Here is a 247706-nt window from a genome sequence, read left to right on the forward strand (position 1 = left end):
AACATGACAAATCAGTGGCACATAACCCTAAGCGGACCCCCAACCCTAATGCTAATACTAAACGTTCGGATTAGGGTCGGGGGTCTGGCAGGGTATGATTTTCACTGCTAGGAAGCCCGTAGTGGAGCAGCCAATGAAATCCGGATGGGGCGGGGCTTGCCTGGGAGCTGTGTGCCCGCCCCCAGCAAGGTCCCTTTGCGGTATGGGATTTAGTCACTACCGTTTAGTTAGTGCCTGGCTTCAGGCCAGGCAGGACGTGACTAAACCTTAATGATTTGCCATACTTCACTCCCAGAGAGCCAGAGACAAGGGAGTCTCACCCCTTGCCAAGGCTGTGGATTTTCCCAAACTGTGGACAGTCAACCACCTAAAAAAAGGAGAGAAACACCAAGACTGTACCGCAGTAGAGCACAGTGCAAGTTAGCCTCTCTCTGACTTACGCTCGGCTGAGTAGGAAGGATACTACTAGCTAGCTCCATCCAGGGACAAAGACCTGGGCGCCTTGATTTAAAAGACGCCCTGATTTACAACTTTAAATCATGAGGCAAATCTACACCTGCTGGAAGCAGGCGTAGATTTAGTATGTTGAGTGCAGGTTCGGGCGCCCGGCCAGCCGGATTCACTAAGAGGGTAAAAGGGGCCGTGGCCTAATTTAAAACCGGCATACAAGAATCATGATAAATGAAGCTTGGGAGAAAGCCATGCCTCCTCCCCACCTTGCCACACTGTGTCCCCTCCCACTCCCATTATTAAAATTAGGTTCACACCAATTTGACTAGTAACCGAATTGTCAGTCAAACTATAAATTCACATATCTCAGGAACAGGAGGGCATATCAAGGACGTTATTGAGTCACATTAAGAGTTGATGTGATTAAATTCACACAATTATGATTCAATTATGATTTCAGTCCTTTACTTTAAGTGTGATTTGGAATCCAGTTGTAAGGCCACATGCCGCCGCCCTTTGCCTGGCACACTGTTGTGCCTGTTATGCTGCACCTGCTGCGGGTCACACAGGCTCTCACAGCTGAGCCAGCTTCCTATGTGATTGGGCTCCTTCTAGTGGCAGACGCTTGCTTGTTCTTCTGTACTTCAAGGGTCAGTACGCAAATTCTAGGAAATTGTAGACCAAACACCTGAGGGTATTTCTTGCCACCACCTTCTGTCCTCTGTGCTCAGTTGTTAGTGAGTGTCAGTCAGCTAACCAGTCTGTGCTCCCTGGCTATTTGCCACTTTCCTCGCTTCCCAGAAATATTTTAGCCATTTGGATCTTCATTTCATGCCTTTCTTCTATGCTCAATTCCAGTCAGGCCAACATCAACACATATAAACAGCAAAAGAAGTACGCCTAGTCCTGGGCTCCATTTCCTCATTCCTGTCAGTCGGCGGTCACCAAGGGACCTTCTCTGAGGGTAGCGACCTGGGAGTTTCCCGCAGAGAAGCCCATCCTGCCTTACGGTGGACACTGGTGAAACCCTTCACCTCCACTCTTAGGAGACGGTACATCAGTACTCCTCGGTGACCCAGAGGATCTACCTTCTCATGCCTGCTCTATTCGTTACACCAGTCTTCAGTAGGTTGATGATTTTGGTTTCCATTTTGTGGCACGCAAGTGCTAGGTTGGATAATAGGGTAGTTCTGTAGCGATGTTGTGGCAGCTAGGTGGGTATGGGTCGCTTGGGCACTTTTCACGGTAGCCTGGGGTGGCTGCGCTTCCAGTTTAGATAGCCCAAGTATACGCTTGTGTATTGGTGCTAATGAATAGACAGAGTCAAATGACTTAGCCAGAATATCGTCCCTTTACTTAGTGCTTCAGTGCAATACACAAAAATAGGTTTCCTCTTCAACAACAATAGGCGCAGACAGGAGGGCAAAGAAGTGTTAATCAGTGAATGGAAGAGAGTGGAGTAGTGGAGTGTCTTGAGGGCCCTGCCCAATGTAGTGCTGTACTCTGCCTGCGTAGCTGGGTGTAGTTGAGAAGAAGAAGAGAAGATCCTCGTACTCACGTTCACTGAACTGCCTAATGCCCTACAGTGTCGAGGTACCCGTCCTGTGAGCGTAGTACAAGGCCTCATATTCCTGTGCTGGGTCGCGCAGACTTCCCGAAACCTTCCAGGATAGCTGTGCGTTATGCAGTGGAATACATAGGCTAACTGCAGCTTTTTTTCCACTGTGGTCAGTGCCTAACTGGATCCAGGTCACTGCCCTCTACTGTGTGGCTAGTATCCCTGGTGTGGGCAAGGTGTTCCTCAGAGGACGTCCATTTCCTCCTGAGGGGGTCTAGCACTGCATGCTAGTGGTTGCTTGCTGTAAGACTCCCTGTGTCTGTCTTGCTCTCTCTCTAATTGGACTGGACTGAACTGAACTGAACTCCTTCCAACAGGAACTAGAACTCCTTTTTCTAGGGGCCGACTAAGCTTCCCTGTGATTGGTGGGGGGAGGGGGAAGGAGGAAGGATAGGGCAGAAGATAAGGGGAAACAGTCTGCACCTACTACTGGACAGGAGAACAACATGTGACAAAAACAATTAACCCAGTATTTTTCTCAGCTGTGCACTGAATAAGTTACAGAGAAACAGAAGTAGTGACACCTAGTGGGGAAAACATGTAATACACTTAGACCATCTCCCACTTCGTGAACCTGAGAGAGAACTTTACACAGGTGCATAGGAAACACTATATAGGGGCACTACAATTGATTATTGATTTGTCGTTGTATTCTCAACAAATTACACAATTTATATCAGTAGAGACTTTCAAATAATTCGGTCTTTTATGGAAATTCCTTCATTTTTTGTACACATTGTATAATGATCCTTATAAGTTGATCACACAGGATTGATGTCATTGTGCTAAATGTGACACGTCCTGGTGTCCTTCTGTTCAGTCAGGCTGGTAATGTATATACTGTATAGTGGTGACACCGGTGAGGGATAGGATTTCCATCTCGCCTCTGTCTCTGGTGTAATGCTGCCGGCGTCTATAGTCAGCCCATCACACTTTATCACTGTCAGCCATCACAGCAGCCTCTCCAGTGACATTACCGCTCATGACGTGACTCTTGACCTTCAGCTATCATTGACAGAAGATTGTCACCTCGAAACTCCATGGTGTCACCTGTGAACGACGGCCTCTGTAAGAAGAATTCACCCCACCCCGGAGTCGTGCAGGTTGTCTGTAGATTTAATAGAGGGTTTTTTATAAAATTTTACAGAAATAGATACAAATCTCAAAAGATATAATGTAACACGGATGGGGGAATATTTCTTATGGCACTATAGATTATATGATAATACGATGCTGTATAGTTGTGTTGGATAAAAGGGTGAAATCTAATAGAAAGGGCCCTTATTTCGAAAAATCTGTCAAAAGATCCATCCATGTTGCTCAGAGTAACCAGTCAGATCCCATCAATTACAAAAACAGAGATCAGTTGCCCACAGAATAAATAAAGTGGCAGGGTTCTACCTAACAATGTTCAGAAGCTCCCTAGGGAATGAATGGGTCATTGGCCAATTGCGCACATTGCCTTTGTTCTTGTGATTGTTGGGGATCCCAGCAGTCAAATCCTCCTGATCAGTTTGTATGCCGGGAAACTGGAAGAATGAATGCCTGGGGACTGCGCCGGGCCAGGTGAGTATGTGTATGGAGGGTCTTCTTGTGGCTTGAGGTGCGGTACTGCCACCAGTCGCAAAAGAGACTGGAAGGGCAGGAAGCCAATGGTTTCTTGTTCTGTCGGTTAGAGTGTCGCAGCATTTAACTGTGAGCGTTCATCATTATCATAGGCCCCGTAGCAGTGGCGTGGTCTGCCCTTATGGTAGCTATTAGTGATGAGCGAACATGTTGGTAAATGTTTGTATGTTCGTACAAACATGACGCTAATTATTCGTGTTCGCCAATCACAAACAATTGGTTCATTGATCGGAATGGTTATAACTATTATTTTCGAACATATTCAAACTTACAAACGTACGCAACTGTGTAATTTAGGCTTTTCACCTGATAATCTGTGTGCATGTGCGTAGACCGAGATGTACTGTTCGGGATTTGTGCGTGTTTGTGGTCGGGATCTGAGCCAAACATCGGGATGTTCTTTCATCGCTAGTAGCTATGCCACTGGCTTCGAACAGGCAGATATCTCCCTGAATAATAGGACTAGTTATGTACAATGTATCAGTCTAGAGTCTAGGCTGTAGAGCTCACAGAGCATTGTCTAGACTGGATACAATTGTATCACTTCTCAGATGAGAACAGGACTAGCTATGTAAAGGTTTCTTGCCACTGGATGTGTTCTCATTCACTGACAGTAACCAAAGATCTTTAAAATTTTAAAGAATTAAAACATAAAGTACCATAGGTGATCACATTCTATAATTAAGACATGGAAGAATTTTATTCAGTGTGATTCACATACTATTGTTTGAGGCGTTGGTATCGGCGCGGTGTGTAACGTATGGTTGCTGCTGCTCATTAGGGATGTGTGATACTTCCGCTGTCACCCATCCTTTGTTTCGGAGGCTATCAATCAATGGTCATCAGGGCCGTTCTTACTGATCCGGTGCTGGCAGGTGTCAGGCCTCCTTCTCTATTGTTAGCGGCAGCTTCGTTGCTTGTGTTGCCATTTAAGCTGCTAATTTAGGTAGAAGAATGTGTTTATTAGCCGGAGAGCACGGAGCCTGAGTTGTCCACCTGTCTCTTCTGGATTCAGCCAGTCTCCGGAGCCTCTGATATTTAGAGACACGCGTCTCATTAGTGCTTCAACCCTTCAGTCATCCTTTACAGAACTGCCTGCCGGAGCTGTCAGTGCGGCGCTCACTCACTGTTATTGTTTGTAATACACAAAGGCGATGGAAGCGAGGCAGGTTAGATGGAGATGAAGCCAGTAAATAAAGGAATGTGAATGCAATGAGCCAGTGCTCCTCAACCTGAGGATCTCCAGCTGTTGTACAACTACCACTCCCATATCTATATCTATCGCCTATCTATCTCCTATCTATCTATCTATCATCTATTATCTATCTATCATCTGTTATCTATCTATAATCTATCTCATATCTACAGTATCTATCTATCTATCTATCTATCTATCTATCATTTTTCTCATATCTATTATCTATCTATCTATCTATAGAATTCTGGTGAACCACCGGGTGATGTTATTACTGGTTGTTGTGTCAGCTCAGCCAAAGGTGTTAGTGCTGTCCAGTAAGTAGAGTAAAAAAAGGTAAAGTAGTTGTAGCGGTGCTTGGATAGTTAAGTAGAGAAGAGGTAGTTGTAGTGGTGCTTGAAGAGTAGAGAAGAGAAGAGGAGAGGAGTTTGTCAGAGGAACCTTAACCCAATGTAGCTGTGCACTCTGCCGTAACTTGAAGATATACTTTATAGTGAGAAGTTTACGTCTAGAAGTTGTCTTTAGACTTTGGTCTGACCACCTTCTGCCCTATAGTGTTGAGCTACCCATCCTGTGAAAGTACTACAAGCCCATGCTGTGGTTATCTGGGTGTAGCTAAGTGTCCGGTGGTGTCCCAGTTACCTGCACTGCGAGAGAGGATACGTAGAGCTTCCTTACGGTAACTTTGTCCTATCCAAGCTAGTTCCTCTTGTGTTCAGGATACTGCCCTGCTCTGTGTAGACGTGTTCTTGGCGTAGGTTAAGGTGTTCCTTGGTCAAATCTCCCTTTAAAATGCTTAGCACTGCATAGTAAATATAGTAGAAGTGTTGAAAGAACTGGTTGTCTCTTGCTGCATCTATACACTCTGGTGTCTAGACTAGACTGAACTTGTTTGTCCCTGACAGGGGTCCTGACATCAGCCAGGCCCTGTCTAAACTACTGCAGGAACAGCTGTTTTTACGTCTTCCCTCTCTTAGTATCTGGTAAGAAATATAGTGCTGGTTGACTATTGATAAGTACCCGTTATCTGTGCGGTGTGATACGATCAACGATGCACAACAGTGGGATATTCTTTAGCCTATTCTCCAGTATCATAGGACAGTAAGGACAAGGGTGATTGTTACACAGCACATGACACCTCCCCCCCCCCCCCCCCCAAAAAAAAAAAGAAGGGTTCTTATTAGTCACACTGCAGAGGAGATATAGAATCTAATTACACCATTGCCGCCCTTCCGCTGCTCTCAAAAAACACAAATTATATCTGACATTTAATTTGGGCCTCAAGGTGCCATATAGGAAAAACCTCTGACTGCGATGATGGCAATAAATAATCGGAGCCGTCTGGCTGACAGATCTTTCTAGTTAATTTCAAGGCTCGCGACCATTGGCGGACGGCACTGTTGTGCGGTTACCTGGGCTCCACATACATAGATTAAAATGTGGCACGAGCACAAACTGTTATTGGTGACATGGGACTGCTCCAATATGGAGGTCAATGGTATAAGCGATCTTATCATTGTGTACCAGGGAGCAGGACAGCAGAGCCCACAGTGCTTCAGAGTCAGTAATTCATAGTGAAAGTGAAGGCAATAGATTCATGGCTGTGGACCAATAGGGTGCAGGGAGAATGTGAACCCAATGGCATCTGTAATCTAGAGAAGGCACCATGTACTGTGCAACTATGGAGAGAAATCATCCAATGTAAACCACAAGGCAAGTGTTTAACCCTTTCTTGGCAGTGTTCACTTAAAGGGGTACTCTGATATCAGGTTAAAAAAAAAAACATGGTGTAGAAGCATATAGCATTACCTACTTGTCTGCTCTAGTTTCACAATCACCAAAAGTCCACTTATTCTTTGGGTCTGTAATCCTTTCCCCCACCATGTCCTCCCAGTACCTTCTGGTTGAGCAGTTGCTCAGTACTACATTTCCCAGAATACATTGCTTTCCCTCAGCTCTCCATCGCGGTTTTCCCACATTGCTCCAGAAAGATCCCTGCCCAGAGCTGTTGCAGAATATTTTAGTACATGACAGCTGTACAGTCAGTAAATCTCTGTCTGCTCCTCTGCCTGGGGCATTGTTCAGCACAAGACAATATGCTGTAATTACAATTATTCCCAATATACATATCTGTATATGACAAGGACATGGTGATGTAGGTTGTAGGGTTTGGTCAAAGGTGATGACATAACAGAAGGGAGAGACTTGGAGAGAAGATCCAGCTAAGCCAGCTCTAAAACAGCAGAAAATGATGGAAGAGAGGGTGGAAAAGGGATGAAAGGAAAGAAAGAAGGTATAGCAAGGGAAAAGAAAATAAATAGAGAAAGAGAGAGAGATGAACAAAACACAGGGAGGGGGACAAGAAAAGCAAGGGAGAGGGAAAGGAAAGGAAAAGAAAGAGAGAAAGGAAAAGAAAGTGAGAAAGAGACAAAGGGATGGGAGATAGGAAAGCAACAAAGAAAGGAAAGGAAAAGGACAAGGTTAAGGGAATTACAATTTTAAAATCTAGCACAAATACAATAAAAATAAATGCGGTTGGGCAGCAGGCCAGGGTGCAGCAACCCAGGGGGTCAGAAGTTGGGAGAACCACATGGGCACTTGTCATGGTGAACCAGGAGTGGGACTATCTGGCCACCTCTGGATACGCTGGCTCGGCACCACCACAATACTAGGAGTTGTAGTTCTGCAGTTAGGCAAAGTAGTGAGTATAGTGCATTGTGCAAGACGCACTCCAGTTCTGAAACAGTTAAAGCGTTTAGTGAAGGACTTGGCAAACAGTACAACTTATGCAGTTCTTGTATAGTAGTTAAGTAACCAGTTATCCAAGATCCCTTTGTACAAGGTGGATCTGTAGTGAGTCTGAATAGGTAATTTAGGCAAGGTGCAGCTAAGCACTGTTAGGTGTAGGTAGTAAGAGCAACTCGACTTTAACTTGGTGAAAGGGCAGTTACTCGAGGGAAGGGGCTTATCCTGACCTGAAGGCTCTCAACAAGAGGGACTCTGGCCACTATGGGGGTGGTGATAGAAAAATATCTGCTTCCATAGGGATGAATTTCTGCCTTTTGCTATCTTGCAGGCATGGAGTGACACAGGATCAGGGAATGCAGGCCCCAAATCTGGGTGAGCTACTTGTCCGGGCGACCCACTTGGAAAACTAGTGACTTGCAGTAAAGTCTTGGCTTGAATAATGCACTTAGCTAACTGCTGTCTTGACACCATTTGACTATAGACAGATCCTTCTTCTTTTTCCTCCAATAATCCCTTTGTGTGAATAAGTTATTTCTATGTCTTTCACTCCCGTAAAGGTATTCTAGCCAGACATGGCAAGCCCTTGAACTCTTTTGTGATCTCTAGATAACTCACTAACTGGGTTCATGACTAGTCTATACTCTATCCTGTTCAGACTATGCAGAACTGCAGCCAAGCTACAGACAGACTACAGACTAACTAAAACTATAACTACTTCTGCACTTACATCTCCAGGGAGCTCTAGGTTTGGGCAAAACCCACCCTGTGACAGGATCTGAAGCCTCTGATGTGTGTGTGGGGAGAGTGTTGTGTGAGGTACCCTTGACATGGATTGAATCTTGGATAACTTACAGATAAGTGTTGTGATAGGCCACAACATGTAATCAATCATAAACAGTTAACCCATTACATACCTTTGGCTTTCAGCTGAATCTGAGTACTGTACTGCAGAACAGCGACACCAAGTGGCGGTAGTTGCACACTACAGTTACCTATTTCAGTGCATACACATATACAGGATACCAACCTATACCTGCTAGAAAAAGACAATAGACCCCGCTCCGGGACACTGGTTAGTTTTGTGGATGTATGCTAAGAAGAAGATGCAAGAAGAGGAACTACAAGTAAACACAAGACTGCATAGGTCCACAACCATTAGGAAACAGCCAGATTCTGTTCATTTGCCACAACAGAGTCTTCTTCAGGATGTGTCCGATCACAGGGCTACTGTGCTGAAGTATTATAGAGCTGGGACCAGACCCTAAAGAAAAGAGGAATATATAAGACAGCTCTGCAGATTCATCTTGTTTCATCTTGATTCATCTTGTTTCATCTGTCCCCTGTCTATAGCCAGGGCGGGGGTCTCATATGAGCCCAGGGAGGTTTTGCAGGGGGGGGGGGGGTTATTCTATTTCATTTACAGCAGTCACCATGTTTTTGGTTCAGTGAATGAAGGGTTTTCATAATCTCCCCTCATTTCCAGCCTCACATTCAGTACTTTAATTCTCCCTTTACAGACAGTCTCACACTGTGAAGAACCTTCATGAGTTGTCAGGTCTGAGACACACTAAATACCGTACACAATGTTTCCAGGAATGATTTCATACCCGGCGCACTTCTCCCAGATTAACCTGAGATTATCTTTAGGAAGCTGCGGCTCTGAAACATAAATTAGTCAAAGGTTGTCATAAAATCGAAGAAGTAACATCAGGTTTTCATCCTCCCATGCTGAGGACGGATTGTTTTCTACCTTGGTAAAGAGTCATAACAAGAAATATTCGAGGAAATTGTCACCGATTGTAGCAGTAAGGAGACTGTGTGGACAAAAAATAGCACATTTTTCAATATGGTCTCCACCCTGACCACTGAGCACGCACTACAGTATATTGCCAACACTTCTTGTCATTTATAACTTTCATTTCAACTATCTCATAAAGCTGGAAACAGATAACACAGGATCATTTGGTGGAGACAGCTAAGCTCCTCTTCCCTCAAAGGGATCTCTGCACATATCACAGAGCATGCCCACTACAATCGCCCATAGAAGACAAGAGTTGATGTTGGCAGCCAAGTGATTCCCTCTTACTACTCATTGATCGTTGCAAATATCACAGATCATGGTCATTAAACTAAACTAAAACAAGATGCAATCTGCGAATGTCACTGTGTATGCCCACTTTGCTCTCCAATGGGAGAAAAAAGGTGATGGCTACAGCTTAGGGGGTTTTCCCTCTCCCTACATATGGATCTCTGCACATAGCACAGAGCATGCTCACTACATTCTACCATAAAGATGTAAAAGAGTCATTTTTCAACCAGTTTCTTCTGTCTAAAGACATGCTGAAGAGCAAACCTCTAGAACTTCTCTATTCTCATCACCTAAACTTTTATTAGATAGAGAATAGATAGAGAATAGAAAAGTTTAAAAAAAAGTCTGCAAATGTTAAGCAAAATCGTTTAGTTTTGCTTTTTGGCCCCTTTCTGTCTTCCTATAGCTGACAGCTCGTTGCCTAGGTTCCCGACCAACACTTTCCACTCTGTGAAGGGTGGCCGGGTTGTGATGGAACTTTGGTGGTCAGGAGCTCTAGAGAGTAGAGATCTCACACATCTCCAGGGCTTGGATTGTCCCTGGAGGTATGTGTAATCCCAGCGGCAGACACAGCAATACAGATCTGATTCAACTCAGCATCACTGCATCCCGTCCTTGTCCCCCCCTCGCCCGCCCGCCCGCCCGCCCAGCGTGGATTGCTAACAATGACAATGTATTTATGGGAGGGGCTTAGGACTGTGTAAATGGCTGGTCTGAAATGTAATAGCTTTCTCAGGTGTTATTGATTGGTTAAAGGGGTACTCCAGTGAAAAAAATCTTTAAAATCAACTGGTGTCAGAAAGTGCCAGAGATTTTGTAATTAACCTCTTAAAGGGGAACTCCAGGTAGAGGTTAAAAAAAAATGAAACTTCTGCAGAAGCATAACGCATTACTTACTTGTCTATTCCAGTTTTGAAACTACCAAAAATCCATCTGTTTGAGGGGGTTTTGCTCTGTTTTGTGTTTCTGTTCTTTCTTCTTTGGCAGTTCCCAGAATGCAATGCTTTCCCTCATGTGATCATCAGAGCCCCCACCCATTACAATCAGTAAAATTAGTGCTGCACCTGCTTCTAGCCGGTTAGTGATGGTGAATCAATCAGGCGATTGGGTTATCCAGCTCCGCCTCCTGTGACATCACGCCCTGCCCCATGTCTGCATCATCAGCAAACGCACACAATGTGAGACAGAGACATGGAAGATTTGTCTCCTAGGGTGGGATAGCAGCATGAGCAGGAGACAATGTGAATTGGCACAGGGGCCATTTTTTTAACTTCCTGGATTTCTATCAGCTACCAGTGTGGCAGAACTGTACAGATACGGTAATACATTGTATAGACACATCTATATAACTTTTAATAGAAAACAAGTTTTTCTTATCCGGACTTCCCCTTTAAGGACATCTGCCGTACCTGTACGACATACGTCCGCAAGAGGTGCTCAGAGGGGGGCCCCTAACCCGCTCTGAACTGCCACTATCCTGACTGCTATCTGCAGCACGGAACTGTTGCTATTAGCGGGAGCGGGCCGATCGCCGCTCCCACTAATTAAGAACAATAGATGCAGCTGTCAAACATGACAGCTGCATCTAACAGTCTTATTTGCAGCCAATTCCTGGTGTCAAGTGGCGAGATCCCCCCCCCCCCCCCCGCGCAATGTGATCATGGAGGGGGGATCCCTTGGTTTTACCGGGACGGGCCTCAGCGTCAGAATGACTCGGTATTCTATTGCAATGGTCTGCAGCAGGCCAAAGCAAAAGGGCACTGATCTGATGGATTGGTGCTTTGTTATATCAGTGTAGTTGTATTAGATATCCCCCAGGGGGAATAACCCTAACCCCAGGGGGACTTCTAATGTATAAGTGAAAAAAACTCCTCTAATAAAAGTCTGAATCACCCCCCTTTTCCCATTTTATAAATTAAATAAAATAAATAATAAACGTTTGGTATCGCCGCGTGAATAATCGCGCAAACTATTAATTTATCACAATCCTGATCTCGCACGGTAAATGGCGTAAGCGCAAAGACCCACCAAAGTGCAAGAATTGCGCATTTTTGGTTGCATCAAATCCAGAAAAATTGTAATATACGCAATCAAGGTACCGATAGAAAGAACACATCATGGCGCAAAAAATGACACCTAACACAGCCCCATAGACCAAAGGATAAAAGCGCTATAAGCCTGGGAATGGAGCGATTTTAAGGATCTTTTTTTTCTGTAGAAGGTTTTATTTTTTTAAAAGCCATCAAATAAAATAGAAGTAATGCAAGTTGCATATCGTTTTAATCGTACTGACATGTATAACACGTCAGTTTTTCCATAGGACGAACAGCATAAAAACGAAGCCACCCCACAAAAAAAAGAATAACTTTTTTTTTTTTTTTTTCACCGCGCATATAATTTTTTTCTGGTTTCGCAGCATATTTTATGCAAACATTAAGTCTGCCATTGCAAAGTACAATTAGTAACGCAAAAAACAAGGGCTCATGTGGGTATCTAGGTGAAAAAATGCAACCGCTATGGCCTTTTAAACACAAGGAGGAAAAAACGAAAACGCAAAAACAGAAAATTGGCTCCGTCTTTGAGAGGTTAAAGGAGAAGTTCAGTGCAGTGCAGTGTCTCCTGACAGGAGAGGGAGAGACAGGAGGTTCGGGGGGCACCTGGTAGTAGGTGTTTGGGGATGAGCTATGGGGTCCTTGGGGGGGGGGGGCTGGTTTGGGGTCTGCTGTCGCGGGAGGGCGGTAGCAGCCCAACTACAAGTACAAGCAGCCCCATCCTATGTGCCATGGACGGGGCTGCTGGCACTTCTGATGTGGGTAGTTTGGGGTTTTTAGGGGGGTGGGTGGCTGGTCTGGGGTCTACTGTTGCGGGGGGGGGGGGGCAGGGGGCAGCCACACTGTAAGTGCCAGCATCCCCGTCCATTGCACCATGGACGGAGCTGCTGGCACTTGTGATGGGGGTAGTTGGGGGGTCTTTAGGGGGTGGGGGTGTTCACTGGGAGCTGCTGGCATGGGGGGAGGCAGCTGCACCACAAATGCCAGCATCCTCATCCTATGTGCCGTGGATGGGGCTGCTGGCACTTGTGATATAGTTATTCTTACTATGTAATTTCTCCATACAATGCGCCCCCTGCAGGACACTTCATAGGAATTACACCCAGCCCTGCTCTGATTCGTGACGTCACAGTTTTTTAGCAGAATAGAACTCTGACTTATCTATTAAATTGAGGGAAATAGCATTTTATGTGCATTTCCCATAATGAATGTACATTAGGAATTTGTCTAACTTTCCTTATGTAATAATATATAAAAAATACATTTTGCCTAAACTTCTCCTTTAACCTCAATTAATAAATCTCAAGTCTCCCAGTACTTATCAGCTGCTGTATGTGCCGTGGCCCGTGGTCCGTGGTGCTGAGGTGTTATGCAGCAGGTGGGCTTGGTGTTTTTGCTGGTAGTACCCACCCCCCGACAAACTGGCACTGTAAGGGTAGCACAAGGTGTGGGTGCAGAGGTAGGGGCAGTGAGAAAATCAGCCCAGAGTCCAGCACTTAAACAAGGAACAGCTTTACAAGGGAACCTGTCAGCCGGGTCAGCCCAGACCCGTCAGTTCCTGACATGGACAGAGGTGGCAGCAGAGAACACTGTGTCAGACTGGAAACGTTACACTACTTCCTGCAGGACATACAGCAGCTGATAAGTACTGGAAGACTGGAGATTTTTAAATAGAAGCAAATCTATATAACTTTCTTACACCAGTTGATTTGAAAGAATAAAAAATGTCACCGACGTACCCTTTTAAGTGCCCCTCTGCCAAAGAGAAAGCACCCAGTGCTATAAATATGGCATACCTCTCAGAGGTCTGGCTTTGGAACCCAAGAGCTTCATGATGATCTAGTATGGATATAGTATGAGCCGCTGCTGATTTTTGCCTTTGTGGCTATTAACACTTAGGCCTGCTTGGTGCACACCTCGCTGTTAGCAGAATCCTACAGTGTTATCCTGTGTGTTTATGACCCCAGCAGTGATGATATGCATCTGGCTTAATGCACTGAATTACAGCACATAAAAAAAACAACAACAGTCAGTAAAATCCATTCCCTGTGCGTTCAGGAGGAGCGGCTCGGCTCTTTTGTGCATTTTATCTTTCTGTAAGCGCTGAAGGCTTTGTGCTCCCGCGCTGGATACGCAGATTGTGCAGTTTATCATATCAACAGAGAATTATAGAGGAGGTGCCACCTAGAGGATTCAAATGCAAATTGCATCTCCGTGCCTGATTACATTTATTTTATTTTTGTCATTACAGGAATGGTTTGTGCATAGGGGATGTCAGGTTTTTACTTAATAGAATACAGCTATGTGGATAATCTGAAATGCTTTATGTAGATTGGTTAGGAATTAATGTACTCCAGAGCCTACATGAAGGCATGACAATAGATTTTCTCATCATGGACAGGATGACATCTAGAGGTTACCCATGGAAGTGGATTTTCTGGTGGCCAGCAATGCATTCGAATGATTACTACTAGGGATGTGCGAATTTACAGTACTAGCGAAGCACTTTGCTATGCACGGCAGTCGGCACGGAGCGGCCTTAAAGCGTAACTGTCATTTCAGGGTAATTTTTTTGAAAACATTAAATATCAATAGTTCAAGCGATTTTAAGAAACTTTGTAATAGGTTTTATAAACCAAAAGAGTTTCCTTCTGGACTGAAAAAGCAATCTCCCAGCCTCCCCCCTCACATCAGAAGAAGAAGGATTTCTGTCTCCATTATGTGGCTATGGAGAGGGGAGGGGCTGTTAGGAGTGAGTGAGCACGGAGCAAACCTGCACAGCACAACACCCTGCAATCTTCTCTCAGTAAGTTCATAGATAAGCACTGACCTTTCTGACCCCAGAATCCTGCGGTTTAGGTGCCCAGAGAGTCTACAAACAGCTGACCTTCATGTCACCTCTTCCTGCTCCCTCATCTCCCTCAGCCCCTCCCCCCTCCATAGGCTTACAATGGAGAGAGAAGAACCCGTCTTCACTGGCTTCTCTGTAATGAAGACGTGTTTGCCTGATAATGCACAGATAAGAAGTTAGGGGGGGGAGGCTGGGAGATTGCTTCTTGAGTACAGAAGGAGGCTTTTTTGGCTGATAAAACCTATTACAGAGTTTCTTAAAATCGCTTATACTACTGATTTCTGCAATAAAAAAAAAATATGACAGTTAAGCTTTAAGTTCTAAGGCAGCCGTCTGGCAAGCTGACCACTGAGCCTAGTGAAGTGCTTCGCTGGTACTGTAAATTTGCCCGTCCCTAATCACTACATATCGCCATCTAGTGGTCAGCAATCCTTTTGAATGAGCACTAGATATCTCCATCAGGTGATCAGAAGTGAATTTGAATAAGCACTAGATATCGCCATCTGGTGGTCAAAAGTGCATTTAGTTGAGCACTGGATATTGCCTACTGTTGGAAAGAAATGCATTTAAATAGCGCCATCTTGTGGTCAGCTGTGCAATTAAATAGGCAATGGCTATCGCCATCTGGTAGTCAGCAGTGCATTTGAAACAGCACTAGATATCCCCATCTGGTGGTCAGCAATAAATTTGAATGAATACCATTTGGTGGCCAGCAGTGAATTTTAAAAGGGTCATCCAGTGGAAATCCTTTTCTTTAAAATCAACTGGTTTCAGAAAGTTATATAGATTTGTAATCTTCTTCAATTTAAATATCTCAAGTCTTCCCATACTTATCAGCTGCTGTATGTCCTGCAGGAAATGTTTTCTTTGGAATCTGAGACAGTGCTCTCTGCTGCCTGTCTTGAACAGTGATGTCAGCAGAGAGCGTTGTGTCAGAATGAAAAGAAACCTGCACTTTCTGCAGCACATACAGCAGCTGATAAGTATGTGAAGACTTGGTGGGTGGGGCTAGGCTACTCATAGCCGGAGCCATGACTGTATAAATGGACTTTTTGAGTGTTATGGCAGATATAGGCAGGTTTTATAAGCCTGGGTCTCATGTCTGAGCCAAAGCCTCCACATTGTTCTAAACGCGGATACGCCTTCTCTACGTGAATATGAATTGTTTCGTTTTACATGATCCAGACTTGTGGAATTACAATCTAGAGCTGTAAATTTATGATTAATATACTGTGAAAAGACTCTTCACATAAAATAAAGGAAATAAATTTCTTGGTGATGTCGAGAATATTTGCAGAGTTGCTATGACGATGTCATAACAGGTTCCGAAGTGAGAATTGGAGAAATTGTTTAATCAGGTCTGAAATGTTTAATTTATGAGCGGTAAATATGGAGCGTTATCCGACAGGAGGTCGGATCACAGCATGAGGCCTCTGCCTAGGTCTCTGCCATAGAGACAGCAGACAGTAGACTGAAGGGAGTCCTATGGAGGTCACAGTCATGCATGTAATATAATGGACATTGTTACTCCTCCCCCATGACACACACATCCAGTGGTCCCATATTGGTCCTATCGACACCGAAATAATGCCACCTCATGATGTCACTTTTCAGTCAACATCAACATAACCTGATGAAATCATAAGTTGTGAGGTACATGGTACATGTAGTACGATAAGCGGGACATGCGGCACTGGTCATTCTTGTTCAGGAGAAGGATTTTTACCGCGTCTCTCACGAGTTCATGGGCAGGGCACGGCGTGGGCTGAGTTTGGAGATGTTCTGCTTGTGTGTTAGCCTGATGTATCTTGATATTTGCAGCACGGTACTGGTGAACAGCTGGGAGGCCCCTTTCCGGTGCTTTCCAGGGTCAGACAAGGCTGCCCTCTTCCCCTCTCCTTTTTGTTTGTGTGATAGAACTCTTTGCGGAGTTTATTCGGCAGAATGAAGAGATCAGAGAGATCAGGCCGAGATCGACATGAGGTCGCTGTACATGGATGATCAGTGTTCAGTGACTGCACTCGTCCAGACCTGGGAGCAGTTTGGCAACGCTTCCGGGTCAAAGGTCAACTGCGGGAAGTCAGAGGCTATGATCTACGGTGAGTGGCACCTGGCCTTCTCCATCCCCTACCCGGGACTCGTTGGAACTCGTTCCAGGGCTCACGAAGGCCATCACAAAGACCAATGTGGCCTTGGCAAAGTTGACCAATAAGCATAAGGATTTGTGGTGGACGGGCATTCAGGAGCGACTGCCTTTGAGGTCAATCATCAATGGGCGCAACCTGTGCAACACGAGATACTGCCCCAGGTGCCCCTTCTCCGAGGAAACATCTATGCACATCTTCTGGTAGTGTCCTGTTGCTCAAGGCCTGTTGCATGCCCTGGATCTCAAACTCAGGAGCTCTGAAGAAGAAAGAAAGAGGCTGTCGTACCCAGAGTACCATAAACCCCTTTACTGCCCCAGACCAACAAGCACGTACCATAAACCCATCGCTGCCCTAGAACACCAGCAATGTACCATAAACCCCTTTACTGCCCTAGACCACCAACCATGTATCATAAACCCATCACTGCCCTGTTACCATTAACCCTTTCAACAGACTAGACCTCCAGGAATGTTACGCCTTGCTGTAGGGGAGCTGACCACCATCTGTCCATGTTCCTTAGACATAACTGCAATCAATATGCCGTATATTTAGCAATAATTATTTTTAATAGGAGCAGATGCACTTGCTACCCAGAGATGCCCTCATGGTCTGCACACCGTTTGCCCTTTCTGCACCGGGGCCCGTATTCCCTCCCCAGCTGACTTATGTCACATTGGTGCACAGATTTTCTCTACAGCAGCCATTTTGGTCACAGAGGGGTTAATCTCGCCCTGCAGACCCCCACCTGAATATCCTCAGTGGATATTTCCAGCCAGGGATGAATTTGTGGCTCAGTGAGTGCAAACACTGACAAGCTGAAAAATGACATTGACTTTGAAACAGGAGAGGCCGGTGTAAATGTCGATACTCTCCGCCGGTGACCTTGGTCACTTTGTCTCGTTGGGCCCCAGGCGCAAAAATCATAGGTTATGAGCATGTCAGCGCCGGCCGCGTTACTGTAAATTCCCAGATACAAGGCCGCTCACAGCTCTTTATATTGGATTTGTGGTGTCCTGGAGAAGAGAAATGTTGCATGATATCATTAACTCCCGGTTGCCTGAAGTCACCGCTAAACCTAAAAACCAAAGGACTCATATTATTTTACGCTGTAGGCGAAGACTGATAGATGTGACAGGGCTGCAGTGCGCCACTCTTACGCATTTCCTCATGTTACAGAGGAACATTCAGAGTTCAGGGTTCAATCTTCAGATTTTTACTCTCTTAGAAAAGTTTCTCCAAATCTAAAATACTTATAATTGAGGAAGTGGGTAGACAGAGAAGGATTTTGTTGGTATTTTTGCAGTAGTTTTAATATTTTTTAGCGTTTTCTTCAGGGCTTTAATGTCCACCCAGAATTATTAAAGGGCAACCCCCCAGCAGTCAAAACACATTACAGTTATATATTTGTAATGTGCTTTCATTACACGCTCCCATTTCTTCATGATGCTAACTGGTGCGTGAAGATGGGGTGTCTTCAGGTTTCAGGGCGTCTTCAGGTTTAGAGCCTAGGGCAGCAGCAGCTATTAATACGGCCCTGGTCACCTGTATGATTTCAGCTCTTGGAGATTTCAGCTCTTCTATTTTAGCTCTTCCATTTCTCCTTAGAGAAACAGTTATAATAAATCTTACAGATGACGCAATACTACCTTGGCAAAAATTAAAGCATATCAGTATGTTTCTAATCTTGACCAGAATTTATTTCACTCATTTCGTAATTTTTGAAATTAAATTTTTTTTTACTGGAATTTCTCTTTAAATGAATACGTATAAAAAAAAAAAGGAAACTCTCCAAACTGACAGCGACGACAAGAGAACACTATCGGTAATCTAATCTGAGATAATGGCTTGTATTATTATGTTACCTTGTTAGGTTTTATGTTTTTCTTGGCAAACGATCAGAGACGCGGGCGTTTGATATCCATCTGCCCGCTCCACCGCCATTAGGGAGTCTTTGGATCTTTGCAATTACTATAAAGAGATTCATTTTTGTGGCCCCGAATGTCTCATTTTCCATCGTCCGATCCGTTCTTGTATGTTTTACGGCTCCAACAAATCGTAATTCTTCATCATTTTATTTTCCTTTTTTATGACAATTGATTATTTACCTGAGTTCATTAAGTTCTATGATTTTCTTCTTCCTCAGTAATGTTCTAGCATGAACGATGTCTTTATAGATAATGACTAGTGATGAGCAAACATCCCAATGTTCGGTTCGGATCCCGAAAACAGACATTAAAAAAAAAATTATCGTGATCGGTTCGTGCTCGCAGAACATTCACAAACAAATAATGAACGTACAATTGAAGCATAAGTTTTGGTCTACGCACATGCCTACAGATTATTAGGTGCAACGTGTAAAATACGTAATAGCTGAGCAACTAGCGTATATTTTATTCGGCCGTGCGTATATACTGCGAATCACACAGCAGAGCCAGACAGAAAGATTCATGAAAAAAATATATACATAAATTAACACTAAAAAGGACTGTTGGGTTCTTAAGTTTTTTTTCACAGAGGACGCCTGGTCACTACAGCGTTAAGAAATGAATCCTTATAGCGCTAAAATGCTGGATTCTGCCACCCTCCCTACACTGACAATTTCACAACGTTCTAAGCCCTACTCGGTCAGCTCTCCCTCCCTACACTGACAATTTTACAACGTTCTAAGCCCTACTCGGTCAGCTCTCCCTCGCTACACTGACTAACTACCACTGTGAATATTGCTGCCTAACTAAATTCAGATGCTGTTCCTGCTTGTGTCACTTTCCCTACTGAACGGCACAAGAATCAGGAAAGACTGTGAGAAAATTCACCTCCGTGTCGCGTTTTTATAACATGTACGTAATGACACTAATCGTACAGCCAATCACAGTAATGCCAGTAGTGAACATGGCTACTACATTACCGGATGTGCCCTTCCTTCCTCACACGTTCATTGGCTCTTTCAAATTTGTGGGAGGAAACTTACACAACTACATTCGCATGTTTGAATATGTTAAAAAATGATAATTATAACCATTCCAAACATGAACAATTAGTCTCATGTTTGTACGAACATACAAGCATGTTTTCTCATCACTAGTGATGAGCGAGTACTAAAATGCTCGGGTGCTCGGTACTCGAGACAAATATTTCCCGATGCTCGGGTGCTCGTTTCGAGTAACGAACCCTATTGAAGTCAATGGGAAACTCAAGCATTTTATCAGGGGACCCAAGCTGGGCAGAGGGATTCTTATATGCCAGGGTCATCTGATCTTGTCAGCCAATCACTGCTATCGACATGTAGGGTTCCCACGTGATGCTACCAGCTCCTAAAGACTCTCCTGCATGATGATTGGCTGAGAAAAAGCTGCCAAACATGCAGGAAGAGGAAGATGCCATTGTCTCGAGTATCGCGAGATGCTCGTCCGAGTAACAAGTACCATCGAGTACCCTAATACTCTAATGAGTATCAAGCTCGGAAGAGCATGCTCGCTCATCACTACTCATCAATAATAATAGCAGGTATGAAAGGAATTGTTAGTCTCACCATGGACAGAAACATATGAAAAGTTATGGTTGAGTGGAATATCCTTTTAACCCATAGCTGCACCAGGACGTTATTGAACGTCCTCTTGCCGCTATGGGAGTTCAGAGGGGGGTCGCGCGGCGACCACCCTCTGAACTGCCGCGATCCCGGGTGCCGCGAGTAGCCCGGGCTCGCGGCTATTAGCGGGCACGGTCCGATCGCCGTGCCCGCTAATTAAGTACTTAGAAGCAGCTGTCAAAGTTGACAGCTGCTTCTAAATACTTGCTGTTATACATGCCTGGTGGTCTAGTGGGGGGATCGCCCCCCTGCGGCGCGATTGCGGGGGGGCGATCCCCGCATCCATCCCGGGCCGGGGTCTGCTCCGTAATGGCGCTGATCCCGGCTCGGCATTCTATTGCTTTTGGCTGCAGCAGCCAAAAGTAATAGAACACCGATCTCATGGATTCATGCAGTATAACTATACTGCATGGATCTCTATGAGAGATCAGAGTGCATATACTAGAAGTCCCCCAGGGGGAATAACCCTAACCCCAGGGGGAATAACCCTAACCCCAGGGGGAAATAACCCTAACTCCAGGGGGGCTTCTAGTATATGTGTAAAGTAAAAGAAAAATGTATTTTTAATAACACAAAATCCCCTCCCCTAATAAAAGTCTGAATCACCCCCCTTTCCCCATTTTATAAATAAAAATAAATAAATAAATTAATAAACAAACATGATTGCTATCGCCGCGTGCGTAATCGCCTGAACTATTAATTAATCACATTCCTGATCTCACACGGTAAACGGCGTCAGCACAAAAAAATCCCAAAGTGCAAAATTGCGCATTTTTGGTCGCATCAAATCCAGAATAATTGTAATAAAAAGCGATCAAAAAGTCATATATGCGCAATCAAGGTACCGATAGAAAGATCATATCATGGCGCAAAAAATGACACCTCACACAGACCCATAGACCAAAGGATAAAAGCGCTATAACCCTGGGAATGGAGCGATTTTAAGGAACATATATTTTCTTTAAAAGGTTTTAATTTTTTACAAGCCATCAAATCAAATAAAAGTTATACATGTTACATATCGTTGTAATCGTAACAACTTAAGGAACATATATAACGAGTCAGTTTTACCCCAGGGCGAACATAGTAAAAACAACCACCCCCCAAATAAAAAAAAAACATTTTTTTTTTCAATTTCACCACACATATAATTTTTTTCTGGTTTCCCGGCACATTTTAGGCAAAAATTACATCTGCCTTAGCAAAGTACAATTAGTTGCGCAAAAAATAAGGGCTCATCTGGGTCTCTAGGTGGAAAAATGCAGGCGCTATGGCCTTATATACACGAGGAGGGAAAAACGAAAACGCAAAAAATGAAAACTGGCTGTGTCCCCTAAGGGTTAAACAGAACTATTAGCAGGTAAGACGAATGTAACCCGCTGATAGCTCCCTAGTGTGCACGGGGTGCTGAGGATGATGGTATTTTTGTTACCTTCATTCTCGGCACCATACCCATGATGTTAGTTGTGAAATCCTCTGTCCTGTAAGTCAGTAGGAGCACTTAGGGCAGGGCTACTGCCCTTGGGCAGTGATGCGGCCTGCCCCTGGCCAGCCCCATCTATTTCCACAGCGATCCGCGCCCCCCCCACCACCACCAATGATTACCAATGGAGGGGCCAGCCAAGGGTTGGCCAGATCAGTGCTCGGGGGGGAGGCCTAACGGCTTACCAGGCATAGGATTTTGCAACTAACAGCAAGGATGAAGATAACAGACATCCTCGGCGCCCTATGCCCACTAGGGAGATTCGTCTAAAGAGCTGGTAGTTCCCCTTTAAGCACTAAGCAAGAGGCATTCTATTGTACTACAGTATATTACAGACAATAGATAAATTATAGTAGTTATACTAAGTTGCAGACTTTAACCATATGATGCTCATTCACAGGCAGGTAGATGATCATCTTATAATATACAGTTCACACATATCCATTGTTTCCATCCGGATTCCTTTTCCTTTATTACTGGTGAATATTTAACAGAAGTTTCTTATATTACAGCCATAATGTTGCTCTTGGAGCTCCGGTGATGCTGCAGAATTGTAAAAACCACATAGATAAGAAGCGGAAGCTCCATTAAGACTTTCCCTTTCAGCCAGAATGAAATATTAAATAACGTAAATCTTGTATCGTTTGTTCAACGTCTCGGTAAATGTAGGAGAACTGCAGCGGTGACTGCACCGGCACCGGGACCATTAGAAAGATAAAATGATGTGATCATCGACAGAATGAGGAATTCTCCATCAGTAATCAACAGAGGCTGAATAACCTTCCAGACTAATGCAGGTGTATAGCGGGGAGGCAAGACGTCCGGACGACGGCTGCACTTAATACGGAATGCCTAATCATCAAATTGAGTTCTGCAACTTTGTAAGATACTTTGTACATTGATCTCAAACTCAAACAGCAATTTCCCCTCTTAATTTCGGGAACAATGGTCTAAATAAATGAAAACCTCGCTGTAGTGATAGGATCACGATGTCTGTCCTCCCTTAAAGGGGTTTTCCAGATAAAATATACAGATGAACTATCCACAACTCATCAGTAACTGATCATCGGGGCTGACACCCGGCACCCACTCCGATCATAGGGTGATGGAATCGATCATGGTGGTTAGTAGAGGATCTCCCAATCGCTAATCTAATACACTACTATTGGATGACACGTTATGGCACATCCCATCCTGGGGCACTCCTCCTCCTCTTCCTCCTCTTCCTCCTCATCATCCTCATCATCCTCCTCATCCTCATCATCCTCCTCATCATCCTCCTCATCATCCTCCTCATCATCCTCATCATCATCCTCATCATCATCCTTCTTTTACAAGATATATCTATTCTGGTTTTGTGACTTGTTGGCTCTTAGCCTTGTAGAACTCCACAATGGTGGACTATACAAGCCCTTACTACAGCCTCATCCCTACCATGGTAAACAATCAGTCTACAGCAGGTAATTTCCACTTGGGCATGGTTGGCCCTATAACACTGGAAGTCCATTCTCTTCACTATTTGGTTAGCTATCTTTAGAGACTTAATTACCATTAGCTAGCTGTGTAATGACATAGGGGAACATTTATAAAAGCTGTGCCCCTGGTATACGCCAGCTGTATCCCCATCATCCTCTCTGGGAGTCTGGTCGTGACATCACCATTTTTTCCAGGAAGTGACATCACCATGTTATCCAGGAAGTGATATCACCATGTTATCCAGGAAGTGACATCACCATGTTATCCAGGAAGTGACATCACCATATTATCCAGGAAGTGACATCACCATGTTATCCAGGAAGTGAAGCCTTGATGCAGTAGTAAGTGCAGGGAAAAAGGCTATTTATAATCATTTCCAGTAATAAGTGTATATTGATGATTTGTATAACTTTTAGGGGGCAATACAATACTTTAATAAAAATTTCCGCCTGACTTCTCCTTTAATGGCCATCATAGTGTTGCTGAATGTTAACTTACTAAGGACAGCATGATCGGTATCGGCATATCTGCGTGGTACAATAGTTCTTCATTATGTAAGCATAAGGGTTAATGGGATATGTATCTGTACGATCACAACTTAGTGAACCTGGATAGCAAACATAGGAAAACAGCATATCCGTACAAACAGCACAACCATCCAATGAATGGACTGTGTGTACACCATATATACACACCATAATAAAGATTATTACTTGTAAATGAGACATCTAAACATGGCACAGTCCACGTTACACATAATATCCATAAAAGATATGCCACCAATATATATGGAAAATAAAAAAAATGAGAGACGGTATAAACCAATTGATAAAGCAAACGACAAACTTTATGTGTAAGGAAGTCAGGACGGATGGCTAAGAATCCGGAAGTGTCTGTGGACGATCCATCACCGGTGAAGTCGCCTAACCTGATATAGCTGCCCGATAATCGCTGCTTTTATGAAGCTGAAAAACTTAAGTTGATCTTTTAGCCCATTTAGATGAATTATTTTCAGCCAGAGTTTCTTTCCTAAGTATCTAATCTTTTCCAGACTCCTCTCAGATCGATCCTCGGTTGACTTCAAGTACCATAAATTTTAGTGCCTGTGGGTTTCCTCCATGAGACTCCACAATGTGCCCTGGCGATGCTTTATAGCATTTGTTAATAAAGTGGTTATTCAGGATAAAAAGAAAAGTACAGCTACTTTCTTAGGAAAACAGCGCCACCCCTGTCCTCAGATTGTGTGTGGTATTGCAATTTAGCTTCATTCACTTTAATGTAACTGAACTGCAACACCCACATCCAAACTGAAGCTGTTTCTGAGCTTGGTTAACCCCTACATGTTTTGGGGAAAAATCCTAAATTCTTTCCTAATTTTTCCAGTATAGCAGGAGAAGTATTGCAGCAGACTACAGATCCAATCCTGTTGCATGACTATTAGCGATGAGAAGACCCGGGTTCGACGGATTCATCTGAACCAAAACAAAAAATCTGGTTCGGACAGCAAGCCGGACTCCGAACGAGGAATTGAAACCAGACCCCATTGATTGGGCTTAAAAAGTTAAAGCCTGGCCCCCAGGGGTTACATCTTGACCCCCTTGGGGCCAGACTGTGCTTTCTTAGGGATGAGGGGGTTAAACTTTCTGTCCTGGGCTCCCGGCCTGCGGTATATTCTATCTTCTGCTCCTTCATCTGCAATGAGCCAATCATCTACTGAGGCCGGACACCACTGCAGCCGTTGATTGGCTGACCAGAGACTCAGTTTGCAGTTTGTGCTCAGACAATCAGTGAGTGTCGCGCCTCAGCCGCTGATTTGCTCGATCTCAATAGAGCATAGCCTGGCCCTCAAGAGGTTAAGTGGATGTGCTATGCATTCTCACTTAACCCCCTGGGTGCCAGACTGTTCAGTCTGGCACTCAAGGGGTTAAATGTGAATGATATGCACCCTCAATTAACCCCTAGAGGCCAGACTATTCAGTTTGTCCACCAGGGGGTTCAATGGAGATGCATAGCATACCCACCCACTATCAGGATTTTTCCTATTCCTCTGCAGTGAAAACTGCACAGGTGCCTTAACGATCCAGCCCATGTGTCGTGTTCTCACAGCTGATGAATAGGAAAATACCTGCCTGGAGCACTCCTAATGATGAAGAGGTAGGGAGGAGGGACAGAAAGGTTGTGCCAGCCTAATGCATAGTCACTCTACGCCACGCCAGTTTGACACAGGGCTGCAAGTTTAAAAGTTGTTTTTTGGGACAATAACTGCATCACCTGCCGACCGGACCCCAGGACAGATCTTGGATTAAAAGCCACTATCCAAAGGTACAAGCAGTTTGGGTCAGATTGTGGGTAAAGAGTCACTTTAAGCTGGGGAGGGCCAAAATAAATTGCCTTTCCCACCCTGGTAATACTAGACTGCTGTTTATGGAAGGTGTGTGGAGGGGGGGGTGTCCTACATGCTTTAAAACAAAAAAAAACTTGTGTACGGTTTCCTCTCTTTTCCATAACCCCCTTGGGCCCAGACTGTGCTCACATAGATCACTGTCTGGCCAACAGGGAATTAAATGGGGATGCTATGCTAATGATACCAAAGTGAAAGAGGAGATAGAGGGGGGGATTTATCAAGACCGGTGAACTTATACGTCCTAAATTAGGCCCGCCACCTTTCCCGACGCCGCATGCCTCTTAGTGAATCAGACAGGCCATGAGCCCGATCCCTTCACCGAGATCGTGATTTGACGTAAATCATGATAACTGACCCGTTGGAGGAGGCCACGCCTCCTCTCCGCCTTGCCACACCCCCGAGACCCCCTTGCCTGCGAGCAGGGGATACACCAGGCGTACCTTCTCCCTGGCGTACACCCCTGATGTAAGTTTCATAAATGTCCCCCAGAGTTCTTGATCTAAGGATCCTAAAGAGGAAGAGGAGACAGAGCTATGATCTAAGGATACTAAAGTGGAAGAGGAGGAAGAGCTACTGATCTAATGATAACAAAGTGGGTGAGATAGGAGAGCTACTGACCTATGGATACAAACATGGAAGAGGAGGGGGAGCTACTGATCTAATGATACCAAAGTAGAGGAGGAGGTGCTTCAGAACTAAGGGTGTTATTACACGGGCCGATGGGGGCTCGATAATACCTGTAAACGAGCGTCGATCTGCTAGGTCAGCGCTCATTTACTTGGCCTATTACACGGCCCGATAATCGTTTAACAAGGACTTCAGGGACATCGCTACCGATGCCCTTGCTAAACTTTATACATTACCTGTCCAGGCTGCAGGGCTCCTCTTACGCTCTTCTTCTCCCCGGGTCTTGCACGTTCCAGCTTCAGAGCACCCTGTCTCAGCTGACAGGCCGCTCAGCCAATCACTGGCCGCGGCTGTCCCTGTCAGCTCAGACAGGCCGCTCTGAAACTGGAGTGCTCGGAACCCGGGGAGAAGCGGACTGCAAGAGGAGCCCTGCAGCCTGGACAGGTAATGTATATCGTCAGCTGCCGGACGCGCACCGCCATTACACGTGATGCGCGGTCGGCGCCTGACAATTATAGGTTCAAACCTATATCAACGATCAGCCGATGATCGTTGTCATCGGCTGATCGTTGTATTTATTACACGGAGCGATAATCGTCTGAATCAGGCTGATTATCATTCCGTGTAATAGTACCCTAAGGATTCTTAAGAGAAAGAGGACCTGGAGCTACCAATGGACCTATGACATAAGAATCTAGCCCGTGAGCAATCTTGTCAGCCTGTGTATGATGTAACATCATAGATGGTTTTACCAAGATTTCTCCAGTTATTCATTCCAAAAATTCTTTATCTCCAAAAGTACACTACTACCCCTTTCCCTCTCACATCCCCATTGTCTTCTTCATCATCTACCACCTGTTTGGAATCAGATGGGCCAATATATGAGGTAGATTGATTAGTATCAGAACCTTTTGGATTCGAGCCATTTTATCTTGAACCAAATACATGGTTTCATCTCACAGTGTCAATTTGCAACTCTTCCTCCTTCCCGGGAAAATCAGGGTGATCGTAAAACGTCACAGCTACTTGTGTCTTCCTCTCCACACTCCTGGTAGTCTCAGCGAGCATTTTCTCCCCTCTTCGTGGAGACCCAGGATTGAGCTCTGCGGCTAATGTTTCCCTCTTTGTTATTAAAGCCGGGGATCTCGCTCTAGCAGCTGGGCGGGGATTGATGCGTAATCCTTTTGGTACCATCTTATTTCTAATGTAATTATTAAAAGGTTGCAGCTCCCACCACAACTTAATGATACTTTATGACGCTTATATAACACTTATTATGGCAGGGATTTGACTGAAGGATGACACCAGGTATTTTCCTGAAGAAACAAAAAATCCTTATTTAAATAAGAACATATAAAACGAGGAACAACCTAATATAAGTACCGAGTGAATTATAAAACAAGAAATCAAGTGGTGTCCGGCTATAAACTAAGAAAAGTCTAAATAACAGAAATTCACCGTCAATAAAACTTTAAGGGGTTGTCCAGTTTGGAAACCCCTATTAGAAGGGGAATATAATTATAAATATGAAAAGCAATGCTGATATTTGACATACATGTAAAGGCCCTTTTACACGAGCTGATTATCGGCAAGGAGCGTTCTAATGCTGCGTTTACACAAAACGATAATTGGCCCGATCGTACGATTAATAATGTCGGAGTAGCGATTTTTTTTCATAACGGTCAGCAGTTAGACGGTGCGATATATCGTACGGAAATTCGTTTTGCGATCGCTTAAGCCTATCTCATACATTGGTTAAATCGGCGAAAGACTGTTTACACGGAACGATCTGCGAATTTTTTGCGAACGGCGATTTTAGATCAAAATTAACGATTTCTCGTTCGTCGTTTGATCGTTTGCAGCGTTTACTCGTACGATTATTGTTCGAATTCGATCGTTATCGTGTGAATTCGCACGATAATCGTTCCGTTTAAACGCAGCATTAGAGATGCTCGTTCAGCCTATTATTGGCTCATGTGAAATTGACGCCAATTAGCAATTAGGGCATGAGCAAACGCCCGTTCATCAACTGATCTTTTGTGCGGTGGTAAAATCTATTGTCACGGGCCACACATCTCTCATATCACCAGATAATAATAATTAATGTTAATGGCCGCGATTGTTTGTGCAGTCTGGCCACGCTATTTATCTTGGCTTGTAAAGACACCAAGAGTTGGCACCGTTCTCGCTGATCGGAGCCCGTTTGAATCCTTGCATGGCGCCATATTGGGCCATGTAAAAGTTATTACAGTAGGTTACTAAGTTATTACCTCAGAAAAAGGGAGTATGGAGTACAGAATTGGAGCCAATATCAGTGTTTAAAGGGGAACTATGGCAGGTTAGACCAATCTAACCTGCTGATATGTTCCTATTGTACAGGAGACACCAAGGAGGCCCAGTGGGACCATTAGGGGCACTGCCCGCCCCGATAGTCCCTGCAATACGGACATATCATCAGGTTAGATTTGTCTAACCTGCTAATAGTTCCCATTTTAACCCTCCCAAGGAGCACTGCAACTTAGGGAGTAGAAGAACACATATAAAAATGATTATTACATAGTAACATAGTAAACAAGGTTGAAAGAAGACTAGAGTCCATCAGGTTCAACACTTTTTATGGAGGAAAAGAAAATGTCTGCATCTATGGGAGGCTTTAAATTAATTTATTACAACAACTTTTAAGATAAATCTAAAAGAAACAGAAAAGTAGGAAAATACTTGCTATACTGCCCCCTACAGTGCAGATAATACCCACACAGTGCGTACTTCTTGGTCTGGATTCTGGACTCAGCAAAGTCAACTAATTGACAAAATATTTGACATAGACACGAGCGCTGCTCCGGTCACCGAATTCTGCTTCTCTGCACTTGACACCTTATTTGAAGAAATCTGCTGACACAGCGAGTTCTCAGACTCTCATTGCTACTTTGGTGTATTCAGGGAGAAGGTTTTTTTTTCCCCCCCAAACGTACATTGTAATTGTGTAAAATATAGAGCAACCTCAGTGTGATCTCTAAGCCTTGGGAAAACAGAGATGCTGTCTGACATTTCACAGTGTATCCGCCGCCGCAGCGCCCAGAACATCTGCCGTCTGGGAAGGCGGTTTATATGAGAATGTCTCGACATGACATGTTCTCGGCTTCAGCCTGCACAGAAAGCCGAGCCGTGACATCCACCGCAGTTTCTCTATCCGCGTAATGAGGCGAAAGGATTTGATTGCAAGCTGGGAAGACCACAAAAAGCAGATTCAGAGGACTCGATATATTCTCCTAAATGTACTTTTAATTTATAGAGAAAAGGCCACTATCTCAGAACCTTGAGTATTCAGATGGCGGCATACTGCTGTACTTGCATGCATAGGCCCTGGCGGAGTTGTTGGGCGGCAGGCATGGTGGTTTCCCCAGCTGCCAGCTTGCAATAGAAGATGGCAGCATTACTATAAGCCCAGGAAGAGCTTAAAGCGTCTCTGTACCCACAATCTGGGACTACCACCAACAAAGCACTGATCTGCAGGCCTGCCCCTCCTAATTCATTTCAACAGCACGGGCCTACCAGGGACCCATTTAAGTCTGAAGTAAAGAAAAGATTTTACCGCTTAAGTCTCTTATTCATATATTTTGCCCAGGTGTAATTTAAAATGGCCATATTCCATCTGGGATACATTTATGTTGTATTATAATGGAGGTCTGCTAGAGCTTTCTTTAAAGAACATGGACAATTTGCGTAGCGCATAGATACAGTGATTGTATGGTCTAGAATGTTTGCAGTATTTAGTTAGGAGGCTTTGCCCGGCTGCCTTCTGTCCATGCTGAGAAAAAAGTTCTATCCAAGAATCTGTTCCTGATCCAGACAGGAAAATTGGCATTGTCAAGAAAGGCAATAATTCCTCTGTATTCATCACCCTTTTGGTTTAATGCACTATTAGCAAAGTATTAGTTTTCAAAGTTGTAGGATCTGAGGAAGAAGGTAGTATGCCTTCGAAATACGTCATCTATCTGTAAATTACAGCTATTTGTTACTGCACTTCTAGACATTGCAGTCATGCTCGAGTGCTGCTAGAACCATCTTTTTCCCTTCTTCTTGACAAGTCTTCTATTCAAATCCAGTCCCCGACCCCTTTGCTGATGATGGCTGCCGCCTAGATTATCTAGCAAGCACATATATGTAGATGTCACTCCTGCTTTGCACGACTGACCCAAGTGAGCAGACCTATATTTCCTCACTTGCTTTATCAATCTTCACTCCGATAACAGCACATGCAAGCTCTTTTCTCTATGCAGTTCCTCGAGGACTTTCTTGAATGACCTATTTGTCAGCTTATAGTGACTCTGTACCCACAATCTGCCCACCCCAAACCGCTTGTACCTTTGGATAGTGGCTTTTAATCCAAGATCTGTCTTGCGGTCCGTTCGGCAGGTGATGCAGTAATTGTCCTAAGAAAACAACTTTTAAACTTGCAGCCCTGTGTCAAACTGGCATGACCTAGGGTGTCTGTGCATTAGGCTGGCACAACCTCTCTGTCCCTCCTCCCCACCCTCTTCATCATTAGGAATGCTCCAGGCAGATTTTCTACTATTCCTCACCTGTGTGAGCACAACACATGGGCTGGATCGTTAAGGCACCTGTGTAGTGTTCACTGCAGAGGAATAGGAAAAATCCTGCCAGTGGCATTCCTAATAATGAAGAGGGTGGAGAGGAGGGACAGAGGGGTGGTGCAAGGTTAGGGCACGGATACTCTAGGCCACAGCAGTTTGGCACAAGGCTGCAAGTTTAAAAGTTGTTTTTTAAGACAATAACTGCATCACCTGCCGAACGGACCCCAGGACAGATATTGGATTAAAAGCAACTATTCGAGGTACAAGTGGTTTGGAGGGGGGCAGATTGTGGATATAGAGTTGCTTTAAAGCATACCTGTCACAGTGCCAGCTCCTAAACGTCCTATGCAGATAAAGCTGGCAGTGGAAGTTCTGGTTGCCGTAAAAAAGGTCCTATGTTTCCGTGTGTTCCTTGCACAAGCCCATGCATATAGGTGGGCATAAAAATAAATAAGATTATATTATCTATGAGCTAGGACATGCTAAAGCTGACAGCTACTGCATTCACAACCTGACTCTAGGTAGACCAGTGGATTATCTTGGGCTCTGGAGAAGAACCACTTAAAATAAGAACTAAATAGGGTAATATCAAAACAGAAAAATAAGTCATACTCACCTGTCCCATCCCCCACAACTCCTGCACTGTTGCTCTCAGTCCCCACCCCTGCTTCCTGCATTGTGTGATACATCAGCACCACAGAAAGGAGGGACAGCACTGGAGGCAGTGATTGGCTGAGCAGGCAGTTCTTACAGTTCAATGTGGCACTTGATCTAGGAAAACAGCAATGAGTAGTAGGCACTGGGAGGGTTAGCTGTGGGGATGGGTGGCAGGAAAGTATGATTCGGACTGGACAAACCCTTTAAGCTGCATTTGTAACTGCCCTGTCCCTTTAAAAATGTTCTTTAACCATAAAGGTTATTGATCACATTTCTATTTGGTCTCTCCAAACAAAATAAAACCATACAGGACAGATCATGGTCCGTCTGGTTTCTGACATGGTGTCCTGCAATTTACTGCACAAAATATGGAGATGAGTTTGATGCTAGACTTTTTTTAGAAGGCAAACACTTTTGCAGATAACTTTACTAAGTAAATAGGTAATAGCTCTACCCTCCGTAACCCGCCATGTACTATAGCTGATAACTTACAGTGTCTCACTCCTGCTGATCCCGCTTTGTGTTGCTGATCGCCCTATTTATCTCTTATGTAGAAATGCAAATAGCCGGCCGCTCGTCTAGTGTTATCTATTTCATTCTGAATATCTCAGCTTCCCAGGAAAATCCAGGGGGACACCGAGATAGAGAGCAAACAGGCGGCTGCTGTCACCGGCAGATGGAAGGATAAGTCTGCTGCTGCCATCCCCGGCTCACAGAGCGCCCGCCATATCCCTTCCCAAAATCCCGCTGACTACCATTTAATATTAACAGTCTTTTTTTGGAAACATGTGACAGCCCCCCAGACGTCGGGAGACATTTTGCATATTAGAAAAAAGCAATTAGATGAACACAAAACTATAATATGCAGGATCTGAAGGGAAATAGACTCAGCAGGTTAAAAAAATTACAACTTTTTTTTTCTTAATTTCGAAACTTTGTGTCTTGCCGTAGATGAGAAGCTGATTATACAGAACGGAGACGCATCCGGGTTCCCCCTGTTATCCTCGGTAAAGACGCTCAATCTCATCTTATCGTCTTTGCATTTTATACGGGAAAATCTTGACAGTTCCAATTCTTTATTTTTTTCATATGGAAATAGAAATTGTCACAACTTCAGTTAATTAACCGTCGCATAATGAGAACGCGCACCTGTGATCGAGCGGATACGTGTACCTGGCATGTGAAATCTTATTAATCAGGCTGACAAAGTATGAGGGGCTTCATGGGAGGGGGTCCTGTTCACTGAGATTGAGGTGCCTCCGATTGAATGAAATTGTGAAAATAATTTTTTCTCTAAAGTTCTGATTTTGAGAAACTTTATTGTAGTGTCCCAGTACGGGTGGTCCATTAAGTCTTTAACCTGGGTAAAGTGCCTCTGTCAGGTATCACAGTAGAAGGGGATGACAGTGTTGTTGTGTGTTTCCCCACTAGGTGTCGCTCTCTGTCTTTGTTTAGGCCTTTTGTATAAGCACAGCTGAAGGAAAGTATTGGGTTAATTGTTGTTTGCCACATGTTCTGCCTTGTCCTATCATAGGTGCAGATGTCTTTCCCTCTCTATTACACTTCTTCTCTCTCTGGTCTCCTCCATCCCCACCAACTCACAATACAGTTCAGTTGCCCCTATAAAAGGGTGGTTAGTTCCTGGTGGGAGGTCTTAGGTCTTTTGTCAGTTAGTGCTGTGGAGGGACTAAGACTGCAAGCTATTCTGCTACTGAGAGATCTACCAGTATGCAGCGCTAAATCCTCAGAAGGGGTAGGCATTCTCTGAGGAAACCCTTATCCATGGCGTGGACCCTTTTCCTGAATTCTCAGGGCAGTTACCACATCTAGGAACTGACCACCAGAAAGACAAATAGCATCCAGCTGAGGTATCTTGCTGACAACGCACAGCTCTTCTAGGAGGTCTCAGAAAGTCTGCTACACCCAGTTGTAAGGCCTTGGACTCATACTACCCAACTTGGCACTCACTGAACTAGTTGGGCAGAAGGCAGAAGACAACATCCTGTCTATACGTGGGTACGAGTGCGCAGTGCCGTGTGTCCAGAGATGGGTACCAACACCACTCGTGGCCACCATGGCAAGTGTACCCCAGATGTGTACCTAGATGCAACACCACCTCTCAGCCACCTCGGGCCATGGCATTATTACAAGATAAAGAGTCCATTCCATTGAGTGACCCCGCCCACTGGACTCCGTAACACAGAATGAGCAGGGATTAAAATCAACATGTTACATGTATCAATCGGCTCAGTTCTTAGTGCTCAATAACACGATGGTGATAGATCAGTTACAGTAGCATTGTCTTCGTGACAGCTTCCCAATAAATAGATGATTTCCATCTACCTTGTGAAGAGTTAATGAAGGGTTTTAGGGGCACTGAAGTGCCCTCAGCTACAATGCCTCTCACCACTGAAAATCGTGGAAGCTCCCTGCCCCTCCAGTTATGACAGGCAGAGCTTTTTCGAATGCCCATGCACCATGTAATTCCAAAGTGGTGCGTGCACGGTAAGCATGTCAGCATCATCAGCAGCAACCAATCAGATTCCACCTTTCATTCCTCATAGACTCTTTGGAAAATAAAAGGTGGAATCTGATTGGTTGCTAGGGGCAACTGAGCCAGTTTCACTTTACACCATGTTTGATAAATCCCCCCTGAAGTTCCTAACTCTATTACACATACTGTCCACCTACTTTTGGACCACCCTGTATTTTTAGATAAATATTTTATTTAGCTTTATTTCTTTTTGTGATTTATTTTTACCTCTAGAAAGTCAAAAAAGATCTTTGTAGGAGATTTATCGATTTAGTTGTCCAGCTGTCCAGTCATGATGGAAATTGTAGTGTTGCCACAGCTGTAAGGCTGATCCCTGGATAACATTGTATTACCATGCACCGCTGCCAGGAACGTATGGTATTTGCAAGTATAATGCAGCTTACAGGCAATGTACACACTCACATATGTGGACGTATAAGAAGCCTTTACTGTCTTTAATCTTCTACAATCCCCTTGCTAAGTTTTATAAATGAGATTCAGATATGTAAGTGCTGTGAGGGATACAACATGGCGACTGTGCTCTCGCCCCCGGCAGACGCTTTAAATCCTGACTCTGACATAATGTTTATGGTCCCATTTACTATTGTATAGGACGCCCCTCGCTCTATACAGTGGAATATTTCTGCAGGATGTCTTCCTTTTGTTTATCCGCTTTTCTACCTCCAGGGTCACACACTAGAGGGAACACTTTATTTACACCTGATCGGTGTTTGAAGACTTTCCAAGGTGCTTGTGCATATTCATGATGGAACAGCCTAGAGAGCCCGAGAGATGCCGCAGCCATCTGTCTGATACTGGATCGTCCCTTCTGGTATAACACAGTCACTCTTAGGTTATAGTAAATTTTATTTTTATGTGGTATATTAGATAGATAGATAGATAGATAGATAGGAGATAGATAGATAGATAGATAGATAAATAGGAGATAGATAGATGATAGATAGATAGATAGATAGATAGATAGATAGATAGATAGATAGATGATAGATAGATAGATAGATAGATAGATAAATAGGAGATAGATAGATAGATAGATAGATAGAAACAAGACAACAAAAGCGGCACTGCTCCTAGATTGCGTTGGGTGCCAGCGGTCCAAGTCCTGATCGGGACCGATGCAAATAGTAGAAGATAGTCCACGGCACACCAAGTAACGATGAAAAAAGTTTGGTGTTTATTCACAGCAATATCATGTTACAGCACTCCAGTGACGCGACGTTTCAGCAGCCTTGCGCTGCCTTTTTCAAGCGTGAAATGTGAAACTCATACAGAGATTAAATACATCTTAGTGGCAAAGTGATTGGTTACAACAAATTACAAAATTAACCTCACTTGTGTTACAAAGTAATGATGTCAGGGAAAGCACTGCCCATCCATAGGCGTGTATATTCCGGTGCATGTGATCCATCATGTGAGCACCTCAGTTCCACCCACTGTGTTTGGAAAATCTGTGTATCACAGTGTAAGTGCCCGATTAAAAGTTTCTATATACAAAGTCCACTTGAACAAGGATGGCGCTAGTCCTACACTTGCCTTGTCGTGGCCACACTTAGTACAGTTTGGCAATCAGTGAAACAACATATGCATTAAACATTTATACTAACTATCTTTTTGTTTATTTTAGATTACATGTCTTGCTGCCGGACGGGTTCCAACATATACTCGAACAGCCAGCATTTTTTTCGTGGACCCGATGTTACCTGTGGAGCGAAAGATTTCTGTTGGAAGGTTTTCACATGCAGCGGTAATGGTGCGTTTTTACAGATGGACCTGGAGAGGTCCGTGAACACTGGCCTGGTCTGAAGGATAGGGGTTGTACTCCTGGTTAGGATAACTTCCTGATCAAGTTGGACGTCCCAGTCCAGATGACACATAACCTGAATGGGTAAGTGACGTCCCGGGGTCGTGCTCAATCTATGTGCTAAGCTTGCAGGCTAATTACCAAGCAGTGATCCTCCGGATGCGTGCAGAGCTCAGTCGCCATGACAACACCGGACGCGGGTGCCATGCTTTATACGCATGCGCTGACTGTTTACCTCTTGTCGGGTGGAATGTTGGAGCTGAATCCGGACATAGCATGAAATGTTTTCTTTTTTACCTTTGTGGTTTTGTATCTTCCATCACTGTAAAAGAACTGTACAGAAGCGCCATCCTTGTTCAAGTGGACTTTGTATATAGAAACTTTTAATCGGGCACTTACACTGTGATTCACAGATTTTCCAAACACAGTGGGTGGAACTGAGGTGCTCACATGATGGATCGAATGCACCGGAATATACACGCCTATGGATGGGCAGGAAGTTATCCTAACCAGAAGTACAACCCCTATCCTTCAGACCAGGCCAGTGTTCACGGACCTCTCCAGGTCCATCTGTAAAAACGCACCATTACCGCTGCATGTGAAAACCTTCCAACAGAAACCTTTCGCTCCACAGGTAACATCGGGTCCACGAAAAAAATGCTGGCTGTTCGAGTATATGTTGGAACCCGTCCGGCAGCAAGACATGTAATCTAAAATAAACAAAAAGATAGTTAGTATAAATGTTTAATGCATATGTTGTTTCACTGATTGCCAAACTGTACTAAGCGTGGCCACGACACGGCAAGTGTAGGACTAGCGCCATCCTTGTTCAAGTGGACTTTGTATATAGAAACTTTTAATCGGGCACTTACACTGTGATACACAGATTTTCCAAACACAGTGGGTGGAACTGAGGTGCTCACATGATGGATCACATGCACCGGAATATACACGCCTATGGATGGGCAGGGCTTTCCCTGACATCATTACTTTGTAACACAAGTGAGGTTAATTTTGTCATTTGTTGTAACCAATCACTTTGCCACTAAGATGTATTTAATCTCTGTATGAGTTTCACATTTCACGCTTGAAAAAGGCAGCGCGAGGCTGCTGAAAAGTCGTGTCACTGGAGTGCTGTAACATGATATTGCTGTGAATAAACACCAAACTTTTTTCATCGTTACTTGGTGTGCCGTGGACTATCTTCTACTAGATAGATAGATAGATAGATAGATGATAGATAGATATGGGATCAAAGATGACACTGTAGATATACTTCACATGATACTTTGCTGGTTGAATAGAGATAGAAAAGATAGAGATTTGACAAAGTCTGAAATATTTGTAAGATACTTGACTTACACTGAAGGACAATAGTGGGATGACGGCTGGCTCAGAGTAGAGGGGCCCTGTCCAAACTCTAAGGTTCTTAGCTGTGGGGGGTTTTAGAGAGGACTACCTACGTTCACAGAAATAAATGTCAGACTATTCTATCTTGTGGGCACCGAGTGACACACAATCAAAAACATAGACTTACCCCTGGGGAAGCCTAATAAAAGCAGTAGAGTTTTTGGCTTTAAAGAGGATGACGGCGCCGATCTGTCGGTGTGTTAAATTCAAGAGGACCTGATGGTAGATCCTCTTTTAAGCAAATGTACCATCAGGTACATTACTTTAAGATTTTTACATCAATAGAGTGACGCCGGTGCAGGGATACCCGCCCGCTTGCTCCCAATGGGACGTTCTGCCCTCCCCTCTGTGATGCAGCTCCATTAGGGGGCACAAGGAACTTCTCACAATCATAGGAACTTAAACATCTCTTTACTCCTCTCCCTCCAACACTCAAACAGTGAAATTACCTCAACATACTTTTTCTCGGTAGAGAGTCTGGCCTAGGTTAACTTCCACCTTCCTTCCAGAAGGTTTCTGCAGTGTTAGGTGTATGTGTGTGTTCAGGATTATTCTGAATGCAGGAGTTCGGGAAAGCTGGTTACCACCTGGTGGTGTCACCTGTGGGAGCTGTGAGGTAAGCCATATTGGTTGTCACCCAGTGCACAAATTTAGAAATGAGAGGCGGACGGGTCAAGGGCATAAACCACTGAGGAATCCTTTAATTTAGGGAGAACTTGCCTATAAATTCTGGATAAACCTGTCATGATTTCTGCGAGAGATACATTGAATCTACCGTAATCCCCTAAATCCCTGTCTACTCTGTGATATTTCATAATCCTATCTCCGCTCAATTGTGTTTTATTGCGGAATTGAAATTTAAACTTTTGTTTATCTCATAAAAAATAAAGATTCTGTGATTTCTGGGGACGTTAAATAAATAAATAAATAGGGGAATGTCCACGCGGCGGCCTGTCGTGTTTCCTGGCGTGCCGGCGAGCTGGAAGGATTATTGCTGGAGACTGTCAAATGTCATGAAATACCAAGAGAAATGAATAATGAAATATTATCAACACAAATGTGAGATGAAAACAGCGAGGAGAAGGGACGTGCCGTCTTCGGGAATCCTGCAAGGAAATGTAAATGCACTTGGACGTTTTCCTAAAGACTTGAAACTGCCGGCAGGGAGCGTCGTATGTGACAGCGCTGAGAGTGCGGAGAAGAGGAGAAAGGGTTTAACTCAACGGGTGCCACTGTCCTGAACAGACTTTAAGATGCCAGACTCTTCATGTGCGCTGACTGGTGCTACTATGGGGACATCTGTGACTGGTACTATCATTGAGATATGTGTGATTGGTACTATTATGGGGATATATGTTACTGGTACTATTATGGGCATATGTGTGGCGAATAGTATTATGGGGATATGTGTGACTGGTACTATTATGGGGATATGTGTGACTGGTACTATTATGGACATATGTGTGGCGAATAGTATTATGGGGATATGTGTGACTGGTACTATTATGGGGATATGTGTGACTGGTACTATTATGGGGATATATGTGACTGGTAGTACTATGGGGATATGTGTGACTGGTACTATCAGGGCCGGCGCCAGCACAGGGCTTACCTGGGCATATGCCGGGGCCCAGAGAGGGAGAGGGGCCCAGTGTTCTAATGTTCAGCCTGCTCACTGTAGTGCAGAATGAGGGGCTGAACATCAGAAGACAGAGGAGAAGGAGCAGTACCTGCACAGAGAGAGAAATGGGTGAAGGACCTGATCACATGACCCGAAGGTCCTCAAACTTAGGGCCAGTTCACACTAAGTAAACACAGCGTAATTCCAGTGGCATAGCTACAATAGAGGCAGGGTAGGCAGTTGCTATGGGGCCAGTGCAGGGGGGGGGCAGGGAAGAAGGTAAGAGCATGTGTCCTTCTGCTTAAACCCTTATGTACTGCAGTGTGTAAGTGTCCCAATGTTTACTTACATGCTGCAACACTAAAAAAGGGTTAACAAGCAGAAGACAGAGATCTCTGCTTCACTGCATTGATAACCTCTGACCTCTGTTCTCCAACTGCACAATCAAGTAGGAAAATGTGCAGAGCTCCGTGGTAGTATATATTAATGGTTCCTATGGTATCTAGTAGTAATCTGCATCTGGTACTCACTAGTAGTATCTATGGCAGTCATTATAGTTGTATCTGTGTCTGATAACTATAATAGTATCTGTAGCTGTGACTGAAAGCTGGTGGGCAGAAATAAACTGAGCTACGAGGGGCTCCTTGAAAAAAGCGCCCCTTTAACATTGACTTCCAGAGAGCCACTTTAAGGGTAACCTTAACCCTTTAACAACCCATGATGTTTATTTTCGAATTTGCCCTTTAAAAGTGACTTTGATACTGGCCCTTTAACAGTGACATCCACAGTGGCCTTATAATGGTAAAGAAAATTTCTCAGTAACCAAGACAATCTTGTAGAAATCTGTATTTATGTCAGTGAAGCAAAATCATAAGGACCTGCCATCTTCTATTAGCCAATAGGGGACATGTGACTGCATGGATGTTGTCAGGCATTGAGTGAAGGACCTGCGAGTTTCTATTGGCTGTTACATTTCAGCTATTTGCATCTGTGCTGTGATTGGCTGGTTAGGGTTGTGTGATATTTGTGAATGGGGTTTTTTTTAGTCTTTAAACATAAATTTCTTAAAAAAGACAAATCTGAACGAATCCAAAAATACTTAGCACACCTGTCACCACCAAGGGCTTTGAAATGAGTCTGTACGCAAAGTGTTTAGGGCTGTATTATAAGCAGAAAACTGGAAGAAGAAAGGGATTACCATTCAGTGCTTTTTTTCTATAATTATTCATGGTTTCCCAGACTCATTAGATCAAAAACTTAAAAAACTTCTGACTCTTGTTTCTAAGAATCCAAAGCATCTAATGAAACTGACAGCCCTAAATATAGGATCAGGGTGACTTTCTCATATCTAGTGATGAAACCTGGAAGTATAAGCCTCATAATATCCTCACATCAGATCTATGGAGATGAAGCTTATGTGGTATATCACAGAAAATACTGCAACCATCTGCTGGGCAGAAAAACGACCCGAATTTGGCTTCAATGGGGCCTGATGTTCTGAGTTATTAGAAAGATGCCGAAAAGTGAATAGAAAACACCTATAAATAGAGAGAGGTTGAAAGTTGAAAAGCAAGAGGTGCAAGATTTTTCTGAATCTAAAAATAATATGATTGGATCCCGGTGGATTGTGCCAAGAGGAAGAGATTGCCAAACCTAGCCCACAGCAATCTGCTGATATCTGCTAGTACTGACTGCAAGAGGCGGCAATCTACAGAGGGAACATCCAGAGATAGATAGATAGATAGATAGATAGATAGATAGATAGATAGATAGATACATAGATACATAGGAGATAGATAGATAGATAGATAGGAGATAGATAGATAGATAGATAGATAGATAGATAGATAGATAGATAGATAGGAGATAGATAGATAGATAGATAGATAGATAGGAGATAGATAGATAGATAGATAGATAGATAGATAGATAGATAGATAGATAGATAGATATGCTCCTTGGTATTATTTTAGGACCCATATGGAGGCGTACAGCCTAGAGACTTTCAGATCTCTCAGTCGACCCTTTAAAGCGAGATCCTAAAGAAAAGCGAGGAAAGATGAGAGAACTTTGTCTGATGACAGTTCAGAGTAAAGGGGAAAACGTCCAAGGGAGCGATCTCAGCCGCTCCACCACAGTAACACTAGGACAAGTGACGCACTCTCTGCAGCCGTTCTTCTCCACACAGGTAACCCTTTCCACACCACCAGGATTGAGAGCAATGTATCTAAAGTCGTCCAAGTTTCTTAGTAATGTTACCATTGTATCACCTCCTCCTTGTCTCCCTGTGTCTGGTTTTGACTGCAGCCACACCATCTTGGCCAACCCCACAACCCACTGACCAGATACAGTAATGGAAACATCCACACCACCAATATCACTGCAGCCCCCCTTAACCTCTGTACCGATCCATAGGGAGCGTGGCAGCCATTGCCCCTGGATATACCACCCCTGGATAGAACGGTGTGTAATGCAGGTGTAGGTGCAAGTAACCACATAGTCCTCGGTAGATTAAAAAAGGTACAAACTTTACTGAACTTCTTCTTAAAGGAACAGTACACTATATAACACCTCTTCTGTGGCAAAAGCGTGATACAGTAAATCACTTGGCTGACTAAGATCACATGAATAAGCTGGTTGCTTGATATAATCTCTGCTTAGCGCAGGTATAGTAGACTTAGGATATACCTAATGCTATAAAAGCAAAGTATCTGGGTGTTTTAGATAACTTGACTTTAGTTGGCAGTAATATTGGACCTATCCAGACCCTCAGTTACCTGATCACCTTGTGTGAGTGGTGATTAAAAAAAAAAGCACAGGTATGACCTTCTACCTTTTGCTGTCTGTGGGCACCGAGTGACACAAGCTCAGGAATGCAGGCCCCACCTCTTGGGTTAGCTACCCATCAGTGAGACCCCTTAGGAAATCCTAGCGCTTGGAGCAGAGTTCTCAGCTTTAACTGCACTTATCTGACTGCTGACTCCTGGACGGGTTTTGTACAGAACAATTTAGCCACTGGTTGTGGAATAGGTTTTGCTCTGTCTCAGGTAGTTACACTAGGTGTTTTCTAGCCAGACATGGCTAGCTCTGGAACTTATTTCTAGGAAAAACTAACCTCACTCACTGGAAGCTCACAAGCCTACTCTCCATTTAATTGTACTCTAGCTAGACTAGACTAAACTGGTTTTACCTCCACACTTAGGGAACTCTTTGATTGGAGGAAACACACCCAGTGACAAAAATAAGGCCTCTGATAAGCTGGGGGCTGGAGAAGGGCTCTGCATAACGAACCCTCGACAGGGATTGGTCTCATTCAGCTTACAAACATCACATACGATTCTTTGTAAAGAATCTCTTTCAGCTGTGCCATACAGTACATGGGATATAGTGAGACATCTAGTGGTGGGAGTGCAGAATACACCTTTACAACCCACAGCAAATACCTTTGTGCTGAACTACATATAACAGAACAGCAATGGTACACCGGCTCTGGGACATTGTATATGCTGATCCTGCTGGTTTGCCTTTAATCCTGTACACTAGCCATGTCGGACTAGTACACCTCGGGTGTGGCCAACACCAAAAGAGAGAACAAACCTATCCACACCCAGGGGCCTCATCTACAGCCATCAAATTGGAAAATAACATATACATCGACATACCCTGCTACATGATTATACTGCCAGCTGGCTCACCCTTTACTAGGGCCTGTACTACTGGACATGTCACTTTATAAAGGCATTCTGCACCCCGTGCGTCGGGTTGGGGGGCTGTGTGTGGACCATACCATAAGGTTTTACAGATAGAGCTTATACATTGATTATCTATATTACTGCCACTTGCACTGTCATACTGTATATAATTTTTCCTGTATTTGAAAATTGATGTTAACACTTAATACTTAATAAAGCTTTCAATTGTTTGCCCCTTTCTTATTGTTATTGTTGGTAGAGTTCTGTTGTCCCTTTTGACAATTGTTTTGCTGTTGTTGTGGTGGATTTGCTGTTGTGTGTTTTCTTGTTGAAGTGCACTTCTCTCCTCATACCTCTTCATGACAAGTCACAGCTGGCGGACGATGCTCCGGTGGAGATGAAGTGGTGGAGCTGAAGGCGAATTGTTCAGCAGGAGCTGGAAAATCCTTTCAAGTAACTTACCTGATAAGTGCACTGTCCTACTGGTTGAATCATGTACAAAAGGTGTGACCCATCCCTGTCCAACATGGATCTCATGGTTTGTGGCATCTGTTATCTCACCAGAGAGATAAAGGAAGGACATCAGTGTTCGGGGGTACACTGCAGCCTCCTCTGCAGTCTTAGGCCATGTTCACACTACATAAGTACCGTATTGATCATGCCTGTTGTTGATGACGTCCGTAATTACTACGGTGCTTACGTAGTGTTGCCGCTGAGGGAATACATATAGTATACACTCCGTCCGGGATCCCTAGCAGCGCTGCAAGAAACAGACATGTCAGTTTTCTTCGGCCACTATTCACTGAATAGCGGCCGCAGAAAACCCTATCAGTTCACACAATGAAGGGTGCAGCTCCGGCTGCACGCTCCATTGTGTGCAGCGGGGCATTCGGATGCGGGCGCGGATGGATGCACCCGCATCCAAATTCAGCAATGGTAAAGATCATCGGTGGGATGATCTTTTCTGACACTGGCCGTTCCTCGACCCGGCCTTTTCACGGAACGGCCAGTTTCTTACAACGTGTGAATATAGCCTTAGACTGCATATATGCTCCATACCAACGGTGCCAAGAATAAATCAACACATACTGTTTAACACTTTGCTGGATGATGGTCGGCCACAATGTTTATTGATTAACTGTAACCTGGAAACCAACTGGCACAAACGGTGCCTACTCGTACTGCTGAAGGTAGCCACAGTGTGCCACCAGCGGACTCCCGCTGTGCCCACCCATATGCGGGAGATCCCTATGCCTGTTAGTCAGGTAAACTCCTCCCGCTGTGAGTTAAAACAAATCACTGTTATCTTCTGAATACTCATGTTCACTATATATATATTTATTTTTATTTTTTTTATTTTTTTTTTATATATATTTATTTATTTTTAACAAGATAGTATAGAGGAAACAATCCGGCTCCTATAGAGGTCAGTGGAACTGGAAACATAACCCCCCCCTCACAACTTATAGCCTCAGCCCTGTGGTACATGCCAGCAGCTCTCATTGGCCCAAACAGGCTAGAACACTGACCAGGAAGGAGGGACATAGATACACAAATTTTAACCCATTCCTGGCAGCATAAGAATATAGGGACACTTAAACTCTGTGGAGACTGCCATACATACAGTCAGTGGGCACTCTGCTTATAGAGATGGGTGCCCTCCAGATACCCAACTAATTTATATATATGAGATAGATAGATAGATAGATAGATAGATAGATAGATAGATAGATAGATAGCTGACATACAGTATAATATCAGTACTTGTGATAAAATATTCATTCCTTTGCCCCTTCTAGAACTTTTGGCCAGTGATTGCTCCCGGCACAGACGTGCCACCACCTGGGAGTTCTGGATGAATTAACTGTATTCTCTGGTACAAGCAGAGGAAGCAGTATTCATTATACGCCTGTCAATTACAATGTCCTCAGCTGTCTTTACAGAGGGACCTGCACATAAAAAATACATGGCTGGGAAGAGACGTCCACTCCAGGTTATCATGACATGGGGAGATGAAGGCTTCACACTCTCACAGCTCCTCTGATGACATCAGCTGCTATTTCAGCCGCCAAAGTTCTGGGCCTCTAGGCCCTTTTGTGTTATTCCATAAGTGATGGTCATGCCTGCACATCTTATAATTATTGAATTATTTCGTTATGATTTAGTCAGAATAATTACTCATATTCTTTTTTTTTTTTTTTTTTTTTTTTTTAAATGCTGTAAAAAAAAGTCAAAACTACTGTGCCCCCCTGCAGCTCCTGTTGTGCATCCTTCTGGTCCCCAGTAGCGGATTATAATAGGTCCGTTTTGGGCAGTAGCCCACGCCCTGAGCTCTTGGGGAGCCCATGGCCACCCAAAAAGACCTATACTTTGAGTGGTGTATTGTCTCCTGGCTACCGTTCTGCCGTGATTTGCAAAAAAAAAAAAAAAAAACGCAGCTTTTTTACCCAATTTTGCAAAAATCAGTGCATCATGACATTATCTATCTTGTACTATGAACACTACGCTAGTGCTGCCATAGTTGGGGGGCCCAGGCTTGGTGAGCAGCCCGGGGCTTATGGGAAAGTTAATCCGCCCCTGCTGGTCCCCCATTGCTTCTGAGATGAGAGCTTAGAGCAGGACCTTCCCACTGGCCAAGATGGAACCTTGCTGTCGCCTATCATTAGCTGAACAGACAGGTCCTGCCCTGACCTCTCATCTTAGAAGCATGAAAAAGAAAAGAAGAGTGGGGGACTGGAAGGAACCACAATGGGAGCCAAAGTAGGTAAGTACACATTTCTTTCTTTCATTTTAATCTTTGGAAATATTGTGTTTAGTGTATTACCTGTATATAATGACAGCAGCTCCCTGTGTACCTCATAGAACTAAAATCAGACTCCCCTCCTCCAGGCTGTGCTGTCCTGCTCTGTGGTGATTCTGTCCATAAGATGGCCGACATGGAGGAGTATGTGACCTTTCCTGCCCCCCAGTGTCCACCACTGAGCCTGTATATGCCTATGGAGGACACTGGAGGCAGGGAATGGTCACATGCTGCTCCATGTCAGCCATTTTATGGACAGACTCACCACAGAGCAGGGCAGCACAGCCTGTAGGAGGGGAGTCTGATTTTAGCTCTATGAGGTACACAGGGAGGTGCTGTCAGTAAGTATTGTGAGTTCTTTAATATCCTGCCGGGACCTTGAACTATTATTCCCTGCACTCCTCAGTGTTGATCCTGCACAGTATACTTGACAAAGACCTCAGTAGAGGTCAAAATGTCATATTTATGCGGACTTGGACACCAATAAAGTTTTGGAAGATTAGCTGTGGATGTTATTGGACTTCACTTATATTATCGCTATATACCCACTTGGGGAGTGTGGGTCTACCAGCGGGCATACAGAAAGAACTAAGGACGGAAACCAAAGGGACCATTAGTGCTGTTAAACCTATTGTTATTCATGTCATAGAGATATGTCAAAAGTTTTGATCGATCCGGGTCTGAGTGTTCACACCTGTACCAATCGGGAGAACGAGCCGGGAGAAGACTCACTGCAGCAGTCCTCTCCTGACTTTGTGTCACATGACCAGTCGGACCGATCAAAACTTTTAACATGTCTTTATGACATCTCAAAAGTTTTATGAAGTGACAGTGACACTTTAAGGTTGGATGGCAGCATCCGACTGGCAGGAACATGAGGGTAAATGAGAATAGAGCTCAAGAATGTAATCATAAATGCTTCCGAGATGAGACAGAGAGCGAGAGATCAGGGTGTGACCAATGAGAGTCAAGTTTTAAGGCTACTAAGTTTTTAGCCATCATTTTTATGTTAGCAAAATGGTTTAAAGGATCCTGATCAAGAGTACAGACACTGAAGGTAATGCTGATGGGATCGGACTGACAGGAGGCACAGTATGCTGGTGGGATCGGACTGACAGGAGGCACAGTATGCTGGCGGGATCGGACTGACAGGAGGCACAGTATGCTGGCGGGATCGGACTGACAGGAGGCACAGTATGCTGGCGGGATCGGACTGACAGGAGGCACAGTATGCTGGCGGGATCGTACTGACAGGAGGCACAGTATGCTGGCGGGATCGTACTGACAGGAGGCACAGTATGCTGGCAGGAGTGGACTGACAGGAGGCACAGTATGCTGATGGGATCGGACTGACAGGAGGCACAGTATGCTGATGGGATCGGACTGACAGGAGGCACAGTATGCTGGTGGGATCGGACTGACAGGAGGCACAGTATGCTGGTGGGATCGGACTGACAGGAGGCACAGTATGCTGGCGGGATCGGACTGACAGGAGGCACAGTATGCTGGCGGGATCGGACTGACAGGAGGCACAGTATGCTGGCGGGATCGGACTGACAGGAGGCACAGTATGCTGGCGGGATCGTACTGACAGGAAGCACAGTATGCTGGCAGGAGTGGACTGACAGGAGGCACAGTATGCTGGCGGGATCGGACTGACAGGAGGCACAGTATGCTGGCGGGATCGTACTGACAGGAGGCACAGTATGCTGGCGGGATCGTACTGACAGGAGGCACAGTATGCTGGCAGGAGTGGACTGACAGGAGGCACAGTATGCTGATGGGATCGGACTGACAGGAGGCACAGTATGCTGATGGGATCGGACTGACAGGAGGCACAGTATGCCGGCAGGATTGGACTGACAGGAGGCACAGTATGCTGATGGGGCTGCCAGGGCTAAAGGATATAGGTTAGTATGTAATATCCTTAGGCCCAGAGTGGCTTATGGGTAATACTAAGCGTCTCTTGTGGTCCAGGGTCATGGCCTGGGTTAATATTGATATCCATCACCCATGGTGGTCTAGGAAGTCAGGTATTGATATATAATATGGGTGTTTTAGTGATTAATACTTAATATCATCTAATTACTTAGTTTTATAGATTTTAGATACATACGGTCATACAGAGCACAGAGAGACCATTAATAATGGATGGGAACACTGACCGCCGGGTCAGAATAACCAATATAATATGTGAAATACAAAAGAAAAGAAACATTTACAAAACATAAACAAACATAAAAAATACAAACAAAAAGAATAAAACAAAATAAAAATAAAATGGAGGAAACTTTGTGTAGTTTTATTGCAATGCAGAACATGTAATAGAACATGAGGCTAAATCATCCCATTTTCTTCAGGCTTCTTAGACTTCACTGCCCTAAGATTCCCTCAGACCTTTGCGAGTCTCAATTTTCCTCACAGCGAGACGTTGGGGGCGTCTTATAAATTCTTAAATCCTCCGGCCTGGCTGCAGAAGACGCTTATCCCGGCGTTACTACATTAACAGCAAACACAACAGGATAAGATCCATTCATCAACACTAATTCACATCCCTGGGAGGAAGACGATGGCGTCTTCACCCCGACCTCCGCTCACTCCCTCCAAACAGAAACTTCAGGCGTACAGCAGAGAAGTTTTCATAGAGACACAGTCACTGGGTGACTAAATATTATATTTCTCTCATTGGAGGGATGCGGCATCACATGATGTATGATCTGCTCCTTGTATATGTTATTTCATTGTACTGTATATTATAGCTGCCCAGTCAAGCGATGTCAGGACTAATAGAGATATTCAGCTCTGACACCCTATCGCTATTCAAGAGAAATATTTCTACATGTAAAGGGGCTCAGGGTGGAAGGGGAAAAATAAAGAATTCCTTGCTGACGCTGTTCAGCCAGTGGCGTAGCTACCATAGAGGCAGGGTAGGCAGCTGCTATGGGGCCCGTGGGGGAGGGGGGCCCAGGGATGCACAGGGAAAATAAGAGCTGTCCTGTGTCTTTCTGCTTAATCGCCTATGTACTGCAGTGTATAGGTGACCTAGTGTTTACCTACATGCTGCAACACAAGAAAGGGTTAATAAGTAGAGGACAAGAAGATCTCTGCCTCACTGCTCTTATAACCTGACCTCTGTTCTCCAGCTGCTGCAATCAAGTAGGAAAATGTGCAGAGTTCCATCCAGAGGTCAGGGGTTATCAGTGCAGGAGCAGTGAAACAGAGACCTTCTTGTCTTCCTTTTTCACACTTTTTTTGTGTTGCAGCATGTAAAAGAACATTGGGTCACTCAGACACTGCAGTACATAAGGGGTTAAGCAGAAGGTAATCTGCTCCTGCACCTACAGTATATATTTAACCATAAGGGCTCCTAATGAGCCCCTATAGTTTAAATACAGTGGACTGACAGAACAAGCAGCCATTGGCTCTCTGCTCTGACAGTACATTTTGTAGCTGCAGGCTGGTCACAAGAGATTTTATTTTTTATTTTTTGGCCACATTACCGAGCCTATATATATATATATATATATATATATATATATATATATATATTTATTTATATATAAATAGCATAAGGTGGACGCAGCACTCCAGAAATCTTTGTGTGGTTGGTGCCTGCAGTAAATACCCTTGCGGACCGAGGGTATAAGAGTATACAAGCCAGCAAAATTACCGCAGCACTCCGTAGATGAATTTTCAAACCGTGAAGTTTATTGCTTCCACAAGTGCATTAAGCAACGTTTCAGCTCAATCAATATGAGCCTTTCTCAAGCTGTGCAACATACATGTGTATCAACAGGCTTTAAATAGTTACAAAGTGATTACAAAAACACATCATGTGACCAATCAGTAAAAAAAGTGAATAGTAGTAGAATCGCATCTCAAAAGTAATATACATGACAATCATAATACATGTGAGAAGAGACAGCATAAGCTGTCATAGGGTAATGTGAAATAAAGTGTCCATAAATATCAAAAAATCGTCTTTAAAAATATACAATTGGAGACAGGTGGGATGATCGCTCACCGGATGACGTCAGTCGGCCCCAGGACAAGTGTAAACAAATGAACGAGGCATATGGAGATCTCTCCGCCTTGGCTTGTGATGAATCAAATAGCGCATGCGCCAAAAAAGACCGTCCGGATGGAAAAACGTAACAGGATCGGATAGGCACAAGTGAGTCATGTGTTATGTGACGTAACCCTCCACGTGATTCAGCAGGGTGGCTTCGCGGATCTCCATGGAAACCAGACTATATGGGGGATTAACCCCTTGTAAGTAGACGGCATTTTCACAATCACACTGTTGGAATCATAATGGCCAAGGAACATAGTCCAAATGAGGGCGGGTTCCTGCATAGGGCTGCGCCCTCGGACCTATGTCACCCCCGGGCAGTCCAGGGATGTCCAGATTCCCATCGAGGCCTCATCCCAGGGATTGCAGTACAGCCGAAAAACTTATACCGGCACGTCAAGTTCATGAACCAGGAAACCACATCATTGCCAACGTCACAAACGCACCATGTGATTGAGCATTTAAAGATGGTAAGTCCAAGAACCAGTAAATATAGGCCAAGACGTCAACCAGGTAAGTGTCCCACTCTGTTCCACCAAAAAGCAGCTTGTTACTATGAAGAGAAAACAAATATTAGAAAATGTACAACATTATTTTAGATTTCAGTTATTTTTAAACATAATACACATGTATGTAACAATCCAGTGGTATCGGATATGGAAGGAAAAACAGGGTCTAGTTCACGAAGTACCCTAAAGTGCAAATTTATGATCATGATCATCTACAATAGCTAGGTAGAATTTTAAAGTCTACATTGAGACCATTCGGTCTCAGTGTGTTCAGAGTATCAATCCAAAAAAGTTCCCTTCTTTTTAATAATACATGTCTATTGCCACCACGAGGTGGTAATGGTATATGTTCAAACACGATGGCCTTAAGATCATTCTCGCTGTGTCCCTTCTCCAAAAAATGTTTTGAAACGGGCAGGTCAGTTCTCTGTTTTCGGATACTGTAGCGATGTTGAACGAGTCGAGTTTTAAAGTCAAGAGTGGTTTCCCCTATATATAGTAATTTACAGGGGCATGTCAAAATATAAACCACCCATTCACTTTCACAAGTTAAGTGATCTTTAATGTGAAAGATCTGTCCTGTTGCCGGATGTGTGAACTTGTCACACTTAACAATGTGCTTACAGTTCACACATCTACGACAGGGGTAACATCCATTTTTTAAAGGGCCCAAGAGTAACTGGGAGGGACGTTTCTCACAATGAGTCGCTGCCCTTACAAGAGAATCTTTGATATTCCTTGGTCTCTTATATGACATAAGTGGACGGTTCCTGAATTCAGGGATGTCTGGAAAACTATCCCCCAGAATCCTCCAATGCTTACAGAGAATTCTTTCTATATGTTGACTCATGCCACTATATTGGCTTACAAAGGGTATGCGTGTTGGTCTCACTTTGCTATCTTTTTTTCTCAGGAGTTCTTCTCTATCAATCTCTAAAGTCTCCCTTTTATACCTAGAGGTAAGTGTGCGTGGGTAACCTCTATAATGGAAGTCTTCTGCATATTCATCTATGGTATTCTCCAATAGTGTCTGATCCCCAACAATACGTTTTACCCGCAAGAACTGACTCTTGGGGAGAGATCTAATAGCACTCTTCGGATGGTTAGATTTGTAATGCAGCAAAGTATTTTTGTCTGTGTCTTTTTTATATAATCGTGTACTGAAGTGTGTCCCGTCTCTATACACCATTGTGTCTAGGAATTGTACTTGTGTAGTTGAGTGATTTAATGTTAGTTTTATGTCTGGGTCCATAGAATTTAAGTATTGGAAGAAGTCAAGAAGCTCCTCCTCCGTACCACCCCATGCCAAGAAGATATCGTCAATGTATCTCCACCATCCCACAATGTGGGGGGCATGGTGGGACACATTGACGTATATCTCCTCAAGATGGGCCACAAAGAGGTTGGCGAACGCAGGCGCCATATTTGACCCCATTGCAGTACCCTTGCATTGCAAAAAAAAATTCTCATCAAACATGAAAAAATTTCCAGTGAGAATTAACTCCAAAAGTGAAAGTAGAAATTGTTGGCAGCTGTCCGAATAAGTAGTCTTCTGCAAAGCTATGGCTATAGCTTCAATGCCCTTCCTATGTGAGATTGAAGTGTATAGGCTTGCTATGTCCATAGAAGCTATGTACGTAACCTCCCCAGAACGTAGATTTTGTACTTTTGTGAGAAAGTGTGTAGTGTCCTGTAAGTAAGCGGGGACTGCTTTCACCAGGGGTTGTAATACCCGATCCAGGAACTCCGAAGCTTTATTCAGCACTGAGCCCATCCCCAAAACTATGGGGCGCCCAGGTGGATTGTGTAGGCATTTATGAATCTTGGGTAATAGATAGAAGAGGGGCATAATTGGATGCTCCACCCAAATAAATTCCCTACATTTCTTATCAATATCACCGTTAGCTACAGCACGTTCTAACAATTCATTTAGTTTTGTTTTTACCATAGGTGTAGGATCTTGTTGTAGAAGTCTATATGTACTTGAATCAGACAGCTGTTTGTATGCCTCTGCCATGTATTGTTTAGTATCCATAACCACAACACCACCACCCTTGTCAGCTGACTTGATGGTGATGTCGCGGTTACGGGCCAAATCATCTAGTGCTCGCATTTCGTCTGTACTCATGTTCGGGTGAGCAATGAAGTCCAAAGGTGTATTAGACCTGAGATTTTTAATATCCCTCTTAACAACCTCTATGTATGTTTCAATGGGATGCACAGTTTGTATAGGGACAAAATCACTTTTAACAAATAAATCCAGATCTTTTAACAATATATCAACATGTTGACTGCCAGTATTGGAACTAGGTACAGACTGGTCTATGGTATCGCTCCAAACACGCAACTTAATGCGACGAAAGAACTGCCAAAGATCCATCTGTACACTGAACCAATCTGTGGTATTACCCGGGCAAAATGAAAGTCCTTTCTCTAAGACACGCATATGTATATCAGACAGTATAGTAGAGGAGATATTTACCGCTATGTTGTTTCGGTCTGTGAGCCCTCCCTCTGTTTGGTCACGGGCACTCGTTGCACTGGTGGTTTGAAGGCTTTGCCCACTCTTTTTGGACCGATGTCTCTTACGGCCCCCTCGTCTTGTTGGTTTTTTGACTGTCTCGAAATGGGGGTAACCGACTGTTGATTGGCCCCTAAAAAAACTTTAGCTGGAGAGTCCGTTTGCGAGTTGTTGCTCTGTACACGATTCCTCTTGTTTTTACGTCCCGTATTGGCTTCCCCCTCCATGTTCCAATTATAGATGTTGCCATGGTCATAGTCTTTCATGTCTCTGCGCCATTTCCTCTTTTTAACCTCCTGTATTTCATTTTCATGTTTGCCTAGAAATTCTTTTAGTTTTTGCATATGAGTGTCCATATCCTGTTCCAATAACAGAAGTCTCAAAGATGTCTCCAATTTCTCAATACGGATACGTATTACACATAGTTCCTGCTCTAAATGGTCCATATTGAGCAAGATAATGTCCAGTGCATACCGGTTGGAAATATCTTCAAACCGCTTTTTAAATACAGCATTGGTGGTGAAGAGTGTTGGTTTCAAGCGAGATCTCATACCACGTGGAATGCAGCCACTCTTATAATATTCAGTTAATGTGGTTAGATGTAATTTCAAACCAACTTCTTTTTTACACTCAAATTCAAGGTCACGTTTGATGTCATTAGCAGAAGGTACTTTTAGAAAAGAAGGGTCACCTCGTGATGCCAGGACAATCCTGTTCCTCTCCTCCTCCGAAAAACTGGATCCCTGTGGGAGCCGTGCTTCTATACTTGCCAAAGTAGTCATAGTAATAGTATTGGTGCCAACGTCCTGGTCCATCATAGAAATAGCATAAGGTGGACGCAGCACTCCAGAAATCTTTGTGTGGTTGGTGCCTGCAGTAAATACCCTTGCGGACCGAGGGTATAAGAGTATACAAGCCAGCAAAATTACCGCAGCACTCCGTAGATGAATTTTCAAACCGTGAAGTTTATTGCTTCCACAAGTGCATTAAGCAACGTTTCAGCTCAATCAATATGAGCCTTTCTCAAGCTGTGCAACATACATGTGTATCAACAGGCTTTAAATAGTTACAAAGTGATTACAAAAACACATCATGTGACCAATCAGTAAAAAAAGTGAATAGTAGTAGAATCGCATCTCAAAAGTAATATACATGACAATCATAATACATGTGAGAAGAGACAGCATAAGCTGTCATAGGGTAATGTGAAATAAAGTGTCCATAAATATCAAAAAATCGTCTTTAAAAATATACAATTGGAGACAGGTGGGATGATCGCTCACCGGATGACGTCAGTCGGCCCCAGGACAAGTGTAAACAAATGCACGAGGCATATGGAGATCTCTCCGCCTTGGCTTGTGATGAAGCAAATAGCGCATGCGCCAAAAAAGACCGTCCGGATGGAAAAACGTAACAGGATCGGATAGGCACAAGTGAGTCATGTGTTATGTGACGTAACCCTCCACGTGATTCAGCAGGGTGGCTTCGCGGATCTCCATGGAAACCAGACGCTCAGGCCGGACTATATGGGGGATTAACCCCTTGTAAGTAGACGGCATTTTCACAATCACACTGTTGGAATCATAATAGTCCAAATGAGGGCGGGTTCCTGCATAGGGCTGCGCCCTCGGACCTATGTCACCCCCGGGCAGTCCAGGGATGTCCAGATTCCCATCGAGGCCTCATCCCAGGGATTGCAGTACAGCCGAAAAACTTATACCGGCACGTCAAGTTCATGAACCAGGAAACCACATCATTGCCAACGTCACAAACGCACCATGTGATTGAGCATTTAAAGATGGTAAGTCCAAGAACCAGTAAATATAGGCCAAGACGTCAACCAGGTAAGTGTCCCACTCTGTTCCACCAAAAAGCAGCTTGTTACATGTTTTATGATTGTCATGTATATTACTTTTGAGATGCGATTCTACTACTATTCACTTTTTTTACTGATTGGTCACATGATGTGTTTTTGTAATCACTTTGTAACTATTTAAAGCCTGTTGATACACATGTATGTTGCACAGCTTGAGAAAGGCTCATATTGATTGAGCTGAAACGTTGCTTAATGCACTTGTGGAAGCAATAAACTTCACGGTTTGAAAATTCATCTACGGAGTGCTGCGGTAATTTTGCTGGCTTATATATATATATATATATATATATTTTTGCTATGGGGCCCCATAAATCCTAGCTAAGCCCATGTGTTCAGCTGATACTGGTCCTTCAGAGTCAGCACTTCCTGTTCTCTGTCCTAACAGAGGAAAATAGGAGACGCTTACTTAGCCCGTCATTGGCCACAGAAGTGGCCCACCCCCATCAGAGATTGGCTGTGAAAACATATCTCATGGGTCGGGAAACAAAACAGGAAGTACTAACAGCAGGAATCGGCACCATCAGAGCAGCACCAGAAGGGGATTGGTGGCAGATAAGTACAGGTTTCTTTATATTAGCCCCACTACTGAACACGTTTTAATTCCCCTTTAATTGTGATCCCCGGGGTAATCATGGCCAACAATATCACCACAATTCTGAATACTGTGTACCCTACTGCACCAGACACTGCCGAGGGGGAGATTTATCAAACATGGTGTAAAGAGAAACTGGCTCAGTTGCCCCTAGCAACCAATCAGATTCCACTTTTCATTCCTCACAGACTCTTTGGAAAATGAAAGGTGGAATCTGATTGGCTGCTAGGGGCAACTGAGCCAGTTTCACTTAACACCATGTTTGATAAATCTCCCCCTATATACCTAAACCCGATTATCCCCCTGATCAAAATCATAGTAAATCGTAAAGATGATAAAGGGCCGCCCTGCCCCATCCCCTTCTATACATTAAGTGCATCTGCATTATTACAGCTGAAGAAAAGAATTTTCAACTTTCTCCAGATCCAGAAACTCTCTGAGAAATCTCCAGATTATGCGATCAGACGTCTCAGGATAAAATGGCTTCATTTACCGGATTAATCTCCACTATCTGCAAAGAACCAAAAAAAATCTTATATTGATCATAGAGGAGCCCCCAGGCATAAAGCCGGCTCAGTCAAGGTGTGCTGCCTGGCTGATAACCTTTATGAGCCCAAGATCCTTTCTAGACTTTTATCCCCTTCCCACCACAGTGAGTTTCCATTTTAGCCTCCTCAAAATTTAAGAGAAACTTTTTTTATTTTTTTGTCAAAATTTCTGAAGGCAGCAATTATTTATTTTTTATTTTTTGGAGGTGGGTGAGGATTTTTTAAAGTGGACAATTCAACAGGTTTGGTCATCTTGTCTTCAAAAAACATGGATTCAAAAGCGATCAAAAAGCTGTATCCACCCAAAACTTTTTGTTATTGTTTTTTATTCAGTGGTAGAGATGAGCGAACCTGGCAAATCAAGATTCGCTATTAATTGCACTGTCAATTTGCTTTGTTCTGCAAAGCGAATTCCAGCCCATTATTAAGAAAATTTGCAAAAAAATAAATAAATTGCGGCCACACATGCTGTCTGGAGCATCATTAAGCGGTAATGGAGGCGGCCAGTCGGCTGTGTGTAGAGGAGAGAGTAGGATGGCAGCAGGCAGTTACAGCAGAGCAGGGAGAGACTAACAGAGAGTGATATGGGGACAGAGAGGAGAGGAATGGCGGAATTTGGCTGATTGACATTTTTTTAAATTGTGATTTTCCGATTTTTGACATCTTTACAACAACATGCTTTAACAAATTCGCCTTCTGTAATAGCCTCAGTATTGTAGCTACTATAGTTTTGGCTGTTTTAGTGAAATTCTGTTAACACTTCGATTTGTGAATCTTAACGAGTTTGACCAAAAATTATCAAAATTTCCGGCTGCTTCGCTCATCTCTATTCAGTAGTAAAGTTAAAGAAAAATTATTCAAATTTGTAATAGAACTAGCTCCGAAAGTAAAGTTATTGTGTCATTTTTTATGATCCCAAAAAAACCAAAGGCACATTGGTGTCGCAATAGGCCCCTTGGACAAAATCAGAATTGTGTCTCCACGCCAAGTGGATCTGGCAATGTTACCAGATTTTCCTGGTTGTTTACAGCCTTAGATGTGAATGGAGAAGGAACAATGGTAGAATAAGCCAAATAATATACCTAACGCCCTATAGAGCCGACTCTGGATTGGCTTGTGCCGATGACAGGTTCTTCTAATCTCCTAAGCCTCCTACGTACGATACGTCTATCCTCACACGTTCTGGGCTCGTCCCCTTTGGTTTGTTAAACATCCCATGTCACTCAGCCCAGATCCTTCCTCTAATCTTTACTCATTTACAGATCGATTACACTTACAGGACTCACAGCAAAGTAGAGATAGACGGCCGCATTGATTTTCTTCCTGGCCTTTGTTCAAGCAGCCGGTATTAAAAGCTTCAATGCGAACAGGAGGAGGAGGAAGAGTGACAGGTTAATTCAGAGTCATCAGCCGAAGAGCGTGTGTACAGTGTATGGAGCCGCATCATCAAGGGCTAAGTCAATTAGGGCTCGTGCACTTGAAGTTAGAGTGATTAGCGCAGGAATCGGTGAACCTACCGGTGTAGCAGAGCTGAATAATTCAGTGTTTGATTACCGGTGGCTGAAGAAGTTGGATGCAGCACTAGGGAGTCCTGCAAAATCCATGTTTTCCAGGCAGCCTTGGGGTTGCTGCCAACTTCTTCAGCGACCGAATGATCGGACTCAAGCATACTCCAGTTATATTCATCTCTAATAACAACTACACTTCACATAGGTCAACTCACTATGTACCACCAGCTTAAGGTCGTGTCATTGCAATCCTTAAAAGGGTATTTCACTCATATTCAAACATAACTTTTGATATGTTGCTGCCCATGATGAGACTAACAATTCCTTTCATACCTGTTATTATCTATTCACTCTTCTTCCCCCAGTTCTGAGCGGTTGCTTTCTGCTGAAAGCACAAAAATCTGTGTGTGAGCTTTTCTCTCTCTCTCTCCCCCTCCCTTTTTAAACAGCTGATGTAATTAAGTCCATAGCAGGCTTTATCTGCAGGATTGTAGCTTCCCTCTTTAATGCTGGGAGGATTAATCACTGCGAGTTCATTAGCAACTTGACCTCAGAATAACCCTCCCAGCATTACAAAGAAGCTACAGTGTTGCAGATAATGCCAGTCAGAGACTTGTTTACATCAGCCGTCTCAGAAGGGAGGGGAGAGTATGGGGAGACAGAGAGAGAGAGGCTCACACCTAGATTTTTGTGTTTTCAGCAGAAAGCAGCAGCTAAGAACTGGGGGAAGGAGATGAAATAGAATTGGAAGGAATTGTCAGTCTCACCATGGGCAGCAACATATGAAAAGTTATGTTTGACTGGAATATCCCTTTAAGGTCTGTGGTTCCAGTGTATGGAAACTGTTTAGTAATATTTACCTGTTATACTGCAACCGCCTTTGAGTTCCGGTTTTGGTGTCACACAAAACATCACAGGCACCCACATACCACCAGCAGGGCCGGCTCCAGGTTTTTGTGGGCCCTTGGGCGACAGAGCCTCAGCGGGCCCCTTTGTATAGCATTGTGTGGCATCATTGTTAGAGGGTCTCTATCTCTCCATTCTGAGTAGGTGATCAGCAGTGTATTATATACTTATTATTATTATAACACACTGCTGATCACCTACACAGAATGCCCTGGCACTAAAACCCAACCAGCCTATATACCATATATATTCATATCTATCTATAGTATGCAGAGACAGCAGCACAGCTTGCCACTTCTGTTGGGGGAACAAGTCGGATGCTGCCCTAGGGAGTCTGAAAACAATTTGACAGGTTCACCCAACACTAAAAACCTGCTGAGTAAAGATTGCAGTTCTTTATATTTTTATTAATGAGATGCCTCCACATCCTTTATTTTCTTAATATGACGTGACCCAAAATAAACTATTCTGGCACATTACAGCAAGCAGTCAATAATACATATATTTTAAGGGTACAAACACACGCACTGTATACGCAGCGCATTTACTGCTGCGATACACAGCAGATATGCAGCAGATTAGATCTAAATAACTGAACACAGCATCAAATCTGCTGCAGATCTGCTGCGTATATGGTGTGTGTGTGTTTGTACCCTAAGGGTACAAACATACACGGCGTATACGCTGCGTATTTACTGCTGCGATACGCAGCAAATCCACAGCAGATTGGATCTAAATAACTGATCACAGCATCAAATCTGCACCATCAAATCTGCTGCGTATCTGCTGCGTATCCGCTGTGTGTGTTTGTACCCTAAGGGTACAAACACACACACCGTATATGCAGCAGATACGCAGCAAATACGCAGCAGATTTGATGGTGTAGATTTGATGCTGTGTTCAGTTATTTAGAATACGCTGCATATACGGTGTGTGTGTTTGTACCCTTAGGGTACAAACACACACGGCTTATGCACTGCGTATTTACTGCTCCGATACGCAGTAGATACACAGCAGATTAGATCTAAATAACTGAACACAATATCAAATCTGCTGCGTATCTGCTGTGTGTGTTTGTACCCTTCTAGTTCAGACAGTTCTGCACAATCTAACCAATGTCAGCACTTGTAGATTTTTCTAGAGTCTGCAGGGATCAACAACAAACATTTGCAATACAACACAGTGGATTTATTGCATATTGTGACTCCCCCATGGAAAGTAAAGGGGAAAATCTGCAATAAATCCACTCATATGCCACAGGTGACCCTAAAACATCCCTTTCTACTCCTAGCACACATATATAGATACACTCACACACACACTACACTTCCATACAGACTTGCACACATATGCATGTATACACAGTGACACCATACACTCACCTCTGTATCTGTCAGGCAGCAGTCCTGTCACCTGTCACATCTCCCTCTGCCTGGGCCACTGTGGAGGTCAGGAGTCCCAGGAATACAGGAGGGGGCAGGGAAGCACAGCACAGGCAGCACTGTAGTGAGGCTTCTGGGCCCTGACCTGCTGTTTGGCCTCTACAGGCTGCCGTGCAGTGAGCCCCGCCCCCCTCTCCTCTGGCCCGACGCTGAGGGAGTAAAGGCTGGAGGAAAAAGCTGCCACAATGTCACTTCCGTGGCACCAGCGCCTCTCATGCCTGCGCCCGGGTCATCTCCCCTCCCCCCACAGCCTCAGGTAATGATACTTACTGTTATGATGTGCAGAGGGACTCAGGAGACAGGCGGCCCAAGGACTGGCATGCTGGGAAGGAGGAGGAGGGGTCAGTGAGGGATCCCAGCAGGGTGTAGTTGTGCCGCGGCTGACATCACTCTGGGGCCCCCGGGTGTCAGCAACCCGACCCGGAGTCCCGGGGAGGAGGGAAGCGATGCAGCAGGCAGCATTACTCTGCTGCAGGTGTCCAATGACTGTGCATTCTACGCGTGGGCAAGTGCCGGGGGGGGGGGCCCTTGAGGCGCTTTGGGCCCTGGCACTTGCCCGAGTATGCCTGGTGCTGACGCCGGCCCTGACCACCAGCCAAGATACAATTACGGGGTAGCGTCCGAGGGTCAAGGACTTTCTACCTCATCAGGACAAAAACTTGCTGGTTTCACAGGCTACTACTTGGTTGGCTGAAGTACTTGGAAACATGGACCCACAGAGGCACAGAGTAAAATCACACAACCAGTACAACAAAGACTATGACAAGGGATCTGCATCAGATCATATCAGGAATTTTATTTTTATTTTTTAAACATTTTTTTTTATTGAAGGGTTTTTTACATGAATCAGGAATTTATACTACTTCTTCTATGACTATTGAAGGTAAATCTATTATTTTATTTTCCAGATTTTTGTGTCCAGTTGATCTTCGCCTTTCACGCCACTTTCCTTCCTGTGAAAAGAATCCACTTTAACAGACAGGAATCTCCAGCTTAATTTAAGTTCTCGTCAGGAACAGACACCGGTCGAAGCACGTCCAAAGATGCCGGGAAGGAAAGGAGGGATTGATACAGATAGAGAACGCGTCTGCTTTGAAGACGAAGACGCGCGGCGTGTTCTCCCTCCACACGTTGGCGTCTGTAATAAGATCTCACTGTTTGAAGAAGCGATTATGTGAGTGGAACGTGGAGACTAATTAATGATCCGTGCTGGAAATATTGGAGGAATTTGCTGTGATCACCGCACAACGCCCCCCACACCACAATGCGCCGTTCATATTTACATAATTGAGACTTCGCCTGGTGGATCATTTGTCACATTTTGTAAACACGTCCGCTCCTTCCTCTAAGTAACCATTACTGGTGCTTACATTCAAATTAACAGCAAATTATCGAATAGAACACACACTGAAGATACGTCTCCATCACCAGCGCGGCCGCCCAGCTCCCTGTAAGATCCTGCATGATTTGCCGCATCTTATTACCTCTCGCCTGCATTAGGCAAAACATTATTTCAGAGCTGATGAAGCGTGAAACTGCTTGAACGGTCGGGGCAGCCGGGTGGTCAAGGATGGTGCAAAAACAACACAAAAAAAAGATAAAATATACAGTTTGCTGTCGCACTGACACTACTCCGCATCTCGGGGGAAAAGATGATAGCTTTGCCATTTTTTTCTTATTTATTTTTCAATAAATTGCAGTTTTTATACAAGGTTAAAAACTTCTCTAAACACCAAAGCTTCTCATTATTACTAGAAGAACAATATTTAAAAAAGAACTGCTTGAGCTAAGATAAGCAGTTTTTATACTAAGTTCATGCAACAGTTGTCTTTTCCATTCCTTCCATACACACTAGAGATGAGTAAACCTCGAGCATGCTGGAGTCCATCCGAACCCGAACGTTTGGCATTTGATTAGCTGGGGCTGCTGAACTTGAATAAAGCTCTAAGGTTGTCTGGAAAACACGGATACAGCCAATGGCTATATCCATGTTTTCCACATAGCCTTAGGGCTTTATCCAACTTCAGCATTCACCGATAATCAAATGCCGAAAGTTCGGGTTCGGATGGACTCCAGCATGCTCGAGGTTTACTCATCTCTAATACACGCGCATGGTCAGCTCAGCTGAATCCTGAATAAAGAGAGTGGAGAAAGACGCTTCCAGACTCCTCTGATGGTAGTTTATGTAATGTCCTAGAACCAATGTGCCATTCTTGTTTTATATGTATGACTATGTGTTTGGTGGATTGAAGATGTATTCTGCTGTCTCGGCACTAGGTGTCTCACTGTATTTTCTGTGATTGTATGGCACAGCTTAAGTTGTAATTGGAAAGGGTTGACTGTATTTTAGGTTTAACCCATGTATTTTACTTTTTTTGCCACCAGCTGAGAGTTGGCTGAGTAACCCATCCCTGTTGAGGGTACCTCACTGATATATATCCCTCCTCTCTTAGTGGGCGTAGAGTTCAGTATTCTCGTCTCCTGATATCTTCTCCACCTATAGGGAAGCTCCCTGAGGCCATACCTTCACCCCCCTCCCCGCCCATCAGGCGAGAGGGGAATACGGCAGCCATATGCGAGGGAGAAGGGGCGAATCTGAGCCTTCTCCCTGGCGGATGCCAGGGGCACAATCTTGATAAATGCCCCCCCCCCCCCAATGTGTTCAGTTTTTAGTCAAGAGTCAGTACTAGACAGAGCAGAAAAGATTGTGCCCCGGGCCTTATGCGGACACTCAATTGTCAGAGGGTACATACAGATCCTAACATTAAGCACCCCTCCCCCTAGCTATGTCGAACTAGAGAAACTGCAGTGAGGCTTCTCTCGACAGGGACAAGGACATATCCATGCTGAGGGGCTATCTTCTCTTCCACTCAACAGCCACTTCATCAGAAGAATTCAAAAACACAGCAGTTTGATAAGAGCAACTAAAGCTAATTTACTCTGCTGCACTTCACTAGGTCCAAAGGAGAACCCCGATGGCTAGCTCACCCTTTAATGGGGCCTGTGTTCCTGGATTATGTCACTCAGTGCCCTTGACCAGCAATAGGCTGATCTTCATAGCTGTGGATACAGGTATTTCTTTCAAGTACATCGCCACCAACACAAAGTGGTTAGAGCCCCTTATAGCTGAATACCCAGTTTCTGTATAGGTCCCCCATAAGGTAGGCCACTGGTCCTCTAAGTCAAAAAAATCTAAAGTAACTAGTGACTTTATGTAAAGAGACGTTGTCAAGAATAGTCTAAATTTAGTATACCCGCTAGAAGGCATCTCAGCCAGCCAACTCTTAAGCTACTATTTGCATCTTGCTACAAAAGGAAATGTATTTTGTCATTTCACCTTTAAGAACCAGGTTATCCTGAACTGTGTGGTTCCTCTTCACTACATCCGCACCTACACTGATTTCTAACAGGTGTGTGTCTGGATCGGGGAAGGGTAAATACCACTCTGAGCCCAATGACAGGCAGTACTGCAACATCTGCCTTGGCAAATACCAACTAGCTTGGGTCACCACAATTATCTACAAGAGAATTGGACATATTCAAATACAACATGCTCAAGCCTTCTCTTGGGTGACTACCATCTTGCGAGAGTTGGGATGCCCCTAGCTGCCAGCAGGTGTAGATTTCTGTCCTGCATTACGCCTGCAAGAAAGCGTAAATCATGATAAGCCAGGAACAAGAGGAGGCAATGCCTCCTCCCCGCCCTGCCGTGCCTGCCATTGGGCGAGCAGGGAATACAGCAGGCGTACGCCAAGGAGAAGGATTGAATCTGCACCTTCTCCTTGGTGTACGCCAGGAGCACAATGATAGTAAGTGTCCCCCGATAAGTTCTGATCTACTGAATAATCCTGGAGGAGAATGCCCACCTGTCAATTTGCCACCTAAAGCTAAAGCACAGTTGGGTTATACAGCCGATGAATGATCTGGAGCACAGAAGCAAGTCCACAACTGACATACAATGAAGGTTTTGGAGCGGCTGAGTCATAGTTCTATTCTGATTCCCATTGAGATGCTGCAACAAGTCTCTTCATGGGCCATTCATGCTCGAAAACCCTATAAAGCAATGTGGCTGAATTATAATAATACCGCAAAGAAGAGCATTCAAAAGGGTGGCACAACCAGTTATTAGGTTTAGGGGGCAATTACTTTGATAAGGGTGATAGTGGTGAGGATAAATATATATTATTGGGTGGTCTCCAGGTGTATAAGTTGTAGCAGGAGAATATTAGAGGCCCTTTATCTATAAAGAAAAAAACCCATAAAAAAAAAACCTAAAGAACAGCAAACACTATGAAGAGAGCATCGAGTGGCATCAGAGTGGATTAGTGGATGGCTCTTATGCTGCAGATTCTGTGATGAAATCAATACAGCGGGTGATGTGGAGAATATCACTGCCTTATCTCCATACTGAATATATTATGGCGGATCGCCCGGGTCACATCTGAAACTGGTTTCCATAAGTCGGTAAATCACATCGAGAGAGAGAGGAGACAATGTGTCGGGTAAAATGGAGGCGGCTCCCCCGACTTATACTCTATCATTCCCATGAGGATAATGTCATTAAGTTTAAATAAGAGAAAGTGCAGCTTAGACTTTCTGTAGCTTTCACCGTCCTGCACTTCAGACGAGTTGTGTGCACATCCACATTCATCATTTACACCAATAAAGGCTGCATACAGCAGAATAGCCTGTATAATGTGGCGGTAGGAGCTGAGCAGACAAGGACTCTGCAAATTCAAAAGAGAGTTCCCAACCCTGCACTTCTCTATTTCTTTAATTGTGTTGTTTGGCAAAAGTGTTCCCAGTTGCGGAGTGCCAAGAGGGTAACCTCCCATAAAAAGAGTGTTAGTGTAGTGTTCCAGTATGGGTGATCCACTAAGTCTTATGTCACCCGCGTAAAGGTAACTCCGTCAGGTGTCACACAAGGAAGTGATGGCTGCCTTTGGCACTTTCACCACTTGCTATGTCTCTTTCCCATATCTGTCTGTGAGAGCACAGCTGAAGGACAAGGGTTAACTATTGTGTTCTATGTTCACTGTTTCCACCAATCACAGGTGCCTCACAGAGCTCAAGCTTCCTGCCTCTTTTCCTTTTTACACAGCCCCACCAATAGGAGGTTAGACTCAGCCACCCCTTTATAAGGTAAGTTAGTTCCGGATGGGAGGTCTTTTGTCTGGTCTATGGGGGGGGAGGATACACTAGCTAGACAGGGCAACCAAAACAGGGCAACAAAGGGTTAATTTACAGCTACATCACCAGGCTAACTCTTCTGATGTCAATACTGATCTCTCTGACCTCTGAATAGGGGCTTTCAGCAGCTCCCTGCTGTGTAATCCTTTGTTCTCTGCTCTCTGCTGCTGACTAATCTCCCTCCCCCCTCCCCTCTCCATCGAACAGACAGGATCCGACTGATGTAAACCAGTTGAGATTTCCTGATAATGAGCAGTGGATGACAAAAAGGAGAGGAGGGGGGACCTAGGAAAAGTCTTTTTGAATGCAGATAATGGCATATTTGCCTAATAAACCCAATTACAAAGTTTCTTAAAATCGCCTGGACTATTGACTTCTGCAAAAAAAAAAAAAATGAAACGACAGTAAGATGCAATGTTAAACCCACAGAAGGAAAAACCATCCTCTAGGGAAAACCTTGTCTATGCCAGGGATCCTTCTCCAGTTCTGTAAGACAAAAGAAGTCAAGGGACTGATCCACAATAAGACAAAGAGCACAAGATGAAGTATCTTACTGATCACGCACGGCTACCCTGGGAGATATCGACGAGTCTGCCGTGCCCAGTTATATAGGCCTTCTGCCCAACCTTGCACTCCCTGATCTGGTTGAGCAGAAGGCTGTCTTTTCTATATGTGAGTACGAGGATTCTATTTGGCACACTAAGTACTATTCTCGCAATACAAATGACTGGTTCTTCAGTTCTTGAACTTGTTCCAAGTTTCTTGGGTATTTCTCAGTTCTTCTTTGTATTTCCTGGTGTTTGTATATGGATGGTGCTGCAGTTGTGCTCCTAGTTGTCCTAGAGCCTTCATGTTGTTTCTGCTAGGGAAAGCTAGTAGGGACATTGCAGGGACAGTGAGAATAGTCTGTTGTCAGGTTAAAATTAATGGTAAGACTTAGTTAAAACAGTTGACCAACTAATTGTACTAATTGGAATAGACCATTGTTTGATATCCGGTCCTTTCCCTTAGTTGTTTCCACCAACTTTTTTGCCTACGAGCCCCTTGCCATCCCCTGTTGCTGATTTACATAAAAAAACTTCCTGTTGACATCACATCAGGGACAGTGCTAATATCACAGTCAGCTTTGCAGAGAATTCTGCTCCGCACCCCCCCCCCCCCCTCCAAATTTCTTGTGACTACCTGCATGTCTACTTTAATTCCTAGGGGAATCTGAGTACTGGCACCCACAATTAGGACCCAGGAGAGGCATCTGCTATTGGTGAAGCCCAGTTCTGCTATCTTGTGATCCAGCCAGCTTTGTTAGAGAAAAGTAATGAGTCCCCTTGAGTCAATGGACCCTGTAACAGTCATAGCGTGCGTCACACCACAGGATATCTTCTTTTCTCCTATTTCAGTGTTTTTTTTTAAAAGAATACGTTTTGGGGTAAATAATGACAGAAGATCTTCTGGGGTTTAGTGTCAAATCTGTCTCGGCTCATCATTGTTTCCCCCTGATTGTTTCTCCTCTGCATCTCCTATCTCAGACCTGTCTGGATTAAAGACAGATATTGCTATCTGTTCTGTCGAGACCATTACATTTTTAATGGAAACCTCAAGCAATTTTTCTTCACCGTTCCCAGGGTGTTACAAGCCGAAGACATTTCAGTGCCAAACAGCAAAACCAAAAACATCTCAAAATCACAGCCCCTGTCGAAAGAACCTGCTCAGCGCAGATGGCAACGTGGAGGGCGAGAAAGTGAGGACGTGTGTTAATATTTCACTAAACAGATGGCGGCATGTCCAGCTTTTTTTAACTTTTTTTTAACTTTTTGTAAAAGTTAGAAACTTTAAAGTTTTTATGTATAAACTCAGCAAGTAGCTATACATTTCTTCTTTATTAACCCAATGTTCAATTACCGCAGGTACAAGATACAGGGTCTCCTGCCGACCAAAAATAGGGTAACCCTATAGTCAAAATAATCAAATTGTATACGGAGTGGTAATGACTATATAAGGTATAAAATATAACTTTTATTTACTCATTAAAATTGTAGCCCTAACAATAATCAAAAAATAACTAATGTGACAAAAAACTAAGACAACTAAATCCCGTGATAGAAAGGTAGGTGATGGATTATGGGACCTGTAGCAATTTTATAAATTGGGGGAGGGAAAGGTGCACACTGCACTAGATAAAATTAATAAATAAATTCTCCCTGCCTTTTGGGGTGATCACCTCCTTAATAGGGTGGCCCCAACCACGATGACGGTCCCTACCCTCAAATAAGTGCACGGGAAAAAAACAACAAAAACCTAGTGTCACCCTACGAATCCCAATCCAAACAAAGACAAATTATACCGTGTACACACTGTGAACTATATACATTACAGATTAACCAATGAATTAAAAAAAATGCACGTTCCTACGCGTTTCCCCCGTCTATTTATTACGGGTTCATCAGGGAACCAACGGACATTAATCATTTAAATATGGGATATAGATAAATATTTGTTTCTATTGCACCAAATATGAGATGTAAACAATTATTTATATTGCACCAAATATGGGATGTAAACAATTATCTATATTGCACTATATACGAATAGATAAGCTATAAAAGATAGATATACTACAATAAGGTGTCACTGTGTAAACACTCACAAATTATAAATGAAATTGCTGTGACTATGTTTCACATTGGCATGGAGGGTTTACAACAAAATTGTGTGCTTTGCAAAAAATCCGATAAAGACACCTAGGCCCCCCCGTTCTCTCACATTTAACAGTGTCCTAGATAGGGATACAAACAAACCTCCAGGATTAAAGATACATCCTAGGTATATCAATCACTAATACGCGGTATAGATATACTCATCTAGATGATGCTGTTCCACCTTCCATTCGCGGGGAGGTAACATGTCCGATATACATGGGGGTCTCGGCCGTGCATTCCAGAGGAGCACCCGAAATGGTGTACCGATAGGTCGGGTGTCAATGTGGCTACTGCCTCTCACTATAAGTCATACCTTAAGTAGTTTATTCCAGCAGTGGCGCTTCTCCACGTGTGTCCCAATGAGTAAACCTCCACTTCCGCTGGGTGGAACGCACGCGTGCGCTTCACCATGCCACTCCTCCCGGAAGTTCAGATTCTCAGTAGTTCCGCCCATTGGAACGCATTATGCGTCTCACAGAGCTGATCTCGCTAGTGTCACATGATCCGGTGACCACATTGGATTCTGCAGACCTCCGTCGGATCTATGTAATCTGACCAAGCTTAGCCCTACACAAGGACCATGTTAAACAGTACCGGCCTGCATAGTTTTGATGAAGTAATGAAAAAATATATTTAGAAATTATGGTAAAATGATAAAGAATCCGACGGAGTGAACATGTGAATAACCAGGATTGCGACACAGGGATCAGGATTGTAGATAATTAATGAAAGCACAGAATAAAAAATGGCCATCGGGTTATTCATGCAACAAACGAATATTCACATCCCTATACTGGTGCATATATTCTCACCTAGATATTGCCACAACTATGAGTATTATATCTGATAATTTTTGGTGACCAATAGACACCTATAGATGATGGCAGGTAAAAGGAGGTATGTACAACTATTTCTAGTTCATACTTACATCAGAGTTAGTATTTCTATTTTGTGTTATATAAATGAGGCAAACGATAATGCCTCGTTCAGGCCAGAGGGAGACACCGTTTTGAGACGGTATATCCATCTGGCCTCTTTTTGAAGCAAGACCCTGTCTGTATCTCCACCACGCTGGGGGACTTTTACCACCTCAATGGCCTGAAATAAGATCGCGAAGGGTGTCAGAGGATGTTGTGAGCGCATATGGATGGCCACAGGCTTATCTCTGGAGTGAGTGATATCTCCAACGTGCTCCAAGATGCGCCGGCGAAACTCACGTTTGGTCTTCCCCACATAAGATAGGGATTGGGATTTGGATTGGGATTCGTAGGGTGACACTAGGTTTTTGTTGTTTTTTTCCCGTGCACTTATTTGAGGGTAGGGACCGTCATCGTGGTTGGGGCCACCCTATTAAGGAGGTGATCACCCCAAAAGGCAGGGAGAATTTATTTATTAATTTTATCTAGTGCAGTGTGCACCTTTCCCTCCCCCAATTTATAAAATTGCTACAGGTCCCATAATCCATCACCTACCTTTCTATCACGGGATTTAGTTGTCTTAGTTTTTTGTCACATTAGTTATTTTTTGATTATTGTTAGGGCTACAATTTTAATGAGTAAATAAAAGTTATATTTTATACCTTATATAGTCATTACCACTCCGTATACAATTTTATTAACCCAATGGCCGAACCAGTGATGGGTCCAACCAGACTATAAGGCTTAGTACACACGTGGAATTATTGCATTGGTTTTTGGGAATATACGGGGTCTAAGTTAAAAGGAAACTATAGTAAAAATAAAAATAACAGCATGTGTAGCAGCACATAGTCGCATAGTTTATCATTCCTCTTTAATGATGCGTGTAGATAATATAGGCTCTTGATTGATAACCTAGTTTACAGACATGCTTTCTCTGAATTGCAGTGTTGTGGATATGACGGTTAAGAGCTTAATAGGTGCCCTGCTCATTGAGCTGCAGGTTAAGAGCTCAGTTGGTGTTCCCTGCTTGAGAAGCTGCAGGTTTAGAGCTCAGTTGGTGTTACCCGCTTGAGGAGCTGCAGGTTAAGAGCTCAGCTGGTGTTTCCTGCTTGTGAAGCTGCATTTTTAGAGCTCAGTTGGTGTTCCCTGCTTAAGGAGCTGCAGGTTTAGAGCTCAGTTGTAGTGATGAGTAAATAGTGAAATATTCGAATATTCGATATTCGCACGAATATCTCCCGAATATTCGAATATTCGATCAAATATTCGATCCCATTAAAGTCTATGGGAACAAGTATTCGATTATTGAAAAACATCTATTCGACCACTTGGAGGTAAAAACCGGAAGCTGGGGAATTTGAACGCTTATCGAATATTTATCGAATATTCGGCGAACTATTCGATAATATTCGATAGATCGAATACCTTACTATTCGATCGAATATTTATTCGATCAAACAGTATTTGCTCATCACTACTCAGTTGGTGTTCCCTGCATGTGTAGCTGCAGGTTTAGAGCTTAGTTGGTGTTCCCTGCTTGATGAGCTGCAGGTTTAGAGCTCAGTTGGTGTTCCCTGCATGTGTAGCTGCAGGTTTAGAGCTCAGTTGGTGTTCCCTGCTTGAGAAGCTGCAGGTTTAGAGCTCAGTTGGTCTTCCCTTCTTGTGAAGCTGCAAGTTCAGAGCTCAGTTGGTGTTCCCTGCTTGTGGAGCTGCATATTTAGAGCTTAGTTGGTCTTCCCTGCTTGAGGAACTGCAGGTTCAACACTCAGTATGTATTCATGTTTTTGGGCTGCAGGTTTTGAACTCACTGGGCATTCCTCGCCTATAAAGTTGAAGGTTCAGAGCTCAGTAAGTGTCCTCCTAGTTGAAGAGATGCAGGTTCATAGCTCTGTGAGTTTACCCGGTAGTGGAGCTGAAGATTTAGAGCTCAATCAACATTGAAGTAGATGGGCTTTTAATGCTTGTTTAGCTGAAGGTTCCATGGCCAGTGGGCATCCCCTGCTTGTGATTCTGCAGGTTTAGAGGTCAGTGGATATTCTCTGTGATGATGCAAGTCCAGAGCTCGGTGAGTGTTCCCTGTAAAAATAGTCTTTTAGAGCTCAATAGGGCTTATGAGGAGTCCCAGTGCTGTGTCCCAGAACCTTAAGTACTGTATATATGTAAAGGACGGCCCTAGTATAAAGTTTATTCAAAAAGTCTAAAGGGGAATCTGTGATGAAGGATGTCAACCAGCCACGTAAAGCAAGTGAGCTAAAGTACCTTTCCTATTTGCTGGACCAAACAGGGCCTTTACCACAATTCTCCTTATCTGTTCTGTCCAATGCCATGTCAACTTAAGTCAGACTTGTAGCTCAGCAGTCTTGTTTAGAGTTCCTGTGTGTGCTGATCCTGCAGTATGCAGAGCCAAAGTGTTATCTTCCAGGGGCCTCGCCTTGAGTCAGTGCCTGTCCCTGAGCTGCTGTACTGTTCCAGTTTCTTCTGTTTCTGATCCAGTTTAGCATGGAGTTCTAAGTACACCAGACGTGGGACTACCAACTGAGGAAACTAGCATGTCCACGCTGAGGAGGGTCATCTTCTAAAAAGTCTTTTAATTCCTGCTATACCCAGTGTTTCCAGTCAGACGTTGGAGGTCTATCTTTCTATCTGTCTATCTATCTATCTATCTATCTATCTATTTAACAAACAGAGTTCCGCTGCACTCCTTCAGTGAAAAAATCCAATAGGTGTTTATTTCATAGCTAAAAAAGTTTACATACTGCAACGTTTCAATCTCATCACGAGACCTTTCTCAAGCATCTATCTATCTATCTATCTCCTATCTATCTATCTATCTATCTATCTATCTATCTATCTGTCTATCTATCTCTCAATTATCTATCTCCTATCTATCTATCTAGAAGGAAATACTCCGCAGCACTCCAGGTAAGTGAAAAAATCGCGAACAAATTGATTCCATGCAGGAACGATACACAGCAAACAAGGTAAGTAAAACACGCGACGTTTCAGCGTACCTTACACCATTTTTCAAGTGCGGTAAGGTATGCCGAAACGTCGTGTGTTTTACTTACCTTGTTTGCTGTGTATCGTTCCTGCATGGAATCAATTTGTTCGCGTTTTTTTCACTTACCTGGAGTGCTGCAGAGTATTTCCTTCTAGCTGACTGTGGTTCGTTGTCTAGGACCTGTCCGCTGGCATCCACTAACGCTTACATTTTTTGGTGCTGCTTACATTTACTGATATCTATCTATCTATCTCCTATCTATCTATCTATCTATCTATCTATCTATCTATCTATCTATCTCCTATCTATCTATCTATCTATCTATCTCCTATCTATCTATCTATCTATCTCCTATCTATCTATCTATCTATCTATCTATTTAAATCTATCTATCTTCTATCTATCTATCTATCTATCTATCTATCTATCTATCTATCTATCTATCATCTTGTATCTATCTGTCTACCTTGGCTTTTTATATATAATAGCCCTAGTATAAGCAGGCATAATTTACAGGATGCACAGTTGGACGATTCAGAACATTCTCCAGATCAGTTCTTCTCCTTGTGACAATATAACAGTAGATGGTGATATATTATCCTGAGGACCCCCATATCCTTCCTGCAATCCTCTCATCTCACACTTTACCTTACATGAACCGCACTTCCATACGAGACGTTTATAGGAGGTGACAATAGTGAGTACTGCTCGCCATCCTGCCAGCACCTTACATGTGCCCAGGGGCCCGTCTGTGGGTGAGGAAGGGGGGTCTCAGGGTCTTATGATTCACTTCAAAGAAAAAGTCTGATAAAGGAAAATGTTATTTTGAGTTTACCATTTACACTGTATGATCAGACCTGCAGCATATCCAATTTATTAGTCTACACGTTGCGTGCTGTAATTTCCATAGACACTTTATAAATGGCCATGTGATATCACAAACCAGTCCATCAACCATCTGTCAAGCTAAGTGACCAAGTGTATGGGGGGATCAGGAGAGACAGCAGTCAGCCATATTTGTGATAGATAGATAGATAGATAGATAGATAGATAGATAGATAGATAGATAGATAGATAGATAGGTAGGAGATAGATAGATAGATAGATAGATAGATAGATAGATAGATAGGAGATAGATAGATAGATAGATAGGAGATAGATAGATAGATAGATAGATAGATAGGAGATAGATAGATAGATAGATAGATAGATAGATAGATAGATAGATAGATAGATAGATAGATAGGAGATAGATAGATAGGAGATAGATAGATAGGAGATAGATAATAGATAGATAGATAGATAGATAGATAGATAGATAGATAGATAGATAGATAGATAGATAGGAGATAGATAGGAGATAGATAGATAGATAGATAGATAGATAGATAGATAGATAGATAATAGATAGATAGATAGATAGATAGATAGATAGATAGATAGATAGGAGATAGATAGATAGATAGATATATAGGAGATAGATAGATAGATAGATAGATAGATAGATAGATAGATAGGAGATAGATAGATAGATAGATAGATAGATAGATAGATAGATAGGTAGGAGATAGATAGATAGACAGATAGATAGATGGATGTTGTTTTTCTGCTTACGCTACAGGGATTGGTTGTTATGGTACCTGGCCAGGTCCAATATCATCTCAACACCAAGTGGAACAGAATGTCTGTGAGCCAATAGTTTCAGCCAACAGGTGCAGGAAGTTACGTGAAAATGGGTCATTATTTTATATGTTTCTCCTACAGCGCAGTAGTAACAGGCAGCATTTTGTGATTTCCCTTGGTGTTATGGACCCATACTGTATAGTATACCTTAAAAGCCTGATTAACTAAGTGGGGTTTGCTATAAAAAAAATACTCAACTGCTCCTGTCTGTGGCCTAAACCTGATTTTTTTCTCTGTGTACCTGTCATTACAAATCTTTACCCAGTCGGTGCGCAGTCGCTCCTGCCACCGGAAAATTGGGTAACCGTGAATACAACATCGCCAGGTGAGTGTTACTGAATCAGAAAAGGACTCGTGCACAGGACTCACCCAGCGTGGTCACATCCACACTTAACAGATCTTCCCGATCAGGGGCAACTGCGCGCCACTCACTTGAAGATTCGTAATGTCAGGTTCCCTTTAATGGCCACTTTTGTGCTACTGATGTCAACAAAGGAAAATCACGATCCTGGGCAAAGGCAGGAGATGGGAATGTGGATGGACATTTTTACACTATCCGGCAAGAAGTAGAGCAGGGACGCCTATCATTTTGACAAGAGTCCCTGCTACCCTACAGTTAGCAGCAATGTGCTATACATGGCAGTTTACTGTTTCTACAAGGATGTAAGTGCAGATACTATATATTGGGGACAACCCACTTTGAATGGCATTGCCTTTAAGGGATTAATATTTCTCATTAATAAGAACTTTTCAGAGACCCTACTGAACAGACACAATACAACATATAGATTTCAGAGAGCGTCAAGATGGATCCCTTATGCAAATCTGAAGTTGACTATTTTGCCGAGGAGACTTTAAAATGCAGAAAAGCAGCAAACGACTGAACCCTGTGCTTTATTTGTGACATTTTTTTTTTCTCTTTCTCGAAACCGGAATGTAAAACATTTCCATCTGCTAAAACTGATTAAAATACATTGAGCTGTTTGTAAATCACTGAAATCTGCAATTATTCCCCTCTTACATAACCCGTGTCATGCTTCTCATTACGGCTGCCTTGATCCATTTGTAAATAAATTATATATCGCATCCTGTATGCATACAGAAACCGTACAATTATAGATATGGGGAGGGGAGGGGGCGACTCCGGGGCTTGGAATTCAATGCAGCCGCGAGACCTCCCTCGGAATTGGCAAATCTCGGCATGTCAACTTGAGCACAGTTACTTGACAGGCATATTGAGCCGTGACAATTAATGGCGAGGATTGTGCGGCACAAACACATCGTTCGCTGAATTGTAGCTCTCGGCTGCTTTGTGTGGATTGAATTAGGGGCACATTAGGGCACTTTAAGGGGTTGCATGGAAGGCATACAGTATGCCCCCCATTGTGGTGGAGCTGACCTCTCAGGGGCTCTACCGATGTGAGCAGAAAGCTATGGCGCAATGGAAAACATGCAAAATAACAAGGCACTTGAGATTCTGGAGGATTCGCATATGTTAATGATTCCCTTTCTTTTTATCAAAAATGTTCTGATCTTTACCTCAAAGAAGCTTGAGGTGGAACAGGGAGAACATTATATAATCTTCATTCCTCATAAACAAGCTGAGAGTGAGGAAAATACGCCTTCCCTGCCCCAGACCCTTGTGCAATTTAGGAATAACTCCTTCATTACCCAAGACCACCAGGGGCATTACCATTAGCTCCTTCATTGTCCAAGACCACCAGGAGCATTACCATTAACACCTTCATTGTCCAATACCACCAGGGGCATTACCATTAAAGACCACCAGGAGCATTACCATCAACTCTGTCGTTGTCCAAGACCACCAGGAGCATTACCATTAATTCCTTCACTGTCCAAGACCACCAGGAGCATTATCATTAACTCTATTGTCCAAGACCACCAGGGGCATTACCATTAACTCTGTCATTGTCCAAGACCACCAGGAGGATTACCATTACCTTCGTCATTGTCCAAGACCACCAGGGTCATCACTATTAACTCTTTTACTGTCCAAGACCACCAGGAGCATTACCATTAACTCCTTTACTGTCCAAGACCACCAGAGGCATTACCATTAACTCTGTCATTGTCCAAGATCACCAGGGGCATTACTAACAACTCCTTCCCTGTCCAAGACCACCAAGGGCATTACTTATAACTTCTTCACTGTCCAAGGCCACCAGGGTCATCACTAATAACTCTTTTACTGTCCAAGACCACCAGGAGCATTACCATTAACTCCTTTACTGTCCAAGACCACCAGAGGCATTACCATTAACTCTGTCATTGTCCAAGACCACCAGGGGCATTACTAACAACTCCTTCCCTGTCCAAGACCACCAAGGGCATTACTTATAACTTCTTCACTGTCCAAGACCACCAGGGTCATCACTAATAACTCTTTTACTGTCCAAGACCACCAGGGGCATTACCTTTAACTCCTTCATTATCCAAGACCACCAGGGGCATTACCATTAACTCCTTTATTGTTCAAGACCACCAGGGGAATTACCAATATCTGATTCACTACCCAAGACTGCCAAGAACTTTACCAAGTCTTTTACTGCCCAAGATCATCATAAACTGCTGTATAAAAGCAAATCTTTCGTTGCGAAAGGTCACCATGGACTCTATTCATAACTCCATCACTGCCCTACACTGCCAATGACTTTATTAACAACTACTTCCCTGTAATTGATTTCCAGGGGCTTTACTAACAACTCCCTCACCGATCTAGACCACCGGGGACTTTACCATTAAGTCCTTATTTGTCCTAGACCACCTGTAAATGGCAGAGGAGTGTCAGAAGGAGGTTTGGTTGGACAGATTCTAATGTACAATCTCTTATTATGATGGTTGGTGCTGGATTTGGATGAAATGGCAAAAATCCTCAATGGCCAAAATGTGAAATGGTCTTTTGAGTTGTTGGGACAGAGAGCTTTGTGGGTCTTCAAGCATTGGCATAGCTGCCAATATGAAGTTGAATGAAATTTCATTGAATCTATGTTTCATGCTATTCAGTAAGTGGGGACTGCAAATGATCTGGGCCCTTAGTCATTGCCCTTTTGCGCGAATAGTCAGTCTGCCCCAAAGGTGAAGGCCATTGTATAGATTAGGGTGGCCCAATGAGAGATTTTCAATGGCATGAGACTCTTTATTGATAGGAAACTTCCAGACACCTGTACAAGATCTCTAATGTGCAATGTATAAAATTAGTTTTTGTTCCTCCTGAGCCTCCAGGTCCTACATTTTACTTTTCTTCTTTACGCCCTAACTTCTCAGTTATGGCGGTCTATGTAGGGTTCACTTGTTTTTCTTAGAGCCGTGTAATCACATATCTGCATTTACATTGTTAATCACTTGCTATTGATATTAATGCCAAGCTGGTTCCAGTCGTGTTCTCTGCATGGGGAGCGATACAAAGTGAGACGTCTCCATGCAATGAAGAATATTTGAGCAGTACTATTAACATTTGATTTTGGCACCGGTCTCAAAGCCGATCAGGGATTCGTTATATGATGAATTAGGAAATGATGTGTGATAACTAATTGGGGGATGCATCTCTTTTCTGCCACTTCCATAAGAAGGCGCCTGACAGCTGTCTGGGGGTACACAGAGAATAAACTAGCCCCTCTTACAAATAAGCAGGGGGAGCGTTGTTTAGTGAGGCGGCCTCGCACTTTCATTCCTGACAAGTGCCATTGTTTCTTATTTTCTTTCATCTGGAAGAAAAGAGACATTTAGTTTTCTTTGAACAGACCCCTCGGAGCACCGGAGAAGAGTGATTACATCGGCAACTGCATCTAGAAAACAGAGCTGATATGATCTGGCAGACACAAATCACCTCAAGGTATAATTTTTGTAATCCTTTTATATTCCGCTTGGAACATTTTACAGCTGAAAGTTTATCAGGTTCCTTTCGTACTTTCCAAAATCAAATCAAACTTCAGAAGGATTGTGGAAGGAAGTGGATGTGCTCAAGAAATCCTCAAAGTTTAAAAGGAGTAGCCATAAAATATCTTTAAAAAAAAAGAGTAGCCATGATTCAGCACCATTGACCTTCTCCAGGAGTAAATTTCCGATTGATCTCCAGCTTTGACCACCATCTCTGCCCACAAGATGAACTTTTTCAATGACCAGAATGGGAGTCCAGATGCCACCACGCCTTTAGGATTTTCCTGCTGTTGGGATAAACATTTAGTCTGCTCTTCAAGCTTTTCTAAAGATGACCATATGCTTCAAAGTCCCCTATTTCAGAAATATCAGACAATAACCTAGCCCATCCATAGACCTTTCCACTGTCTTATATTTTCAAGTTTCAAGCAAAATAAGAATAAGACATGGTAGGTGAGGAGTCCAGCACTGGAGAATCTCTTGGGTAATGGACTCCTCATCTATTCTGTTTGCCGTTAAAGGGGTATTCCGCTCAAAGTAAACTTTTAATATGTTGCTGCCCTTAGGGAGAACATAACAAACAGACTATTTTTACCTCTCCGTGCTCTCCTGGTGTCCTTCAACATAATTTTTGGGTCTCCTGCTGAATCTTCTCACTTCTCCTTCCCAGATGGACCTATTTTTGAGCAGAGAAAGACCACTTAGCCAATCAGTGACTGACTGATATCACTACATATTGTATACCCTACAGGAATAAGCTAATTTGACATCAATAAGAGGGAGAGACTAACTATTAGATATCAATGAGAAAGGAACTAGCAGTTAACTTCTTGACATCAAGAAGATAGGTATAAGCTAATTTTGACATCAGTGTGAATAACTGTTGGCATTCAACAAGAGAGGAAGTAGCTAACTTCTTAACATCAATAAAAAAGGAAGCAGCTAACTTCTGGGTATCAACTAGACAGGAAGTAGCTAACTCCTGGACATCAATAAGACAGGAAGTAGCTAACTTCTTGACATCCATAAGACAGGAAGTATCTAACTTCTTGACATCCATAAGACAGGAAGTAGCTAACTTCTGGACATCAATGAGACAAGAAGTAGCTAACTTCTTGACATCAATGAGACAGGAAGTAGCTAACTTCTTGACATCAATGAGACAGGAAGTAGCTAACTTTTGGACATCAATGAGACAGGAAGTAGCTAACTCCTGGACATCAATAAGACAAGAAGTAGCTAACTTCTTGACATCCATAAGACAGGAAGTAGCAAACTTCTTGACATCCATAAGACAGGAAGTAGCTAACTTCTTGACATCAATGAGACAGGAAGTAGCTAACTTCTTGACATCAATGAGACAGGAAGTAGCTAACTTTTGGACATCAATGAGACAGGAAGTAGCTAACTCCTGGACATCAATAAGACAGGAAGTAGCTAACTTCTTGACATCCATAAGACAGGAAGTAGCTAACTTCTTGACATCCATAAGACAGGAAGTAGCTAACTTCTGGACATCAATGAGACAAGAAGTAGCTAACCTCTTGACATCAATGAGACATGAAGTAGCTAACTTCTTTATATTAAGAAGACAGAAAGCAGCAAACTTCTGGACATGAATGAGATAGGAAGTAGCTAACTTTTTAACATCAATGAGACAGGAAGTAGCTTACTTCTTGACGTCAAAAAGACAGGAAATAACTAACTCTTGGACATTAATGAATCAGCAAGTAGCTAATTTCTGAACATCAATGAACATCCTGGTATATATTTAAAAGAAACAAAAGAGAAAACTTTTCATCTGCTGTTACAGCACTAGAGGTGATAGTACCAGTCACACCAATAAGGTTTCTTAGATCCACAGTATGAGACACTACGACAACACCACCATTTCAGAACGTGAAAATATCCATAAATGCTTGCACTAATCGTAAGAAATTCCCCAGTGTTAGCACAAGTGATATCCCGACAACCGAACAATAAAAGGCGCAGCCCAGGAAGGATATGTAAAGACTGTTCTTAATAGACCTGTAGAGAGAGCGCTCCTGTGGAGAGCCGGTGGAACGTGTCACTCTGATTACATTACATTCAGGATTGAATATGTTTTCTTCAGATACGATTTTCCTTGGCTTTGCGCCCGCTATGAAGTTTTGATTCCTTGTTTAAAGCATGATAACTGTTATTTTCCTGTAAGCAACTTTGACAAATGAGCTATTGTTTTGCTGACAGATCCCGGAGATTCTTAGCGTTGCAGGAAAATGTTCTTCTTATCTGCCGCCGGATTGCAAAAAAATGTGATTTAAATCGCTGAAAAATAAAAGTAATAATGTATTAATCTATGACTGAAAGAAGTCGGTTTGTTTTGTTAAACTGAAGAAAAAGAGTTCTACAAAAATGTTTTTGTGTTTTTTATTTACTTTATGATGACTACAGGGTGGATACAAAGTGGACATATGGTGGCTATAGGATTGCTATAGGGTGACCATAGGGTGGCTATAGGATGACTATAGCGTGGAAATATGGTGGCTATAGGGTGTCTATGGGATGGATATAGGGTGGCTAAAGAATTGCTATAGGGTGACCATAGGGTGGCTATAGGATGACAATATGGTGGATATATGGTGGGTATTGGATGGCTATAGGGTGGAAATATGGTGGCTATAGGGTTACTATAGTATGAATATAGGGTGGCTATAGAATGACTATAGGATGGCTATAGGGTGACTACAGGGTGGATACAAGGTAGATATATGGTGGCTATAGGATTGCTAGATGGTGACTATAGGGTGGCCATAGCATGACAATAGGATGACTATAGGGTGACTATGGGATAGATATAGGGTGGCTATAGGATGACTACAGGGTGGATACAAGGTGGATATATGGTGGCTATAGGATTGCTAAGGGGTGATTATAGGGTGGCTATAGGATGACTGTAGGGTGGCTATAGGATGGCTATAGGATGACTATAGGGTGAATATGGGATGGATATAGGGTGGCTATAGGATGGCTATAGGGTGACAATAGGTTGGCTATAGAACGACTATAGGATGGCTATAAAATTACTATAGGATGGCTATAGGATGACTATAGGGTGGCTATCGGTTGTATATAAGATGGCTATAGGATGGCTATTAGGTGACTATAGGGGAGCTATAGGGTGACTTTAGGGTGGCTTTGGGGTAACAACAGGGTGATGAAGTGGCTATAGAGTGGCTGTAGGGTGACTATTAGATGGATATAGGGTGACTATAGGGTGCCTATTAGGTAACTATAGGGTGGATATAAGGTGGCTATTGAGGAACTATAGGGTGGCCTGAATACATAGTAAACAATAGGACTTCCACTAATAACATTGATCTAAGTGGAATATTCATATATGTATCAGAATACTGGCACATTTTGGACTTTATGGGTTCTTCATCATATGCAATAAGTGAGGATATAAATAACCCAAATAGCGTCAGTATTCTGCTTCATTTATTGATGTCCCAACAGAAAAGTAACACCATGTGAACCAGAGTAACAATAGTACAGTGCTCTGTGCAGGTAAAGGAAACATTTTAAACATTTTATTCAGTGATAGCAAACACACATCTCACACGTCTCAGAACGTCTTACTCTACAAAGACAAGACGACCTCCCTAACCACATATCCAGTACGAAGAGTGAGAATCTGTCCATGGTGCTGAAACACCCAACAAACATCCATCCTACAATCCTATACAACATGGGTCTCCAAACTGCGGCCTTCCAGCTGTTGCGAAACCACAACTCCCATCATGCCTGGACAGCTAAAGCTTTGGATCTGGCTGTCCAGGCATGATGGGAAATGTAGTTTTGCAACAGCTGGAGGGCCGCAGTTTGGAGACCCATGCTATACAACTACTGTGGAGATGTGGCCCCATATACATGTTACTCTCCATAGATAGTGCCGGAATACATGTTAATCTCTCTATTGATGGTGCCCCCATACATGTTACTCTCTCTATTGATGGTGCCCACACACATGTTACTCTCTCCATTAATGGTGCCCCACATACATGTTACTTTCTCCATTGATGGTGCCCACACACATGTTACTCTCTCTTTTGATGGTGCCCCACATACATGTTACTTTCTCCATTGATGGTGCCCACATACATGTTACTTTCTCCATTGATGGTGCCCACATACATGTTACTCTCTCCATTGATGGTGCCCACACACGTCATTCTCTCCATTGATGGGGCCCACATACATGTTACTCTCTCCATTGATGGTGCCCACATATATGTTACTCTCTCCATTGATGGGGCCCACATACATGTTACTTTCTCCATTGATGGTGCCCACATACATGTTACTCTCTCCATTGATGGTGCCCACACACATGTCATTCTCTCCATTGATGGTGCCCTCATACATGTTACTCTCTGCGTTGATGGTGCCCCACATACATGTTACTTTCTCTATTGATGGTGCCCACATACATGTTACTCTCTCCATTGATGGTGCCCACACACATGTCATTCTCTCCATTGATGGGGCCCACATACATGTTACTCTCTCCATTGATGGTGCCCACATATATGTTACTCTCTCCATTGATGGGGCCCACATACATGTTACTTTCTCCATTGATGGTGCCCACATACATGTTACTCTCTCCATTGATGGTGCCCACACACATGTCATTCTCTCCATTGATGGGGCCCACATACATGTTACTCTCTCCATTGATGGTGCCCACATATATGTTACTCTCTCCATTGATGGGGCCCACATACATGTTACTTTCTCCATTGATGGTGCCCACATACATGTTACTCTCTCCATTGATGGTGCCCACACACATGTCATTCTCTCCATTGATGGTGCCCTCATACATGTTACTCTCTGCGTTGATGGTGCCGACATACATGTTACTCTCTCCATTGATGGTGCCCACATACATGTTACTCTCTCCATTGATGGTGCCCACACACATGTCATTCTCTCCATTGATGCCCACACACATGTTACTCTCTCCATTGATGGTGCCCACACACGTCATTCTCTCCATTGATGGTGCCCACACGTCATTCTCTCCATTGATGGTGCCCTCATACATGTTACTCTCTCCATTGATGGTGCCTACATACATGTTACTCTCTCCATTGATGGTGCCCACACACATGTCATTCTCTCTATTGATGATGCCCACACACATGTTACTCTCTCCATTGATGGTGTCCACACACACATGTTACTCTCTCCATTAATGGTGCCCTCATACATGTTACTCTCTCCATTGATGGTGCCTACACACGTTACTCTCCCCATTGATGGTGCCCACACACACATGTTACTCTCTCAACTGATGTAGCCCCAAACACGTTACTCTCCATTTATAGTGCAACACATACATGTTACTCCCCTCTTTGATGGTGCCCCACATACATGTTACTTTCTGCATTTATGGTGCGCCACATACATGTCATTCTCTCTATTGATAGTGCCCTTCATACATGCTACTCTTCTCTCTGATGGGACCTCACATACATTTTACTTTTTCCATTGATGTGGTCCCACATACATGTTACTCTTTCCATGGAAATTGCTGGTTCAGCTGTTTTTTTGGTGACCAGTGCAGAGGGTCATGCTTATGTTCTCCATCTGTCCTATATGAAACTGTTGATGGGGGTACAGTGCAGTCTGGGTCCAAGAGGTGGACCATGTACTATCCGGGGCTCTCACTATCTCTCTTCTGTCCTGTGCATGTTATTGTTCTAGCTACAGTATATACATGTGCATCTCTGGCAGGGGCAGGTCATGCTCATGCAGGCCTAGTTGTATTGAGCAATGCCTTTGTTTCACAATGGCCTGTCACTCCATGAACCCTTCAGGCCCCATGTACCAGGAAGCTAAGTCTCTGCTCTGGAGTTCTTCCCTTTACTAGAGGTGTGACTGTATACTGAGTGCACAACAATGACACAAGTTGGGTTGTCTGAGCAAGGAGGTCATCAGATCTGAAGGTGGTTACAACTATGGCAATAAAATTTGTTCAGCAGTTATTGGGGGGTGCACCTTTGTTACTTTTGCATTGCTTCATTTATCTTCAAGATCTTCTTATTCTGACATTTTAACACCTGCAGGTTTGTAGCTCAGTGGGTGTTTCCGCTTCACAGTTTCTTGATGTAGTGCTTTAGGTTAAGAGCTCAGCGTGTGTTTCCTGATTGTGAGGCTGTAGGTTCTAAGCTCAGTTAATGGTCTTTGTTTGCAGTAAAGAAAGGATTAGAGACCAGTGAGTGTTCTCTGCCTGTGGATCTACAAGCTCAAAGAGTGCTTGTGGTGCTGCAAGATTCAGAGCTCAGAGTGTTCCCTGCTTGTGGTGCTGCAAGGTTCAGAGCTCAGAGAGTGTTCCCTGCTTGTGGTGCTGCAAGGTTTGAGCTCGAGGAGTGTTCCTTGCTTCTGATGCTGCAAGGTTTGAGCTCAGTGTGTTTCTTGCCTGTTGTGCTGCAGGGTCAGAACTCAGAGAGTGTTCCCTGCTTGTGGTGCTGCTATGTTTGAGCTCAGAGATTGTTCCTTGCTTAAGGTGCTGTAAGTTTTGAGCTCAGTGGGTGTTTATTGCTTGTAATGCTGCAGGCTTAAAGCTTACTGGGTCATCCCTGCTTGTGGTGCTTCAAGGTTCAGTGTTAAAGAAACTTTTTCTCCCTTCCATCCTTTCACTGCTTTAGCCTTCCTCCTCCCCCCTCACATTAACATCTCTGTACAATCCACGATTTCGAAGAGAACACACCGCTCAGATTCTCCTTGGGAACATTCTGTTTGACTCACAGATGCAATGAAAGAAAAGTACTTTCATTGCTGAGTTAGGTTACTACTTATAGATACGTTATTCATATACTGTATACACACAGAATAGCACAGAATATACACGTCACTTGGTGTTCTTCATAGCAATATACTGCACTAGCGCAGTTGCAGTGAAGCACTGGCTAAGCAGAAGGATTTTTTATTTCTGATTTGATGGAGCACAAAAAAAAACTGGTTCAAAGATGGACATGGTCTTAAAGGGAGTGTGTCACCTCAAATTTCATTTACTGATTAAGGCTATGTACACACTACGTAAATGTACGGCCATTGTTGCCATCGGCAACAACGGCAGTACTTTATGCGGAGTGGAACAATGCCTTATTTTCAATGGGATCCTGGCCGGAGCATATACACATCGTACATACTCCGGCCGGGATCCCATTGAACATAGCCTAAAGTCAGATACTAAAACTTGTTATTTTATTTTATTTTATTCTAAACTGTTTCTATTTTCTGACTTAAATTTTTTTTTTTCACGATTTGTACATTGTTATGTTGACTGCCATATTGCCTGGGCTGTTTTTTTACAGCATTTAGTGACATGCTTTACAGCAAGACTCATGGACTTAGACAACAATCGACGGACTTGAGATAATTGTAAAACATTACTGAGCACCCTCAGGTCATTCCACAGGGAGCTGCTTTTGTTTTGTATTGATGCTATCTATCTACTAGTGTCACATGTCGCTGCAATACTGTACTGATCATTTTACAGCAGTCTTCTCTTATCACCACAGACAGAACAAGAAGTCTCAGCTTAGTTTTAGCCCCAGAGTGGGAGTGAAAACTGCAAGATATCAGGATTATTTTATAATATAGATAGAAAAATTACAACAAAAAAAATCACCAAAAAAATTCTTAAAACATATGTTTAACATAAAATCATCATTTCAACAATAAGTCATTTTCTGATAAAAAAAATTCCCTTTAAAGGCACAATGTAGTCCAGATCTGTGTTGCTCTGTTTTAGAGGATGGACTTATCAGATACTAGTCCTCACAACAACTCAAAGAATATCTCCATATGAAAGTTACATAGTGCAGCCACACAGAACCAATGTACCGCCATACAGTGACCTCATTAAGATTCCTCATAACATCTCAAATGTTCATCAGATCTACCAAATCCTAAAAACACAAACTTCTCTTTATTTGTGTTGTTTCAGTGCACAAGTTTGTAGTTTTTTGTTGTTTTTTTTTTCATGAAAAATTACTGCTATGTCTACTGATCAAAATGTTCCACGAGTTGGAAGTAAAAGGCAATGTTCTCCCAATATTGTGCTGAGTACATTGTGTGAGCCGTCAATGACAGGAGCCGTGAAATAAACATACACCGACGTAACAAAGATTGATGGGGAAAAAAAACAACAAATAATAAATAAGTAACAAAAAGGAAGAGAAGACCTGAGGAGGCCGGGGGGGTGGGGTGAGGGGGTCGCATCATCTCCTGATGGCCGCTCTTCCTTTCATTTCATTGCTGACATTACATTATCTCCATGAAGGACGATTCACCACATACCGCCGGAACAAACTCCAGTATTTTGTTAGTTTAGTCCAAGAATTATATTTCTTCTGTGTGTTAGTATGGGGGCAGTATCACCATGTTTATTACGTGACTGCTATGGGGGAACTTGGGGGGGGGTGATTTTACCAACCTCTAACCTGTGTGACATCCCTGCACCTGTCAGTGCTGCTGCACAGAGCTCCATATGTTACTGAGCACTGGGGCTGAGTCTTAGCAGATCAGGCATATGCGGTCAACCTTTACATGGGGACAAGTGCAGTGTCCCAACATGGGTGTTGCTGATGTATACACCCTTCGCAAAAGCCTGTACTCTAAGTAGAAGTGGTAATGAAGTAGTACCTTCTTTCTTCTTCACACTCTCATCCCACCCACTCACAACAGGTATTATATACCCTGTAGGAGGTTCTCACATGGGGAGAGGAAGTGTAGTCACAAGTAGTCTTAGGCTGGTTCCTGTACAGAGACGCAAGCCAGAACGGTCCCTACAGCAGTCATGTTCGGCCCTGGCTTATGCCAGGTCCCCTGGTAGAGGACGAGTCCAGTGTAGTCTAGTCTACAGACATACATGGGAGACAAGGACACTCTTTTCTTGAAAGCAGCACTTCTACACACTATGCAGTGCTAAATGCTCACAGAGAGGACAAGTCAGGGATCACCCCAGCCCACACCGAGAACAAGTCTAAAGGTGCAGGACAGTATCCTAAAGCAAAAGGAACTGATCCGGATAAAGCAAAGTTGCTAGAAGCCTACGTACTCTATCTCGCAGCGCGGGTGTAGTCAGAAAACTCTGACCATTCTGCTCAACCCAGGTAACAAGGTCTGGGGCTTGTGTCACCCTCTAGGATGGGTCGCCCGACACTGGTGGGCAATAGTTGGTGCAAAGACAAAGGTCAAAACACGGGCACAAGTATTCTCTCTACTCTCAAGTATTCTACTTATTCTACTTCTAAAGTTCCGGCAGAGCACAGTACTATTTTGGGTTGGGACTCTCTCAACATCCTCCTCTCAACTCCTCTGCTCTTACTCTACTTTTCAGCATGCAACTAAGCCAGCACGACTATTCTACCACTCAAGCTCTCACCACAAATCCTGTCACTACAGTCTAGAGTCTATTGTCAAGTCAGAAGTCTATTGTATATCACTGTACCAAGTATTCCTGAAGTAAAGAAGAGTTTATTTATGGTAACAGGACTCAATGATCATTATCTAAGCATCAACACAGTAACTGCATCTTCCTTGGGTCATTTCCCCTGTGGGTGGCGGTGACAGGTGGGTCAAAACTCCACCCCTGACCCCATGATAAGTACCCTAGGGACCCCCTCACAGGCCGGCAGGTCACCGACCACAGGAGAAAGGGTATAGTCAGCCTCCCTAAAATAAAAGCAGGTGTGCCACCATACCTGTGTGCCCAACCGGCACTGGCGTCACGACAACCTAACATCTGGCGTAGCTATATCCCAACCAATACTGTAATGGAGTCACAACACACCATCTAGCAAGTTACCGGTCGCACCTCACACCCGGGCTACACCACACAAGTCTTGCAACAGCTACAGGTACACCTCAGCGTTTCTCTCCCTCTTTCTCCACTTCTCTTTTTTTCTCCTCCCTTCTCTCTTCATCTACTCTGTTCTCTCACTTCCCTTCTATCGCTTTCTTTTTCTTTTTCCCCTTTCCCTTTCTCCCTCCTCCCGCTCTCCCTATCTTTCTTCCCATTCTCTCTCTATTTCTTGTCTATCCCTTCTCTCTATCTCTTTCTCCCTGTTCTATCTCTGAGTCTTTTCTATCTGTGACTCACTTTTTCTTTCTCTCTCTCTCTCTCTCTCGTAGCAAGGAGTCCAACAGCATCCAAGTGGAGTAATCTTCAAGGCTTTATTGAAGGACCAAGAATGCAATACGACGTTTCGGCTCACATTGAGCCTTTGGTCAAGTATATCTCAATATGAGCCGAAACGTATTGTATTCTTGGTCCTTCAATAAAGTCTTGAAGATTATTCCACTTGGATGCTGTTGGACTCCTTGCTACTCGAGAGAGAGAAAGAAAAAGTGAGTCACATATAGAAAAGAGTCAGAGATAGAACAGGGAGAAAAGAGAGAGAAAAGGGAAAGACGAGAAATAGAAAGAGAAGGGGAAGAAAGAAATATGGAGAATGGGATTGTGGACCAACCAGCGTACATCTGTTATCTATCTGCTACATTGGGACTTTTGGTGCTGTTGGACTTTTTCTCTCGTCTGTCTTTCTCTCTTCTCTATTTCTCATCTATCCGATTCCTCTTTTCTCTTTCTTTCTCCCTGTTCTATCTTTTCTGTCGCTCTATCTCTCACTGTCTTGTCTCTCTTTTTCTGTTTTTCATGTATCCCATTCCTCTTTTCTTTATCTCACTGTCTGTCTTTTTTTCCTTCTCTCTCCCTCTTCATGTCTCTCTCTTTCTCTCCCATCTCTCTTTCTCTGCCATCTCTCTGTCCTTCTCGCTCTTGTTCTTTTATCTCTCTGTCTTTTTTCTCCCATATCTCTCACTCTTCTCTCATTATCTTCTCTCTCTTTCTCTCCCATCTCTCTCCTGTCCCTATCTTCTCTCTCTTTCTCTCCCTTCTCTCCTCATCCTATCTTCTCTCTTTCTCTCTTCTCTCTCCCCTTCTCACTTTCATTCTTCTTTCATCTCTCTCTGTCTTCTCTCTCCCCTTCTTTCTCTCTCTTTCTCTCCCATCTCTCTCTCCTGGCTCTATCTTCTCTCTCTTTCTCTCCCATTTCTCTCTCTCCTCTTCCTATCTTTTCTCTCTTTCTCTCCCATCTCTCTCTCCTGTCCCTATCTCCTCTCTCTCTTTCTCTCCCATCTCTCTCTCCTGTCTCTATCTTCTCTTTCTTTCTCTCCCATATCTCTCTCTCCTCTCCCTATCTTCTCTTTCTTTCTCTCCCAACTCTCTCTCCTTTCCCTATCTACTCTTCTTCTCCCCCATCTCTCTCCCCTTCTCACTTTTGTTCTTTTTTTTATCTCTCTCTGTCCTCTCTCTCCCCTTCTTCCTCTCTCTTTCTCCCGTTCCATCACTTTCTTTTTCCTCTCCTTCGCTCTTCATTTCCCCCACCCCCTCCCCCATGTAGTCGAGCTCTCATACATCAACTTCTGGGTAGATTAAAATGTCACAATCGGGGGGGGGGTGATCCATGACTATATGTTACCGGGAGTTTAGAATCAATCCAGACATTGCTCCCTGAAATTCTGGACCAACATACAATTTCACAGTGAGCTGAGTCAGCGGAATGGTATCTCATCCACAGCCGCTCCCAGCATCCTCCATCTGTCAGGTTTGACTGATTTTTGGTTATTTATTTAATGATATGTGTCACAGGTCAATACAATTCTTTACTATTTTAGGCTTTTGCAGCAAGGTGTTTCTGACTCAATGGCCACCTATCTTATCTAGCTTTTACCCATTGCAATAGTTCAAAATAATTATCTTAACTAGAACTAGATAGCAATGAAAATCAACTCCCATCCCCCACCATGCAGTGAAGTCTGTAACGGCAAGAGTCATGGATCCACTGAACTGCCGCTAGTGATGGTGTAAGCCGCACCAGGGAGCCGAGTCTAAGGGACCGCTGGTCATCACCGGAGCCTGCCGCAAGGTTGGTTGGATTTGCTGTGGCAGGCGACCCACGGATCGCAACCCCTGGCTTGGCTTGCTAGCGGAGGCAGGCGAGGTATAGCTGGATACACGTAGACAGGAAGGCTGGCAGTTACACAGCAGGACTCATGACTGGAACCAGGACAGCAGTCATGGGCTGGGACCACAGGCAGCAGGAACCATGGGTAGGAGAGCTGGGGACTGCAGCACAAGGGGTTAGCATGCAGAGGAGGTGAGGGCAGAGTCTGGTATTTATTGGGGAAACACTTAAGAGCAGGGTCCAATTAAGGGCGTACTGCCCCTTTAAATATAACTGAGCCTGCGCGTGCCTGTGTAGTGACGCGGCACAGGCCCCTAAGTCTTATTGCACCTGAGTAAGGTAACTCCCTCGGGTTCACACAAGCGGGATGAGGTAGCCACTGCAGTTAGTTTTTTTTAACTAGGTGTCACTACTGTGTTTCTGTATAACTTATTCTCTGCACAGCTGAAGTCTTCCAGGGGTTAACTGTTATGTGTCACATGTTGCCTTTTGTCCACTCAAAGGTACAGGTGCTTTCTCTCCTTTCTTATGCTTATGGATGGGTTCACACTGAGGAATTCTCGAGGAATTGTAGAGGAAAGTTTTCTGCTTGAAATTCCTCGCCTCTTTAGCTTTGGATGAATAGGAGCAGAATAGGAGCTGAATTTAAGTAGAATTCGAACAGAATTTGAGCAGAATTCAAGCAGAATTAAATCCCCCATTGATAGGATTCCTCTAGCAGAATCCGCCTAAAGAATTGACATGTCAATTCTTTGGGCAGAAAGCAGATCAGCGGCAGATAATTCTGCTTGGGAATTCTTTTTTTAAAAAAAGGAGAGGAATTTCCGCTTGAAGATTTCTGCTTGAAATTCGATTTGCGGCAGAAAATTCTGCTTGGAAATTCTGCAATGTGAACAACAGAGCAGAAATCCCATTGAACACAATGAGACATTGCTCTGTTCATTCTTTTACGGGAGGAATTTCAAGCAGAATTTAAGAGCGGATTCCACTTCAATTCCTCGTCTTTTGCTCAGTGTGCATGAGCCCCTATTCCTCAGTGTGAACCCAGCCTATCTTCTTCACTCTCTCTCTCTCTCTCTCTCTCTACACACACAGCCCCACCAATCACAGACAGGGTTAGATAGACCCCTGAAGTTAGGACTTAGTTCCCGGTTGGAGGAGTCAGTTCAGTTGGAGTTAGTTGTAGTCTGGAGTCAGTCTAACATGGAGGCAACTAGACAAGTCAGTTCTTCTTATGACCACTAGAACCACTATGCAGTGCTAAGCCTTTTACAAGGGGAGAAACAGGGATCACCTTGCCCACGCCATAAACCTCTCTAAAAGTGCAGGGCAGTTACCTCAGAAGTCATAGGAACTGACCCCAGTGGAACAAAGGTACGAAACGTCTATGTATTCTACTGCGCAGGCTCGGAAGGCTCGGGAGTCTTCTCAACCCAGATAACAAGGCCCGGGGCTCATATTACCCACCTAGGATGGGTAGCTTGCAACTAGGGGGCATAAGGGTGTCAAGACTAGAAGTCATCTGTGAGTATGAATATTCTCTATCTCTTCTTCTACACACCTCTACTGTACACTTTTACCTTGGGCAGGGCCCCTCTGGCAACTCCTCTCCTCTATTCTTTACTGCAAAGCATTTACTTACTACAAGCACCTGGTCTCTACCTCAACTACTAGCACCCGAGTTATCACAAGATTGTAACTGCACTGGACTCTATTATCACCACAAGTACTACTTTTGTATGTTTCTTCTAAGTAAACTGTTTTACTTTACTAAAGCACTGGACTCTGGCTTATCTTTTCCGCACCCGCACACACATCTGTATACTTGGATTTTTTTTTTTTTTTTGCTGGTGAGGCGCCAAACTGTCCAGGGTGGGTCTTATACCACTCAAAGCTACTGTGACAAATGCCGAAGTGACTCTAGACCATGGGTCTCAAACTCAATTTACCCGGGGGCCGCTGGAGGTAGAGTCTGGGTGAGGCTGGGCCGCATCAGGTTTTCCACAAGAAGGGGACTGGGGGGTGACACAGGGGACTGGGGGGAGCAGGGGGGTGACACAGGGGACTGGGGGTGACAAAGGGGACTGGGGGTGACACAGGGGACTGGGGGTGACAAAGGGGACTAAGGGTTCCTGAGAGGGGACTGGGGGTGACACAGGGGACTGGGGGTGACACAGGGGACTGGGGGGGAGCAGGGGTGACAGAGGGGAGCTGGGGGGTGACACAGGGGACAGGGGGGAGCAGGGGGGTGACACAGGGGACTGGGGGGAGCTGGGGGGGGTGACACAGGGGACTGGGGGTGACAAAGGGGACTGGGGGTCCCTGAGAGGGGACTGGGGGTGACACAGGGGACTGGGGGGAGCAGGGGTGACAGAGGGGAGCTGGGGGGTGACACAGGGGACTAGGGGGAGCAGGGGGGTGACACTGGGGACTGGGGGTGACAAAGGGGACTGGGTCCCTGAGAGGGGACTGGGGGTGACACAGGGGACTGGGGGGAGCAGGGGTGACAGAGGGGAGCTGGGGGTGACACAGGAGACTGGGGGGAGCAGGGGTGACAGAGGGGAGCTGGGGGTGACACAGGAGACTGGGGGAAGCAGGGGGGTGACAAAGGGGACTGGGAGTCTCTGAGAGGGGACTGGGGGGACCTGGGGGGAGCTGAGAGGGGACTGGGGGAGTTGGACACACCCCTCCTCCTCCTCCTCCTCCTCCTCTCACCCCCGACACTGGCGTGCTCCTCTCAGCCGCACATGCAGCTCCTCAATCTCTGGAGGAGGAGGCCGCGGGGACTGCAGGGTGAGGTGATCGCATCGCTGCAAGTCCTGGGGCTGTAAAGCAGGATCGGGGATCTGCACTGCATCCCCCGATCCTGCTGAACAGCCCCAGGACTTGCAGCGATGCGATCACCTTGAGTCCCTGCGGCCTCCTCCTCCAGAGACCGGGAAGCTGCATGTGTGGCAGGGACGCTAGGGGGCGGCGGCTCTGCCAGGCGGCTGTTGGCCCCTGCACCGCACAACTCCCCTTCCACCGCCACTGCCCACCTCTCCGTCGTCTTCGGGAGGCCGGCCGAACAGCTGCAGCCGTCCCTGATGCCGGCCCCCCTCTGCCGCGTCATCAGCTGCTCAGCCGCGATTGGCTGAGCATAAAGTTAAGCTCAGCCAATCGCGGCTGAGCTGCTGATAAGGGCCGCACTTACAGGGAAGCTACCATTGAGGTGGGGGCCGCAAACTAGTGTCCCGAGGGCCGCAGTTGGCCCGCGGGCCGCGAGTTTGAGACCCCTGCTCTAGACCCACTCAGCTACCACAACACCGTACCAGCTGACCCGGAAGGGGGTTCACCCAAACAAACACTCCCCGCGCCTCCCCGCATGTGCCCTAGGGCGCCCTAATGGTGAGTTGCCCTGCATGGCTAAGTAGATGGCAGTGCTAGGCCCAATGCACAGGGGCTCCGGCGTCTGCCCACAGCAGAAAGTGGGGGGAGCAGGTGCGGGTGCGGCAGTGGCCAAGAGCACAGGCCGCTGCCGCCACCATCACAAAGTCAGAAGTGAATGAGAATTTTTATTTATATCGGTCCAACAGATTCCGAAGCACTTTACAATACTGACTCCAGGCCTTAACTCACATACAGTCTACAAACCGAGAGAATCATGAAGATCCAGATATGATGTGAACCTTCCAGATGCAGAGAAGACATGAGCAGTAATAATGGCAACAGATGAGTGCTGGTTCTCAGCCAGGAGTAGCGTTCTGCATAATCAAATCTGAAATATTCATGCCCTCTTCAGATAGCAATTATAACCCAGCAAAGTGCAATTAGCAATGCAGCATGCCTCTCTGATTTCAATAAATAACATCACACACTCCAGTTTTCCAGAATGTTCAAGTAATTCAGAACTTCCTCAGAATACAGAAACGACTGTCTAGAGCCGAACACCGCAGGACAAAGGTCAGAAATCGGAAGAGACTCCCTCTATGTGCCATAATAGTAGAGTTATAGTTCCATATATGCTAATGTAAATGTAGACAATACAGTAACCATGCAGCAATACCAAACAGCGAAAATATAATAGCAGTGATATAGTATGTAATAGTGCAATAGAGTAAACCTATTACAGTGCTTTACAGTTTATAACTAACAGTGCTATACAGTAAATCTATAACAGTGCCACACAGTGAACAAATAATAGCCATATAGTTAATAAATAGTAGTTTCATATAGTAAACATACATATAACAGTGAACATATAAGTCATATAGTTAATAAATAGTAGTTCCATATAGTAAACATACATCTAACAGTGCCATACAGTGAACATATAAGTCATATAGTTAATAAATAGTAGTTCCATATAGTAAACATGTATCACAGTAATATACAGTGAACATATAACAGTTATACAGTTAAACACTAATAGTGCCATATAGTAAACATACATATAACAGTGCCATACAGGAAGTCTATAACAGTGCCATAACAGTGCCTATCACCACCTACATCATCTGTCAGTGGTCGTTCACACTGACAGCTGAACCTGCTGCGAGTGGTGGCTGCAGAAAACTAAGCTCCAAGATGTATGGGACCCTTAACAGTGATATACAGTATATAAATAACAATTCCATACAGTGACCATATAACAGTACCATACAGTAAAAAAAAAAAAAAAGTGCCATATAGTAAACATACTGTAACAGAGCAGTAAAGCTATAATAGTACCATACAATGAACGTCTCATTACATCTTACAAGCTATAAAAACCAATGCCACATAGTCAATAAATAACAGTGACATACAGTTAACAAAAAACATTGATATACAGTAAACATTTAAAGGGGTACACCGGCAAAAATATTTTTCTTTCAAATCAACTGGTTTCAGAAAGTTTTATAGATTTGTAATTTACTTGTATTCAAATACATCTTCAGTCTTCCAGCACTTATCAGCTGCTGTATGTCCTGCAGGAAGTGGTGTATTCTTTCCAGTGTTTTTGTGTATTCTTTCCAGTCTGATACAGTGCTCTCTGCTGCCACCTCTGTCCATTTCATGAACTGTTTAGAGCAGCAGCAAATCCTCTCCTGCTTTGGACAGTTCCTGACATGGACAGAGGTGGCAGCAGAGAGCACTGTGTCAGACTGGAAAGAATACACCACTTCCTGCAGGACATACAGCAGCTGATAAGTACTGAAAGACTGGAGATATATTTAAATAGAAGTAAATTACAAATCTATATAACTTTCTGAAGCCAGTTGATTTGAAATAAATAGATTTTTGCCGGAGTACCACTTTAATAATATACAGTGAACCTACAACAGTACCATAGGGGGATATTATTAAATATGTGTAAAGTGAATCAGGTTCCACCTTTCATTCCTCACAGACTCTTTGGAAAATGAAAGGTGGAATCTGATTGGTTGCTAGGGGCAACTGGGCCTGTTTCACTTTACACCATGTTTGATAAATCTCCCCCAAAGTGTCTGGAGCTGTAAATGTCGGGGTGTTCGTAGAAGCTTTAATTAATGGCTGTCTGTTTTATGGGGCAGCAGGTGGATTTTCGCCAGTAGACAATACATTCTTCCCATCATCATCATTTTCTATCCCCATCTCCACCATTTATAGCCTCCCACGTTTTTTTATGATTCCTTAATTGAACCTCCTGTCAGATACAACACGTGTCAAATGTTTCAACTTCAAAGTAGAAACACGTCTGGTATGTTTTCACCAGCTTATAGATACATTGTGTTCTGAAAAGAGAGACTGAGCCTTAGTCATTTGCTGAAAATCATTAGATTGATATATTAAAGGTAACGGGGGATATACAATGAGGTAGATAAGTAATATAGGGCAATGAACAGGATGAAATCAACATGTATTCCATCTTATTATGGTAATTATATAATGAGATCAGGAACAGCGAATTATTAGTATAATGACTACAGTACTATAATACTGCCTCCTACATACAAGAATATAACTACTATAATACAGACATGGAGAGAGAAAGGAGCTGCTGCACCTCACACCTATGGCTGACACTAATGCCTCTCGGCTGCATTTAAAAAACAACGCCAGGATGTTGGTAGATAATTTGATCAAACCATATTGCCTCATGTACCACGTGCAGGTCCCCTGGCCCACATGAGTCCCTACACTCCACACTGTGTCGGTCAGTGAACGCCAACCCCGCAAAGCGAGCACAAGTAGGGACTAAATGGCCCTGACCCCCTCTGTAACAGGATCAAACCCCAAGGGCCCCCCCAAACCCAGCAGGCACCGCCGGCGGAGAAAGCGGCCATCAAGCAACACAAGTGTGAACAAAGTCTTACTACTCACCACTGCACCGAAAGTAGAATGGGAGAAATAGGAGGTACTTACCATGTGTGCACAGGTGCTTCCTGCTAATTGGGGTCACATGGGTCTTACCAGGAGGAGTGCTAGCCACTCAGAAAGACAGAAATGTAAAATACGGACATGGAGAGAAAGAAGCTGCTGCACCTTACACCTATGGCTGACACTAATGCCTCTCGGCTACATTTAAAAACCAACACCAGGATGTTGGTATATAATTTATTCAAACCATATTGCCTCACATTTCATTGTGGCTAGCACTCCTCCCTTGTAAGACCCACGTGATCCAAATTAGCAGAAAGCACCTGTGTACATATCGTAAGTACCTCCTCTTTTCCCCATTCTATCTACAGATGGTTTAGTGAGTAGTAAGACCTTGTTCACACTTGTGTTCCTTGGTGGCCACTTTCTCCGCCGGCGGGGTTTTAGGGGGGGCCCTTGGGGTTTGGTCCTGTGACAGTTGCAGGGCCATCCTATGGCCTCCCTTCCCTACTTGCGCACGCTTTGCGGGGTCGGCTGTCGCTGACCGGCACAGTGTCGTTTAGCATAGGGACTTATGTGTATCAGATGCCTGCACATGGTACATGAGGCAATATGGTTTGATCAAATTATATACTAACTTCTGATGTTGGTTTTTAATTTAGCTGATAGACTTTTGTATGAACCATGCGTGCGATGTGCAGCCATTTCTGTCTTCAAGGCTTATAACTATATTAATACTGCTCCTATGTACAAAAATATAACTACTATAATACTGCTCCTATATACAAGAATATAACTACTATAATGCGCAAAGAGTGGAGGAACAGCAAGCCCGCACTGCATACAATCACAGTCCTAAAGCTGGATAGACGGTGGCACAGAGGAGATCTACAGTTGAGACGCCTGGGGTGCTACAATGAAGTGGTACAGGTACAATGTAAACAGGAGAAAATGATCGAGCACTCACCAGGAGATGTCTTCAGCAGTTTATTTCATGGATTCCATAGCAGGGAGGGGGAAGGTGGAAAGGTGTAGGTGCAGGCGCATCACCTGGAATAGCTATTTCGGGACTCCTCCCTTCGTCTAGCCCGGCCTGGCTAGACGAAGGGAGGAGTCCCGAAATAGCTATTCCAGGTGATGCGCCTGCACCTACACCTTTCCACCTTCCCCCTCCCTGCTATGGAATCCATGAAATAAACTGCTGAAGACATCTCCTGGTGAGTGCTCGATCATTTTCTCCTGTTTACATAACTACTATAATACTGCTCCTATATACAAGAATATAACTACTATAATACTGCCCCCTATATACAAGAATATAACTACTATAATGTATAAAATAGAAAATAAGTCCAAGCACTCACCGGATGAAGTGATCTCTTTGTGCGTTTATTCAAGACATCACAGGGAGGGAGCGGTGGCAAGGGTGCGGGGGCGTGTAGCAGACAACTGTTTCGAAACAGTTGTCTGCTACACGCCCCCGCACCCTTGCCACCGCTCCCTCCCTGTGATGTCTTGAATAAACGCACAAAGAGATCACTTCATCCGGTGAGTGCTTGGACTTATTTTCTATTTTATACACCGTACTGCCCTTGTCTCTGTTCGAGCACCGCGGCTACTTACCAGTGCAGTTTATTAGCCCTTAATCCGACTCCAGCGCACAGCTACTGATTGAGCAGTATTCAGACAGTGCCGGCACCTGTATCTTCCTGAAGCATAACTACTATAATACTGCTCCTATATACAAGAATATAACTACTATAATACTGCTCCTATATACCAGAATATAACTACTATAATATGCACAAGCCAAAAAGACAGGAATGGCTGCACATCGCACCCATGGCTGACACGAAAGCTTATTTAGCTACATTTAAAACCAACATCAGAAGTTAGTATATAATTTGGCCAAACCATATTGCCTCATGTACCACGTGCAGGTCTTATGATACACATGAGTCCCTAACCAAAAAACATCACTGTGCCAGTCAGCGACCACAATCCCCACAAAACGTGCGCAAGCAGAGAAGGGGGGCCACGGAATGGCCCTGAAACCCCATTGTCACATGACCAGACCCTAAAGGGCCCCCCAGACCCTGCAGGCACCACCGGACGAAAAAGTGGACGCCAAGCAACACAAGTGTGAAGAAGCTCTTACCTCTCTCCATTCCTCTGCAGGTAGAATGGGAGAATACTAGGAGATCCTCCCCTTATGTACACAGGTGCTTCCTGCTAATTTGGATCACATGGGTCTTACAAAGCACGAGTGCTAGCCACAATGAAAAAAGGGACAGAATACATAAAATATGCACAAGCCAAAAAGACAGAGAAATGGCTGCACATCGCACCTATGGCTGACACGAAAGCTTATTCAGCTACAATTAAAACCAACATCAGAAGTGTAGAAGTGTGAACAAGCTCTTACCTCTCTCCATTCCTCTGCAGGTAGAATGGGAGAATACTAGGAGATCCTCCACATATAACTACTATAATACACGAACTGGAGAGAATGGAACGGCTGCACATCCCATCTATGGCTGATACTAATGCCGCTTGGCCTATATTAAAAATCAACACCAGAGTGTCTGTATATGAATTGATCAAGCCATATTGCCCCGTGTACCACCGCGCAGGTCCTCTGGTCCACACGGGTCCCTACGCTAACTCCACACTGTGTCGGTCAGCGACCGCCAACCCCGCAAAGCGTGCACATGCAGGGAAGGGAGGCCATGGAATGGCCCTGCAACCCCAATGTCACAGGACCAGACCCAAAAAGCCCCACCAAAACCCAGCCAGCACCACCGGCGGGGAAGGCTGCCCCCAAACGACACAAGTATGGATATGGTATTACACTTACCATTGCTGCTCTCACAGAATGGTGGTCGCTGACTGGCACAGTGTGGACTTAGTGTAGGGACCCATGTGTATCAGATACCTGCACGCGGTACATGGGGCAGTGTGGCTTGATCAATTCACATACAGAATTCTGATGTTTTTTATGCAGCCGAGAGGTACTAGTATCAGCCATAGGTGTGAGGTGCAGCACTCTTTTTCTTCCCTGAACCGTATTTTGTTTCTCTCTTTTCTCTGTGTTTTGCACTCCTCCTGGTGAGACCCACATGACCGCAATTATCAGGAGACACCTGAGTGCTCATGGTTTTAATCCCTCCTGCCTGTCCCATTCTATCTTTGATAGCTATGGTGAGTGCAATACCTTATCCAGACTTGTGCTGTTTGGGGGCAGCTTCCTCCGCCAATGGTGCTGGCTGGGTTTTGGTGTGGCATTTTTAGGTCTGGTCCCGTGGCATGGGGGTTGCAGGGCCGTTCCATGGCCTCCCTTCCCTGACTGTGCATGCCTGCGGGGGTGGTGGTCGCTGACTGGCACAGTGTGGACTTAGTGTAGGGACCCATGTGTATCAGATACCTGCACGCGGTACATGGGGCACTGTGGCTTGATCAATTCACATACAGAATTCTGATGTTTTTTATGCAGCCGAGAGGTACTAGTATCAGCCATAGGTGTGAGGTGCAGCACTCTTTTTCTTCCCTGAACCATAACTACTATAATACTGCTCCTATGTACAAGAATATAACTACTATAATAATGTGGAAAGTAGATCCGAGTTAGCACCAATGTTCATGCGGTGTTTGTTATATACCCATGAGCTAGGATAGTTCCAAATGAGGATTTTAGGCAACGGGGTGCAGCGTGGAGGTGCAAAAAGCTAAAACAGAATAGGTATAATCCAACCAAAAAGAGAAAAGAGCTTGCACTCACCACAAAATCGCTGCAAATAAAATCTGTTAATTCAGTCTCCATAGACATGTGTGAGGAGGGGAAGTGAAGGCAGGGGCGTCTGATGTCTACAGCCGTTTCACGTGGTTAACCACGCATCTTCTGGCCTGAGGACGTCACTGCTAGGGGGAGTGGTGCTTAAATAGGTGAATAACAGGTACAATATATACAACAAAAGGGACCAAATATAATGACAAAAAATCTTTATTAATCAATAACACTGCTCATGATAAAAAATATAAAAAACTACATTACATGGTGTTTTATGGCAATCCAGATAAACTGACACAGTCAGATGGGTAGCATAGGCTCAAACAGGCAACTGCTCCGAAAGTGCTCAGTGCAGTGTAAACATAGGTTATACACAGGGGGATGGGATAAGACCAAGTACAAGCTTCCCACAATGGGGACTATCTCCTAACTTCCACCCAAGAGAACCATAAACCCTGTGAGCCCGTAATCAAATCACCACTCACCCATGTCAGCGTCTCCCCAACGTACGTTTCACGTTTGGCGCTTCCTCAGGGGGCGTGTCTACAAGCTGTCATGTGCCATTTAAATATGCTGTGAGATAGAGCGTCATTTCCGGGGGTAGCGGCGCTTGTCCGAGAGAGAGGCAGGATATTGCATCATCTTCCACTTCCGGCAGACAGCGTGGAACGCATATCCGCCGCGTGGACCGCAGGCGGACATGCGCACAACGCTTCTTGTCACCAGACTGGAAGATTCCCTTGCCAGCACATCGCAGACATGCGCACAACCGGAGCTGGGCTATATTAGATCTTAACCCCTATTCTACACCAATGGACTTGGTCTTAACCCTTCCCAGGTAATCGACCCAATATTGAATAACACAATAAATAAATGATTATAATAAAGTGCAATATATAAGACATAACTACCCACATGTAAATTGATCAGTAATGATCATTAGACCGTATTACTAGTTTAAGTGCCTTGTGCATACTGCATTCACAATTGAATACCATATAAACAAATATTAAAGTGCAATAATAAATAAGGTGACCGTGCCAATGGTTACAAAGTGCAAGTGCATTTTGACCACTCATATGCATTTCTAACATCGTAAATGAAAAAATATAAAATCAATATGATTATTATAAGTGTTAGATGCCGTCAAGGCTAGAAAAATGTGCTAAAAAAAAAAAACCAAATAAAAAATATAAAAACACACAAGGTGAGAAAAAATCATATAATAAAAATTAGTGATTTAATATCGGCCATTACAGTCCAAAGACATTTTATATAGTATATTTCATCAAATCCCAGCTCCAATCCTGATCTTGCTCATGATAGATGTCAGTCCCCTTTTCCTTCTCATAGTAGATGTTATTCCTCTTTTATATATCACCATCACGAACTTCACTCTCCAGCATAAGTATGTAAATTTTAAAAACTTGGTATATGTGTATAAAAATACATTAAAAACAACATATAAGCACTTAAAGAAAGGGACCGAAGTCGTTCCTCTCATTAAGACCTGCAGGCCCCACGGCATTGAGCTGACTAATCCAAATAGTCTCTCTTTGTAGAAGTCTTTGGTGACGATCTCCCCCCTCCTTTAGTGGGTGTACTCTTTCCAGACCTATGTAACGGAGGACTTTCGTATCTCCTCCATGCATCTCTTTTACATGGGTAATTAGTCTGGGAACACCCTTACCTGATCTGACAGAATAGCAGTGCTCCTTATACCTAGTGCACATTGCCCGCTTTGTCTTTCCGACATAAAAACGTCCACATTGACATATAATTGCATAAATAGTGAAGGTGCTTTTACATGTGATTAATTCCCTGATGAAGCACTCGACACCATTGTTTCTGATATATGCTACTTGAAGCATCTGGTTGCAATATGCGCACTGTCTGCATTTTTTATTACCTATAATGCATTGATTACTAAGCCAGTTTTTATTCACATTAGATGTAAGAGTATTGGGAGAGATTTTTTTTTCCTCTTGAGAATATCCCCCAATGTGTTATTTCTACGATATGTGATTAGCGGTTTTAAAGCCGCAACATTTTTAAGGTCAGGGTCAGACTCTAAATAATGCCAATGTCGCTTGATACTTTCCCTAATGCAATTATTCATAGCCGTGTTTTGAAAGGAGAAAGCAAACCTTTTTTGTGTGTTCTTAGTGGTTTTTTATTATATTGTAAAAGTTGGGTCCTATCTCTACCTTGGACCTTCTCTCTAGCGGGGTATCTTCTCTTCTCTTTTCTAATCTGAGGGCCAGTTCTTGTGCTTGTTTGTTGAACAACTCGTCAGTATTGTTTATCCTCTTTAATCTAAGCATTTGACTGTAGGGAATACTGTTTTTAGTCTGTTTGGGATGTGAGCTGTCGTAGTGTAATATACAATTGGTAGCTTGAGGTTTACGGTAGACAGAAGTTATTATTTTGTCATCAGTCATCTGAACTAAAACGTCCAAAAATTCCAACTCTTTTCCCCCAAATTTGCTCGTAAAAATCATATTAACTCCATTACTTTCATTTAAATATTGTACAAAATCATTAAATTGCTTTTCAGTCCCTTCCCAAAACACTAAAATATCGTCCACGTGCCGACTGCTTGCCCGTACCATGCACCCTCGAATGTGAAAAAATTGTTATTAAGGATAAACAAAAGTCCATCTCTAACAAACTGTCTAATAGTGGAAGAGTGGTTGGTAATCTCCAAGATTCTGTCTACTGCCTCTACACCCGCATCATGAGGGATGCGGGTGTAGAGGCTCTCGACATCAATCAAGGCAAGGGCGCAGTCAGCTGGAAGATGGATATCCTCTAGGGATAGCAAGAAGTCAGGAGAATCCTTAAGGTAGGTAACAAAACCATCTAATAAGTGACGTAATAGCCAGTCCAAGTACTAAGAGATACCCTCCGTGACAGATCCAATTGCAGACACGACACCCGGGGGGTCTCTCAGCATTTTTATGGACTGTTTTTTCTGTCACAGCTCCTTCTCTTACGTGTGTGTTGAGCAAAGCTCTAAGTTTCTCAGTTACCTTTTTATTAGGATCTTGACTAATAGGTTTGTATACTGATCGATCATCTGTCTATGAGCCTCACTGCTGTAGTAGCTAGAGGAGAGAACTACAGTGGCGCCCCCTTTATCCGCTTTAGTGACAGTTAAATCTGGTCCATGTAAAAGCACCTTCATTATTTATGCAATTATATGTCAATGTGAACGTTTTTATGTCGGAAAGACAAAGCGGGCAATGAGCACTAGGTATAAGGAGCACTGCTGTTCTGTCAGATTGGGAAAGGGTGTTCCCAGACTAATTACCCATGTAAAAGAGATGCATGGAGGAGATACTAAAGTCCTCCGTTACATAGGTCTGGAAAGAGTACACCCACTAAAGGAGGGGGGAGACGGTCACCAAAGACTTTTACAAAGAGAGACTATTTGGATTAGTCGGCTCAATGCCGTGGGGCCTGCAGGTCTTAATGAGAGGAACGACTTCGGTCCCTTTCTATAAGTGCTTATATGTTGTTTTTAATGTATTTTTATACACATATTTTTTGTACCTGTTATTCACCTATTTAAGAACCACTCCCCCTAGCAGTGACGTCCTGTAGCCATCACACGCCCCTGCCTTCACTTCCCCTCTCCACACATGTCTATGGAGACTGAATAAACGGATTTTATTTGCAGCGATTTTCTGGTGAGTGCAAGCTCTTTTCTCTTTTTGGTTGGATTATAACTACTATAATACAGCTCCCTATATACCAGAATATAACTACTATAATACAGCTCCCTATATACCAGAATATAACTACTATAATACAGCTCCCTATATACCAGAATATAACTACTATAATACTGCTCCTATATACAGGAATATAACTACTATAATACTGCTCCTATATACAGGAATATAACTACTATAATACAGCTCCCTATATACCAGAATATAACTACTATAATACTGCTCCTATATACAGGAATATAACTACTATAATACTGCTCCTATGTACAAGAATATAACTACTATAATACAGCTCCCTATATACCAGAATATAACTACTATAATACTGCTCCTATATACAAGAATATAACTACTATAATACTGCTCCTATATACAGGAATATAACTACTATAATACTGCCCCTATATACAAGAATTTAACTACTAATGCGGTGAGAACTACGGCCGTAGTTTTACGTAGTGTGAACATAGCCTAATACTGTTCCTATGTACAAGAATATAAAGGAGGCAGTGATGAATAGGAGAAACGGAACGGAAAACAGGGTGGGGAGGAGGGCTGGAGAGGCGGTGCAGGCCTAGTGAACAGACACTCTAGGCCACACCAATTTGACACTGGGCTGCAAGTTTAAAAGTTGTTTTTTAGGACAATAACTAAATCACCTGCCGAGCAGACCCCAGGACAGATCTTGGGTTAAAAGCAGCTATCTGACGGTACAAGCGGTTTGGGGGGCAGATTGAGGGTACAGAGTCACTTTAATAACGGATGTGTTCTATGGTTCTACTGTTTCTATTTCTCTTGATGAAATTACTGTGCTGGGACTTGTAGTTCCACAATAGCCAGAACTTGTGGCCTCTGGGATGAAGACTGTAAGAGTATGAGTGATCCAGCTGATATGAATGGCTGTGGTGTCCACACCTCATTTATCCATTGATTTTTCTGCAGTCATACAGCACCCATCGCTTCTTGGAGACACGGGAACGCTGACTCACACATTTCACGTCCCGTCCGTACCTCAGCCTTCAGCTTAGAACAATGCCACCGCAAAGTCATTGTCTATATTTAAAACTAATTTACCTCAACAAACTATTGGTCACCATTAAATAAATCCCTCGGCGAGGTGGGGCAGAAGTAATGAGCTTTCCCGTCTGCAGGAACTTCTCCAAATTTCATAAGAATCTAATCAATAACCCAGAGGACTAGAGAGGAAACAGGAGAAGAATGTAATAACTACCGAACTCCGTTATAAAACCTAAACCTAAGTGCAAAGTCTAATCTCTTCCACACACATTAGGGTGGGTGGTCCCATAGTGGAAACCTACGGACAGGAAGAAGTACTTCACCATGAGAAACAATTGTAGTCTACCTTTACCTTGTTTGCTTCACACTCCCCCCTCCCTGCATTTATGAAGTAACCTCGAATAAACTACCCAGAAGACACATACAGTTGGTGAGTGCCCGCTTTTTTTCTCTCATTTGTTTGTACATTACGTCTCTTCTCAGCAGAGAACCATTGAAGATTGTTGTCCTGCTTGTTTCTATCCCGGACCCAGGTGTCAGAGATTGCATAGGTGGTGCAGTCCGCTTCTCCCCATATAGTCATAACTACAATAATACTGCTCCTAAATACAAGAATATAACTACTATAATACACGAACTGGAGAGAATGGAACCGCTGCACATCCCATCTATGGCTGATACTAATGCCGCTAGGCCTATATTAAAAATCAACACCAGAGTGTCTGTATATGAATTGATCAAGCCATATTGCCCCGTGTACCACCGCGCAGGTCCTCTGGTCCACAAGGGTCCCTACGCTAACTCCACACCGTGTCGGTCAGCGACCGCCAAACCCGCAATACAATTTCCCACATGACCCACATGACCGCAATTAGCAGGAGACACCTGAGTGCTCATGGTTTTAATCCCTCCTGTCTGTCCCATTCTATCTTTGATAGCTATGGTGAGTGCAATACCTTATCCAGACTTGTGCTGTTTGGGGGCAGCTTCCTCCGCCGGTGGTGCTGGCTGGGTTTTGGAGGGGCATTTTTTGGTCTGGTCCTGTGGCATGGGGGTTGCAGGGCCGTTCCATGGCCTCCCTTCCCTGACTGTGCATGCCTGCGGGGGTGGTGGTCGCTGACTGGCACAGTGTGGACTTAGTGTAGGGACCCATGTGTATCAGATACCTGCACACGGTACATGGGGCAGTGTGGCTTGATCAATTCACATACAGATTTCCGATGTTTTTTATGCAGCCGAGAGGTACTAGTATCAGCCATAGGTGTGAGGTGCAGCACTCTTTTTCTTCCCTGAACCATAACTACTATAATACTGCTCTTATAAACAGGAATATATCTACTCCTATATACAAGAATATAACTACTATAATACTACGGAGTGAGAGGTGGACGGCACCAGCCAAGCAATCTCCAACACCTGAGGCTGGAACCGAGTGTAGGCAGCTCAAACCGCCGGGACAATGCACAGTGGTGCTCCGCTGAACAGAAAACGTAATGTGAGTGAAGTGAGAAATAGAAGGGCACTCACCGATTCGGTATGTCTTGTATGTCTATGGCTGGTTTACTGAGAGATTCGCTTCATTACATGCAGGGAGGGGGTGTGAGGAGCAGACACGTCTTCACAGGTAGACTACAATTGTTTCTCGCGATAACGCACTTCTTCCGGTCATCCGTAGACCGGAAGAAGCGCGTTATTGCGAGAAACAATTGTAGTCTACCTGTGAAGACGTGTACTGACATGTGAGCACAGGTGGCGGGGGTGGCGGTCACTGACCGACATGGTGTGGAGTTAGCGTAGGGACCCGTGTGAACCAGAGGATCTGCACGTTGGTACACAGGGCTATTATGGCTTGATCAAATCATATACAGACACTCTGGTGTTGATTTTTAATATAGGCCTAGCGGCATTAGTGTCAGCCATAGATGGGATGTGCAGCTGTTCCTCTCTCTCCAGTCCTTGTTTTACAGTTCTCCCTCTTTGAACAGCTCGCACTCCTTCATAAGACCCACATGACCAAAATTAGCAGGATATGCCTGCGCTCACATGTCAGTACCTTATGTCTTCCCCATTCTGTTAGAGCAACAGTGGTAAGTGTAATACCTTATCCATACTTGTGTCGTTTGGGGGCAGCCTCCCCCGCCAGTGGTGCTGGCCGGGTTCTGGTGGGGCATTTTGGGTCTGGTCCTGTGACATGGGGGTTTCAGGGCCGTTCCATGGCCCGCCTTTCCTGCACGTGCACGCTTTGCGGGGGTGGCGGTCACTGACCGACACGGTGTGGAGTTAGCGTAGGGACCCGTGTGAACCAGAGGACCTGCACATTGGTACACGGGGCTATTATGGCTTGATAAAATCATATACAGACACTCTGGTGTTGGTTTTTAATTTAGGCCTAGCAGCATTAGTGTCAGCCATAGATGGGATGTGCAGCTGTTCCTCTCTCTCCAGTCCGTGTATTATAGTAGTTATATTTCTGAATATAGGAGCAGTATTATAGTAGTTGGAGCAGTATTACAGTAGTTATATTCTTATATATAGGAAAAGTATTATAGTAGTTATATTCTTGTACATAGGAGCAGTATTATAGTAGTTATATTCTTGTATATAGGAGCAGTATTATAGTAGTTATATTCTTGTATATAGGAGCAGTATTATAGTAGTTATATTCTTGTATATAGGAGCAGTATTATAGTAGTTATATTCTTGTACATATGGGGCAGTATTATAGTAGTTATATTCCTGTATATAGGAGCAGTATTATAGTAGTTATATTCTTGTATATAGGAGCAGTATTATAGCAGTTATAGTCTTGTACATAAGGGGCAGTATTATAGCAGTTATATTCTTGAAACTGGTGACAATAATCTTTACGTTTTGCAGACCTGTCTGTCATGTGTTGTCAGTATGGGTCTTCACCCAGATAATACATCAGATTGTTGGACTTCTACAAACTGTCTGACAAGTCAGTAAAAAACCTGTCAGAAGTTTGCATTTTCCGTGGAGAATAATAATAAAATAATAGAGTTTTCTTTGTTACTTTCCAGTGTTTCCATAGAAACAAATGGAGGTGATTCTAATCTTCAATTGAAAATACCAACTGAAAATGACATTGTACTTACACAGAAATTACTGCTGATTTTATTATTTTTCCTTGGCGGCAACAATAAAGTAGACAGTTAAAGGCTGCCACCCAGAGGAAAGTCAGGGTACTGCGGGGCTGCTGCCCTCTCCATCTTCACAATTCCTAAAATAGTAAATAGCAAGATTGCAAACAAGTGCTCGCAGACATGGTTAGGCCATTTGCACCTATATTTCTGTGAATGCATCTGTCTGTATGGGGAAACACGTGTATTTGCAGAACAAGACAAGGCTGTAAAGTTTAGCGTTCAGCCTGGAAGGCGATGACAGATGGGGGGGGGTACGAATCCACATTGCTGCGAGATTGGTTTATTATAGTTAGCAACCCATAACTGTATTTCCAGACGGTGCGGCCACATTTGTTGACAGGATTAGCAGTATACAGTCCCCGGGGATATATGGGGTCATATCCTGGACTCCAGGAAGAGCAGACACATCTGTATATCAGGGTAGAGTAGACTGTTCTGGGGGCATTATAGAGAAGAAATTCTGTATAAATTGGGGATCGGGAGTCCATATAAGGGTTGGTCTATAGTTTGCAGTAATAGGGGAGGGTGGTCTGGTTTGGAGTCTATGTTAATGGTAATCTGTTCTGAAGTGAAAACATGTCAGTATAGAAAATTTCGGTACCCTTTAGTGGAGGTCTATATTATTTATTTTGGAGTGTATTTTTAAGTCTTTCACGACCGGGCTGATTTTGGCCTTAAAGGAGAAGTCCGGCGAACATTTTTATTGAAATATTGTATTGCCCCCCAAAAGTTATACAAATTACCAATATACACTTATCACAGGAAATGCTTATAACATGCTTTTTTCCCTGCACTTACTACTGCATCAAGGCTTCACTTCCTGGATAACATTGTGATGTCACTTCCTGAATAACATGGTGATGTCACTTCCTGGATAAAAATGGTGATGTCACTTCCTGGATAACATGGTCATGTTACGACCGGACTCCCAGAGCTGTGCGGGCTGTGGCTGCTGGAGAGGATGATGGCAGAGGGACACTGAGGGACACAGGGCACTGGAGGGAAACTGAGCATCCCCCCTGCCATCATCCTCTCCAGCAGCCACAGCCCGGACAGCTCTGGAGTCGGGTCGTGACATCACTATGTTAGCCAGGAAATGACATCACCATGTTATTCAGGAAGTGACATCACCATGTTATCCAGGAAGTGACATCACCATGTTATCCAGGAAGTGACATCACCATATTATCCAGGAAGTGATATCAATAAGTGTATAAGTAATAAGTAAGTAATAAGTGTATATTGGTGATTTGTATAACTTTTGGGGGGCAATACAATACTGGACTTCTCCTTTAAAGTGTTGCTGTCATCATAGAAAACTTTTGATTGGTTCGGGTCTGAGTGTTCACACCCGTACCGATTGTCAGAACGAGCCTGTGTCAGCCTAATCAGACGGGCTCCATAGACTTAGGGTCCTATAACACGGAGCGATTTTTAACAATTAACGACTAACGAGCAAACGAGATTGTTTATCGTTAACCTGAAGTCGTTTATCATATTATGGCGGGTTTACACTGAATGATTATCGTTCAAATTTTAGCGATAACGATCTCATTTGAGCGATTGATCGGCTCGTGTAAAAACAGTGAATGATCAAGCGACGAGCGAGAAATCGTTAATTTTGATCTTTCAACATGTTCTCAAATTGCCGTTGGTCGTTTGCTAAAAATTCGCAGATTGCTTCATGTAAACAGTCTTTTAAAGATTTACCCTATGTGTGAGATGGGCTTAAACGATCTTAAAACGATCGCAATAACGATTTTTTAAACGTTTTTCACTTTGTCTAAACGCTGAACATTATAAAAACTAAATCGTTGCTTCAAAATCGTTAAACGATCGATTGGGCGAGTTATCGCTCAGTGTAAACGTAGCATTACACAGAACGATAGTCATTAGTTAGGATCGTTATTGTGATCATTACTATGATCGTTTATTCCTTCTGATCCCAGCAAAACAATGGACAAAGTGCAATTACACTGAACGATTAGTTAGAAAATGCGGAACTTGAGCGAACGAATGTGGAATTACAGCGAACGATTAACAATAATTTTAGGGTCAGATCTAAATCAACGTTCAACGACATACAAACGATTTCTCAATCGTTTCCTGCAATAACGCCGAACGATTGTTCCGTGTAATAGGGCCCTTACGTTATGATCTCTAATAATCACGTGACACTGAGCTGGGAGAGGATAGTGCTTAGTATAGTCTTCTCCCCGCTTGTTCTCCCTCCCAATCTGTAGGGGTTGGAACATTCAGACCTGGACCCATCACAACTTTTGACATGCCTCTATGACATATGAAAAGTTTTCTATGATGACAGTGAAATATGTGTACTTTATAATTATGTATTTTTTTTTTTTTTTGCATTGGGGGACATGGGGATCATCTATGTACTGTTTTTCACCTTATTTAGGCTCTGTTCACACACAGTATTTTCGTCAGTGTTTATTCCAGCCAAAACCAGGAATGGGTTGAAAACACAGAAACTGTGCAAATCTTTCCATTATAATTTTGCCCTGTTAGTCCCACTTCTGATTTTGGTTGAAAAAAAGACTGACAGAAATAATATGTGTGAACATAGCCCTATAATTTTTTCTTTTTAGGTTTTTTTTTTTTACAATTTTACTTTATTTCACTGTCCCACCGTGGGGATTTCGCTATCCTATTGCCTGATGACAGAAATAATATATTGCAGTGCAAAGCTATGTTCAGACGTTGTAAGAGACCGGCCGGTGTCAGATAAGATCATCTCAGCCGGTACTGCAGTATTGGCCAGATGATCTTTAGTGCCGCTGAATTCTGATGCGGGCGCATCCGTGCGCGCCCGCATCAGAATTCCCCACTACTCACAGTGGAGCGGCTGGAGCCGCACACTCCATTGTGTGAACTGACAGGGTTTTCTGCGGCATGTCAGTTTCTTGCGGCGCCAGTAGGAATCCCGGCCGGAGAGTATACCATGTATATACCCTCTGCCCGGGATTCCTCAGAGGGCAGCACTACGTAAGTAATGTAGATATCACGGCTGCTGTTACAAAGGCCGTGATTACTACAGAACCTTCATTGTGTGAACATAGCCCTAACCTGCGCCTGTCATAGACATTGCTGATCAAACTCTGCCTGATCAGCCACCATAGCTATGCCACTGGAGGTCTCAGGGAGGCCTCCAGTTGTCATAGCTAGCATCGGGGCTGTGTGATCACTTGGAATAGCCTCGAAGATGAACAGAGGGAGAATTCTCCATCTGTTCTGCCCTACAGATGCAGTGATCGCGGCGTCTATAGGGTTAACTTCTGCAATCCGAGCTCTCCTCGGGTCTCGCCAGTTGCAGCGGGTGCCCGGCTATCACTGACAGTGGGAATGCACTGCAACAATAGAAGTAGAGTTACATCTTCGGTCCTGAATGGGTTAAAGTGTAACTGTCACTATATATTTTACAAACTATAACAGATTTTAATAAATTCATTGTACTTTATACATTGGTGTTGGCAGCAGGAACCTGTATATCTACAGAGGTATGCCCATCTACCTAAGGGGGGGCTCCCATCTACCTACATGGTAATACAAGGGCACCCACTATGATCCACTATGGCTAGACTATGAATAATGCAGCTTGCATGCTCTACAGCTAGTACTATTATAGGGGTACTGTGCCTTTAATCCGTACAACCATGCTAAATTCTAAATAAGATAAAAATAGCTGATCAGTAATTTATTCCTGAGTATTTGTCTCTTTCTTTCATCCAGAGACATTAGCATTTTCAGGTAAGTAATCCTTACAATCCTCTGACTGATCCTCCATCCTGTCACGTTCCTAATTTTCATAAAACCTGAAAAAGACGAAACTAAAGTGAAGACTGATATGAGGGATAATGATCGCCGGCCGGGACGTCAGCAGGTGAGGCGCAGCCTTTCATCTATGTCCATCATATCATAGAGCCCAATGTACTATGCATAATGCACAGCGCACGACTAACGGAGAATGGAAGAAAGGTGACCAGAACAGGGAAGGGATTTGTATTGGTTTATGGATAGATAGATAGATAGATAGATAGATAGATAGATAGATAGATAGATAGATAGGAGATAGATAGGAGATAGATAGATAGATAGATAGATAGATAGATAGATAGATAGGAGATAGATAGATAGATAGATAGATAGATAGATAGATAGGAGATAGATAGATAGATAGATAGATAGATAGATAGATAGATAGATAGGAGATAGATAGATAGATAGATAGATAGATAGGAGATAGATAGATAGATAGATAGATAGATAGATAGATAGATAGATAGGAGATAGATAGATAGATAGATAGATAGATAGATAGATAGATAGATAGATAGATAGATAGAGATTTATCAAACATGGTGTAAAGTGAAACTGGCTCAGTTGCCCCTAGCAACCAATCAGATTCCACCTTTCATTTTCCAAAGAGTCTGAGAGGAATGAAAGGTGGAATCTGATTGGTTGCTAGGGGCAACTGGGCCAGTTTCACTTTACACCATGTCTGATAAATCTCCCCCATAGATTTACAAGGGAAGTAAAAGTTTTGTATAGACACTATGGGGAATATTTATTGACTGTTTGCTTGTCTTACATTTTCCCATTTTCCCAGCCGGATTTACTAAAAGGCGCATGACTCTCTTAGTAAAGCTGGCCAGCCCTGCAAATGTTTAAGGGTATGTGCAAAATTTTTGCATGGTGTATACCTGTTTCTTGGCGTGGACCTTGATAAATTAGATGTGGGAGGAAGCTGTACCTCCTCCCCACCTTGCCACGTCCATCCATCAGGCAAGCGAGAGCTAAAGCTTGTGTGCGCCACAAAGAAGGTAAGAACCTGCCCCTTCTCTGTGGCATACACCATTAGTGCAGCGCTAATAAATGTCCCCCTATAAGTCGCTCAGAGACCGGCCGTTCCGTGACCCGGCCGGTCGCTGAAAAGATCATCTCAGCCAGTACTGCAGTACCGGCCAGATGATCTTTAGGGCCGCAGAGTTCTGATGCGGGCCATCCGTGTGCGCTTGCATCAGAACTCCCCTCAGCACACTATGGAGCGTGCGCCGGAGCCGCTCGTTCTATAGTGTGCACTGACACGGTTTTCTGTGGCCGCTATTAAATGAATAGCAGCCGCAGAAAACTGACATCAGTTATTTGCGGCTCCGCTAGGGATCCCGGCCAGAGTGTATACCGTGTATACGCTCCTGCCGGGATCCCATAGACGGCAAGGTGACGTATATTTTTGTAATAATCACGGCGGTACCCATGTTTTCCAGGATTCTCTAGGGCTACATCAAACTTCTTCGTCCACTGGTTATCAAAGGCAGAGCGAACCAAAGTGTGCTTAAAGTTCACTCATCTCTAGCTTCAACATGTTCAATATGCATTTGAAGACATCTAGTAATGTAGTCACATGAACATATTAAAGTGAATGGACATTTGATGTGTAAGGTGGAGGCTATTAATGGAAAATATACACTGCACATATGGACTAAGTTATTGGAATAAAGGTGATGACTTAAAGTGTACCAGTCGTTTAAATTTTCTTTGCAGAAATCAATAGTACAGGTGATTTTAAGAAACTGTGTAATGAGTTTATTAGCCGAAAAATGCATTTTTATCATGAAAAAGCAGTTTGAAGCTCTCCCCCCTGTCTTCATGGTTCTCTATGGAGAGGGGAGGGGTGGAGGGGGATGAGGCACCAAAACAGGACAACAAAGAGTTAATTTACAGCTACATCACCGGCTATCTCCTCTGATGTCAGCACTGACCGCTCTGACCTCTGAATACCAGCTTTAACACAGGTCCCGCTGTGTAATCCTTTGTTCTCTGCTGCAGACTAATCTCCCCCCTCCCCCCTCCATAGGTTACACAGGGCCCGACTGATGTAAAAGAGTCAAGATTTCCTGATAGGTAGAGAAAAGGAAGGGGACCTGGGGAAAGTCTTTTTGAGGGTAGCTTCACACATACCGACTCGCAGCGTTAATAACGCTGCGAGTCGACTAGGTCCTGGCAGATCACTGTCACAACATACACACAGCGGTCTGAACTGCCCTGCCGCAGCCACTGATTGGCCGGGCAGGAGAGCAGGACACCGTGACCCCGTGGAGCGAGGAGGTATGTATACAGAGCGGAGCGGGAGCCGGGCAGCAGCTGAAGGGGTTAAGTGGCCGGCAGAATTACATACACGCTGCGTGTATGTAGTGACAGTGATCTGCCAGGACCTAGCCGACTCGTAGCGTTAATACCGCTGCGAGTCGGCTAGGTCCTGGCAGATCACTGTAAAGGCACCCTGAATGCAGATAATAGCATATTTGCCTAATAAACCCAATAACAAAGTTTCTTAAAATCGCCTGTACTGTTGATTTCTGGGGAAAAAAATACAACAGTGACACTCTAAGTTTTCTAAAATTGTCTGTACGTTACAGTAAAAAGATTCCCCACCTTGGATATAAGGTATTGAGAAGCTTTTAAAAAGGTTATCCAGCGCTACAAAAAAACTTGGCCACTTTCTTCCAACACCACTCTTGTCTCCAGGTCGTGTGTTTGCAATTAGGCCATTCGACTAAATGGGAACAAGTTACAGAATCTGCACTCAAACCGGAGAAAAGAGTGGTGCTGTCTCTGGGAGAAAGTGGCCATGTTTTTGTAGCGCTGGATAACCCCTTTAACAATCTTTTTCCAATACATGGAGCTGTGCAAGGGCTTTTTCTTGTGGGTTTGCTGTAGTTTTTATTTATACTATTTTGGAGTACGCATACAGACTTATTACCTGTCTAATAAATAGCACAACGTAGACATATTTCCACCTCGAAGGCATACACATTATATTATGGAGGCCATTGGGAGCATGATCCAGGAGGGACCTGAGCAGGGATGCTAGGAGCTGTAGTTCTGCTACAAGTGCAGAGTCACGGGTTGGCGACATAGTGTAGTACCGCCACTCATGTATATAATGACGGTATCTGTTATTCATCCACCACCACATTTCTGGCGCTGTCATCCTCACAGTGCGTCAGTCCCCATATATAAGAGAATAAAGTGGATGTGGGAGGCTGGAGAATCACTCACAAGGCTTACAGATGCCAACGATTTACAAAGAGGTGTGAATGGGTTCATGAATTGAACACAGGCCCGGCTGGTGAATACTAATTACAGGATCTTCGTCACATGAGACGTCTGGATAACAAAGAAAAGCAGAAAGCTCTTCTCTAAGTATGTAAGCCGTTCAGCTCTGCTCACACTGTGGTGTATCGGCAGAGCGGCCATGTTAAAGGGTATTCCCCCCCCCAAGAGCTAAAAAAATAAAATGCTCCCAAACCTAGCTGGCCTTACTCACCAGGATCCCCTGAGAATTTGGAGCCATCCCCTGTCTTTCTAGCTGCTTCCTTTCCATAGTTACAAGTTTTTTAAAAAGCCAGACTATAACCAACATGGCGCCAGCCAGAAAACTACATCTCCCATCATGCAATGCTTATCTCTGATTGGTCTATGATGTAGCAGAGCTGATATGCACAAGATATATCAGAGTTGGGTGCGCGTCGTTGCAGAGTCAAGTGCGCGGCGTAGCAGAGTTATGTATGCTGTAAGTTGAGTGGGGGTGGGGCTGTAGAGGTGGTTGTGCCGCTTCGGGGGGGGGGGTGTTGCGGGGAGCGGTGTCGGGTTGGACTGGATATGATGATTCTATGCATTCGGTGGGGGTGAATGTACCTAGATAACAGCAAAACTGTGCAGAATCAGTAATAAATTGATAATGGAAAGATGTAAAGCTACGGGTGGGCAATGTATTAATGCAAAAATTATTTTGCATTAATCCAACCTATTCTGAAATTAAAGGGGTTCTCTGCAGAGTTTAATTTGGCCAGGCTAGGGTAAAAAAAAAAAAGAGCTATACCTTCAACAATACCCCGCCGCTCCCACTCCATCACTGCCCAGCCCTGTTCCACGGCATTCTGATCTAAGTCGTGACAGGAGTACCCACTCAGCCAATTGGTTGTCACAGTGACACTACCTTTGTGTCAAGACTATACAGCCGATAATTGTTTTGTGTAATAGGGCCAAAAAAATGTCAGATTTTTGAAGCCAAAGCCATTCAGATGTCTGCAAAATTTGCCCATAATTGCACATCCGCAATTAAAGACAAAACAATATCCCATTGGTTTCTATGTGCATATTCACACATGCACAAATTTTGCGAGTGATAGGTCAGTGACACAGACCTAGTGTCGTCTAACTCACCCTGCAGGGTTTCTATGTATTCCTAGGTAATGCAGCATACCATTACTGCCCCTACCCTATACACTCGCAGTCAGGTAAGGAAAGGAGGAAAATAGTCATGAAAGTTTTATATAACTGCAGCTAATCATTGTAGGGATTCCTCTACTATATCACTGCTCTCCTGCTTCCTCAGATAATGCAGAAACTCTCTCTCCGGCAGCAGTCTCTATATCAGTGATGGGCAACCTTTTGAGCTTGGTGTGTCAGCATTCGGCGAAAAAACGAGTATCACTCAAATAGTGTGTCACTTGGGGAAAAAAAAAACATAATTTTGCATTATTTGTAGTTTAAATAAAAATACGTAAATGGTAATATATAACTGTATTTAATAAACCAAAAAATAATTAATGTGTGAAGTAAACTAAAAACCACAAACACACACACTACCCCACCTGACCCCATCCCTCCCCGTACACTACCCTACCTAACTGTTCCCCTCACACCCAGCCACAACTGACCCCCATCCCTCCCCGTACACTACCCTACCTAACCGTTCCACACACACACAAACACAACCCTACCAGACCCCCATCCCTCCCCATACACTACCCTACCTAACCGTTCCACACACACACCCCCACCTGACCCCTATCCTTCCCTATACAGTACCCTACCTGACCCTTCCACACATACACACACACACACACACTACTCCACCTGACCCCCATCCCTCCCCATACACTACCCTACCTGACCTCCTTACCCACATACACACCCTCCCCACACACCCATACACACACACACACAATACCCCACCTGGCCCCATCCCCCCCCCCCCCACACACACACACACACACACACACACACACACACACACACACTACCCCACCTGATCCATCCCCCGACCAGCATACCTCCCCACACACACTTACAATACTGCTGCGGTCCAGGATGTGGGCTGGGGCACCAGGAGACAACGCTGAAGGCAGGAGCAAGACAAGGCGGGAGAGCGGCACAGCTGTGGCCAGCCGTACGCAGCTATTGTGCCGGGTGACGTCACAGTACTGCATCCGGGCGGTACGTGGAACGGGGAATACGTGGGGTCGGGCCGCACTGTAAAGCCGCTGGGCTTGCATGAGGCCGCGTGTCAGCAACTATGGCTACGCGTGTCATAGGTTCGCCATCACAGCTCTATATAGAGGAACATATAAGTGAGCAAGGAAAGCGGAGCTTGGTGGGGTTTGATGAATGATAGTTCACAGGAGTCCTAAACACAGTAGTTCATGTACAAGACTGGTAGTCACTGAGATCATATAACACAGCTGTCAAAATGAAAAAGTTCAAAATGTATGGTTGCTACTGAGCCAGGATGACACAGATTACAGTGAAGGAGTTTTTCTGATGAGTTAGCATCATATAAATTGCTACTTTAACATCTTAGGTTATTTATTAATTTACCAACAGTTTCCATATACAAACATGTATCTTGTTCTTAAGTTTGTTTTCTAAGCGTTCACCACCTCCTCATGATAGAAGGAAGACCGCCGGATGCGATACCGGTCTGGACACTGATAAGTCTAGTCATGTATTTTGTCCTAGTCTAATCCAGTTACATTTTCCTCATCTTTTTCTTCGGTCGCTGGTTGAACACTGGAGAAGACCCCATGAGACTGTCTGGAGACTGGGATCCATAGCTGCCCTCAGATCCATTGGGGCTCCCAGGCATGGCGGAATCGCTCATCCCGGACATGGGCTCTTCAAAAACGTCATTTCCCAGAACGCTGTGCCCGTGTACCGCCCCTTCCTCGTTGTCCTGAGGTTCCATTTTCACCTGCGTCAGGCTCCATAGAGGGGAGGTGTTGACATCAGACCCTGTAAAACACAACACAAGGTGGATAAGTGTCTGTCATGGATCAAAATGAGAAGTAATTCCATTTACACAAAACTTCTATGTGGATCAAATAAGATAAAAACAAACATGGTGTAAAGTAAACAGGCCCAGTTGCCCCTAGCAACCAATCAGATTCCACCTTTCATTCATCACAGACTCTTTTGAAAATGAAAGGTGGAATCTGATTGGTTGCTAGGGGCAACTGAGCCAGTTTCACTTTACACCATGTTTGATAAATCTCCCCCATATGCGTTCTCTTAAAAATAGGCTGGAGTTTATTTTCATGGTAGGTTTTATTTTTGAGAAGCACAGATGCCCCTACACTGTAGCCCACATCTATATAGTAGTCAGCCGCCATACTGTATGTCCTACCGTTCTCATGCTCCTATACTATATGTTCCCCTGTAGTTAGGCCTCCATACTATATACCTCCCTCCCCCGCTCTCAAGTTGTTCCCCCATAATGTATACATCCCCTCTCTGCATGTAGCCCCCATACTGTATACATCCCCCCTCTGTAGTAAGGCCACCATACCATATACCTCCCTCCCCTCTCTGTAGTTGTTTCCCCATAATGTATACCTCCCCCCCCCCTGCAGTAAGGCCCCCTCCATACTCTATACCTCCCTCCCCTCTCTGTAGCCGTTTCTCTATACTGTATAACCCACACCCTCTGCAGGTAGTCCCCATACTGTATACATCCCCCCTCTGTAGTAAGGCCACCAATCCTATATACCTCCCCCCTCTGCAGGTAGTCCCAATACTGTATACCTCCCTCCCTCTCTGTAGTTGTTCCCCCATACTGTATACCTCTCCCTGCCCCTCTGAAGGTAGTCCCCATTCTATATATCTCCCTCTTCCCTCTGTGCATCTTCTAACCACTCCTGCGACTTGTGTTAAGCAGGTGGGGGCTCTGATTGTCCGATGCTCAGCACCCAGTGCCAGGGATCAGGTCAGCTGACTGTAACTAGGGCTTATATCTGAAGTAGAGCTTATATTTCAACCCTACTCCAAAAAGCCTGCAAAATAAAGCTAGTTCTTATTTTTGAGTTAGGTCTTATTTTCTGACAGACATGGTAGCTGATCCATGGGGGGGGGGTCTGCCCGCTGAGTCAGTCTTCTAGTCATGCAAGAACATGTATGCTCAATACATTGCTTGTTCTATACAGACCATCCATTCATATAAGTGGATTAATCCTAAATTGTGTAATCCTCCACTCCACCTCTAGAGGTGCTGCAGGAAAATTTAACACTTAGGGTCCTATTACACTGAGCAATTTTTAACAATTAACGATAAACGATCGTTAACCTGAAATTGTTCAATATATCGCACAGATCGATGGTCGTTAGTTACGGTTGTTATCGCGATTGTTACTATGATCGTTTATTGCTTCTGATCCCAGCAAAACAAGGAACAATGTGAAATTACACTGAACGATTAGTGAAAAAATGCGGAAACAATGTGGAATTACAGCGGATGATTAATGATAATTTTAGGTTCAGATCTAAATCAACGACATACGAGCGATTTTTCGATCGTTGCCTGCAATTACACAGAACGATTATCGTTTGAATTTAAACGATATAACGATTTTTTGCACAATAATCTTCCCGTGTAATAGGGCCCTTACTGCCAGGTTTATTTACAGATTACAGCTGATCACTGGGGATCCCAGCTACATAACTTGGGGGCTATGAAGCAGGAAGGATAACAATGATGGGGAGAGCACTTTAGCGCTTAATCTCTAGACTACCCCTTTAACGACTGTAGCCACAGGGCTCTAGTTAGGGTGACGCTCCTGCCTTACAGCTTTGGTTACAACAGTCTCTAGTAAGCCTGAAACTAGGGGCGTGAAGCCGCACAGAAATTCCGCTCTCAGGAGAAAGAACTTTAATCATAATCGACGATCAGCCGGAGAGCCCTCTACTGTTTACCGCCGCTTCTTCATTAACCAATTGCAAATATTTCAGAAAACCAAAAAGGAAAAAAAAAAAAAATCTGTAAGCTGATTGAAAGGCAAATTGATTTCAACTACAATCCACTTTCACAGGCAAATAAGTGTGTCTGCATAGTAATTTTTCCAAAGCATCATTTCAGCTTAATAGCACGCTTCACGCTGATGGCGCTCGTACCGCGGTTCCACTTCACATGTAATAATGCTAATAGTCTCCGAGAAAAGAGAGGAAAAAATAATAATATGCGCCTTTCTAGCATTAATAATGGATTAAAATTATGGTTACAACCTCTATTATTGCTGCCAGGAGGTGCTGACTCAGCTAAATATATATTAAAAAAAAAAAAAAGTTTCAAACTTTTTCCTTTTCCACTACTCCCACTCTATAGATACTTTAAAAGGGGTTCCCCAATTTTTTTTTTCTTTTAAATCAATTGGTGCTAGAAAATGCCAGAGATTTGAAATTTACTTCTATTAAAAAATCTCCAGTCTTCCAGTACTTATCAGCTGCTGTATGTCCTGCAGGAAGTGGTGTATTCTCTCCAGTCTGACACAGTGGTCTCTGCTGCCACCTCTGTCCATGTCAGGCAGTGTCCAGAGCAGGAGAGGTTTTCTATGGGGATTTGCTTCTGCTCTGGACAGTTCCTGACATGGACAGAGGTGGCAGCAGAGAGCACTGTGTCAGAGTGAAAAGAATACACTGCTTCCTGCTTGACATACAGCAGCTGATAAGTACTGGAAGACGGGAGATTTTTTTAAATAAAAGTAAATCACAAATCTCTGGCACCAGTTGATTTGAAAAAAAAAAAATAGATGAACAACCCTTTTAAGATACTTATTTTATTTATGTGACCAATAAAAAAAATGGTGCCATACGGTATTATTTTTTAAGAGATTCACCATGTAGGATCAATAATATTGCATTTTGCTAGTTCAGACAATTCCATGCGCAGCAATGCCGAATTTTATTTGTTTTTTTTGGGAGGGGAGGGGGGTTTACATTTTCTGATCCTTTTTTTTTTTTATCTTTGGGTGTTTATCGTTCCATGGAAAGGAGTGAACATTTTCAGGTCTTTCGCAATAGCGGTCGTTTGAGATCCTTAAACTTCAACGATTATGCAAACGATAATCGTCCGGTGGAATAGGGCCCTGAGTAAAGGTCTCTGGTTGCAGAGGTGTCTGATCATCCGCTCCAATTCGGGTGTGGGTTTTGCAAGAAAGTAGCAGTGCTTTTTCTAGTCCTGGATAACCCCTTGAAGTAGTGGGATCACTGATGTCGGTCATTAGCAGCAGGTGTCTGGTGCACATAGCAACAGAAACCTGCTGTGTATGGTGTGAGCTCCATACACCTCCTCCCCTGCCTACCATTTATAACAAAATTATATTGATTGTGGTAGGACACTGCTGCGACCACTGAGCAACTAAAGGAGCAATGGCTCACGGCCGGAAATGTTGCATGGGAATCGGGGAGGGGAAATATGTGTTTTCTTTTTGTCTGTTTTTTTTCCACCTCCCTTTTAATTTACATTATGGTTCCTTAACTGTATTTTATTTTTTTATAAATAAAAAATGTTATTAATTTTTTTGTAAACTTGTGTGTTAATTCACTGTTAATACTGTCATTTGTAGTGCTAATCATGAATTTGTTGTAATTATTTCTGTTTTTACTTTGAAAAAATAAAAATACAAATAAAATATTTTATATAAATCTAATTTTAATTTGTAAGAAAACATTTCCTTACATTTTTATGTAGCAATAACTGCAATGACAATAACAATACTTGTTGTCAGCCTGATCGTGGCTGCAATAACGTAAAAGGCGTGGCTGGAGTAGTAAAGTGCTCACCACTGCAACGCCTCCGCCTGATCTCTTTCATCACCTGCTGCTCACTGACAGTGATAGGGGATCATGCCCTCCTATATCTTTATAGCACCCTCAAAAGCAGGCGCAGCATGGAGAACATTATAGAGCAGCAATGAGCAGTGTAAGTGATAAATTTAGCACAATGAGATCTAATACTCACAGTATTCTGTGTATGTCTGTGGTCTCTGAAGTCACTGCTTCTGGCTCAAACCAGTCCCCCTCCATATCCCTCTTCATTCCTCCCCTGCCCTTAGGGGACTATTATACAAAATGATTATCGGACGATAATAGTTTCATGTAATAGCTAATGCGGAAAGGCAACGATCAGGCGACATGCACAATGTCAGCTGATCGTTGCCTCTCTGCATGAACCAAAATCTCGATAACGACGATCTGCTGGCCATCGCTTTGAGTAACAGCAGCGGCAGCAGTAGCAGACCATCTTTATCTTTGATGGGCTACTCGGATGTTCAAAAGATCATCCGGGCAGCCCCTCCCACAGCTGCCCACGGCCCCCAACAGGTCTGCACACGCTCACTACCTCCTAAATATCAGGCTGTCTAATACGGCCCTTAGAGTTGTATGGACAACATGTAACCTGATCCTTCAATATAACATTTAACAGTAACTTTATGATAAAAAAATTTTTAAAGGCAAAATATGGGAACAATCTATACAGACAACTTTTTCACCTCTATGCAGAACTTCGAAACTATTAGAGTGTTTAAAGTAAACCGCCCTAATAGGACAGTTTTTCCACACAGATGGAATAATGATCCAAGATTGTAGAGCACCATGACCGCCCCCCACCGCTAGGTAAGAAAACGTCTCAAGCTGGAAGCACTCAGCGGGAGAAGGCTCCTGACAGAAATGGACTGTGGTCTTTCATGCTGTATTTATAGCCTTTTTATGTTATATTTTATATCTTTTTGACAAAGTATAAAGTATAAAGTGGGTGTTAGAGGTTTCACATTATGGAATAATTGGCGCTTCATCATAAAAGATCTATATAGCTCAGTCAGCTGCCTTGTGAATTTTGCCCTCCATCAATTATTGTAGACCTAGGAGACCGAGAAATTCTGTTCAGCAAATTCAGATTTTAATGGACATCATGGGGACGGGGTCACCTGGAACTTCCCCCATCCCGATATCAGAGACAGTGGAAGGTCCTAATGTTTGCTCCTTCATCGAATGATTGTTTTCCCTATTATACAGTGTGATGTTGGTTGGCTTGGCAAATTATTGTCCTGTGTAAAATGGTCCTAAGTGCTAAACTTACAAACAGACAGGTAAGTAAATGGGTTTAGGATATGTCAGTAAAGCACGTAACACAGTGATGAGCCAGGAAACCATCGTCGGAATTCCTACTAATACCAGGGGACTAAATTGGGTCACTTGTGCCCTGGCTATTTAGTAAAAAAAATCTTATATAGATTCTTAAACATAGGGGGTAGTATTATAGTAGTTATATTCTTGTATATAGGGGCAGTATTATAGTAGTTATATTCTTGTATATAGGGGCAGTATTATAGTAGTTATATTCTTGTATATAGGAGCAGTATTATAGTAGTTATAGTCTTGTATATAGAAGCAGTATTATAGTAGTTATATTCTTGTATATAGGAGCAGTATTATAGTAGTTATATTCTTGTATATAGGGGCAGTATTATAGTAGTTATACTCTTGTATATAGGAGCAGTATTATAGTAGTTATATTCTTGTATATAGGAGCAGTATTATAGTAGTTATATTCTGGTATGTAGAAGCAGTACTATAGTAGTTATATTCCTGTATATAGGGGGCAGTATTATAGTAGTTATATTCTGGTATATAGGGGCAGTATTATAGTAGTTATATTCTTATATATAGGAGCAGTATTATAGTAGTTATATTCTTGTATATAGGAGCAGTATTATAGTAGTTATATTCTTATACAGAGGAGTCAGTTTTATATTTGTTCTTAGGTGGAAGTATTACATAAGTTATACATTGTAGGGTGGCTTCTTTCTTACCTGAAGGTTGGGGGGAGGACTCTACTTCCATGTTAGAAGAAAACCTCTCACTTTGGGCTCCTAATACCCCAACCGGTAGTGACTGGTCCCCAGGAGCCAGGTCGCCTTCCAACTCCTCGTTGATGGGGAAGGTAATATCCGTCACTGGCTCCTCTTTAATCTTCACAGGCTTTGCATCCTCAGATACCCGCTCAGGGTGAACAATCTTCTCGTACTCCTCAGACAGTTGTTTACTGACCTGTGAACAGACAGAGGATTAATCTTCCATGTCAATCACCGCAGAGCTGAGCTTGTGAATCTCTGATACTACTATTAAGGGTGAGCAGATAATCCTCAATATGATCACTGCAGGATGAGATACGGACACAGAATGGATACAGTTCTCCTTACATCCACAGTTATAGGAGCTGTCAGGTTTAGAAAATCACGTCCATACAATCTATTAGAGAATTCTGAATTAATTGGTGTGGGGGGGGGGGGAGGGGGGGCGTTCTGTCCTGTCTTGCATTACACAGATCCCTAATAAGCAGCAACTTGGGGGTCAACATGGGAATAGCAGATTGAGGACACCACCTGCATTTGACTGACTGACAGGCCATGTGCTGTAGGAGAAGCTAAGGGCCCTATTACACGGGCCGATTATCGTGCGAAAAATCATTATATTGTTTGAATTTAAACAATGTTCGCAATTGCAGCAAAGATTAAAAAATATTGTTCATGTGTAGTTGATTTAGATCTGAACCTAAAATCATCGTTAATTGTTCGCTGTAATTCCACACTCGTTCGCTCAAGTTCCGCATTTGTTCACTAGTCGTTCAGTGTAATTTCACATTGTTCATTGTTTTGCCGGGATCAGATGGAGTAAATGATCATAGTAACGATCGCAATAACGATCATAGTAACGACTGTAACGAATGACCATTGTTCTGTGTAATATAGTGAACGTTTTTAGGTTAACGATAAACAATCTAATTTGCGATCGTTTATGGTTGGTCGTTAAAAATCACTTCGTCTAATAGGACCTTAAAGCCTGGCACTTGTCAAACAAAAGCATTCCTTGCTGAAACGGGTTGTACTGTACCATTGTTTGTGATTGTTCTCCTGCTGTGTGAATAAAACAGCAAGAAAGATAATGGTGAGTGCCGAGATTTCCTCCTACTATAAGGCTGGGTTCACACTATATTTCTGCAATCCGTCTTTTTTATCCATTTTTGCAAAAAAGGATGGAAAAACGGATGCATCTGCTTTGATCCGTTTTTCCGCTGACCTCCATTATATATATATATAAAAAAAAAAGTACGCTTTTGAGTACGTTTAAAAAAACTGATGCTTTTTTTATAATGGAAGTCAAAGGAAAAATGGATGTACACAAATGCATCTGTTTTTCCATCGTTTTTTTACAAAAACTGATGGAAAAAAACGGAGTGCAAAAACGTAGTGTGAACCCAGGCTAACATACAGTTATGTGATGGGTCGGGTGAGAGTATATGACATGGGCCCAGGTGATCGATGTCAAACACTGGAGCATATATAAGGTTACGGATATTATGTGCAAGAACCTGGGACGTCCCTGTTAATGCAGAGCCGTACCTGCAGCATGTAGGTGTGATAATCCTTAATCCGCTGCTGCCAGAACTTCTGTAGGGACAGGACGCTGCCGATCCCCATCTCATGGAAAACCTGCTCCATGACATCAGGGAAGGGTGTCTGGCCCAGCCGAGCCTCCCGATCCACATTGAACCTCAGCATCTTGGTGAACTTAAGGCAGTACTCATGGGCAATGTCCGTCAGGGTCTCCAGGACGCTTTCATTGGCTGTGTCGAATCCGGCGTGGGCGAGGATGGTGGCCACAGACTGGTACATGAGCTGGCGGCAGGAGTGGTAGCTGAGCTCGGTCACAGGCTCTCCTTTACCACTAAAGTGAAGAACAAGAAGAATTGATTACAAGAAAGGGGGCAAATATATTCTGAGAATTACGTCTACCACCAAGACAAACACATTAAGGCGTACTGGTCATTACAAATATCTTTTGACATCTCAAAAGTTGTGATCAGTCAGGGTGAAAAGTGGTAAAAGTTCACGGCAGCAGGCTTTACTTTCCTGCGTCAACTATCTCTGTAGTTATAGACTTAAAATGGAGCGGCAGTATAGAGAACTGTGGGGTTCTTTATAGGAAGATTCTGCTTGCATGCTGTATCTATGTTCTAGGCAAAAAAAAAAAAGTCTGTGGAGCCTCAGTCAGGAGTCTCAAAACACGGGAATAGCCAGATATCCCTACAGGGAAGGAAACCGAGTCCCCCTGAGAATTTTGAAACGTTTCCTGTCCTTCTAGCTGCTACTGTTCCAGAGTTACAAGTTTTTCTTAAAGGGGTAGTGCACCCAAAAAATTTTTCTTTCAAATCAACTGCTGCCATGAAGTGCCAGAGATTTGTAATTTACTTCTATTAAAAAATCTCAAGCCTTCCAGTACTTATCAGCTGCTGTATGCCCAGCAGGAAGTGGTATTATTTCCAGTCTGGAGAGCAGGAGATGTTTTCTATGAGGATTTGCTCCTTCTCTTGACAGTTCCTGACATGGACAGAGGAGGCAACAGAGAGCACTCTGTCAGACAGGAAAGAAAACACCACTTCCTGCTGGACACACAGCAGCTGATAAGTACTGGTAGGCTTGAGATTTTTAAATAGAAGTAAATTACAAATCTCTGGCACTTCATGGCAGCAGTTGATTTGAAAGAAAAAAATTTTTGGTGCACTACCCCTTTAAAGCCGGTCTATATCCAAGATGGCGCTACCCAGGAAACTACATTTCCCATCATGCAGTGCTTCTCCCTGATTGGTCCAGACACTGGCAGACGTGACGGCCACGATCAGCCCAGCTCTAGAACTGACCTGACTGCTCCTCCTGTAGGTTGCATGTGGTATTGCAGCTCAGCCTCATTTATTTCTATGGAGCTGCACTGCAATACCAGGCACAGACACGTGCTTTATGGAAGAAGGTAGCCATGTTTCTTTAAAACAGAGCAATCGCTTTGTCTTTCAGATTTGAAATCAGGCTTATTGCAGTTTCCAATGCAATTACATTCTTCCATCAGTACTGTAAACTGCAACGCAACCTGACCTGTCGATCTAATATTTTTCACAGCTGTAGGATTGTTTCCATTCACAGACAGCGAGCCAAGATTGTTAAAATCCAAGTCTATTAGGTGTACGTCATTTTAAGGCCTTAGGCTGGGTTCACTTTTGCAAAAAACAGACGAAAAAACGAGTGGAAAAACAGATGCATTTGTGTTCATCCATTTTTCCATTATTTAAAAAAAAAAAAAAAAACACAACCAAAATGCATTCGTTTTGTATACGTTAAAAGAAAAGAATTTTAATGTAAACAAAAACGTGTTTGACCACATTTTTGTGTACTTCCATGTTGTCCGTGAAACACAGAACGTGGGAATAAGAAGTCTCACCGGTAGAAGTCGCTCTCTGGGTCGCTGTGTCGCAGCTGGAATGGCAGTCTGGGCGTCTTGCTATCCTGCGGTAACAGGTCGTCTGGGAGGGCTGGGGAGGGCGGGCGCTGGGGGAGGGGCTCACTCTCCTCCACTTTTATCCCTTCCACCGGTTGTTGATTCTGGGTCTGAGCAGCAGCTATGAGGCCGCGCAGTTTGCGGTTATGCTGGATCAGCTGGATGGTGTGTATGGTGAGGCTGCAGGGCTCGGAGGGGATGTCCAGCATGGTGGTGGCCCTGGGCCTGTTGGCGGAGGGCTGGTGCAGCGGGGGCTCCTGCATCTCCACAGTGCGAAACTCCCTCTGCAGGAGATCAAAGGAATTGCGGCTTGCCTGCCCGCTGGGCACCGGGATCTCGCCCCAGTATCGCATCATGGTTACTAGACGTTTGGGAGCGTCCGATACTCAGAAACCAAACTATGTCCGCAGATAACAACGGCCCAATGTCATAGTGATCCGCGAGACGACAGATTCATATCCTGAAGAGCAAAGGGCGACCTTCACCTGTCAGCGGCTCCGGCCTGAAAACGGACAAAAAACGTTAAAGGGTCAAAAAATCGCAAAGTGTAAAACAATAGAATTCAGACTTATATTCTTCCTTTTCAAGGGGGCAGGAGGTGTTTACATGGGACTGTATGATGGAGATGGATGTGGGATTATATTTACATGGGACTGTATGATAGAAAAGTCTGAAGGGAAGGATTATATTTACATGGGACTGTATAATGGAGGAGGATAAGGGGAGGGATGCTATTTACATAGGACTGTATGATGGAGGAGGCTGAGGAAAAGGGTCATATTTACATATGACTGCATGATGGAGGCGGCTGTGGGGAGGGACTATATTTACATAGGACTGCATGATGGAGGCGGCTGTGGGGAGGGATTATATTTACATAGGACTGCATGATGGAGGCGGCTGTGGGGAGGGACTATATTTACATAGGACTGCATGATGGAGGTGGCTGTGGGGAGGGACTATATTTACATAGGACTGCATGATGGAGGCGGCTGTGGGGAGGGATTATATTTACATAGGACTGCATGATGGAGGCGGCTGTGGGGAGGGACTATATTTACATAGGACTGCATGATGGAGGTGGCTGTGGGGAGGGACTATATTTACATAGGACTGCATGATGGAGGTGGCTGTGGGGAGGGATTATATTTACATATGACTGCATGATGGAGGCGGCTGTGGGGAGGGATTATATTTACATAGGACTGCATGATGGAGGCGGCTGTGGGGAGGGATTATATTTACATAGGACTGCATGATGGATGCGGCTGTGGGGAGGGATTATATTTACATGGGACTGTATGATGGAGGAGGCTGAGGGGAGGGATTATATTTACATAGGACTGCATGATGGAGGCGGCTGTGGGGAGGGATTATATTTACATAGGACTGTAATGGAGAAGGCTGAGAGGAGGGATGCTATTTTTCTGGGACTGTATGAAAGAGAGGGATGCTATTTACATGGGACTGTATGATTGAGGTGGCTAAAGTGAGCAATGTTATTTACATAGGACTGTATGATAGAGGAGGCTGAAGGTAAGGATTATATTTACATAGGACTGTATGATAGAGGAGGCTGAGGGGAGGGATTATATTTACATGGGACTGTATGATGGAGGAGGCTGAAGGTAAGGATTATATTTACATAGGACTGTATGATAGAGGAGGCTGTGGGGAGGGATTATATTTACATGGGACTGCATGATGGAGGCAGCTGTGGGGAGGGATGCTATTTACATGGGGCTGTATGATGGAGGAGGCTGTGGGGAGGGATTATATTTACATAGGACTGTATGATGGAGGAGGCTGAGGAATTATATGTACATGGGACTACATGATGGAGGAGGCTGTGGGGAGGGATGCTATTTACATGGGACTGTATGATGGAGGAGGCTGTGGGGAGGGATTATATTTACATGGGACTGTATGATGGAGGAGGCTGAGGAGGATTATATTTACATGGGACTGTATGATGGAGGAGGCTGAGGCATTATATGTACATGGGACTACATGATAGAGGAGGCTAAGGAGGGGGATTATATTTACATGGGACTAGATGATGGAGGAGGCTGAGGGGAGGGATTACATACTATATAGCAGGTGAGTAACATTAGGGGACACCATTAGAATGTGTCAGGCTATTCATGCTGGGCCTTGTAGTCCCTGTACACACCCACAACAATAATACGAAGCTAAGCCCTATAGAGCGCCCCCTCCCGCTCCTGTCACTGCCCGGGATTCCCGCTCACCAGCTCCTCCGCCATTGTCACTAGAATGGAGTTGTTTCTGGTATGGGTGACGTCACTGGAAGGGGCGGGGCCTCCAGGCACTACACGAGAGTAGACGCTAAATGCTTCAGAGCTCAAGGACCTTGATGATGTGCGGGTCATGTGATCAGTAACCTGTGGGAGGAGTCAGGTCCTCTAGATTCCTTCTCCTTAGCGCGTGCTTTATTCTCCCTGTGCCGGGGAGGAGCTGGCTACAGGACCTGTGATGATGTCATAGTCATGTGACTTAGTTAAAGGTCCTTTAGCTGCTCATATTTACAGCATCTGCACATGTCCGTGACGTCATCAAAGGTCCTGTAGTTTCTAGTGTGTTACACCTGTTATTGGTCAGGTACATGTGACTTGTAGTGCCGACTGTTATTTCTTCTCTGTATAGTCAGGCAGGTGTTTTGCTCTCATCCTAATTTAAGCTTTTGCTTAATTATTGTGTCATTGTTATATAGGTGATATATAGCAGCCAAACCAGCAGGTGGCAGCACCATACAGTCTCTGTGGTTGTGATGACCCTTCAGCTCACAGAGTAGGGTTCAGGAGGTGAGTTCTGTTCATACATCTCTACCCCAATGTTTCAGAGACCCCTAGATTGCTGTAGATCCTCTAGACCTCTTTAAGGGTATGTTCACACTGACGAATCAGCGCAGAATTTTAAGCGGATTTCCAGTCAAAATGCATGCGCAATCCGCTTTAAATTCCGCCCATAAAATATGAACATTTCTATTTTCCATTGTGTATAATGGGCTTTTCACTCATTCATGGATGGGCGAATTCCGCTAGAGGAATCCTATAGAACTCAATGGGGCTTGAATTCTGCACAAATTCTCTCCCTATTCTGCCAGAGCTGAATAGGCAAAAAATTTCAAGCAGAAAACTTTCCTCTTCCGTTCGTCGCCTATTCCTCAGTGTAAATTCTGCAGCGAAACTCTCCGCCATGGAATCCCATCTGCCGCAGTGTGAAACAGATATGCAGAAGAACACTGCAGAGACACCATCAGGTGTCTCGACGTCATTGAGCTAGCCTGACCTTCCTCCGGGAAGGAACAACCAAGCCAAGGAATGTCTCCAGTAAAGGAAACCACACAAGCAAGGTATCCATCCACAGACAGCTGTTTTAGGGTATTTGCCCCTCATCAGTGTGGTGTAGGATTCTGACTAGTGGGCGCAATGCCTAGTTAGTGCATGTAAAAGGATGCTGGTTGACCTCAGGGAGATCAACCAAAACACCGCAGAGACACCATTAAGTGTCTCGACGTCAGTGTATTATAGAACATTTCCCCCTGGGAAATCAAATATGCAAAAGAACACTGCAGAGACACCTGCACATCCTACTCCACACTGATGAGGGGCAAATACCCTGAAACAGCTGTTTGTGGATGGATACCTTGCTGAGGTGGTTTCCTTTACTGGAGACATTCCTTGGCTTGGTTGTTCCCTCCCGGAGGAAGGTCTGGCTAGTTCACTGACGTCGAGACACTTGATGGGGTCTCTGCAGCGTTCTTTTGCATATTTGATTTCCCAGAAAGCAATGTTCTATAATATACTGGCGTCAAGACACATGATGGTGTCTCTGCTGTGTTTTGGTTGATCTCCCTGAGGTCAACCATCGTCCTTTTGCATGCACTTACTAGTCATTGCTCCCACTAGCCAGAATCCTACTCCACACTGATGAGGGGCAAATACCCTGAAACAGCTGTCTGTGGATGGATGCCTTGCTTGGGTGGTTTCCTTGAGTGGAGACATTCCTTGGCTTGGTTGTTTTGGTTGATCTCCCCAAGGTCAACCAGCGTCCTTTTTCAGTGTGAAACAGAGACTCAATGGGAGGGCTTGCACACCTCTGCTCATGTCAATTTTTTGAGCACAAGCACGCAAACCCTCCCATAGATTCTCCATTTGACACTGAGGCAGGCCTTAATAGCAACTCACTGAGATCACAGGCTATTCCTATATTATAAAGAGTAGGAGTTGTCTATGTGGTTGGTTATATGAAGGAATGGCACTTATAGCCTCAGTTTTTATATGGAAATACAGCTTAGATTGTTGAGCCAATGCTGTCAAGGGCGCCTCTTCTCTTCTGCAGGCGCTGTAGACGGGAAGCAAATATAGAGATTGAACCACCGAGGAGGCCCAAATCTGTGTTTCCCAGCCACCAATAGATTGCCTTAATCTTAGCTTTGGTTAACAAACTTGTTTGCTAAGTTTTAATCAGTCTATTGATGGGTGGGAAATATGAGTAGAGAAATGAGTGTCCCAACTGACCTTGGCTTCAGCCCCTTAGCACACATGCACTGCTCCTCCTGTCTACGACGCCTGTGTGAACAGCAAAGAGAGGAGGCGCGGCCCTTGACAGCATCGTCAGGTGCACGAACGTGGAGGCTGGTGTGAGTGTGCAGGAGGCCACCGGGCACAGAGAAGGGAGAAGGACTCCCACGACTCCTCTATGACTCTTCATCACAGTGGAAGAAATGTAATAGTGCAGCATCTCCTCCACCGAGACCTGAGTCGGGAGAGACCCATACATCTTAGATTGATGGCCAAATACACCAAGTGAAGTCTAAGGTGTATGGGGATCATTAGGCAGATACTACTAAGGGTTTGGGAGGATTAGGACTAGAGATGAGCGAATCTGGAGCATGCTCGAGTCGATCCGAACCCAAAATTTCGGCATTTGATTAGCGGTGGCTGCTGAACTTGGATAAAGCCCTAAGGCTATGTGGGAAACATGGATATAGTCATTGGCTGTATCCATGTTTTCCAGACAACCTTAGAGCTTTATCCAAGTTCAGCAGCCCCCGCTAATCAAATGCCGAACCCGGTTCGCTCATCTCTAATTAGGACGTTTATTATTGGGGGGAGCTGGAGACGTGTTGTACTGGCTGCTGCAGTTAGTACACTGTGTAGTGGGAGACATCATACTTCTTATAAGATGTTCTTCCAATTGTGAATGTGCTCTCAGTCCTCTTTGTAGCCCCTCAGGTTTTTCTCTCTCACAGCTAAAGTTGTCTTTGAAAGGGCAATGGTCAGTTTAAGCAATGACCCAGCAAGGAAGCATGAAGACAGAAACTACATGGCTGCCAGGATATTAGACCTCACCATAGAGATGATCTACTGGATAACCGGAGAGGTGAGAGCTTCACAGGACGTCATTTTTATCTTTGATACTAATACAGTGGTCCCTTGGATTACGAGCATAATTCTTTCTGGGACCGTGCTTGTAATCCAAATCCAGTCTTAACCCAAAGCAAAACTTCCCATAAGAAATCATTGAAATGCAGAAAATTGGTTCCATTCCCAAAAATAATAATGTTATATTCTATCATGTAAAACAGATGAAACAAACATTTATAAACAGCAGAATATGTGATATTATAAGTTACTGTACAGTATAGTAATCAGCATGTGGTGTATAATGTATAGCAAGTGCAAAACCCTGATAACACAGCAGCAGTTTGCAGATACAGGATGGAGCTGCAGATCCCCATAACGCAGTAGAGTAGTATAACAGGCTAGAATAGAGAAGCAGGGCTGCTGTCAGAGGTCTGTGTGGTCACATGACTGCAAAGGGGAAGGGTGTGTGTTCAGTATGGACCAATCAGGACTGACAGAAACAGCAGGGAGCATAAAGGAATGAGCAGGGCAGATGTGGGCACATACATGCAGCACTCTCTGTCCGGGGAGAAAGGGGTTACAGCTATGAAGAGGTTATCTCCACAGTCCTGTCCCCTGATGCAAGCCCCTGCCTGAAGTGTATCTGCCATGATTTATGGTGAGGGAGACTTCCTGGGTCAGAGTACAGTGCTGGAGACCACACTATGCAGGCCATACCCATCCCCCACTCGCCCTCCCACCCAGTACAGGGAGCTCTTACACCAAGTCACAATTTTGAAAATCTGTGATCTCTTAAACCAAGGTACCACTGTACTGGGAAATGACTGGAGGTGAAGGATTGTTAGACTCTCCATAGTGATCAGTGTCTCACCATACACAGGATTACACAGTAGTGAAGAAGTCGTCTGGTGAGTGTATGGCGCCCCCTGTGTCCGGAGGCCGGAGCAGCACCCAGAGCCCCATCACAGATCCTCCACCTCCATCACTGATAGATGAGAAGAAGATTCTAGAACTGACCTCCAGGATCACTGAGCTGCTGACTGGAGAGGTGAGCAATGCTGCTGGGAATGCTGGGACATTATACAGTAACACCAAGGGAGGTGTCTGGAGGATGACGGGATCATTGTGTGTGTCAGGTTCCTATAAGGTGTCAGGACGTCACTGTCTATTTCTCCATGGAGGAGTGGGAGTATATAGAAGGACACAAGGATCTGTACAAGGACGTCATGATGGAGGATCAGCCGCCCCTCACATCTCCGGGTAAGAGGAGACCTTCCCTGATTGTAGAGGAGAGAACAGATCATCTGATCATCACATATAGACAATGTATTCAGTCACTGTGTTACTTCCTATAGATGGAGACAGCCAGAGAAATCCACCAGAGAGATGTCCCCGTCCTCTATATTCCCAGGATTGTAAAGAGGAGCAGCAACATGTCCCCCTGGATCATCAGGTAGATGGAGCTGAGATTCCTGTAAATCCTCTATAGATTGATGTAATGAAGCTGTATACTAGACTTCTCCAGCAGTCGGCTCCAATAAGCTAAAAACCAACTCCCCAATATAGACCCCATAGCCCTGTGACGTCTCCTGTGGTATCAGCAGCACGTCCTGTACAGTGTAAGGTGCGGCCTCCACAGATGGGACTTGTTTCTTCAGCACATCCCACACATGATGGATCGGATTGAGATCGGGGGAATCTGGAGGCCAAGTCACCACTTTGATCTCTTTATCATGTTCCTTGTTCCTAAGTAATGTGGTCCCCGGGGCATTATCCTGCTAACTGCTTCTATAAGGGGTTCCGCTGCCATGAAGGGGTGTGTACAGTGGTTAGGTAGGTGATACGTGTCACAGTAACATCCACATGATGCCAGGATACAAGGTCTCCGGCAGAACTTTGACCATCATACAGAGCCCGCCATCTTGTCTTCTTATAGTGCATCCTGGAGCCATCTCTCCCCAGGTAAGTGACACACATGCACCCAGCCGTCCACGTGATGTAACGTGATCCATCACACCAAACACCACCTTCTATTCTGATGCTCACATGGTAAGGCTGGGTTCACACTACGTTTTTGCAATCCTTTTTTTTTTTCATCTGTTTTTTGCAAAAAAAATGATGTAAAAACGGATGCACGTGCCATTGAATTCCATTATAAAAAAAAAAAAACACGGATCAAAACGGATCTGTTTTTTTTTTTAACAAACACAAAAATGAGGTTGACTACGTTTTTGTGTACGTTTAAAAAAACTGATCCGTTTTTATCCTTTTTTTTATAATAGAATTCAACAAAAGAAAGGATCAAAACGGATGCACACACATGCATTCTTTTTTTCCATCCGTTTTTTTGCAAAAAAAAAACGGATGAAAAAAACTTAGTGTGAACCTAGCCTAACTGAGCTGCAATGTAGATAAAAATTCTGCAGGCTAAATATAAATCAAGAGCTTGTGTTATTGACCATAGGCAGCAGTGCAGGATCAGACATTACACATTGGTTGACTGTTCTTGCCCGATCAGCGCTGTAAGAGAATCTTCCCCTTTAAGGGCAGTTTGGATCATACCTTCTCCTGGATATAAGATAAACTTGATTCCTTTTCCGTTGTTATCATGTTTTCATTGTGGAATCTTTGCAGGAAACTGATGTTGAAATTACGGGTAGCCTCGAGAAAGCAGAGTCAGCGCCAATGAGTGGTAAGAGCCTTATATTAATCCCTGCACATGTATCATCACTAGTCCAACAGTCCTATCTATTTCATTCTAGCTCAGCAGCATTCATGCATTGTATTACTGTAACTAGGTCATGTGATCACAAGCCTGACCCACAAAAAATTATAGTGTTTAAATGGGAACTTTAAAAAAAAAAACTTTAGCAGTGAGGATCTGAGTGTTCATACAGTGACCGATCAGGAAAACAAGTCGGGAGAAGTACAGCCCGTTTACTGTCGGCTCTGTGTCACATGACCTAGGTGTACTTTCAGTACAGGATGTCATGATCTATAAGATCGCTGCTGGCAGTTCACAGACTGACAGATCTGTAGAGTTGTACTGTACCCAGAAAAACATATCTCTTTTACCGGTATCCTACCAGTATTACTGTACCTCCTTCTCTGCGTCTCAGATCTCGCTTCTGTCTGATGTTTTTTTTTTTCTTAAAGTGGTTAGCCTGCAAAAATCTTTTTCTTTTAAATCAACTGGTTTCTGAAATTTATATAGATTTGTAATTTACTTCTATTAAAAAATCTCAAGTCTTCCCATACTTATTACTTGCTGTATGTCCTGCAGGGAGTGTTGTTTTATTTTCAGTCTGACACAGTGCTCTCTGCTGACACCTCTGTCCGAGACTCTGTCTCGGATTTCTGTGAATCCCTATAGAAAACCTCTCCTGCTCTGGACAGTTCCTGTCTCGGCCAGAGATGTCAGCAGAGAGCACTGTGTCAGACTGAAAATAAAACAACACATACATGACATACAGCAAGTAATAAGTATGGGTAGACTTGAAATTTTTTAATAGAAGTAAATTACAAATCTATAAAAGTTGTGTGTGTTTGATTTAAAAAAAAAATAAAATAAAAAAATAGTGTGTATATATATCTATATATATATATATATACTATTATTCTTTTTTTTTTAATGAATGAAAACCAGTAATGTATTTGGGATCATTGATCTTTCTTTTTTTAATTCACCCTATAGATTTTATTCCTGCAGGCAGCACATCACAGCAGATGGACACCCAGTCTATAGAGCTGGAAAATGAGATGAGAAATCTGGTGGGGACAGCTGTGGAGAGCGAGAAGGAGCCTGATAAAAGTGAGTATGGCTGGCAGCGGTGTTGTGCACTCATGTCGCCTCTTTCTTATTCTCTACATGTTAGCGTCAGTATGGCTGGCAGCGGCACTGTGCCCCCATGTCCTCTTTATGTCTCTCTTCGGCTGTGGCTGCTGGAGAGGATGATGGCAGGGGGATGCTCAGTGTCCCTCCAGTGCCCTGTGCCCCTCAGTGTCCCCCTACCATCATCCTCTCCAGCAGCCGGACTTCTCCTTTAATTGTGTAAAATTGTTACTTTCTCCAGGTGAAGACTGTACGAGCGGCTCCCATGAAAACCTCCATATATCTTCCCACAATGTAGGAGAAGATAATGTGGGAGAAACAAATGTTCCCGAACAATCCACTGATGCCAACAGTTGTCAGAATCCTTCCTCTAGTCGATCACTGATTGCCAAACAAAGAACTGGACATAGACCAAAGAAATCATCTAAATCTGGGAAACATTATAAAAACAGATCGTATTTTACTTTGCATGAGAGAATACACATAGATAAAAGGCCATTTTCATGTTCTGAATGTGGGAAAACTTTCCCCAGGGAATTCAGTCTGGAGAGACATCTGAAAACTCACAAGGGTGAGAAGCTAGTATCATGTCCTGAATGTGGGAAATGTTTTAGACAGAAATCAAGTCTTAAAATACATCTAAGAATTCACACAGGAGAGAAGCCATTTTCTTGTTCCGAATGTGGCAAATGTTTTAGCAAGAAATCGGGTCTTGTTGAACATCAAAAAACTCACACTGGGGTGAAGCCATTTTTATGCCCCGAATGTGGGAAGTATTTTAGTCACAAATCAAATCTTGTGGAACATCTAAAAATTCATGCAGGTAAGAAGTTGTTCTCATGTTCTGAATGCGGGAACCGGTTTACAAAAAAATCAAGTCTTGTGGACCATCTAAGAAGTCACAGAGGGGAGAAGCCATTTTCATGTCCTGAATGTGGGAAACATTTTGCCAAAAAATCAGGCGTTATGGACCATCTAAGAAGTCACACGGGGGAGAGGCCATTTTCATGTTCAGAATGTGGGAAATGTTTTAGCCAGAAATCAAATCTTGTGAAGCATCAGAGAATACACACCGGAGAGAAGCCGTATTCCTGCTCAGAATGTGAAAGCTGTTTTACCTTTAAATCGGCTTTCGTGCATCATTTGAGAACTCACACAGGGGAGAAGCCATTTTCATGCTCAGAATGTGGGAAATGTTTTGCCTATCAATCTGTTCTCGTTCATCATCTGAGAACTCACGCTGAGGATAAACCATATTCCTGTTCAGAATGTGGGAAAAATTTTAGTCAGAAAACAAGTCTTGTGAAGCATGAAAAAAATCATACAGGAAAGAAGCCATGTTAGGGTTCTTAATATATGAAGTGTGGTCATCGTAAGACCTGGCGTTTAAAGATTACCGGGGAGATTTATCGAACATGGTGTAAAATAAAACAGGCTCAGTTGCCCCTAGCAACCAATCAGATTCCACCTTTCATTTTCCAAAGAGTCTGTGAGGAATGAAAGGTAGAATCTGATTGGTTGCTAGGGGCGACTGAGCCAGTTTCACTTTACACCATGTTTGATAAATCTTCCCCTATGTCTTCACACTGAACTGCCACTTTCTATAGACGCCCATCAGGTTGTGTGTTGGACGTTTCCCTTTAGAACCACAGCACAGATTCCAATCATCAGCTGCTGTATGCCCTGCAGGAAGTGGTGTATTCTTTCCAGTCGGACACAGTGCTTTCTGCTGCCACCTCTGTCCATGTCAGGAACTGTCCAGAGCTGGAACAAATCCCCATGTAAAACTTCTCCTGCTCTCCAGACTGGAAATAATACACCATTTCCTGCAGGACATACATATTACACAAGTGACGGCACACGGTTCTTTGCGGCGGTGCATTAGCTCACACGAGCCTTTGCCCATCACCACGTCACTACTCTGTGATCTCTCGCTACCCAGCGTAAGCTTTCTAGTGTCATTAGTATAGATCTATATGTGTTCCTTGGTGTATTTACGTTAAGATGGCAGCACCCAATGTTACAGCAACAGGACAGATGATTAGGTAACATTATGGTGCGTTTACACGTAGCGATTATCGTACGAATTTGCGCGACAATGATCGAATTTGAACGAAAATCGTACGTGTAAACGCAGCGAACGATCAAACAACGAACGATACATCGCTCATTTTGATCTTTCAACAGGTTATCAAATCGTCGTTCGCAAAAAATTTGCAAATCGTTCCGTGTGAACAGTCTTTCGCCGATTTAACCAATGTGTGAGATAGGCTTAAGCGTTCGCAAAACGATCGCAAAAAGAATTTTCCGTACGATATATCATACCGTTTAAACGCTGCTCGTTATGGAAAAAAAAATCGTTACTCCGACATCGTTAATCGTACGATCGGGCCAATTATCGTTACGTGTAAACGCACCATTAGATACAGACTGCCTCAGTTACAAGTCTCAAAACACAGGCCTAGCCAGATATCTCTCCAGGGAAGGATCTAGCAAAGGGATGGCTCCTGTACAGAGACAAAAGCAGGCTGTAGTTTTATAAATACACTAAGGGCCCTATTCCACAGGCCAAGCAACGATGACAGGCCTATTCCACGGCCCCGATGATCGTTTGCAGCATACATTACTTAGCAGGGCTTCTCCTCCACTTCATCTTCCTCCCCGGGTCCCGCGGCGCAGCATCAGCTTCGGTGCGGCCTGACTGAGCTGTCAGACCGCTCAGCCAATCACTGCCCGCGGCGGTCCTGGCCTGTGATTGGCTGAGCGGTCTGACAGCTCAGTCAGGCCGCTTCGGGGGTTGATGCTGCGCGCGGGACCCGGTGAGAAAAACTGAGCGCAGGAGAAGTCCTGTCAGGTAATGTATGCTGCTTGGATCGTCGGTCGCCGACAAGCACCGCTATTCCACTGCAGCGATGTGCGGGTGGCGAACGACGATTTTAGGTTTGAACCTAAGTGAACAATAAGCCGATGACACAATCATCGGCTGATAGTTCTCTCTATTACACCGAGCGATAATCTTGCCGATCCGGCCGACTATCGCTCCCGTGGAATAGGCCCCTAAGGGTCCATTTACACAGAAAAATTATCTGACAGAATATCTGCCAAAGATTTGAAGCCAAAGCCAGGAATAGATTTGAAAAGCGGAGAAATCTCAGGCTTTCCTTTATGACCTGATGTCTGTTTATAGTCTTTTTCTGGCTTTGGCTTCAAATCTTTGGCAGATGATCTGTCAGATAATCTTTCTGTGTAAATGGACCCCTACTTTTGAGTGTCATTAGTATAAAACTATATGTGATAGGTTCTTTTTTTATCTGTGATTTGCAATTCATGTTCCAAATTACTGACACTAATAGATGCAAAGGACAGTGAAGTGTTTCCAAACCTCCGATATGCTGAGAGCTGTAACACCACCTTGCTCCCCCTTCCATTCCTGACCCAGCTTGATTGACACTCTGTAAATGTACGTTTTTCTATGGTAAATAACCAGCGTCATTTAAAAAAAAAATGTTTTTGAGTGGTAGATGGTTGGTCATTATTGTATTATAAACTAGCTATAACTGACTAAACAAGCTCAGATACTAATATATTTTAGAGGTCCCAAAACACCACCGGGGGGGGATACAATAGTCATTTGTCTAGATTACTTCCATTTCGAATTTGGTGCCAAAATACCTTAATGGAGGTGCCAATATCAGTATGTAAGGGCCCTATTCCACCGGACGATTATCGTTCAGATTATCGTTAAATCGTTCAAATCTAAACGATAATCGTTCGGTTGAAATGCACGAAATCGTTGAAATCGTTCGATTTATAAGACCTGGACCTATTTTTATCGTTGCTCGTTCGCAAATCGTTCGCATTGAATAAGACGTCGTACGGTCGTTTGCAGTAGATACGAACGCAATAGCGAAGAAATAGCAAAGAAGAAACTATCGCAAATACGATCATAAGTAACGGTTATCGTTCCATGGAAATGAGTGAACGTTTTCAGGTCTTTCGCAATAGCGATCGTTAATCGTTAACGATTATGCAAACGATAATCGTCCGGTGGAATAGGGCCCTATGGCTCCACTTACATTCCACCACGGAATCCCGGCATTCTTCAGCGCGGAGAGAGGAGGTGCGCGAGCCTCCCATAGACTGTCATTATAACACGGAGGCTTTTGCTCCGTGTGAACGGAGCCTTACCGTGCATTAGAAAATGACACTTCCTGCTCCATCTCCATAGCCACCCCCTCCATTACACTGGGGCTGGAGAAAGATTAGGAAACTCCGCCTTCTTTTTCACAGACACCAACTTTGGAGAGCGGAGACAGTGGCGCCTCCATTAAGATACTTAGGCGCCAAATTCAGTATGGAAGCACTTTATAAAATGACACTTGAGCACCTTGCTGCCTGATAATCATTCTTCTCAAAACTTTATCAAGGGTGATTATATATACAACTGATGACCGTACACATGAGTTGGCGCTGGCTCTCTCACCGCATGCGGCAGGAGAGCGGTGTTTAGAACTCTATTCTAGCGCCAAATTTAAAATCGATGCGGAATATTGAAATTACTATTGTGCACAGCGCCGTCATTTCTGAAATATACTATATATTGGTGGCTTTGTTTTCATAGAAGACACAGCATTTTCTTACCCTGTAAGGGATCACTCATTAAAGTTTTGCAATTCTGTGATATTTAGAATGTTTTTTGTTTTGTTTTTTAAACCCCACAGACACCTACGGCCTCTTTCAAATATTTCACCTATCGATTTCTATGGGCCCTTACACACATCCATTATACTTACGGATCCATATTTAGGCTGTGATCCGCAGCAAACAATTACACTTCAGAATTGTAGCACAGATTCACCCATAGAAATCAATGGGAGTCACCAAAATACATCCATATTAGGATGCGTTTACACAGAAAGATTTATCTGACAGATTTAGGAAGCCAAAGCCAGGAATGGATTTGAAAAGAGGATAGATCCCACTCTTTCCTTTATGACCTGATCCATGTATATAGTCTGTTCCTGGCTTTGGCTTCAAAGATCTGTCAGATAAATCTGTCTGTGTAAACGCACCATTAGTCTTCAAAATGCCACCTGATTTTAGCTAATTTTGCAGAACCCCAAACTACAGACGCATGGCAGATGTGTTTTTTTGTAAAAAGCCTGTGCATACATTTGGTAACTTGATTGGCATTATAAAGTAAAAAAAAAAAATTAAATGTGACTGGGGCCTGAAGTTGAAGTGAAGCTCAAAGGAGTTATCCAGCGCTACAAAAACATGGCCACAGCACCACTCTTATCTCCATGCCAGGTGTGGTTTAAAATTAAGCTCCATTCACTTCAATGGAACTAAGTTGCAAAACCTGCACACAAACTGGAGACAAGAGAGGTGCTGTCCCTGGAAGAAAGTGGCTGTGTTTTTGTAATGCATCTCCACTCGTCTCATAGGCTTCATTCTATGGTTTGCCAGATTCCGCCATCCGCCCGAAAAATGAACTCGCTCATTCTTCGGGCTGACGGCGGAATTTGGTTAAACATAGAATGAAGCCTATTAGAGATGAGCGAACCTGGAGCATGCTCGAGTCCATCCGAACCCGAACTTTCGGCATTTGATTAGCGGTGGCTGCTGAAGTTGGATAAAGCCCTAAGGCTATGTGGAAATCATGGATATAGTCATTGGCTGTATCCATGTTTTCCAGACAACCTTAGAGCTTTATCCAAGTTCAGCAGCCACCGCTAATCAAATGCCGATCGTTCGGGTTCGGATGGACTCGAACCCGAACCCGGTTCGCTCATCTCTAAAGCCTATGAGACCAGTGGAGATGTGTGCGGCCGCCAGCGTCCAGAAGTCGATGCTGCCGAGAAGGAGAAGACCTGCGCCCGGACAGTTAATGTATGAAACAAGGGCTGCAAGGACATCGGTAACGATGTCCCTGCAGCCCTTGTTTCACGATCATCAGGGCTGTGGAATAGGCCCAGTAAACAAGCGCCGTTCGGCGCTCGTTTACATCGTTGCTTGGCCCGTGGAATAGGGCCCAAAGAGACACAGTGCTAGGTTGAGTGCTTCTGCCCCTTTGGAAATCCTAGTGCATAATGTGACTCTGTGAGAAGTTTTTAGGTATTTTTTAGCCTTTCAAACTACTAGAGAAGATAAAGGACCTTTAATAATGTCAGAACCATTTCATCAGTCACATTTGTGGAGAAGCTAAAGGACCTTTGATGATGTCATTATCATGTGATCAGTTACATAATAGGAGGAGGAGTAAAGGTTTTTCATTGTTTAGCATATCCTATCATGTGACCTCATCGCAGGTCCTTTCGCAACAAACATTTACAACATCTAACGTACGTCTGTTACTGATCACATGACTGTGACATCATCAAAGGTCCTATAGGCATTAGGGAATTACACCTGAAGATAACTTATTGGGCAGGTACGTGGGACTTGTAATGTGATTTGTTTTGTGTATTTTCTTACGATATTTACACCCAGGCCGGTTTTATCTGTAGTTTACTTTGGTTATTATATTGTTATTATGTATCAATCCCAAGAAGAACAGCCGTATCGAGTCTCTGGTCTCTTAGTGACATCACCTTCAGTGCACCTGTAGTTGTTTAATACAGATGTGCAAATATATGGGGGGGGGGGGGGGGGGGAATACATTTTTTTTTTTAAATTTAGTATTTTTGTCAGATTTTGCACCAATATCTTTACATGTGGCACCTGTCTGTGTAATTGTTTAAAGGGAACCTGTCACCCCCCATGCAGGGGTCCGTACGCCCGGCCCCCCTGAATGACTGGAGCCGTCATTCTCTATGAGCTTCGGACTCATCACTGATCAGCGCGCGCATGGCTTCAGACAAAGATATCGTGGCGGCGGTCCAGGACCGGGACTTTGGAGCTAATATAGCATACAATGATTACCAGGCTGTTATCTGAAACCACACAATAACTCACCAGAGTTCGTTCAAATTTCTATTTCAAAACCCTACACCTCGTGTGAGATGTTCCTCCAAATGTGATTTTTCACTCAGGCTTTCTCTCAGATTTATTAGATTCAAGACTCTCACAGCTAAAGTTTTCTTTTAAAGGACAATGGTCATTTTTAGCAATGACCCAGCAAGGGTGGATGAAGACCGAAACCACATGGCTGCCAGGATATTAGACCTCACCATAGAGATATTTTACTGGCTAACCGTAGAGGTGAGAGTTTCACGTGAGGTTGTGGTGAACGGTAGGTACGAGTGTTGGATTGTCAATGTTACTGTACAGCTCAGCCAAAGGTGGTATTGTAGTGACGCCAGTACTAGTTCAGCACACAGGTGTAATGTTGGCACCTGCTTTGTGTTGTGGCTGACTGTACTCCCCAGAAATGGTCAGTGACCTGCTGGGTTGTGATGGGTCCCTTGGGCTCTTGACCCACCCGGACTAGCGCTACTGCCACAGAAAGGGGAAAAATAACCCAAGGTGTGCAGTTGGTGTGTAAAGGTTCTGGTGCATAGAAAAATATAACAGAGTCCTAGTGATATAAAGATAGAACAGCTTTACTGTGCAGTCTGCCGGAACTTTTAGAGTGAGAAGTTAATTTTACCCGTGTATAGACAATTATCTGACCACCTTGTACCCTATAGTATTGAGTGTCCCGTCCGACAAGGATGATACAAGACCCAGTCGTGGTTATCTGGGCAAAGCTAAGTTTCCGGGGGTGTCCCAGTTATCTGCACTGTGAGATACGATACGTAGACCTTCTTGGTAGCTTTGTCCTATCCAGGCTAGTTCCTCTTGTGTGTCAGGATACTGCCCTGCACTTTTTAGACTGGTTCATGGTGTGGGATTGTATGTTCCTAGACTCTTCTCCCTTTAAGTTGTTAAGGTTAAATTTATATGTTGACCTCTCTCTATGGAGAGAAGCCAAAAACCCAGGTAAAGGATGGTTCTTTAATTATATCTAGAGTTGGAATCCTGCAGTATTACCAGCTCGTTACTTATACGTCATGGACACAGATAAGACAATGTATCATGATTATAAGCCTGGAGAAAATGGCCCAAGTTTTATTATGGTAATCACATTTTATAGACAGATAAAATATAGGGTGGTAACAAATGCTAATAAGACATAGATGAGGCGGTGCTAGTGATTTAGATATTCAGTCATGCGCAATGGCATCTATATTAGTATTCATTATTATTATTCAAAAAGGTTAGAACAATACATTCTCTGCAATGATACTTTCACATTATTCCCACTGTAACAGACAGGCAGCTTTCCTCTGAGAACGGCCTTGGACGCTGATAAACATGTCTCTGAGGGAAATAGTTCTTGAGACAAAACATTCTTTCTAGTGTCATATCAGAAGTTTTCCAAGGTAAGAAATGGTCCAACTATAAGTTAACCCTATCAGGGACTCTCTAATGTGCTGGAGCTTCTGAGCAAGAGGCCTATATATATGTGTATTCATATAGGTACGGTGCAGGTAGGTAAAATCGTATCGCTGGCCTTATCATTCCCCCATTTGACATCCGTGGAGCATGGATATGGTTCATCACTGGTGGTTGGGTCGTAGCCGGAGGTTTTAAGGACTCTACCCTCAGTCGCAGGTTGATCAAGGGACCACAGGTGAAAACATCCTCCAAGTACTAGTACAGCATCCAACCTCCAGAAATGTCCAGGCGGCACAGATTCAAGAGAACCGATAAGAAAAAGAAAGCATAGTAACGTTAGTCTCTTATATGAGGGTGAAGCTTCTTCCTGTTTGTCGAGGTTTTACACGAGAGAAAATACACATGAACACTTTTACTGAAAAACAGATCAGTATTATGCATAAGACCACTTGGAAGAGACCCTGAAGGACTCCCATTAGTTTATGGGCATCACCATAGGATAGACAAAAATAGTACCATACGTTTTATTGAAAGTTAAAGATAGTGGAACAAACTTACAGCAGATGAGGTAGGAAGATCTGCAATAACCGAAAGAAAATACTAAACAATGGGTGAGTCTGTACAGTATACATCAATATACAGCTTAGTTACAACAAAACAAATAAAAGCTTATTATCAATACCCAAACAATCATATATATATGACAAATACCTCTCCGGATTTTATCAAAATAACCAAACCTTATTGTCTCATCACTCCTGTCCCTAATCTTGTCCCTAATCTTGACTACAGATGTAGCCCCCTTCTCTAGGTCCCTTTACCGTAGGACTGCTTTAAAGGTAAGACAATCCTCCGTCCCGAACCTAACTAGTCTCCTGTCACTCCTACGTCTCCCTGTGACACTGAGTGATCAGACAATAAGTTCTTCACTGTATATAACAGACGTGACTCTATCACAAGGAATCTACCACTTTGGTATCATGTGGGTATTGGAAAGTCACAAAAACTAACTTTAAAAAGTTTCTGAAAATAAAAAGTTTTGATGTGAGCAAATCTTATCTCATGGCAAAAGCAAAATGAAAAGTTGATTGATACATAAACCAAAAACAGCATAACAGGTAAATGCAATAAAATCTCCACAATGTGACCTACTATGTAACCACTAGATTCACTTATAATAACCAGATAGTGAATTCACACTCTTCAATAAGGGATTTTCAAAATTTCCACTTCTTTTTAGTCTTTTTACTTCATTTTGTACCTAGAAAACGTCTTTATGATTAGATCACACAGGACTAATGACTGGTCGCATGGTCACATCTCTTCCTGTACATAATCATATAGTATTATACATACACCAATAATATGAAGTAACTGGGCGCTTAATACCGATATAATATTTGGATCCTACTGAATTGTCTCTTGTCTCACTGAGATCATCATATATTACACATAAAATAACCACCATAGAAATAAAAGCAAAGTGTAAACCATACATCACCTAAAGTTTCAAAGCCTTTTTATGAGAATAATATATATCATATGATCCTTTTTGTAATAGTAGCATTGGTATGGATCCTTTATCCTTAAACCCATCTTTTGACTGACAGGCCTCTTTACAGACACTTGGACTCTTGGCCTCAGTTATATCGCTTCTTTTGAGGCCACTCGTATCACCTCAGACATTGGCTTTGTCGTCTCCCATAGTTTTGGCTTGACCTGTAAAGAAGACACCAATACAGACAAGGACATACCTATATGGACCACCTGTGGCAGGTGGATGACGTCCACTTACATTCCCTGAAACAGGCAGGAAGATGACAGACTATGCAGACAGGCACTTTACCGTGTTACTTACAGTAGGTTATGGCAGGTGTAGACAATACAGCCGTACACAACCCTCTCTGCTATATTTGTTGACCCCTGGGCCGCCCAATGTGAGGATACTACATCACATTACACATGGCTTCCTTCTGCTGGTTTTGTCAGATAACTTACAGTGGGATACAAGGCAGGCGGCAAACACAGTTACTTACTTACTGTCTGCATGCCATCTTTACCCAGTACCTCTTCTCTATCCGCTGGTCTCTCAGCTTGTTGCTGATTGTCTCTGGAAAAGACTTAAAAACAAACAGATCCACATCTCCCCTCCACCTGTACACTATGTACGGTTACCTCAGGAAGAGACTGGAAACATCTCCCCATTCCCTTGTACGCTTTGTACGCTGTTACCTTGGGAAGAGCACAGAAACCACCGCATCACCAGCTTTATCCATCATCCATCACCCTTTTTGGCATCAGGGTTTGTCTGCGTGAACGTTGCGTCAGCCGCTCTATGGCAGCTTTTTGGTAAGCCCAGGGACCAAACAAATCTCTAATTTGCCAATTAACCCATAATGGTGGGCTTCATATAGACATCTGCACAGTTACCTTCAACCATCCTACATGTCTCAGTGATTGTCCTCACCTCCAGCTTATAGCAGGAGCGGTTTCTGCAGTGGAACGTCACTCTGCATGGCGGTCACCATATATCCTTGCGTCTTGTGTCATCCATCTTTGAAAAGTCTGGGATAATCTACAATGAAAACTTTTAAACTTTCATTAATATTTGGGCTTTCAATTACATTTTCATCTTTCACAATTTAAAATATCAAACACAATAAGTAATAAAAACATCCTTATTCAAAAATAAAAATTTGTACGGTGTTTAAAATGTTTTTTTTTTTTTTTTTTTTAAACATCAAAATGGGCTACTCCCATTTCCATTCACCTCTATCCCCTCCCCCATTTGAATCTACATCAAGAGGCAACAGAGATGCTAGATTCAATGCACTTAACACAAAATATATATATATTGGGGGGGCATAAGGAGTGCAGACTGGAGCCATGGACATGGGTTTGGTTTTTACTAGGGATAAAAGTACATATATATTCATGAGCTAAGTTTGCTATAATCATCACAAAACTGTTACCCCTAAAAATAACAAATAAAAATAATTAAACATTGTACACTCGTCCTATATTAACCTTCTTTTGATAAAAAAATTAAATAAAACACACCTTAAAGATGAAATGTAAAACATACGGTATATAGAATAATTCTTTTTGTCAGAACCTTCAGCTTAATTTGTACCATCATTAGCTGAAATGAATCCATTCCTCTAGTAAGCGTCTCTTATCAGTAAGTAGAACGCTCTGTACCTCACTTCTAACCTTGAGCAGTGAGCAGTAAAATCATAGATACAAGAGTTAAAACTTCTTTTTTTTTTTCTAACATCCTTGAAGTTACAGAAGATATCAGCGCTGTGCTCTTATGCACCAGACTGTAACCTTGGACAGTGGCACACATACTTATAACTTAGTAGGAAAAAAAACAATTTGCGTAGAACTTATTAGGATAGATGTGTACACATATGTACACATATATATATATAAACACTTGTTAAATAAAGTTACATAGAAATATATATTACAGTAGTAAGTTACTACTCCTTATACCATTGGGTTCTTAATAAGTGCACAAAATTCTGCGTTTGATCTTTACCAATTATCACTTTTCTCTTGACATTCCTAATAAAACGTACTTTTTCTCTCTGACTCCTACTGACACTCCCGTATAACAATCTTATACACTAATAGGTCTAATAGACCCAGCTCCTTCAAACAGTCTCATTGCTTTTCCCTCCAACAAACCTTTGTCTAACTTTCTTCACCATCAGGTAATAATATTCATTAATAAATGTGCAAAACAGTTGTTAGACTCTATCGGAAAGTCCTGTGCCCGCCCCCTCAGTGACACTAAGCAGTATGGGCGGAGGACAGAAATGCCAGGAGTTAAAATGGCCACCGGACTAGATAACCGGATATAAGGGTGTTGGCTTAGGGCATGGTTTTGAGACGTCACAATTATAATACAGACGTGGATGATATGTGGGAGTGGTTGGCTTTCAGTCGCCATCTTTGAGGGCTGATTACAGAAAAGTGGCGTACACAAATAAGCAAATGTTCCACGGTCGGGACAACAGAAAATGATCAACATTTTTTTTAACACGTAACATACTTCTAAAGGGGAACACCAGCTTAGTAAGACTGGCTGAAATACAGTATAATGTAGGAGCGTACATTACATTACACTAACAGCTCTGATTCTTTTTTTTTCTTTTTTCTAATGCTGCTTGCATGTGATCTGCAGCTCTCAGAGCTGGTTGATGGCCTTGTACAAAACATAACAAATAACACACAAAAAAAACTTTGTATGCTGCTTCACTACGCAGCATTAATTAACCTCTTCAGCTCTCTCAGTACTGTATCTAGCAATGAGCTGGACTGTTCTCCTTGTCTGAGTACGTGGCTTTGTACTCAGACACTTACATGGCAATATACACTATTTGAGGTTAGGCTGCCCACCTCCACAAAGGCATTGGTCTTACTATCAGGTCAGGGGCACTTTAAATCAAAGTAACTACTTCAACAGCCAACCAAGGGGAAGATTCCTGCAGAACATAGGGTCTATACGCCACCATTGGAGGTAGGTTGGCTTTTCGCAGGATCTGGGGTTTGTATACAGATATAAACTGGGTACAATGGTGTAACATAATGATGTGGCTTGGGTCTGCCACACACACTACAATATTCTGTCTTATCTAGATATTGTTGGTCACCGGCACATGACATGTCCACCCAGCTGGACCTGTGCTTCCCACCCATTATCCTAAATGTTTTCCTTCTGTCTGACCCTCTGGCTCTCATCTATCTACTCCACACCCTCCCCTCTTAGAACTCTAATCCTTGATTCCCCCTTAGGGATAGTACTTACATTGACCCTTAAGGTTCCTGGAAATTCCAAGGACCCATTTGCCCTGCATGTTACATGTAGGTCTGGTTACCTACCCACAAGGCAAAAATAAGTGTGCACAGGAGTGTAAGGGGTTTCCCAAGTGTTGGTCAGAGAGCCAGAGGTTGGTGGGGCTAAGGCATGTATCTGCCTTCATATCAAACCTCCTAAAGATCTGTTCTAGATCTTGCACTGCATCTTCTCATGCCCATCGCTAACTATATCTTCCTTAGCTTCACATCAGCTTCACATAAACTTCTTGTGGAGACTGGGGATCCCTTCTTTTAGTGAATAACTGTCTCATCCTTGCTCAGCTAATCCCTAGGTAGCGTATTGGGGAACGAAACCTAAACCTTAGGTTTTAACAAGCACAGCCGCTATAGGCCCAGCCGTCACAGTGACACACTATGGCGACGCACTACAGCAACCTTGCTATAGGCCCAGCCGTCACAGTGACACACTATGGCGACGCACTACAGCAACCTACTGTCCCTCGTTGCTAATTCCTCCTAGGGGGCAAGGGGGTAAGTCACAGATCTTCTGACCTGCTCTCTACCACAGTACAAGCACAAATAATGGGATCAATACAAGTATTGTTCCCGCTGCTCGAGACAGATATCACTTATCAGGAACCCGTTCACTCCAAAAGTTATGCGCCCGCTGTCTGTGACCTCGCAGCTGTTCTCGATGCCATGCTGTATTACAAGGGTTAAGCATTAATCACAGCCTCCCCGTAAGGACGCAGAAGTGATCATGTTCGGCAATCCCTTTCCTTAATTCAGCATAAATACAGCAACAGCTTATCTCAATCACACAACAGTTTGCGATGGCAATGCAGCACTTTAACCTTGTCCTATCCTGGGTTACAGAGTTCTTTGTCTAACAAATTAGACTCAGCTTTACAAACATATAGAGAACACAGGTGACGGGAATCTCATTCAATCCGTTCCCCTGAGGCACAGATAGTACGTAAGAAAGGAAAGTCTTTCTTACCTGGCCAGTTATATCTGCGCGTCCGATGACGGATAAATCACCACATCCCGTCTATCTGCGTTCTGGTTTGCAAGCGGCTGAGTCCCTGCCAAGGGCGCCAAATGTTAAGGTTAAATTTATATGTTGACCTCTCTCTATGGAGAGAAGCCAAAAACCCAGGTAAAGGATGGTTCTTTAATTATATCTAGAGTTGGAATCCTGCAGTATTACCAGCTCGTTACTTATACGTCATGGACACAGATAAGACAATGTATCATGATTATAAGCCTGGAGAAAATGGCCCAAGTTTTATTATGGTAATCACATTTTATAGACAGATAAAATATAGGGTGGTAACAAATGCTAATAAGACATAGATGAGGCGGTGCTAGTGATTTAGATATTCAGTCATGCGCAATGGCATCTATATTAGTATTCATTATTATTATTCAAAAAGGTTAGAACAATACATTCTCTGCAATGATACTTTCACATTATTCCCACTGTAACAGACAGGCAGCTTTCCTCTGAGAACGGCCTTGGACGCTGATAAACATGTCTCTGAGGGAAATAGTTCTTGAGACAAAACATTCTTTCTAGTGTCATATCAGAAGTTTTCCAAGGTAAGAAATGGTCCAACTATAAGTTAACCCTATCAGGGACTCTCTAATGTGCTGGAGCTTCTGAGCAAGAGGCCTATATATATGTGTATTCATATAGGTACGGTGCAGGTAGGTAAAATCGTATCGCTGGCCTTATCAAAGTGTTTAGCACTGCATAGTAGATAGTAGAAGTAATGGAAGAACTAGTTGTCTCTAACCACATCTGTACACACGTGTGTCTTACTAGACCAGACTGTGGTACTGGAGTAAGACAGACGGAACTCTGTAATGGGGTGGTGCTCGTGGTTGGAACTGGTCCCAGCAAATAGTAAAACATGATCCCGGCATTCAACAATTCTTTGTGTTCTTTTATTTAAAGTGTCACATAATACAGGTACAAACAGGAGGACAGGGCGCTTCGGCTCGTGGCCTTCATCAGCTCGGAGCTGATCAAGGCCATAAGCCAAAACACTGCGTCCTCCTGTTTGTACCTGTATTATGTGATACTTTAAAATAAAAGAACACAAAGAATTGGTGAGTGTCAGCATCATCTTTTACTATTTACTAGACAAGACTGACCGAATTGACCTTCCACATGGGCCTAACTAACTTTTCCCACAGGGGCTGTGTGTGTATGAAGAACAGGGATAGGTAGAAGAGAGAGCACCTCCTATAGGCTAACACAGAACACATGATAACACAGTAACATTAACCCTTTGCTAACTTTAGCTGTGCAAGAAATAACAAGACTTAGAAAATAACACTGACACCTAGTGGTGAAACTAGAGAATACTACCTTAATCACCACTTAACCTGGAGGGAGAACTTTGCGACAGGTGCCTAGGGCACTTAACAGTGGGACACCACAACATCACTCTTATCTTTAATAATACAGGTAAATTACTGTAAAGGTGAAGGATTTTTAGACTCTCTGTAGTGATCAGTGTCTCACCATACGCAGGATTACATAGTAATGAAGAAGTCATCTGGTGAGTGTGTGGCGCCCCCTGTGTCCGGAGGCTGGAGAAGCACCAAGAGCCCCATCACAGATCCTCCACCTCCATCACTAATCCATGAGAAGATCCTAGAACTGACCTCCAGGATCACTGAGCTGCTGACTGGAGAGGTGAGCAATGCTGCTGGGAATGCTGGGACATTATACAGTAACACAAAGGGAGGTGTCTGGAGGATGACGGGATCATTGTGTGTGTCAGGTTCCTATAAGATGTCAGGATGTTGCTGTCTATTTCTCCATGGAGGAGTGGGAGCAGGGCCGGCTCCAGCTTTTTGTGGGCCCTTGGGCGACAGAGCCTCGGCGGGCCCCTTTGAGGAGCAAATCATGGAGAGACAGGCGAGGAAAGATTTGCAGCAGAAGAAACATGCGGCTGCTGCATATCTTTCTCCTCCTGTATCTCCTGATCTCTGCAGTAGTCAGGACTCTGGAGGAGTCAGACCCCGTCACAGGATTATATATATATATATCATGCTGGTGCTGCTAGTTCTCTAGTATACAGCTCCTTCTGTGTGTGTTTGTGTGTGTGTGTGTATATACATACACACACACAGAGCAGGAGCTGTATACTAGAGAACTAGCAGCACCAGCATTATATATATATATATATATATATATATATATATATATATATATTTATAATATGAACATGGTGAGACCTCTAGTTCTCCTATATACAGGCCCTGCAGTGATATACAGTGTGTGTATATATATATATATATATATATATATATATATATATATATATATATATATATATACACACACACACACACACACACTGTATATCACTGCAGGGCCTGAATATAGGAGAACTAGAGGTCTCACCATGTTCATATGATAGATAGGAGATAGGGAAATAGATAGATAGATAGGAGATAGATAGATAGATAGATAGATAGATAGGAGATAGGGAAATAGATAGATAGATAGATAGATAGATAGATATTACAGCAGGACCTCTATACACAAAACAAGTAGAAGAACCAGTACATACAGGACACTTAGTTTGCAGAGCCTACCTGCTGCCCTCTGTCAGGTCATGTGTCTGATCACATGACCCGTGACATCATCAAAGGTCCTTCAGACTCAAAGGTCCTCTTTCCTACTCGGCTGTAGGGAAGATTTGTGATGGAAGACAGGTGCTCGGGGGCCCCAGTATGGATCGGCGTGGCCCCTAACTGTCACATGCGGCCTCTAGGGGCCCAGTCCCCTTTGTTACTACACTTTTTTTTCTTTTTTACTAACAAAAAAAATGTAGTAACAAACGGGAGTGGGCCCCTAGAGGAGCTGGGGGCCCCGGCATTTGCCCTACTTAGCCGGGTGCTGACGCCGGCCCTGAGTGGGAGTATATAGAAGGACACAAGGATCTGTACAAGGACGTCATGATGGAGGATCAGCCGCCCCTCACATCACCGGGTAAGAGGAGACCTTCCCTGATTGTAGAGGAGAGAACAGATCATCTGATCATCACATATAGACAATGTATTCAGTCACTGTGTTACTTCCTATAGATGAAGACAGTCAGAGAAATCCACCAGAGAGATGTCCCAGTCCTCTATATTCCCAGGATTGTAAAGAGGAGCAGCAACATGTCCCCCTGGATCATCAGGTAGATGGAGCGGAGATTCCTCTAAATACAGTTGTTGACTTAATAGTTAGATACATCCTCTTCTTAGATTATAAAATTTTAGTGTAGCTTTATCTATATATGTACATTCAGTTCAGTTTTTTGGCAACACATGTGAAAGTAGTATAAAATGGAGCAAGAAAGATATTTAGGAGAAACCCAGCTGTGAGGAGAGATTAAGTAATGGCATTTATCATTTTGAGGATACTTCGAGGTTTACGTTACAAACCTGCACAAACATATGAATACTATGAGCAGCTTCTCACAGTACGATCACCACTAAGGATAAATGTGACTGCTCTCTGGAGGAAAGAAGGTTCAAGGACACCTGTTACCCCGGCTGCCGGGGTGAAGCCCAGTGGAGCCCCTTATACTTACCCCTTCCTCCAAGTCCCGGACATTATCCCACCGCCGAGAAATCCCAGTTGGAAGCCATGCGCGCGCTCACCAGAGATGAGTCCGACGTCCATAGAGAATGAGTGCTCAAGTCATTCTCTATGGGCATCGGACTCATCTCTGGTGAGCGCGCGCACGGCTTGCAACAGGGATTTCTTGGTGGCGTGATCGTGTCCGGGACTTGGAGGAAGGGGTAAGTATGAGGGGCTCCACCCCGGCAGCCGGGGTAACAGGTGTCCTTTCAGTCTCCTGCAGTTGTGAAAGGCTTCTTTCACAACTAAGTAACCTAAGAGCTGTAAGTGATCACAGCCGTCACTGCAAGATCACATTATGTCATGCAGCAAAATTACAGAAACTGTTCTGCCGATGTGTAACATACAGGGTTGATCCTATCTGATCGCTGCTTGGAAAACTCCTTGCCTACATGGGCCAATTTTCATAGTTTTTGACCTTCACCTTCCGAAGTTTCTTTTTTCACTTCTCACCTAAATTGAAGATACACTAGATTCTTTTTCCTTTTTTCTTATGTTTTTTATTATGGGACCTTTGCAGGAAATTGATGGTGGAGTGACAAGCGGACACAATAAACCCATTTCGGTGTCAGTGAATGGTAAGGGCTATTTTACTATAAATTTACCATAATCTGCGCTGTACCTAGATTGCCACATGTTCTGCCGACCAGGCACCTGCTTGCCACATTTTTTAACAATAGGCCCCTCTTCAGGTCAACGCTCCAGCGTCTCTGCACCACCTGCTAATTAAAGCGACTCTGTACCCACAATCTGCCCCCCACAAACCACTTGTACCGCTTTTAATCCAAGATCTGTCCTGGGGTCTGCTCAGCAGGTGATGGTTAAACTTGCAGCCCTGTGTCAAATTGGCGTGGCCTAGAGTGTCTGTGCATTAGACTTGCACCACCCCTCTGTCCCACCTCCCCGCCCTCTTCATTAGGAATGCTCTAGGCAGGATTTCTCCAATTCATCACCTGTGCGAGCACGGCACATAGGTTGGATCGTTAAAGCGACTCTGTACCCACAATCTGACCCCCCCAAACCACTTGTACCTTCAGATAGCTGCTTTTAATCCAAGATCTGTCCTGAGGTCCGTTCGGCAGTTATTGTCCTAAAAAACAACTTTTAAACTGGCAGCCCCGTGCCCAACAGAAGTATCTGTGCCCCAACTTTGCACCACCCCTCTGTCCCTCCTCTCCACCCTCCTCATCATTAGGAATGACACTGAAACATTTTCTCCTGTCTGAACACTGCACAGATGCCTTAACGATCCAGCCCATGTTCAGTATTCACACAGCTGACGAATAGGAGACAATCTGCCTGGAGCATTCCTAATGATAAAGAGGGTGGGGAGGAGGGATACTCACGTTTGGCACAGGCTGCAATTTTAAAAGTTGTTTTTTAGGACAATAACTGCATCACCTGCCGAACGGACCCCAGGACAGATCTTTGATTAAAAGCAGCTATCCGAAGGTACAAGTGGTTTGGGGGGGGGGGGGTCAGATTGTGGGTACAGAGTCGCTTTAAAGGGGAACTCCAGCTAGAGGTTAAAAAAAATTTAACTTCTGCAGAAGCATATAGCATTACTTACCTGTCTATCCCAGTTTTGAAACTACCAAAAAATCCATTTGTTGGGGGGGGGGGGGGGGGGCTGTTCTGTATTGTGTTTCTGTCCTTCCTGGTTAAGCAGTTCCCAGAATGCAATGCTTTCCCTCAGCTGATCATCACAGTCCCCCCACCATAATCTGTAAAATTAGTGCTGCACCTGCTTCTGGCCAGTCAGAGATAGTGAATCACTCAGGGGATTGGGGGATCCAGCAAAGCCTCCTGTGAGATCACGCCCTGCCCCCTGTCTGCATCATCAGCCTGTGCTCAGCAAACACACACAATGTGAGACAGAGGCATGGAAGATTTGTCTCCTAAGGTGGGAGAGCAGTGGGAGCAGGAGACAATGTGGATTTGCACAGGGGCCATTTTTTTTAACTTCATGGATTTCTATCAACTACCAGTGTGGCAGAACCGCACAGATACAGTAATACATTGTATAGACACATCTATATAACTTTTAGCGTACTTTTAATAGAAAACAAGTTTTTCTTATCCAGAGTTCCCCTTTAAGGCACATGTGCAGAAAAAAAAATCCTGCCTGGGGCGTTCCTAATGGTGATGAGGGTGAGGAGGAGGGACGGAGAGGTGTTGCAAGCCTGGGCACAGACACTCTAGGCCACGCCAATTTGACACAGGGCTGCAAGTTTAAAAGTTGTTTTTTAGGACAATAACTGCATCAGCTGCCGAACGGACCCTAGGACAGATCTTGGATTAAAAGCAGATATCCAAAAGGTACAAGCAGTTAGGAAGGGGCAGATTGTGGGTACAGAGTCGTTTTAAAGCAAATGTCCTAGATCAAGGATGTGGAACCTTTGGCTCACCAGCTATAACAAAACTACAATTCCCATCATTCCTGGACAGCCAAAGCTATGGCTGTACAGGCATGCTGGGAATTGTACTGTAGGTCTGCAGCAGCTAGAGGGCTGAAGGTTCCCCATCCCTGACCTACTTCTTTGGTCTAGTAGTCTTATTTATTCCATGCATTTCTTTATACTAAGGGGTTAAGAAGGGGTTAAAGGATCCCTTGACTGGACCAAGGGGACCAGAGACCCACGTATTTCATAAACAGGAAGAGAGATGGAGTTTACACAGATTACTTAGCACTTTATCCTTATCTATGTTATCCTTATTTATGGCCACCTAGCTTTCTTGAACATCAGAGAACTCACACCGGGGAGAAGCCGTATCCATGCACAATATGTGGCAAATGTTTTGCCTATAATTCAGTTCTTGTGGACCATCAAAAAACTCACACGGGGGAAAAGCCATTCACATGTACTGAGTGCGGAAAGTGTTTTAGCCAGAAATCAAGTCTTAGGTCACATCAAAGAATTCACACAGGGGAGAAGCCGTTTTCATGTCCTCAATGTGGAAAGTGTTTCAGCTACAAATCAAGTCTTATAGAACATCTAAAAAGTCACATCGGCATGAAGCCATTTTCATGTCCTGAATGTGGAAAACATTTCAGTGAGAAAGCAGGTCTTGATAAACACCACAGAACTCACACAGGAGAGAAGCCATTTTCATGTCCTGAATGTGGGAAATGTCTAAACACCAAATCAAGTCTCATTCAGCATCACAAAACTCACACAGGGGAGAAGTTATTTTCATGTCCTGAGTGTGGTAAACGCTTTAGTCAGAAATCAAATCTTATGACTCATATCAGAATTCACTTAGGGGAGAAGCCATTTTTATGTTCAGAATGTAGAAAATGTTTCAGTAGTAATTCGCGTCTTGTTGAACATTTGAGAACTCACACAGGGGAAAAGCCATTTTCATGTTCTGAATGTGGTAAATGTTTTAGTAATAAATCAAATCTTATGGTACATCTAAGAATTCATCTAAGGTAGAATGTGGTAATTGATTCTGCAAGAAATTGGGTCTTTTTTTAACATTGGAGAGCTCACTAGAGAAACCATTTCAATATTCAGATTATAGGAAATGTGAAAGATGTTAATCTGCTGAAATGTGCACACACAAAGTACCATACAATCACAATATATTGGAGAATACAATGTACACATGCGCTGGCGCACTGTGATTAGGCTAATATACGGGAGGTCACGTGGTGGTTGGCAAACTTATGAACCTGACATTGGTCTTCAGTTTTCTTCACATTGTTCTTTTGCTGTTACCTCCATTTCAGTTATTAATAAAATAAATTAACTAGAGATAATTTTATGGCTCCTTTTCTTATTAAAACTTTGGGGCCCTATTACACGGAGCAATTATCGCTCCATGTAATAGAGACAACGATTAGCCGATGAACCGTTCATCGGCGGATCATTGGTTTTGGTTTGTACCCAAAATCGATCGCCCAAACACCTTGGGGGAGATTTATCAAACATGGTGTAAAGTGAAACTGTCTCAGTTGCCCCTAGCAACCAATCAGATTCCACCTTTCATTCCTCACAGACTCTTTGGAAAATGAAGGGTGGAATCTGATTGGTTGCTAGGGGCAACTGAGCCAGTTTCACTTTACATCATGTGTAATAAATCTCCCCCCTCTTACCTTACCTTTTCCCGATCCCGGTCTGTTTGGGCAAGGGCTGCATGGACATCACTAACAATGTCAATGCAGCCCTTACTGCCCAATTATCGGGCCGTCTAATAGTTCCAGTAAACAAGCTCCAATCTAGCAGATCGGTGCTTGTTTACTAAAATGATCGGGTCGTAGTTGTAATAGGACCCTCATTGTCTCCCAAGACGATCCATCATCCCCTACTGTCTCAGTGGGGGTGACTGTATGTAATCTCTAAGCTCTAGCCATGCCCCTGAGTAAGGTATATGTATAGTATATCTTTATTGGGATGTTTAGGGAAGAATGAGGTTTGATTAAAGAATGCTGCCCAGTTCTGAACAATGCCCAAGCCAGAGGAGCAAAGAGGGAATGAATACAGCACATGCTGCAACCTCACTGATATGACTAACTGGTTGCAGTGCTGTGGGAGGACTGAAGGATGAGCTAAGGGAAAGCATCCCTAGAAACTGCAGCTGCACAGCTGCTAGGGAGGCGCCACCGCTGTGATGTTTAAAAAAGAAATGGTTTCCTATAGTCTATGAAGACCAGTGATATTTGTTAAAACTTAAAGGGATTGGCCATTTTATAGGGAAAAAAAGTAGGTCAGTGTATAGTATTAGTAAATGTACTCACTGTATATGCTGACACCAGCTCCCTGTGTACTTCAGAGAGCTAAAATCAGACTCCCCTCCTCCTGGCTGGGCTGCCCTGCTCTGTTTTGTTTCAGTCCATAAAATGGCTGACATGGAGGAGCATGTGACCAGGCCCTGTCCCCTGTGTCCTCCGTAGACTTATACAGGCTCAGTGGTGGACACGGGGCATGGTCACATGCTCCTCCATGTCAGCCATCTTGTGGACCAAAACACCACAGAGCAGGGCAGCCCAGCCTGAAGGACATGAGTCTCATTTTAGCTCTATGAGGTAAACAGGGAGCTGCTGTCAGTATATACAGTGAGTACACCTAATACTGTACACTGAACTATTTTACTATAAAGTGGCCAACTCCTTTAACTTTTATTCAATTATATTTTTTAATATAATAAGTAGCGCGATAATTGAACGTAATTTAAAGTGTCACTGCCATTATAACTTTCAAAATCTAAATCAACAGTAGATGTGATATAAAGCAAGTTTACAATATACATTCATTTATTTATTTATTTTGTTATGCTGTAAAACGAAGGTATACTTACCAGAAATCCAGGTCCAGTCTCCTGAAGGCTTCTATATAACAGCTATACTTACTATATTCAGGTCCAGTCTCCTGAAAGCAGCTATATAACAGCTATACTTACTGTATCCAGGTCCAGTCTCCTGAAGGCAGCTATATAACAGCTATACTTACTGTATCCAGGTCCAGTCTCCTGAAGGCAGTTATATAACAGCTATACTTACTGTATCCAGGTCCAGTCTCCTGAAGGCAGCTATATAACAGCTATACTTACTGTATCCAGGTCCAGTCTCCTGAAGGCAGCTATATAACAGCTATACTTACTGTATCCAGGTCCAGTCTCCTGAAGGCAGCTATATAACAGCTCTACTTACTGTATCCAGGTTCAGTCTCCTGAAGGCAGCTATAAAACAGCTAGACTGTGAGGCTCACCTCCAATACACAAAGCTTCAAACGTGCCCTCAAAACTCCTCTGTTCAAGCAGGCTTACCAGGTTCCCTAATTTTCACTGCTACCCTCAAACCCAACCCCCCCCCCCCCCACACACATACACACCTCCACCACACACACACACACACACACACACACCTCCACCATGCGCACACACATACATATACACACACACCAAGCATTTAAGCACTTAGACCTGTGCATGCAGGCATTGGCTGGTGACCGGTTCACCCACCCTTACCTGCACTGCCTTATTTATATAGATGGCCGGACCATAAGAACAATGAAGCACTTTGCCCCTCTGCCATTTTGTCTCAAACCCCCTCCTAGTAGTATGTAAGCTGATGCATGCGAGCAGGGGTCTCACTCCTCATGTATGGATAATTATATGTATATCTCTGTAATGTCTATTTTTTTGTCTATGTATGTACCCCAGAATTGTAAAGTGCTGCGGAATCTGTTGGCGCTTTATAAATAAAAAATTTTTTAAAATTTTTTTTTATACTTACTGTATCCAGCTCCCGTCTCCTGAAAGCTGCTATATAACAGCTATACTTACTGTATCCAGGTCCAGTCTTCTGAAGGCAGCTATATAACAGCTATACTTACTGTATCCAGGTCCAGTCTCCTGATGGAAGCTATATAACAGCTATACTTACTGCATCCAGGTCCAGTCTCCTGATGGAAGCTATATAACAGCTATACTTACTGTATCCAGGTCCAGTCTCCTGAAGGCAGCTATATAACAGCTATACTTACTGTATCCAGGTCCAGTCTGAGGAGGAATCTGAGGAAGAGGATGATCCGACTTCATCAATAACCTTGAATTCTGACCTCAGGGATAGAAGAAAGAAGAAACTACTATCAAACTGGCTAAAAACACCCTGATATTTTAGACACAAATAGATATAGTAGTCACAGGTTGAGATAGAAATGGAGAAAGACTACGTTTAGCCTTCTTCTAATGACTGGAATGGCGACAATCCTTAGAATTAGCAATGGACTTCTCAAGAAAGTCTTTCACCCACGTAATCATGTCTCTAATGTTGGGTTCTTCATTACCCTTAGGGCGGCAAGTTTCACACAAGACTGAAATATATCTATGTAACCATAAGAAATAAAGAAAATCTGAAGGTTTATAGAAGACTATCATACTGTATTCATACTGAAGCAAATTTTCACACTGTCCACAGCTGAGTTGCTTTCTTTTCAGATTGACTAGAAGACATCTATATAAAAGTATGCACAGATCATAAACAGGCCTATTAGGAATAGGTATCATATATAAATTAGCAGGCTGCAGTACAAAGAAACGGCCACTAGATGGCAGCTTAATACCAGCAAGCTTACTTACTTTAAAGGACAACTCCGGCGAAAAAATTTTTTTGCTCATTTAACACACATTACAAAGTTATATAACTTTGTAATGTGGTTAAATACCCGGCCTGGCCCCCTTCCCCCACTTTCGGACCCCCGACCCCCCACCCCGGAAGTTAAGGAATGTATACATTACCTATTACGATCGTCACGGTCCTCTTCTCCGGGGCGGCATCTGGTGACGACGACGTCAGAGCCGAGGAGCGGTCCGGGTCTTCTTCCTCCTCGGCGTCTTCATGCAAAGTGAATGGGGATGAAAAGGCTGCTGGTGCACATGCGCACCAGCAGCCTTTTCATTGGCTGGAGCGCATCACATGGCTTCCAGCTTGCTCAGCCCTGATTGGCTGAGCTTGCTGGAAGCCATGTGATGCGCTCCAGCCAATGAAAAGGCTGCCGGTGCGCAAGCGCACTGGCAGCCTTTTCCATCCCCTGGACCCGGAAGTAAGAGGCATCGCTGGATGGCGGAAGGTGGCGACGGAGAGGCGGACGGCGGGCGAATCGCGTGGCGATCGTCACCGGAGAGATGGTGAGTATGGTGTCTGTGTGTGTCTGTGTTTTTTTTTTTTTTGGGGTCCCGCGGGAGTTGTCCTTTAACGCCTTCCCTCCCGGGTCAATTTTCGTTTTTGTGATTTTATTTTTTCCTCCTCGACCATAGCACTTGCATTTTTTCACCTACAGACCCACATGGGCCCTTATTTTTTGCACCACTAATTGTACTTTGCAATGACAGACTTCATTTTTATAGTCTGAAAAAAAAAAAAACAGAAAAGAATTATATGCGCAATATAAAACTGACTTGTTATCTATGATCGTCAAGTCAGTACGATTACAACGATATGTAACTTGCATAACTTTTATTTTATTTGATGGCTTTTAAAAAATTAAAACCTTTTAAAAAAACTAAATGTTCCTTAAAATTGCTCTATTCCCATCCTTTTAGGGCATTTATCCTTTGCTCTATGGAGCTGAGTGAGGTGTCATTCTTTGCACCATGATCTGTTCTCTCTATTGGTACCTTACTTGCATATATGCAACTTTTTGAGGACTTTTTATCACCATTTTTCTGGATTTGATGCAACCAAGAATGTGCAATTTTGCACTTTAGTTGTTTTTTTTTCTTTTTAAGGCAGGGGGTATCCGGCCACTAGACACCAGGAAGAGGGGCTATAATACCTGGATTGCGGCGGTTCAGAACGGGGTCGCGCAAAACTGCACAATGCTTCACAGGACACCTGAACCTCCAGCTGAGGCTACCTTGCAAGTGCTTGTGCGGAGCAGGGTCCTCTAGGGCTTTAAAGGGGTTATCCAGCGCTACAAAAACATGGCCACTTTCCCCCTACTGTTGTCTCCAGTTTGGGTGGGGTTTTGAAACTCAGTTCCATTGAAGTAAATGGAGCTTAATTGCAAACCACACCTGAACTGGAGACAACAGTAGGGGGAAAAGTGGCCATGTCTTTGTAGCGCTGGATAACCCCTTTAAGAAACTAATGCTGCGTTTACACGTAACGATTATCGTGCGAATTTGCGCGATAACGGTTCAATTGGAACGATAATCGTACGTGTAAACGCAGCGAACGATCGAACGACGCACGATAAATCTTACATCGTGATCTTTCATCAGGTCAGCAAATCGTCGTTCATCGTACGCAAAAAATTCGCAAATCGTTCCGTGTGAACAGTCGTTCGCCGATTTAACCAATGTGTTAGATAGGCTTAAACGATCGCAAAACGATCGCAGTGCAAATTTTCGTACGATATATCTTACCATCTAAACGCTGAGCGTTATAAAAAAAAAATCGTAAATCCGACATCGCTAATCGTACGATCGGGCCAATAATCGTTACGTGTAAACGCAGCATAACAAAATGAGATGTTGGGGTCTTATTTATATACTTAGAAACACTTCCAGTGTGCAGTAAATGTAAACCTGCCTGGGATAAACATATATCTATCCTAAATAATAAGGTAGGGCAGAGTAGATGGAGCAGTGTCCTCCTCTGTGGCTCATCCTCCCCACAGCACTGAGCTCTCAGCCCTCTCAGTATATATGTGGTCTCACACGTTGTCTTTGATATGGATACTGGAGAGACTGCAGGAGGAGGAGTTATGCCTCATAGTGATGATGTCACTGGAAGGGGCGGGGCCTCTCAGGTTTACGGGACAGCAGAAGCTAAATTCTTGAGAACTAAAGGACCTTTGATGATGTCATAGTCATGTGATCAGTCACGTGTGTGGGAGGAATCAAGATCCAGACTGGTCCAAAAGAGTTGTGTGTGCTCATTATAGTGTATGAACATCTCCTCCTGAGAAGGTAATGTGCACTATATACTATATACACACAGCTCTGCACCGTACACTATATACACACAGCTCTGCACTGTACACTATATACACACAGCTCTGCACTGTACACTATATACACACAGCTCTGCACCGTATACTGTATATACACACAGCTCTGCACTGTACACTATATACACACAGCTCTGCACCGTACACTATATACACACAGCTCTGCACCCTACACTATATACACACAGCTCTGCACCGTACACTGTATACACACAGAGCTCTGCACCGTAGACTATATACACACAGCTCTGCACCGTACATTATATACACACAGCTCTGCACCGTACACTATATACACACAGCTCTGCACCGTACACTATATACACACAGCTCTGCACCGTACACTATATACACACAGCTCTGCACCGTACACTGTATACACACACAGCTCTGCCCCCTACACTGTATACACACAGCTCTGCACCGTACACTGTATACACACAGCTCTGCACTGTACACTATATACACACACAGCTCTGCACTGTACACTGTATACACACACAGCTCTGCACTGTACACTATATATACACACACAGCTCTGCACTGTACACTATATACACACAGCTCTGCACCGTACACTATACACACACAGTTCTGCACCGTACACTATATACACACAGCTCTGCCCCCTACAATGTATACACACAGCTCTGCACCATACACTATATATACACACAGCTCTGCACCATACACTATATATACACACAGCTCTGCACCGTACACTATACACACACACAGCTCTGCACCGTACACTATATACACACATGCTCTGCACTGTACACTATATACACACACAGCTCTGCACCCTACACTATATATACACACACAGATCTGCACCGTACACTATATACACACATGCTCTGCACTGTACACTATATACACACACAGCTCTGCACCCTACACTATATACACACACAGCTCTGCCCCCTACACTGTATACACACAGCTCTGCACCGTACACTGTATACACACACAGCTCTGCACCGTACACTATATACACACACAGCTCTGCACCGTACACTATATACACACAGCTCTGCTCCGTACACTATATATACACACAGCTCTGCTCCGTACACTGTATACACATAGCTCTGCTCCGTACACTATATATACACACAGCTCTGCTCCGTACACTGTATACACATAGCTCTGCTCCGTACACTATATATACACACAGCTCTGCACCGTACACTATATACACACACAGCTCTGCACCGTACACTATATACACACAGCTCTGCACCGTACACTATATACACACACAGCTCTGCACCGTACACTATATATACACACAGCTCTTCCCCCTACACTGTATACACACACAGCTCTGCCCCTACACTGTATACACACAGCTCTGCACCTTACACTGTATACACACAGCTCTGCACCGTACACTGTATACACACAGCTCTGCACCGTATACTGTATACACACACAGATCTGCACCGTATACTGTATACACACACAGCTCTGCACCGTAGACTGTATACACACACAGCTCTGCCCCCTACACTATATACACACACAGCTCTGCACCGTATACTGTATACACACAGCTCTGCACCGTATACTGTATACACACACAGCTCTGCACCGTACACTGTATACACACACAGCTCTGCACCGTACACTTTATACACACACAGCTCTGCACCCTACACTATATACACACACACAGCTCTGCACCGTATAATGTATACACACAGCTCTGCACTGTATACTGTATACACACACAGCTTTGCACCGTATACTGTATACACACACAGCTCTGCACCGTACACTATATATACACACAGCTCTGCACCGTACACTGTATACACACAGCTCTGCACCGTACACTGTATACACACAGCTCTGCTCCGTACACTGTATACACACACAGCTCTGCATTGTACACTATACACACACAGCTCTGCACCGTACATTGTATACACACACAGCTCTGCTCCGTACACTATATATACACACAGCTCTGCACCGTATACTGTATACACACACAGCTCTGCACCGTACACTGTATACACACAGCTCTGCTCCGTACACTATACACACACAGCTCTGCACCGTATACTGTATACACACCCAGCTCTGCACCGTATACTGTATACACACAGCTCTGCTCCGTACACTATATATACACACAGCTCTGCTCCGTACACTGTATACACACACAGCTCTGCACCGTACACTATATATACACACAGCTCTGCACCGTACACTGTATACACACACAGCTCTGCACCGTACACTGTATACACACACAGCTCTGCTCCGTACACTATATATACACACAGCTCTGCACCGTATACTGTATACACACACAGCTCTGCACTGTATACACACACAGCTCTGCACCGTACACTGTATACACACAGCTCTGCTCCGTACACTATATATACACACAGCTCTGCATTGTACACTATACACACACAGCTCTGCACCGTACATTGTATACACACACAGCTCTGCACCGTACACTATACACACACAGCTCTGCACTGTACACTGTATATATACACAGCTCTGCACTGTACACTGTATACACACATCTCTGCACTGTACACTATATATACACACACAGCTCTGCACCGTACACTATATATACACACACAGCTCTGCACACTGTATACACACACAGTTCTGCCCTGTATACTATATATACACACACAGCTCTGCACTGTACACTGTATACACACACAGCTCTGCCCTGTACACTATATATACACACACAGCTCCGCACTGTACACTGTATACACACACAGCTCTGCCCTGTACACTATATATACACACACAGCTCCGCACTGTATACACACACAGCTCTGCCCTGTACACTATATATACACACACAGCCCTGCACTGTACACTGTAGATACACAGCTCTGCATCTTACACTGTATATACACACACAGCTCTGCATCTTACACTATATATACACACAGCTTTGCACTGTATACACACACAGCTCTGCATCTTACACTATATACACACACAGCTCTGTACCCTACACTGTATTTACACACACAGCTCTGCACCCTACACTGTATACACACACAGCTCTGCACTGTACACTGTATATACATACAGCTCTGCACTGTACACTGTATATACACACAGCTCTGCACCCTACACTGTATATACAGTACACATGGCTCTGCACTGTACACTGTATACACACAGCTCTGCACTGTACACTGTATACACACAGTTCTGCACTGTACACTATATACACACACAGCTCTGCACTGTACACTGTATATACACACAGCTCTGCACTGTACACTGTATACACACACAGCTCTGCACCCTACACTGTATATACACATGGCTCTGCACTAACTTGTATATACACACAGCTCTGCACTGTACACTGTAAATACACATGGCTCTGCACCGTACACTGTATATACACACAGCTCTGCACAGTATACTGTATATACACACACAGCTCTGCACCATACACTGTATACACACACAGCTCTGCACCGTACACTGTATACACACAGCTCTGCACCGTATACTGTATACACACACAGCTCTGCACCCTACACTGTATATACACATGGCTCTGCACTAACTTGTATATACACACAGCTCTGCACTGTACACTGTATATACACATGGCTCTGCACCGTACACTGTATATACACACAGCTCTGCACCGTATACTGTATATACACACACAGCTCTGCACCATACACTGTATACACACACAGCTCTGCACCGTACACTGTATACACACAGCTCTGCACCGTATACTGTATACACACACAGCTCTGCACCCTACACTGTATATACACATGGCTCTGCACTAAGTTGTATATACACACAGCTCTGCACTGTACACTGTATATACACATGGCTCTGCACCGTACACTGTATATACACACAGCTCTGCACCGTACACTATATATACACACAGCTCTGCACTGTATACTGTATATACACACACAGCTCTGCACCATACACTGTATACACACACAGCTCTGCACCGTACACTGTATATACACACGGCTCTGCACCGTACACATTATATCATTATAAACAGCACTGTGAGCGCTTCTGCCCCTTTATCCTAACAATTGGCGGAGGTCTCAGCCCCCATTGATACAACCTTGTAACATTTCACTATGACATGTCAGAAGTTTGTTTAAGTGATAGTTACACTTTAAAAAAACCCCACCCCTGTTAGGTAGATAATCCTTTCCACTAGACCGTTCCAGCAAGATGTCATCCCGGAGGCCGCACTAGAAGGCCTGTGATGCCGGAGCAGATAAGTCCAGACAGGTGTCCCTGCTCTTCTACACACATTCTGTAGTGTGCTATGCTAGCGGCGTAGGGCGCCATGGAAGTGTTTATTATTGGATTCCCTGCTTCTGTACAATACCGAGTGGTGATCACTTTACTCTCTTAGGCTGGGTTCACACTATGTATATTTGAGGCTGTATTTGGTCCTCATGTCAGGTCCTCATAGCAACCAAAACCAGGAGTGGATTGAAAACCCAGAAAGGATCTGTTCACATAATGTTGTAATTGAGTGGATGGCCGTCATATAACAGTAAATAACGGCCATTATTTCAATATAACAGCCGTTGTTTTAAAATAACAGCAAATATTTGCCATTAAATGGCGGCCATCCACTCAATTACAACATTATGTGAACAGAGCCTTTCTGTGTTTTCAATCCACTCCTGGTTTTGGTTGCTATACAGCCTCAAATATACAGCCTCAAATATACGTAGTGTGAACCCAGCCTTTGGGTGCAAAATTTTGCACCCCTAAAAATTTTGCACATGGGGAAACCACCCCACCCCCATCAAGGCCTTGCACTAGGGGGTTACCCCTTTATGGTTTTTAGCTAAGGGAATCTGCTTGAAGTTCCGCCTTCCGCAGAATCTGCCTGAGCATAGAATGGAGCCCATGCGGGGGGGGGGGGGGGGGGGGGGGGGATCTGCTGGAAGTTATCTACACGGATTCCGTAGTGTGCATATACCCTCCCTTGGAGCTTTTTAATGGGTGGGGGGGATTTGAAGAGCACAACCTTTACTGAAACAATCTCTGCCATAGACTTGTATAGAGTTTCAATTGAAGTCTATGGGAATCACTAAGCAGTTTTTCCGTACACATACATTCTGTAAGGCTGGGTTCACACTGCGTTCTTGTAATCCGTTTTTTGCAAAAAAACGGATGCATTTGTGTGCATCCGTTTTTCCATTGACTTCCATTATAAAAAAAACGGATCAAAACAGATCCGTTTTTTTGGACGGACACAAAATTGTTGCTGACACTATTTTTTTTTGTCCGTTAAAAAAACCCAGATCCGTTAAACGTATGCTGAAAACGCAGTGTGTACCCAGCCTTAGTTACAAGGCCGGTATGTCTAATTTCTTTTCTCCTCTAAGGACAGTATGCTATCTATACAGACAGTTGGTACTGCACTATACAGGGTGGACTGGTCATGTGACTGTATGGGGTGGGGGGATTAAAGACTCTGTGAGAGTGGAAGGACCAGTCTGAAGTAAGGGGGGGGGGGTATGGGATTTAGGTTTCCTGCTCCATTTCAGTCTAGGTCCGTGTGACTTGTAGTCCGAGTTCTTTTATTTCCTGTATAGTCAGACAGGTTTTTTCTTGTTCTAGTTCAGTGTTTTTCAGGTTCCTGGATTATTGGTTGTGTTGTTGTTATATTATTGGTTTATAGCTGGTGACTGTCCAGGTGGCAGCACCTTTTTCTGTCAAATCAACTGGTTTCTGAAGGTTTGTATAGATTTGTAATTTACTTCTATTTTAAAATATCCAATCTTCCAGTACTTATCAGCTGCTGTATGTCCTGCAGGCAGTGGGGATTTCTTTTCAGTCTGACACAGTGCTCTCTGCTGCCACCTCACCTATAGGCATTTGCTTCTGCTCTGGACAGTTCCTGACATGGAGCGAGGTGGCAGCAGAGAGCACTGTGTCAGACTGAAAAGAATACACCACTTCCTGCAGGACATACAGCAGCTGATAAGTACTGGAGATTTTTAAATGGGAGTAAATTAAAAATCCATATAACTTTCTGAAACCAGTTGATTTGAAGGGGTAGCGGGGGGGGGGGGGGGGGGTTAAGTGTTGCAGAGGGAAAAGTGTGAAGGGGACACAGTGCTACCTGTCAGAAAGTGACAGCATATCCTGGTAACATGCTATCACCATGTGATGGCAATAACTTGCTTAACTAAACAAAGGCTATTGTCACAGCAGTTATTTTGTTCCTTTGCAACTTGAAGAAATTGACTCTTAACCCCTAAAAGACAAGAACAATTTTTGCTTTAGCTGAGGTTGCGGGCTGTCTGTGTATGGCTGGCACTATAGACCAGGGGTAGGGAACCTTGGCTCTCCAGCTGTTGCAAAACTACAACTCCCATCATGCCTGGACAGCCAAAGCTAAAGCTTTGGCTGTCCAGGCATGATGGGAGTTGTAGTTTTGCAACACCTGGAGAGCCAAGGTTCCCTACCCCTGCTATAAACCTTCGGCTCTGTGACAACTGAAAGTTACAGATTAGCTAATAAATCACAAATTAAAATTGTGATGTACTTAGTCAACTGCTTAGGGTTCTATTACACGGAGCGATTTTTAACGACTAACGATAAACGATCGCAAACGAGATTGTTTATCGTTAACCTGAAATTGTTCACTATGTTACACAGAACGATGGTCGTTAGTTACGATCGTTACTATAATCGGTACTATGATCGTTTATTCCTTCTGATCTCATCAAAACAATGAACAAAGTGCAATTACACAGAGCGATTCGTGAACAAATGCGGAACTTGAGCGAACGAATGTGGAATTACAGCGAACGATTAACGATGATTTTAGGTTCAGATTTAAATCAACGACATACAAACAATTTTTCGATCGTTGCCTGCAATTACACAGAACGATTATCGTTTAAATTCAAACAATGTAACGATTTTTCGCACGATAATCGTCCCGTGTAACAGGACCCTTATTCATTCCCATAGACTTGAAGCGAAACTCTATACAAGTTTATGGCAGACTGAAATAGTGACATTAGGGTGACGCCAATCTTTACGATTTCTTCCGGTGGTAACACATCTATGGTGCCTGGGGGACTTCCATTGTATGTTATCTGTAGTCCTTTCTAATTCCAAATTCATGCGTCACAGAATATGTTCTAAAGGATTTTGCACTCTTTGTTTTCCCTCAGAAAATTTTTCCTTTTCAAGGTCGATGGTTCTTTTAATCGATGACCCAGCAAGAATGGCTGAAGACAGAAACAACATGGCTGCCAGGATATTAGACCTGAGCATAGAGATAATCTACTGGCTAACCGGAGAGGTGAGAGCTTCACATGACGTCACTCTTATAACTATCACCAATACTGGGAAATTACTGGAGAAGTGAAGGATTCTTAACCCCTAGACGACCCTGGACGTAGGGTTACGCCATGGAAGTCTGTCCCCAGACGACCCATGACGTAACCTTACGTCCTGGGTGTTTCTCCCGCTATGAAGCGTGCTCCGGAGCGGAGCACGCTTCATAGCAGGTGGGGGCCGGCTGCAATCAGCAGCCGGGACCTCACCGGTAATGACACGCTGCAGCGATCGCGCTGCCGCGTGTCATTAACCCCTTAAACGCCGCAATCGCGGCGCGACCGCGGCGTTTAAGTGTAAGTGACAGGGGGAGTCCCCTGTCACTTACCGATCGGGACTGCGGGGGTCCCGATCGTTGAAACGGACCGCCAGAGGTCTCTCACCTGCCTCCGTGCGGTCCGATCGGCGATCTGCTACACTAAGCCTGCACAGGCAGGCTCAATGAGCAGATCGCCGATAACACTGATCAATGCTATGCCTATGGCATAGCAATCATCAGTGTATAAATCAAAGTACTGTATGTACAAGTCCCCCAAAGGGACTTCAAAAGTGTAAAAAAAAAAAAAGTTCAAAACACTATTACACTACCCCAAAACCCCTCCCCCAATAAAAGTCTAAATCACCCCCCTTTCCCATTATATAAATAAAACATATAAAAATAAATAAATAGATAAACATATAATATACCGTAGCGTGCGTAATTGTCCGATCTATTAAAATATAACGCGTCATTGTGATCGGTAAACGGCGTACACGAAAAGAGGGGAAAAAGTGCGCGGATTACCGATTTTATGTTACATTATATATTAAAAAAAATCAATAAAAAGTGATCAGAACGTCCGATCTTCACAAATATAGTATTAATAAAAACTAGAGATCATGGCGGAAAAAATTACACCCCATACAGCCCCGTAGGTGAAAAAATAAAACCGTTATAAGCGTCATAATAGGCCCATTTTATTAATATTTAATTGCCAAAAAAAAGGATTTCATAAAAAAATACATATATAACATTAGAGAATCTGTGTAACCTGCATATGGTTGTGTTCGGGCTGACCTATAGAATAATAGTGTCATGTCGCTGTTACCATATAGTGCATTACGTAGACACAGGAACTCCCCAAACGTTACCATATTGCATTCTTATTTACGATTTCACCTATTTATATCTTCATAAATAATATATTTGGAATTCCATCATACATGTTATGGTAAAATGAAAGACGCCATTGCAAAGTACAACTATTCCTGTAAAAAACAAGCACTTACATGGCTTGTAGATAGAAAACTGAGAGTGCTAGAGCTCTTAGAAGGGGAGGAGGTAAAAACGAAAACACTAAGATCAAAATTTGCGCGGTCCACTGGGTCATTTTGGGCCTGGTCCTCAAAGGGTTAAAGGGATTGTCCAGTGAAAATCTTTTTCTTTCAAATCAACTGGTGTCAGAAAGTTACATAGATTTGTAATTTACTTCTTTTAAAAATTCTCAAGTCTTCCCATACTTATTAGCTGCTGTATGTCCTACAGAAAATGTTGTTTTATTTTCAGTCTGACACAGCGCTCTCTGCTGACATCTCTGGCCGAGACAGGAACTGCCCAGCAGGAGAGGTTTTCTATGGGGATTCATAGAAAACCGAGACAGAGTTCCTGTCTAAGGCCAGAGATGGCAGCAGAGAGCATTGTGTCAGACTGAAAATAAAACATTTCCTGCAGGACATACAACAGCTGATAAGTATGGGAAGACTTAAGATTTTTTAATAAAAGTACATTTCAAATCTGTATAACTTTCTGATATCAGTTGATTTGAAAGAAAAAGTTTAGCTGGACAACCCCTTTAAGGCCCTATTACACAAAATGATTATCGGCCTTACTTGCCTAATTACCGGACGTTCAAGTTGATAATCGTTTCGTGTAATAGCGTATGTTGAAAGGAAACTATTAGCCGGCATTCACGATGTCGGGTGATCATGGTCTGTCAACATGCTGTAAGATCCCGATCATGTCAGTGACCGCCACTGACCTCAATGGGCAGCTCCTCCTGTTGCTCCCCACTTGCTCTCTGTGCATCTAATAGCACAGGAGGCAGGCGGGGAACAAGAGGGAAGCAAGCGCTGATCTGACAGATGTTCCCCTGGAAAATCATGCTGTGTAATATAGTCTCTAGACTCTCCATTGTGATCAGTGTCCCACCATACACAGGATTACACAGTAGTGAAGAAGTCGTCTGGTGAGTGTGTGGTGCCCCCTGTGTCCGGAGGCTGGAACGGCACCCAGAACCCCATCACAGATCCTCCACCTCCATCACTGATACATGAGAAGAAGATCCTAGAACTGACCTCCAGGATCACTGAGCTGCTGACTGGAGAGGTGAGCAATGCTGCTGGGAATGCTGGGACATTATACAGTAACACCAAGGGAGGTGTCTGGAGGATGACGGGATCATTGTGTGTGTCAGGTTCCTATAAGGTGTCAGGACGTCACTGTCTATTTCTCCATGGAGGAGTGGGAGTATATAGAAGGACACAAGGATCTGTACAAGGACGTCATGATGGAGGATCAGCCGCCCCTCACATCACCGGGTAAGAGGAGACCTTCCCTGATTGTAGAGGAGAGAACAGATCATCTGATCATCACATATAGACAATGTATTCAGTCACTGTGTTACTTCCTATAGATGAAGACAGCCAGAGAAATCCACCAGAGAGATGTCCCAGTCCTCTATATTCCCAGGATTGTAAAGAGGAGCAGCAACATGTCCCCCTGGATCATCAGGTAGATGGAGCGGAGATTCCTGTAAATCCTCTATAGATTGATGTAATGAAGCTGTATACTAGACTCCTCCAGCAGCAGAGGAGTATACTGTACACTCTATGGGTATGTTCCCACCGAGCAAAACAGGCGGTAATCCAGAGTGGAAAGAAACAGAGCTGCGGACTCTGCTTGGAATCCCGCTTGTCTCACCGTCTCAGGCAACAAACACACTTGGCGTATCGGATCCCGGCCCTATACTTACAGTGGCAAACACGCAGCAGGGATGTACATCCCTGCTGCGAGTTTGTCTGCAGCCCGCCCCGTTAACCGCCCGGCCGATACTTTACCTGATCCCGGCTCCTGCTTGCTTTGGTGGTTCCCGACACGTCCTGCTCGGCCAATCAGTGTGCTGCCCCGCCGCAGCGCTCTGATTGGCCAAGCGGGATGTGAAGACACCGTGAACCGCCGGAGGAAGTCGGGGCCGGAATCAGGTGAAGTATCAGCTCTGCTGCAGGCTGCGTATTACCGGGGCAGGCTGCGTGTCACGGCCGCGGGGGCGTCCCGTGCTCCGGGCCACCGCCGCAACCTGTCTCTGCCCCATGCAGCCGCCGGGGTCCATGTGCAGGGACCCGGCGCTGCTACCAGTTCGGCCCCGGGTGGCGCCTTACCTCGCCCCGCTCCTGTCTCCGTCTGTGCCGGCCGGCGCGCGCGTCCCTGCCTCCTAGGGCACGCACGCGCCGGCTGTCTCAGATTTAAAGGGCCAGTCCGCCCCTAATTGGAGGTTTGCACCAATCACTCCCTATAAATCCCAGCATGCCCTGTCCCTCGTGTTGGAGCCTCTACAGGCTTCCCATACCGTACTGCTGCCTACTGCTCCTGCCACGCCTCGCCTGCTTTCACTAGCAACCAAGCCAGGGGTAGCGACCTGGGAGTCACCTGATGCAGCAAGTCCGTCCCGCCTTGCGGCGGGCTCTGGTGAAAACCAGCGGCCCCTTAGACTCCGCTCCCTGGTGAGGTTAGTGCCATCACTAGTGACGGTTCAGTGGATCCACGACTCCAGGCGTTACAGTAGGCTCCAACCATGGATCCCGGCGAGGTGCCTGATATCCGTGCCGTAGCCAGAGTGGTCGCCCAACAGGCTCAGCAGATCAGCAGCAATTGCAGCACATCCAGCAATTGACTGCCGCCTTACAGCAGCGTACTACAGACCAGCGCACACCACCTCCTGCTGCCTCTTCGAAACTTCGACTGGCTCTCGCAAGCAAATACGGTGGTGACCCCAAGTTGTGCAGAGGATTCCTGGCTCGATGCACCATGCACATTGAACTTTTAAGCAGCCAGTTCTCCACTGAACGCTCTAAAGTGGCTTTCATCATCAGCCTCTTGGAGGGTAGGGCCCTGGCCTCGGCCACGCCACTGTGGTACCGAGATGACCCAATTACTGCCAATCTCCGAATCTTCCTGGCAGAGTTTCGCTGGGTCTTTGAGGAACCTGCCCGTGCGTCTTCAGCAGAGACTGCTGTACTTAATCTCTCACAAGGGAGTTCCTCCGTTGGCGACTATGCCATCCAATTCCGCACGCTAGCAGCAGAGCTAGACTGGAATGAGGCCGCTCTAGTAGCCACCTTCGCAAAGGGCCTGTCCAGTCGGGTGAAGGACGTGCTCTCCGCCCGAGACCTTCCTACCTCCCTGAACGAACTCATCCTACTGGCCACCAGGGTCGATACTCGTTTTTCTGAGAGAGAGGAGGAGGTCCGGCAAGAACGGCGACTAAGCCTGTCCCGTCGCCATTACCAGCTGGGGCCGGTCTTTCAGAATCCTGTCATTCCGGTGTCCCAGCCGACTCCTGAGGTTCCTATGCAGGTGGAACGAGCTCACCTGATGCCTGATGAGAGAACTCGTCGTCTGGAGCTGAATCTCTGCTGCGGTGACCCTGATCACTTCCGGCAGAGATGTCCTCAAGCGTCCGGGAAACGCTCGCACCTAGGTCCGGTAGGAGAGGCCTCCCTAGGTGTGAATGCTACCTCTCCAAGGTTGTCTATGCCCGTTTCCATCCAGACACCCTCAGGACAAACTCACCAGACTACTGCCTTCATCGTCTCTGGGTCTGCAGGCAGTTTAATTGCAGCCACATTGGTCCAAAGATGGCGGCTACCCGTGACCCAGCTAGCCCGATCCCTGTCTATCTCCTCGGTCACGGGCGAGACTCTCACCGAAGCTGTACACTACCAGACTGCACCTCTAGTCCTCCAGGTAGGCGCCTTACATCAGGAGAAGATCTCCTTCTACGCCTTGCGCCATTCCTCTTCCGACATCCTGCTGGGCCTTCCTTGGCTGCAATTACATACCCCTAAGCTAGACTGGAGAACCGGGGAGATTCTCAGTTGGGGTCTGGACTGTCCAAACCGTTGTCTGAAGCCTCCTCAGCCCAAGTGCTCTATGACGTCACCTGAGTTCGTCAACCCTCTACCCGGCCTACCGGCGGAATACCAAGACTTGGCTGATGTCTTCTCTGCCAAGGAGGCGGACTCTCTACCCCCTCACCGGACGTACGATTGTCCCATAGACCTCCTTCCTGGAACTTCTCCACGAGGTCGGGTGTACCCTCTCTCCGTACCCGAGACTGAGGCCATGTCCTCCTACATCCGGGAGAACTTCCAGAAGGGTTTCATCCGCAAATCCACGTCCCCTGCTGGCGCAGGATTCTTCTTTGTGCAGAAGAAGGACGGTTCTCTCCGACCATGCATAGACTACCGGGGCCTAAATAAGGTGACTGTCAAGAACCGATATCCTTTTCCGCTTATCCCCGAACTATTCGACCGTCTCCGTGGAGCCAGGATCTTCTCCAAGCTGGATCTCAGGGGAGCGTACAATTTAATCCGTATTCGTGAAGGAGACGAATGGAAGACAGCTTTTAACACCAGAGATGGGCACTACGAATACCTGTTCATGCCATTCGGCCTATGCAATGCCCCAGCGGTCTTCCAGGAATTCGTCGACGACATATTTCGTGACCTCCTCTGTCTGCGTCATCGTCTATCTCGACGACATTCTGGTCTTCTCCCCTGACCAGCAGACTCACGTGACCCAAGTACGTCCGGTCCTACGAAGACTGCGGGCCAATCGTTTGTACACCAAGCTGGAGAAGTGCGTTTTCCATCACAGCCTTCCCCGTTTCTTGGGTATATTGTCTCCGATCGAGGTCTACAGATGGATCCAGCCAAACTCTCAGCTGTTCTCCAGTGGCCACTTCCCGTGGGACTCAGAGCCTCCTAGGATTTGCCAACTACTATCGGCAGTTGATCCCACATTTCTCTACCCTGGTCGCACCCATCGTGGCTCTCACTAAGAAGAAGGCGGATCCCAGGCATTGGCCACCTGAGGCCAAGCAAGCCTTCACTAGCCTAAAGTTTGCCTCTGCCCCTGCTCTAGTCCGCCCAGATGCCACCAAGCCGTTTTCACTTGAGGTTGACGCATCTTCAGTGGGCGCTGGAGCCGTCCTCTCGCAAAAGGACGCATCAGGCAAGACAAGAACCCATGGGTTCTTCTCAAAGACTTTCGCCCCTGCCGAGAGGAACTATACTATTGGCGACCGAGAACTCTTGGCACTGGAGGAGTGGCGTCATCTCCTAGAGGGGGCTAGGCATCTGGTCAACATCTACACGGACCACAAGAACCTTCTCTACCTCAAATTGGCCCAACGCCTCAATCCCCGGCAGGCCAGGTGGTCGCTTTTCTTTTCACGTTTCAACTTTGTTATCCATTTTCGTCCGGCTGAGAAGAACGTGAAAGCCGATGCTCTCTCCCGAGCATCTGATGTCATGGGACAAGAGGACTCTCCTCGCCACATCATACCTCCTGATCGTCTGATGCCAGTCGCCACTATGGCTCTTCAGGGAGTACCCCCCCGGAAAGACCTATGTTCGCCCTGCGCTTCGAGGAAGGATTCTGAAGTGGGGACATTCCTCATTGGTGGCCGAGCACCCTGGAGTCCAAAAGACCGGGCAACTGATCTCCTGCCACTACTGGTGGCCCAGCCTTTTCCAAGATGTCAAAGACTTTGTGGCTTCCTGTACAATCTGTGCCAAAAACAAGTCCTCCCGACTAAGGCCTGCCGGCCTATTACAGCCCTTGCCAGTTCCAAGCCGTCCCTGGTGCCACATAGGCATGGACTTTGTCACAGACTTGCCTCCATCTGCGGGAAACACAGTCATTTGGGTGGTCACTGACCGCTTCTCCAAGATGTCTCATTTTGTGGCTCTTCTTGGACTTCCATCTGCTCCCCGTCTGGCCCAGTTGTTCTTTCAACACATCTTCCGCTTACATGGTCTTCCCCTTCACATCGTGTCAGACAGAGGCTCACAATTTGTCTCAAAGTTTTGGCGTGCCCTCTGCTCACAGCTCCAAGTGAAGTTGGACTTCTCGTCTGCCTATAACCCCCAGACCAACGGGCAAGTGGAGAGGGTCAACCAGATCCTGGGCAACTATCTACGTCACTTTGTCTCAGCTCGCCAAGACAACTGGTCCACCCTACTTCCATGGGCAGAGTTTTCCTACAACCATCTGGACTCGAGTTCCACAGGCAAGTCACCCTTCTATGTGGTCTATGGGCATCACCCTCGTCCTCCTCTGCCTCTCTCTCCATTCTCCGAGGTCCCAGCCGTGGAGGAATTGTCCGACCTGCAGTCGATCTGGGAACAGACTCGACAATCTTTGCTCAAGGCATCTGACCCCATGAAGGACCAGGCGGATAAGAAAAGGAGACCTGCCACAAACTTTCTCCCAGGTGAGAAAGTCTGGCTCTCGGCCAAATATGTCAGACTCAAGATTCCCAGCTACAAGTTGGGCCCTCGATTCCTCGGTCCTTTCTCGGTGCTAAAACGCATCAACCCAGTCACCTACAAACTCCGTCTACCCCCTGCTATGGGGATCCCGAACGCCTTCCATGTTTCCCTCTTAAAGCCAGTGGTCCTCAACTGATTCTCCAATAAGTCTTTGTTCGCTGCTCCACAAGCCGTCTCGGACGACGTCTACATTGTTAAAGACATTCTGGCCATGAAAACTGTCAGAGGAAGATGTTTCTTCCTAAAGGACTAGAGAGGATTTGGTCCTGAGGAGAGGTCCTGGGAACCCGAGACTAACATCCTGGACCAAGATCTCATCAAGAGGTTCCTGCAGGCAAGAAAGAGGGGGAGGCCAAAGGGGGGGTACTGTCACGGCTGCGCTCCAGGCCGCCGCTGCAACCTCTCTCTGCCCCATGCAGCTGCCGGGGTCCATGTGCAGGGACCCGGCGCTGCTACCAGTTCGGCCCCGGGTGGCGCCTTACCTCGCCCCGCTCCTGTCTCCGTCTGTGCCGGCCGTCGTGCGCGTCCCTGCCTCCTAGGGCACGCACGCGCCGGCTGTCTCAGATTTAAAGGGCCAGTCCGCCCCTAATTGGAGGTTTGCACCAATCACTCCCTATAAATCCCAGCATGCCCTGTCCCTCGTGTTGGAGCCTCTACATGCTTCCCATAGCGTTTGGCCCAGCTCCCTGTTGTTCCTGACCTCAGTCCTTGTTCCCGTCCGTTAACCCGGTCCCTAGTCCCTGTCTTCTGCCTTCCTGTTGTTCCTGAGTACTGTCTGCCACCCACGATTACGCCTACAGACCTCTGCCTGCACTATCTCCTGTCTACTGCTCCTGCCACGCCTCGCCTGCCGTCACTAGCAACCAAGCCAGGGGTAGCGACCTGGGGGTCGCCTGCTGCAGCAGGTTCATCCCGCCTTGCGGCGGGCTCTGGTGGAAACCAGCGTCCCCTTAGGCTCCGCTCCCTGTTGAGGTTAGTACCATCGCTAGTGATGGTTCAGTGGATCCACGACTCCAGGCGTTACACTGCGGACAAACTCGCAGCAGGGATGTACATCCCTGCTGCGTGTTTGTCTGCCATTGAGAGTATAGGGCCGGGATCTGCTGCGAAAAACTCGCTGTGGATACGCCAAGTGTGTTTGTACTCTCAATGTAATGTCTCGAACACTTCCGCTCAAAGAATTGATACTGATGGGGCGCAAGACATCACATTGAGACAGTGAGGCAGGCAGGATTCCAAACGGAGTCCGCAGCATGGTTTCCGCTTGGAATTTCCAGCTGTTTTGCTCAGTGTGAACATACCCTTAGTCATCTTGTTATTGCTTGCTGTGGTAGGTTGTGACTACCAATGGTTTCCCTTATACTTCCACCTTTTGACAATTGATGCTCATTCTTGCAGAACTCCCCCATGTAGATGTACGTGATAGACTAAGTAACTGCACCAAGCCGACTTCTCGAGTTTTAGACCCTATAGGATAACTAGCATCCTCTTTTTTTCTCTCTCATGTCTTTATTGTTGCATCCTTATAGGAAAACCATAATGGAACAAGTGGACTAGAGATGTCAACAAATAGTAAGAAAGAATTCTTCTTAAACTTATTTATCACTGACACTACTAAATGGATGTTCAGAAAACGTCTTTAGGCTAGGTTCACACTATGTAACTGTGCGGCTGTATTTTTTATGCGGCTGTAAATGTGCGGATGAAACTCCGGCCGTGGGAAAAAATAGACATGCGGCTCAAAACATACGGTCATTTACTTTGAAATCTGGTTCAACTAAAAATAACAAATAAAATCTTAAGAAAGTGATGCAAACACCTCTGGATGCATCTGGGAAAGCAGGGAACACAGTTTACATGAATTGCTATTACCGGGGTTTGCGATCCTCTGCAGTAATGCCGATGTCTCTCATGGTTAATCTATTAAAATAATAAAACACATTTTCGTTGTAATAAAGTGCCTTTCGTTGTTCAATAATTAAATTTAAACTAATCCATCATTTTGCAATTAAATATACTGTTAAAATAAATAGATATATAAATATATGTATATATATATATATATATATATATATATATATATATATATATATTTTTTTTATTTTTTTTTTGACAGTATATTTAATTGCACAATGATGGATTCGTTAGAATTAAATTATTAACCAACGAAACTGAATTTATTTCAACGAAAATGTGTTTTATTAATTAAATATTAATTAGTACAGGAAGCTCCATAAGCCGTTAATTCATATGCCGGCAATAGAGCTTTCTGTACTAATCATCACTTTACTTTAATGAAAACATCAAATGTTTCTTCTAATTATGTTGTCACAATAGCATTATTAGAAGAAACATTTAGAATTATATGTGCGCTCAGCTGATTGGCTGATCGGCTCAGCGCACATATAATGAGCCGGTCCGCAGTACAGTGACTTCATTGTGCTGCGGACCAGTGAAGAGGACACATCAGGGTGAGTATAGAGCTCTCCCCACCCCCTCCCCAGCACTGCATCCCTCCCAGCAAGGAAGGGGGGGTCAGTTAACCCCTTCCTTGCTGGGATGGGTGCAGTCTGACATCATTCTGGCCCCCAAGGGGTTAAGGGGGATGCAATACATCCTCCCTTAACCCCTTGGGGGCCAGACTGTAAGCAGTGATCTGTAAAGATGCTGCATACTGTAAGGAGCACAACACCGCTCACAATGATGGGTGTTGTGCTCCTGTTTGTGTGTTTTTTGTGTGTTTCTCCGTTTTTGTTTTTCAGATATCGGTATCCTGTGGATTACGTCGGATTCTGTGGACTACGTCGATGACCAGCGTTTTTTTAATGTTTTTTTTTTTAATAAAATGGTCAATGAAGGGTGTGGGAGTGTTTTTATTTGAATAAAAAAAAATTTTCACTTGTGTCTTGTCTTTATTTCTTTACTTTATAGACTTAGTAGTGGAAGCCGTCTAATAGACGGAATCCATTACTAAGTTGGGGCCTAGTGTTAGCCGGTATAAAATGGCTAACACTAACCCCCTATTATTACCCCAGTACCCAATGCCACCAGGGGTACTGGGAAGAGCCGGGTGCCAGTGGTCCCGGAGCGTCAAAATTGGCGCTCCTGGACCGGGCGGCAGCAGGCTGGTAAGATTTAGGCTGGGGAGGGCCTAAACCAATGGCTCTTCCCACCCTGGTGTTACCAGGCTGCTGTCGTTTGGTTTTTAACCCGGCTGGTTATAAAAATAGGGGGGACCCTATGCGTTTTTTTTTTTTTATAAATAATTTAAAAAAAACGCATAGGGTCCCCCCTATTTTTATAACCAGCCGGGTTAAAAACCAAACGACAGCAGCCTGGTAACACCAGGGTGGGAAGAGCCATTGGTTTAGGCCCTCCCCAGCCTAAATCTTACCAGCCTGCCGCCGCCCGGTCCAGGAGCGCCAATTGTGACGCTCCGGGACCACTGGCACCCGGCTCTTCCCAGTACCCCTGGTGGCATTGGGTACTGGGGTAATAATAGGGGGTTAGTGTTAGCCATTTTATACCGGCTAACACTAGGCCCCAACTTAGTAATGGATTCCGTCTATTAGACGGCTTCCACTACTAAGTCTATAAAGTAAAGAAATAAAGACAAGACACAAGTTAAAAAAAATTTTTATTCAAATAAAAACACCCCCACACCCCTCATTGACCATTTTATTAAAAAAAAACATAAAAAAAAAACGCTGGTCATCGACGTAGTCCACGGAATCCGACGTAATCCACAGGATACCGATATCTGAAAAACAAAAAGGGAGAAACACACAAAAAACACACAAACAGGAGCACAACACCCATCATTGTGAGCGGTGTTGTGCTCCTTACAGTATGCAGCATCTTTACAGATCGCTGCTTACAGTCTGGCCCCCAAGGGGTTAAGGGAGGATGTATTGCATCCCCCTTAACCCCTTGGGGGCCAGACTGATGTCAGACTGCACCCATCCCAGCAAGGAAGGGGTTAACTGACCCCCCTTCCTTGCTGGGAGGGGTGCAGTGCTGGGGAGGGGGTGGGGAGAGCTCTATACTCACCCCGATGTGTCCTCTTCGCTGGTCCCCAGCACAATGAAGTCACTGTACTGCGGACCCGCTAATTATACGTGCGCTGAGCCGATCAGCCAATCAGCTGAGCGCACATATAATTCTAAATGTTTCTTCTAATAATGCTATTTTGATAACATAATTAGAAGAAAGATTTGATGTTTTCATTAAAGTAAAGTGATGATTAGTACAGAATGCTCTATTACCGGCAATATGAATTAACGGCTTATGGAGCTTCCTGTACTAATTAATATTTAATTAATAAAACACATTTTCGTTGAAATAAATTCAGTTTCGTTGGTCAATAATTTAATTCTAACGAATCCATCATTGTGCAATTAAATATACTGTCAAAAAATAAATATATATATAAATATACATTTATTTATATATCTATTTATTTTAACAGTATATTTAATAGCAAAATGATGGATTCGTTAGAAATAAATTATTGAAAAGTGTCTTGAATTACAAAGGAAATGTGTTTTATTAATTTAATATATTAACTATTAGAGGCGAATGGGGGGAGGGTTAGGGAGGGTTGGGGTCGGAGGGTATGCCCTCTGGGGAGTTTTTGTTTGTTAATGGGAAAAAAAATGCATATATTTCAATAAAAATAATTTGGATTAAAAAAAACTATTAGAGGCATCGGCATTCGGCATCATTGCCGGCTATTTTTGAAGTACTCCGTACGGACCGCCTGTCAATCCTCGGCCGCATGTCCAGCCGCAAACAATGGTCTTGTTCATTTTTTACAGGTCCGTTTACGATCGGGCCGTAGAGTCATACATAGTGTGCACTGTGCAGCCGTATATCCTATACTTTCCAGCGTACGCATGAACCACCAAAAATACCGCCGCACAATTACAGCCGCAAATACAGCGCACAGTTACATAGTCTGAACCTGGCCTTATCGTGATGAATTATACTAACCAAATCAATAATGTAAATGAGTATTGATCTGCAGAATTGGCGCTCATTTAATGAGCCTATTACATGGCTCGATGTTCATGCAGCTCTTGCAAAATGATAATCGTTAGCAATGTCCGTGCAGCCCTTGCCCTAAACTGTTCATACGTTCTCTCTCCACGCTTCCGCTCTTCTCCTGCCCTCTGCTTGCTTCCCAGTACTGTGCGCTGCAGCTTCTCTGGGCTCACCACATAAAGACAATGTATTCAGTCACTGTGTTACTTTCTATAGATGGAGACAGTCAGAGAAATCCACCAGAGAGATGTCCCCGTCCTCTATATTCCCAGGATTGTAAAGAGGAGCAGCAACATGTCCCCCTGGATCATCAGGTAGATGGAGCCGAGATTCCTGTAAATCCTCTATAGATTGATGTAATGAAGCTGTATACAAGACTCCTCCAGCAGCACAGGAGTATACTGTACGCTCTGTCATCTTGTTGTTGGTAGCTGTCATAGATTGTGGCTACTCTTGGTTGTGTTATATTATTAATGTTCTTTATTATGGGATCCTTGCAGGAATGGGATGTGGGTTTATCGAGTCCGCTCGCTCTATTACCTTCAGTGTCCGTGAATGGTAAGAGGTTTTTATAAATCCTGTTTTACTATAAATGTCATTATAATGTCATGACTGATAGGAAATTCAGAAGCAATGTCCTCCTTAGAACTGTTATTATTGTTGTTGAAGGGGATCAATCTATTGGGGTTACACAAACGTGATATATATCCAGTGAAGGAACGTACAGTTTAGTGATAACACTGGTATACATCAATTTTACTAAATACAAGATAACGTGATCTTTATGTATTTTGGGTTGGTGAATCCAAAAATAACACCTGTTTCCTTGAGTCACGTCCGTTTTTTACGCAAAATTCTGTGTACTAATAAACTCTTGCAGTTATACCGTCACTTATTATATTAAATATATTAATTAAATATATATTATATATATATATATATTATATATATTATATTATATATATTTTTTCATTTGGAAATGCTGAGTGTGAAAAAAAGATAATGGTATGCAGAAAGATATGCTGAATATGCAATAGGTAGAACACTGAATAAGTAGTTTAAAAGTGCTGACGTCGGCTGCTTTTATTTTGCAGCGTCTGCTGTTGTTACAATGTGACTGCGATGTACGTTCTTCATTATGTACTTTTCTATATTTGCAGCCTGCAATTATCTGCTTGTCTTAATATGATAAAACCTGATAAATGAAGAATTAAAAAAAAACTGCTGACGTCGGCATATTGTGGCTATATAAGCAGCGTCGGCAGCATTCAGTCATTCATGAGGCTTACAAGTCGCAGGGGTTAAATGGCCTGCCTCCACTTTATAGTAAAATAGTTCAGTGTACAGTATTAGAAAGTTTTACTCACTGACACCAGCTCCCTGTGTACCTCATAGGGCTAAAATCAGACTCCCCTCCTCCAGGCTGTGCTGTCCTGCCCTCTGGTGATTCTGTCCATAAGATGGCTGACATCGAGGAGCATGCCCCGCCCCCAGACACACAAACAGTTTGTGGACGGTGCAGGAATGATCCTGATATATTCTGTTACATTTGTGGTTGTTTTACATCACCAAAAGAAAGGACAAATATAGGTGACTTTGTGCGTAAAGCTTATCAGGCATATTTCGGGGTTAAACTTGGTGACCAGGAAAAACCTTGGGCACCACATAAAGTGTGTGCAGGACTTGTGTGGAAAACCTGAGACAGTGGACTAAGGGTAAGAGAAAAAGTCTCAGCTTTGGAATTCCGATGGTGTGGTGAGAGCCTCGAAACCATGTTGATGACTGCTACTTCTGCATGGTAAATATTGCAGGCATGAATTGAAGGATAAAATCTTACATCCAGTACCCAAACCTCCCATCAGCCACAAGACCGGTAAGTCACTGTGGCGAAGTTCCTGTACCGCTCTACAACTTTGAAAAATTCTGACCACAATGAATTCTGACTACGACAACACCAATTATGAAAATTTCATGGCCCCAAAATTTGTTACCAGAATGTGCCAGCCATTCACTCAAGCTGAGTTTAATAACCTAGTACGAGATCTTGATTTTCCGAAGTTGTCAGCAGAGTTACTCGGCTCAAGGATAAAGCAGAAGAACCTGCTGCTTCCCGGTACCACATTTATGTATCGTAACAGAGAGAAGGATCTTCTGAAATATTTCCATACGAAAGAGGAGCTTGTATAGTGCATCAATGTCAAAGGACTTATTGAGGCAATGGGATGTGATACTTATCTAACGGAAGAATTGAGGCTCTTTATTAATTGTTCAAAGAGAAGTCTAAAGTGTGTGTCGCTTCACAATGGCGATAAATTAGCTTCCATTCCTATTGCATACTCAAGAAATATGAAAGCAACTTATAAATCCTTGTGGACCATTCTACAAGAAATCAAATCTAATGATCATTGCTGGTTTTTATGTGGTGACCTGAAGGTTATATCGATTCTTCTAGGACAACAAAGGGGATACACAAAATGTTCTAGTTTCTTATGTCCTTTGGGACAGCAGAGCAAAAGCAGAAGGTTATACAAGGAAAGAATGGCGTGCTAGAGAGACAGTCAAGACTGGTGAAAAGAATATCAAGAATGAAGCACTTGTTAATCCTCAGAAAGTGTTGCTCTCTCCACTGCATATAAAATTGGGACTCATGAAGCAGTACCGCTTCAAGTACATCTGTACCAAATTCCCTGCTCTTACCCAAGAGAAGTTAAAAGCTGGCATATTTGATGTCCCACAAATAAGACTTCTAACCAAAGATAAAAACCGTTGAAAAGAATGCTTGGTCTGCCTTTTCTGACGTCATTACACCCTTCACGTCAGCAATATGTACATATATATTACTGCTGCACATACCAGGTGCAGTAGGAATGTACATGTACGTTCCTGACTGTGAGAGGGGCTTGATGTGTGCGGCACCGCTGTAATGAGAGCGGCCCCGCATCAGTGTCCCGGGAGCCCAGCATAACGAAGCTGCCTGTCATTAACCCCTTAAACGCCACAATCTATAGCGATCGCGGCATTTAAGGTAGTCAGTGACAGGACAAGCTCCTGTCACTGAGTGATCAGGACCCCGCAGACTGCAGGGGTCCCGATGGTTTGTACCGACAGGCGGGGGTAAGCCACTTACCTCCGTCCTGTCGGATCGGCCCTCTATATATATCGTATATAAGAACGAAAGAAAATGAGCTGGCACTCACCCGTGTTCACACGTTTTCACTGCACTTTATTATTCGTCTTTCATTAAAAAAAAAAATCAGGTGCTCACACCGTCGGGCGTCTGCGACGCCAACACCCTCCTGATAGCGTGATAGATGTTTTGTGTGAAATTTTTTTATGAAAGATGAATAATAAAGTGCAGTGAAAATGTCTGAACATGGGTGAGTACCAGCTCATTTTCTTCCGTTCTTCTTTATTACATGAATGACTGGTTTTTCATACTGAGAGAGAGCACCCCCGTCTGCACCAATTACTATAATTAGTCCTCTGATTAAACCACACCGATCACATATTTACCGTTAGTGCCGACTGCTATATCTCTCATTGCATGGGATATTATATATCGTAGCGTACGGAATTGTCCAATCTATTAAAATATAGCATTATTGTTCCCGCACGGTGAACAGCGTAAATGGAAAAAAAACCAGTATTGCAGATTTTTTTCTTTTGTTAATTATATATCAGAAAAAGAAAAAGATTAATAAAAAGTGATCAAAATTTTTCTGTTACACTAATATGATATTAATAAAAACTTGAGATCATGGCGCAAAAAAAATTACTCCCCAACCAGCCCTGTAGGTGGAAAATAAAAGCGTTATGGCTCTTGGAACATTGCACTAATTTGACCCGGACTTTTGTGCATCAATGGGCTCGGTCTTTAAGACTTTCTTTGCAACTTTAGGGCAGAAAATTATAACTTTTTAGTTCAAAATTGATCAATATTGATCTCTTTTCAAAGACTTAGGGCAAACATGAGCGTTAAATTGCATTTTCTTCATACCCACCTGAGCTAGTTCCCTTCAAATCTCGGATCTATGAGTGGAAAACGCTTTCACCAAGACATCAAGACCATGGAACCTAGAAATCAGGGAAGATGGAACACAAACATGATGGCAGACTACTGCTGGTGTTTACAACATGACAGCCCTGATTAGAACTATTCCAGAGAATCCAAAAAGAGAAAATTACTCCCTAAAAATTTAATTTAACACAAATATTGCTCTCTTGGTTAGATGATATACATATATAGTTTGGGGGGGGGGGGGGGGGGTTGCATGAAACGAGGATATTGCATGCTGTTGCATCTTCAGAACTTATTACCTAAAATATTAGACTTTAATAAAACCTTTAATCAAACATTTCTCATTTGTGGAAAAAAAATTACATATTGCATATTTTTTGCCTTCAAATATGGAGTTGTGAATTTGGAATTTTTGGGTGAAATTTGGAATTTTGTTCAAATGTAGACCAGTGTAATATGTCAAGTTTTATGTCATAGGTCTGTGGTCCCAGTAATCCCAACAAGTGGAATTATTTTATATACTTACCATTTTTCCATTGTTTTTCACTTTATACTAATGGGCTCTAGTTTTTATGGGTGAAAGATCAAACAGGGTGATTATGTTCAGGTCATTAATGTAAATGGGGCCTGTGCTAATCTGTGCACTGATACATTGGTACCCTATTTCTACAGGATAACAATATATCTGTGCCACAATAATGGTGTGAAAGGTCATTTAACCAGAGGCAGCACCCAGAACAGAGAAGGATCATATACTTCAGGGAATTATTTATGTTTAAAGGGGTATTCCACTCAAACGTAACTTTTCATATGTTGCTGCTCATGGTGAGACTAACAATTCATTCCATACTTATTATTATCTATTCAGTCTCCTTCCCCCAGTTCTGAGCTACTGCTGCGTTCTGCTAAAAGCACAAATCTGTGTGTGAGCCTGGCTTTATCTGCAACATTATAGCTTTTTTTCTTCTTTTTTTTTTCCTTGACCTGCAGCAACATAGAGATCTGAGGAGGATCCAGATTGCGATACGTGGCCGGTATGCAGGCTCTGGCAGCGTTGACCAGGTGTCTAACATTGTAGCTTCTTTGTAATGCTGGGAGGGTTCATCTGAGGTCCAGTTGCTAATGAACTTACTGTGATTAACCCTTCCAGCATTACAAAGAAGCTACAATGTTGCAGGTAAAGCCTGCCAGGGATTTGTTTACATCAGCTGTGTCAGAAGGGAGGAGGGGGAGACAGAGAGAAAATCTCACACCCAGATTTTTGTGTCTTCAGCAGAAAGCAGCAGCTGAGAACTGGGGGAAGGTGACTGAATAGATAATAACAAGTATGGAAGGAATTGTTAGTCTCACCATGGGCAGCAACATATCAAAGTTTATGCTTGAGTGGAATACCCCTTTAACATTTACAATCAGTGCACTGCCCCGCCGCAGCCACTGATTGGCTGAGCAGGGAGGTGTAAGCACAGGCAGGTCACGTATTAGCCCAGCAACGGTGGGTTAAGTGGAAAGGGGCTTTATAGTTTCTCAGTAGAATGAAAAATCTGCCGCGAGTATGTAAAGCCATAAAAAATGACAGTACCCATTATCACAGCTAAATTCACTGTGGAAGGTGCAGCGTGAAATCTGCTGCGATACGGTACGTGTGAAGGTACCCTATATGACACACGTTGCTGTGCCGCCACTCTATTCATTCTCCTTTGAAGCTATTGGAATCAGCGGAACATTAAACACTAAGACGGGTTTCCCCATTCCCAAGATTGCGGGTCTGATTGCTAGGGACCCCCACAATCAGCTGCTTATCAAAGCATAGGGAATACCTTTGTCAGATGGGGTTATGCCTTTAAAAGGGTTGTCTGGGGCACCCACCACTGCTATTGCTGCCCTCGCTTTGTGCTACATTGCATTACTCTCTCATTTTGATTGGGAAAATAAGAAAATATTTTTTCTTCTCCCAGGTGAAAACTGGTTGATCGACTCCCAGGGACATCTCTATATATCACCACATTGTGAAGGAAATCCTAGCAATATCACACAAGCAACTCTATTACCTTTTAACGTACCCCTAGTCCTCCAGAGCAGAAATCCATCCACTGAGACCACTGGCCACCAGGAACCTTCATCTAATCAATCACAGATTGGCAAACAAAAAACTGGACGGAAACCTCTGCACAAGGGAGTTCACAAAGATGAAAGACCATTTATATGTTCAGAATGTGGGAAAACTTTTTCCAGGAAATATAATCTCGTTTTACATGAACGAACCCACACAGGGGAGAAGCCATATTCATGTCCAGTCTGTGGGAAATGTTTTGCACAAAATTCAAGATTTCTTATACATCACAGAACTCACACAGGGGAAAAGCCGTACACATGTAATGAGTGTGGGAAATGTTTTACCTATAAATCCGTTCTTGTCGACCACATTAAAACTCACACAGGGGAGAAACCATACGCTTGTAATGAATGTGGGAAATGTTTTACTCAGAAACAACAACTTAAGTCCCATGAAAGAATTCACACTGGAGAGAAGCCATTTCCGTGTCCTGAATGTGGAAAATGTTTTAGTCACAAAGCAAATGCTGCAGAACATCTAAGAATTCACACAGCGAAGGCACTTCAATGTTTAAAATACGGTAAAAACAGTTTAGTAGAACATCAGGTCTTGTAGAATATCAGAGATCTCACACGGGATAGACGATATTCATGTTCTGAATGTAAAAAATCGTGTGGAACGTTTTAGAAGTCACTCGGGAGAAGCAAATGTAATGTTCAGAATGTGGGAAAGTCTTAGAAAGTAATTTACACATTGTGCAGCTAAGAAGAATTCATGCAGGAGAGAATCTGTTACGTTGTGTATGTGGGAAATGTTATGGCATTAAATCCGCCCTTGTTCATCATCTTTACGTCACTAAGTAATTTTCATGTATAGAATGTGGAAAAGGTTTTATTCGGAAATCACATGTAAGGAAACAAAGAGGAAAAGGTGTTCTCTTGTTCTGAATGTAGAAAGTGTTTGGAGGTCATGTATCTCCTAGTTTTTTATTTTTTGCTGATCAGAGCAAGACACTGAAGCACTGTTCTCTTTATCTAATCTATTTTATGATTCTAATTATTTTGTACATTATTATATGGCTGCCTGAGCCATTTTAACCCTTTAAGGACTGAGCCAATTTTAGTTTTCGCGCTCACCTTTTTTCCTCCTCGTGTTTAAAAAGCCATAGCACTTACATTTTTTTCACCTACAGACCCACATGAGCCCTTATTTTTTGCGCCACCAATTGTACTTTGCAATGACAGACTTAATTTTTCCATGAACTATGCTGCGGAACCAGAAAAAAAAATTATTTGCGCTGTGAAATTAAAAATAAAACACAATTTTTTTTATATGAGGAAGATATGTGTTTACACCGTTCGCCCTATGGTAAAACTGAAATGTGATCTATGTTCCCTACATTGGTACAATTACAATGATATCTATCTTGTATGGCTTTTATTCTATCCGACTGCTCTTAAAAAAAAATTAAAACCTTTAAAAAAGACTAAATGTTTCTTAAAATTTCTCTATTACCATCCATATAACACTTTTATCCTTTGGTCTATGGGGCTGTGTTAGGTGTTATTTTTTGCGCCATGATCTGCGTTTTCTATCGGTACCTTGCTTGCGTTTAAGCGACTTTTTGATCAATTTTTATTAAATTTCTGGACTTAATGTGACCGAACATAGAACTCTTTTGCATCTACGCCGTTTACCGTGCATGATCAGGAATAAAACCCGGAAATGTAATAAAACTCGGAAATGAATAAAACTCGGCCTTATATTACAGAGGGAGGGGCTAATACCATACAGGGAGCACAGAGGGGCCTTATATTACAGAGGGAGGGGCTAATACCATACAGGGAGCACAGAGGGGCCTTATATTACAGAGGGAGGGGCTAATACCATACAGGGAGCACAGAGGGGCCTTATATTACAGGGGGAGGGGCTAATACCATACAGGGAGCACAGAGGGGCCTTATATTACAGAGGGAGGGGCTAATACCACACTGGAGGCACAGAGAGGCCTAATTCTATACTGGAGGCACATAGGGGGCTAAATGGTATACAGTTTAGAGGAAGCCAAATACGATACAGAGGGGTAAAATACTTAACAGGGGCAGAGAAAGAGCATAAAACTATATAGGTGGAATTGGTCAATTCTGTTCCGGGGGTATAGTGGGGGTTTAATACTATAAAGGGGGCAAAGGACGGCATAATGAAAGGGAGATTAATGTAGAGGTAAGAAGGGTGACTGTAATATTTGTACTAAAATGAAAAATCTGCTGCGGGTCTGTAAAGCCATATAAAATGACAGTACCCAGTATCGCAGCTAAATTCACTGTGGAACTTGCAGCGTGAAATCTGCTGCGATACGATACATGTGAAGGTACCCTAAGGGCAGTAGCGTAATTTGGTGGGGGCAGCCGCTCCTGGACCCACACAGGCAGGGGGCCCACTGAAGATTTGGCCAGTTAATGCTGTCCACAAAAGCTATTGCTTTTGCAGATAGACCTTACAAATGTCTGTTGGCTGTTGGAGGCTTCTGGGGGTCCCACATGGCTACCGAATGTTATGTCTGAACACTTAGCTGTATGTACTTGGATGCGAGGAGAACATACAGTTGAATGCAGTAGGGTGATTGACAAGGCAAGGAGAGCATTAGCTCTCCACCCTGCCAATCACTGTTGTGGCCACAAGAGGCCGTTCCCTCCCTTAAAGCTGTGGGACATGAGTGATGTAACTCGTGCGCTCACAGAGCAGGGAGAGAGTTGACATCAGAAGACTACAGTACTGCAACCGCACAGCAGGTAAGTATGTTTTTTCCCTTAGTTAGAGAGGAGGAGACCTATGTGGGTGGGTGTGGACTAACTCCTGGGAAGGATGTTATCTATGGGGGTTGGGGTATGGGATGTGCTGGCTAACTGAAAAGGGGGTACCTAATCTGGAGGTACGGTCTACTCAGTGGTGTGGTGGGGGTATGTAACCACCAGGATTACCAGGGGGATTACTGCTGGGGAAGGGGGTGGCTGCATGGGGAATACATACAAGGGGGATTGCCTACATGAGATGGTGCTGGAGGGGATGCCTACATGGAAGATACTCATTTTTTTTTTTTTTTTTTTTTTTTGGGGGGGGGGGGGAATTGCCTGCACAGAGAGGTCTAAATACTAGATGGATGCACAGAGGGGAGTCTAACTTCTATACGGGGGCACAGAGGGCCATAACTACTACTACATGGAAACAGAGGGAAATACTGCAATTACTATATTGGGGCACAGAAGGCCTAACTACTATATGGGGGTGCACAGGGAGGGTCTATCTTCTATATGGAGGACCAAGGGGGGATAATCTACTATGTTAGGGTATAGAGGGTGGCCTTTTTACTATATGAGAGCATAGAGGGACCCTGCGAACTATATGAGGGCTAAAATTGGGTCTAAATACTACATGGGGGCATAAATTGGCTGCTCTCATATACCCTGTACACCAGGATTATCCGGGCTGATGTCTCCTACATTTTAATGTATTGTCATGTATTGTTTCTATGAAGTAATAAAGTAATTATTCCATTTAGTTATGTTGCAGTAGTCTGGCTTTTTTGCATATAGAATATTTAGTATAGTTGCCTTGAACTCCATGGGACTATTTATTGTTATTACCCAGCATTTGTACTATACATTACTCTATTGGTACTGCGGGTATCCCCTTCGGGTATTGCCTATTTGGTCATTGACCATCAGCTATGGTGTAGTCCTCATGCTGCCCAATAGATATTAGACAGCTAGATATGAGATAAAGAGATAGAAAAATGGATGGATGGCTAATTAGAAAACAAGAACAGCGCCACAGCTTCCTTTATGTTGTTTGTGGTATTACAACTTGGTTCCATTCTCTTTTAGTGGAAATGAGCTGCACTACCATATACAAGCTTTGGAGGAGAGTGGCGCTGTTTCTGTTTTTGCAAAGCTGGAGAGCCCCTTTAATATTTACATGGTTATATATGTGAAATGTAGAAAGTCTTTTCCACTGTTCTCAGTCCCTGTTCACTATGAGTAATGTAGCAGAATATACCCTTTATTATTTGGAAAGCATTGTCATTAGAGATGAGCGAACCGGGTTCGAGTCGATCCGAACCCGAACGTTCGGCATTTGATTAGCTGGGGCTGCTGAACTTGGATAAAGCTCTAAGGTTGTCTGGAAAACATGGATACAGCCAATGACTATACCCATGATTTCCACATAGCCTTAGGGCTTTATCCAACTTCAGCAGCCACCGCTAATCAAATGCTGAAGGTTCGGGTTCGGATCGACTCCAGCATGCTCCAGGTTCACTCATCTCTAATTGTCATCTATGAGGTTCCCTATGGATAACATAATCGGTTGGGGCGAGACTCACTAGCCCCCCCCCCTAGGCTAAACCCCTAGCTATGCCCCTGCCTACGGGGTTTTCCTATATGACACACCGTTGCTGTGCCACCACTCTATTCATTCTCCTTTGAAGCTATTGGAATCAGCGGAACATTGAACACTAAGACGGGCGTCCCCATTTCCAAGATTGCGGGTCTGATTGCTAGGGACCCCACAATCAGCTGCTTATCAAAGCATAGGGAATATCTTTTGTCAGATGGGGATACCTCTTTAAAAGGGTTGTCTGGGGCACCCACCACTGCTTTATTGCTGCCCTCGCTTTGTGCTACATTGAATTACATATTGTATCTTTACCTTTGTCTTTTTGTCTCTCATTTTGCTTGGGAAAATAAGAAAATGTGTTTTTTTCCCCCCCAGGTGAAAACTGTATGACCGACTCCCATGGACATCTCCATATATCAACACATAGCAATATCACACAAGCAACTCTATTACCTTTTAATGAACCCCGAGTCCTCCGGAGCAGAAATCTATCCACTGAGACCACTGGCCACCAGGAACCTTCATCTAATCAATCACAGATTGGCAAACGAAAACCTAGACGGAAACCTCTGCACAAGGAAGTTCACAAAGATGAAAGACCATTTATATGTTTAGAATGTGGGAAAACTTTTTCCAGGAAATATAATCTCGTTTTACATGAACGAACCCACACAGGGGAGAAGCCATATTCATGCCCAGTCTGTGGGAAATGTTTTGCACAAAATTCTGTATTTCTTATACATCACAGAATTCACACAGGGGAAAGGCCGTACACATGTAATGAATGTGGGAAATGTTTTCCTAGTAAAACATACCTTAAGTCACATGAAAGAATTCACACTGGAGAGAAGTCATTTCTGTGTCCTGAATGTGGGAAATGTTTTACCCATAAATCAGCTCTTGTCGATCATGGTAAAACTCACACAGGGGTGAAGCCATACGCATGTAATGAATGTGGGAAATGTTTTGCTAGAAAACATTACCTTAAGTCACATGAAAGAATTCACACTGGAGAGAAGCCATTTTCATGTCTTGAATGTGGAAAATGTTTTACTCACAAACAAAATGCTGTAGAACATCAGCGAAGGCACTTCAAAGTTTAAAATATGGTAAACAACAAAAATGTAGTAGAGCATCAGGTCTTGTAGAATATCAGAAATATCACACAAGATAGACTGCATTCTTGTTCTGAATGTAAGAACGTGTGGAATGTTTTAGAAGTCACTCGGGAGAAGCAAATGTAATGTTCAGAATGTGGGAAAGTTTTAGAAAGGAATTTAAACATTGTGCAGCAATGAAGAATTCACACAGGAGATAATCTATTTTTATGTCTTGTATGTGGGAAATGTTATGCCGTTCTTTATCCATTAAATCCGCCCTTGTTGGTCATCTTAGATGTCACTCAGGAGAGAAGTCATTTTCATGTTTAGAATGTGGGAAAGGTTTTATACGGAAATCACATGTATGGAAATAAAGAGGAGAAGGTGTTCTCTTGTCCGGAAAGTAGGAAGTGTTTGAAAGTCATGTATCTTTTTATCTAATCTATTTTATGATTCTAATTATTTTGTACATTTTTATTGGAGCTGCCTGAGCCATTTTAGCAGCATTTAGTGATCTGCTTTACAGCAAGCACAACAATAAAAACGACCTGTCCCTTTCAAATAAAAGAAGCGTTTCAGGTTGTGCTTAGTGATTGTTTATAAAGGGCATTCTACAAGAAGGAAGCTTCTGAGCAGAAGCTATATACTGGTGTCATACGTCTGGGATGATAAGGAGGGCACCGCTGGGAAATTATCTGTATAGAACAGGACGTCTAAGCTTAATTTAAGGCCTAACGGCCAGAATGAGGACTAAGATTTCACAATTATTTTAAAAGATAGAAAAATGGAAAATTTGAAGGGAAAAAAAATATTTAAATTGTTTGTCATGACACATTCCCTTTAAATCTTACCTATCAGAAGGTTTTAGTTGGTTAAAGAGACTCTGTCAGTAGGGTTAGGCTGTCCTATCCCAGGGTGGCATAAACTAGTGACTGAGAAGCTGAACAGAATGATGTATCACTAACATTGTTCTGTGCAGCTGATCCAGAGATCTCCTCCTGAATAATATGGATAATAAGTAGTCCTCTCCATTTTGTGCATGACCCCAGTAGTCCTTGATATTCATGAGAAGCAGAAAACTCTGCCCACCAGCTGCCAATTGGTAGTTATCTATCTATGCTGTATATAGGCAGTCAACTGTCAATCAGCAGCTAAAGGGCGGGGGGGGGGGGAGGGGTGTGGCAAGAATCCTATTCTCCTGCATATTAGGTGAACGGCTGAGCAGAATGATGTAAGTAATACACCGATCTGTCCAGCATTTCTGTCACTAGTTTAGGCTGCCCTCATTTAAGGCAGCATAAACCTATTGACAGATTCCCTTGGATAGTTGTATAGCGCCCATCAGTCTGATCTCATTCACAAGCCTGAAGATCACAGAAATGGCTGCACATCGCCCCCATGGTTGATACTAAAGCTTGTTCAGCTATAGTAAAAACCAACATCAGAAGTTAGTATATAATTTGATCAAACCATATTGCCTCATGTACCACGTGCAGGTCTTCTGATACATGAGTCCCTACTCTAGCCATGGTGTAGCGTTCGCCGACAACCACCACTGCCGCAAGGTTATTTACTTTGGGTATAGGGAATACTTGGAATCCTTTTACATGAAAAGATCTTCGGCTTGCCATGGCCTCAAACAAGCACCGATCAGCAAGATCAGCGCTTGTTTCCAGTGCTTGCACTAGCACTGAAAGGCCCTGACTGGAGGCCCCAACGTTTGTGCACTTATGCTTGCTCCGAATAGATAACAGCAGCGGCACTCACCCACTTAGATATAGACGCTCTTATTTCAGGTCAGGAAACAAACAGGACAATGTGCAATCCACTAAAAACGAGCTACAATCGTTTCACGCTACACATGTTTCAACACGCTCACAAGGGCGTGTAGTGTGAAATGATCGTAACTCCAAGTGGGTGAGTGCCACTGCCCACATTTGCTTCTTTTGTGTTGGACTATATGTGTGCTGCGTCATAAGTGGTTATTTATCGTGTATGGCCGGGGAGGGGGTGGATATAGAAGCCATTGGCGTAGCTACCATGGGAGCAGGGTACGCCGTTGCTATGGGGCCTGGGCCCCCGCGTTGAAGCATGTGGCCTGCATGATTGCATCACATCCATGGTGGGTGCTAATAGTGCTGAGTGTGGCAGTGGTTCGCCAGTACTGACACCCACCCTCCGTGAGACATTGTGCCTTGCGCCTGACAGCGTGACTTCCCGGTCGCGCAGGTAGCCGTCCCGCCCGCGCGTCCTCACCCGGCTGGCAGCTTTTCTTCATTACAGCCCGTCCCCCTACGGACCAGAAGTGCTTCCACACGCTCCTCCTCCCAGCCAGGGACATTGAGGCTGAGGAGTTCATCTTCAAGTAAGCTGTGTCTTTCTGCGGCTGTCGCTCCCGTACTGTCTCCCCCTGCGGCCCCTGTCCTGTGTCCCCCTGTCCTGTGTCCCCCTGCGGCCCCTGCTCCTGTCCTGTGTCCCCCTGCGGCCCCCACTCCTGTCCTGTGTCCCCCTGCGGCCCCCGCTCTTGTGTCCCCCTGCGGCCCCCATCCTCTCTCCCCCTGCGGCCCTGTCCTGTGTCCCCCTGCGTCCCCCGCTCCTCTCCTGTGTCCCCCTGCGGCCCACGCTCCTGTGTCCCCAGCAGTAGCCCCCCCATAGTGTCCCCAGCAGCCGCTCTCCCCATATAGTGTCCCCAGCAGCCCCCTTCCCCATATAGTGTCCCCAGCAGCCCCCCTCCCCATATAGTGTCCCCAGCAGTAGCCCCCCCCATAGTGTCCCAGCAGCCCCCCATATAGTGTCCCCCGCAGTAGCCCCCCCATAGTGTCCCCAGCAGCCCCCCTCCCCATATAGTGTCCCCAGCAGTAGCCCCCCCCATAGTGTCCCAGCAGCCCCCCATATAGTGTCCCCAGCAGTAGCCCCCCCATAGTGTCCCCGCTCCTCTCCTGTGTCCCCCTGCGGCCCACGCTCCTGTGTCCCCAGCAGTAGCCCCTCCATATAGTGTCCCCAGCAGCCCCCTGATATAGTGTCCCCAGCAGCCCCCTGATAGTGTCCCCAGCAGCCCCCCTCCCCATATAGTGTCCCCAGCAGTAGCCCCCCCATAGTGTCCCAGCAGCCCCCCATATAGTGTCCCCAGCAGTAGCCCCCCCATAGTGTCCCAGCAGCCCCCCATATAGTGTCCCCAGCAGTAGCCCCCCATAGTGTCCCCAGCAGCCCCCTGATAGTGTCCCCAGCAGTAGCCCCCCCCATATAGTGTCCCCAGCAGCCCCCTGATAGTGTCCCCAGCAGCCCCCCTCCCCATATAGTGTCCCCAGCAGCCCCCCTCCCCATATAGTGTCCCCAGCAGCCCCCCCCATAAAGTGTCCCCAGCAGCCCCCTGATATAGTGTCCCCAGCAGCAGCCCTCCACACAGTGTCCCCAGCAGCAGCCCCCCTCCGCATATAGTGTCCCCAGCAGCCCCCCTCCCCATATAGTGTCCCGAGCAGTAGCCCCCCCATAGTGTCCCAGCAGCACCCTGATAGTGTCCCTAGCAGCCCGTCTCCCCATATAGTGTCCCCAGCAGCCCCCCTCCCCATATAGTGTCCCAGCAGCCCCCCTCCCCATATAGTGTCCCCAGCAGTAGCCCCCCCCATAGTGTCCCAGCAGCCCCCCATATAGTGTCCCCAGCAGTAGCCCCCCCATAGTGTCCCCAGCAGCCCCCTGATATAGTGTCCCCAGCAGTAGCCCCCCATATAGTGTCCCCAGCAGTAGCCCCCCATAGTGTCCCCAGCAGCCCCCCATAGTGTCCCCAGCAGTAGCCCCCTGATATAGTGTTGCGAGCAGTAGCCCCCCTCATAGTGTCCACAGCAGCCCCCTGATATAGTGTCCCCAGCAGTAGCCCCCCCCATAGTGTCCCCAGCAGCCCCCCCCATATAGTGTCCCCAGCAGTAGCCCCTCCATAGTGTCCCCAGCAGTAGCCCCCCCATAGTGTCGCCAGCAGTAGCCCCCCTCATAGTGTCCCCAGCAGCCCCCTGATATAGTGTCCCCAGCAGTAGCCCCCCATATAGTGTCCCCAGCAGTAGCCCCCCATAGTGTCCCCAGCAGCCCCCCATAGTGTCCCCAGCAGTAGCCCCCTGATATAGTGTTGCCAGCAGTAGCCCCCCTCATAGTGTCCACAGCAGCCCCCTGATATAGTGTCCCCAGCAGTAGCCCCCCCCCCCCATAGTGTCCCCAGCAGCCCCCCCCATATAGTGTCCCCAGCAGTAGCCCCCCATATAGTGTCCCCAGCAGTAGCCCCCCCATAGTGTCCCCAGCAGTAGCCCCCCCATAGTGTCGCCAGCAGTAGCCCCCCTCATAGTGTCCCCAGCAGCCCCCTGATATAGTGTCCCCAGCAGTAGCCCCCCCCATAGTGTCCCCAGCAGCCCCCCCATATAGTGCCCCCAGCAGTAGCCCCCATAGTGTCCCCAGAAGCCCCTCTCCCCATATAGTGTCCCCAGCAGCCCCCCCATATAGTGTCCCCTGAACTACAACCCCCATCATGCCCTATTGACGGTTCATAGTGGGGGTTGAAGTTCGGCAACGGATTAGAGGTTGATATAGTATAGGAGGGGGGAGGCAGTGGCACAGTAGAACTACATCTCCCATCATGCTGTGTGGTAATATGCAAGACTACATCTCCCAGCATAGTGTGTGGTAATATACAGGACTACATCTCCCAGCATAGTGTGTGGTAATATGCAGGACTACATATCCCAGCATGGTGTGTGGTAACATACAGGACTACATCTCCCAGCATGGTGTGTGGTAATATACAGGACTACATCTCCCAGCATGCTGTGTGTGGTAATATACAGGACTACATCTCCCAGCATGGTGTGTGGTAACATACAGGACTACATCTCCCAGCATGGTGTGTGGTAATATACAGGACTACATCTCCCAGCATGGTGTGTGGTAATATGCAGGACTACATCTCCCAGCATGGTGTGTGGTAATATACAGGACTACATCTCCCAGCATGGTGTATAGGGTAGGCTGTAGAACTACATCTCAGAGTTGTATTTCTGCAACAGATAAGACGATGACAGGGTATACGAGGGGCAGATGGTGACACAGTACACTAGCGGCGATGTGGGTGCATGTCTACATGTAAGGCTCGCAACACTTTGCCAGAGGCAGCATTCCTTCCAGGAGTATGAGATGGGGGGGGGGTCCCATAAAGTTTTTTGCTATGGGGCCCCATGAATGCTAGTTACGCCCCTGATAGAAGCCGCCGGTCACTTACCTCCCTGGTTCCAGCGCTGGGTCCTAGATCGCGCTGCCCCCGTTTTCCCATCCGGCTGCCGCTTCCTAGTCTAAACTGCGGCTTGAGACGTGACGTCTCAAGGCAGCTCAGCGGCCGAGGCAGGACTCCACTACTACTGAATGGCTGACGTCACGTCTCAAGCTGCAGCTCAGACCAGGAAGCGGCAGCCGGACAGGAGAACGGAGCGGTGCGATCCGGGACCTTACGCTGGAACCGGGGAGGTAAGTGACTGGCGGCTTATATATCTATCCCCTCCCCGGCCATACACTGAAAATAACCCAAGCCCGGAGTACCCCTTTAAGCATCCCAGCCTCAGAGGGAGACATCTGTGGTGAGCACTCTTCTTCGTCTTGAACAGGGATGTCAAACTCCGGCCCTCCAGCTGTTTGAAAACTACAATCCCCATCATGCTTGGACATCCGGGCATGATGGGAATTGTAGTTTTGCAACAGCTGGAGAGCCGAAGGTTGCCCCCACTCCTGTGATAGACAAAACTGACTTTTTGTAATTGATGATGATCATATGGTCCGATGGAAGCTGTAAAGCAAGGACCTTCTGTAGTAAATATGTGAATGGAGCTCACAGAGCGGCTGTGATCATAGAGGTAAGAGCACTTGGTGTGTATGAGAGACGTCCTAGTATTAGGGTTCTATTACACAGAGCGATTTTTAACGATTAACGACTAAACGATCGCAGACGAGATTATATATCGTTGTGGGTATCTATGTGGGAGTTAGATGTGGATTTTTGCTGAAAACATCTCAAATGTTCCTTATGTAATAATTCTGTGTGACTGAGGATGGATTGTAGAATCCTGCAGCAGCTTCTCCCTCCTCAGTACAGGACTTGGTATATAGAGGGAGGAGGAGGAGGCACCAGGGGGAGGAGTTATGCCTTGTAGGGATGATGTCACTGGAAGGGGCGGGCCTTCCAGGACTATAGGAGAGCAGAAGCTTGGAGAGGGCGGAAGGACCTGTAATAATGATCTGATCATGTGACCGTTCAGAAAGATTTTGGAGGAGTTAGCAAGTGATTCTGAATCAGACAAACAGGTAATGATTTATATATACACAGCTGCACCGCACACTGTATACACACACAGCTCTGCACCGTACACTATATACACACAGCTCTGCACCCTACACTGTATACACACAGCTCTGCACCGTACACTGTATACACACACAGCTCTGCACCGTACACTGTATACACACACAGCTGCACCGTATACTATATACACACACAGCTCTGCACCGTACACTGTATATACACCCAGCTCTGCACTGTACACTGTATACACACACAGCTCTGCACCGTACACTGTATACACACAGATCTGCACCATACACTATATATACTCACAGCTGTGCACCGTACACTGTATACACACACAGCTCTGCACCGTACACTGTATATACACACAGCTCTGCACTGTACTCTGTATACACACACAGCTCTGCACCGTATACTGTATACACACACAGCTCTGCACTGTACACTGTATATACACACAGCTCTGCACCGTACACTGTATACACACACAGCTCTGCACCGTACACTATATACACACAGCTCTGCACCCTACACTGTATACACACAGCTCTGCACCGTACACTGTATATACACCCAGCTCTGCACTGTACACTGTATACACACACAGCTCTGCACCGTACACTGTATACACACACAGCTCTGCACCGTACACTGTATACACACAGATCTGCACCATACACTATATATACTCACAGCTGTGCACCGTACACTGTATACACACACAGCTCTGCACCGTACACTGTATATACACACAGCTCTGCACTGTACTCTGTATACACACACAGCTCTGCACCGTATACTGTATACACACACAGCTCTGCACTGTACACTGTATATACACACAGCTCTGCACCGTATACTGTATACACACACAGCTGCACCGTACACTATATACACACACAGCTGTGCACCGTACACTGTATACACACACAGCTCTGCACTGTACACTGTATACACACACAGCTACACCGTACACTATATACACACACAGCTCTGCACTGTACACTGTATACACACACAGCTCTGCACCGTATACTGTATACACACACAGCTCTGCACTGTACACTGTATACACACACAGCTCTGCACCGTACACTGTATACACACACAGCTCTGTACTGTACACTGTATACACACACAGCTCTGCACCCTACACTATATACACACACAGCTCTGCACCGTACACTGTATACACACAGCTCTGCACTGTACACTGTATACACACACAGCTCTGCACCGTACACTGTATACACAGGGGGGGCTATATACTACTTGGGGGGAGCTCACGGGGGCTATATACTACTGAGGGGAGCTCACAGGGGGCTATATACTACAGGGGGAGAGCACAGGGCGGCTACATACTACTGGGGGAGCTCACAGGGGGCTGTATACTACTGGGGGACAGCGCACAGGGGGCTATATACTACAGGGGGAGAGCGCACAGGGGGGCTATATACTACTGGGGGGAGCTCACAGGGGGCTATATACTACAGGGGGAGAGCACACAGGGGGGCTATATACTACTGGGGGAGCAACAGGGGGCTATATACTACTGAGGGAGAGCGCACAGGGGGGGCTATACACTACTGGGGGAGCAACAGGGGGGCTATATACTACCAGGGCAGTCACCCCCTTTGTACCTAATATCAAAGGCCTGGTGAGAGAGAAAAAAATGCCAGTTTTCCCGCTAATAAGCAGCAATTCTGTATATAAATAGTTGAACGTTTGTGACAAAGTAACAAAACACGTTTCCTACTGATGTTCAGCTCGGACCTTCACCTGACAATAGACCCCGGTAAGTGGACCTTCACTAAAAGTTGTTGAGTACCCCTGTTCTATAGGAACACAACCCTGTGATCACCATGTTTAAGACACAGAGCTGTCTTTTTTTTTTTTTTCCAATTCTCAATTTTATTCCTTTTTCCATTTTATAAAACAAACAAACAAACAAATGAGGGCTACAACACCACCTTCACAAGGAGGCGCAGGCCCATAAATTGAGCATGCAAATACAGATGAATCAAAGAACAAACATATGTCAACAGAACTCAGAGCGTCCACCGCTCCCAGTGGGTGGTAGTGTCAGCACCTACTTAAAAATAAGGGAGTGAGCTAGCGCTCAGACACAGATTCCTAAAAGAAACTGGGTGGGGGGAGAGAGGGCAAAGGGTAAAGAAAAAGGAAAAGAGGGAGAGGAGGAAAAAACAGGGGGGAAAGCAAGCAGGCCCCCGTGTCAGAAGGGGAGGGTAGGGGGGGAGGAGGAAAGGAGGGGGAGAGGAGGGAGCAGTCCCTCACTGCGCCATGAGATTCCGGAATTCAGCCGATTCAGTGAATTGATCCCAATAATACCATGTCTTGTAGAACTGAGAGTCGCGGCCATACAATTGTGCCGTGAGGTCCTCCATCCGTTTGATCTCTTCCACTTTATGTACCCACATGGAGGTGGTGGGGGGATTTACTTGGCGCCAGAGAGCCGGAACGCAGGCCCGGGCCGCATTGACCAGGTGTCGGAGCACAGAACGACGGTAGGATTTGAGGGGGATCTCCGACAAGTGCAGGAGAAAGAACGATGGAGAAAAGGGGAGCCGACGGTCGGTGAAGGTGGAAGCGATGCGCCACACTTCCTTCCAAAAAGGCACCACCTTAGGACAGCTCCAGAAAATATGTAATAGGGAGCCCTCTCCACCACAGTTTCTCCAACACAGGGGAGATACGTCCGGGAAGATCCTATGCAGCCGGGTAGGAACCCGGTACCATCTGGAGAGAAGCTTATAACCCGCCTCTTGGAGACGAGAGGAGATGGATGAAGAGTGCGTACAGGTGAGAACCCGCTCAACCTGTGTCGCCGTGAAGGTGATATTGAGGTCTTCCTCCCAGGCAGTGAGGTATGGGGGTGGTGGTTGTTCCGGTGGAGAGCCCAGCATAGCGTATATGAGAGACAGAGTGTGGCGTAGAGGGTCGGAGCCCAGGCAAAGCGACTCGAACTGAGTAAGTGACCGAGTAAAGCATGAGGGGTTAGGGAGAGACCGGAGAAAGTGGTGAAGTTGGAGTGCTCTCCAGAATCCAAGAGGTAAAGGATCAGTCAGGTCATTGAGCGCCGAGATGGAAAGCCAAGTCTGACCCGTAATGAAGGAAGAAGCCCGAAAGTTGCCCGTTCGGAGCCAAGTGCGGAAGACTGGGTCCTCAACACTAGTCGGGAAGGAGGGATTACCTAAGACGGGAAACAGAGGAGAGGGATGAGGGGCCAAGAAGCCCGAGGAAAGGTGTTTCTGGCAGACTTTTAGAGTGGGAGCGATAGTAGGGTGTGAGCTTACTAGACTGGAGGCGCCGGGTAGCCACGGGGCTGCCAACAGGGAGAGGGGGGACAACGCCATTTCCAGGCTCACCCATGCTTTCGTAGGTGCATGGCGATGCCAGTCAACCACTCGGGAGAGGTGGGCCGCAACGTAATAGTGGTAGAGATTAGGAAGTCCCAATCCCCCCCTTAGTTTAGGCCGGTTTAAGACTAGCTTTGCCAGTCTGGGCTGTTTATGTGCCCATATGAACCTGGTGAGAATGGACGAGAGTTGCCGGAAGTAGGACATAGGCACCGCCACAGGTAGGGCCTGAAAGAGGTATAATAGGCGGGGCAAGACGTTCATCTTGAAGATCGAACAGCGCCCGAACCATGTGAAAGTGCCCTTGTGCCACCGCAGCAAGTCCGCCTCAATGCGCCGAAGCATAGGTGGGAAGTTTATCTTAAAGATGTCCGATACCGACGGTGTCAGGTGGATCCCCAGGTACGTGAGAGATGAGCGCGCCCAGCGGAAGGGGAAAGAAGATTCCAACACGGAGACTCTGGCAGCGGGAAGGGTGAGATTAAGCGCCTCAGATTTCTGCAGATTGATCTTATAGTGAGATAGAGCCTGGTAGCGCGAGAGTTCTGAGAGGAGATTGGGGAGGGACACTGAGGGCTGTGTAAGGAAAAAGAGAAGATCATCCGCGTACGCCGCTACTTTGTGAACCCTCTGACCTACAGCTATTCCCGAGATGTCCGTATTATTCCTAACGTGTCGGAGAAAAGGTTCCAGTGTCAGGATGAAGATGAGAGGAGAGAGAGGGCAGCCCTGCCGCGTGCCATTGGAAATAGGGAATGAGGTTGAGAGAAGGCCGTTGACCGAGACCTGGGCAGTAGGGTGAGAGTATAAAGAGCTAATCCACTCCATCATATGCGGACCGATGCCGATATGTCGGAGGGTGGAGAAGAGAAAAGGCCAGCTGACTCGGTCAAAGGCCTTCTCCGCGTCAGTAGATAGTAGGATGGAAGGCAGGGGTGAGGAGCGGGCGTAGTGGATGATGTTTATCGCCCTAGTAGTGTTGTCTCGGGCCTCTCTCATGGGCATGAAACCAACCTGGTCTGGATGTATAATGGGTTGAAGGAGGGGGGTCAGACGGGCCGCGAGGATCTTGGAGAAGAACTTGAGGTCTAAGTTTAGGAGGGAGATAGGCCGATAGTTTTGGCAGTGGGAGGGGTCTTTGCCTTCTTTGGGAATTACAGAAATATGGGCACGGAGAGAGTCAGCGGGCAGGATGGCACCGGTGGAAATGGAGTTGTATGCGGCCAGGAAATGATCTTTTAAGAGGGGACCAAAGCACTTATAGTAGGGCAGGGTGAAACCATCCGGGCCAGGGGCCTTTCCGGAAGGTGAGGTCTTAAGAGCCCATTCCCATTCCGCGTCTGTGATGGGGGTTTCAATAGAGGAAATGCTGTCCTCGGGAAGGGGGGGAAGGCCAGAGTCCCGGAGGTATGCGGATATTGAAGAGTTGAGTGTCTCAAGATCGGCACGCGTTTGGGTGGGAGCAAGGCCGTATAAGTTCACGTAGTAGGCGCGGAAAGCCTCAGCAATTTGGGGGGTTAAAGAAAGTTTAGGGCCGGAGGCCGAGGACACCTGGGGAATAAAAGATCGAGCTCTTTGCGACCGTAAGGCCCGAGCTAGAGTCTTGCCTGGCTTACTGCCGAACTCAAAATAGTGACGACGGCAGCGCGCCAGGGAAGCCTTTGCGTTCGCAAAGGTCAGATCCCGCAGCTTACCCCGTAAAGTGGCGAGCTCCATCCCAGTATCTGCGGCAAGTGACCTCTTGTGTTGTTTATCTAGTTCCCCGATTTTGGATAACAGGGCCTTTATCTTGGCAGACCGGTCCTTCTTAAGGCGGGTGGCTAACTTAATAAATGTGCCCCGGATGAAGCACTTATGAGCCTCCCAAACCATCAAGGGAGAGGAGTCTGCAGTGGTGTTGGTGGCAAAATAGTTGGTCAGGTCTGTGCGGATGTTAGCGAGGATCCCGGGATCTCTGAGTAGAGTATCGTTAAGTCGCCAGCGCCACGTTCGGGGTTGCGGTGGGTTGAAGGCCAGGGAGATGGAGATCAATGCATGATCGGAAAAGGAAATGGGATCAATGGTGGTAGCTGTCACGTAGTCCAGGTGGGTGTGAGAAAGAAAGAAATAGTCAATGCGCGAGTAGAGGTTGTGGGGGTTGGAGAAGAAGGTGTAGTCCCTATCCCGGGGATGATGAAGCCTCCACACGTCCATCAGTTGGTAAGAATGTAGAGTTTGTTTAGTGTGGCGAAGGGACGAGAAAGAGAGGGAGGAGCGGCCTGAGGAAGAGTCTAGGGTCGGGTCTATCGCCATGTTGAAGTCGCCACCGAGAACAACCAACCCTTCCAGAAAATCCTCAACTCCGGCAAGACAGCGATCTAAGAAGGTTGGCTGGCCTGAGTTAGGAAGATAGGCTGTGCCAAAGGTGCATAACGTACCTGCCATTTTACCTTTCACGAAGAGAAACCTCCCCTCCGGGTCCGACACCTGGTCAATGAATTCCCATGGGGCAGTGCGGGAGAATAAGATGGAAACCCCTTTCGTTTTGGAGTCGGGTGAGCAACTGTGGAAGACATCAGGGAAATTGCGGTCCGTCAATTTCTGTATTTGGTCCGCACGAAAGTGCGTTTCTTGGATGCAAGCCACCGAGGCTCGTTTGGCCCACAGAAGGCGCAGCAGCGATGAGCGCTTCTCCGGGATATTCAGGCCCTGTGCATTGAGAGAAACACACAGAACCGAGGACATGGCTCAGTGAGGGACAGCCGAGGGGGGAAAGAAGAGAAAAAAAAAAAAAAAAAAAAAAAAAAAAAAAAAAAGGGGAGAAAAGAGAGAGAAGGGGAGGGAGGTGGGAAAGGAAAGGGAGATAAGTAGGGAGCAGGGAGGGAGGGGGAACCGAGACAGAAGAGCAGGGGCCCACGCAAGAAGGAAAAGAAGAACAACTACGGGTATCAAAGACCCAAACACTAGGTCTGGCAGGGGCCGATACGGTCACCAGCCAGAAACCTGCGGAGAAAACTGGCGAGGAACGAGGAGGAGCAGGCCAAGTGGGGGAGCTCGGGCAAAACGCTCCTGAAAATGAGATAACTAAGGGATCCGGGCTGTAACCAGCCGGTATGGTGAAGTCGAGGGTTTAGGGGGGAGAGAGAGGAGGGAGCCGGGAAACGCCAGGAGAGTACCAGGGAGTATAAAAAGAAGAAGAAAGAATATGAGTACAAATACACCCCAGAGCGGGCACACACTCATATGAGCGGTGTCGACTCGAGGTCTGCGCATGCCTGTATACCAAGCCAACCACTGAGGGAGGAGGAAAGTCTTCATATCCTCGGCGGGTCCTGCAAAAAATCAACAGTCAACCAGGGAACAGAGTACCAGAGAGAGGAAGGGAGGGGGTTGGGGCCAGGGAGGAGCGGATCGTGGGGGGGGGGGGAGGTTGGGGGAGAACAGCGAAAGGGAGGGGCAGGGGAAGGAGGGAAGAGGGGGATTGGGGGAAGGAGGAGGGGAGGGGGGAGCGAGGGGTGGGAACGAGGGGGGGGGTGGGAGGTGTGAAGGGTACAACAGCACACAAATAATCATCCGGCGTTGGGGTACATTGATACCCTATACATAAAGGGGGGTGAGAGTCCTAGCACCCGATATCACCATGTTGTCGTTGTTCCCATGGTGCGAGAGTCTTTGGTATCCCATGTGTGGCCATCTCGTGATGTAGGGATGAGGTGACCGCAGATGCCGAGCCGCGTCAGATGCGGAGGGACCAGACTGCGATGTAGGGAGGGGGGGGCGGGGGGGGGGGGGTTGGGAGTGGGTCCCCAACTGAGAGGCGGGGAGGCAAGGCAAAGGGCGAATGCGAAGGAAAGGAAGGGGGGGAGGGGGGAAGGGGGGGGGAGGGGGGAGGGGAGATAGGGGGGGAGTGAGGGGAGAGGGGGGGGGGGAGAGGGGGGGAGGGGGGTAGAGGCACTGGCAGCTGAAACCGTGGCACGCCGTCACCAATAACTGTACAGGCCATGAGGAGGGCAGTCCCACGTCTAGTTCCCAGGTTAGTAGAGGAGAAACTGGAGAAGCCGTCGTCGGAGGGTGACTAACCGTGCCAACGGAGGGGAGGGGAGAGTCAATCATAGTAACAATCCAACAGGGCCCCCTTTACCCGTCTATGGGCCAGTAACAGGGCAGAAAAGGCATCTCTCCCTTATCAACTTCCTGAGATGGACATGCACCAACCCTGGGTAAGCAACCTGCTAACCCCCCTGGTAGCTGGCGTGTCCATGGAGTAGCGTGGGACAGTCAGTCTCGTGGCCGGCCGTGTCGGAGGGAGGCACGAAGCATAACGGGGGCTCCTCTTCAGCAGAGTCCAATCGGGGGGTGCGCAGGAGAGTGAGGGTCACGTTGGCGTGGGGAGCGGGGTCCTCTTCTCATCGGTGATCGCGACCTGCGTGTCTCCGCTCGTGGGGAGCGACTACCTGATGGAGGGCCAAAGGCCGAGGGTGGAAGGGCCGGGAGTGTCCAGTCTGGCAGGTGCAGCGAGGCAAGGCCCAGCAGCTGGAGTGCGCCCGGGAGATCTGCGGGTGTGCGGAGTATATAGGTGGTATTCGCCTGCCGTATGATCAAGTGGAAAGGATATCCCCACCTGTAGGATGCTCCAGAATCACGGATAGCATCCAGGAGAGGCCGCAACATCCGGCGCATGGCTAGGGTGCGCCTAGATAGGTCGGGCAAAAGGGTGATCTCGGCTCCTTCGAAGTCCATAGGGCCCAGGTCCCATGCTCTCTGGAGCAGCGCCTCTTTCTGTTGGTAATAATGGACGCGACACAGAACATCTCTGGGGCGGTTTTTGTCCTGTGGGCGCGGGCCTGCCACTCTGTGTGTCCGGTCCATCTCAATATGGGTATCCCCGGGGTCCCCCAAATACTTATTAAAAATGTACCGCACTGTTCCCGTGAGACGATCCGGGCCAATCTCCTCCGGGAGACCGCGAATCTTGACGTTGTTGCGTCGGCCCCGGTTCTCTAGGTCGTCCACGTGGAAGATCAGATCCCTCAAGATGGCCTCCTGTGTGTCTACTCGGGGGGTCAGAGTGGTGACGGCCTGGTCTAGTGCCGCCTGCCGTGTCTCCAGTCCGGTTACAGCTGCTGCAACTGCCGTGATGCCGGATTTAAGGTCCGCCATGTCACCAGCATGGCGTTCTTCCATGCGGGCTAGCTGCGCTGTGAGGTCCTCACGTGTCGGGAGGGCATGAAGGAGAGACCTCACCTCAGTCAGCAGCATGGCCGGAGTCAGCAGGGAGCGCGGATCCTGATCAGTCATGGACGGGGAGACTGCATCCAGCTCCAGTGGTGTCCGTAGGATCTCCGGGGTCGTCTGACTCAGCTCAGGGAAAGCGGGAGTCGCTTTCTGTGCGGTGCTCCTAGTCACCGGCGCCGCGGCCATCTTGGTGCGCTGTTGGGACGTCGGCGGGGTCTGCCGGACCGGACGGGCGAAGCGGGCCAGAAAGGTTTGTGGCGTCACCTGTGGCGTGCTGGGGGTCTTACGAGACCCGGTGGGCATAGCGGAGTTGCGGTAGTGTGGGAAAAGGTCCCGATAGTGCGGAGCGTGCCCGGAGCTCAGAGCAAACGCGTCCTCACACAGCCATGCTCAAGCCCCGCCTCCGACACAGAGCTGTCTTAAGCGAAGTGTTGTTCTGTTGTGTACTGTATTGTAGTATTGTACTTTGGTATGTAATGTGTCTTTGTTATGTTTACTGTATCTGCACCATATTCTAAAGGGGTTAATACAAAGCCAAGCTATGGCACAAGAAGCTTAGAAGCTGGTACTTTTTCAACTGTTGCTGTGAGATAGTGTGCAGAGCTGAGTTTTGGGAGGGAGACCTTTTTTATTGTCTGGAATGTTTATGTCTAGAAAGAAACTGCTGTGTCATTTCCATAGACTTATATAGAAACTCTTTACAAGTCTATAGTAACCTAAAGTTGAAACATTGTATCTGTTAAAAGGGTTATCCAGCGCTACAAAAACATGGCCACGTTCTTCAGACAGCACCACTCTTGTCTCCAGCTAAGGCCATAGCACTTGCATTTTTACACCTACAGACCCACATGAGCCCGTATTTTTTGCGTCACTAATTATACTTTGCAATGACTGGCTGAATTTTTGCATAAAATATGCTGCAAAACCAGAAAAAAAATTATATGCACAATGAAATTGAAGAAAAAACGCAATTCGCGTGTATAGTGCGCTGTGATTAGACGGAAAGAGTGCAATAGAAGAACAGAGAGGAGAGGTGATAAGAAAGAAGAAAGCAGAAATCCTACTGGTCTACAGATTCCGGTAACACATAAACACAATAACCCTTTGCGATCCATCAGCTGTGCAGCTTCCACATACTAAAACACAATACAGCGACATCTAGTGGCCAACTCTTAATACTACTTTCACCATAATAAGACCACAAAAAGTACAGACTTTTGCGAAGGGTGTATGCAACAGTTAACAGTAACCTTATTTTTCACTCAGTCCTTCTTACTTCCTCTCAGGTTTTCTTTTGATGTACAATGTTGTGTTTCATCAGTGACCCACCAAGGATGGATGAAGACAGGAATTACATGGCTGCCAGGATATTAGACCTCACCTCGGAGGTGATATACTGGATAACCGGAGAGGTGAGAGCTTCACATCATATCACTTTTACCTCTATTACTAATACAGGTAAATGACTGGAAAGGTGAAGGATTGTTAGACTCTCTGTAGTGATCAGTGTCTCACCCTACACAGGATTACACAGTAGTGAAGAAGTCGTCTGGTGAGTGTGTGGCGCCCCCTGTGTCCGGAGGCTGGAGCAGCACCCAGAGCCCCATGACAGATCCTCCACCTCCATCACTGATACATGAGAAAACAATTCTAGAACTGACCTCCAGGATGACTGAGATCCTGACTGGAGAGGTGAGCAATGCTGCTGGGAATGCTGGGACATTATACAGTAACACCAAGGGAGGTGTCTGGAGGATGACGGGATCATTGTGTGTGTCAGGTTCCTATAAGGTGTCAAGATGTTGCTGTCCATTTGTCATTGGAGGAGTGGGAGTATATAGAAGGACGCCGGGATCAGAAGGATCTGTTAGAGCTCACCCTAGAGATAATCCACCTGATAACGGGAAAGGTAAGATCCTCACATGATGTCACCTTTTTATCTCTATTAACAGAACATGTAAATTCCTGGCACAGTAAAGGATTCTTAAGGTCCCCATATACTTTTGTTGGTCATCAATATAATTTGTTTGAGGCACCCCGACAGTCCACTGACAATTGTCAGTGAAGGAAGGGGTCAAGTGTGGTGAAAAATCGCTTTACGATCCCTTTGTTCTTAGAGAAACAAGCCGCAACCAAAGCAGTCTGGTTGTGGCTTAACCCAACCCTCTCCAAAGAGGACATAGGAACGCTCAGCCGCGCCAAACATTCTTGTGTTTAGGGAGGAGGAGGGAGATGACTGTCATTCAGCCGGCAGTAATTGAAGGTGTACTATTTAGACATTCAATGTCTCGGCATACACAGGATTACACAGTAGTGAAGAAGTCGTCTGGTGAGTGTGTGGCGCCCCCTGTGTCCGGAGGCTGGAGCAGCACCCAGAGCCCCATCACAGATCCTCCACCTCCATCACTGATACATGAGAAGAAGATTCTAGAACTGACCTCCAGGATCACTGGGATGCTGACTGGAGAGGTGAGCAATGCTGCTGGGAATGCTGGGACATTATACAGTAACACCAAGGGAGGTGTCTGGAGGATGATGGGATTATTGTGTGTGTCAGGTTCCTATAAGATGTCAGGATGTTGCTGTCTATTTCTCCATGGAGGAGTGGGAGTATATAGAAGGACACAAGGATCTGTACAAGGACGTCATGATGGAGGATCAGCCGCCCCTCACATCACCGGGTAAGAGGAGACCTTCCCTGAGGAGACCTTCCCTGATTGTAGAGGAGAGAACAGATCATCTGATCATCACATATAGACAATGTATTCAGTCACTGTGTTACTTCCTATAGATGGAGACAGCCAGAGAAATCCACCAGAGAGATGTCCCAGTCCTCTATATTCCCAGGATTGTAAAGAGGAGCAGCAACATGTCCCCCTGGATCATCAGGTAGATGGAGCGGAGATTTCTGGATACAAAATACTTTCTGGTTTAGGAAAAGATTAGAAGTGTTATTATTTCTCCTGTTTGGACATCTACTTGGCAGATGTGGCTTAGGGTGGTATTACACGGGCCAATGGGGGCCCGATAATACCTGTAAACCAGCAGCGATCTGAGAGATCGGTGCTCGTTTACTGGACCTATTACACGGCCCGATAATCGTTAAACAAGGGCTGCAGGGACATCGTTACCGATGTCCTTGCAGCCGTTGCTTAACTATAAACTTTACCTATCCACGTTCCAGGGCTGCTGCTGCTGTCTTCTTCTCCACGGGTCCCGCGCGCTCTAACTTTAGAGTGGCCTGTCACCTGACAGGCCACTCTGAAGGTAGAGCGCGCAGGACCCGGGTAGTAGAAGACAGCAGCAGCCCTGGAACGTGGATAGGTAATGTATATAGTCAGTCGCCGGCCGCGCACGGCTATTACACTTAGCGGTGCGCAGTCGGCGTCAGAACCTATATCAACGATCAGCCGATGATCGTTGTCATCGGCTGATCGTTGTATTTATTACATGGAGCGATAATCGGCCGATTCGGACGATTATCGTTCCGTGTAATAGTACCCTTAGTGTGGGTGAATGGAAGATCTTATCGTACCATGCAAGATAAATACTGAATAATTTTGGCTTATGTTTAATATACTCATAGGGAAAATACTGATCGCTGCTTACGGAGCTCTTCTCCTATAAAGGAAAAATAGGTTCATGAATCGTTTTCGCCTATCTTAACTTTTTCTCATGCTCTTTATTATTGGATATTTGCAGGAACGTGATGGTGGAACATTGAGTGGACTCCTAAAACCCACATCTGTATCAATGAAAGGTAAGAGAAAAAACCCTTTAAATAAATCCTGTTTTTAAATTTTATAATTAAGGTGATAATTGATAGTAAGGTAAGAAAAAATGTCTTCATAAATATTACTGTTGTTGAAAGGGATTGTGAAAGCTAAAAACTACTACCGATCCAGCACATGTGCAGTGTTCACACAGGTGATGAATAGGAAAAATCCTGCCTTGGGCATTCCTAATGATGAGGAGGGACGGAAGGGCGGTGCAAGGCTTGGGCACGCGCACTCTAGACCACGCCAATTTGACACAGGGCTGCAAGTTTAAAAGTTGTTTTTTTTAGGACAATAACTAAATTACCTGCCGAACGGACCCCAGGACAAATCTTGGATTAAAAGCTGTTGATTTATAGAGACACTTAATATGGTGGTTTTGGTGGTTTCCCTACAGGAGCCACCCCTTGGTTGGGTCCTTCCTGGAGAGATATCTGGCTAGTCCTGTGTTTCGAGACTCTTTAATGAGGCTCCAGGGGCTCTTTATTTGCATATTCATGTTTCCCAGGGGGCAATGTTGAGCACTTTCACTAGCAGTCGGCAGTGTTATCGTTGAGCTGGTCTCCCTGAGATCAGCGATCTGTTTCTCTTATCAATCGTTGTGTGTGTGCACTCTTAACTAGAGGCTCCACACAAGTACCACCCAGAACAGAGAAGGATTATGCGGCCTAGTAGATTGTTTGTTTTCTATTCACTTTATCATTTTCCCTTATGATAAAATTAGCTGATGGTGGGGGGTTTGACCACTGGGGCCTCCTGCAATCTCAAGAATGGGGACCCAAGTCTCCCGATAGAATGGTGCATGTGCACTGCCACTCCTTAGGTTTTTAGAGGAGCTAGTGGAAACACCGAGGGGAAGATTTATCAAACATGGTGTAAAGTAGAATTGGCTCAGTTGCCCCTAGCAACCAATCAGATTCCACCTTTCATTTTCCAAAGAGTCTGTGAGGAATGAAAGGTGGAATCTGATTGGTTGCTAGGGGCAACTGGGACAGTTTCACTTTACACCATGTTTGATAAATCTCCCCTGAGACTTGAGTTTTCATTTTCGAGATTGTGGAGATCCCCAGCATTTACCTAGTTGTCCCCTCTCCTATGGATAGAGGGCAACTTTGTCAGTCAGGGTTGTCTGGGAGTTAGAACCAGCTTAAGAGAAAAAAAAATGTACTCACTCTTAGGGCACTATTACACGAACGATAATCGTCCCTATCTGGCCGATTATCGTTATGTGTAATAAACACAACGATCCGCCGATGATCGTTGTCATCGGCTGATCGTTGATATAGGTTCTGACCTATAATTGTCGGCCACCGACCTTGCACCACTACGTGTATTAGCGGTGCGTAGCCGGCGGCTGACGATTTGAAAAATAAATACATTCTCTATCCATGGTCCAGGGCTCCTCTTGCTCCTTTTCTCCCCGAGTCCCGCACGCTGCAGCTTCAGAGCAGCCTGTCTTAGCTGACAGGCCACTCAGCCAATCACAGGCTGGGACCACTGCGGCCAATGATTGGCTGAGCTGCCTGTCAGTTAAGACAGGCCACTGTAAAGCTGCAGCGTGCGGGACCCGGGGAGAAGAGGAGCAAGAGGAGCCCTGGACCATGGGAAGGTTATGTATGCCAGTGTAGCAAGGGCTGTAAGGACATCGGTAACGATGTCCATGCAGCCCTTGTTAAACAATTATCGGGCCGTGTAATAGGCCCAGTAAACTAGCGCTGATCTAGCAGATTGGTGCTTGTTTACTGTTATTATCGGGCCCCCTATTGGCCCGTGTAATACTACCCTTAAACCCAGCATTGCTCTACTGCTCTCTTTTTGTCTCTCTCTAATTTTGTTTGGCAAAATAAGAAAATGTTTTTTTTTTTCCTCCAGGTGAAAACTCAATGAGTGGCTCCTATGGACATTTCCCTTTATCTCCATGTTATAGAGGAGACGATAACAATACCACAGAAGTTAATTCAATATCTCTTAATGCACCCCTAGCCCCCCACAGCAGTGATCTATCCACCGAGACCACTGGTCGCCAGGAACCTTCATCTAATCCATCACTGATTGGAGAACAAAAAACTGGAGGGAAACCTTTGCACGAGGGAGTTCACAAAGATGAAGGACCATTTGTATGTTTAGCCTGTGGAAAAACTTTTTCCAGGAAACATAATTTTGTTTTACATCAGACAACTCACACAAAGATGCCATATATATGTACAGTATGTGGGAAAAGTTTTACCCAAAATTCAAGATTACTTATGCATCAGAGAAATCACACAGGGGAGAGGCCGTATAAATGTGCAGTATGCGGGAAAGGTTTTAACTATAAATCAGTTCTTGTTGACCATGAAAAAACTCACACAGGGGAGAAGCCATACAAATGTAACGAGTGTGGGAGAGGTTTTAATCAGAAACAACATCTTAAAGCACATATAAGAATTCACACTGGGGAGAAGCCATTTCCATGTCCTGAATGTGGAAAGTATTTTCGTTACAAAACTAATCTTGCAGAACATATAAGAACTCACAAGATAATTTCATGTTGTAAATGTGGTAAAAAAATGTAGGAAGATCGGATAAATCACATAAGGGAGAGGACCTTTTCTATCCTGAATGTGAGAAATGTTTTAGTAAAAAAATAAATTTTTGTGGAATATCTAAGAATTTACGCATGGGAGAAGTCATTTACCTATCCGGAATGTGAGGATTGCTTTAGAAATAAAACCTTATGGATCATCTTGGAAGTCACACTGGAGAGAATCCATATTTATCATTCTTATTATGTACTGGAGTGTATATAAATGAATAGAATTTATTTATAAAGCGCCATTGATTCCAGAGCGTTATACAAACAGGAACATTACAAGATCACAAACACATTACATAAGAAAGATTCATGAGTAGAGAGGACTGTGCCTGTGAGGGCTTACATCATTTTAGAAGTCACATAGGAGAGAAGCCATTTTCATCTTCAGAATGTGAAAAATGTTTTAACCATAGATCAAGTCTAGTCCATTATCTAAGAACTCACACATTGGACAGTCCTTTTTCATGTCCTGAATATGGGCAATGTTTTTAACAGAAATCACATGTATGAACTCACATAGGGGAGAAGGTGTCATGTCCTGAATGTGGGAAGTGTTTAAAGGGCATGTATCATCTAGATTTTTTTTCTTTTATTTACTGGTCAGAGCTAAAAACTGAAACATGTTTGTTTTGATTTGATCTGTTTTTATTTTATGCCATCTGCCCTGAGCTACTTTAGTAGAATTTAGAGATACACTTTATAGCAAGTCCCATGGACCATAGGCAACAATAGCTAGAACCTTTCCAATTGAGATGAATGAGAGAGGCTTCTGGATGTTGTCTCTGAATATTATAGGTTTATTGCTTTTTTTTTTACAAATTGCCATCCAAAATGAGAACTGGCATCCCAACAAATTGTCCTTAGTGTTTATACCCCGGCAGCTAATACACATACAATAATCATAAGGCTGTGTTCACACATATGTGGTGACCAGGGGTGTCTAGGTAGTGTTATATAGCTGGGCAAGATGGTGGTGTACCCCTAAGGTACTTGTCGCTGTGGCCAGGAGTGGTATGTGTGCACCCCTGGATATACCAACACAGAAGTGTGAAGAAATCACAGAGTCTTTGTTGAACATGAACCAGTTTACTGTTAATCCTTAAAGGGGTAGTTCAGGGGTAGTGCGGCAGCAGAGAGCACTGTGTCAGACTGGAGAGAATACACCACTTCCTGCAGGACATACTGCAGCTGATTAGTACTGAAAGACTCAAAATTTTTTAATAGAAGTAAATTAAAAATTTTGATTTGAAAGAAAAACATTTTTTGTGAACTACCCCTGTCCTTAGTTTTTTGTGAACTAAGGACAAAACCCAAATGGCCTTAAGGACCACCAATTTTCAATTTAGCGTTTTCCTCTTTTTTTTTCCACCTCACCTTCTAAGAGCTATAACTCTTTTTATTTTCCCAGCTAGAAGGTCATATAAGGGCTTCTTTTTCAGGAACAGGTGTACATTGTAATGGCGCCTTTCGATCTACCATACCATGTATGATAGAACCCCAAAAATATCATTTGTGGGGGGAAAAATACAATTCTATTTTTTTTTTTTGGGGGGGGGGGGGGAGGGTTTTACGTAATGCACTTTACAGTAAAACTGACATAATATCTTGATCTATTTCTTCTTTAGGTTACAAACCCACTTGGCGGGTCTGCAGCGAGTCTCCATGCTGCGTTTTTGCAGCGAGACTCGCTGCAGATCCCGGCCCTATGCTTTTAATGGCAGACAAACACGCAGCAGGGATGTACATCCCTGCTGCGAGTTTGTCTGCAGCCCACCCCATTAACCCCCCGGCCGCCGGAGCTGATACTTCACCTGATCCCGGCTCCGTCGGTTCCCGATGTCTTCAGCAAGCCGGAGCGGGGACCAGGTGAAGTATATGCTTCAGCCAGCCGCCCGCAGCCCCGGCCGCCCGATCACCCCCCCGGAGCCCCGGCCGCCCCATCGCCCCCCCCCCCGCAGCCCCGGCCGCCCGATTGCCCCCCCGCAGCCCCGGCCGCCCCATCGCCCCCCCCCCCCCGCAGCACCGATCGCACGCCCCCCCCGCAGCCCCGGCCGCCCGATCGCCCCACCGCAGCCCCAGCCGCCCGATCGCCCCCCCACAGCCCCAGCCGCCCGATCGCCCCCCCCAGCCCCGGCCGCCCGATCGCCCCCCCCAACCCCGGCCGCCCGATCGCCCCCCCCGCAGCACCGATCGCGCCCCCCCCCCCCGCAGCACCGATCGGGGGGCGTGCGATCGGTGCTGCGGGGGGGCGATCGGGCGGCCGGGGCTGCGGGGGGGGGGGGCGATCGGGCGGCCGGGGCTGCGGGGGGGGCGTGCGATCGGTGCTGCGGAGGGGGGGGGGGCGATCGGGCGGCCGGGGCTGCGGGGGGGCGATCGGGCGGCCGGGGCTGCGATCGGGTGGCCGGGGCTGCGGGGGGGCAATCGGGCGGCCGGGGCTGCGGGGGGCTGGCTGGAGCATATACCTCACCTGGTCCCCGCTCCGGCTTGCTGAAGACATCAGGAACCGCCGGAGCCGGGATCAGGTGAAGTATCAGCTCCGGCGGCCGGGGGGTTAATGGGGCGGGCTGCAGACAAACTCGCAGCAGGGATGTACATCCCTGCTGCGTGTTTGTCTGCCATTAAAAGTATAGGGCCGGGATCTGCAGCGAGTCTCGCTGCAAAAACGCAGCATGGAGACTCGCTGCAGACCCGCCAAGTGGGTTTGTACCCTTAGGTCGGTCTGAATACAGCGATACGCAGGTTAAATAGCTTTTCTAATGTTTTACTATTTTTATTAACAGTAAAACTTTTTTTTTGCAAATAGGTGTGATTACAATGACCCTGTTGTGACTCTTATAGCGCTTTTATTTTTTTCACATGCGGGCTTGTATGGGGTGTCATTTTTTGCGCCATGATCTCTAGTCTTTATTAGTACCATATTTGTGTAGATGAGACATTAATTGATCAATTTTTACTAATTTTATTTTAGATAAAATTTAATTTTAAAAAATCAATCCTGGCTTTTTTTTTACCGCTTTTTGTTTACGCCATTCACCGTGTGGGAACAATATTGATTTATTTTAATAGATCGGGCAATTACGCACGCTGCGGTATAGAATAAGTTAATTTATTTTATATGTTTTATTTATAAAATGGGAAAGGGGGTGATTTAAACTTTTATTGGGGGAGCAGCCGCCTAGCGATGGTAGAGTGGGTCTCCTTTATGTGCTTTTAGCCAGACATAGCCTTAACGCTGGCCAGTGATTGGTCACATGAGGTACCGAGCTCAGGGATTGGTCAGGGGAAAATCACCTCATACAACAGTGGCAGTTGGACAGTTAACCCTTTGTGAACAATCTCCTTCAGCTGTGCATACAATACAGTGACATCTAATGGTAGAAAATAGGAAGTGCAGGAAGAAATAGGAAATAACAGTATTAATAGGAAATCTAGGTAGAGTGCTGATTCCCTTCACCCAGAGGGTCCTATACGTAGGTACCTTACTACAGGTGGGCAAGAACATAGCGAGGCCACTGCACATACAAATGTAGCTTTTTTTGCTGCACATTTCGTTACCTGTAGATGTTTTGATTTAACTTTCCCTTACACTTCTACTAGAGATGAGTAAACCTTTAGTACGCTTCGGTTCGTCTGAACCTGGACTTTAGGCATTTCATTGCCGGTAGCTGAAGAAGTTGGATGCAGCCCTAGGGAGTCCTGGAAAACATGGATACAGCCTGTGGTCAGTGATCAAATACTGAGAGTTTGAGTTTGGATGAAACTGAGCGTACTCGAGATTCGCTCATCTAACTTCTACATGTACACCATGGGGGAGATTCATCAAACATGGTGTAAAGTGAAACTGGCTTAGTCGCCCCTAGCAACCAATCAGATTCCACCTTTCATTTCTCACAGACTCTTTGGAAAATGAAAGGTGGAATCTGATTGGTTGCTAGGGGTAACTCAGCCAGTTTCACTTTACACCATGTTTGATAAATCTCCCCCCATATGTCCACTCATATACATTCCATATGCACATCAGATGCACGAAAACACACTGTATATGCACCCCATACATGGTGTATATACACGAGTGCATAGTTCACACACGTACTATAAGTATATATATTAGTATAGCGCGCACAGATTCCGCAGCACTTTACATAGTTTTGACAATTATCGCTCACAATCTAAATCCACCTATCTGTATGTTTTGGGTGTGGGAGGAAACCGGAGTACCCGGATGAAACCCACGCAACCACGGACAGAACATACAAACTCTTTGCAGATGTTGCAGCGTGTATATTATACATGCCATATACTACACTACACATATAATACATAGTATATTATAGAGACTTGCACATATGACGTAGTATATACAGCAGTGTTCCCCAACCTGTGGCCCTCCAGCTGATGCAAAACTACAACTCCTATCATTCCCAGACACCTGACTTTTGCATAGACATGATGGAAATTGTAGTTTTGCAACAGCTAGAGAGCCAAAGGTTGGGGAACTCTGCCATGTGTTTATACTGTATACAGATACCTAGGCATATACTGTATGTATGATGGTCTTCATGGGAGGGCGGGCAAGTGAGAACAGTCACTCAGGTGACCGCTCATAAGGGTGGAGGGGGAGGTGATAAATAGGTAACAGCAAAGACTGAGAGGTAACAATTTGACTTGAAGTACGCTCATCTCTGGTCTCTTTTTTTTCACTGCTGTTTAAAGGGGAACTCCAGTAGAGATTAAAAAAATGAAGCATATAGCATTACTTACCTTTTTCTTTTTTTTTGGGGGGGGGGGGCTGTTCTGTATTGAGTTTCTGTCCTTCCTGGTTAAGCAGTTCCCAGAATGCAATGCTTTCCCTCAGCTGATCATCACAGTCCCCCACCCATCACAATAAGTAAAATAAGTGCTGCACCTGCTTCTGGCCGGTCACAGATGATAAATCACTCAGGGGATTGGGGATCCAGCCAAGCCTCCTGTGACATCACACCCTGCCCCCTGTCTGCATCATCAGCCTGTGCTCAGCAAACACACACCATGTGAGACAGAGGCATGGAAGATTTGTCTCCTAGGGGGGAATAGAAGAAGGAGCAGGAGACAATGTGAATTGGCACAGAGGCCATTTTTCTTCACTTCCTGGATTTCTATCAGCTACCAGTGTGGGAGAACGGTACAGATACGGTAATACATTGTATAGACACATTTATATAACTTTTAATAGAAAACAAGTTTTTCTTATCCGGAGTTCCCCTTTAAAGGGCTAGAAAAACATGGCCACTTCCAGAGTGTTTTGAAATAACAGTAATTATTTGCCACTAAATGGCGGCCATCCACTCAATTTTAGCAGTGTGTGAACATAGCCTTTCTGTGTTTTCTGTCCATTCCTGGTTTTGGTTGCCAAATACTGAGCAAAATACTGCGTGGAGGATTTAACATAAAAAATTACAAGTATCTATGTAGGATTTAGATGTGGATTTTTGCTAAAAACATCTCAAATGTTCCTTATGTAATAATTCTGTGTGACTGAGGATGGATTGTAGAATCCTGCAGCAGCTTCTCCCTCAGTACAGGACTTGTTATAGAGGCAGGAGGAGGCACCAGGGGGAGGAGTTATGCCTTGTAGGGATGATGTCACTGGAAGGGGCGGGGCCTCCCAGGACTATAGGAGAGCAGAAGCTTGGAGAGGGCGGAAGGACCTGTAATGATGATCTGATCATGTGACCGTTCAGAAAGATTTTGGAGGAGTTAGCAAGTGATTCTGAATCAGACAAGCAGGTAATGATTTATATATACACAGCTGCACCGTACACTGTATATACACACAGATCTGCACCATACACTATATATACTCACAGCTCTGCACCGTACACTGTATATACTCACAGCTCTGCACTGTACACTGTATATACACACAGCTCTGCACCGTACACTGTATATACTCACAGCTCTGCACCGTACACTGTATACACACACAGCTTTGCACCGTACACTGTATATACTCACAGCTCTGCACTGTACACTGTATACACACACAGCTCTGCACCGCACACTATATACACACACAGCTGCACCGTACACTATATACACACAGCTCTGCACCGTACACTATATATACTCACAGCTCTGCACTGTACACTGTATACACTCACAGCTCTGCACTGTACACTGTATACACACACAGCTCTGCACCGCACACTATATACACACACAGCTGCACCGTACACTGTATACACACACAGCTCTGCACCGTACACTGTATACACACAGATCTGCACCATACACTATATATACTCACAGCTCTGCACTGTACACTGTATACACACACAGCTGCACCGTACACTATATACACACAGCTCTGCACCGTACACTATATACACACAGCTCTGCACCATACACTATATATACTCACAGCTCTGCACCGTACACTATATATACACACAGCTCTGCACTGTACACTATACACTCACAGCTCTGCACTGTACACTGTATACACTCACAGCTCTGCACTGTACACTGTATACACACACAGCTCTGCACCGTACACTATATATACACACAGCTCTGCACCGTACACTATATACAGACACAGCTCTGCACCGTACACTATATATACACACAGCTCTGCACCGTACACTGTATACACACACAGCTCTGCACCGTACACTATATATACACACAGCTCTGCACCGTACACTGTATACACACACAGCTCTGCACCGTACACTATATATATATACAGACAGCTCTGCACCGTACACTGTATACACACACAGCTCTGCACCGTACACTATATATACACACAGCTCTGCACCGTACACTATATATACACACAGCTCTGCACCGTACACTATATATACACACAGCTCTGCACTGTACACTATATACACACAGCTCTGCACTGTACACTATATATACACACACAGCTCTGCACCGTACACTATATATACACACACAGCTCTGCACTGTACACTATTTACACAGACAGCTCTGCACCATACACTATATACACACACAGCTCTGCACCGTACACTATATATACACACAGCTCTGCACTATACATTATATACACACACAGCTCTGCACTGTACACTATATATACTCACAGCTCTGCACCATACACTGTATACACACACAGCTCTGCACCCTACACTGTATACACACACAGCTCTGCACTGTACACTATATACACACACAGCTCTGCACCCTACACTGTATACACACACAGCTCTGCTCCGTACACTATATACACACACAGCTCTGCACCCTACACTGTATACACACACAGCTCTGCTCCGTACACTGTATACACACACAGCTCTGCTCCGTACACTGTATACACACAGCTCTGCACCCTACACTATATACACACACAGCTCTGCTCCGTACACTGTATACACACAGCTCTGCACCCTACACTGTATACACACAGCTCTGCACCCTACACTATATACACACACAGCTCTGCTCCGTACACTGTATACACACAGCTCTGCACCGTACACTGTATACACACAGCCCTGCACCGTACACTATATACACACACAGCTCTGCACCGTACACTGTATATACTCACAGCTCTGCACCATACACTATATACACACACAGCTCTACACTGTATACACACACAGCTCTGCAATGTACACTATATACACACACAGCTCTGCACCCAATACTATATACACACAGCTCTGCACTGTATACTGTATACACACACACAGCTCTGCACTGTACACTGTATATACACAGCTCTGCATTATACACTGTATACACACACAGTTCTGCACTGTACACTGTATATACACAGCTCTGCATTATACACTGTATACACACACAGTTCTGCACTGTATACATTTCTGCAGCAATCCCCACCCTCTATAGAGAGTGAAGTTGCAGTGAGGGAACCTTTGTTCGTGGACATTTGCAGACATTCGTTATAACGGGAGGCGATGACCATCTCACTTGCACTGTGTTGTTCTGTTGCGCACACTTGTACTGTGTTGTAGTATTGTACTTTGGTATGTAAAATGTGTCTTTATTATGTTCACTGTAATTGCACTGTATCTGCACCATATTCTGAAGGGGTTAATACCAAGCCAAGCCATGGCACAAGAAGCTTAGAAGCTGGTACTTTTCCATTGTTGCTGTGAGATAGTGTGCAGAGCTGAGTTTTTGGAGGGAGACCTTTTTACTGTCTGGAATGTTGTTTATGTCTACAAAGAAACTGCTGTGTCATTTCCATAGACTTATATAGAAACTCTTTACAAGTCTATAGTAGCCTAAAGTTTAAACATTGTATCTGTTAACCTCTTAAGGACATATGACGTACCCGTACGTCATATGTCCTCAAGACCACTTCAAAGCGGGGCCGCGCGGCGACCCCGTTTTGAAGCGCTGCGGTCCCAGGTGCCGCGTGCAGCCCGGGACCGCCGCTATTAGCGGGCATGGTCTGATCGCCGTGCCCGCTAATTAGCTAATTGGAGGCAGGTGGCAAAGTTGACAGCTGCCTCAGATTACCGGAGGCAACCTTTCCCTGGGGTCTAGTGGGGGAGCGATCTCCATGTCTGATGCCGGCCGGGGACTCATCCAAGATGGCGCCGTCCCCGGCTCGGCACTCGTTTGTTTCCGGCTGCAGCAGCCGGAAGCAAACGAATGCCGATCTCATTGATCTTTGCTGTATAACTATACAGCAAAGATCTCAATGAGAGATCAAAGTGGATATACTAGAAGTCCCCCAGGGGGAATAACCCTAACCCCAGGGGGAATAACCCTAACCCCAGGAGGGAATAACCCTAACCCCAGGGGGACTTCTAGTATATGTGTAAAAAAAAAAGAAAAAAAAAAAAAGTGTTATTAGTAAAAAGCCCCCTCCCCTAATAAAAGTTAGAATCACCCCCCTTTTCCCAGGTTATAAATAAAAGTAAATAAATAAACATGTTTGCTATCGCCGCTTGCGTAATCGGCCGAACTATTAATTAATCACATTCCTGATCTCGCACGGTAAACGGCGTCAGCGCAAAAAAATCCCAAAGTGCAAAGTTGTGCATTTTTGGTCGCATCAAATCCAGAAAAAATTTAATAAAAAGCGATCAAAAAGTCGTATATGCGCAATCAAGGTACCGATAGAAAGAACACATCATGGCACAAAAAATGACACCTGACACAGCCCCATAGACCAAAGGATAAAAGCGCTATAAGCCTGGGAATGGAACGATTTTAAGGAACGTATAGTTGTTAACAATGGTTTAAATTTTTTACAGGCCATCAGATACAATATAAGTTATATATCGTTTTAATTGTAACGACTTGAGGAACATGCATAACAAGTCAGTTTTACCCCAGGGCGAATGGCGTAAAAACACATATCCCCCAAATAAAAGAAATGCGTTTTTTTTTTCAATTTCACCACACTTTGAATTTTTTTCAGGTTTCGCAGTGTACTTAATGCAAAAATTCAGGCTGTCATTGCAAAGTACAATTAGTGACGCAAAAAATAAGGGCTCATGTGGGTCTCTAGGTGGAAAAATGCAAGTGCTATGGCCTTTTAAACACAAGGAGGAAAAAACAAAAACTAAAATTGGCTCCGTCCTTAAAGGGTTAAAGGGGTTATCAAGCGCTACAATAACATGGCCACTTTCTTCCAGAGACAGCCCCACTCTTGTCTCCAGCTTGGGCAGGGTTTTGCTGCTCAGTTCCATTGAAGTGGATGGAGCTTAATTGCAAACCGCACCTGAACTGGAGAAAAGAGTCGTGTTGTCTCTGAAAGAAAGAGGCCATGTTTTGTAGCACTGGATAACCCCTTTAGGGTATAAACCCACACACCGTATATGCAGCGTATTTACTGCTGCGATACGCAGCAAACTCGCAGCAAACTCGCAGCAAACTCGCAGCAGATTAGATCTAAATAACTGAACACAGCATCAAATCTGTACCAACAAATCTGCTGCGTATTTGTTGCATATCTGCTGCGTATATGGTGTGTGGGTTTATACCCTTAAGGCTGTGCTCGTCTGCTCCACCCCGCCCGCTAGAAGGTTTTAGTCTTCTCACAAACAGTATAAAAGGAAGAGTCAGTCAGTAGCCTAGTGGTTTGCAGGTAGAGACCTCTCTGGACGTATTTCCCATTGGGGTGCACCACGTCTTCCAGAGAGCAGCGAGACGTGGTGACACCTTGATAGTGTCTGGGGGCCCGGCATTGGGATCACTTCAACCCCGGACGCCGCACAGGTAGCAACTAGAACAGGATGTTTGGTAATTTGCTAGTAGTAGGTTTAAGTGTCTAGGCCTAAGGCTTGGTTTAAGGCCTAGCAAACAGGAGGAAAGGTACATCTTCTCATTCCTCTAGCAAAATGACAGTACATACAAGTAATCTTATGATACCCAGACACAATGAGGGATACCCAACAAGATGTTCCTCAGCCACACGACAACTTATACTTATAGTAGCTGGGATAACAGGTATTGGGACACTGCAGAATGATACAAGATGGAGTTAGTTAGTGGAAAATGGATTCATGAAGTGCAAAATGCTTATGTGCGTGGAGAATTGGGATACAGGGAATAAGGACAATATGAAACAAATAGGGGAAGTTTTATCAAACATGGTGTAAAGTGAAACTGGCTCAGTTGCCCCTAGCAACCAATCAGATTCCACCTTTCATTCCTCACAGACTCTTTGGAAAATGAGAGGAGGAATCTGATTGGTTGCTAGGGGCAACTGAGCCAGTTTCACTTTACGCCATGTTTGATAAATCTCCCTCATAGTGGTCTGCACACTGCAGTATGTATCCTGTGTAACAACGTATCTACTACATATTATACTATACCTAAATTCTTCTATAGTTAAAGTGTCACTGTTGTTCTTATTCTTTTTGTTGTTGCAGAAATCGATTGTACAGGCGATCCTAAGAAACTTTGTAATTGGGTTTATTAGCCGGAAAATGCATTTTTATCATGAAAAAGCAGTTTGAATCTCTCCCCCCGATCTTCATGGTTCTCTATGGAGAGGGGAGGGGTGGAGGGAGATAAGGCACCAAAACCGGACAACAAAGAGTTGATTTACAGCTACATCACCAGGCTATCTCCTCTGACGTCAGCACTGACCTCTCTGACCTCTGAATACCGCTTTCAGCTCCCACTGTGTAATCCTTTGTTCTCTGCTGGCGACTAATCTCCCTCCTCCCCCCTCCCCTCTCTATAGATTACACAGAGTTTGACTAATGTAAACTAGTTTCCTAATAATGAGCAGTGACTGAGAGAGAGGAGGGAGGGGGAACCTGGGGAAAGGCTTTTTGAATGCAGATAATGGCATATTTGCCTAATAAACTCAATTACAAAGTTTCTTAAAATCACCCGTACTATTGATTTCTGCAGGAAAAATTGTATTTTTTACACTAAAACGTTGTTCTACCCTTCAATTTTTCATTTTACAAGGGGATAAAAGAAGAAAAAAAATCACAAAACATGTAGCAAATACCCCACATGTGGACATAATGTGCCAAGCGGGCGCAGGACGAGCCTCCAAAGGGAAGGAGTGCCAAGTGGCGTTTGGAAGCTGGATTTCAAGGGCCATGTTGCATTTACAAAGCCCCCATACAGCCAAGACAGTGGAAACCCCCCACAAGTGACCCCATAGTGGAAACTACATCCCTCAAGGAATCAAACAAGGTGCAGTGAGCATATGGACCCCACTGGTGACGGGCACAAATGTGGAACAATGTGACGGGAAAGTGAAAACTTTAATTGTTTTGCCTATCATCTAGGGGTCCATATCCCCCCTGCACCCCTTGTTAGATTCCTTGAGGGGTGTAGTTTCCAGAATGGGGTCACTTGTGGGGGTTTTTGGCAGCACAAGGGCTTTGTAAATGCGACATGGCGTTCATCATCCATTCTAGCCAAATCCAGCCTTCAAAATCCAAATGGCGCTCCTTCCCTTCGGAGGCTTGCCCTGCACCCACATGGCACTTTATGTCCACATGTGGGGTATTTACAGACTCGGGAAATTGTTCTACACATTTTTGTTTTGTTTTTTTCCTCTTTTAACCCCTTGTGAAAATGAAAAATTTACGGCTAGACCAACATTATAGTGTAAAAAAAAATTTAACACTTCATTTTTACGCCACATTGTTCCACATTTGTGCCCATCGCCAGTGGGGTCCATATGCTCACTACACCCCTTTTTACATTCCTTGTGGGGTGTAGTTTCCATAATGGGGTCATTTGTGGGGGTTCAACTGTCTTGGCAACACAGAGGCCTTTTAAATGCAACATGGCCCCTCGAAATCCATTCCAGCCTAATCCAGCCTCCAAAAGCCAAATGGCGCTCCTTCCCTTTGGAGGCTCGTCTTGCGGCCGCATGTTGCCTTATGTCCACATGTGGGCTATTTCGGTACTCAAAGGAAATTGCACTACACATTTTGTATTCTTTTTGTTTGTTTTATCTTTTAACCCCTTGTGAAAATGAGAAAATCAAGACTAGATCAATGATTTAGTGTAAAAATTTAAATTTGTTTACACGAAATGTTAGTCTAGCCTTCATTTTCTTCATTTCCACAAGGGGTTAAAAGAGAAAATAAATTCAAAACGTGCAGTGGAGTCACACCTCACCATCTGGCATGTGACCGGTCGACAGCGGGTCAACACCACACACCTACACCACACACACACCTGTTCTGCACCCCTCAGCTAGGTAGCTGAGGGATGCAGAACCCTGGCAAAACTTTTTTTTTACACATTTATCACCGTGATCGGCCGTCTGGTACTGGCCCGCCAATCACGTGATCGGGGGGTGGCACCATGGCCACCTTCTCACATTACACTAATGGCGATTGGACAGCACCAATCGCCATTGATTTCCGGGTCACCGATGACCTGGAAAGCTGAATTCAGCTGTAATTGGCTAGTCTGAAATACAGCGATCGTCGGCACGGGGGGTGTAAATCACCCCCCCCCCATGCCAACGAGCCTAGATGGCCTGCTATCAGTTATAGCAGCCATTATTACCCGATCGATGTGTGTACACACAGCAATCGGGTAAACCGCGGGTGTAAATGTCCGTTTGCGTTAAGACACGGCCTGCGGGGGTGTACATTTATGCCCGCAGTCGCTAAGGGGTTAAGTCACTTCTATTGTATGCCAACAGTAATCCTTAATATTTCCTAGTTCCTGGCACTGCACCTTATTTTTCACTCAGTCCTTCTTACGTCCTCTCAGGTTCCTTAGGTTTTCTTTTGATGTACGATGGTGTGTTTCATCAGTGACCCACCAAGGATGGATGAAGACAGGAATTACATGGCTGCCAGGATATTAGACCTCACCTCAGAGATGATATACTGGATAACCGGAGAGGTGAGAGCTTCACATGTCGTCACTCTTATACCTATTACTAATACAGACTGGAAAGCTGAAGGATTGTTAGACTCTCTGTAGTGATTAGTGTCTCACCATACACAGGATTACACAGTAGTGAAGAAGTCATCTGGTGAGTGTGTGGCGCCCCCTGTGTCCGGAGGCTGGAGCAGCACCCAGAGCCCCATCACAGATCCTCCACTTCCATCACTGATACATGAGAAGAAGATCCTAGAACTGACCTCAAGGATGACTGAGATCCTGACTGGAGAGGTGAGCAATGCTGCTGGGAATGCTGGGACATTATACAATAACACCAAGGGAGGTGTCTGGAGGATGACGGGATCATTGTGTGTGTCAGGTTCCTATAAGGTGTCAAGATGTTGCTGTCCATTTGTCATTGGAGGAGTGGGAGTATATAGAAGGACGCAGGGATCAGAAGGATCTGTTAGAGCTCACCCTAGAGATATTCCACCTGATAACGGGAAAGGTAAGATCCTCACATGATGTCACTTTTTTATCTCTATTAACATAACAGGTAAATTCCTGGAACAGTGAAGGATTCTTAAGGTCCCCATATACTTTGAGGCACCCCGACAGTCCACTGACAGTTGTCGGTGGAGGAAGGGGTCAAGTGTGGTGGAAAATCACTGTCCGATCCCTTTGTTCTTGGAGAAACAAGCCGCAACCAGAGCAGTCTGGTTGTGGCTTAACACAACCCTCTCCAGAGGACACAGGCACGCTCGGCCGCGCCAAACATTCTTGTGTTTAGGGAGGAGGAGGGAGATAACTCATTCAGCCATCAGTAATTGAAGGTGTATGGCCAATTTTAGATTTTCAATGTCTCACCATACACAGGGTTACACAGTAGTGAAGAAGTCGTCTGGTGAGTGTGTGGCGCCCCCTGTGTCCGGAGGCCGGAGCAGCACCCAGAGCCCCATGGCAGATCCTCCACCTCCATCCCTGATACATAAGAAGAAGATTCTAGAACTGACCTCCAGGATAACTGGGCTGCTGACTGGAGAGGTGAGCAATGCTGCTGGGAATGCCGGGACATTATACAGTAACACCAAGGGAGGTGTCTGGAGGATGACGGGATCATTGTGTGTGTCAGGTTCCTATAAGGTGTCAGGACGTCACTGTCTATTTCTCCATGGAGGAGTGGGAGTATATAGAAGGACACAAGGATCTGTACAAGGACGTCATGATGGAGGATCAGCCGCCCCTCACATCACCGGGTAAGAGGAGACCTTCCCTGGTTGTAGAGGAGAGAACAGATCATCTGGTATATCACATATAGACATTGGGGGACATTTATGAACATTACACCAGAGGCGTACGCCAGGGAGAAGTTGCGGATTCGCCCCTTATCACTGGCGTACGCCATCTGTACGTTGGGCGGGCTGGTGGAGCTTGCGGGGCGTGACGAGGTGGGGAGGAGGCGTGGCCTCAAGGTGTTCTCGCAGGGGTAAATCATGACGCCAATCTACACCTGCTGGGAGCAGGTGTAAATTTGGTAAGCTGGGCGCAGATTCAGGCGCCCGGCCGGCCGGATTCACTAAGAGGCGTGCGCCTCTTGGCGAATCCTGCAGCGAAAAATGGGGCAAGGCTTAATATAAGACCGGCGTTCAGTCACTGTGTTACTTCCTATAGATGGATCCAGTCAGAGAAATCCACCAGAGAGGTGTCCCCGTCCTCTATATTCCCAGGATTGTAAAGAGGAGCAGCAACATGTTCCCCTGGATCATCAGGTAGATGGAGCTGAGATTCCTGTAAATCCTCTATAGGTTGATGTAATGAAGCTGTATACTAGACTCCTCCAGCAGCAGAGGAGTATACTATACACTCAGGGGGAGATTTATCAAACATGGTGTAAAGTGAAACTGGCTCAGTTGCCTCTAGCAACCAATCAGATTCCACCTTTCATTTTCCATAGAGTCTGTGAGGAATGGAAGGTGGAATCTGATTGGTTGCTAGGGGCAACTGAGAGAGTTTTACTTTACACCTTGTTTGATAAATCCCCCCTATAGTATCTCTTTTTATTGCTGGCTGCTTGTTTTTACCTGTCACCTGGATAGAAGGTGAACTGAATCTCCTTTTCCTTTATCTCAGAAAAATAATGCTGCAACAATGAGTGTTCTCGAAAAGCCCACATCAGTGTTCGTGAAAGGTAGGATTTTTTTTTTTTTAAAATAAATAAATCCTGTTTTATTATAAATTTCATTATTAATGTGATAATTGAGATAACATGAAAATAAAATTTTTAAAGGGCCCTGGGTACAGTCAAAATAATCAGTCAAGTCGTACTCACCTGTCCTACTGCCCCACCATTGCAGTCCTACCAATCCCTGGTCCTCTTTAGCTTCTTCCTGTTTCTTTTGACACCACAGCTATGCAGGAGTGGCTGAGCACAATATCATAGGAAATGTAAAGTTGAGAGGACCACGGACCACATGTAGTGGTGGGAGGAGCAGGACAGGTAAGTATTCCATCATATTACTGGCACTGCTACCATGTTATACAATATGAAAAATGCTGCAAAAATGAGAAACCCCTTCTGGTTCATTCCACATGAAGCATCCTGTATAATTGTTATTGCACAAGCCTGGAGAACACAGAAATGGCTGCACATCACACCCATGGTTGATACGAAAGCTTGTTCAGCTACATTAAAGACCAACATCAGAAATTAGTATATAATTTGATCAATATGATTTCTAGGCTTGTGCTATATAATTGACAAGGTGTCACTGTCATTTCATTTTATTTATTTTTTTCAGAAATCAATAGTCCAGGTGATTTTAAGAAACTTTATAATTGGGTTTATTAGCCGAAAAATGCATTTTTTATCATGAAAAAGCAGTTTGAAGCTCTCCCCCCTGACTTCATTGTTCTCTATGTAGAGGGGAGGGGTGGAGGGAGATGAGGCACCAAAACAGGACAACAAAGATTTGATTTACAGCCACATCACTGGGCTATCTCTGACCTCTGAATACTGCGCTCCCTTTGTTCTGTGCTCTCTGCTGGGGACTAATCTCCCTCCCCCCTCGCCTCTCCAAAGATTACACAGGGCTCCACTGATGCAAACTAGTTGAGATTTCCTGATAACGAGCAGTAAATGAGAGAGAGAGGGGGGGGGGGCCTGGGGAAAGTCTTTTTGAATGCAAATAATGGCATATTTGCCTAATAAACCCAATTATAAAGTTTCTTATAATCGCCTGGACTATTGATTTCTGCAAAAAAAAAAAAACACTACACATTTAAGTGTCCAAGCGAATGCATAACACCTACAAAGCAAAAAAAGAAAAAAAAATGTTGGACAATAAGAAACACATTAAAAATACAATATTTTATGTTATCAATTCCAAACATAGGAAATATCCATAAAATCAATGGGAGGAAGCAGTACAGATCACCAATTGGTAAAAGAGGACACACATATATAATATTCCTTACAGAAAAACACATACAGACACAGACAAAAAAAAAATATTGGTTTACAATAAATCCCCTACATCAGTACAGAATCACGTCAGCAGGCCGGGGGCCAAGACTAAAGAGTAATGCAGGAAGTACCTATAGAGCATACAAGGCCTGAATATCACAGATCCTTTATCTGAATTCTCTGCATTACTCTTTTGTCTTGCACAAAGTTAGCCGATTGTGGAAAGGTGATAAATTTGTCGGATGGGAATACTCCTTAAAGGGGTTGTCTGGGAAGTTTAGAAAGTTAGATAAGAGTAAGGGTACTATTAGACAAAACGATTAGCAGCCGTACTTGGCCAATAATTGTTTAGTGTAATAGGCCATGCTAAAAGGCAACGATCTGCCGACATGCACAATGTCGGCTGATCATTTGATCGTTGTCTTAAAGCATGTTTTAAAAAAGCGATCACAATAGCGATCCGAGTAACAGGGGCGGCGGCAGCAGAGTGCCGCTCTCCTCTATGGGCCATCTGGATGATCCATGGATGCTCCGCAACCCCCCCGCCCGTCTCGTTCCCGCTCAATACCAGTGCATGTAATAGCACAGACAGCGAGCCGGGAACAAGGAGCTATCAACAGGTCGGCACTCACCTGCTCCTAAATATCTGGCCTTCTAATGCAGCCCTTAGAACCCATATAAAATCTCAAAAGGAAATGTACTCACCCCTAACAGCTCTACTGCTGTTGTCGCTCCAGTGTTACATTAAGGGTACGTTCACACGTACTGGATTCGCAGCAGATTTCTCGCTGCAAATTCACAGCAAGACCCACTGCGGATCCCTGCCCAGTAAACTGTATGGGCAGACAAACTCGCAGCAGGATGCACATCCCGCTGCGAGTATGTCAGCAGCCCGCCCCGTTAACCCCCGCTCCAGCTTGCTTCTGGGGTTCCCGGCACGTCCTACTCGGCCAATCAGTGCACCCCACTGATTGGCTGAGCGGGACGTGAGGACCAGGAGCCCCGAAGCAAGCTGGAGCAGTGAGCAGGTGAAGTATAGGTTCTGGCGGCCGGGGGGTTAACGGTGCTGGCTGCTGACATACTCGCAGCGGGATGTCCATCCTGCTGCGAGTTTGTCTGCCCATAGTGTGTACAAGGCAGGGATCCGCAGCGGGTCTGGCTGCGAATTCACAGCGAGAAATCCGCTGCAGATCTGGTAAGTGTGAACGTACCCTGAGTGACATATTGTATTTTTACCTCTCTCTCCTTTTTTTTTCTTCATTTGAAGATGAGATGATCGGCTCCAATGGACATCTTATTATATCTCCCCATTGTGAAGGAAAAAATAACAATACTACACATGCTAATTCAATAACTCCTAAAGCCCCCCACATCAGTGATCTATCCGGTGCTACCGCTGGTCACCAGGAACCTTCATCTAATCCATCACAGATTGGAGAACAAAAAACTGGACAGAAAACTTTGTGTGATGGAGTTCACAAACACGAAAGACCATTTGTATGTTCAGAATGTGGAAAAACTTTTACTAGCAAATATTATCTTGTTTCACATCAGAGACTCCACACAGGGGAGAAGTTATATTCATGTCCAGTCTGTGGAAAATGTTATACTCAAAATTCACAATTTCTTATACACCAAAGAACCCACACAGGGGAGAAGCCGTATTCATGTACAGTATGTGGAAGATGTTTTGCCAATCCATCGAGTTTTGGTACACACCTAAAAATTCACACAGGGGAGAAACCATTTGCATGTAATGAATGTGGGAAACGTTTTACTCAGAAACAGCAACTTAAGTCACATGAAAGAATTCATACTGAGGAGAAGCCATTTCCATGTCCTGAATGTGGAAAGTGTTTTCGGCACAAAGGAAATCTTGTAGGACATATAAGAACTCACAAAATAATTTCATGTTGCAAATGTGGTAAAAAAATGTAGTAGAACATAAGAAAAATTACACGGGGTAGAGGCCCGTTTCTATCCTAAATGTGAGAAATGTTTTATAAAGAAACAGAGCTTTATGAATCTTAGAAGTCACGCCAAGGAGAATCCATATTTGGAGCACATATCAGCCTTCGTTCGTCATTTTAAAAGTCACCCAGGATGGAAGCCACTTTCGTGTTCAGAATGTGAAAAATGTTTTAACCATAGATCCATTGTTCTGCATCATCTAAGAACTCACACAGGGAAGAGGTCATTTTTATGTATAGTATGTGGGGGGGGGGGGGGGGGGGGAATTACAAAAAGAAAATGAAATCTTATTTCACATTAAAGAATTTACATGTGGGAGAAGTCATTTTATGTCCTGAATGTGGGAAATGTTTTAAATGGTATGTATTTAGCTTTTTATTTTATTTAATTTTTAACTGATCAGAGTTAGAGACTGAATAGAGGTTATCGAACTAGCGATTTTACAATACCAGAATTTTGAGTTCGATACCAATACCAACTTTTTTTTTTCAATGCTCGATACCATTTCGATACTTAATAAATTATAGAAAAAAAAAAATCTAAACACAAGAATAGAAATCCCCCCCCCTTTGCTTAAAGCGACTCTGTACCCACAATCTGACCCCCCACAAGCCACTTGTACCTTCAGATAGCTACTTTTAATCCAAGATCTGTCCTTGGGTCCGTTCGGCAGGTGATGCAGTTATTGTTCTAAAAAACATCTTTTAAACTGGCAGCCCCGTGCCCTATGGGAGTGGCCTAGATTGTGTATGCATGACCCTCCTCCCCGCCATCCTCATCATTAGGAATGCTCCAGGCAGATTGCCTACTATTCATCAGCTGTGAGAGGACGGCACATGGGCTGGATCGTTAAGCAGCTGTGCAAATGTTCAGCATGGAGAAAATGTTTCAGTGGCATCTCTAATGAAGAGGTTGGGGAGGAGGGACGGAGGGGTGGTGCAAAGTTAGGGCACAGATACTCCCGTTGGGCACGGGGCTGTAAGTTTAAAAGTAGTTTTTTAAGACAATAACTGCTTCACCTGTCAAACGGACCACAGGACAGATCTTGGATTAAAAGCAGCTATCTGACGGTACAAGTGGTTTGGGGGAGTCAGATTGTGGGTACAGAGTCACTTTTAAAAAATTGCCCCACTCTGATTCTTAACACTTTTTTATTTTGTAGCCTGTCTGGCTGTGGGGTGAGAAGCACTTTTGCACCATGACCTGTAGTAACAATACAGGTTAGTGTAGTGACAATAACACTTCAGCTATCAGGGGGATGATGGGATTGTAGTCATGTAACACTTCAGCTATCAGGGGGATAATGGGGGATGTAGTCATATAACACACACTTCAGCTATGATGGGGATTGTAGTCATGTAACACACACTTCAGCTATCATGGCGATGATGGCGGTTGTAGTCATGTAACACTTCAGCTATCGGGGATGAGGGGGGTTGTAGGCATATTAGGGGAAGGTGGGAAGTGTAGTCATATGACACACACTTCAGCTATCAGGGGGATGATGGGGGTTGTAGTCATGTAACACACACTTCAGCTATCAGGGGGATTATGGGGGTTGTAGCTGCACTATTCCTGCTGTCAGGGCATTGTGACCGCTGATCCAGCAGGGTGACCAAGATTTGGACGGCAGAGTAATCTGCAGGCTATAGCCCCCTTTCCAGTGAGAGCCAGGCCGACCCCCTGTTCACCCCCCAGATTGCTGATGTCTGCACCGGGATTGTCCTGATGGCCCTGGCCTGCCGCCCCACCTCACAGTGTTGCCAGTTGTAGTGGCCGCATCTCCTCTTGGCCTCCCCCCATCTTGTCCGGTCTCCTCTTCAGGACTGCGCCGCTCTCCCTCTCCAGCCGCCGACCCTGCTCTGCCCCTAAGCTATGCAATGTTATATATTATTGCTATAGCATTGCATAGCTCTAAAATCATTGCTCTGAGCCAGACTTTATTAGCAGAGAGACACCGGGAGGTTGAGTGTGGACCTGTGGAGGTGACACGCAGAGAACATGCAGTCCCTCAGCTCGCTGCCCGCCATGTCTTCTGTATACTCTATGATAAGCCGCATTGCTGCCCGGCTTATCATAAAGTGTTGAATACCAGGGAATCCTGGTATCGAATCGGAAATATGCCCCGAGAATCAATAGTAGAATCGAATTTTCGGTGCATGGTGCATCCGTAGAGTAAACTTACCAGAAGTTTGGATCTGCACAAATACGAACGATCGGCATTTGAATTTCACAGCCTGGAGAAGGTGGATGCAGCCTAAGGACGGCCTGGGAAATATAAGCTGTGTCCATGTTTTTGGGCTGCATCCACCTTCTCCAGATGGCGGAACCCAAACTTTCAGCAAGTTCTCTCATCTCTTATACTAAAACATGGTAATTTTTATCTATCCTGTTTCTATTTTTTGCCATCTCTCCTAAGCTATTTGAGCAGAATAAGAGATACGCTTTATAGAAAGCTCTATGCACTATAGGCAACAATAGACAGGAACTGAGATATAAAAAGGTCATGTGACGGCTTTTCCAACATCACCCAGGGAGGAATCTATGTCTTTAAGCTTTTCGGCTACTATTCGTCCAGCGACATGTGCCTCCTGTTCCTAGTCTTCTTTAAGACGGTCTCTATATCCTGGAGTTAAGGTGTGGACCGCTTCTACCAGGACATTGAGGAGATGATTGGCTACCAGCCCTGCTCCTGGTGGAAGCTCTGCTGGGCCTACTTCACCCCCTACATCTGTTTGGGTGTTTTTATACTCAGCATAGTGGAGATGACGCCCCTCACCCTGGGCCCGTACGTGTACCTGGCGTGGGGTCAGGGCATTGGCTGGCTCATGGTGCTCGTCTATGGTGCTGATCCCCAATTATATGTTATACTTGTTCCTGGTCTCATCGGGCACTGTCATTCAGCGTGTCCAAGAAATAACGCAGTAATGATGAGGAGGGCAGGGAGGAGGGACAGAGAGGTTGTGCTAGCCTAATGCATACACAATCTAAGCCCGGGTCGTTGGGTACGGGGCTGCAAGTTTAAGGCTATGTTCACATTACGTAAAACTACTGCCGTAGTTCTCGCCGCAGAACTACGGCCATAGTTTTGCGGGGTGGAACATAACCTTACTTTCGATGGGATCCCGGCCGGAGGGTATACACATTGTATACGCTCTGGCCGGGATCTATGCGGCGCCGCAAATAACTGACAGGTCAGTTTTCTGCGGCCGGGATTCAGTGAATTCCGACCGCAGAAAGACCTGCCAGTTCACACAGTAAAGCGAGCGGCTCCGGCCGCTTGCTTCACTGTGTGCTATGGCGAGCTCCGCGGCCGAAAGATCATCCAGCCGGTACTTAAGTACCGGCCGAGATGATCCGGCCAGAGACCGGCCGTTCCGTGACCCGGCCGGTGTCACGGAACGGCCGATCTCTTACGTAGTGTGAACATAGCCTTAAAGTTGTTTTTTAGGACAATAACTGCATCACCTGCCGAATGGACCCCAGGACAGATCTTGAATTAAAAGCAGCTATCCGAAGGTACAAGAAGTTTGGGGGAGGGGTCAGATTGTGGGTACAGAGTCGCTTTAAGAATTTTTTTGGGAATAACTCCAAAATGTTAAAAATTTTAAAAAAAGCGCATTTCTCAAAATTTGAAAGTCTCTGCCAATAAGGAAGATAGTAATACTACATTTATTATTTATTAATTCATATCTATAACATGTCTACTTTATACTAACAGCATTTGGTGAACATGCTTTTACTTTTTTAGGAAGTTAGAGGCCGTAAATGTTTAGCAGCAATTTTCTAAATTTTCGTGAAAATTTCAAACTCAGAAATTCTTTTGGAAACAGTTCAGTTTTGAAGTATGTTTTAGAGGCATGTATACTAAAAACCCACAAAATTCAACCGATTTTGAAATCTTCACCCTTTCAAGTATTCAAATTGACATTCATACAGTTTTTACCCTTTAGGCATTTCACAGGAATAACTGCAAAGTAAGAGTGAAAAGTAAAAATTAGCATTTTCTTTGCAGAGATTCCAATGTAATCCTATGTATTTTTTACAACACCAATTACCGGTACTAATCTACCAATGCCGGTAATTGCTGATGCTGGACCCCCTTTGGGGGTCCAGAAGCACTTACGCTAAACTGTCAGCTATCAGCTGACAGTTTAGTTGAAGCTCTCGGTCCCTGTTTGTGTAAACAGCGAGCATCGGAAGCAGGTCAGTAAATATACGTCATGGTACTGGAACTAACCTCCTACAAGTCAGTACATTTACTGACTTTTGGTGGAAGGGGTTAAAAAGCTATCCCTTGGCCCTGCTCCTTGTCCAGCTTCATATCACCTCTACCCTTTGGCTCAAAACTCCTCAAACAACACGTCTACCTTGAACTGTCCTTCCACTTCTCATCCAACTCTCTTCAAGCCCCTGCCATCGGGCTTCTCCCACCAACACTCCACAGAACCTGTCCTCCCCAAAGTAATCAGTGACCTGCTAACTGACAAACCTCACGCTACACTCTGTCCCCCATCCCCCAAATCCGCTGCCTTGAAGTCACTTTTGATTCTACTCTGTTTTAAACTGCATGTTAAGACCCTGACCACCTCCTGCCACCTTCAACTTGTCAATTCTTTGGGTGGACGTTGGAGTCCGCCTGTGCATAAAATGGAGTCTACAGTACGGGTGGAAATGTAAGCGAAGGGCGAGCACCGGAATCCATGGCAGGTTATCCGCACTGATTCCATAGTGTGCACATACCCTTAGTTATCAGGATAAGGAGAGAGAGTAGCTGCCCAGGGTAGGAAGAGTTATGCCTTTTTGGCCGCTTTTCGTCTCAGCTTCACTTTTTGTGGGCTCCTAGCCAGACAGTCAAGATGGAGTTACTTGAGAGAGAATAAAGCGAAGTCTTTTGGCATAAAGTCCCATACAGGGGACCTGGCCTCAGCCAGGCCCTGGAACAGAACCACAGCAGGAGCTCCCTCTGGTGCACCCTTTCCTTAGAGAAATCCTGACTGGATCTCCAGGGACTATTTTTCCCTGAGGGTATATACTGTTCTGTGATTCAACAGAAACAAACTGGAAGGCCCTCACTCTGGTCTTTGGTGGCATAGTGTGAGGTAGCCAGCTCAAGAATTGGTTAGGGAAAATCACCACATACAACAGTGGCATAGAAAGGGTAAACAATACATTTAGACAGTTAACCCCTCAAGTACCTCTCCTCAGCTGTGCTAAACAGTACATAAGACACAGTAACATCTAGTGGGAGTGCAAAATGCACCCTCAGTCTCAGAGCATTTGACACATGTACTGTATAGTTACCAAGCGACACACGCCAAACAGCAGTGGAACACCCGCTCTGGGACACTGCATATGTACCAGTCTGACATTTACTTTATTCATGTAATCTCCTTATCTCTGACCACAACCACCAAACATTCACTTCTCTCTTTTCTTTAACTTTCCCTCTTCATATAAACATGCAACCATTACACCCATCCTTAAGAAGCCATCTCTTGACCCTGCTCCTTGTCCAGATACTGCCCCATCTTATGTCATCCCTTTGCCTTGAAACTCCTCGAACAACTGTCCTCCCGATTTTCATCCAAGTCTCTGTTCGACCTCCTGCTGTGGAGGCACTATGGTCGACCGGTCACTCACCAGATGGTGCTCTGTGATGCCACTAGTGTGGTGGTTGGTCGGAGTATAGCTCAGCTGGTGGTTATACTGTTGTGGCGCCAGTGGCGGTTGGGCACACAGGTATGAGGGCAAAACTGCTTTTATTTTAAGGCGGCTGGCCATAACCTTTCCCCTGTGGTCGGTGACCTGCCGGGCTGTGAGGGGGTCCCTTGGGTACTTATCACGGTGGTCCGGAGTGGAGTTGTGACCCACCTGGACGATCGGTACCACCACCCACAGAAAGGGGAGATGACCCAAGGATGGTGTAACAACTGTGTAGGTTTCTGAGCAATAAACACTGAGTCCCATTACAATAAATAAAATCTTCTTTACTGCAGGAATACTTAGTACAGCGGCTGACAATGGACTTCTGACTTGACTAGACACAATCTGCTTTAGGAGCAGAAGAGCCGTGCTGACTTGGTTGGGTATTGAGAAGTAGAGTGACCTCAGAGTAGTAGAGAGGAGTTTGTGCTGAGAGTCCCAACCCAGGGTAGAAGTGTGCTCTGCCGGAACTTTGGAAGAAGAAGAAGCAGAATACTTGGAAATAGAAGACTACTTGTGCCCGTGTTTCAACCTTTGTTGTCGTTGTACCACCTGTTGCGCTACAGTGTCGGCTGACCCGTCCTCCTAGAGTGACACAAGCCCCTAGAAGATCAGTTCCTCATTTCAGGATACTGTCCTGCACTGTTATAGATGTTCATGGCATGGGTTGGGGTAATCTCTGACTTGTCCTCTCCTTAGTGGCTTAGCACAGCATAATAAGACTAGGTGTTGCTTTGGAGAAGAAAAGTGTCTCTGTACTTCCCATATGTCTGTCCACTACCACACACCAGACTAGACTACAATGGACTGGTGGGGTACCTGGCAGAGCCAGGGCCCAGCTGAACCACAGCAGGGACCGTCAAGTCTTGTGTCCTCTCTCTATCAAGCTTGGATAAGACTCACTAAGTGTGGGTGTGTACTTCCGCTCCCTATGTGACTACTTCCTACAGGATGTGTAAAACCTCCTGTGAGTGGTGGAGAAGAAAGTGCAAAGAAGAAAGGAGAACAGAGATAGGTGGAGAAAAGAAAAGAGCACTTATTGATGCGCAGATGACAAACAACCAATAACCCCTTGTTTACTACAGCTGTGCAATATACAAGTGCAGATACAAACAATAGCGACATCTACTTCATTACCACGTTTACTTGTAGTACAGGCTTTTGCGAGGGGTGCACAAACTATTAACACCCATGGTGGGACACCACACTGCAATCAGGCTTACCCACCAATGCTCTGTCCCCTATCCCCCGAAATCTGCTGCCTTGGAGTTGCACATTCAGACCCTGACCACCTCCTGCCACCTTCAACTTGTCAATTCTTTGGGTGGATGATTCCGTATAGGAAGAGTTATTCCTTTTTAACTTAGCTTGTACCAGTCTGACATTTACTTTATTGTTTCTTAGTTTTGTTACATTCAGTATCTTACCCTTATCAATTGTACAGTGCTCCAGATTCAAGGGTGCATTAAAAATAAATTATAATTTGTAATTTTTATTCTTTCGCACAATGGTGTAAACTTTGTTTTTATACTTACAAGAAACTAACTTTGAAGTGAAACTATTGTGAATTGTTTTAAACGACAAAAAAATCCAGAGCGCCGTACAGTAATAAAGGTAACATACCAAATGTAACAAACTCAAGAAACGGGGGCGTGGCTTATCTATGGAGCCATGAAGACGTGTCCCAGCGGCCGCCTAAAGCTCCATAAAGCGGGTCATTTTCTAGTTGCCTGACATGTCCAGATCCCAGGACACCCCGGCTAAACCCCTATATCGCACGGTGATGAGATCAGCTGCCTCCATCCCCGGCATTGATTGGTTTTTCAGGCCAACCACAGCAGGCTCCCAGGCAGCGCTGCACAGCAACATGGCGCCGACTGCCTCATCTCAATGGGGCACCTTAGACCAATGCATCGCTTCTACCGTGCACTGAGGAGACCATTCACCTACCAGCTCATCTGGTGCTGACACTCCGACACCTCAGGCATCCGCATGGGTGGATCCCTCGCTAGCATGTGTAGCAGACAGCGGATTCCCCAGCCGCTATTGTGCACAGTGAGTTGCAGCTGCTACGCAATCTCATACAGGCCCACCCGTCTAAGCACGACTTGGACTCAGTAGTGCAGAGGATTGAGGCAGCGCAAAAGCAGGCCTTGGAGGCAGTGAGGGAGGATGTGTCGTCGCTAGCTACCCATGCCACGGCTTCCGAGACCGCCATTGCTGCTCTGACATCCAGAGTCTCTTCCCTGGAGGCAGAGTCCTCCCATAGCAGAAATCAACTACAGGCCATGTCTTTACTGGTAGATGACCAGGAAAACTGGGGGAGACATAATAATGTCCGCCTGAAAGGCCTCCTTGAGAGGGGTTCGCAAGATGATTTGCTCACTCGGGTGTCCGCCATTTTTAACTTGGTCACGCACTGGCCCACTGAAGCTATGTATGTGATAGACCAGGTTGCGAGAGCTCAAATCAATGATGGGAAACCTAGAGACATTCTCTGCAGGCTACACTATTACGTGGATAAGGAACATATCCTGCGGGCAGCAAGAGACTATGGTGAGATATGCAAAGAAGACACCACTATCCGCCTATTTCCTGATGTGTCCTACGCACCCTGTCTATGCGCAGGACCCTGCAACCTCTGTTGGCAGCCATACAGGATGCCGGCGCCTCTTATAGATGGGGTCACCCGTTTCATGTCATCATTAGGAAGGACAACGCATTCCTGCTTCGCAGTCCTGATGACGCGCAGGAGTTGTTCACCTTTCTTGGGATTCGGGCAGTGTCGGTCCCGGATTGGCTGTCTATGGATCGACCTCTTGCCCCTTAAGGGAGACATTGTCGACGATCTACAGTGCCTGTATTGACCCTAGTGGACCCATCTCCACGACTAGAACTCACTTGGGGTCCCGACCTGTCCATCTCTCTCCCAAGGGAGGCCTGACCACTTAGCAGTCACTACGGTTCCTGTGCATCAATGGCCGTTAACTGTGTTGAGAACTTTTAGCCCTACCCTAGGGTTGTTATAAGGATCCTCTCCAGATCTTGTCTACTTTAATTTATATTTTGGATGCAGTGGTTCTATTGTTCATGTGTTTGTGTATAACCACCCATGTTAATCCAGCCACATCACTCTTGAGACCGTGGGGGAGGGGGGCCTAGGTTTCCTGTTAGGGAAGATGGGAAGTGGCATATGGTTTCATGGACTGATGTGACGTGGATCTTATGTTCCCTCTACACATTCTCCTTTTCCCGATTCCCCTTCCCTTATCCTACCCAGACCCTGTGCCTTATCTTCTCATGCATGACTCAGTTAACCTCATCTCACCTACCTCGGGGCCTCTCCGAGCGTGGGTACCTCATTTTGTATTGTGTATGCCATGCTATTCTCTGTGGCCCCCCTGGTGTGGTTTCAGCTATCTTCCCTATCCTGAGTTTATGTATTGTTATACATTTCTTCTGTTGTTCTGCAACTATTCTTAGTTTTGAATTTTCTGCTTAAAGGGACTCTGAACCCACAATCTGACCCCCCCAAAGCAAACCTCTCTGTCACTTCTCCCTGCCCTCCTCATCATTTAAAATGCTTCAGGCAGATTGCTTCCTATTCCCCACCTGTGGCAGCCCGGCACATGGGCTGGATTGTTAATACACCTGTGCAAAGCTCAAACAGCAGTAAATGCTCCTGGATCATTCCTAATGATGAGGAGGGTGAAGAGGAAGGACAGACAGCCTAATGCATATACAAATGTAAGCCCCGGCCGTTAGACACAGCGCTGTAGGATTAAGGGTATATTCACACGGGCGGGCTCGCAGCGAGATTCTCGCTGCGAGCCCGGCAGGTCCTGGCAGTTCCCATACACTACATACTTGCTGCGGTCTAAACGACCGCAGCGAGTATGTAATTATACCGCCCTTAACCCCTTCTGCTCCCACCCGGCTCCCCCGCTGTAAGCATACTTTACCTGTCCTTGCTGCACGGGGTCCCGGCGTCCTGCTCTCCCGTCCGGCCAATTAGTGTGTTGCCCAGCCGCAGCCACTGATCGGCCGGGCGGGAGAGCAGGGCGCCGGACCCGTGCAGCAAGGACAGATAAAGTATGCTTACAGCGGGGGAGCCGGGCGGGAGCAGAAGGGGTTAAGGGCGGTATAATTACATACTCGCTGCGGTCGTTTAGAATTGAATTACTAAAAAAAAAACAACTTTTTGTTGATATTCTAATTTATTGCAAACCACTGTATGTACGCCAGATTATGCCGGTCTCTGGGTATGGTTCTCTTCATGGTTTTCCACACTCTCCCTCTTTTCTTTCTCTCTGGGGCCCTCTTGCTAGGTGGACTTCAGTGGAGTTCCTTATGGGCGTTGTCCACCAGCTTTTTCTATTCTTCCTTCTCTTGCTTTACTTATTATTAACCTCTTCTATTTCAGCCCTTGGCTTTCTCTTCTCTCTCTTTGTCTCCCCCTTGGGTAGCGCAGGGTAGTTTACCCCGTATCCAACCCTTACCCTCTGTAGCTTCGTCTTCTCTTCTTCTCCCCTCCCCCCCTTTTTTTTCCTTTTTCCTCTTCTCTTCTTTCCCTTTCTCCCTCGCTCCCTTCTTCTCCTCCCTCTCTCTCTCTCTCTCTCTCTCAACCCTTCCCCTCTCCCGTCCTCTCTCCCCCACATCAGGCACAAAGACCCCTCCTCCGATAGCTGTGTGGGTTCTTTAAATGTGAAGGGCTTACACGACCAGGGCAAGCGCTCCATCTTGGTCAATCTTCTGCAAAAGCAAAAATTAAAGGTGGTCTTTTTGCAAGAGACACACTTGATAGAATCTCAGCCGGTATATTTCTAATGCATATTTACCATTTGCTTACCATAGCTTCTCTCCTAACCCGAAGTCCTGTGGATCGAGCATCTTGATCTCCAAGAATCTCCCCTGGGAACATGGATACCAGGAGGGATGATGCAGGTAGGATGGTGCTTCTTAAGGGTCGCATCGCCACACACGTATTCACATTCGCATCACTTTAAATACCTCATGTGGTCCAGGCACAGGCACTCTTTGCCATGCTTGATTCCATAAACAAATTTGTGGAAGGCACTCTTGTGGTGGGGGGTGACTTTAATATGGCCCTTGATCCCTTCATTGATGCGTCCTCCGGCTCGTCACATCTCAGCCACTCAACGCTTCGGCGTTGCAGACAGACGCTACATGCATGAACGTCGACTAGTGGACATATGGCGCCTTTGCCATCCCTCGGATAGAGACTTTCTACTCCCCAGCCCGTAAACACTACTCTAGACTTGACTACTTCTTCCTCCATCATAGGGACCTTTCCCTAGTGCAACAATCTAGTATTGATAGCATAACTTTTTCGGACCACGCCCTGGTGGTACTCACATTCGACTTATCCTCTTTATGTGCCTCTCAGTGGCATTGGAAATTAAATATATTGCTTTTGCAAGACGGCTTGGTTCGGTCTGACATTCAGACGACACTGGACAGTTCTTTTTGTGAGAATTCCTCCTTTGAGGTCTCCCAGTTGACGATATGGGAGGCTCACAAATGCCAGGTGAGGGGGGTGCTGGTAAAACATGAGACTGAAGAAAGAAAGGGCTGTCAAAACTGAGTGTTTGTTGTCTCAACTTAAAGAGCTCGAGGTGCTTCATAAAAGGAATCAGGGTCCAAACAATACCTCTTTACCTCTGAGTTGAGAGCTCACCTTATCCACAAAGCCAAGGCCACGCTTTCGAAATGTAGAAGATACTACTATGAACATGGTAATAGGCCATTGTGGGGAAACTATTTGAGGGGCTTATAAGGGACTATATCAAGGAATATGTAGTGGCTAATAGTATTATAAGTGATAACCAGCATGGTTTTACTAAGGACAGAAGCTGTCAAACCAACCTGATATGTTTCTACGAAGAGGTGAGTAGAAGCCTGGATGGGGGCGCAGCTGTGGATATCATGTACCTGGATTTTGCAAAAGCGTTTGACACAGTTCCTCATGGACGTCTGATGGGTAAGTTAAAGTCTATCGGTTTGGAAAGTTTAATGTGTAACTGGATTGAAAACTGGCTTAATAATCATACCCAGAGAGTGGTGGTCAATGATTCCTACTCCGAATGGTCCCCGGTAATAAGTGGTGTACCCCAAGGGTCAGTACTGGGCCCTCTTCTGTTTAACTTGTTTATTAATGATATTGAGAATGGAATTAACAGCAATGTTTCTATCTTTGCAGAGGACACCAAGCTTTGTAGTACAGTACAGTCTATGGAGGATGCGCAGATGTTACAGGATGACTTAGACACACTGAGTGTTTGGGTGTCCACTTGGAAAATGAGGTTCAATGTGGATAAATGTAAAGTTATGCACCTGGGTACTAATAACCCGCATGCATCATATGTCCTGGGGGGAGTTACTCTGGGAGAGTCACTGATGGAGAAGGATCTGGGTGTACGTGTAGATAATAGACTACAGAACAGCACACAATGTCAGTCAGCTGCTTCTAAAGCCAGCAGGATATTGTCATGCATTAAAACAGGCATGGACTCTCGGGACAGGGATATAATATTACCGCTTTATAAAGCTTTGGTGCGGCCTCATCTGGAGTATGCTGTCCAGTTTTGGAACCCGATTCATAAAAAGGATGTTCTAGAGCTGGAGAGGGTACAAAGACGGGCAACTAAACTAATAGGGGGAATGGAGCATCTTAGTTATGAGGAGAGATTAAAAGAATTACATTTGTTTAGTCTAGAGAAGAGACGTTTAAGGGGAGATATGATTAATTTATTTAAATATATAAATGGCCCCTACAAGAAATATGGGGAAAAGATGTTCCAGGTAAAACCCACTCAAAAGACAAGAGGGCACTGCCTCCGCCTGGAGAAAAAAAAGGTTCAATCTCCGGAGGCGACAAGTCTTCTTTACCATGAGAACTGTGAATCTGTGGAACAGTCTACCACAGGATCTGGTCACAGCAAAAACAGTAGAGGGCTTCAAAACAGGGCTAGACACGTTCTTAGACCAAAATAATATAAATGCATATGTATAGAACTTATCATTCCTCCCCCTTCCCTGTATCCATCCCCTCCTTGGTTGAACTTGATGGACATGTGTCTTTTTTCAACCGTAACTATGTAACTATGTAAGGTGTTGGCTCGCGATCTCAGAACCCAACAGGCCAGGTCTCTCTAGAGAGGTCTTTTGCCAGCGCTCCCCTTGAGTGCCTACCTTGGATTCACCTGTCTAATGTTCCCACATTTAGAGCTTACCCGACTATTGGCCCTATGCTACCTGTATGCTCGTCTGCTGTCAGTAGGCAACACCTCTAACCTTCAGGTCCCCCTGTTTTCCTATTCTGTGGAATCCGTCCTTTTCTCCAGGGATAGAAGACCCTGTGTTTCATATCTGGATTAAACATGGCAAGAGCCGAGTATAGGACTTATTAGTTCGGAATGGATGGATCTCCCTGGGGACCCTGGGGGAGATTATGGATCCCCCAGTTTTAGGACTATGGTGCATACAGCAGC

At 44.8% G+C, this 247706-nt stretch overlaps 4 protein-coding genes and 1 long non-coding RNA gene across 10 annotated transcripts; 3 read left to right on the plus strand and 2 right to left on the minus strand.

The window, feature by feature from the left end:
* Positions 1 to 116542: 116542 nt before the first annotated feature.
* On the minus strand, positions 116543 to 128699 carry SUPT7L (SPT7 like, STAGA complex subunit gamma). Its single transcript, XM_069954391.1, has 5 exons — positions 128602 to 128699; positions 126296 to 126854; positions 124426 to 124750; positions 122836 to 123073; positions 116543 to 116986 (listed from the first exon to the last, which is right to left on the minus strand). Exons 2-5 carry the CDS (start codon positions 126706 to 126708, stop codon positions 116724 to 116726), a joined length of 1239 nt encoding a protein of 412 aa, XP_069810492.1. The 5' UTR covers positions 126709 to 126854; positions 128602 to 128699; the 3' UTR covers positions 116543 to 116723.
* A 328-nt stretch (positions 128700 to 129027) lies between these two features.
* Positions 129028 to 157281, plus strand: LOC138773842 (zinc finger protein 271-like). Its single transcript, XM_069954283.1, has 9 exons — positions 129028 to 129174; positions 131647 to 131758; positions 132623 to 132790; positions 132879 to 133002; positions 133098 to 133195; positions 134377 to 134434; positions 135437 to 135553; positions 135816 to 136883; positions 156177 to 157281. Exons 2-9 carry the CDS (start codon positions 131651 to 131653, stop codon positions 156869 to 156871), a joined length of 2436 nt encoding a protein of 811 aa, XP_069810384.1. The 5' UTR covers positions 129028 to 129174; positions 131647 to 131650; the 3' UTR covers positions 156872 to 157281.
* Positions 143595 to 150703, minus strand: LOC138773843 (uncharacterized). Its single transcript, XR_011360227.1, has 2 exons — positions 149274 to 150703; positions 143595 to 149218 (listed from the first exon to the last, which is right to left on the minus strand). It is a non-coding gene; the product is annotated as an uncharacterized lncRNA (long non-coding RNA).
* LOC138773839 (oocyte zinc finger protein XlCOF7.2-like) lies at positions 153955 to 194759 on the plus strand. 3 transcript variants are annotated; one of them, XM_069954277.1, is made up of 9 exons: positions 153955 to 154012; positions 170117 to 170228; positions 172461 to 172628; positions 172717 to 172840; positions 172936 to 173033; positions 179386 to 179428; positions 183116 to 183213; positions 183400 to 183457; positions 193741 to 194759. In XM_069954277.1, exons 2-9 carry the CDS (start codon positions 170121 to 170123, stop codon positions 194466 to 194468), a joined length of 1425 nt encoding a protein of 474 aa, XP_069810378.1. In that variant the 5' UTR covers positions 153955 to 154012; positions 170117 to 170120; the 3' UTR covers positions 194469 to 194759. The 3 variants fall into 3 exon arrangements, with proteins under 3 accessions (XP_069810378.1, XP_069810375.1, XP_069810377.1); XM_069954274.1 differs by lacking the exon at positions 153955 to 154012 and adding an exon at positions 162768 to 162851 and having other exon boundaries at positions 170098 to 170228; XM_069954276.1 differs by lacking the exon at positions 153955 to 154012 and adding an exon at positions 162768 to 162851.
* Positions 194760 to 200672: 5913 nt separating this feature from the next.
* LOC138773837 (oocyte zinc finger protein XlCOF7.2-like) lies at positions 200673 to 234739 on the plus strand. Of its 4 annotated transcripts, XM_069954268.1 has the most exons (11): positions 200673 to 200795; positions 210709 to 210799; positions 210912 to 211079; positions 211168 to 211296; positions 211689 to 211856; positions 229435 to 229563; positions 229932 to 230099; positions 230188 to 230311; positions 230727 to 230824; positions 231186 to 231243; positions 233786 to 234739. In XM_069954268.1, exons 2-11 carry the CDS (start codon positions 210722 to 210724, stop codon positions 234454 to 234456), a joined length of 1791 nt encoding a protein of 596 aa, XP_069810369.1. In that variant the 5' UTR covers positions 200673 to 200795; positions 210709 to 210721; the 3' UTR covers positions 234457 to 234739. The 4 variants fall into 4 exon arrangements, with proteins under 4 accessions (XP_069810369.1, XP_069810372.1, XP_069810373.1 ...); XM_069954271.1 differs by lacking the exons at positions 229435 to 229563; positions 229932 to 230099; positions 230188 to 230311; ... (1 more) ...; positions 231186 to 231243; positions 233786 to 234739 and adding exons at positions 211945 to 212068; positions 212179 to 212276; positions 213090 to 213147; positions 215036 to 215815; XM_069954272.1 differs by lacking the exons at positions 200673 to 200795; positions 210709 to 210799; positions 210912 to 211079; positions 211168 to 211296; positions 211689 to 211856 and adding exons at positions 221380 to 221504; positions 228983 to 229073; positions 229179 to 229346.
* Positions 234740 to 247706: the final 12967 nt, after the last annotated feature.

The sequence above is a fragment of the Dendropsophus ebraccatus genome, chromosome 15, assembly GCF_027789765.1.
Source record: "Dendropsophus ebraccatus isolate aDenEbr1 chromosome 15, aDenEbr1.pat, whole genome shotgun sequence".
In the NCBI taxonomy this organism is placed as follows: domain Eukaryota; kingdom Metazoa; phylum Chordata; class Amphibia; order Anura; family Hylidae; genus Dendropsophus; species Dendropsophus ebraccatus.

Excerpts from the sequence above, each read along its gene's own strand:
- LOC138773839 (XM_069954277.1), top strand. The coding sequence starts at position 170,121 with ATGGTTCTTTTAATCGATGACCCAGCAAGAATGGCTGAAGACAGAAAC. Across the intron at positions 172,841-172,935 it reads GCCGCCCCTCACATCACCGG|ATGAAGACAGCCAGAGAAAT; the intron begins GTAAGAGGAGAC and ends TACTTCCTATAG. Across the intron at positions 183,458-193,740 it reads ACCTTCAGTGTCCGTGAATG|GTGAAAACTGTATGACCGAC; the intron begins GTAAGAGGTTTT and ends TTTCCCCCCCAG.
- LOC138773837 (XM_069954268.1), top strand. The coding sequence starts at position 210,722 with ATGGATGAAGACAGGAATTACATGGCTGCCAGGATATTAGACCTCACC. Across the intron at positions 230,312-230,726 it reads GCCGCCCCTCACATCACCGG|ATGGATCCAGTCAGAGAAAT; the intron begins GTAAGAGGAGAC and ends TACTTCCTATAG. Across the intron at positions 230,825-231,185 it reads ATGTTCCCCTGGATCATCAG|AAAAATAATGCTGCAACAAT; the intron begins GTAGATGGAGCT and ends CCTTTATCTCAG.
- SUPT7L (XM_069954391.1), bottom strand. The coding sequence starts at position 126,708 with ATGATGCGATACTGGGGCGAGATCCCGGTGCCCAGCGGGCAGGCAAGC. Across the intron at positions 123,074-124,425 it reads ATCACACCTACATGCTGCAG|GTCAGTAAACAACTGTCTGA; the intron begins GTACGGCTCTGC and ends GTCTGTTCACAG. Across the intron at positions 116,987-122,835 it reads GTCCTCCCCCCAACCTTCAG|GGTCTGATGTCAACACCTCC; the intron begins GTAAGAAAGAAG and ends TGTGTTTTACAG.
- LOC138773842 (XM_069954283.1), top strand. The coding sequence starts at position 131,651 with ATGGTCAGTTTAAGCAATGACCCAGCAAGGAAGCATGAAGACAGAAAC. Across the intron at positions 133,003-133,097 it reads GCCGCCCCTCACATCTCCGG|ATGGAGACAGCCAGAGAAAT; the intron begins GTAAGAGGAGAC and ends TACTTCCTATAG. Across the intron at positions 133,196-134,376 it reads ATGTCCCCCTGGATCATCAG|GAAACTGATGTTGAAATTAC; the intron begins GTAGATGGAGCT and ends GAATCTTTGCAG.